Source organism: Theropithecus gelada, chromosome X (genome assembly GCF_003255815.1).
Source record: "Theropithecus gelada isolate Dixy chromosome X, Tgel_1.0, whole genome shotgun sequence".
In the NCBI taxonomy this organism is placed as follows: Eukaryota; Metazoa; Chordata; class Mammalia; order Primates; family Cercopithecidae; genus Theropithecus; species Theropithecus gelada.
This window is the reverse complement of record NC_037689.1, coordinates 130733536-130977342: the sequence shown is the minus strand read 5'-3', so window position 1 is coordinate 130977342 and position 243807 is coordinate 130733536. Positions and strand designations below refer to the sequence as shown.

Below are 243807 nucleotides of genomic sequence, written 5' to 3'. Positions count from 1 at the left end.
TAAAAAAAAAAAAAAAAAAAAAAAAGACACATTTAATCTTCACAGCCAACTTTTGAGGAAGATGTTGTTGTTATTATTATTATTATTATTATTAGACGGAATCTCGCTCTGTCACAAAGGCTGGAGTGCAGTGGCTCGATCTCAGCTCACTACAACCTCTACCTCCCAGGTTCAAACAATTCTCCCGCCTCAGCCTTCTGAGTAGCTAGGATTACGGGCGTGCACCACCATGTCCAGCTAATTTTTTTTTTTCTTTTTGTAATTTTAGTAGAGGCGGGGTTTCGAGATGTTGGCCAGGCTGGTCTTCAGCTCCTGATCTCAAAGTGCTGGGATTACAGGCGTGAGCCACTACACCCGGCCAGAAGATGCTATTTTTATTCTCATTTTACAACTGAGGAAACTGAAGCCTAGAAAGATTAAGTAACTTTCCCAAGGTCACATCTGAACAAAATGGCAGAGGAAGGATTCAAACACAAGTTTGTCCAATCTCAAATCGAATGTCCTTTCTATTTCATCACATTGCCCCCTTGCAATTAATGAGAAAACCCAGACCAGGAGAGAACTGAGGGCAAATCTCAGTTTATCCAGCCTATCCTCCGTCTATCCAGCCCCGGGCAAAGTACTGAGCTGCTCCTTATCTCCTGTGGGCCAGTGGAAGAGCCCTCGGTCCTAAACCGCAACAGGAAGACTCTTCAGTCACTAAGCTTCATCCCTTTGAAAGGGCAGTGGTTACCCAGGCTCAAATTGGCACTGAAACAGCAGCCCTGTCCAGGCAAGACACCTGGGCTCACTTTGGCCTAATGTGGGCGAGTCCCTCTGCAGCTTGCTGCCACAAACTCCAGGCGACACACAAGGGTAAGGAGGCCCACCCTCCCCCTGCCAAACCCTGCAGGAGTTGGGGGAGCCCTTCCTGCCTGTCAGGCTGGGTGAACCCTAGGCCAAGTGCCCAGTAGGGCTGGTAGCCTCTCCCTCTCTAGGCACCTTTAGCCACCTGTCTGAGGTGTCTTGTCCTGGACCTGCCTGGCAGCAGAAGACTGGATCCGGCAACTCCCTTAAGCCCCTTGCAGTGCAGTGAGACAGCTCCCAGAAAGCTCCATGGCCCTGGGGGTTAGGTAGCCTTGCTAGGGCCAGAGAGGAAGCTGAGGCTGGTCCATATGATATTCAGCCCAGGAGGCAGCTATGCCAGACGGTGCAGCCAAAACAGTGGGCCACCGTCTCTGTCTCTATTGCTTCTCCTTATGCATAATGAACCATGATTAGAATACTTGGAATGTCTGTGGGGCCTGTTTTCCAGAAGCTCAAAGCCCAATAGAGTACTTGAGTTTCTCAGTCAGTCTCACACACAGAGGCACACACACACTTTAAAGAGCAGGCCAAAAAGTGTTATAAATAAAATTCTAGAACATGAGTGGGAGGAATAAACAGGAGAATTTCACTGTAAGAGATGAAAATGCACCAACTCCTTGTGGATGGCTTCCCTCTGACAACCCACAATTGTGCTATTAATCTGAAACAGGCCTAGATATATTGTTACTTTGCTCAGGCTTCTCCTTCTTCTCCTTGTCAATACGTGTGTTAAAGATGGTGTAAATACAGTTAGTTTTCCAGATAAAGCTAACAGTAAGAGAAAAAAATGTAGTCTTCATTGACACAGTAAGAATATAACCTAATTGGTCACACATCGTCAAGCCTGCTTTCCTTCCAATCAGACAGGATTCTACGCTGTCAACCCCTAGGTTCTTCTCACTTCCTCCTCTCACTCCCTCTGTGTCCACTCTTCCTCCAAGCTAAAGTGTCTCCCAGTCTCCTCTCTCTGCGCATCCTCAAATGCTCCTCATCTGCTAGGCCAGGAATGTTCAAACTTTTTGCTTCTTTGGGTCACACTGGAAGAAGAATTGTCTTCGACCACACATAAAATACACTAACACTAACGATAGCTGATGCACTTAAAAATTTTTTCAAAAAAAATCGCATAATATTTTAAGAAAGCTTATGAATTTGTGTTGGGCCGCATTCAAAGCCTCCATGGGCCGTGAATTGGACAACCTTGCTCTAGACCTTTATTCAAGGTATTCTATTTATCTGGTATGCCCTCAGCCCTCTTCCTACCCCTTTGAAGCCTCTCTGGTATGAATAACTCCCCTTGCCTGAGCCCATCCACAGAAGGCCCAATGACCTCACCCCTCCTCTGACCATGAGGACCACTGGCTATCTGGATCTAACACACACCGCCTGCCTTGTGAATTAATGTTTAGGTCTTCACCAACAGTGGATGCTGTTGTAGGACAGGCCAGGACTGGGCTTTGTTCCCTGTTCATAGTATATGCTTGTGACGTGACTTTTTTTCAAAACTTCAAAAGCAAGGTGTTGTCCAGGAGTTGACTCTGGTTTTGATGACTTTAAGTGAAACATCATTTGTCTTACTAAATGGCTGTGTACATGATTCATAACTCCTGTGACAATTCCTATATCAGTTTATTCCTCCCTCCTTCTTCTCTCCTCCTCTCCACCTCCCACCCCCAGTTTTTTGGCTAGTGTTCATGGTGGGCTAAATGATTCCTATTTTTCAAGGCAAGGTAGCATTTTCTAAAATAACACAAGAGCCAGCTCCATAGCTCTAGAACTTCTTTCAACTCTTATGTTCCACAAGCCAGGAAATACACAGAGAGGTTGCTAGCAAGTAGAAAGATGTTTTAGTTAGGAATCCACAAATTAGAAATAAAAGAGTCCATGGAAAAAGACTGGTTCTGGAAGGCTCAGAAGAACTCTTAGAGAATCTGTTAAATCATATTTTTGTCTGCTGTTTGTAAATGTGACTCGCTTTGAAACCATCTGTTATGCAGTCCTTTGGAGAGAGCTGAGAAGTATTTAAATCTGGGAAAATGAGTATATTTTTGTATCTACCAAAGCAATGTTTTAATGGGTCCCTGCTGCATGTTGTCCAGTGCATTCTTTGAAATGTGATTTTATCCAATTGTTAAGTAACATTTAGAATGGAATTCAAAGAGGGGATGTGACAGTACACAGTGCACAGAGGGGCTGCTGCAGTTAGCAGTGTAGTATTCTTTCACAGAATGAAAAGAGGGCCTGCAAGGCAGGTGGTACAGCAGTGTTTCTTCACGGGTGCAGGGTGGGGTCAAAGCTTTTGCTGCTGCTCTCTCAGCTTAGGGAAGCAGCCATTCCCCAGACTGGGGGAGGACCTAGGCCAGCTGCTCCTTATCCCTTAGCAAACAGCTAGCTTTGTGCAGCCAAAATTGGACATTGCTGACAGCTCCGCAATTCAACCTTTATAACGTTTCTGTTTTCACTATTGCCTTCGGTCCCTATGGCTAATATCACCAACTGAGCAGTGCCCAAGACGTCTAAATTACTGGTGCAGCAGCAGCTGTTACAGTAAAGAATTTGAAAATCATCGAAAAGGCTTCCTCATGTTGTATGGAGAAGGTAGACTAAAAGAAAAGCTCCTTTTTCCAAACACCTGTAAGATTAATTTACTGGTGTTGCACACATGCTGTTGTGGACCATCAGTTGTCTCTTGGTGAGGCATGTCTTGGCTTCCCAGTAAAACTGTAAGCCTTTTGAGGGCCAGGATCATGTCTAGTGCAAAAATTGAATGTCAGAGCTGGACAGAACTTCCAGAGTTTGCCGGGCGCGGTGGCTCACGCCTGTAATCCCAGAACTTTGGGAGGTCGAGGCGGGCGAATCATGAGGTCAGGAGATCGAGACCATGCTGGCTAACAGGGTGAAACCCCGTCTCTACTAAAAATACAAAAAACTAGCCGGGCGTGTGGTGGGCGCCTGTAATCCCAGCTGTTCGGGAGGCTGAGGCGGGAGAATGGGGTGAACCCAGGAGGCGGAGTTTGCAGTGAGCCGAGATCGCGCCACTGCACTCCAGCCTGGGTGACAGAGTGAGACTCCGTCTCAAAAAAAAAAAAAAAAAAAAAAAAGAACTTCCAGAGTTCAAATACCAGAGATGAGAAAATTCGGGACAAGAAAGTGGTAAGCGGCAGAGTTAGAACTGAATCAGAAGCCATAGGACTCATAGCCCAATAACTTCACATTATGCCAACCCCCAACATTTGCTACTGACAGACTATTCAACGACTGCCTCACAGAGGGAAACAGGATAGAACTTTCACTTATAACACCCAGAAATGATCCATGAGAAAGAAAGTGTGTCAGCCAAGCACAGTGGCTCACACCTGCAATCCTAGCACTTTGGGAGGTGGAGGCAGGAGGATTGTTGGAGTCCAGGAGTTTGAGACCACTCTATGCAACATGGGGAGACCCCATACTTACAAAAATAAAATAACAAAAATTATAAAAAGCCAGGCGTGGTGGCTCACGCCTGTAATCCCAGCACTTTGGGAGGCCGAGGTGGGTGGATCACGAGGTCAGGAGATCAAGACCATCCTGGCTAACACGGTGAAACCCCGTCTCTACTAAAAACACAAAAAATTAGCCGGGTGTGGTGGCGGGCGCCTGTAGTCCCAGCCACTTGGGAGGCTGAGGCAGGAGAATGGCGTGAACCTGGGAAGTGGAGTTTGCAGTGAGCCAAGATCGCGTCACTGCACTCCAGGCTGGGTGACAGAGCAAAACTCCATCACAGGAAAAAAAAAAAAAAAAATTAAAAAAAATTAGTGGGGCATGGTGGTGCATGTCTGTAGTCCCAGCTACTCGAGAGGCTAAGGTGAGAGAATCACTTGAGCCCAGGAGTATGAGGCTGCCGTGAATTATGGTTGAGCCACTGCACTCCAGCCTGGGTGACAGAGAGAGACTGTGTCTTCCACTATTTAAAAAAGTATATCAACAGGCCAGGAACAGTGGCTTATGCCTATAACCCCAGCACTTTGAGAGGCCAAGGTGGAAGGATTGCTGAGGCCAGGAGTTCAAGACCAGCCTGGGCAACATAGTGAGACACTGTGTCTACCAAAAAAAAAAAAAAAATAGCTATCATCTAGGGTCTAGCAGCAACCTCTTATACCAGCCTTAAGGAAATATTAAAGGAGTCAAGCCAGTATTGGGCCTTCACAGTGCAACAACTAACAGGAATCAGCTCAGAGTAGAAAACCACCTCAATCAGTTACCTTTAAGCAGTCTGACAGCCAGGCACCCAGCTTCCCCTGACTAGTAAAGATGGGCCATGCCCCCAACAGGAGTCTTGCTCTGTCACCTAGGCAGGAGTGCAGTGGTGCGATCTTGGCTTACTGCAACTTCCACCTCCCAGGTTTAAGTGATTCTTTTGCCCAGCCTCCCAAGTAGCTGGGATTACAGGCCTGCACCATGACGTCTGGATAATTTTGAGAACAGGCTGGTCTGAAACTCCTGACTTCAAGTGATGCACCTACATTGGCCTCCCAAAGTGCTGGGATTACAGGTGTGAGCCACTGAGCCCGGCCCTATCAAATTTTACATTTACCCAATTTCCACTTGGTTCTGCACTCTTGGCTCTGTAGCTGGTAATGTCACCAGTTCCATTCCATGATGCTGTATACATACAGTCACTTCTCATTCTTGATCCTCAGCCTTCCCTCCAGAACTTGATTGCATTCACTCTTCCAGCTCTTCTAGCTTCTGAGCATCCTGCACAGGCTTTGATAACTCAGCACTGAGTTCTAGTCATCACCCATTACCCACACTCGCTTGAAAGTCTCGAGATGACAGATTTAGAGAGTAGCTGCTTTGGTAAATGTTTGAGAATTATACAAGAAGAAAGACGACTTTTTTTTTTTAAGTGAGTTGAGATATGATGTAAGTAAAAGACAGGGAATGTTAGGCACAGAAGAAAAAAGCAAGCAAGAAAAATGATGACCAGGTGCAGTGGTTCATGCCTGCAATCCCAGCCTTTGGGAGGCTGAGGCAGGAGGATCGATTGAGTTCAGGAGTTCAAGACCAGCCTGGGAAACTTAGTGAGACCCTCCCTCTACTAAAAGTCAAAAAAAAAAAAAAAATAGCCCGGCGTGGTGGTGCCCACCTGTGGTCACAGGTACTCGGGAGGGAGACTGAAGTGGGAGGGTCACTTGAGCCTGGGAGGTTGAGGTTGCTGTGAACTGTGATCACACCACTGCATTACAGTCTGGGTGACAGAATGAGACCCTGTCTCTATAAAAAAGAATAAAAAGAAGAAAAGTGAGAGCTTTCACTGTCCCAGTGAGCCGGCTAAATTTTGTATTTTTGTAGAGACGAGGTTTCACCATATTGGTCAGGCTGGTCTTGAACTCCTGACCTTGTGATCCGCCTGTCTCAGCCTCCCAAAGTGCTGGGATTACAGGCATGAGCCACCATGTCAGGCCCTCTGAGAATTATTAAGAAAATGTTGGATAGAATTATCATCGAAAGTCAGACTGGGTGAGAGAAGTTTGCATATGTCAGTAGACAGGGACATGGGAAAAGCCAACTCCCTCGTGCTGGTGGATAGCCTGGATTTAGCTACACTTTTGGAATGTCTATCCAGGTTTCATAGTTTCCTTCCTCATTTGAATGCGTTATTGTTGTAGCAGCAATAACAGCAGCAGTTCCACAGACATTGCCCATCAGTGGTTAGAAAATGACAAATGTCAAACTATGGCTGACCCTCTCTCCAACTCTTTTTATCTACGGTATCTCTTTGGAATAAAAATGCCTGCTCCCTGCTGGGACGTCTTAAAAATGCATATTGTCTCTTCACATAAAGGCAAGGATGATGGTGCTATGAAAAAGTAAGAGAAAGAAGAGGAGGAGGAGAAAAGAAGAAAAGGAATTCATTCCAACTCCCCAGGTTTGAAGTGCAAGTCCAAAAAAACCTGTTGGGCTTAATTGGCACTTCATTAAGCACATTTTCATGTCCATTTAAAACATTCTGTTGTTTTCTGTTTTTGTAGCTCGGTTTCCTGATCCTCACTGAAGAGGAGCAGGTTTCATAAAGTTCAGGGCCAGAGTTGGGGGAGGGTGCCCTTCGGCTCCCTGGAGCCCTGGGAGAGTGAAGCTGACACCAGATAGCTTGTCCGCTTTTCCAAATGGGGTAGAGAATAAAGAGAAAATGCAATGTTCAGTACCACATGTCACCAGGCTTCCTTTGCAATCTTGAGCCATAAATGTGCCTGATACCTGGGAGCCCTTATTCTCATATGAAATCCAAGTAGGAGAAGCAAGGTTGGAAAACACCATTGCTACAGCAACTGCTCTAGTCAGACCTTGCGCTTTGCCTGTGACAGCCCTTCACAGGCTTGAGATTTTGAAAAACAAAAAAGGAAAGGTCAAGTTTGATGTGGATTGACTAGAATGCCAAGGCCCCTTCCAGATCTCATATTCCCATAGCCTCTGCTGTAATAATGTAAACTCCCTGCCTCCATCCTGTCTCTTTTTGCCTGTGCGATTTTCTCATCAGCCAGGTGAGATGTGGAAGAGTAATAGAAACATGTTTGAAAAATAAATGTTCCAGAAGTACCTTCAACAATCTAAGAGCCAACTTGAAGTGTCAGTGTTTTTATTTAATCAAAAGAATATGGCTGGGTGTGGTGGCTCATGCCTGTAATCCCAGCACTTTAGGAGGCTGAGGTGGGCGGATCACCTGAGGTCAGGAGTTCGAAACCAGACTGGCCAACATGGTGAAACCTGGTCTCTACTAAAAAGACAAAAATTAAGGCCAGGCGCAGTGGTTTACGCCTGTAATCCCAGCACTTTGGGCGGCTGAGGTGGGTGGATCACTTGAGGTCAGGAATTTGAGACCAGTCTGACCAACATGGTGAAACCTTGTTTCTACTAAAAATACAAAAATTAGCCAGGTGTTGTGGCAGGCACCTGTAATCCCAGCTACTTGGAAGGCTGAGGCATGAGAATCACTTGAACCCAGGAGGTGGAGGTTGCAGTGAGCTGAGATTGCGCCATTGCACTGCAGCCTGGGTGACAGAGCTAGACTCTGTCTCAAAAAAAAAAAAAAAAAAAAAATTAGTTGGGTGTGGTGGTGGGCGCCTGTAATCCCAGCTACTCTGGAGGCTGAGGCAGGAGAATCGCTTGAACCGGGGAGACGGAGGTTGTAGTGAGCCAAGATGGCACCATTGCACTCTAGCCTGGGCGACAGAGCAAAACTCTGTCTAAAAAAAAAGAAATACTTTTATTTCCATGAATGAACCATTTATGTCCAGTGGGCAAATTAGAGAAGGAACTCTCCCCCAATTACATTGAAATGCACATTTTACATCTAAAACTGTAGATCAAATCATGTACAACAAGCTAGAGTAATGAATATCTATGGCAACTATTCTGCCATCACATGGAAGTGTACTCACTGAAATGTGGGCTCTTTTTTCAGTAATTAGAAATTTTTTTTTTTTTTTTTTTTTTGAGAGAGTCTTGCTCTGTCACCCAGGTTCGAGTGCAGTGGCGCCATCTCGGCTCACTGCAACCTCCTCCTCCTGGGTTCACGCCATTCTCTTGCCTCAGCCTCCTGAGTAGCTGGGACTACAGGCGCCTGCCACCATGCCCGGCTAATTTTTTGTATTTTTAGTAGAGATGGGGTCTCACCGTGTTAGCCAGGATGGTCTCAATCTCCTGACCTCGTGATCCGCCCACCTCGGCCTCCCAAAGTGCTGGGATTACAGGCATGAGGCACCGCGCCCGGCAGAAATGCTCTTTATAAATCAGACTATAAATTAAAGCTTAGGTGCAGGGAACATTAGCCAGCTTGCTTCCTATACTGCCTTTGGTCTTTGTTCTCCTATGAGCATGGGGCATGAGATGTAAATTTTACAAAAGCTGCATACTTCATGCAACCTTTGTCCCTGTAGTAAAGTATAAAATAATATCACTTATCTTATTATCACAAATAACAACACGAATACTAATCACTTATATGATTATTACATAAGAATGGCCATGTTACTCTTTGGGCTTCAGTTATCTTGTCAGGAAAATGGGGATAATAAGAAACACTTTCTCTGTAGTGAGGAGGTCATATTGTATGAAAGTAATTGAAATCCCTTTCTGTTCTACAACACAATAATTAATAATTCAATGCTAATTATGGACCAATACAGATGTAACTCAGGAGCCCTGATACAAAATTATTAGATCAATTTACTATCATACTAAATAGCATTTAGTGCTGGCAGGGCTGGGTGTGAGCAAAATGCGAAGTACATGGAATTTATAACAACCATAATAATAATAATAGTAGCTACTATGTATTGAGCGCCTGCTTTTAGGCCCCATGAGAGACAGGATTTTGTTTTATTCATAAGTATATCTCCAAAGCTTAAAACAGTGCCGATCCTCAGTAAATACTTGTTGAATGAAGGAATGAGTAATGGATAAATAAATACATGCTTTGTATCAGGCAGTGTGCTAAGTGCTTTCCAATTACTTCGAGATATATGTATTTCCTACTCTGTGCCCGGTGCTGAGGGTGCAAAAATGAATTAGGCATGCTTTGGACCAAGAGGGATGCCCTTTATATGCATCTATTGCTCTATCTGTCTATATTTTTAACCCTCATAGTGTAGGTGTGACACATGAGAAAAGTAAGGCTCAGGGAGGGTGTTACTTATCTAAGGACACACAGACAGTAAATGGCAGAACCAGGATTTAACTCTGTTTGCTTGGCCCCATAGCCCTTTCATTGGGTAACACTGCCTTTCTTCTTTCCTTCTTTTATTTATTTATTGTATTTCTTTTCTTTTCTTCTTTTTTTTTTTTTTAGACAAGGTTTTGCTCTGTTGCCCAGGCTGGAGTGCAATGGTGCAATCTGAGCTCATTGCAGCCTCAACCTCCAGGCTCAAGCAATCCTCCCACCTCAGCCACTCTAGTAACTGTGACTATAGTCAGGTGACACCATGCCCAGCTAATTTTTTGTTTATTTTTTGTAGAAACAAGGTTTCACCATGTTGCCTCTGCTGGTCTTGAACTCCTGAGCTCAAGTGATCTGCCCACCTCAGCCTCCCAAAGTGCTGGGATTACAGGCGTGAGCCTTCGTGCCTGGCCGTATTTATTTTTTGCTTTTCATACAGAATCCTTGGATGAGGAAGTGTTGGGCCTTCGCCTCTTTGTTGAGAAGACTGCAACTTGCCACTTTTCAATCCATCCTAAGCCTCCCACCCCTTCAGATCATTCTTTCCAATGTACTACTTTGATATCTCCCTCTCTGCTTGTAAATCTTCAGTGTTGAGAGGCTCAAGATGGCACTGTGACCTCAGGATAATGTGCCTCCATTATCCGGCATCTTACTTCATCATAGTCTCACAGATGAACCTGTACTCACTCAAGATAATGCCTTCACGGGTCTCTGCTGGCCTCCCATTCCCCACCCTGTCTCTCTGCCTAGGTGGACTCCTCTTCATCCCACAAGGCCTCAAGGGGTTCCTACCGTCTCCAGTCTTTTACCCACCAGCTTTGTACTGTGTTTGATGTTTTCTTGGGCAAATTTTGGGCTTAGAGTATAGTAAAAAATGGCTGTTTCATCAAACTGGGACTCAAGAGAATTTCAATTTAAATTTCTGAATGTGTTTCCTCATCCATAAATTAGGGAAAATATGACATACTTCACAGATAATGCATGTGAAAGCAATTCATAAACTCCACAGTACTAAACCAATTATCAGTTATTATTGTGATATTGTCTTTCCATGAAGGACTTTTTAACCAAGGGGTATGATTCTTGTAAATGTTATAGGAAGATAGATATGGGGACTCTTCCCTCGGTGGATGGATGGAGTGGAGCACTGGAGGTCAGATGATCTGTTAGGAGGGTGGCTCTACAGTCTAGACAAGAGGTAATGGAATCTGGATAGGGGTTGATGGTTGTGGAATGGAAAGGAGGATGCAATAGATTCAAGTGATTAAGAGAGACAGGCAACTACAGAACTGGGAGCCACTGCACACACAGGCACACAAAGGAAAGTAGGGTGCTGGGGACCTATAGCTGGTGGTTAAATCTGTAAACACGAATGAGCTCTCTGAGGGAGAAGGAAAGGCAGAGCAAATTTCAGGCAGTAAAGAAAGAATACTGAAGGCATATATGGAATTGGGAGACAGGAACGAATTTACTCACATCAACTCCTTCCAGGTGGCTGATCCTTTAATTACTGGCACTTCTGTAAAAATTTCCAGAGTGACCAAGAAACCAGACTTCATAAAAAAGAGCAAACTGGGATTTTTACCAGTGGAGGGTGTCCAGATTCTTGGTGTCTTGAACAAAGAATTAGACAAAGCACACAAACAAAGCAAGGAAAGAATGAAGCAACAAAAGCAGAGATTTATTGAAAATGAAAGTACACTCCACAAGGTGGGAGCGGGCCTGAGGATAGGGGCTCAAGAACCCAGTTACAGAATTTTCTGGGGTTTAAATACCGTCTAGAGGTTTCCCAATGGCCACCTGGTGTACAACCCATGGAAATGAAGTAGTGGCCTGCAATCAGAGGCTGAAGGGAAGTTACAAAGATTACACCCCATGCCAACGTCCGTTTGGTTGTGGAAAGCAACCAATCAGAGGCTAAGGCTAAAATGATGTGACAAAGTTATACTTCTATGCAAATGAAGACTTGGCCCCCAATCAGAGGCTGAAGCCAAGTTACAAAGGTTACACCCTATACAAACATCTGATTTGTTGTGGAAAGCAACCAATAAGAGGCTGAATCAAAGTTACAAAGTTACACTCCTATGCAAACGTCTGATTGGTTTCAAAAAGCAACCAATCAGAGGTACTTTCAATTTTCCATCTGCCACACAGAAAAAGGAAGGAGGCTTGCAAAAGGTGTAGCCTCTGGTCCTTTTGTTACTTAGGCGTGGAAAGTTGGGTTTTTCCTTTTGACTTGGTTCTAGGAAGTCAGCCTGAATCAGCCTTAGGTTCCCTGCCTCCAGACCCTATTCTCCTGTCTCAGGATGACTGGCATACATGCATTGCCTTATATTTGTCAGTGTCTTTCTCCATGTATATATGGGTCCTACCTCCCTAAACAAGCTGTCAGATCCTCAAAGGCATCTATCATTTAAGTTTCTGGAACCTTCACAGAATCAACCTTTGTACAAAGTAAACAGAGGATATTGGTTGCTTGAAAGAGAGGCACGGGGCAGGGGAGGAAAGCTACTGGGTGAAATCTCAGCTGAAGATGGGCTGAATCTGTCAAACAAACTTTTTTTTTTTTTTTTGAGACGGAGTCTTGCTCAGTCGCCCAGGCTGGAGTGCAGTGGCACGATCTCGGCTCACTGCAAGCTCCGCCTCCCAGGTTCACTCCATTCTCCTGCCTCAGCCTCCCAAGTAGCTGGGACTACAGGCACCGCCACTGCGCTCGGCTAATTTTTTGCATTTTTAGTAGAGACAGGGTTTCACAGTGTTAGCCAGGATGGTCTTGATCTCCTGACCTCGTGATCCGCCTGCCTCGGCCTCCCAAAGTGCTGGGATTACAACCATGAGCCACCGTGCCCGGCTCAAACAAACATTTAAGAGTTCTGAAACAGTCGCTAACATTTAAAAATCGGAGGTTTCAAATATGAATGTAGGTCTTTTATTCCCCCAGGGAAACTGCCCATCTGGTGAACCTGTACTCTTTAAGGCAATACGCATGCAAATAAAAATAAAGCCTAAGGCCAGGTGTGGTGGCTCAAGCCTGTAATCCCAGCACTTTGGGAAGCGGAGATGGGCAGATTGCTTGAGTCCAGGAGTTCCAGACCAGCCTGGGCAACATGGCGAAATCCCTGTCTCTACAAAAATACAAAAATTAGCATGGTGGTGTGCAACTGTGATGCCAGCCACTTGGGAGGCGGAGGTGGGAGGATTGCTTGAGCCTGGTAGGCGGAGGTTGCAGTAAGCCGAGATTGCACCACTGCACTCCAGCCTGGGCAACAGAGCAGGGCTCTGTCTCAAAAATAAATAAATAAATAAATAAATAAATAAATAAATAAATAAATAAAGCAAGCCTAGAAGAGCTCTTGGAGGCTGGTAGTGGAGGAACTCTCAAAGAAAATGTGGCCTCTGCTAAGGAACAAGTGTTGTAGTCATTTTATGCAGACAGTGCTTTGGAGGCCTAAAAGGAGGAGGGGCTAGCTCTGCTTGGAGGAATCCAGGAAAGCTTTCCAGAAGAGGTGACTTCTCAGCTGAGTCTTGAAGCATGAGTATGAAAGAATTGTCCAAGAAATGGAGGGGAATGAAAGGATAGTTATAAGAAGGGGCAGGGTACAGGTAGATAAATCCATGCAAGATAGAGAATGTGATGACACATTCTTGTGGGGCCAGAGCACAGGATACAGGACAGGGAAGGGCCAGTAAGAAAGCTGGAAATGTAGCCTGAGCAAAATGGTGAAACTCTGTCTCTACAAAACAGAAAAAAAATAAAAAAAGCTGGGCATGGTGGCACATGCCTGTAGTCCCAGCTACTCGGAAGGCTGAGCTGGGAGGATCACTTGAGCCCAGGAAGGTGGAAGCTGTACTCTAGCCTAGGCGACAGAGCCAGTTTTAAAACTAAACTAAACTAAACTAAACTAAACTAAACTAAACTAAAATAAAAAGTTGGGGGGGGGGAGGCAGGCACGGTGGTTCACACCTATAATCCTAGCACTTTGGGAGGCTGAGGTGGGAGGATCACTTGAGACTGGGAGTTCAAGATCAGCCAGGGCAACATGACAAAACGTCTCTACAAAAATCAGCCAGAAGGACATTGTCCAGATGATGTTGTCAAAGCCTCACTCTGATGGCTGTGTGGGGAATGGGCTGAATACAGGGAAAGACTAGAGGGCTGCAGGCCAACATCTTACCCTAACTAAGGGAGGGAGCTTCCTTCCTTTCTTCTTCTCTCCCTTCCCTTCCCTTCCCCTCCCTTCCCCTCCTTCCCCCCTTCCCCTCCACTCCTCTCCTCTCCTCTCTTCTCTCTTTCCTGAAACAGGGTCTTATGCTGTCACCCAGGCTACAGTGCAGTGGTGTGATCATAGCTTACTTCAGCCTCTACCTCCCAGGCTCAAGCAATCCTTCTGCCTCAGCCTCCCAAATAGCTGGGACCACAGGTGTGCGCCACTATGCCTGGATAATTTTTATTTTGTTGTAGAGACAAAGTCTCACTATGTTGCCTCGGCTGATCTTGAACTCCTAGGCTCAAGCGATCCTCCTGCCTCGGCCTCCTAACAGATATGAGCCACTGTGCCCAGGTTTGGTTCTTCCCAGCACCATATTTGGAAATCAGGGTAGCTACCCAGCAGGCCATGAGAAGTGTCCTCAAAGCTGAGAGAGTAGACCTGGCTCAATCAGTTCTCTTGGATTAGAGGACAGAAGCATGGGGATGTATTCTTTGTTCTCTCTGCCCACCAGCAAATGTATCCTCCCCCTCCAAGTGTCACATCAGGGGAAACTCCTGACCTGGGAAAAACAAGTATACCATTAGTGCATTCTATCTAAGCAAGCCTTTGCACACTGTTTATAAAACTGTAAACTCCTTTTGGCTTATACATCTTCCCTTCCTCTAGGACCGAACATTGTCAGGCACATAGGAGGTGTTCAATGAACATTTATCAATCTAAAACAAGGATACTTCCACAGGACCTTGGCGGTTGTACATTCACTGCTGACACTAAAAGAGACCCAGAGCACTGTGTTCTCTGACCACCACCACCAACAACAACAACAACAAAAATAGCATGGGATTTGGTCAGAGGTCTTAGATTTCAGTCTTGGTTCAGCCACCCAAGAGCTCTGTGGCTGTGGACAAGCCACAGAATCTTGCTGAGACTTGGTTTGCTTATCAATTAAAAACAAACAAACAGAAAACAAACAAAATGTTCTAAGATACAAGGGTGCACCTGGAAGCACTGTGCAAACTTGTAAAGTGCTATATGACCAAAATGTGGTATATCTGTAAATGGAACATTATTCAGTCATAAAAAGGAATGAAGTACTGATACATGATACCAATATGGATGGACCTTGAAAACATGATGCTAAGTGAAAGAAGTCAGACATAAAAGCCCTGTATTGTATAATTCCATTTCTACAAAATGTCTGGAATAGGCAAATCCATAGAGACAAAGTAGATTAGTGGTTTGTAGGGACTGGAGGGAGAAGAGAAGGAACTTTGAGAGCTTAATGGGTATGTGGTCTCCTTTTGGAGTGATGAAAATGTTCTGTAACTAGTGGTGATGGCTGTACATTATGATTGTACTAAATGCCACTGAAGTGTGCATTTCAAAATGGTTAAAATGGTACCAAATTGCCTAAGTGTGTGCTTTATACTAAAAAAAAAAAAAAAAAAAGGTTATATGAAGGTTAATCAGCCTGAGAAGTCATTGATTTTTGCATTTAACATGCAGCCTCCAATTCATTTTTTGGCGCTGAGAGAACTTACAAGGAGTAGGTGCATCTCCACTAAGAAGCCTCTTCTGGAGATGCAGCCTCCAATTCATTTTTTGGCGCTGAGAGAACTTACAAGGAGTAGGTGCATCTCCACTAAGAAGCCTCTTCTGAGGCCGGGCGCGGTGGCTCAAGCCTGTAATCCCAGCACTTTGGGAGGCCGAGACGGGCGGATCACGAGGTCAGGAGATCGAGACCATCCTGGCTAATGCGGTGAAACCCTGTCTCTACTAAAAAAAATACAAAAAAACTAGCCGGGCGAGGTGGCAGGCGCCTGTAGTCCCAGCTACTCGGGAGGCTGAGGCAGGAGAATGGCGCAAACCCATGAGGCGGAGCTTGCAGTGAGCTGAGATCCGGCCACTGCACTCCAGCCTGGGCGACAGAGCGAGACTCCGTCTCAGAAAAAAAAAAAAAAAAAAAAAAAAATAGAAGCCTCTTCTGAAGATAGCAGGGATGGGAGTTGGAGAGGGAAGAAGGAATTCTGGCCCATCTGAAAAGCTTCCCTTCTGGATGGTATTTGTTTCGTAGATTGCCAGTTGTTCACCCTGTTTGTATTTAAATGAAAGGAGGCTTTGAAGTGGGAGCCGCCTCTGAGCAGGGCTTGGGGTTCCTGCCTCCCTTGGTAAAGTTCAGACTTGTCCAGATCTGTCTGTAGCCAGAGGTTACTGTTTCTGGTGGAAAAGGCTCAAGTTTGGGTTAATAATACATTATGAGGAAGAGCAAGAGTAAACCCGGTGGGGCGGGGGCTGCGGCAACAAATGAGTTCCTCCTAGTTGGTGTGAGAAACAGCTTTCTGATTTGGCCTTCGTGGTTTAGGAGTATCATTTTCTCCCTTATGGTCACTGGCTTCCATTTTATAATAATGTTGGTTGTATCTCAGAGCATGTTCTCCTTGGTGAAGAACATCTTTAAGTAAATGTATCAATCAATGAAAATTAAAAGTGCTCAGCTAAGCCCTAGCAATGCCTTCAGGACTTGATGGTTACCAGTTTAAGGAAAGTCTTGAAAATGGCAGGAAATTCAATTGTAGTTGAATTTGCACATTAAAAAAAAAAAAAAAAAAAAAAACTGCTCTCCTAGTTTCAGAGTTAAATGTTCTGCCAGCCCACAGAAATTGGAAGTCACAGTTATAGACGGGTCACAATCTATCTGTTTATGTTGATGGTCTGTTAACAAAATGTAGAAGAGTTTGCAAGCGGGCATTCAAAATAACAGCTCCTCATAGCCAGCCATGTCAACGTGGTTTACAAACAACAGTGGAGAAAGTCTCAACAAACCCTCTGAGGGTGATAACTGTAATGATGGTTCGTATCTTTGCCCTATGTAATTTTATGGGAATTGAGAGTCTAGCCAAATAATAAGTTCCAGCCCTTTTTATCTGTCCAGTTCCCAGCACACTCCCGAGGTGTCTGAGGCACTTCTCACCCCAACCTTTTAAAGAAGATTGTAACAATAACAACGGTAATGACAAGTTCCCGAGCTGCACAGTTCCCTTCATTTAAGGAGCCCCGGGAGCTTCAAAAAACACTCATTAATGGAATCTGACAAAGCTTGCAAGATAGGAAGTCTCGCCCATTTCCAGTTTTCTGGTGGAAAAGTGGGGACTGAGTCCCAGAGGGGTGTCAGTCTCTCTCATGGGGCTTGAGTGGGTAGGGGGTTTGGGGGTCCTGGGTTACCATTATTCCATGAAATTCGACGCCCCCTACCCCGGCGTGCTATTACCAAGTCGCTTCCCATTTCTGGGCCCCAGTTCCCCTACCTAATAGAAGGAAGGGTTGGGCCAAATGGTCTCCAAGATCTCTGCGGTCAACCCTCACTTTGCCCCCTCACCTCGCGGTTGGGGATTTTTCCCGCTTCAGGGTTCGGTTAGACTTGTAGCAGAACCGGGTCGGGGTGGGAGTGGCGTCGAGGGGGTGGAGTGTTGCGAATGCGGGAAGGAGAATGCCTGACGGGGTCCTGGACAAATTGGTGTTTCACGAGCACCGTCCTATGGGAAGCAGGTCTGGGGAGACCAGGTGAAGCTCTAGGACGAGCTCAGAGCCCCAAATCCCCCCGCTGCCTGCAGCGAAACAATGTAAATAATACGCCTTCCCCGCCCAGCCCGGGAGCTGCGCGCATACGAGCGTCCGCGGGTGCGGGATGGCAGCGGGGAGGCGGATATCGCGGCGGAAGGGGCTCCGCGCGGCTTTTGCCCATAGGCGGCGGGTCAGGTGGCCGCGCGCAAGGCCTGCGGCTCAGACGTGGGCTTCGGGGACAAGTCCCAGGCCGTCCCGGTCCCCAGAACCTGGACCCTTCAGCCCGGAGTAGTTGGCCTTCCCTTCGCGGTTGGGGGGCGGTGGGCTGGCTCCCCGCCTCCGAGGAGGAGGGGAGGAAGGAGGAGCCGGGTGGGGCGTGTCATGCGAAGGAGCGCCGGGCGCCCGGTGCGGCCCCCTAGGAAGTGGATTTGACCGCTCCGGATCCAGCCCGGCTTCCAGGTTTTCTCCCGGCCCGGCCCAGCGTGCTCCCGCCTGTCTCCGGCCCCCCCGACGCCCGCCCCCTCCCCCCGAGTGCCGCCCGCTTGGCCAAGTTTGCGGAGCGTCGCCGCGCACGCCGGCCAGTCAATCAGCGGCAGAGCTGAGAAGGGCACAGCCGCGCGGCGGAGGGCAGAGTCAGCCGAGCCGAATCCAGCCGGACGAGCGGACCAGCCCAGGGCAGCGCAAGCCGCGCGCAGCGAACGCCCGCCGCCGCCGACACCCTCCGCGGTCCCCGCGGCGCCTGCCACCCTTCCCTCCTTCTCCACGTCCCCGCCTCGCCGGCCAGCCAGCTTGCCGGGTTCGCTGCCCCGCGGAACCCCGAGGTCACCGGCCCTCGCCTCTGCTTCCCTGGGCCGCGCGCAGCCTCCACGCCCTCCTTCTCCTCCTTTTACCCTGGCCCGGCGCCTGGCACCGGCGACCGTTGCCTGACGCGAGGCCCAGCTCTACTTTTTGCCCCGCGTCTCCTCCGCCTGCTCGCTTGTTCCACCAACTCCAACTCCTTCTCCCTCTAGCTCCACTCGCTAGTCCCCGACTCCGCCAGCCCTCGGCCCGCTGCCGTAGCGCCGCTTCCCGTCCAGTCCCAAAGGTGGGAACGCGTCCGCCCCGGCCCGCACCATGGCACGGTTCGGCTTGCCCGCGCTTCTCTGCACCCTGGCAGTGCTCAACGCCTTGCTGCAGGCTGCCGAGCTCAAGTCGAAAAGTTGCTCGGAAGTGCGACGTCTTTACGTGTCCAAAGGCTTCAACAAGAACGATGCCCCCCTCCACGAGATCAACGGTAGGTGGGCACCCCCGGGAGGTGGGCGTAGAGACCGACACCTCGGGAAGGTGGCTGCAACCCCCTTTCCCCGCCCCGCCGCCCTCAGCGCCGGACGCAGGTACACTAGAGGGAGAAATGGGCAGTCGAGAGAGCAGGAGCGAGCGAGAGAGCCAGGCAGCCCGGGCGCAGGACGTTCCCCGCGGGCGCGGCGCTCCCCGCCTCCAGCACTGCCAGCGGAGGGGAGCCGCCGGGTTGCCCGGTGCCACTGTCGCGCTCCGCTCCCCACCCCCGCTCCCCCTCCCCCCCTGCATTATTCGCCGTCCGGGGAAGCCCCTGGGGATACTGGTCCTCAAAGTGCGTGTTACAGGCTCCCTCGCCTTTTCCGGGTTGAACTCCTTATAGGACGCCCCGCTTTGTTGTATGGGTGACCACGAGAGGTCGGGTAGGGGTGGAGGTCGCCAGTGGGGTGTGGTGGAGGGAAACCTTCCGGAGCTTGCTAGATTCTGGGGGTCGCAAAACGTGGAACTTGAGTTGATGTTTCATTGATGTTCTTTTAAAACTCTCTCCCCGCCTCTCTTGAACCGCTGACACGGATTAGGAGTTTTAGTAGCCTCAACGGCTTTAGAAGTCGCCTTTAAAAAGCAAACGACTACCCCTACTCTCCACCCCTCCAAACCCTGACTTTTGGGAACTCTCCTACTTTCCGGAAGGTATCGGACCAGAGGAGTATTTTTCCCCTCTTTCTTTTTTCTTACCTCATTTTAAGGGTTAATTGCACTTTCAATTACAGACCTTTGAAAGGACTGATTACAGGAAACCTGAATCTCAGTTTGGAGATGGTTATGCAAATAGAGACGGCTTAGCCTGTGAGAAAGTTCACCGGATTTTGGCGCCGGTGGGGTGGGATGGGGGCGTGTATGGGGGTATTTGTGAAACCCTCTCTCCGACCGCTGGGGAGGCAGCGTTCGGCGGGTGCCCTGCGTCCTTCCCAGCGAGGCCGGCGGCGGTGTCCGGCCGGGTCCCCTCCGGGTCGCACTCTCTTCTTAGCAGCGGCCAACTGTTGCGCGCAGCTCCGCGGGCCGCGCAGGTAGCCCGTTCGCCCTGGGGGCTCAGAAAGCACCATGAATCTAGCTGGCTGGTGGCCAGCGTAATCTAACGGAGGAGTGAGAGATTCGAGCCCGGGGGGCCGAGCCTCCACTCCGAACCTTTCATGGAAGTGAGTGGAGCGCGCCTTTGCCTTGCCGTGCTGGTCTCCGGGTGGGGCGGGCAGCCAGCAAAGGAAATACTGTAATTTCAACCAGGCGCTTCCAAAGGCTTAGGAAGATTTGGGGGTCATTTTTTGGAAGGGCTATTAATAACCTTGGAGATTAAGTGCAGTCATCAATTACATATAAATTACAAAGGTAATTGAGGGAAGTTGTTGGGAACTTTTGGAGTGTAACTGGCATCTGTCTAGAAATAGAACCGAAGAAATTGTTGGAGCAGCCCAGGCGCCCACTGCACCTTGGCAGTTACCAAATAACATGCTCACTACTGATTAGACACTGTTTGCCCTTCAGTTGCCTGTCTTTTCGGGAGCTCAAGTATGTCCTTAAAGCGGCACGATTTTATTGGTTGTAGAGCCCTGAAAAGCCCTCTTTCTTCCCCTTCCTCCCGCCCCGCCAGAAAAAAAAAATGAAGTGAACTAGCAGCCGCTGAAGCTTGGGGGCTCTGCAGGTCAAACCTGGGGCCTTTGTGCCCTGCACAGTTTGGGCCTGGGCACAGTGGAGATGATTGGCGTGAAGGTTACAGTTGTCATTCCCACATTTTGAAGGGGTAGATGCAGCTCTGCACTTAATGGGAATGTGACAAGGTTTCATCTTCTGCTCATGCAAACAATATGTGCCTTTGATACTGACTGCAGGCATTCAGCGAGTGGGGTTGTGAAATTGCCCTCCCCAGTTTCCCCAACTTTGCTCTGTGCAGTCTTTCGCTGTGGCAGGGCATCTTCCCCAGCCAGCATATCAGGAAAAAGGAAGCTTGAAGGGTGCTCAGAGACTCTTCAAATCAAAGGGAACAAAGGGTGTTCCCTTTGATTGTCATCATCCCCAGAAATCACCTGAGGGATATTTGCATATATGTCTATCTGGACATTCCCCCATGCCAAAGATAGGGGAGTTATTAGTGACCAGCAGCAGGAAATGGAAGCTAATGTGCTCACACCCAAAACGTTTTATTCTTTTTGTCTTGTCCTTCATCTGCCTCCCAGGGCTGCTGCTTTTATTTCCCCTTTTGAATGACCTACTGGACTGCATTCTCCTGAGGAACAAAGGAAGTGCCTTTTTAGCTGGAATCCTTGGAAGACCACCAAGGACTTTAGCTCATGCAGTGCAATTTCGCACCACTTTCAACAATAACAAAAATGCATGACTGAATGGCTCAAAAATGTGGAGTGTTAGAGGCATTCATTTGAGTCTAGGACACTGTCACAACACAGACGGACCCAAGTAAATACCTTTAGACGGCCAGTATAGAAACAGGCATAATCTTTACCATTGCCCTGGCCTCTCCAGATGCATACATTAGCCTTGTCTTCTCTGGGCTACACTCAGATAATTTTGGTCATTTTTTAAGGGGGATAGTCAATATAGTGACTTGTATTCAGCCTAGGTCTGAATGGATTAATTGCCAGGCACTTTCCCTGGGATGGGGGATGTGCTTTTTTCAGTGCAAAACACCCAGGATCATTTTCCAGGTGAAGTATCACAAAGTCTGGGTTCCTAGCTCATTGAACCCCAGGCTCAGCCCAAGTTTAATGTTTTATTCCAGATGGCCTTGCACTTGCCTTCTAGAGGTTTGAACAGGCTTTAAGAATACTCCATGTTCTGGAGGAGTCTCAGTCTTTATGATCATAGTTAGGATAATCTGATGTGCTCTCAAGGGTGTCAGGGAGTACATCATGCTGACAGGGCTTCCAACTGAGGTCCTGCATTGCCTGTCTGCTTGACCCCTGTGCTTTTCAAATAATGCTGAGCCCAGGTGCCATGATCAAAAGGGATCTTTAACACAAAGGTTATGTTTTTGTTCAGATTTCAATGACTGTGTGTTTTTGGAGCTCCTACTATGTGCAGTATCTTCTGCTCAGCATTGTGGAGACAGCAAGAAAGGCAGGAGGGGCTTCTGCCACCAGGACCTTTCCTGTTAGTAGGGAGATAAACCAGGCACACACAAAATTAGAATACAACACTGTGGTGATAAGTGCCATACAAGTGATACAGATGACAAGAAGGGAGTGCCCAGGCATTTCAAAGACAGAAGGGATTTAGGACTCTAATACTATAGAATATTAACTGGGTAAAGCTAGTTCACTAGTAAAAATGAAAATGCTAATGATAATAAGTTTAAAAATCTAACCATTTTCGTTATGCCTCCCTCCATAAAGACAAAGGAAAGGTAAAGGGTATGCAACAATGGGCATTTTATTACTCATCTATGTTGAAATTGTTTTTAAGAGTGAGGCAATGGGTTAGAAGCGTTCATGAACTTGCCAAAGGTCCTCTTCACAATGACATTGAATGATACTCAGAACTTTGTGCCCTAGTTGCAGTTTTGGAGTTTTTATTTCTTGTTCGCGTTTGTGTTCATGAGCAATGCACATATGATCATGTGCCCACACACACACATACATATGTACATGCACAAAGGATTCCAGGACTTCTATAAGCTGTTATGACTACGTGGAAAAAAAGTGCATGTGTATGTGTGTTGGAGAGGTAGCAATACTTTCTAATGGTGAGTTGATTATATATGACACACAGCATGTGTCTTTAAGATTTGTAGTCCCCCTTCCCCACCTTAAGTAATGTATTGGATTTTGCAATGAATTTGTGATCTCCTGTTTTGTTGGAATCATCAGTTTGGCTCTGTGTTTCACTTGGGGAGGGTCAAATTGAACCATAGGGCCTATCACTGTAGAAATTGTCCCAAGTAGTTTACAGGAGGTATCTTCTGGACATGTTCAAAAAAAATTTAGTAAAAGTTCTGGCTTCTGCAGCTCAGTCTCTGGTTAGAACATATAAATATAAAATGTCTGATTCAGCATAATTACTGTTTTCCTTTTTTATTTGATTCACGTGGGGTCGCATGCAATTTCAGGATTAACTGGAGACTAGACTGAGGAATGAAAAAGGAAGTTTTTTTTGTTATCTATACAAGGGAAACAACATTGGTGTTAATCTGAGGCAGTTGGAAGTGAGTCTCTCTGGCTCCCCAATGACCTTAACTGTTTTAGCACTGAGGTTTTTTCTCATTTATGTTTTAAAAAATGTATTTTGGCCTCATGATAAGGGTTCGTAGCTATCGAATGCTTTCTCTGGGCCTGGCCCTATACCAAGGAACTTACATGATTCTCTCATTTAAAACCCACAACAACCATATGACATCAGAATTATCTCCATTTTACAGACAAGAAAACAGATTCAAAGAGATTATGAAATATGTCCACAATCTTATAGCTAGTGAATGACAGAGGTGGGATTTGAACCCAGGTCTTATTTGTTCTAGAGTATAGTTCATGCTATGTTGTACAGATAGTAAGACAAAAAAGTACCTTCTTTATTCCCATAGAGGTTGTTGAGATATAAACTATGGAAGGACCTTCAGCTAACTAGTAAGGGACCATCATCAAAACAGCACAATTTTCGCATTATAGTGGAGAGGATCCAGTCACATCTGATTAAACCCAGACACAGACAATCTATTGTTAATGGTAGAAGGAATATAAATTGTATTTCCTGGACAATACAATTGAGGAGCCAATGAGGGTTTCTGAGGGAGGGGAATGTCGTCAGTCAAGCTGTTTTAGGAAGATAACTAGTGGCTCTTTGGGTTAAGGGTTGGCAAGGCAAGAGATAAAGACAGGGAGGTCTGTCAGCACACTCCCCTTTTAAATAGTTCTTAATTGGTCTACCTGCCTCTTGTCTGTCTCCGCCTCCTAACTCCCTGTTCTATCCTGAACATCGACAGCTTAATTTCCTTACATCACTGCTTCGATTTAGAGTCATTCCTGTGCTTTGAGCTTCAGTGGCTCCAAGCATCTCAAATTATACTTCTTTCATTGAGTCACTTCTGAACTTGCCAGGGTTATGTGCCTGCTTCTTCCTAATTCCCTGTTGGAACCAGATCCATGGTCTTCGTACATAACTGCCTTGTATTATAGTTAACTGTTTGCGCAGGCACGTGTTTGTCTTCTCTCCTCAACTGGAAGCAACTTGAGGGCAAAGATGGCAACTCCTGGTCTTGTTTGTAGGTAGCAGTACCAAGTGTGGTAGGTCAGTGCAATATTTGTTAAACAAGTGGGAGAATGACATAGATAATTCTATTGTGTTTTCTGTCAGGACACTAGTGCTGTAATGAGATTATACTGCCTTGATAGGCAGTATACTGCCTGTCTCTTGATCTCCTAGGAATCTTTTGGATCTAAACGCTTTTTTTTTTTTTTTTTTTAAGACTGGGTCTCACTGTCGCCCAGACTGGAGTGCAGTGGAGTGATCTTGCCTCATCTCAACCTCTGCCTCCCAGGCTCAAACAATTCTCCTGCCTCAGCCTCCAGAGTAGTTGGGATTATAGGCATGAGCCACTACCACCTGGCTATTTTTTTTTTTTTTTTTTTTTTGAGACTGAGTCTCTGTCGCCCAGGCTGGATTGCAGTCACATGATCTCAGCTCACTGCAGTCTCCACCTCCTAGGTTCAAAGGATTCTCCTGCCTCAGCCTCCCGAATAGCTGGGATTATAGGCGTGTGCCACCATACCTGGCTAATTTTGTATTTTTAGTTGAGACGTGGTTTCACCATGTTGGCCAGGCTGGTCTTGAGCTCCTGACCTCAAATGATCCAGCCTCCCAAAGTGCTGGAATTATAGGCATGAACCACTGTTCCAGGCCTGGATCTAAACACTTTGAATGAAATAAATTTAAAGTAAATCTGCATATGTTGGTATAGCTTGGAGGACATTTTTATTCTTTTGGGAGCATGCTTGTCTTTACCACTTCATTAATAACTGAATGCTTGTAGGATTTTTTTTTTTTTTTGAGACAGAGTTTCGCTCTTGTTTCCCAGGTTGGAGTGCAATGGCACGATCACAGCTCACCACAACTTCCACCTCCTGAGTTCAAGCGATTCTCCTGTCTCAGCCTCCAGAGTAGCTGGGATTACAGGCATGCACCACCACACCCGGCTAATTCTGTATTTTTAGTAGAGATGAGGTTTCTCCATGTTGGTCAGGCTGGTCTTGAACTCCCGACCTCAGGTGATCCGCCCACCTTGGCCTCCCAGAGTGCTGGGATTAAAGGCATGAGTTACTGCACTGGCCAGGATTTTTTTCAGAAAGATTCAAAATTGTTTTTCTTAATGCCTTGAGATATACTTCTTTAAAGAATGAACAGTTGAGACTGTTGTGATTAGGCAATTTGGGGCAAATTTACCACATTAGATTCAGAACATAGAGCTTGTTCAGTGTGCATCAGTTACCTTTTAACACAAAAAAACTCAAGTTTATTGTCTTTACCAAGAAGAACACAAGCTTTGAAGGGTATCAGAATATTTTATATAAATAAACAGAATACTAAAATACAAACAGGTAAAAACTAGCATTTTCAAATCTACTTGGTTAAACATCTGTTGCTTACTATAGAGAACATGAAAGTGCAGAAAATTCATGAAGCGATTCCATCCTGGAGGTAATTTGAAATATTATGTTTAAGTTCTGATGCATTTAATTCAGCAATCTGGTGGGAGAGAAAAATCAAAGAGCTGCATCAGCCAGGTATTCAACTTTTGAAAAAGAAACTCTAACAAATGTTAGAAATTAGTGGAAAAAATTGAATGGGAGAGTTAAAAAAGTCAATAACCTCCAGGAAGCCTGGAAACTATGTAAAAACATCTTATTGGAAGCCCAGATAAATGTGTGCCAGACATCAAAAAGACCAACTGCTTGGGGGAAGATAAAAAGAACCCGGCATGACTAACTGGCAGAGTAAAAGAGGCTGCTTCGGGGAAAAAGGCATCTTTCACAAAATAGAAGGAGTTTAAGCCAGAAGAGGGAAGTCCACTAGGTTTGACAAGGCTCAGGTACAAACTAGAAATTAAGTGGGCTGACAGAGAATTGAAGTTGAACCTTGCAAGGGATTTGAAAGATGGCCTGTGTGATAATAATGGTGAAAAGGGTAGGTTGAGTCCAGCCTATCTGAGGAGAAGCAGTATGGCTTCTTTAAGGGTAAACTGTGCCTGATTGATCTCTCAGGGTTCTTTGTGAGAAGAAAAAGCATTAGGATACAGAGAAACAGATATACATCATTTAGGTTTTAAAAAATTATGCAATGGGATTCTAAGGCAAGGAATATTCAGAAAATATATTTACTTTGAGATAAGTGGGGATAGTTGGACAGAGAGGAAGAGTGAAGGAGGGAAGAGACTCCACTGTTGTAGATGGAGTAGTTTACGTGGAGAAGACATGGCTTATTGGAATGAGTAGTTCTAGCCTAACTCTGGCAAATTAGTTGTCAAATACCTTTGGTGAGGTTCTTCCCTCTTTGAAAAATGGGGTGAAATTGAACCACCTGGCGCCTGGGGAGCTTTTAAAATATACTAATACCTGGGTACCACCCCATACCAATGAAATAATACTTTCTTCAGGAGGGACAAGGCCATGGATGGATGAATGGATGGATATGTGTGTGTGTGTGTGTGTGTGTGTGTGTGTGTATTTTTTAAAAATTTATTTATTTTGTTTGAGATGGAGTCTTGCTCTTGTCACTCAGGCTGGAGTGCAATGGTGTGATCTCAACTTACTGTAGCCTCCACCTCCTGGGTTCAAGCAATCCTTCTGCCTCAGCCTCCTGAGTAGCTGGGACTACAGGTGCGTGCTGCCACGCCTGGCTAATTTTTGTATTTTTAGTAGAGATGGGGATTCACCATGTTGGCCAGGCTGGTCTTGAACTCCTGGCCTAAAGTGATCCACCCACCTTGGCCTCCCAAAGTGCTGGTGTTACAGGCATGAGCCACTGTGCCTGGCCCATGGTAGATTTTTTTTTAGACAAAGTCTTGCTCTATCGCCAAGGCTGGGTGAAATGGCATGATCTCCACTCACTGCAACCTCCGCCTCCTGAGTTCAAGTGATTCTCCTGCCTCAGCCTCCCGAGTAGCTGGGATTACAGGCGTGCACCACTACTCCTGGCTAATTTTTTATATTTTCAGTAGAGACAGGGTTTCACCATGTTGGCCAGGCTGGTCTTCAACTCCTGACCTCATGATCTGCCCGCCTCGGCCTCCTAAAGTGCTGGGATTACAGGCGTGAGCCACCATGCCCGGCCTAGTTCCCTTCCATCTCTGAGATTCTATCATTCTAAATTTTCCAATGAGATTTATCACGAAGTGTTGTTTGAGATAAAGCCTTTAGTTTAGACTCAGTGCATGGTTGTTTTAATTTTGGCTAACTTGGATTTAAGAGAAAGGTGTGTCAAACATGGAGGAAAATATTTTCAATCAAGATATAAGTGTGAACCACAACTGGGTGATGCTTTGCTGCAGGTAGAGACATAAGACAAGGACAATGAGAATGTTTTGGAAAGAATTAGAAAGGAATCCAGCCTTGCTGTCATTTATTGATTAAGTGTCAACATGCTAGGTGATACTTCTTCCCTTTTTCTTTATTGGTAAAATTTAAAAAATCTCTTCATCCCTTACTTTAATGTCCTCTTTGCCATGTGTTCATTCTCTTCAAGTATCTTATCAAGAAATAGAAGTACAGTAAATCCCTAGGCTTCTAGCTGGTGTAACCGTCCAGAACACAGCTGGGAATGTGGAAGTAAGCAGAAAAGCCAAATGATGGAAACAGCTGTCATAAAGCCCATGCATTCTATGTGGAGAAAAGGCCTTCAGAAATTTATTATCAGCAATTATTGAATGACTTCTGTATCCAGAGCAGTATGCTGGGTGCAGGGGATTCCAAGAGGTGTCAAGCAGGAATCAAGCTTTTGAGGAGCTTGCATTCAAATTAGGTAGATAGGGTTTATACGTGAGAAGATAAAATGCTTCAGTTATCCAGTTTCCCAGTCTATGGCAGATTAGAAGTAGCAAATGGTACTGGTTGGGGGCCGATGGGAATCACAGGAAGGGATTGTGTTGGAGGCAGGTAAGACTTGACATCTGGAAGAAGTGAGAGAGGACAGTTGGAGGGTGACCAGAAGCTGAACGGGAGACCTAGAACTTGTTGGTCTTGGCAGTTTGAGATCTCCTAGAATGGGCGAATGCTCAAAGCCACCTTTGTAACCATAACTATCGAGGGCAGTAGTACATTTCATTATAGTATTAAATAATGGTGTTTGGCTTATTCTGATTTAAAAGTTCAGAAAGTACATTTTAGAAAGAGTTCCATTACTGGGTGCGATGGCTCACGCCTGTAATCCCAGCACTTTAGGAGGCCGAGGTGGGCAGATCACCTGAGGTTGGGAGTTCGAGACCAGCCTGACCAACATGGAGAAACCCTGTCTCTACTAAAAATATCAAAATTAGCCAGGCGTGGTGGCACATGCTTGTGATCCCAGCTACTCGGGAGGCTGAGTCAGGAGAATCACTTGAACCTGGGAGGCGGAAGTTGCAGTGAGCCGACATCGAGCCATTGTATTCCAGCTTGGGCAACAAGCTTGAAACTCTGTCTCAAAGAAAAAAAAAAAAAAAAAAAAGTTCTATTAGAAATATTCAAAATATGAAAACCACCCTTTAAAAAAGGGGAAATTTAGTTAACTTACACATTTACCTATTTAGAGCACCCAGTTTCCCAACAGTGCTGGATCAACAAGGAGTCATTCTACATATCACTTTGTCTTTTTATTTTAAAAAATATGTTAAGGGCCGGGCGCGGTGGCTCAAGCCTGTAATCCCAGCACTTTGGGAGGCCGAGACGGGCGGATCACGAGGTCAGGAGATCGAGACCATCCTGGCTAACATGGTGAAACCCCGTCTCTACTAAAAATACAAAAAACTAGCCGGGCGAAGTGGCGGGCGCCTGTAGTCCCAGCTACTCGGGAGGCTGAGGCAGGAGAATGGTGTAAACCCGGGAGGCGGAGCTTGCAGTGAGCTGAGATCCGGCCACTGCACTCCAGCCTGGGCGACAAAGCGAGACTCCGTCTCAAAAAAAAAAAAAAAAAAATGTTAATGATATATATTATTAATTCAGTGGCTTTTTCACCTCAGAGCTTGTGGTTTATGATTTTGTTCCTCTGCACCTTCTTTTTTCTTTTCTTTTCTTTTCTTTTCTTTTTTTTTTTTTTTTTGAGACAGGGTCTTACTCTTTTGTCCAGGCTGGAATGCAGTGGCATGATCTCTGCTCCCTGCAACCTCTGCCACCCAGGTTCAAGAGATTATCCTGCCTCAGCCTTACAAGTAGCTGTGATTATAGGCGTGCACCACCACGTCTGGCTAATTTTTATATTTTTAGTAGAGATGGGCTTTCACCATGTTGACCAGGCTGGTCTCGAACTCCTGGCCTAAAGTGATCCCTCCTCAGCATCCCAAAGTGCTGGGACAGGTATGAGCCACCACGCCCAGCCCCTCTGCACCTTCTTTTGAAAGCCCTCTAGAACATCCAAGTTTGACTTAGTTCCTGGTACTGTACTACCTGCTGTGGTCAGTTTAGGAAACTGACATTTTGACATGAAGTCAACAACAGTTGGTTCCTAGTTAAGGGTGACACATTTGAATATTGATTTCCCTTGTAAACACTTACCAAACTAGGTAAATGTATAATCATAAGAAACACTAGAAGTTAAGGATAGTCTCTGACTGTGTAGCTGTTTGAACCTTAAAAAAAAGCAAAGCTCGGCTGGGTGTGGGGCTCTCGCCTGTAATCCCATCACTTTGGGAGGTCAAGGCAGGCAGATCACTTGAGGCCAGGAGTTCAAGACCAGCCTGGCCAACATGGTGAAACCCCATCTCTACTAAAAATACAAAAATTAGCTGGGTGTGGTGGTGTGCACCTGTACTCCCAGCTACTCGGGAGGCTGAGGCACAAGGATTGCTTGAACCCGGGAGGCAGAGATTGCAGCAAGACGAGATCACACCACTGCACCCCAGCCTGGGCGACAGTGAGACTCTGTCAAAAAAAAAAAAAAAAAGTGCAGCTCTATGTGTCCTGTCATGCCAGATCTGAGAGACCATGTATCCCCGGTTCTTATCACACTGCATGGCATGGTGGTAGGTGCTCAAGAACCTTAAGCATGACTTTTTACTTCTGTACTCATTCCAGGATGAGATATCTTTATTCATATCTGCTATGGTCTTACTATATTCTTCCAAAATTCATATGTTGAAATCCTAACCCTCAAGGTGATGGTATTAGGAGGTGGAGCCTTTGGGAAGTAAACCCTCATGAATGTAGAGGCCCCAGAGAAAACCCTTGACACTTGTGCCACATGAAATTATGGTGAGAAGATGGCCCTCTGTGAGGAAGCATACCCTTACCAGAACCCAATCTAGCATCTTGATCTTGGACTTCCTGGCCTCTAGAACTGCAAGCAATACATTTCTGTTGTTTAGAAGCCACCCAGTCTTTGGTATTTTGTTTTAGCAGCCCAAACAGGCTAAGATAACTCTTTATAAATCTAATTATTTTAAGCTATCTCATTTTTTTGGGTAACTTTTGCATACATTCAGTACTAGATGCCTAAGTAAGGAAAGGAAAAGAAAAACGTGTTTTCTTAACCCTTAACCTAGAGTGTGGTGCTCTTTCTTGGCTTGCTTGGAGGTGGGCGCTTAGTATTTCATGTGGTTTATTTTAATCCCGGTAGACAAATGATTGCTACTTCTTATGCTGTCTGTTCCAGACATTCAGACATTAGCAGTAACTTGGCTGTGCCTGCAGAGGTGCTCTTTCTTTTCCCCTCCCTTCCTTCCTTTCCTCCCTTCCTTCCTTCCTTCCTTCCTTCCTTCCTTCCTTCCTTCCTTCCTTCCTTCCTTCCTTCCTTCTTTTCTTTCTTTCTCTCCTTCTTTCTCTCTTTCTTTCTCCCTCCCTCCTTTTGGGACATAGTTTCGCTCTTGTTGCCCAGGCTGGAGTGCAATGGCATAATCTCGGCTCACTGCAACCTCTGCCTCCTGGGTTCAAGTGATTCTCATGCCCCAGCCTCCTGTGTAGCTGGGACTACAGGCACCTGCCACCATGCTCGGCTGATTTTGGTAGAGACAAGTTTCACCATGTTAGCCAGGCTGGTCTTGAACCCCTGACCTCAGGTGATCTGCCTGCCTCGGCCTCCCAAAGTGCTGGGATTACAGGCATGAGCCACTGTACCTGGACTCAGAGGTGCTTTTAGAAGAGGCTACCTTTGCCCCTTTTTGTTGCATCAGCCTTTCTACTAGGTGCTCACTTCTGTCTTCTCCTGGAGGCTTGGGTCAGGGCTTGATCTCTGCTTCATCACAGCCATTCTTTTCATGCTAGTTCTTTCTTCACAAAGCCACTTTGTCAGTTTGGCTTTTGCAGGCCTCTTAAAGCCTGTCTTCTTTCTTCTGTTCACCTTCTACCTACCAGAGCAGGCTGGAAGTTGTTTCTTTTGGATTGTAGATGTTTCCTTAGTTCACCAAACCCTTGACGTAGTCATCCCAGCAAGCATTAAGCCACCAGAATATTTTTTTTCCTTCAGTTATTGTTTCTATTTCACCACATGTTTGTCTCCATTGAGTTTTCAGTGTAGTGTTTGGTCAGAGATGAAAACAAAGCACTGTGTCCTTGCAAACTGCAGTGTAAAGCATGTGGTTAGCAGTTACTACTTGCAATGGTCCAGTCTGAGTGGGAGTATCATTTTTCTTGGCAGTGACTTCACAGAAAGTCTTGTTTTTTTGGTGCCAGAATAAGCAGTCATTACATTCCTTACAATTTATAGTCAAATTATTATCTACTATTGTTAAAATTGCCTTAATTATAGACGATTTCCCCATGTTAAGATTTTAAAAAGTAAAATAAGACAACCTTTTACCAGTGTACTTTAGAAATGGTCCTTAAACATCACACGTCACCAGAATGTTGGAGGCTATGGTAAGGATTAGTTCTTTGTGTTTATGGGGATATTGTTTTTTAAAGGAGAGTAGTGAAATGAGTTTACTTTAAACTGAATTTGAATTAAATGCCCTCAGCTGGCTGGTTGGTTAATGTTCTGCCTTGTTGTTTACCCCCGGTTTGGAACTAGCTTTTCTTTCTGCCCTCTCAGATCTGATGGGCCTGGACACATTCTGGGAGGCTCTTCTGGTAGGAGGTCAATGGATTATTAAGCAGTGAGGCAGTCTTAGAAGATGTTCTTGTATTCTTTAGGTTGGAGAGCAAATGATGAAATAACAACCTTCCAAAATAAGGGACTGCATCAATTTTCTTGTAATCTGAATGAAGATTTAGGTGATTGGATGGGATATGTTTCAGCTTAGCTAATGTTTCATAATCTCTACCTTTGGGCTTTGCTTTCAAGATATATGTAAAATTTGTCATCTTACCATCTCAGTGACTACTATCCTGGTCTCACCCCTCATTACCTCTTGCCTGGATTATTGCAGTCGCCCATATCAGTTCCCCTGCTCTAGCTCTCTGGCTCTGGCTCTCGCCAGCCTGTGTTCTCAGCATAGCAGTCAGTGTGATGGTATTCTCTTAAACTTAAATCAGATCATATCACTGCTTTGCTCAAAATGCTCCAATGGTTCCCCATGCCAACCAGAGTGAAAATCGAGGCTTATGAGCACATCTGCCTTCTCCTGTGCCAGCCCACGAGGTCTTCTCTTCTCAGGCTTTATCTTTATCTAAGGCCCCATCCCATTCTAGCCATGTTGGTCTCTCTGTTTTCCTTCAAGCACACCAGGCACGTTTAGGGGCCTTTGCACTTCTTATTTTCAATGCCTTGAACACCCTGCTGCCAGATAGCAGCATGGTTCACTCCCTCACATGTTTTGGGCCTTTGATTACCTGTCACCTTAATAGAGAAGCTTTTCCTGGTCTCTGTATAAAGTAGGATACTCCCCCCCCCAAAAAAAATAAAATAGGATACCCCCATGCCCCCACCCCCTGCAGACACACACATATATTCATATACTTCGTCCTCCTTCCTCTCTGCTTTCTTCTTAGTTATCACCACCTGACCTGTGGGCAGGGGCTTTGCCTCTTTTATTCACTGCCCTATACTCAATGTCTACCACATTGGCTAATACTCAAAAATGTTTGTTGAATGAATACATGAATGAGTACTCCTTGCAAATAGATTGCTCTTAGGCAAAAAGCTTTCAGGGGGCATAGTTGACTCTTTAGGACTTCTGAATATGAGATTATACATATGAACTGCCATCTGTAGAAAGGGGATGCCTAGGCTGGATTCATTCATTCAGCAGATATTTAGCAAGTGCCTATTAATTACTAGGCACTGATGACAGAACAGTGAATAAAAAGGATACAAGCCAGGTCTCACCCTCATGGAGCTCACAGTCTAAATGGTGAGACAGACATTGAGTCATTCAATAATTCTGCAAATTGGCAATTAGTTACAGTTGTGATAACTACTTCCAAGGAGAAGCCCTTGGTCTTGGGTGTGGGGTAAGGGAATGGCAATCAGGGCAAAGCATAGTTTTCTTGAACATTATGGGCCTATAAGGCCTTCTCATTTTCTAGGAGTAGTGCTTTTTACATCATCACAAGCTCCTGCCTCCAGTGAATGGCCAGGGTTTGTGTTTCTGGCAGTGGATCCTGAGATGAGTCCTAGAGCACTTGTGCAGTGGTGCAGGGAAGATAGGCCTGAGTTATCCTGGCTTACATGGTTGCATATTGTGAACAAAAGTTCTCTGGAAAGGAATTTGGAGGAAAAAGATTTCATTCCAGTGAACAGTTTGTAAACTGGGGAGACACATCCTTCAGTGTAAAACAAAAGTGCACATTCCAGAGACCAAAGAGAGGCTTCTGGTTTCTGGTTGTTTTTGTTTTGGGACAGAGTCTTGCTCTGTCGCCCAGGCTGGAGTACAGTGGTGTGATCTCAGCTCACTGCAGCCTCTGCCTCCCAGGTTCGAACAATTCTCCCAATTCAGCCTCCCAAGTTGCTGGAACTACAGGTGCACACCACCACTCCTGGCTAATTTTTGTAGAGATGGGGTTTTGCCATGTTGGCCAGGCTGGACTCAGACTCCTGGCCTCAAGCGATCTGCCCACCTTGGGCTCCCAAAGTGTTGGGATTACAGGCATGAGCCACTGTGCCTGGCTGGATTCTGGTTTTAGAACGAAAGTTCACACCCAGGTTCCTAAGCTAGTGTTATGCAAATGAAAGACTGAAATTTGCTTAATTCCAATTGGTTGACTCAACTGAGCCCTGATTGGTTGATACAAGTGAGCCCTGATTGGTTGGTACAGGTGAGCTCTGACTGGTTGCCTCAGGGGAGTTCTGAAAGTCCCAAAGTTAAACAGAGGTGGGTGTTTTCAGGAAACTCAGAGGAAGTGTGTCACCTTTCGTTAGCAAATGACCTCTTGTTTCTATTTTAAACTTAGGCCCAGTTAACCACTTGGGATCCACCTTGAAGGACTGGCTCTTTCAGATTCACATTTGTTTACAATACTGTGGCCATCATTTTAAGGATTGGGTTTACAGGGGCACTGGGAAATGCAAAGTTAACGCTTGTGTCACTTTGCACTGTTGTTTTCTGTTCTCTAGGTGGTCTGCAGAGGAGCCAGACAATTAGTGCTAAAGCCTTTAGCTTTTATGAAAGGTCTGAGTCCACTCTCATTTTCATAGAGACCACAGAAATACTGTCATTTGATTGGTGAGTGACTCAAGATGAAGCCCTCTGGCCCTGCAATAGTAAAACTCTGGTTTAGCAAAATGTGGATGGAATGCACCTGTCAGTTGGTAACAAGATTCCTTCCCTCTCCAAGCCTTTATCAATGGTGACTGCGTGTGCAGGTTGTCTCAAGGAGAGGGGGGTCCTGGCTGTGCAGGGAGCAAGTGCAGAGGCTGGCCAGGGAGTTTAGGATTGTAAGCAAATGCAGCCTGAGTGATAAGTCCTAGCAGTTATCATAACAGGATGGGAAGGAACCTTCCTTGCCACATGTTGCTGCTCTGAGAACAGAGGTCTTCTGTATTTCAAGAAAGATTGTTTTTTCAGAATTTTAGATGAACACTGTGAGATAGGTCCCTATTTCTTTTTATTTATTTATTTTTTTCTTTTCTCTGAGACAGAGTCTCACTCTGTCACCTAGGCTAAAGTGTGGTGGCACAATCTTGTCTCACTGCAACTTCCACCTCCCAGGTTCAAGTGATTCTCCTGCCTCAGCCTCCCGAGTAACTGGGATTACAGGTGAATGCTACCACACCTGGCTAATTTTGTATTTTTAGTAGAGGAGGGGTTTTACCACATTGGCCAGGCTGGTCTCGAACTCCTGACCTCAAGTGATCCACCCATTTCAACCTCCCAAAGTGCTGGGATTACAGGCGTGAGCCATGGCACCTGACTGATAGATCCCTATGTCTTAGTTTGTTCAGAAATTCAAAGTCCTAGTGAGGAACCCTGAAGCTAGGGTATGTATAGAGACACTAGCTTGGATCCCTGACAATTTTACCTAGAGATACGTGAGTAGCTGTGACATCTCAGTGTTTTTGGGTTACAAGCAAGTGTTTTCAGCCATTTTCTAATGTGGACCCCTCTTCTGAAGGGCACACTGCATAGCCATGACAAAGGCTGAAGCCCCAACCTCTCTATTTAATGCAGCGAACCGACTGCCTTGTAAATTGGGAGCAAGTTTGTAGGCAAGGGGCGAGTTTGCTTAAATATGAAGACTAAGGTGGGCCCTACTTTAAATATGAATTTAAATATGAAGATTATGGTATATGCCCTATTTTAAATACTATAGGCTTACTATATTTTGTTCGTTTGAGACCAAGTCTCTCTCTGTCGCCCAGGCTGGAGTGCAATGGGGCAATCTCGGCTCACGGCAACTTCTGCTTCCGGGGTTCAAGTGATTCTCCTGCCTCAGCCTCCCAAGTAGCTGGGATTACAGGGGTGAGCCACCACCATGCCCAGCTGAGTTTTGGATTTTTAATAGAGACAGGGATTCACCATGTCGCCCAGGCTGGTCTCGAACTCCTGAACTCAGGTGATCTGCCTGCCTTGGCCTCCCAAAGTGCTGGGATTACAGGCGTGAGCCACTGTGCCCGGCCTCAGCTTACTATTATTATAAGGATAAGTTTTTTGATTAAGAATAGAAGTGTTTAATTTCTCTTCTAATGGTTCTAATGGTCCATTTTCTAGGAGGCATTCAGGGTTTGGGCTGAGCTGCATGAGTTTATGACAGAGCAAACCAATCTTTAACTATCTAAACTTAGCTTTAAGTTTATGGGTGTGTGATTGTCTCTGCTTTTTTTTTTTTTTTTTTGGAGACAAAGTCTCACTCTGTCACCCAGCCTTGAGGGCAGTGGTGTGATCACAGCTCACTGCAGCCTCAACGTCCCGGCCTTAGATGATCCTCCCACCTCACCCTCCCAAGTAGCTGAGATCACAGGCACACACCACCATGCCTAGCTAATATTTATATTTTTTTCTAGAGAGGGAGTTTTGCCATATCGCCCAGGCCAGTCTCGAACTCCTGGGCTCAAGTGATCTGCCTGCCTCAGCTTCCCAAAGTGCTGGGACTAGAGGCGTGTGCCACCACACCTGGCTAATTTTTGTATTTTTTGTAGAGACGAGGTTTTGCCATGTTGCCCAGGCTGGTCTTGAGCTTCTGGGCTCCAGTGATCTGCCTGCCTTGGCCTCCCAGAGTGCCGGGATTACGGGTGTGAGCTGCTGCGCCCAGCCTCTGCTTTAGTTTAGAAACAGACAAAGCATTTGCCATTTTTACCAGTAATCTTTTAGTGTTTCTCTTGGAGTGCTGAGATTTTCTTGGTTAGCTTCTAAGCTCAAGAATGAAGTGATATACAATGAGATTCTGGGGATAAGCATGCTTATCTCTCTGCTGGGTCTGTAATGAAAGGTTTGTTAAGCAAATAAATGGTGTAAATATTATATCAGGAAATGTTTAACACCTACATAGGGAAAGAGACTATTCCCAAACACCTCAGGAACAACCATTTTAATCGAAACCATTGTGTTAATTACAAAAATATCTGTTTATTAAAGTAGGTCTTTAAGTTGCTTTAGTTGCCAATACTTCCTGTGGTCACTTCGTGTTTGAAAGTGATAAGTTCATGTTTCTTTAAAAATACTGTATAATTCAGCCTATATTCCCTCCAATAAGTCAAATTTATAGAAGGCATTTCTGTAATCAACCAATTTAACGAGAGACTAATGGCAATTCAGCTGTTAGGACAGGATATTTGTTTTTCTTCTTGAAGTCCTAGCAGCTGTTGTATCCTCATATTTTTCAGAAAGGAAAAACAACTAAAAAAAATGAGATGTGTTTTTAATGTGAGGGGAATGCAAGCTGATCATTAAGAATAAAGGGAAATGATTGCATTTGGTGCAGTTATTGATTTCAGAAATGTCTTTGAATCTCTGTTACATGCATGAGTGTTATGCCAATGCTTTGTGGCTTCCTGGGATGACATTTAGGGAATGTAGATTTAGATGCTACATTTGCCAAATATAAATTGCCTCAAGTATTAAGTAGTTTTCTGAGCAAAAATTGATGGTAAAGGAATTTATCGCTATTTTCAACAGTTACCAGATGTGTGATCAGAGAGTTGTGTCAAACCTTGAATTTTTCTAATGTTGTATATTTAGTAGTATATGCTGTTGTTGAAAGTATAACCTCAACTGCAGGCAGTTTCCTAGGGACCATTAATTTGTACTTTAAAGTATTTCAGTTGTGATAGTCATTTTCTTTTGAAATGAAGGAAAATTTTGATCATTAAGAAAGAATAACAGCATTTTACACTAAGTAAATGTAAAGTATTGAAGATTTCTTCTAATACCATATAACTTAGGTTTCTTAGTTATATTGAATTCTGTCCACTGAAGCAATTGACTTTGTGCCAGTTTTCCTTTTCAGACAATTTATTGTAAACTTGAGCTCTCCTTTCTCATCTCATATCTCTCTTCTTTTCCTAATATTTGTTTTCTTTTAATCAGTGAATATTGATAATTTTTTTTCAGGCCTCAAATTTTTTTTCAGGCCTCAGCTTCCCAAGTAGCTGGGATTACAGGCATGTACCACCACATCCGGCTAATTTTGTATTTTTTTAGTAGAGACAGGGTTTCACCATGTTGGTCAGGCTGGTCTTGAACTCCCGACCTCAGGTAATACATCCACCTGGCCTCCCACAATGCTGAGATTACAGGTGTGAGCCACCATGCCTGGCCAAAAAATTTTAAAGGTATTATAAGCCCTATCTACTTAAAATTATTTAATCATATTCAATAGGATTCCTACAATCATGATGATAATTATTATTATTTTAATAACAATAGGTAACAGCTACTGAGCACTCACTATGGGCCTATTTTGAATGCATCATGTAGATTAACCCATTTAATGTAAACAGAAAATAGAAAAGATGGAGGATGGAGTGGAGAATTTTAAATGGAGTAAATAATTTTGAAAGGCTATTACAGTGAATGAACTGTGGGCTTGCGGGTAGCTGGGTAAAACAGGAGCACTAACTGGTTATGCATTTTTTGTTTATCTGATAAAAAGAAACATAAGAGCTCTTCAGGCAAGGTATTTTCTTGTTGTTGCTCAATCTAGAAAGAATGTTTTATGGAGGCTGTTATGTAAACGACACTAAACAGCTTAATAATCAGTGTTGTCAACATAATTTCACATCACCATTTCTTCTACTGATCTTCCAATAGAAGATCAACCAAAACAACAGGTGAGAAAGTCAGGCTTTTAGGTCCATGGAGTTGTCTTGGGTCTTTAGACTAAAGAATCAAACTCTTTCTGTCTTTAGTGGTAACTGCTTCTTTCTTCTGTATGAGATCATATCTCTTAGTCTCTGAGTCAGAGTTCTCCTGATAAGTAGCTACCAACACCATGATGACAATAATAAATACAGCTACCTCCAGTGGCCAGAAACCTGGAAAAAGTTGCACACTGAGGAAGCAAGAACCTGTGTACTGAAGCCACTTTAGAACTTGGAAGTGAAATAATTGGGGTGAACTGGACAGCATCTTCTCTTCAGCCCACTTTTCTCCTTGCCCTGATCAACTCTGCTCTCAGGACTTTGTACCTGGCACTAAGAGTTGTCATACTGTCATTAGAACTCCAGAGATTATGGTTTATGGTAGGATAAATGTTTTCCAGTTGAAGAGATGATAGAATACAGTGGTGATAAGAGTAACTTCTATATGTTTTACATATCACGATCCAATCCATATATATATATATATATATTTTTTTTTTTTTTTTTTGAGACGGAGTCTTGCTCTGTCAGCCAGGCTGGAGTGAAATGGTGCAATCTCGGCTCACTGCAACCTCCACCTCCCCATTCAAGCGATTCTCCTGCCTCAGCCTCCCATGTGTCTGGGATTAAAGGCACCCGCTACCATGCCTGGCTAATTTTTGTATTTTTAGTAGAGACAGGGTTTCACCATGTTGGCCAGGCTGGTCTCCAACTCCTGACCTCAAGTTATCTGCCCACCTTGGCCTCCCTAAGTGCTGGGATTACAGGCATGAGCCACTGTGCCTGGCGTGCATATGTTTTTATATGGCTTAAATTGTAGTATGTATTACTGGGTGTATTTGCTGTTTTTAGTATAACAACTATAAAAATGCTTTTGTGGTTTTATACAGTTAAAAATTGCAAATGGCTGAATAATATTCCCTTAAGTTAATGTACTGTAATCTATTATATGTACCACAAATGGATATTTAGATTGTTTTTGGTGTTTCGAATGTGTGTTTTTGTGTGTTTGGTTTTATATTGGAATATAGCAATGATCATTCCTGTGTGTTTGGCTTCTGTTGAATAACTTCCTTAAGTTCAATTTTATGATACATTTTGTTTTTTTTAATAATCTTTCTTTCAGAAGGTTGAAAGGAAGGAAACTTTCCCCTTTTATGCCTAAAGCCTAGTCTAACATCAGCACATGCCAAATTCCTCTGTTTAGAGGTGTGTGGGGGAGCGAAGGAAATGTGAAGTTGAACCCAGGGCATTAGTTCTGAGAGTTCAGGTTTTTTTTTTTTTTTTCTTTCTTTCTTTCTTTTTTTTTTTTTTTCCTCTAAGCACTTCCCAGATTCACCCTTTCTTAGTTCTGGCCAGGAACCTGCATCTACTCTGGTTTCTAAAAACCTAGTTCAGCAATATTCCCAGAAACAGCTAAACTGTTGGCTGGTGGGAGAATGGGTTAAACCTAAACTACAAATTAGTTGCTTGAAGGTAGTGCCTTTTCTTGTGGTTCTTCTGTCCTTTTGATTGGAAAAGGGTTTCCCACATGTCTGTGTGTCTCACTTTTAAAAATAAAACAAAGGAAAGAAACCCCAAACAAAACCCTTCCTAAAACATTTGTCATCTGAACAGAACTTCCTAGAAAGCAGTGTCATTGTTTCTAAAAGGAGGAGCTCGTAATAACCCTCCATTCTCCCTCCTCTCCCACTTTTTTACAATGAAATGATTCTATGACTATTAGTTGTGAAATGGCTTAATTCAGTTTCTTATTCTTTATTGAAAATAACTTTGCTATGCCTAGTGTCTGTCTCTGGTCAAAGGGCGTTTCCTGTGTCATTGGCTTCCACGGTTTGTCTGCTTTCAGCTTTGTGATCCAGAGGGTACAGTCTCGCCTTTTAAATTGTCTGCCTCATCTTTTATCTTTCAACGGGTCCTGGAAAGAAATCATCCAACGGCTTCTTTCCAGTGTCAGTTTTTGAAAGATCCGTGGCTTGCTTTATTTTGACAGGTGGTTGGTGAAAGAGGTGCTCAAAGGGTCGGGTAAAGGAGGAGGGCCATATAAGCGGAAGGAGAGGAAAGAGTTTAGCTGCTTCTTTTGGGGCTGTCTGACAAATGGCAAGTGATTATTATGCTCTCCTTTTTTTTTTTTGTTTTATTTTTGAAAAGGAGTTTGCCAATAAAGCCTGAAGTTGGAAGACAGCTGTATCCTTTTTAGGACCATTTCTGTGTCTTTCTTTACCTTAAAAGACTGGGGTACCCCCAATGGAAACACAATTGGGACATACAAGATGCAGCTGTATAGATAAATTTCCTGTAATGAACAAGAGTGATAAGTCATTGAAAAGCTAGGTGTCTTTATCAGTAGGAGCTGTCTCACTGGATAAGCCACAGAGTCCAGGCCAGTGTGATTATCTCAGATGGTCCCAGGGTGTTCAGGGATATCTCCCAGTAGCCCTGATTTGCTTTGGCCATGCTTTCTTTAGTTTATCCCACCTCCAGGAATAACAGATTGACTGTTGACTGGCTACTGGATATAAGATAGTGCTTCTCTTTATTGTAAGTGAATATTTATTTATTTATTTTGAGACAATTTTGCTCTGTATCCCAGGCTGGAGTGCAGTGGCGCAATCTCGGCTCACTGCAACCTCTGCCTCCCAGGTTCAAGCAATTCTCGTGCCTCAGCCTCCTGAGTAGCTGGGATTACAGGCATGTGCCACCATGCCCAGCTAATTTTTGTATTTTTAGTAGAGACGGGGTTTTACCATGTTGGCCAGGCTGGTCTTGAACTCCTGACCTCAGGTGATCCACCAGCCTCGGCCTCCCAAAGTGCTGGGATTACAAGCATGAGCCACCGTGCAAGACCTATTGTAAGTGAATACAACTCCTCACCTCTTCTAACCTTTGGTAGCTTCCCTAGATTGTCATTTGTAGAGTTAATGGGCCTTTATTATGCCACAGGAGTGAGGATGAATGTTTCCCTTTAAATCTTCTTTCCCGTACCAGACTTTCCTCACTTCTTATCCCACCCTTTCCCTGACTCTCCAATAATGTCAGCTGCCCTCAGCTGAGTCCTCAGTTCAGCTTATATCTTGCTTGATGTGCATAGCCCAGAATTATACAATAATGTTCCAGGTGCTTTGCAGAAAGGTAGGAGAATGTATTATGTTCTGATTCCCATGCTCTCCCTCTGTTCATGAAGCAATTTTTTTGGGTATTGTTGACTGCAGTACATTTAACAGATTAAAGCCTGTTAATAATTAAGAACAATATGTAAGGTCCAAATCGATTTACAAAATTAACCAGCAGAAAACCACGGAACCTCTAACAATACAGAACTAAAAGGATTTGGGATCCAGGCCATTCTTTTCCAGACCTTCTCTTCTTGTTCTATCCCAGTCCTGGTTTACAAGTGGCCTCTTGGGAAGAAAGGAAGTGATCAGTAAGGGTAGAAACCGGGAGCAAAAAGCAGCCCACATTGCCTTTTTGTACTAGAACTGTTGTTAACAAAGACTGCTTGGAAAGAGGGCCATCTGCTGAAGCAGAGAGAGCTTTCTGTTATGAAGGGATGTTTGTTGCATGGCCTTTTAGGGATTCACTGTAACTTATAGAGCCTTCATTAGGGAAGGTGTCTCAAGCTCATAAGTGTAGGCAGATGATAACAACAACAACAGTAATAAAAATTTGATTCGGGATGGGTTTCTAGAAACTTGACAGTATACATAGCTTTTAATTCTTTTTACTGACCTTTTCAGAAGTTCTAAGATATTTTCTTTCCAGTTTGATGTTATCAAATTCCAATATTTACACTAGACTCTAGGCTGATTTATTTTTTCCTATTCTAAGTGGACACAAACTACAACATGAGCACATAAACATCACTGCCAGGCAGGAGAAAGAACCTTTGGGGATGAGGAAGCCTGGATGCTAGTCCCTGCCTTGCTGCTGACCAGCTGGGGGATGGGCATTCAACAAGTGAGCACATCAAGGTCTTGTTCCTGGTATTCATGAAAGGAGGGCGTTAAACTTGATTATATTGCTAGGATCCTTTCCAGCCATAATAGTCTGTGTTTCACTGCAAATGCATTGAGAGCTGATGAGATGATCTGGAAAGATAAGGGGAATAAGAGGAAAGCTCTTTCCTCATTGCATATGTATTCTTGAATATAATAAAACCTTGAAATGAGCAGTTCTGGGTAACTGAGCTTTCTGAATGGTTTTTGTCTCCTTCCTTGCTGTCAGCTGTCATTCTGTACTGCTGTTAGCTTGCTCGCTTTTAGCAACTCCTGTCCCTCCTTCTTGGCTACTTCCCTTGTGCTCTTTGGAACCATAGCATTAAGCTGATCAAAACTCTATGCCAAGTCAGTGTACATAGAGCTGTGAGGGGAGGGCTTCTCCTATGGCTGTGGTGCATGGGTTTTTGGCTGATGGAACCCTTTGGGGGCTTATATTTAGGTTCCAGATAGGTAATGTGTTACTATGTCCCCATTTGTCTTAGGCTAGATATTAGTTAATACGCTAGTTCATTATGAAAGTTGAGTAGGTGGGTGAGAGGAGGCAAGGGAGTCAAGTTATGTGTACATCAGAAGAGGCCTCATTTTAGAAAAGATCAAAAAAAGTAGTTTGAGATGAAGAAGTAGGCTGTGGAGCCTTTTTTGAGACAGCTGGAGTTAGACCTGTAGCTTAGATCATAATGAGAATGCTGGCTTGAGTGTACCTCACTCTGTCTTCATGCTTCTCTTCTTGAAGTTGTGCACTGGGAAGAACATGCTGCCTCAGCCAGTGCCTGGAATGTTGTACGTGAACTTCTGAAAGACTGTGGAGACCCTGCTCCCCTTGTGTGACCGCATAGTCGCTGAGTATGAATTTGAACCCAGCAGTTCTTCCTTCAGAAGGTTAAATGTCAAGGCGTTAACATTCAGATATGTCGTCTTACTCAAAATTTGCTTTAGGATCCTCCTGCCCGAAATCTAACACTGATGAGCACTCATTATGTTCAGAAGAGTCTTTCAGGCTATCAGGTCCAACAGCAGTATGTACCCACATTCCATGGCGCTGGCCACATGTATATTTCATGGTCACAACAGAGTCATCTTAGATAGAGACCCTGGGTTATTTCCCCCCCCATCTTTCTGCCTTTCCCAATTTGATGTCCCCCTCTTCCCACTCCCTGTACTCTACATATAGTGAAACCAAATGAGTCGTTTCCCCAAGACAGCTGGGACTGTCTTCTCGTCTCACCCGCAGGCCTTTATACACATGTTCTTCCTTTAGCCTAAATTTTGCCCTCCCTACTTCTGCTGATTAACAATCCTTCTCATATCTTGTAGATCTTTACATCTGTTTTCTCAGATGCCCATCTGGAAATTGCTTTTGCCCCATAGGATTTTGCCATGAATGAATGAATGGACATTAGAATGATGAATTGTTCATTCATTTATTCTGTAAGCATTTATCAAATATCTTCTGTGTGCCCAGCTAAGTGTCAGTTACTAGGGATATAAGAGAAAGACAGATGCAGTTCCAGTTCTCAAGGCAATATCCTACCTTATATTAAAATTGGCGGCTGGGTGTGGTGGTTCATGCCTATAATCCCAGCAGTTTGGGAGGCCGAGGTGGTTGGATCACTTGAATTCAGGAGTTCGAGCCAGCCTGGGCAACATGGTGAAACCCTGTCTCTACTAAAAATACAAAAACATTCTACTAAGAATACAAAAGAATTAGCTGGGGCCGGGCGCGGTGGCTCAAGCCTGTAATCCCAGCACTTTGGGAGGCCGAGACGGGTGGATCACGAGGTCAGGAGATCGAGACCATCCTGGCTAACACGGTGAAACCCCGTCTCTACTAAAAAATACAAAAAACTAGCCGGGCGAGGTGGCGGGCGCCTGTAGTCCCAGCTACTCGGGAGGCTGAGGCAGGAGAATGGCGTAAACCCGGGAGGCGGAGCTTGCAGTGAGCTGAGATCCGGCCACAGCACTCCAGCCTGGGCGACAGAGCGAGACTCCGTCTCAAAAAAAAAAAAAAAAAAAAAAGAATTAGCTGGGTATGGTGGCACACGCCTGTAGTCCCAGGTATTCAGGAGGCTGAGGTGGGAGGATGGCTTCAGCCCAGGAGGTGGAGGTTGCAGTGAGCTCAGATTGTGCCACTACACTTCAATCTGGGTGACAGACCCGGACCCTGTCTCAAAAAAAAAAAAAAAAAAGGCTATAGGTAGCTGTGCTGGTGCTGAGGCAGAAGGATCACTTGAGCCCAGGAGTTTGGGGTCAAAGTGTGCTAGGATCATGCCTTTGAATAGCCATTGCACTCCAGCCTGAGCAACATAGTGAGAGTCCATCTCTTAAAAAGAGTTGGCTGCCCAGGCGCGGTGGCTCGCGCCTGTAATCCCAGCACTTTGGGAGGCCAAGGCGGGTGGATCACAAAGTCAGGAGATCGAGACCATCCTGGCTAACACGGTGAAAACCTCGTCTCTACTAAAAATAGAAAAAAATTAGCCAGGTGTAGTGGCAGGCACCTGTGTGAACCCCGGGAGGCGGAGCTTGCAGTGAGCCGAGATTGGACCACTGCACTCCACCCTGGTAACAGAGCAAGACTCCGTCTCCAAAAAAAAAAAAAAAAAAAAGAGTTGGCTTTTGGTTTTGTTACTTCTACAGGGATGTAAGCTCCTTGAAGTCATCAGGTATTATGTCTTGCTCAGCTTTATAATCCCCTATCATGCCTTACATATAGTACAGGGGCTCAATAAGTGTTATTAGCTCAACTTGGAAAATGCCCAGTTTCTTTTCTGTTAAGAAAAGTCATACATTTCCAGAAGCCTGTTCCAAGGCATCATCTTTGGTATAGCACTTTGATATAACAACAGTGGGTATGTTAGGCTTTGAAGCACATTTTTCCCTCAACATCAAGTGACTAAAAACACAGAAGGTTAAGACCGGTCACTGGCAGGTACGTAAAGGGCCTTTTCACTGTGAAGCTTTTAAAGTAAGGACTTCGCCCATTTGTGGTCCCAGGTAAGTATATCTTCCAGTCTGCCACCTACCTGATGGCCAGCATTGCTAAAGTCCCTTTAGCAACAAATCTGTGTATCTATTGAAAAGATTTGATGTCTTCTATGGCATGGAAGAACCTTGCAGAAGACTTGTCCCATAAGGCTTTTAGACCACACAAAGTTGTGGGAAAAACAGTTCCTGAGCCATCTAGTTTTGAGCTTAAGTCTTAACTTGAAAATAATACAGCTAGGTATGATTTACACTGAGCTGGATGGATACTTAATGTTAGAAACTGAAGAACCTACTGGGAAACTCAATTCGATCATTTGAGCCCAATTGGTGCTGCACTAGAGTTAGGAAAATAAAAAGCTATGACCTCACAAGTCCAATGTACCATGTGATTAATAATCAACAAACATTTCAAAGTATGATTATGAAATGAAATCCAGCTCTCATTTACAGGAAACACTGCCTCTATTACAAATGATAGATTTATTAGGTTTATCTGGCTTTGCCTATCCTTTAAGTCCTATATAATTATTCCTAAACCTTTCAGGAAAGAATTTGAGAATAATACCTTAAACTCATAAGCTATAATTCACTAACAAGGTTGAAATGAAATCTCATTTAGTCTTCTGTGCACTTTTCCTTCTTTTTTTCTCCTTCTTTCCTTTTTTCTTCTTTTCTTTTATTTTCTCTCTCTCTCCTTTTCTTCCTTTTTCTGTCATTCCTTTTCTTTGGTGAAATGCTTCCAGTTCTCTACTGTTTACATTCTGGCAGACAACTATAAATAAGAAGGAATTAATATTCCTGCAAAATGTTTTGGGACATTATTCGCAGCATGTAATTGAAACCCACTGTTTTCTTTCATGCAGCATTACTACAATAACAGGAAATACTGGGAGACCAAAGTAGAGCGTCTCAGCCCACCCCAAGGATAACTGCAGGCCTTTGTCCATAAAGCTACTTTGCTCTTGTGAGCTGAGGCTGATATGCTATAGCCAAGTAAGATTTAGTGGATATATGTGAAAATGGGATCCTGTCAGGGTACATCGAATCCTGTGTCAGCACAGATTGAAACAGCCAGCTTGCTAGCGGTATAGGTATTCCTTTTTTTATGTAGTGAAGATTCCAACTTCTTCTGACACCAACATGTCAGGTCGCATGAAACTCCCTGATTAAACACTCAGAGGGAGGGACTAGGGGCTTCTGGCTGCCTCCTCCTTCAAGTATTAAGACAGAACCTTCCCTCTAATGGCCATGAGAATTAGCTTGGTGTGGAAAAGCGTTGGGTGGATTAGCACGTGGGGTATTTTTTCCAAAATCTAATTCTACATAAAATTGGCTCTAGTCTCAAAACCAAAAACTAGACAGACTAGAAACTGGGGGTGGGGTAGTAGTCTTTGTACTCAGAGAATAGATACTTTTACTTCAAGTATGTCAGAGTGAATTAGGACTATTAATGCTCTAACAAAACTGCTAGTTATTGAGATAGTCCTTAAAACAAGGGAGGCGAGGGGGCATCTGAATAGACAGATCTCTGACTTAATAGCCATGTCTCAGGTTGTTCTTTAGTCTCTGAGAATATGCACCTGCCTCACATTTCCATTAATGTCATTAGGAGCTGCATATTGTATATAATACAGGATCATCAGGGTCTTTATTGCTGTTCTTTGAAACCGAATAAAATCATATCCCTTTCATTCTATCTGAAACATTTTGTATTAAAATTAAGATCCCTTAGGCTTTGCCCAGTTACTTTTCAGATAAAGTTTCCTGATAATGTGCCTAGAGCAATTTTAATTTAAACAAGCAAATATGTATTCTTTGTTTAAACATTTTCCTATTCCATTTGTGTCCCTGGTAGAATCATCTGAAAGAACTGCTTGGAATTTTTTTTTTTTTTTTGAGACAGAGTCTCTTTCTATCACCCAGGCTGGACTGCAGTGGTACAATCATAGCCCACTGCAACCTCGACTTCCTTGGCTCAAGCGATCCTCCCACCTCAGCCTCCCAAAGTGCTGAGATTACAGGCATGAGCCACTGTGCTGGGCCAGAGGTTTTTTTTTTTTAATTTTGTTTTTATTTTTTATTTATTTTATTTATTTTTATTTTTTGAGTTAAAGTGGACTCCAGTGCTTACTGTTAAAGCTATTTAAGAGCCCCCTCCTCCCTAGGCCCCCACATAGGAAAGTTGCTGCACAGAAAACAAATATCAGCAAAGCCTCAATCTCAGTCCTGTCCCCCTGCCTAGCTGGTATTTTGGGAATGTCCTTTCATTTTAGCATTAGCCTAATAATATGTACACATGTATAATACACCCACAAATCAAACGTTAGTTTTGGCTGCCACACTGTTGGGGTGGTGATGTGGGAAAGGAATAAAAGCTCAGCAATTAGATGACTTGCATTTTAGCTAGTATTGGAATGCCTGTTCTGGGTTAAGCTTGGGGCCAGGAACTTTAAGTGTTTAATTTGGATGAATCTGTTAACTTCACAAGCATCTCAGAGCGGAGTATTTTTATCTTCATTTTTCTGATCAGAAACTGAACCATAGTTTCTGTAACTGTAAAATAGGATAATGCCTTCAAGGGTTATGGTGCAGACAAAATAAAATGATAATATATGTGAAGATGCTTTAAGCACCATATGTATGTGAAGCATTGCCATTATTATGACAGTTACTTCTATTCTGATGATAAATACTTTCAAGTAAAAATCAAAAACAAATTAGCCAGACCTTTTGACTGTTCCCGATGTTTAACAACTGAATTCTTCGGTGTTTCTTACATTTCTTCTAAGACCATGTAGATTATGAACACTTACATGCTCTTTTCCCCATCTCCCCCAATCTGACAACCCATAAAAATTGCCTTGAAGAGTATATGACTTGCAAATATCACTGCAAGTCACCCTGTTTGCAACCCCAAGCAATACTGAGTCCTTGAGCTGAATGCTCTACTACAAGTCAGAAAGAATGCTTTCCTGTGAGATAGAGGCTGTGTTGTACTTAAATATACTTACTTTATTCACTCATAGCTGGAAAGGTGCAGGACAGTGATAACGAGGTAATCCTAGACTCTTGGGGACATCAGTTAGTTACCTGTATTAAGATGCATTTTAATATTTTTGTACAAACAGATGTGAGTTGATTATAAGTCCTGATTTAGGGTTCTCTAGCTCTGACCTGAGGCCTGTGGGAGTTTCAGAGGGATTCTGCAGAGATCCTAAAACGGCAGTGCTTTCCTGCTGTGTTAGAGACTATACAGAGAGAGTGTTTAAGCGGAGTCCAGCTTGATAGCTAGCACAGATACTCTTTCTGTTGTGTTGGGAGCCAGCAGTAGGTCAGAAAAGGGAACACTGGCTAGTAAGAGATTTACAGGAGGGATAAGGGAAGGGTTTGCCTGAGATCTGACTTCTGTGCTGGTAGCTTCTCAGCACTCCTTTTTACTCTTGAGGTCTTTGATGACACCCTTGGGAAATGATGCCCGACCTGGGACGTTTCAGGGTTCCTGCTTGTACCTGTCGCGCTATAGCCCGGGGCCTGAGCCTTCTGGAGCCTTCCAGAAATGCTTCACAGAAATGCTCCACATGTACCAGGACAATGCTCAGCATCTGCTTTTGGCTTGGGCTCTCACTCCTATTCAGGTAATTGTGCATCCTTACGTAACCTTTCAAACTGAAGACTGAGACATTTATAGCAACCCTAAAGTTCCTCTCATCTCCTCTTTCCTCTTTCAAAGTTTGAACTTTGAGATTCTCAGGGGGAAAAAACTGTTTTTTGTTTGTTTGTTTAAAGAAATGACTTTAATTCACTGCAGGTTTTAACAACAGGGTATGGCCACTCTCTTGTTTTCATCTGAAGGAAATGGCTTTGTTTGACAGAGATCCTTAAAACTTATTAACTTTTGAAAAATCAATAGCACTATTCCTTCCAGGAAAAAAGAAAAAGAAAAAGGCTGTATGGCTCCTTTTAACAAAGGAGTTAAAATTGTCAGAATTTGTTAGGCCTTTTACATTTTCATCTTGCGCATGGCCATTTGCTCTGGGTAGTGGGGATTGTCTAGTTCATTTGGACACATTAAAGTGCATGTCTCTGTGCATTTCCAGTTCCCTGAAGAAAATTCTCGCGTTGTATTGTTACAGTAGTACAGAGAGTTCTAATGTACCTTCTACCCCAACACATGCAAAGCCTCCCCCATGATCAACATTCCCCACCACAATGGTGCATTTCTTACAGTCAGTGAACCTACATTGACACATCACCATCACCCAAAGTCTGTAAGTTTATGGTAGGGTTCACTCGTGGTTGAGACAGTCTTACTTTGCCACTTAGGCTGAAGTGCAGTGGTGTGATCTCAGCTCACTGCAACCTTCGCCTCCCAGGCTCAAGTGATCCTTCTGCCTTAGCCTCCTGAGTAGCTGGAATTACAGGCATGCACCACAACACCTGGCTAGTTTTTAAAATATTTTTAGTAGAGACAGGGTTTCACCATGTTGCCCAGGCTGTTCTCAATCTCCTAGCCTCAAGAGATCCGCCTGCCTCCACCTCCCAAAGTGCTGGAATTCCAGGTGTGAGCCCCTGCGTCCAGGCAACAGTAGGGTTCACTCTTGATGTTGTATATTCTATGGGCTTGGACAAATGTATCATGACATGTATCCATCATTATTGTATCAGACAGGGTAGTTTCACTGCTCTAAAATTCCTCTGTGCCCCACCTATTCATCCCTTCCTTCCATCAACTCTTGGCACCACTTGTCTTTCTGACTGTCTCCATAGTTATGTCCTTTCCAGAATGTCATATAGTTGGAATCTATATGACATTCCATATGTCATATAGTTGGAAACAGTATGTAGCCTTTTCAGATTGACTTCTTTCACTTAGTAATATGCATTTAAGGTTTCTTTGTGTTTTCTTGGCTTGATAGTTCATTTCATTTCAGCACCAAATAATATTCTATTGTCTGGATGAGCCATAGATTCACCTACTGAAGGGTATCTTAGTTGCTTCCAAGTTTTGGCAAATTTTGGCAATTAGGAATAAGCTGCTATAAACATCTGTGTGCAAGGTTTTGTGTGAATATGTTTTCAACTCATTTGAATAAATACCAAGGAGAGCAGTTGCTAGATCATATGATAAGGGTGTATTTAGTTTTGTAAGAAACTGCCAAACTGCCTTCCAAAGTGGCTGTACCATGTTACATTCCCACCAACAATGAGAGTTTCTGTTGTGCTATATCCTTGCCAGCATTTGGAGTTGTGAGATACCATTACATGCCTCACTGTTGTTTTCATTTGCAATTCCCTAATGACATATGATGTTGAACATATTTTCACATGTTTATTTACCATGTATATATCTTCAGTGAGGAGTTTGCTGAGACCTTTTGCCTATTTTGTAATCAAGTTGTTTTCTTATGTTCTTAATACCTTTTCATCCTATGACAAGTGTTAATTTGGTTAGCTGGACATTGTGGTTTTGATTACATATTCCATTTAGGTATGTAGGACTTAAGTCAGATTATGCCTGGTATATGTTCCCTTGGGCTTGCTGAAGGATTCACTTTTAATAACATGATTCTGGTGAAAGGGCATGTAAAAAGTGAGAGTGATCAACTAAATGTGCCATTTAACCCACTGAATGTACAAACCTTGCAGGAAAGTATAGTCAGTTCACTATAACACAACATACTCATTTCTAAAAATCACCATGCTGTGCCACATTGTGTGGCAGGACAACAATAAGCGTTATGGGAAAATTGGGGTTAGGGTACAACACTAACAGACTTCTCCACTGCCACATTAAAAAAGTAAAAAGGAACCGAAGAAACTCAGGAGCAGTTTCACACATGCTAAATGGTTAAGAAATACAGAAATATTGCCATAAATATGGCATGTGACCTTGAAGAACGTCTGAAGTTTGCCTGTGGATGGGGAAGTCAGAAAGGTTCCAGCTTGTGTGAATCATTATGAAGTGGTGGATGGAGAGTTATCTGAACTCTGATGGAAAGCTGTAGCACTAACTGTGGAGCTAGAGGTGGCTCCTACCACTGGACTGAGGGAGCTGGTGGATGTTTGATGTATGTGTTTTGTGTATTTCTACATGGCTGGGTACAGCTGGTTGCGGTTTTCTGCATTCACCTCCTATTTCTGGAAGACAGGCTCACGCATAAGGAAACGTGAAATTTTCATTATGCTCAACTCGTTCCTTAATATACCAATTGCATTGAAACAAATTCACATTTTCAAAATAAATATGATAGCATAATAGACTGTAACTAATATCCTTTGTTGCATTCTTGAGCATATGTTCCTTTCATCCTCATAGTAGCTGCTCACATATGATCTCCTTTGTATGTGCTGCCCAGAAGTGTTGGTGTCTGGGGCCCACTGACCCTGGTTCTTTTATCACCTGTCCCTTTCTTCTACCATGTGCCTCTTGTGCTGCTTAGGAGGGCCAGTTAGTATGCAAAGAGTAGACTTCTGGTTCTATATTGAGGGAGGAGTGCTGGGCTGGTAAGAGCTATTGCTTGCTAAAAATTGCTGGTGTGGATGAGGCATCCACCAGGGCTGAGCCCTAGAAGGCTTATCTGGAGCTTGTCTAACTAGGGCTCACTGCATATTTGAGCCCTCAAATGGACTGTCTTCATAAAGTAATTAAAAGCATATTGGAAGTACATCTTTCTAATCTCTAGCAGGACTGTATTCAGTTGTGTCTACATCTGTTTTGTGTGCAATTTGTCCCTCATGGATTATGGAAACCATCTCTTGCTGGGGAAGCTTTCAGTCATGTTAAAGACTCATTTACCAAGTGAAAACAACACCTTAGAAAGGAATTTCTTTTCTTTTTCTCTTTTTTTTTTTTTTTTTTTTTGAGACCAAGTCTCACTGTGTCGCCCAGGCTGGAGTGCAGTGGCGTGATCTCGGCTCACTGCAAGCTCCGCCTCCTGGGTTCACACCATTCTTGTGCCTCAGCCTCCTGAATAGCTGGGACTACAGGCACCCGCCACCACGCCCGGCTAATTTTTTTTTGTATTTTTAGTAGAGACGGGGTTTCATTGTGTTAGCCAGGATGGTCTTGATCTCCTGATCTCGTGATCCGGCCGCCTTGGCCTCCCAAAGTGCTGGGATTACAGGCGTGAGATACTGCGCCTGGCCAGGAATTTATTTTCAAAAATGGACATCCACATTGCATATAAATGTATATAGATAAGTGTTTCAACAACAACAACAACAAAATGCTTCCCTTCTGTTCCAGGAAATAAATACCTTATATTCAGTTTGGCGGGAGGGATTCTTCTCAAACTAAAACCGTTCTTCTCTATCATTTCCTGTAATCCCCTCACTAAAGATGCTTTGGATTCAGAGGGGTTGTATTATTCTTGGAAAGTTTTGGGGTTTTCCAAAGATTGGCTGAGATAGATCCTTAGCCTTACAACTTCTTGCCATCCAGGAACTGCATCACTTTTTTGGGGGAGTGGGGCGGGGGCAGACAGAGTCTTGATCTGTCGCCTAGGCTGGAGTGCAGTGGTGCGATCTCGGCTCACCTGCAACCTCCGCCTCCTGGGTTCAAGTGATTCTCCCACCTCAGCCTCCCGAGTAGCTGGGATTACAGGCACCCGCCACCACGCCTGGCTAATATTTGTACCTTTAGTAGAGATGGAGTTTTGCCATCTTGGTCAGGCTGGTCTTGAACTCCTGGCCTCAAGTGATCCTCCCACCTTGGCCTCCCAAAGTGCTGGGATTACAGGCATGAGCCACCACACTCGGCCTGCATCACATGTATAGGACTCCACTGCTTGATTAGGAATGGGATCTTGGAGTTAGGATCTGGCACTTTTGAAGTTTTTGTAAGGAAAATTCAGGACTCCTCAGTCTCCAGGTCAACGAAGTCCAGTTTTCATGTTATTCTGTTATTATTTGCTATTTAGGATTGCTGTAGTCTACAGAGATGTAACTGTTTGAGGTGGAAAATAGGACATATGATATTTTTGTCTAGAGAGCGAGGGCAGTGGTTTTTATTCTTGGCTGACCAATTGTTTCTCTTTCTTAAGCACTTTCTATGTGCCAGCATTGTGATTTTTATGGGTTATCTCCTTTAATGCTCACAAAACCGTGTAAAATGACCCCTCCCCCACTTTGCATATAAGGGAGCTAAGACTTCTCTAAGTCACTTGCACAGGATCAGTCAGCATGGATTTGAACCTAGATCTTTCATTTTTAAACGATTTCATTTTTTTCATTGAAGCAAAACTCACGTCAAATAAAATTCACCATTTCAACCAACTTAAAGTATCAGTGGCATTTAGTATATAAATAGCGTCATCCAACCATTAAGACTATCTAGTTCTAGAACATTTTCGCGACTTCAAAAGTAAAATTCTGTACCCATTAAGACACCACTTCTTGTTCACCCTCCCACCAGCCCCTGGCAACCACTAATCTGCTTTCAGTCTCTCTAGATTTGCTCATTCTAGACATTTCATATAAATGGAATCATACAATATATGACTTTTGTGTCTAGTTTCTTTCACTTAACGTAATCTACTGGCACTTTATTCCCTTCGTGGTGGCTGAAGAATATTGCACTGTATGGACATACCACAATTTCATCATCCATTCATCAGTTGATGGGTGCTTAGGTTGCTTCTGCCTTTTGGCTATGGTGAATAGTGCTGCTGTGAACATTTGTATACGGCTTTGTATGTGAACACCTGTTTTCAGTTTTCTTAGATTGGAATTATTGGGCCATATGGTAATTCTGTGTTTTACCTCTTGAGGAAATGCCAAAGCATTTTCCACGGTGGCAACTACAGTTTACATTCCCACCAGCAGTGTATGAAGTGAACCCATGTCTTTCGGATCCAGAGTCTGTGCTCATTTTCTTAGGCCATGTCATCTCCTAATTACTCCTCAAGGGCCCCAGCAATTGCCTGCCAAGCCACACCTCCAGCCAACACAGAAGCATGCTGCAGGGTGTCTCATGTTGTGAGGGGATGGTGTTGGTAATAGGGCTTTTTGGCTTGGTGAAAGAACATGTGTCAGAGATTTGTCAATGGACAACCTCCTCTTCCTCTGTGTCAGGTAGTAGTTAAGAGTATGGGCTCTGGAACCACATTTAGTATGATTCCAGTTCTTTGAAATGTCCAGCATAAGGAAATCCATAGACAGTAGGATCAGTGGCTGTCTAAAATTTAGGGAGTGATAGTTAAGGTATGGGATTTCTTTTTGGTATAATAAAAATGTTCTATTAATGCTTGTAGTGATGGCTGAAGAGGTGGTTCAACTTTGTGAATACACTAAAAACCATTGCATGGGCTGGGCATGATGGCTCATGCCTGTAATCCCAGCATTTTGGGAGGCCAAGGTGGGCAGATCAACTGAGCCCAGGAGTTTGAGACCAGCCTGGGCAATATGACAAAACCCTGTCTCTACAAAAATTAGCTGGGTGTGGTGGTGCACACCTGTAGTCCCAGCTACTCTGGAAGCTGAGGTGGGAGGATCGCTTGAACCCGGGAGGTTAAAGCTGCAGAGAGCCATGGTCACACCACTGCACTCCAGCCAGGGTGACAGAGCGAAAGCCTGTCTCAACAGCAAAAAAAAAAAAAAAAAAAAAAAAAAAAAAAAAAAGGATGGTATACTTTAAACAGATGAATTGTATGGTATGTGAATTATATCTCATGAAAGAATTATTTAAAGTGTAGTCTCTAGAGCCTCACTGCCACTTATTAGCTCTGAACTTGGACAAGTTCCTTAGTGACTCTGTTCCAGGATTCATATGTTTAAAGGGGGGAGGGTAAGATAATAGTTCTGTACCTACCTCATTGAGTTGTGAAGATCAAAGGAGCTCATATAGATGATATAGTGCTTGGCATGGTGCCTGACACATAACAAATGCTCAATGCATATTGGTAACTATTAATATAAGCATCATAAAATATTTTTTTGAAGTTCCAACTGATGGATGGTGTTCATGATAGGGCAGCAAAGACTGGAAACACATAGCATTCCTCTTAAAATTTAAATTCTTTGTTCAACCCTGCTGCCAAGGGAAATGAGCACTACAGGACAATGTAATGGGACAATAATTTGGATAGTACTGGGAGATGAGGTCTTATGGGAGTGGGTGTTGGGTACACTTAAGGGCTGAAAAAAGAACTGGTGCTGATGCATGTGAGGAAATTGTATTAAAAAGGCTGCTCTGCCCTCACTGACAACAGATGTTGGGAGGTCTTAGGCTCTGGGCTCCAGGGCCTCTGACCCCCTTGAAATTCTCTCCAGGTTCTTTGGAGGTCATGATCCCACAGTTGGCGGAGCCCTGGTGTAGATTTGCTTTCTTGGATATGTTTTCTTCTCTCTTTCCCTAATGACTCCCATCCTGAGGGTCTCGAGGAACTAGAGGTAGGTGCTTATGCTAGTAAAGAAACTAGCAGCTTTTCAAGGGAAATGGAGGAAAAAACTGGGACAGTATGGAAGGCAGGAGTCTGACCCATGGATCTAGGAGTGCAAAAAGAAGAACAAAACACCAAGCTGTTCTGCTTGTCCAGTTGCTCTGAGGTTGAAGGCCTTCCAGAGAAGTGTCCTCACTGTTGTCTGTGTCCATGTTTGCAGGCCACAGACATTGACTATCTGCCTGGTGTCTCCTTGTCAATGTCCCATGTAGGGGAGAGACAAAAGCAAAGACAGCCAGCCTTCCCAGTTCCTTCAGGAGACAGAACCCGAAAACCGACATATGAAGGCATGGAAGAACACTTCCAGAGAACCAGCTCACAAGACCCCGTGTGTATAGTGCCAAGGCAATATGGGTCACAGTTACAGCGTGCTTTACTGCCATTTTTATTGCTTCCTTTCAATAAACCACTGCAGTGCATGAACTGGTTCTGTTTTACAGCTGGGAAAACTGAGCTACCAACACGTTAAGTCACTTGACATTGAGAGAACCCTCAACATGAATGTCTTATATCTGCAAGGATATTTGTGTTAGATTCCATCATGGAGGTAGGAATGCTTATGTCGGCCAAAGATGCATGTGCACAAATGCACATGCAAGCACACATATGCATGCACACATGCCAGGGGATAATCATGTCAGATATGGGGACTTAATTGCTGGAAGCGAGTGTAAAATGCCATTGGTGAGGGCTGGAGGACAGAGAGAGCAGCCCTGTGGCCCTGGGTGGCAGGGGAGAGCCTTCGGTGGGTTGTGTGCTTCCCTCCCCAACATACGCAGTGCCCTCCTCAGCCTGCTGTCTGTCCATCAGCTGCATGGCTGCTGGCCTGAGCACATGGGCTTTTCTTGGCTTTGAGCCAGTGGCGAGCTGGGAGCCTGTGACTTTGAGACTTGGCCCTTTTCAGTTTTCTTTGTTCAGAAAAAAGTTTCATCCTGGCTCTCTTCAGTGGCTGCCGAGGATTAGGAGAACCCTGGGGAGACTTGGCTATAGGACAGCTCTCAAAGCTATGCTGGGAAATTTGAAGAGGGCCCATTTCTCTCTGTCTTATTTCAAGTTACGTTCTTCTCTCCCTTCCTAAACGAGTTTTCACTGTTGCAAACCCTACTGCATAATCCCCTAGTGTACTTTTGTGATTCTGCTTCTATGGAGGGGATTAGACCAGTATCAGGACCAATAAAATATTTTAAGGACTGTTGAAATGGACAATATGAAGTAAGGTTCAAATCTGGATACTCATTTTAAATAGTTATACAAGTTAGAGCCACCACATGCTTTCCTGGGTTAGCATTTCTCATTCTTAAAAAAAGAAAAAGTATGCTTTTCGGTGGCTGGAAAGAAAAAGAAAGGAGGGGGCTTGGCTCCTCTGAACAGAGCATGAGAGTTGAATTTCTAAATGGCCAGAGACTATGGTATTCCCAAGTACAAGTGGTTTGTTTTCAAAAATGTGTAACTACTTGCAGTTTTGCTTGTTTAATATTGTTAAGAAATGGAAATTGCCTCAGTTGTAAAGTGGTTTTTCTATTAAGGATTCTTTTTTTGGTTTTGATGGTTTTTACCTTTTAAAAATAGTATTTGTTCCATTATTATGAACATTGTTTTTGCAAATCTGATTGTATTACAATAGATAGGGAGATGTTTGCATTTTTCATAAACTACCCATTAGTGTAAATGTACAAAAAAATGCCTTTATACATCTTTTTACCATGTTTACTGTGGTACTTGGGGAGGACTTAACTCTGAACTGCTTCCATTAGTGTTGTTTCCCTGAGGACGCATTAACAAATCAAAAAGCTATAGACTACTACATATACACATACCAGGGGTGCGTAGTTCAGTTTCTGTAATCCCACAGTATACAAATGTTGGCAGAATTTCAATGATTGTATTAATCCTGTGAGATACTTTGTCATGCATGATAGATGATATTTACAAATTGAGGTCTGAAATGGTCAGAGGCTTTGAAGATGCTTTATTGTGCAGTATGTGGAAGTGGAAGTGTTTAGATTGTTTTAGACCATGTTGGCCAACCAGGCAGCAAAAAATATACAGTCTCATAATAGAGTACAACAATTTCATAACAAACCTAAAGGTTGCTGGGGAGTTTTTCCAGCCTAAATCAACAAGGTTAATCAAAAGTTTTGCCAAGGTCTTAAAACCCTATGGATAATTGGAGCGTTTGGATATCTCATGTGAAACACAAATCCATTTAAATGCCATCCACATACCTGTGAAATGACTTTCTTAATACATTTTTGTATTGTAGACTCAGAGCAGAATATGATAGCCCTGCTATGAGGAGCTCCTGGTTCTTTAAGGGCTCCACTTGATTAATCAGAGAGAATTTGAGCATAATTAAGAATCACATTGCATTTGAAGACTGGGAAGTGGGATCCTAAGAAGGGTCACTGATTTTTTTCTCAAGGTCATACAGTCAGATCAACTCATGAGGTCTTGTTTCCTCTCTACATGTGTAACAGACTGTAGGTTGCTTTTGCCCCTTTCATTCCCAACCCCTGCGATTTAACACTTTTAAATTTTGAAAGATTTCCTTACTTAAATAAGTTCTTGGTTCACCCTGGCCTTACTCTTTGTGACTTTGCACATTTCCTTTCTCTTTCCTTACCTACCTTCCACCTTTAGTCTGTTCCTACCACTGGGCTTCTGCCTTCCTATTCCTTTACTTTTTGCTGCCCTTCTCTAAAATTTTTCTTCATAGTGTTCATGAGTTTGAGAATAGCACATGGCACTCTAGGCACAAGCAAATTATCCTTTTGTATAAAGAGCAGGCTTGTTTTATCCCTTTAGTGGCTATGGGTTTTCTCAAACTCTTCCCCATGTTGCCGAACACTTGCCGCCCAGCACTATCATGGATTGGTGTCCTTCTCCCGGCTTTATTGATATATAATTCATATACTATAAAACTCACCTCGTTTAAGTGTACAATTCAGTGGTTTTTGGTATATTCATGGAGTTATGCAACCATTACCTCAGTCTATTTAGAACATTTTTATCACCCCCCTCAAATTAACTGTGTACCATTAACAGTCACCCCTCATCTCCCTCCCTCCCTTTCTGTCCTAGGCAACCACTAATCTGCTTTCTGTCTATGGAGTTATGTTCTGAGGGCCCAGTCTACAATCACTTTCCTGTGATAAGAGGAGTCATGTGGCTGCTTACTTGCTCACCTTGACAGTGGCCTGCCTCATGTTTGCTCATTTTCTTCCATTAATTTGACATGTCACTAATTACTTTAGTGTCAAAGTTGGAGATAGTTTACCTCTCCTTTCCTATTCTAGAGACTCCAGAAAGGGACCTTGGACAACCTTGGAGTGAATTGTCTTTCTGATCTCTGACTTTCTGCAACCCCATTTTTGGCAGATCGTCAACTACCCTTTGCCTCTGAGCCCTGGTGATGGGAAACCCCAAGAACTGAAAGTTCCCTTGAGGTGGGGATTTTGTAACCCCAGCGCTGAGCCTGATGCCTGCCTGCCTGCCACATAGATACTCAGTGTCACTGAATGAATGAACTTAATACTGTTAAGATGGAATTACCATACCTTTTTGACACACCTGTCACTATGAACTAATTGAGCTTATTTATGCTCTGTGTGTGTGTGTCTTCAATAACCCAACTGTAGAATCATTTTAAAAATAGCAAGTAAAGCTGGTTTCAGAATAAATTCTAGGTGCATCCCATCTTGTGTACGTAGCAGAAATGGATGCATTTCTCCCTACTTTTTGTTTCTTGTATGTTTGATTCCTATCCAGGAGAAAACAAGATGAGACTTTATGTTTTAGGGAAGAAAATGGAGGTTTAGAGAACATGTTTTTATTTATTGTTTTCTAAAAATGCTATAGAAAACAGTACTCCAAGTAGCTGCTTTGATTCTCTTTAGTTCCTTCTTTATCTGAGGATGAACATCTGGCAGGGAGTACTTTTACTTGCAATCCAGTACACTCCTATTGTCAGTCCAAAAATATGTGGAAATAAAGAGATTCCATCTCAAACCCCTCCAACTGCCGTAACAGTGGGCCTGATATAGAAGTTGAGAAGGTGTCAATAAAGCGTTGATGGAGATACTCAAGGAGTTCAGAGCATTTCAAGGCACAGCATATGTTCACATCCCTCTGGTATCAGCAAAAACTCAAAAGTGAAACCTGTAGGGTCATTTGGCTTTAATGCTATACAACAATAGGACTTTAAAAGCCACACACTAAGGAGCAGAATATTGAAAATTGCTTTGAACTTTCAAAGCTAACTATCTAAAATATCCTAGCAACTTTCAAAAAGTGTGATAAGCAGGAAGTGCAGCACTTCCTAAGACACGTGCATGCTCTTAAGCAGAAACCTAAAATGCTCCTAATTGTACCAGAGACCTTATCGAAGGGCTTTGCAAAACTTCCAGTTCAGCAATTATGAGGTATTAGTTGAGCTTAACCTCTGAATCATAGGGTGGGGAGTGGAGAATTGTCATTTCATTCTACTTTCAACTATCAAGGCAGGTGGACCTTTCTAAAAGATGGTGGTGGGTGAGTAGAAAAGGAATTGATAAGAAAAAGGAGGGACTTTGAAAGGGCTTCTCTTTTCAGAGCTGGCATGACTCTCTCTCCTAGAGTACTCTCCCTACTATACATATTTCTGTTTTGTAAGGAGCCCCTAAGGATACATAACAGATATCCTTGGGGGCTCCTTACAAAACAGAAATACCTTTGGAAAGTTAAAAGAAAAATTGGGGTTTCTTGTAACTTTTTTTTTTTTTTTTTTTTTTTGAGACAGAGCCTCACTGTGTCACCCAGGCTGGAGTGCAGTGGCACGATCTTGGCTCACAGCAACCTCCACCTCTCAGGTTCAAGCGATTCTCCTGCCTCAGGCTCCTGAGTGGCTGGGTGCCCACCACCACACCCAGCTAATTTTGTATTTTTAGTAGAAATGTGGTTTCACCATGTTGGCCAGGCTGGACTCGAACCCCTGATGTCAGGTAATCCGCCCACCTCGGCCTCCTAAAGTGCTGGAATTACAGGTGTGAGCCACCGCGCCCGGCCTCCCATAACCTCTTTTAAGCTGTTGTCCCAGGATCTGGGTGGAGTGGCTTGTGTTTGGGATAGGAGTAGCACTCATTTCTATGAAATCACCTGCAGACCTTGGCTCCATTTTAGAATGACCCTGGGAAGTAAATTGCTTATCTTGGGGCCTCAGTTTCTGTTGGATGAGTTAATTGCCTCTCCCTATGAAAAACATTGTAAGTGGTATAATGGCCTAAGGTTTGTTATATTTATATTAACCAATTTGGACAAAGAGAAATCAACTCAAGCAATTTTTTTTTTCTGTCAAAGAAATGCTATACCCATTAAGGACAAATTTTGTATATAAAGATGGCTTTATTTATATTTAGAAATGATGGCTGCAGGCTTTTATTTGATGAGTTTGTTTAGATTACGAAACATGAACATATTTTAGCATTAGGGCAGGGGGTTTGCTGATCTCTCCAAAAAGACAACAGTGATTTGAGTAAAGCAAGACTTTGTAGTAATATACGTGTATGTGAGTTTTTAAGTTCTGAAACGGAAAGTAATTTTAAATAATGAACACCAGAATTCAAAGGACTACATATTTGCCTTAAGAAAATAACACAGAACGAATTGCTTCTTAGCGATTTGTAGTTTTATACTCTGTCTTGTTTGTTTCACTGGTCATGGATAACTCTGAGAAGAGCTTTTGAGGCTAGTCTGAGCCCTAGAAGTCAAGAATGAAAGTAGACTTTTAGTTAACAGTTTAAAACTTTGCCATAGTTTCCAATTACATTTATATTTGAACAGGAAGGAGTCTTAGTTCTTTTCTTCATTTCTTAATGGTGCTGATAAAACATAGTGAATGGGAATTTGCTTTAAGACTAATTGTATGTGTGTGTGTGGGTGTGTGTCTGGGTGTATACACACCCACAGAGACACACATATTAACTAAGTTGGGATGCCATAGTTGGATGAGTTTTCAAATATTTTAGCAAAGGTTTCTGAGCACTCATGAAACAAAAGCCTTAAGGATTGCTTGTCATAGCTAATAAAGTTTTCTTGGATCTCACTTAATTTTTCTGCTTCACTTCACAAAGTAATTGAAACTTCCTTTTTGCTTTGAGTTCCCTCCACCCCACCCCCAAGAGCTACAGTCTTAATAGGACATCTCTTTTGGTTAGCAGTTCTATGGATTTTTTTCTGAATGTAGAACTAGGTCCTCAAATAGTTATTGAGCTAGTGGTCATTCAATCCTTAGAAGGGAAATTAGTTAAATCTGTAAGTGGCTTCTGGAGGTCGAAGAACATCCAAGGAGAATAAAGGCTTATTACAACTGGAGCATTTCAAGCATCTGTTGTGTAAGCCTGGAAATGTGATCCAGGTTGAAAAGTAGAGATGATGGAACTGTTCCATTGGAACAGTGAAGGTATGAAAAAATAAGCTCCAATCTCAAAAACAAACCAACAAAAACCCTGAAGAACTTTATAGGTATAGGAACTATCAGTTGGTACAGATTAGCCAAAATGATGAAGTTTTCCAATGCTCCATCAATAGTTATTTGCTTCTTTATTTCAAATTGTTCTCTAGAAAATTGTCTTTCTCCATCAAATGAAATAACCTTGGAAGTCTTAACCAACTCTTGCAAAATGGCTCCCCTCTGTCTTCCCTCCAGCCATGTTTTGTTTTGGGTTAAAAGTAAAAGACAAAACAGATTGTTGACTTTTTATCAGAAACTTTTGGGGACAGATTTTGCTGCTGTTGCTTCTGACGTGAACAAAAACCTCAGATTGCATATCTTCTATTTTCAGGGCAAAAACTTATTTTTGAAGCGATGTGGGTGGGTTTTGAGGCGTGCTCTTCTGTTTTTGTTTTAAAGCATTTGGTAAGAAGACACTTGACTTTGAAATTTTATTTTCATATGTACTGGCTTGAGAGAGCTGACCTCCCACCTCCACTCTATCTACCTTGTCAACTTTGATTTTTAACGAAGTAATCAACTAGTTGACGTAACATGCTTATTTTAAAAGCAATCATATGGGAGCAATTTAACCTTTTTTTTTTTTTTATCAAGTTGAGTGTTAATTATTTTGATCTGCCTCTTGAATGGTGGTTTGTTAATAGTGATATTAGTCACAGCTGGTATGTGAGTGCTCAACTCCAGATTCCTTGGTTCAATATTTCATAGGTCATTAAACAATTCGCTGTTGAAAATGATTTATTTAAACTCCAATTCTCGACCTCTTGCTTTTCACAATCCTTTAGGATAATTAAATGACCAGTACTGCACCCCTAACTAGTTACTTGCTTTTCAAGAATCCTCACATAAATAATCATATCATATGCAGAAATAATTATTTATCCTGCAAAGAAAGCTTTGTAAATACTTCGGTGTTGAATTCAATTTAAATTCATTTAGAAGAGAATACTACAAAATGGCTGCATTATAATGCACATTGTGAGCAAAGTATTTTTAAAATATTTTGACATTTTTGACTAAGTTTTCATGTCACTCTTTATCAAATGCATCGTACTACTATATTAGGTTTCTTTGCTTAAATCACACTGTCTAATGGGAAAAAGTTCAATATCATTTAAGACAGACTAGTTATCTCATTTGAGTGACAATTGTTCTGGGGGTACTGTAACTTAACAGAAATATAAGAAAAACAGGAACTAGGGTCAAAAGCCCCACAGGGTAGAAAAGGGTCATAACCTCTCTCAGAGGAGGCAAATGTAACTGATATACTAGTTTTTAAAGGGCACTTGATTGCATGAAGGAATGCAGTAACAGGATTTAAAGAAAACATACAGCACTAACAAAGATTAAATTAATGGTGTGCCATGCTTTGGGGGGATTAAAAGAGGCAGTTTTATATAAAATTATTGTGAGTAGAATAAGATTAGTTTCCTGGTTTCGCATATCATAAGATACTGTAATTTATATCTGCTGTGATTTTTGTGTTTAAGGTAGTACCTAGACTTGGATATGCGAACAAAATTAAGAAACCATGTCAAAGTATAAAAATAATGTAACTCGGCCGAATGTGGTGGTTCAGGTCTGTAATCCCAGCACGTTGGGAGGTCAAGGCAGGCAGATCACCTGAGGTCAGGAGTTCAAGACCAGCCTGGCCAACATAGTGAAACCCCATCTCTACTAAAAATACAAAAAATTAGCTGGGCGTGGCGGTGGGCACCTGTACTCCCAGCTACTCGGGAGGCTGAGGCAGGAGAATGTCTTGAACCCGGTAGGCGGAGGTTGCAGTGAGCCAAGATTGTGCCACTGTACTCCAGCCTGGGCAATAGAGCTAGACTTTATCTAAAATAATAATAATGATGTTACTCAATGTTATATTGAAGTAATTTTTCTATATATTCTTAGATGACAAAATTACCATGATCTTAAAAAAATCTTAAAAGTGAAGTTCTAAGTGAATCAACACAATTTTTAGATGATATGTCATGAGAACACAAAACGCATAGAAAAATGGTAAATTTTATTAACAGTGCTTTTATGAATTGAAAACCTTCCCTTAGTCTTAGATACGGAGGCTAGAATGAATTCCACAATCACCGTGGATGTTTGGAGTCCTGGAAAATGTGCTGCAGAGCTGTGTAAATGAAGTGTTGCTGCTTCCAAGGTGTCTTGGGCCTAGATTGGCTATCCACATAATTGAAATTAAAGTAAACCTTCATATGCTGCCAAGGAAACAACACCACATCCAGTTAAACTCCAATAGTGTTTTAAGATGATTCACAATTGGAAGATAGGTAACATGGTGTTTAACAGGTATGCCATGTTTTTATCATTTTATTCAAAAGAATCTCAGCAAATAGATACTTTTCTTTTTAAATTTTATAAAAGAGATGGGGTCTCACTTAGGCTGGAGTGCAGTGGCACAATCATAGCTTGCTGCAGCCTAAAACTCCTGGCCTCAAGCAGTCCTGCCTCTGCCTCTCAAAGTACTGGGCCACTGTGCCTGACCACTTTTCTTGAAAAATTATAGGTAAGGGAGCGGCTCATTGTTCCAGTTCGCCTAGCACAGTTCAGCTTTACACCTGTTGTCCTAGCATAGTTGTTGTTTGGAGACAGGGTCTGGTCTGGCTTTGTCAATTTACTTGGAGTGCAGTGGCACAATTATGGCTCACTGCAGCCTGAACCTCCTGGGCTCAAGTGATCCTCTCACTTCAGCCTCCCAAGTAGCTGGGACTACAGGCAGGCACCACCATGCCCAGGTAATTTTTTAATTTTTTGTAGAGACTGGGTCTTGCTCTGTTGCCCCGGCTGGTCTCAAACTCCCAGGCTCAAGCATTCTCCCGCCTCAGCCTCCCAAAGTGGTGGGATTACAGGCATAGCCACCACACCTAGCACTCAGCATAATTGTTAATGGCAGCTTCTTTCACTCTCCAATGTGTCCTGGTTTGGCCTATAATTTATGGTCACCCTAAGAACAGGAAACAGTATATTCACAAAAAGAACTTGCTAATTAAAAATGATTTAAAATAGTTTTGCTTAGTAAAAAAAGGTTAGGAGAACTTTACATTTTTTCCTAGACATAACTTAGCCTAAGGTTGAGGAAGGAGACACCATCAAGTTGATCCCCTGGCTAAGCAGGTTACACATACATTGCAAGAGCACTTTACAAAGAGGCAAGAAAGCCCTATACCCCAATGTCTGAAAAGGATCACGCAGAGTAGAATTTAATCTGATTCTGATGGTGTTACCAGTGGAGGGTCTTGACTGCAAGTTGTCCAGGTTCTTGGCGTTTTGAACAAAGAATTGGACAAAATGCACAGCAAAACAAGGAATAAAAGAAGCAATGAAAGCAGAGATTTATTGAAAGTTTAAAAAGTACACTCCACAGGGTGGGAGCCACCTGAGCAGCGGCTCAAGGGCCCTGGTTACAGAATCTTCTGGAGTCCAGATACCCCCTAGAGGTTTCTTATTGGCCACTTGGTGTACACCCCATGTAAATAAAGTAGCGGCCGGCAATCAGAGGCTGAAGTGAAGTTACAAAGGTTATACCTTATGCAACCAATCAGAGGCTAAAGTGAAGTAACAAGGTTATACTCCTATGCAAATGAAGACTTAGTTTGCAATCTGATTGATTGTGGAAAGTAACCAACCAGAGGTACTTTCAGTTTTCCATCTGCCACTCTGTAAGGGATGGGGGTTTGCAAAGGGAGTAGCCTCTGGACCTTTTGTTACTTAGGTGTGGAAAGTTGGGGTTTTCCTTTCGATTTAGTTCTGGGAAGTCACTGTGAATCAGCCTTAGGTTCCCTGCCTCCAGACCCTATTCTCCTGCCTCAGTGGCACCTCAGGGCCATCATTTCGAATATCTCTTAACTTCTACCCTGGCTACACACACAGATGCAGTAAGAGGCCAGGCCCACACTCTAGAAAGAATTGTGTGGACAAAGTCCCAAATATCTGCCTCCCTCCCTATATTGCTTCTGTGTGAAAGTTGAATGCCGAATGTGCAACTGCATTTTTCTAGGGCCTGTTGATGTTTTTCTTTTTGATATGACCGATAAATTGAGTCTCATTCTTTGTGAATCTTTTTCCAGGAAGCCACAAAAGCAGCAAAAAAGCACTCTTTTCTATTTCACTGGTGCATTTTGTTTTTTAAGCTGGTTATGGTGTTTTAAACTAAAGTATGAATTATGGTTTTGTGTCCAGTGATCAAAGATCATCAACCTAGGGAACAGCATAATACTTGAGTTGTACAGAAATGTCCAAATAGTGTAGAATAGGTGTTTTGGAATCGGATTTATGTGTTGATTATCATGGCATATGGTTTGGTGGACTTGGAGCTAGGATACTGATTCTTGGGCTATAGTGGATGACCTTGGGTAAGTCACTTAATCACTTTGTGCCTTAGGTCTCTTTTTTATTTTCTGGGGCTTAACAAGGCCACAAGAAATCCTCTCTTGGGGTTAAAGAAGTGAATTGCTTGCTTCCTGGAGATGTATTCACTCACTTACCCTTGTGTCTCACTTGATAAAATAGGAGAGGTCATGGAGGGCTTTACAATTGCCTTCACTCCAACCCTTGCCCCAAGCCTGGAGTATAATGAGACTCAGAATATAGTCCTTTCGCAAGGATGTGCATCCTAAGTCTAGTGGGAGGTAAGAAGGCCTGAACACCTGCTCCTCCGGGCTGGAGCTGGCTAGCCTGCAGGTGTGCAGGCTTATTTTTAGTTCCAGGGGCACTAGGGTGGGTCAGCTCCCTTTTGAGGGCAGTGTATTAAACTGGAGCCTTGAGTGGCAGGGTTCTCTGGTAAATAAAGCTTTAAGGCAGGCCAGGATGGGGTCCTAGTCCAGTCCTTGCTGAGTATAGTAAAACCTAGTTATTTGGGCACTAGTGGTTAGGGCAGTTAAGTTGCTTGCTTACCAGTAGATATCAGTAGTCAAGATAACTGCATTATCTTGTAGCAGTTGGTAAATACCTCTTAAGCAGTCTCATTCAGAGATACAATGATAGAGGAGAGAACAGAACAAGTAGCAATGATTGAACAATGAATCCTCAGGGTCAGAAAGTACATTAGCTTTTAAAGGGTAGATTCGGTACCTAGAAGTTTCTAGACCATCTAAGCATGCTTTCTTTGGTGCTCTATGCCCTTGCAGTTCATGCTCCAAGGGCTCCAGGTATGGCCTTTACAGTAATGTTGAGCAGGTTATGTTAGTTTTGCTGACTTTCCCTTTCAGTGGTTATTCAAATACTTACTTGTTAGGATTTCATTTCCTTAATCAGTTGTGATTGATTTCCTCTAGAGCACTAGATTCTTTTAAATGAAAAATTAAGTAGAAAAAGACCACAGTATGTTAGAGCTGCAAGTAGTCTATGAGACATCCAGTTTGATGGGGAAACTGAAACCCCAAGAGGTAAGTGCTTTGCTTAAATAAAGTTTATGAAGTTGGTCGTATGAACTTCTGTTCTGCCAGGCCTGTGTTGAGGATGGGTTAGTCTGCCAGTGGCCATGGGAAGAATGTTTTACTTTAAGTCATTGCTGTTTTTCAGTTATCCTTGCATAGAGCAGGAATCATATTGTTTGTCAGTGGATAAGTTTAAATTGGTTTCCGAAGCAAAAGTAGTCTGCGAAGGGGTCCCATTTATTATCTTTAGAAATCCCCCCACCCCATTAGCTTTGGCAGGCCTCCAGCCCTGCAGATGTTATAGATGGAAAACTGCTGGCTCCCAGCTTTCAGCATTCATAGATTGTAATGTACAGACTGAACCACCCTGCAGAGGTAGACATAGAGTTAGTCACATAATTTACAAAAATAGAGCAACCTATTTGGCCTGCTAACTAAAGGCAGAATGCAGAAATCAACCAATGAACTTGGTAGAGGCAGAGTTAGGGAAGAAAAAGTACACTGCAGAAGGAATCAGAAATGATCAGAATATCTTCCTAAGAACCTCTGAGGATCTCAGTTGATTAAGAAATGGGTCATTGGTTGCTCTGAAGATCCTTACCAGCCCTCACATTCATCTGACAAGTATTTACTGAGAGCAACTGAACCAGGTTCAGTTTATTTTTATTCGCCTGAGGATGCTCAGGCGAATAAAAATAAAGCCCTGGCTACTGGAGGAGCACACAGCCTTGAATTTCATTTGGGGGCTGATACTCATCAGCTCTCCCCTCCCATAATTCACTCCTGAGTGCCCCTTAGACCCACAATCACAGGAACCTAGCATCTTGGAACTCTTATCAGTGTTGGAGCCAGAGAAGAACTCAGAAGACATTTTACAGATGAGGTCATTAAGACCCAAAGAGGGAAATAGAACCTTCCCCAATGTCACCTAGCCACGTTTTGGCAGAATTAGGTTGAGGACCAAGGTTTCTGATCTTTGCCATTCTTTTCTTTCTTAAAAAAAATTTTTAAATTGATACATATACATAATGTTCATATTTATGGAGTATGTGTGATATTTTGATAAATGTATACAATGTATAACAATCAAATCCGGATAATTAGGATAGCTATCACCTCTATTATTTCTTTGGGAATATTTCAAATCTTCTTGCTATTTTGAAATGTACAGTAACTTACTGTTGAGTCCAGGTGTAGTGGCTTACACCTGTAATCCCAGCACTTTGGGAGGCTGAGGCGGGAGGATTGTGTGAGCCCAGGAGTTTGAGACCAGCCTGGGCAACATAGCAAGACCTCATCTCTAAAAAAAATTTAAAAATTATCTTGGCATGGTGGCATTCACCTATAGTTGTAGCTACTCGGGAGGCTGAAGTGGAGGATTGGCTTGAACCCAGGAGTTCGAGGTTGTAGGGAGCTCTGATTATGCCACTGAGTTCCAGCCGGGTGACAGAGTGGGACCCCATTTCATAAAGAAAAAAAAAAACTATTGTTAACTATAGTCGCCCTACTGTGCTGTGGAACTCTAACTTATTCCTTCTATCTAACTGTATTATTGTTCTTTAAATGATACTGTACAATGTTGCATTCCCTCTTTTTGGCCCCAACAGTGTATTTGGTTTGTTGTCATCTATGGCAGCAGTCCCCAACATTTTTGGCACCAGGGACTGGTTTCGTGGAAGACAATTTTTCCATGGACTGTTGTTGGGGGTCGGGAGAGTGGTTTCAGGATGATTCAGGCACATTACATTGTGTACTTTATTTCTTTGTTTGTTTGAGATGGAGTCTTGCTCTGTTGCCCCAGACTGGGGTACAGTGGTGTGGTCTTGGCTTACTGCAACTTCCACTTCCCAGGTTCAAGCGATTCTTCTGCCTCAGCCTCCCGAGTAGCTGGGATTACAAGCATGTGCCACCATGCCTAACTAATTTTTATACTTTTAGTAGAGACAGGGTTTCACCATGTAGGCCAGGCTGCTCTAGAACTCCTGACTTCAAGTGATCCACCCACCTCAGTCTCCCAAAGTGTTGGGATTACAGGCGTGAGCCACTGTTTCTATTATTACATTGTAGTATGTAATGTATGTAATGAAATAATTTTACAACTTGTGTGTAATGAAATAATTATACAACTTAATGTAGAATCAATGGGTGCCTTGAGTTTGTTTTCATGCAACTAGATGGTCTCATCTGGGGGTGATGGGAGACAGTGACAGATCATCAGGCATTAGATTCTCATCAAGAGTGTGCAACCTAGATCTCTTGCATGTGCAGTTCACAATAGGGCTAATGCTCCTAGAAGAATCTGATGCCACCTGTGATCTAACAGGTGGAGCTCAGGTGGTAATGCGAGCAGTGGGAAGCAGCTGTAAATACAGATGAAGCTTCACTTGCTCACCCACTGTTCACCTCCTGCTGTGCAGGTTGGTTCCTAACAGGCCATGGACTGTTACTGGTTTGAGGCCTAGGGGGTTGGAGACACCTGATCTATGGTGACCGTTTGCTGAGTCCATAAGTGAGAAGTGTTCGCCATCCTATTATAAATCATTTTGATAATTTTTCTTAAGTGCAGTGGCTTACTGAGGTTTACCTGCCACTTTTTCTGCCCTCAAAGTCTCACAAGCTGGCCTGTGTTCTATTCTCTGAAGATCCCATGCATTGTAGTGCTTAGTGCTGGCTGTAGTGGAGCCCAACCTTTTGTAGTCTGAGAAAACCAGTGGTGTGCTCTATAAGTGAGACAGTATTCAGTGTGCAGAAGGTACTTGGCAGGACTATAAATCCATGGACTTTTGGAAATATCTCTAAGATCCATAGGCTGGGAATCACAGAACTGAATCATTGAAAACATATGTGTGTGCTATTATGTAATAACATTTGGAGCTTTGGTCTTGGAACTTGATATTATGATCTGACATGCTTTTACACTTGAATCATCTCAGTGCATACCTGATTCATGCCTTCATTACATACTTTTGACCTCTGAAATCCATGAAGCTGATAAGGACTTGGGAAGGGTGCTCTCATAGCATGTAAACACTTGGAAGGCTGATGAATGTTCTGCTGTAGTGTTATATCCTTTCTGTCCAGCTCTTGAGGGATTGCTTATTAACATTTCATTATCCAGTCGTCTGCCATTTCTGATCTTACTGACTAAAAAGTGTGCCCTGTAACCTAACATCCAGTATAAGACGTTGCTTCATCTTTTTGCAGAGAAAAGTATGTAAAACAGCTGTAACTGTTTAGGAAAGATGAGTAATGCAGAAAATAGTGCATATTTGCAGGTTTTAACAGGCTTATTTCCTCTTCTACCAAAAACTAAAGAGAAGTGAGTCTGCAGGTTTAGATCTTTGAAAATGAATGCATTATAACTTTTATTTCTTTAATAGAGATTCCTAAGATGTTAGTTTCTGAAGCATCTTTACTATCATTGTTTGCATCCAGCATCAGATTAAAAATCAAGTAATTTGAGTACGATAGAGCTGTTAGTTGGAGGGTCTGCTTGAGGGTAGGGGGGCTCAAGAGACCCAAATCTGAAACTCAGCAGCCTCTCAAATAGGTAGTTTTGACTTGGAGGTTTGGTAAGATATTGTCATAACTGCAATGGAAATGGAAGTGAGAAGAGGTGGATTTGTGGCATGATCCACATTAGATTCTAAGCTCCCTGAGGGCAGAGAATGTGCTCATTTTTATCTTTAGCATTTGGCACTGTACCTGACGTATTCTAGTTACTCAATAAATGTTGGTTGAGTGACTAGAGAAAGAAAAGAAAGTTGGTGAAGGTCGAGGTAGAGCACAGTAGTGGTAAATGGTTGATGAAACTGTCATAAAAAGATGAAGTTTTAAAAATTAGGTGGAAACCACAGGGTGTGTCTACAGGCAGCCACCAAAACTGCAGTTGCAATAAAATAAAACATTAAGGAAAAAAAAATTGAGAAGCTTTAACAAAAAAAAAACATACTTGGCTTTGGAGCTAAAATTTCACAGCTGTAATCAGGGAAAATGCTCTGCCCAGCAGCCTGAGTAATGAATAAGAAGACTTTTCAGAGAGAAAAGAAATCAACAAGCTCTATGACTCCCCCCCAGAAAGGCCAATTTCTGCCTCCCACCATCTTTTGAGAATGACATTTACCCACCCATGCTGGCTTCTAAAATAAGTTGATAATGTTTGCACTCGCTGTATTAGTAGAACATCTTGATATAGAATGAAACGGTCTTAAATTTCTCAGCTACTAGGAAGCACGTTTTTTAGCTGTGTTTGGAACAGTGAGTATTCTTAGATTTTCAGCAGCATTCGTGTCTAGATATCTTTGGAATAATTTGTTGTGTTCTGATCCTGAGAGTTGATTATGTGTTCCCTTTACCATTTCTGAAAGATGTAATTCACATGAAAGTTATTAAACAGAGGGTTATCTGATTCTTATTTACTACTTCATTCCACTTTTACAATTATGTGTGTATATTGAAGTTCAGAATGCCCTGTCTAAATTTTAGGTTGAAAACAGGAAGTTGTGACTAAATTTAAGTGTGTTTTCTTATTTGAGGGATTAAAACCCTTGTTTTGGAATTTGTTTTGTTTTGTTTTGGTCATCACTCTCAATTTAAATGCTATTGTTGTTTCTGGTGGCCTGAGCAGTATGAAACATCAGCTTGTGAAGACCAATAACTTGTGTTAAGCTTACATATGAGGCCAGTCCAGATGGAATTCTTCACTCCAGAATGTCTGTGAATGGCATTTCCTCAGAAAGTTTAACATAGAATTTTTGGTTCATATGACCCAAGAGAATTGAAACCCTATGCTGGGATGGGGGTTGGGACTCATTCTAACTTTGGAAATTCTTGAAATTTTAGTGTTCTAAAAGGGTTTCTATATCAAATATATCCAGCATTGGAATAAAAATCAAATAATATAGGCATGTTGGTAGCAGCATTATTCACAGTTGCCAAAAGGTGGAAACAACCTAAATGTCAATATCGACTGTTGAATAAACAAAATGTGGCATGCCCATGAAATGGAATATTATACAGCCATAAATAGGAATGAAATACTGATACATGCTACAACATGGATGAACCTTAAAAACACTATGTTTTATTAAAAAAGCCAGTTCAGAAATATTACAATATGCACAAATTTTTTTATATGAAATGTACAAAATAGGCAAATTCATAAAGACAGAAAATGGATTATGCTTGCCCAGGGCTGGTGTGTGTGTTGGGGGAGGGTTGGAAGGGTGACTGCTGATAGGCACAGGATTTCTTTTGGGGGTAATGGAAATGTTCTGGGATTAGATAGTGGTGATGGTTGCACAGCCCTGTGAATATACTAAAACTCAATGAAGTGTACACTTTAAATGAGTGTATTGTGCAATATGTGAATTACATTTTAATTTAAAAACATGATAGGGGGGCAATTTCTGGAGTGGGAAGCAAGCAACATGCCCAGCAGGACATTGTTCACTTGAGTTTCAGATTTGTAGTACTCTAGTGCTAACAGCAGGGTTTGCGTGGCTGATAAGGGATGGGGAAAAAGAAAATCAAAAGCTGGACCACGGGAGACTAGGGTTCTTGTCCTGACCAAATACATTTCTACTGTGCAACCTTGTAGATGTTGGGAAGAGAGGAGTGAGAAAAACTGTATATCCTTTTCATAATTAAATGATTGAGTATTTGGGGAAGGACAAGAGAAAAAAGAGCTGTATGTTTAAAAATAGAAACAGGCCAGGCAGGTGTGGTGGTTCATGCCTGTAATCCCAGCACTTTAGGGTGACTGAGGCAGGTGGATCACTTGAACCTAGGAATTCTAGACCAGCCTGGGCAACATAGTGAGACCTCATTCCTGGGGGAAAAAAAAACACTAAAAATAACTAAAAAATAATATTAAAAACACAGAAATAAACATTATTCCTCAGGATGAGGATGTGTATGTGTAGTTAATTCCTAATACTGAACCAGGCAAGATTTTGACTACAGCTTATCCAGACTTATCCAGACACCCCTTGGTCTCTCTGCCATGGCATTCCCAGCTCTCTGTCAGAATAGCAAATCGTAGCTGACACTTGCTTTTCCAGAAGGAACACCCTTTTGCCCCATTCTGCCATCAGCCTGGCTTTTTTTGTCCGAATTTACCTGTTCTTTGTAGTGGGAGACAGCTGTGCAATGGGTGGGAGCTTGAGGGAGCCCAGAAACCTTTTCTAGGACCACAGCAGCACTCATTCATCACTCAGAGAGGAAACAACCAGTTTATAAGCTTTCACTGAAAAGTCATCATTGTGTAGGTTTTCATGAAATAAAGATTGTGTGAGCCATCACACAGGGCTGTTTTCAGGACAACTCTCACAGAGGATGTTTGTTCCTTCCAGAACTGTTGGCAATATTGTAAGCTTTTCATCCCTTCTTTGGCAGGGCATTACTCTGGTGCTTTTAGTGTCTGATTCTGCTAAAAAAATAGGAAATGTTAAGAAGGCATTGTTCTAAAGAAATGATCCCCAAATATCAGTGCTAAGTGCCATCTATGGCCACACACATGTCCATTTATAAAATGCTTTATAAAACTGGGAGCACTGCTGGGTTTATATCAAAGTTCAATCTCAGAATCAATGCCATTTAAAATTGTAAAACCATTCTTAATTTGTTCTTTCAAATGTAGAACATTTGTATTATGTTTGTGTTACATGTAGGGCACAGGTATGACATGTGACATTTGGTACATTGGCATTTTTAGAATGAAAATGAGTGACCCATTGTTTTTTCTTGCCTCTTCTCTTCCCTTCTCTGTCTGTATCTTCCCTTCCCTTCCCTTCCCTTCCCTCCCCTCCCCTCCCCTCCCGTCCCCTCCCCTCCCCTTTCTTTCCGTCTTTTTTGTTTGTTTTTTGTTTTTTTGAAACTGTCTTACTCTGTCACCTTGGCTCGAGTGCATTGGCACAATTACAGCTCATTGAAGCCTCGACCTCCTGGGCTCAAGTGGTCCTCCTGCTTCAGTCTCCTGTGTAACTGGGACCACAGGCACACCCCACCATGCTCAGCTAATTTTTAAGTTTTATATAGAGACGAGGTCTCAATCTGTTGCCCAGGCTGGTCTTGAACTCTTGAGCTCAAGCAATCCTCCCGACTCAGCCTCCCCAAAATGCTGGGATTACAGGCATGAGCCATTGCTTTGGGCCTTTTCTGTATTTTTCAAGATCTTTGTTTCTATTATTGTATTTAATTTGTTTTGGAGTTTGTTTCTTACTCAGAATCCTGCCTCGTCATTCTTTCTCTTTTGTGAGAGAAGAGCAACTTTTGCTTTTGGACACTCTAATTTACAGGAATATGAATGATACAATTTATGCAGTTTTGTTTTCTAGAAAATTTATTATTTCCACCTTCAAGGTTACCCAGGTTTTGTGTCATTTCATTTCCCTGGAGCACTTAACACGTTTAATGACAAAGACCAGCAATGGTGCTTTTCTGGTGTATGCAGCAGCTTGTTCTAAGGCATGTGGTTTGAGAGTTGGCTCTACTTAATCATCTTGTTTTTGTTTTTTTCTTGAGTGTTTTGGATCTATTTCCTCCATTGAGTCCAAGTTGTCTTGAGAGAACTCATGAATGGTGTGAAGTGTATTTAGCAGAATCTCTCTTCCCAAATGGCAAACTATGTGTTTCAAGAAATAAATAAGCCCATTCTAAGATATAAACCCTATTTTCCTGTTTACGTAGCTCTTTTCTTCTATATCTTCTGGGATTGATACTTTTAGTAATGTGAACCAGCTGTTTGATGCCCTTTGAAAGTAACAGCCTTGCTGCATGAGTCAGTTTTCTGGTAGTGCATCACCAGCAAGGATATCACACTCAGGTAGAAGGAAAATGAATGTTCTTTTTTGGAACATTTCAAAGGTTATAAATGTATACCGAGCAAACCAATTTTCCTTAATAAATCACCTCATAGGTCTGTTTTCTCTAACACCTAGAATTTTTGTGAAGCTCTTGAGTTACAAACTATACCAACTGTTGACCTTTTGCTTGTAGCTTTAAAATAATGTCTTAGTTATCTTGCTTCATCTGAAAAGAAAATATTATGAGTAAGAGATTTTTCCTTTACCTATCAAACTGTCTTTTAAACATGTTTTAAACATTTCAATGAAAATATTTCTAAAATATTTATTCTCCTAACTTATTAAACAGAAGGATAAAAACTGTAACCAGTTAAAAAACACTCAGGGTCATCATTATGAGAATCATTTAATAAATGGTGCTCTAATGCAGCAATGTCCTTAGGGCTCTTTGAAGTATGAGGAACTATTTGCCCCTGAGCTAAATGGCCCCAGACTGTTCTGCTGCAGTTGCTTCTGCCTTCCTTTTCAGCTGTCACTTCTGCTGTCATTGATTTGAGTTCACTCTTTGACCCTTTTTAGCCCAGTGCAGAACTGAATGTCTAGAAATCAGACAGCAGAATTGGTTAAATATGCAACTGGAGTATTTGTGTACAAAATAAAGACTATGTTCCAGAGGGTGGCTTCAGTCTTCTACAGTAAATTTACAGACTTTGAATGTTTCTTATTTTTTTATTTTTTCTGGCAAACCAAGGCTTCCTTTGCTTCTTGGGTCATCCCACAATTTGAAGTAATGTATAAGCAAGCCATTGCTATACTTCTAGGGTTGTTTATTGAATAAACTTAGTATCATCAGGAGGTGATAAAAGAGACAACCATTTTAAAACCTCTCCATATGTTTAATTAAAAGGAATAATATTCTTGTCTTTGCACACTGAACCTTAATATATTTTCATTTGTCTTCCTAACCTCTCATAAAGCAAATAATTGCCCTGACCTTTTAATCTAACATCTGAATTTTCCTTATCTCATTTGTGTGTGTCCTTTAAGATTCAATGACAATGCACAGTAATGTAGATAACATGAGAATACTTTCTGTTGTGTTTTTAGCACGCTTTGTATAAATTATATCCTCAGGGTCCCCTTTATTCATATATTCTCCTTGCACCACCCACCCCAAGAGCCCTGGTTTATTAGATGAACATGATTTTTCTCCTTTGCCAAAATACTTGGTTTTCTCTCCCCCCACCCCCCCCCCCCAAATCCGCCCCCACCACCATAGGCCTTATTTTCATAAATGTGTAGTGATTTCACCTTTCCTGTAAAGTTGGCCAGCCTGCTTGATATTGAAATGAGCTTTACTGGTTTCTACTTCCCAGGGTCCCTTCTAGAACCCCTCTTATGAATAGGAATCACATTGACAAGCACCAGTCTCTTGGGCACAGTGGCTGTTTGTAAAGACAGCCTACACATGTTGGCCAAAACAATTTCACCCTTGAGTTACTTCAAAACTGGCTTGTGGATACCATCTGGTCCCAGTGATTTATCTACTCCTGATTTGTTGATTAGACGCAGGGCATCATGTTTACCACTATTTGATCTAGTACCTCTGACCTGCCGAGTTCAGTGTTCTGGTTTGGAAATGCGCATCTCCTTACAAGACAAAGAATTCATTCAGTCTCTGTACCATCTCCTTTTTAGCCCTGTGACTGAGATTAAGTGGTTCCTCTAACTGGCTTCCTCCCTTTGATAGAGCAAAAGAGCCTCTTACTATTGGCTTTGCAACCTCTTGCAAGTTGCTCCTGCCTAGATTTTATTTTGTGTTTAACCTGCTGTGCCTTACAGGATTTTCTCTATTCCTTTTCTGGACTTTTTTTTTTTTCTTTAATCACCACTGCTTTTTCTTCTGCCTTTTAACCACAATGAAGATTCTCTTCTCTCTCCAGCCTCCACCCCCCGCAAATATAAGTAATTATTCTGGGGCAACTATAAGTAAGTTTTTTTCTTTCCCCTTTTTAAACCAGTCTCCAGGAATCTTGAGGGTTGTTTACTTTCCGAACTCCCTCAGTAATGCCCTGCTTTTGTCACAGTTTCTTACTCTAATATAGCAAAAATTATATATGGGGGTTTGTACTTTTCCTCTCTCATCATGTTGTTAAATTTAATATTGCTGTGTGGTCACCATTACACATTTGCTTATCCACACTTACTTGGTGTCCTAAGTCCTATACACTACTCAAGACCGAGGCCAGGTATCTCTTGGGACACCTGTTCTTTCTTCCCTTCCCCCCTCCATCCCCCGTACTCCCATTCTAGAAACACTTGTTCAGGAAGTAATCATTTTTCATGTCTCCAAATCTTGGCTGTAGACGTTGGCAGGTAAGTATTATGCTGATGATTTTTTTTTCATTCATGTCTGTGAATCTTATGCACAAATGTAAGGGGATAATGGAGGGAAATCTATGGTACCAATCTAAAGCTGAGTAGAGGAAGACCTATTTGACAGAAATATTTAAGACATAAAGATAGTATAAGGGAGGTGATCTGGTGATAAACTGACAGACGCTCTAAGGTTGATATACTCTCATCAGCAACATAAAAAAAAAATCAGCACTTAAATGCATCACAATGGTACAGAGAGCTGTCATTTCCATCTTTGTTCTCCCTTCCTTTGATGTGATAGGGAACAAACTCCCTTCATCTCAGGGTGGATTCTTTTTTGTTGTTTTTATTTGACATGCATTTATCCTTAGACAGTCTAAATTTCCAAAGCATCTGCCTTTATTTCATAGAGCAGAGAGTTCTTTCAACAAAATGATTGGCTATTAGGAAGAAATTGATCATTTGTCAGGATAGTGCAGCAGACATAGTGCATATTCTGGGCACACAATATTTTTTGTAAAGTCAGATGCATATCTACTCAAGCAAATAGTGTCTTGTTTTAATCTTTTGAATTTTATTCATGAGTTAGGTATTCTAGGATGCAAGTGAATCATATTTATACGTAGAAACCTTTGGATATTGTTGCTAAGTTGATTTCCCAAAATATTTGGTCAGACTATGTGAAGTTGCTGATATTTGACCTATTTGGCCTAAAATAATGGCACTCTCATAAGAATCAGCCTTTAATATTTTGTTTTTATTTAATCTCTCAAAGCTCATAACAGAACCATGTCAAAAGCTAAAGAAAAGATTCTGTAGCTCACAATCCTAGAGCAGTATTGCAGGCTGTAGCCTGAATTTTTATCAAGGGACTATTTTGTCTTTCTGCTAAATAAAGCTAAACTTCCATTTGGTCTGTAATTTTTAGAAATAAATATTTCCAAAGACTAAAAATAATAGTAATGATAACAATAGCAACAACAAGAAAACAAACACCCCCCCATTGGTTAAACATAGCTGAACTCTGATACATAGAAAGGATCCCCTTTCTGAGAAATACATAGCAGCTTCTGATATCAGTGTTTATAATAATAGCTACTGTTGATTGAGGTATACTGTATAATTTTAATGCTTCCAACAACTCTCTGAGGTAGGTTCTGCTCTTGTCCTCATTTTACAGAAGATGAACTAGTCTCAGAGAAGTTAGGAGAGTGGCTCAAACTTGCACAGTTGGCAAGCAACAGAACTGAGCCTAAGCTGGGCATGGTGGCGTGGGCCTTTCATCCCAGCCACTGTGAGGTGGCTCCTGCTTGAGGCCGGGAGTTTCAGACTAGCCCGAGCAACACAGTGAGACCCTGTCTCTTAAAAAATGAAAAAATAACCAGATGTGGTGGTGCATACCTGTAGTCCTAACTGTTCAGGAGGCTGAGGTGGGAGGATCATTTGAACACAGGAGTTTGAGGGTACAGTGAGGTACGATGATGCCACTGCACTCCAGTGTGGGTGACAGAGACGCCATCTCTAAAAAAATTTTTTTTTTTTTTTTTTTTTTTTTTTTTGAGACAAAGTCTTCCTCTGTCACCTAGGCTGGAGTGCAGTGGTGCTATCTCGGTTCACTGTAACCTCCACCTCCCAGGCTCAAGCAATTCTCCTGCCTCAGCTTCCCAAGTAGCTGGGACTACAGGCATGCACCACTATGCCTGGCTAATTTTTGTATTAGTAGAGACAGGGTTTTGCCATGTTGCCCAGGCTGGTCTCGAACTCCTGGCCTCAAGTGATCCACCTGCCTCGGCCTCCCAAAGTGCTGAGATTACAGGCATGACCCACTGCACCTGGCCCTAAAAATCATTTTTTTAATTAAGAAAGAACTTAGCCTAGGCCGGGCGCGGTGGCTCAAGCCTGTAATCCCAGCACTTTGGGAGGCCGAGATGGGTGGATCACGAGGTCAGGAGATCGAGACCATCCTGGCTAACCCGGTGAAACCCCATCTCTACTAAAAATACAAAAAAAAAAAAAAAAATAGCCAGGCCTGGTGGTGGGCGCCTGTAGTCCCAGCTACTGGGGAGGCTGAGGCAGGAGAATGGTGTGAACCCGGGAGGCGGAGCTTGCAGTGAGCTGAGATCCGGCCACTGCACTCCAGCCTGGGCGACAGAGTGAGACTCCGTCAAAAAAAAACAAAAAACAAAACAAAAAAAAACCAAAGAAATAACTTAGCCTAAACTTGGGCTTATTTACCTCTGAAGCTGTTATGCTTTCCATATAACATGATGCCTCCCTGCCTCAGAGACTCAGAAAAGAGAGTCCAGTCAAAACATTTATAGCTAATTTTCCACATTGTTCTGACATGTACACTATACAGTATATAGTTAGATAGTAAATCATAGTCCAGACAAGCTTTTCTGTTCTCTTGAGTTTCCCACTTGTTGTGACTTTATCCATTTGTTTTTTGTTTTTTACTGAACTGTTCTGATTGAAGTTTTTTACTGAACTGTTCTGATTGAGAATCCTTGGTGATGTGGAGTGTCTTAGTCCATTTGTGTTGCTATGAAGGAATACCTGAGACTGGGTAATTAAGAAAAGAGATTTATTTGGCTCATGGTTCTGCAGGCTGTACAAGAAGCATATTGTCAGTATCTGCTTCTGGTGAGGGTCTCAGGAAGCCTCTACTCATGGTGGAAAGGGAAGGGGAGCAGGCATCACATGGTGAGAGAGGAGGTGCCAAGCTCTTTTTACCAACCAGTTCTCTCTTGGGAACTAAGAGTAAGAATTCACTGCCGGGTGTGGTGGCTCACACCTGTGATTCCAGCACTTTGGGAGGCTGAGGTGGGTGGATCACTTGAGGTCAGGAGTTCGAAACCAGCCTGGCTAACATGGTGAAACCCCGTCTCTACTAAAAATACAAAAATTAGTCGGGTGTAGTGGCAGGTGTCTGTAATCCCAGTTATTTGGGAGGCTGAGGCAGGAGAATCACTTGAACCCAGGAGGTGGAGGTTGCAGTGAGCTGAGATTGTGCTACTGCACTCCAGTCTGGGCAACGGAGCAAGACTTCATCTCAAATAAAAAAAGAATTCACTGCTGCGAGATCCAAGCCATTCACTAAGGATCTGCCCTCCCACCAGGCCCCACCTTCAACATTGGGGATCAGATTTCAACATGAGACTTGAAGGGGTCGTACAAACCATATCTACACGATAGCACAGAATAACCTAAAACTCTTGGTTCTTGAAGTGCCTGACTGTTACACCATTTTTGCATCACTATAAAGACATACTGGAGGCTGGGTAATTTATAAAGAAAAGAGGTTTAATTGGCTCATGGTTCTGCAGTTTGTACAAGCATGGCTCCAGCATTTGCTTCTAATGAGGCCTCAGGGAGCTCCCAATCATGGTGGAAGGGAAAGGAGGAGCCAGCATGTCACATGGTGATAGCGGGATCAAGGGAGAAAGAGTGGGGAGGTGCCATACTCTCTTAACCAACCAGGTCTCATGGGAACTCAGAGCAAGAACTCACTTTTCTCCCAGGGGATGGTGCTAAGCCATTCATGAGGGACCCACCCACACGACCCAGTCACCTTACACTAGGACCCATCTCCAACATTGGGAGTCACTTTTCAACATGCAATTTGGATGGTGCACACATCCAAAACATTATCATTGACCCTTCTTGTTCTAAGTTGCTACTTACTGGTGGAATAAAAAGAAGTTTGGGTTCTGTATGCGATCCCAAGGCTACCAAATGTGTCAGTGCTATTAGAAGAGTTTTAAACCAATAAGCAAAATGCATCATGACTATTTCTTGATATAGGCTCATTTTGTAATAGTCCCTGATGTAATTTGTGTTATGTTTGTAGCCACAAATCATGGAGCTATAAAAGTTCATCTCATAATAATGAAACAATGCTTTTTTTATAAGAGTATATATTCTACTTGCCCATACCCACCAAGTCATTCGGTCAAATGGAAGCTCAGACTTGGTGCCACTGAGCACCTTTTTCTATGTATATTTATGAAACTTGAGATTGAACTATTGTTCTTTTTCAAGCTCATGCAGTTCTAGTATAGTCATTCTATATGACTGAACTTAACTCTAGTCAAGTAAATTTGGGTTAGGCTAGTTGATCTTTGTACTGGTCTGTGTTAATTGTCATATATAAAAAATATTAGTAGAAACACTCATGGGCAAAAACATAAGCATGTTTTCTGGATAGCCTGGTGGAACTCATTTTTATATAGGCAGTTCATTTGCAAAAATTAGGTCTTATAATGCTGGACATTTAGTTTGGCTTCAGCCTTTGAAAGGCTGTTCTTCCCCACATTGAAACTGATTTCATAATATGATTTAATGTATGTGCTGCTGTAGCATTGCATACAATTTAGGATTATGCTGTCTTGACTCAGAGTTAAAACATAAGAGTAGTTAGATTAAAAAATCAAACATGACCTTGCACGGTTTATGATCCAATGAAAGATAAAGAGAACAAAGTGGGCTGTTCTCTGTTCTTTCGTACTTCTAGTTACTGATACTTTTTAAAGTAGACTACAGTGTTTACTATTTCAAACCGATAAGCATAGCACTGCCGCCAAGTATTATCTTTAAAACAAGACCGACATTTAATTCAGTTGTCATTTGTTCTCATCCTTGAAGGCAGTTTAAAAAACAGTTGCCTCTCATTGGTTACTGTGGGATCAGGAAAAACTAGGAGCTTATGTAAATATGTGTGTATCTGAAAGGAGAAGGTTACTTTATTTTTTATTTTCCTTTGAAGTACCTTTAAGTGTACTCTTAAAATATATCCTGAACTGCATACCATTATGTGTTTTCCACATAAGATGAAACATCCTCAAGGAGAGGGGACAAAAACAAGTATATTAAAGTGACTTACTCTTTTCTGGCAGAAGGTCCTGGTACAAAATTAGGTCCTTGAATTTTCCAAATGAGGTTGTATTTATTGCCCTTCTTTTCTAAGAAAGGCTATTTTAATAATTTTTGCTATCACATCAAAGACTTTTCATGATAATTATAGTCAGTAATTGCAGTAGTAATGCTGCGTGCCATCTGCAGGCTCTGTGTAATGGAAACTAGGGAGAAAAACGTGTCCCTGTGCTTGATGGTAGTTACCATAGAACGAAAGGCCCTGGTGCCAGATCACCACTTGCATCAATTGTAGGTTATTCTCCCACTCCTGGGCCCTTGGTCATATATACTGTCTTTTTTTCTCCCTCCCTCCTTTGGCCCACTTCTTTCCATTTCTTTCTCTCTCACTCCTACAGGCCTCTAATGTGCAGGAGTAAGAGAGAAAGAACTTCCCCATCCCCCATGTTTGTTGCTTATCCTAAAGTAGCTGACAGGCCACATTCTAGGAGTAGAGGAGTAATTGGAACTTCTTTGGGATCAAATGTTTGACCAAATCAATTGGTTTGTGAGTGAGCAGTTGGCCCATTACCAAAAAGAGTTAGGGAGGGCAAGCTAGACATTGAAATAATGGAATGAGCACCCACTCACCCAGTTGCACCGGGTTAGAGAAAGCTGTCTGATACTTTCAATTTGTGAGCATCAGGTCTCAAGCTTGTCTATGGGCCGGATTTCTGAAGTGCTTGTGTCTCTCTTAGCTTCTGTGACAGGCATTACATTGTATAGTGACTCCAACATCAGCCCCATGGAAGGAACCCTAAGTTCTTAGAGGCTCAAATTAGAGTGGCTCCTATCCTTTCATTCATACCCAAAGCACAAATGGTAACAGGCAGCCGTTTCATTCTTGGTTAGTTCTTCAGTAAGGAAGGCCAAGACACTTGCAATGCACTTTTTGGAGCATTCATACCTATCTCTTTGGCCCAGTGGTGCCTAAGAGGGCCCTGGTATGGTTAGGGTTATCTGAAGATGGCTAGGAATTGAGCAGGCCTGACTTGAATGTGTAGTAAATGACTGGTTTCTCTCTTTTCTGTGTCACTTGCTGACAAAGAGGCAATAACTTTTCCATCTTCTTCTCTAAGGGAGTACATTTTTTTATGTCATGAATAAGTAGACACATTAATACTTTAATATAGCGCCTAAGATCTGGCTTTATTTTTCCTTCCCTGTGGTACTTAAGAAACCAGAGGAAAATGGTGGGTGGCTGGATGGCAGCCCAGCTGAAGAATTGGCTAATCAATACCTTGCCTTTGATTTCAGGCACCTTTTTATCAGTGTTTTACAGAGCCCAGAAAAAAACAGGGATTATTCCTGGTGTGTGCTCGGGAGGCACTGGGTGGTATCTCAAGTTGTTCACTGTTGAGTATATATCAGTCACTTGAGGGCATCGAAGCTCTCCTCTGGTGAGACCTCTGCTACAAAAATTGAATGGAGCTATGCCAATAATTTATTGACTATCCAAATATAAGTTTAGGGAAGCTTGTTATCAAGTGACCAGGTTAGGGCCTTTAAAAATCAAAGCACTGACATTGTCTGAGTTTTTTGTTTGTTTGTTTTTGTTTTTTTTTAAGAAGATTTGAATGTTTAGTGATTTCTGATTTGTCAAGCCAAGGAAATGAAACAGCATGTGTGTGGGAAGTCTTTGTTCTGCCGATTTTGCTTTGTTGACCAAGAAAGGCAGCAGAACTAGGTCCCCAAGGAGTTTGTTTATTCACCCTTACCTTGTCAGATATTGCTCTGAGTCAGAGATAATGCCTTCAGTAGTTTTGGTTGTCTCAAAAAAATGGCTATAGTATATATGGCAATGTATAGGTTATATCTGAGTGTGCGACACTCTCCTACTTTGTCCAAAGGCACCTCCTATGGCACATCGGTTGAAGTCCCAAAGTGAGAAGAAACATGGGTTGAGTTGATTTGCCTGATTTAGCATCATCTCTCCTCCTGTCTTTTGGACTTGAGTTCCAAGATAAGATTAGAGGACCTCAGAGATCTTGTGGTGGGGAGGGGGTTGGAGGAATTAACATTATAGAGTAAGAAGGAGAGAGAAAAAGCCTAGAGAACAACAATAAAATCCATGTCTGTTCATCTTGTAATTTTCAAGAGGGCGGAGACCAAGCCTTTTGTATTTTCTGCGCTGATGGATGGCATCTGGCACATAAGAGACACTTGATAAATACTGCATTAAGCACAAACAATGTTTTTGTGTTGCCAAATCAGGTCAAAGGTTAGTTTGGGAGAAGTGAATCAAATCTTTGACTTCGACTTGGGGAAAATGTTAGGGCAGAGTTCCATTCCCAGATAATCTCTTGCAGTGGTCTACTTGAAGTAAGGAGTTCACGAAGTGGTAAATATACTGGATTTTCTAATCCTACTGAATAAATCAAATGTGGTTAATTAACAGGTTTGATTCTAAAGGAAAGGTTCTGAAAGGTGAGATTGGAGAATCAAATGGTGTTAAGAAGCCACTAGGATAAGTCCCAGTCAGACCTGGGGTGCCTCACTAATAAAGGCAAGCTGGTAGAGTCTATAATAAAGGCTGAGGACGCTGAAAACTTGAGCAAACTCGGTCTTCCAGGAAAGGCAACTTCGTTAAATAAGGGGAATCTGTGCTTTGCTAGTGACCTTGTGTTTCTTAAGTGGCTAATGCATATGTCAAGAAAGGAAAACCGGTGCATGTGATCTATTTAGGTTTTCAAAAAGCTTTTCTTGGTGGTGGTGGGCGGGGGGGCGGTGGCCGGGGGAGGGGGTAGGGGTTCACACTAAGCCAAGGAAACTCAAAATAACTGGCACACCATGGAATTGTGGGACTGTTTCGTCAAATATTATGATTGACTTTGAGGCAGGAAACAAAGGGTAAGGGATAAACACAGGTAATTCTCTGGATAGCAACATCAACAGTGGCATTCACTCCAAAATTAGGACTGAGACAAGTTTTACTTAAAGCTCCAGGAACTGACCTAGAAAAGGAAGTACGCATTGAAATCTTTACATTTGTCAACAAAACTTTTCTAAATAACAAAGAGCCTATTAAATGGTAGTAAATTGTAGGGCATGTGCCCCAGGTGCTAGGGCATTAGATAATGGGGGAGAAGGAGTTTTTGTTTTGCTTTTACTGAAAATGGCATGCTTCATATTGCATAACATGCTGCTTGAAGACTTTTCATGGCCAATTGGGAGGGCTGGGGAAACTCAGCCTTGCAAAACGATGGGGAGTATGAGGAGGGCTCTGCCCCTCCCTCCTCTACCCATTCCAAGGTTCAGAACAATTTTTCTCTCATGTTATAAAATTAACCCCTGGTCAACGGTGGCTCATGTCCATATCCATGGGAACTGGGACTTATTAAGAGTCCTTCAGTCCAGATCTGTATTAGAGTAAGCTGTAACTTAACGATGACCTTTAACAAGAATTTTGTAGAAGTGGGTTTTAAAGGATGTAATTAAGCACAAATATTAAAAATGTAAATCTTACTTTCCTCTGCACCATTTTATTGATGCCTAGATAGAATTTTGAGTAATGGTTTGCATGGATTACTGCTTTTTGTTGTTGTTGTGTGTTTTTGTTTTGTTTTCAGAATGAAACATTCCCCCCTCCCCCACCCCAAGGCTTGAGTGCAGTGGCATGATCATGGTTCACTATAGCCTCAGCCTCCTGGGCTCAGGTGATTCTCCCACCTCAGCCTCCCTGACTAGCTGGGATTACAGGTGTGTGGCACCATGCCCGGCTAATTTTTAAATTTTTTGTAGAGACAGGGTCTCACTATGTTGCCCATGCTGATCTTGAAATCATGGGCTGAAGCAATCCTCCCACTTTGACCTCCCAAAATGGTAGGATTACAGGCATGAGCCACTGTGCCCCTCCCAGAATAATTTTTCTTTATGTGAGGAAGTGGACTTTGCCATCGGTAGGTTTACATAAAGGATTTCTAGATAGCCATTTGGAGAAATAGCTTTTGGAGAATTCATGACGAATGAAAATGTTATTCTTCTGGTGTATTTTTTCTAGACAGTAAATTTACTGAAAACCTCTTATCATGCTGTATTTTGAGGGGAGAAATTTTGGGTATATTGTGAAAAGGAAGGTTAAGAGAAGGTAAAGACAGCTTTTACCTTCCCTTTTGTTTAAGATGAAAGCAATTACTAAGAAAGAGAAAATAATTTGATGTTAAAAATTGTCATGACTCAGCCAAGTGCAGTGGCTCATGCCTGTAATCTCAGCACTTTGGGAGGCTGAGGGGGAGGATCGCATGAGCTCAGGAGTTCGAGACCAGCCTGGGCGACGTAGTGAAATCCCATCTCTACAAAAAATACAAAAATTAACCAGGTGTGGTGGCACACGCCTGTAATCCCAGCTACTTAAGAGGCTGAGGTGGGAAGATCACTTGAGCCCAGGAGGTCGAGACTGCAGTGAGCTATGCTCACGCCACTGCGCTCCATCCTGGGTGACAGAGCAAAGACCCTGTGTCTCAACAACAACAACAAATCGTCATGACTCACACAATCCATGATATGTATGTAAAAAGGCAGGCTTTAATCATTCAATTAGAACAATCAGAGAAATGTCTGATATCTGTGAGCCTCCCCACCCACCAACTGTATTTTCTTCTATACTTGCAGCAAATTCAGCTGTTGACCATTTCGGATATTCCTGTGAATTCTAAATGGCTGTGGCAGGCTATGTGAGAATGAGATTCCCAGGATCTTCTTTAGAGATTATTTGGAAATAATAAGGAAAATTACCTGCTGTTGGAAGTCAGTGTTGAGTCAGCCCCTGGGGGAGGAGGAAAGGGGTGTCTCTGATGTCTTCCTGAGGATACCTTGCTCCTTTTGCTTTCTCCGAGGTCTTCTGTGATGGTGTGCAGGAGACTGCCCACTGGGGCAGTCACTGGAGATGCAAAGAAAGGGCAAAGTGCTGGCGGCTAGCCCTCTCCTACTCTGGGAATCACCATGACATTCCAAGCCAGGTCTGATCAGCTGTCCCAGAGATGGCCCTGCCGAGGCCTTGGTCTACCAGCGATTATGATGCGTGGCTTGGGGGTACAGGTTCCAGAGGGAAAATAAAATCCTCACCCATGGCGTTTTCTGTCTAGGCTGCTTTTTATTCGTAACTGAATGTATCACTGGGGCTCTAACAGACGTGATCAACCCTGGGAATCTCAGTCTCTATACTGTCTCTCATCTCACTCTCTGTAAAAAGAAAACCTCAGAGTTGGGGGAGTGGGAGTATGAGAAAAATTCACCAGTAAAACAAGAAGGACTTTGAGGAGAGTTGTGGAAATCTTAATTTCATAGGCACCATGTAACAAACACCTTCAAAGTCTGTGTGTTTGTTTTTCTCTTAAAGAGCTTGAAACTCACATGTGATGCCTTTAAATCACTTGAATGAGTATGAAATCCATAGAGGCATTTGGAATCATTTATTTATCCCTAGGCCCTCTGTTAAATTATGAGCCTAGTGAAAATCATAATTGCTACTTAAGAGAAATTCTCTAACGATGCTACCAAGATATGTGCACCTGAATTATTGACAGAAAAGATCTCCTTTGTTAATTGCGAAACAAGTAAGAGAGCTCCATCTTTTCCTGTCTGCTCCTTGCTATCCCGCAAGGGTCCCCAGCACACTTCTGTGAGCCTTTTATTAGCACTGCTTAGAAAGTATTTACAGGAGCCTCAGAATTTTTGGAGAGTTTTGGGTTAATCACTAGTAGTATTACTATTCCTTTTGAGTCCTGGAGGTAGTGGTTGTAAATGTGCAAAATAGATGCAGTTGCTCTAGCTGCTCAGAAGTGATGGCAACACAAGGTCAAAGTGTGCATTTCAGGCCATTCACTCGGTTTGGTTTGGTGTGCCTTACTTAATAAACCTTTGGTACCGTTAAAATGGGGATCTAAGATTGTCAGAATTGGTTCTTAATTTGTCAGATTGGTTCACAATTTGCTTATCATTTAAAAAGCAATAAGAAGCCTTGATTGATTTCTATCTGGAGTGCAGTTTAAAGCTGTTATAAGCTCATTGAAATGAAATGTAGAGTTTTAAAGTAGCAACCCTAACTCTTCCAACTACCCTTACATAAAGTTATTCTTACAAAAATATAATAAAACTGATTATTGAACTGTATGTGTTTCTGACTGGCCTTCTGTATCCTACCTTGCAGGATTAGTGGACCTAGAAATAATTGGCAGTCTTAAGCCCACCAGAGTTATATTTTGGCAAGGTTTTGCAAAATGCTAACTGGCTGCATTTCTCCTACTGATTGGTAGGTGATCTCAAATCATATATCTGCATAATGACTGTAATTTACGTGCTTTGTTATTAAGGTTAGATGACTCCAGGGTTTGGATGCACATAGCACATTTTATGCAGTAATTTCATTCCTTTTTGGAAGGAGGGAGGATGGATTAATGTACACGTCCCTCCACCTCCCTGGAGTTATTAAAAACCTTTAGAGATTTTCTTTCTTTGTTCCCATGAAGCAGAGCATTGTATGTTCCTCATGGGGTTCTTAGATAGCTTAGAGGGGCTGGAGTTATATAGCAACCTGCATTTTAGTTCACTTTGTGGCTACATGAATTTAGATCTAAGAAATGAACAGAAACTGTTTTGGTAATGCTTTAGACCAACAGCAAAGAATTATTTTACTTTTAGAACAATAAAAATTAGAAAAAGAGTAAAGTAGCAATTGAGGGATTAGGAAAATTGCTCCAGCAAATAATAGCTTAATACAGCTCCCCAATATTAGAATTACATCAAGTATTTATATTTTTGAAAGCGTGATGAAAGTTTTTCCCTGCTGGCCACATGTATTTATGCTTTTTAATTTGAAAGCCAAGACTCGCTTTTCTTTAAAAAAAATAACTTCTAATAGAAGAGTTTTAGATTTACAGAAGTTGGGAAGATAGCACATAGACTTTCCTATATCTCACCCCCAGTGTTCTGTTATTAACATCTTACATTAGGGTGGTATGTTTCTCATGATTGATGAACCAATATTGATACAAAATTATTAACTAAAGTCCACACTTAATTCTGATTTCCTGAGTTTTTTGGTAACTGTCTTATTGGGATATAGTTAATGTAACAAATAATTCACCTATTTGAAGTGTACAGTGACTTTAAATCTACAAGGTTGTACCTCCATCACCAAAATCAATTTTTCATCACCCCCAAGAGAAACCCTGTACCTTTTAGCTGGCATCCTCACTTTCATCCTTTCCCCTCTCCCCCAGCCCTGGGCAACCAAGAATCTACATTCTATCTCTAGATTTGCTTATGCTGGACATTTTATATGAATGTGGATTTTTTTCACTTAGCAGTGTTTTTGAGATTCATCCATGTTGTAACATGTATCTGAATTTCCTTCCTTCTAATGGCTGAGTAATATTCTATTATACAGATACAGTAGACCACATTTTGTTTATCCATTTATTTGCTGATGGAAATTTGGCTATTATGAATAATGCTGCTATGAATATTTGCATACAACTTTTTGTTTGATTTCCTTAGTTCACCCCCGCCCCCACCAGTGTCCTTATTCTGTTCCAGGATCCCATCCAGGATGTCACATTATATTTCCTCATCATGTCTCCTTAAGCTTCTGTGGCTTTGCTTTTGATGGCCATTTGAATTCCTTGGTTGATGGCTTGGTCGCCATCAGTTCACCATCACATATGCATGCTGTTCAACTCCTTGATGTGCCTTATTTCCATATCTTTCTGTACTTGCTAGAAGAGAAAATTTTGCTAAAAGAAAAACTTTGGACATGAGGCAGGAGAATAAGGTCTGGAGGCAGAGAACCTGAGGCTAATTCATGCTGACTTCCAAGAACTAAACTGAAAGGAAAACCCCAACTTTCCACGCTTAAGTGACAGAAGGACCAGAGGCTACTTCCTTTGCAACACCACACCCTGCCTTCCCCCTTTTTCTGTGTGGCAGGAGGAAAACTGAAAGTACCTCTGATTGGGCTGGGCGCAGTGACTCACACCTGTAATCCCAGCGCTTTGGGAGGCCTAGGCGGGTGGATCACGAGGTCAGGAGATTGAGACCATGGTGAAACCCCACCTCTACTAAAAATACAAAAAATTAGCTGGGCGCAGTGGTGGGCGCCTGTAGTCCCAGCTCAGGAGGCTGAAGCAGGAGAATGGCGTGAACCCGGGAGGCGGAGCTTGCAGTGAGCCAAGATCGCGCCGTTCAACTCCAGCCTGGGTGACAGCAACGCTCTGTCTCAAAAAATAAAAATAAAAATAAAGTACCTTTTGATTGGTTGCTTTCCCAATCAGACATTTGCATAGGAGTGTAACTATGTAACTTCATTTTAGCCTCAGACTGATTGTAGGCCACTACTTCATTTGCATGAGGTAAACACCAAGTGGCCAATCGAAACCTCTAGGGGGTATTTGAACCCCAGAAGATTCTGTAACCGGGGCCCATGAGCTACTGCTTGGGTGGCTCACACCCTGTGGAGAATACTTTAATTTTCTATAAGTCTCTGCTTTTGTTGCTTCATTCTTTCCTTGCTTTGCTGTGCATTTTGTCCAATTCTTTGTTCAAAACACCAAGAAGCTGGACAACTTGCAGTCAAGACCCTCTACTGGTAACAGACAAATTAATTTTAACAGAATTTAACTGAGCAAAGAATGATTTGCAAATTGATCACCCCTCCCGACAACCAGAATATGTTCAGCGGGATTCCAGTACTGCCATGTAGTTGGAGAGGATTTATGGACAGAAAAGGGAAAGTGACTTACAGAAAACGGAAGTGAGGTACAGAAACAGCTAAGTTGGTTACAGCTCAGTGATTTCCTTATTTGAACATGGTTTGAACCGTTGGCCACCTGTGATTGGTACAAGAGCAGGTTACAGTCTGTTTACACACCCAGTTTAGGTTACAGTTCACTATGTACGGAGAAACCTTTAGACCAAACTTTAAATGTGTAAGGAGGCAGCTTTAGGCTGAACTGAATTTAACAAGGTGCTGCTTTTCTGGCCCCCCTCCCTCACCTAGTACAAGTTGTCAGAAATTGTTCTTCACACAAAACTTCAGTAACTTAGCATAGGATATGTTCATTTCTTTCTTTGTTTTGCAATTGTACTGTTTTGCATTTACATGATACCTCCTTGTTTTCAAGGGGCTTTTTTCGTTTTAAGGTTCCAGTGGGTAACTTACTTTCCCAAGAGTCTTTACCAAAAGCTTCCAATCATGTAGCGCTGGGCTTCAAATCCATATTCCTGACTTCTAGCTCAAACTTCTTTTTTTTTTTTATGAGGCAGAGTCTCGCTCTGTCACCCATGCTGGAGTGCAGTGACGCGATCTCCTCTCACTGCAAGCTCCGCCTCCCGGGTTCACGCCATTCTCCTGCCTCAGCCTCCTGAGTAGCTGGGACTACAGGCACCCGGCTAATCTTTTTGTATTTTTAGTAGAGACGGAGTTTCATCCTGTTAGCCAGGATGGTCTCCATCTCCTGACCTCGTCATCTGTCCACCTTGGCCTCCCAAAGTGCTGGGATTACAGGTGTGAGCTACCGTGCCCGGCTAGATCAAACTTCTTATCCCTAGACTGCTGCTATCTCTGCAGAATAAAAGATCCAAGTAGTTTTAAATATTTGGAACCTTTTAAATTCACTCCTTAAAAACCCCTTGTAAAAAGCTAAGTTTTCTTCATAACTCAAGTGAGGCACTCTTCAAGAAAGGCCAATGCAAAATCATAGTCTCTTATGTTTGCAATTTACATAGTGCTTTCCAGTCTATTCTTCTCAAATGTTCCTCACTACGGTCCTTACCCTTCGGGAACAGTTTGTCTCTCTTATTTACCAAAGGCATTTGGTTGCATTATTGGTAAAATCAGTCCGAGTACCAAGAGTGTCTACCTTAAAAATCCCACTGGTGCAGGCAAAGCCTGGATTCTCTCCCAGTGTCTTGCAATATTTTCTGGCTCTGTTTTCTCCATTTAGGACACTGGGGGAGTAAACACTAGAGATTTACTTTATTTCCTGCAGGTACAGAAAGAAAGCTGACCCCTCAGTGGTAACTACCAGTATTCCTCTATTACTGCCCCACCTCCCAAAAAAGTGTGAGAATTGGAGAGACACTTTCTTGGCATCTAGTTGGATTTCTAAATGTATTTTCTGAGAAACATATAGAAAATGGTTGTTAGACATAGTTGAAAATAGTCAAGTTAGTAGTAAGTAAGCTGAGGGCTGGCCTGAGAACCTATCTACCATTTATAACATTTTCTATGGGAAGCTGAGTTATGAGCAACTGAAAATAAACGAACATGAGCTGCATCCCATTTGTACATCAGAGCCAGCCTTTGGTGAGAGGAATAAATGAGATAAAATGAGAAAGCACAGTTTCACAGATTGTTTGCCTCAGAGCGCTGTTAAATGATGGAATAGATTCCTCATATTCAATGCCTACTTCTTTAACCATTGATTTGAAGTGCTTCAAAAAAAGAACCAATACATACTCAGCAGGATTGAGAGTAATTTATTGTGATTGTCTTTGTTCAGCTTTGAAAACTAAGGCATTGATATTAAGACTAAAGAGAAATTACATAGAGCTGGTGTGATTGAAAAAAGTTTGGCTCTTTCGAGTGATTTTTTTGTTTTTAATGCCAGAGAGTTAAGCTTTAAAAGCACGCTTCATTGAATCCCATCCAAGCCTCCTAGGACAGGGCTGGGGGACCTTTTTTCTATTGAGGGCCAGTGACCCACAAAGAAAAAAACTAATCAAGGGCCATGTACAAAAAGCAACTTAATTTAGGTGCTTCCTTAGAAAACCATAAAGCATTGAATTCACCTGCTTTTTAAATTAAGAACAAGGAATTCTCAACAAGTACAACAAATAAAAAAACCCTTCAGTTTCATATTATGCACCATTTAAGAGGTGGGGTGGGGTCAGAGAGAACTACATGGGTAGAGTGAAAAGAGAGTGGAAAGCAGACAGGAGAGTCTTGAGGGACTAGAAGCGATACATGAAGAAGAAACTATATGTCAAGAGTCATGGAAGCAGGAGATTGAATTAGGGAAATATGGGAGAGAAATGCCAGTTGTAGATCATAATCTACTATTCGCTAAGGTAGTAGACTAATGGTCAACTGCTATAACCAGCTGTTCCACAGCTGGAATTCAGAAGCCTTTCTAGCAACAATTCTTAAGGAAGGGTCAGAATCACCTAGAGCCCTTGTTAAAAAGTACAAGTGTCCAATGCTACCCCCACAGTGGCTGTCTACCTGTCCCATCTTTATTCTGTTGTCCTCGTGTTCAGCTCTCTCAGCCTAAAGGAAAATTTGTGGCATCTTTCTTCAATGAGAAGAATATAAGATCACCGGGCTTAGAAAGGAAATCTCCAGAAAGAAAAGATTTCTCACTCAGACACAGCATTTTAGAAGCAGTCTCAAACACATAAGACAGAATGCCTTTCAAATAATATGCACGCCCTAGCTTTCAAAATAAACCATTTTGGGTGCTTAAAGTAGAAATATTCAAGTTTAAAAAAAAAAAACTGAATTAGTTGCTCGAGTCTTCAAAGATTTTTTACCAGAATATGGAGCTATAATTTCATTTTCAAATGTACCCAGACTTGTCCTCCTTTTCCTCCCTGTGCTTCTCATTAGCACTAACTAGTTATGGCACTGAATCCCCAGTAGCCCAAGTATGTCTTGGGGTTTAATTCACAAGTATGTCTTGGACTACGTGTGTCACAGGGCTTTTGGCAAGAATGTCAAATTACATTTTCAAGTAATGCTTTTTAGAAATGCAGACAGGATAAGTGGTGCATTCAGGGCTATATGGCCCAAAGTGCGAACTTTGCACTGAGGGGCAGATGACTTTGCCAACAGAAACATTAGCCAAGTATCTACCCTGTTGTTGTCCTTTACATAAGGCAAGCCTTTCACCATTAGACAAAATCTTCCCGGAAAGATCTCTCTGAGATGAAAGTGCACTATTTTTTTTCTTTTTAAAATTAGATATTGCAGGCCAGGCACAGTGGCTCATTCTTGTAATCCCAGTACTTTAGGAGGTCGAGGCGGGCGGATCACCTGAGGTCAGGAGTTTGAGACCAGCCTGGCCAACATGGTGAAACCCTGTCTCTACTAAAAATACAAAAATTAGCCGGGCATGGTGGCACATGCCTGTAATCCCAGTTACTTGGGAGGCGGAGGCACGAGAATCCCTTGAACCCAGGAGGCGGAGGTTGCAGTGAGCTGAGATCACGACACTGTACTCCAGCCTGGGCAGTAGACTGAGATTCTGTCTCAGAAAGGAAAGAAAGAAAGAGAGAAAGAGAGAAAGAGAGAGAGAGAGAGAGAGAGAGAGAGAGGGAGGGAGGGAGGGAGGGAGGGAGGGAGGGAGGAAGGAAAGAAGGAAAGAAGGAAAGAAGGAAGGAAAGGGGCACCAAAACAAAGTCATGCCCCAGTGTTCCAGTATCAACAAGTCTCGATAAGGTTCTGCTTGAAGGTCACTGGTGGAGATGAGATGGGTGGAGTGCCTGGGCCACTCTGGGCCTTTAATGTGTGCCAGTGTAAATGGTGCCATCCACTCGGACCAGGTTACTAGGAAAACTTTTATTGCTGCTACCCGTTTTTGAAGGGTATATCCTTAGTATAAATTTCCTGTGGGTGAGTTTAAGCCTGTCAACATCTAGCACCTTCTTCAACAGAGAAAATTATTATTTCCTGCTGTCTCTTGGTATTTTCTTGCTTTGAGGTGTATGTGTGTGTGTGCGCATGTGTTTGTGCATGTACCCATGTACATTGGGGGCAGGGAAAAAAGATGGGTACTTTTCTGTGAACTTAGAAACCTATTTTGATAGGATCCAGTAAGTGACCCTTATGTGTGAACCCTGTTGACGTTAGGTGAGCATAGTTTATTTTCCAAACTCACAAGTTATTTTGCCTTAAAAATTCATCCATACCACAATGGAATCCTTGCAGGTGCTTGAAAAAACAGCCTATCCTATAATGAATTTTAGCTCATAATAATCTTTAAAAATTTTATTGAAAGTCTTTATTATGAAGTAATTCATTTGAACCATCCTCTGTGGGTTCTCATTCTGAGCAATCCAATTCATTTTCTAGAGGGGGTATGAGTGTAATATGTATTATTTAATATAGCGACAGCACTGTACTATTTGGGGGCCTTCATATTGTTTTATGTGTTAAGACTGTAATGGAGGGAACCCTTACCTCAACCCTGAAACCAGGAGACAGCTGAATCTTTCTGTGTTAATTATGTGTCCCAGTACCAAAGGCCTGCTGTGAACTTGTTAAGCCAGTGAAGAGGGAGTTTTGTTTTTGGTTGTAACAAAGGTGTTTCCATAAAACCAAGCCGTAGCAACCCCTCTTCTGTCACTAACGAGATCTAAGATATTCTGCAGTCTCACAGCTCTAAACTTGATTACACAACCTTTTTTTTTTTTTTTTTCCTTTTTTTACTGTTAGAATTATCTGTTGACCACGGTTTTCAGAAATGCCAAAAGAAACTTTTAGCAGTTTCTGGATGAGGAAGTTATTTGAAGATTGTTGCCCTTTCTGCCTTCCTTACATTGTCCTTTAATGCTGCATACTCCCCTTTTTTGGGGGCAGTAACATTCTCCTTACTTTTTAATTGCCAGGAAGGAAGAATGATCGGGAACATATATGATTATATAATTATTTGCATATGTGCAGTAGACAATCTAGTGTTAGTCAAATAAATTGCCAGCTCAATTTTATCTGAAATACCCTGCTACCCTAAAGCTGCTTTGATATCTCTATTAGGCGAAGCCCTATTTCCTGTAAGTACACATGGCTAAGAAACAGCAATGACCAGCTCATGGACCATTTCGTTTTCCATGATTAGTGTTGTTTGAATGATTAGCTTTTAATTCCCCATCACTTTGTTGATTGGACACACTTACCATTGACAGGTTCATATGTCTTCAATATACTCATTCCTGAGTTCCTCAGATCACCTCTCTCTTCGGACCCGTTTTGACTTACATAGAACACGGACAGCAATAGCAGAAGGAACAGTGAAAGTCAATCCTTGTAAACATGTGTACAAAATTATACCACACCAATTAATATTGGAGAGACTGAAGTGATAGTAGCTAGTGGGGTTTATTTTTGAGTGGCATTGCATCTTGTGGTCATTATGAGGGAAGAGACATTGTCTCTTCAAAGCACAATTTTTGTTCTGTGACGGAGAACAAGGGGGGAACTCTGGGGCGTATAGAAAAAAACCCTGCCTAAACCTCACCTTCAAACTGCAAGCGAAATGCAGTTGCTATAAGTGGGGGAAATACTTCGTGGGTTGGGTTGCTGTGGAGTGATGTGTCTTTGACATTTCCCTTGACTCTTGGGGCTGCATCACTACGTAAAGGCGTTTATTGGAAGTTGTTGGTCTATACTGGGATGATGCTACATATACAGAATCATAGGGTAGATATAGTCTCTGACATCTGCACAGAATACATTGGATTAAAAAGAATCTGAAACTTAAGAATTGAGGATTACCATTACCCCTTTGTGATTTATCATAGGCTCAGATCATCCAGCATAAACCCCTATAGTTTCCTCTTTGCTGACAACCCTTGAAATGCACAAATCCCTTTGTTTCCCCACAGTATAACTCTTGCACATATATTTGCTCAGTTTTTGTCTGTTGTCACATATTTTATAAATCATTCGTCATTAAGGACAATCTCTCTTGGAGTGTAAACTCCCAAATCTGGAAAAACTGTGTCTTGTTTGCATGACTTCTGCAGTATTTAGCATAGAATATGAGAATCTCTGGGAATTTATAAAAGAGACTTTAGTTGACATGGAATACTATATTGTTTATTGACCACACCAATTTTCCTGTGGTTTAGCCACCTCTCTGATTGGAAAGTTCTTTTGCTTTTTGGAGAGGGCTTTATTTATTTTCTCAAAAAGGGAATGAATATTTTTAGGCTTCCTGGAACTTGTTAGGTACACATAATGCCTGGGCCTTTGCAGGAACCTCACAGGTTGAAATGAACCTAAATCAAACCCTTCCCTCTTAGACTTGATGAATGATGATAGACATTGACTGTCCTACTTTTTATCTTGCAGGTGATCATTTGAAGATCTGTCCCCAGGGTTCTACCTGCTGCTCTCAAGAGATGGAGGAGAAGTACAGCCTGCAAAGTAAAGATGATTTCAAAAGTGTGGTCAGCGAACAGTGCAATCATTTGCAGGCTGTCTTTGCTTCACGTTACAAGAAGTTTGATGGTATGTTATTCAAGTCATATGTAAGAGCCGGCAGTTAAGTCTGTACTGTAGCTTTTTCACAGCTCCTCTGCTCCCTCAGTGCTTAAGTTTTCTCCCAAGATGTTGTCCTTGTTGGATACCAGAGACGAGTTAGCCCCGTAGCTTTATGGCTAGAACACTTCCGGATGCACTGGAATCTGTATGGTAGGCATTATGGAAATATGGTCACAAGGAGCCAAAAAATAGATTAGTTTAACTTAAATGCTTTCATTTATTTTCTTGGATGAACACAGAATAGTGTTATTGACGCAAATCCCTTTTTAGAAAAAAAGACCTCCTAATAAAAAGCAGGCATCTGAAAACTGTCTTAGTCAAAATAGAGAGAATTTACAGATGCTAGACTTCAAATTAAATTTCAAAATGGATCCCCAAAGACAACTAGAATTCCTAAAAGTTTTGCAGAACACAGACAGGATTAAAGTTCTTGAGTTTCCATGCAGCAGAGACCCAAAAGTAGCTATTTTACTATAGTCTTCATTAAGCTGGGCTCCATCCAGCCTCACATTAACTGAAGCTCTTGCATAGTCTTTCCATGTAAAAGCCACAACAGAACCCATTCTAATCACCTGTGCCAGACATGACTTCTCACAGGCACACTTTCTCTTAATATTGAAGAAATAGCCAATATGAGCCAATTGAGAGTGTACTTTGGTCCTATCTGAACAATGGCACAGATAACAGACTTTAAAAAATAGAATATGGAGTCCAAAACACCTCAGGATTCTTTTCCCTGGTGCTGTTCACTCAGTTTGAAGATTGTTATGAAGTAGATTTAGTTTTAAGAGGAATGATTTCCTTTGTGCCGGTTTTAAAGGCCATTCTAATTACATAGTACCTTTGAAGCATGCTTTTCTTGACATTATGTGTGGTGAAGAAGTAAAAGACAAATTTTCTAGATATGAAATGTCTTTGAGTATTTCTGCAAAGGGCTTGTTACCATGGTGAGAAAGTTAGACTAAATTAGATTTGATATAGCTGATAAGGCAGTCCTCAGTTAAAGAACAGGTTGTATTTCAAATGTTGGCTTTGAGATTTGTTATTTCAAACTTATAGCCAATTTAATAAGTGTTAGGTTCCCAGGTGAGACCACAAAAGCATATTTAATCTATAATGTAGTTGAACTAAAACACTGTCTATGTAGTATGCCATTGATCCTACCCATTTTTTCAAACACACTATGTGGAAAATTGTATCTTAGTTCTATTACCTTTCCCTGGATGAATGGGAACAATTTATATATCTATATATCCTTCTTATTACCCACATCCCTCTACATATATGCTGTAGCTGTTAAGAATATTTAACAGTATGTTAATACCACGTGAAAATGGGTGTTACTGGCAAAATCTATCATTAGACCTCCCCTGTCTCTCCTGATCACTGAATTGTTATTATTGAAAATAATGGTGTTTTCTTGACTATGACATTTCTCATTCAAGATAATAACCTAAGTCTTTTCTTTTACTTTGGGGAGAAAACTTAGAAATTAAATGGTCATCTTTGAAAACTTAAGATGTTGATATTTAAAAATCACCACTTAGGGGCTTCATAATGGAATTTAGAAGGAAAAAAAAATCTGCTCTTTAGAAATGACTCTCCTGTTGGCAGCACAATGTAGTGGAGATAGAGTTGTTTCTAAGTTCCAAGGCCTTCTACTCCAAGCCACCTCATTTCTTGTTAGACTTCTGTCTTCCTGGCAGGGAGCCCACAGTCATTGCCTATGGGCCTGCTGGTTTAGCTATTCTTTTCCCTTCTCGCTCTCCATGGTTTTATAGCACTACTATGATTCCAATGTGTAGGTTTTTTTTGTTTTGTTTTGCTTTCTTTTTTCTTCTTAAACCATACAGAGAAACTTTATCTGTAAGTGTTAACATGTGTTTTTTAAAAAGGATAGAAAAACAGTTTTTCTTGCTCTTCCCTACCAGGCTTCACATTCAATAAATATGTTAACACTATGCCTTGATCAGTTTCAAAACTTTAATGATTATGAAACTCCAGTGTTTTTTTCTGACTTCAAATTACAATATGGCATAGGCTGGGCACGGTGGCTCATGTCTGTAATTCCAGCACTTTAGGAGGCCACGGTGGGCAGATTGCTTAAGCCCAGGAGTTCGAGAGCAGCCTGAGCAACATGACGAAACCCTGTCTCTACTAAAAATACGAAACTTAGCCAGGAGTGGTGTTGTGCGCCTATGGTCCCAGCTATTTGGGAGGTTGAGGTGAGAGGAACACTTGAGCCTGGGAGTTCAAGGCTGCAGTGAGCCAAGATCATGCCACTGCACTCCAGCCTAGGCAACAGAACAAGACCCTGTCTCAAAACAAATAAATGAAATAATATAACAAAATACAGCATAGACAATAAAGTTAGGGAACATAGATACAAGTGTTTTTTAAATAGGTAGTAGCTGAAATGTATTTGATCTAGAGATCAGTATACTGGAATGCTGGAATACTGGAATGCCAGAATACTTTGCACATTTTCCCCATGTTAGGTTACAGAAACAATGAGATAATTTTATAAAAATCTTAGTTGACTGGTACTAATAGTTGACTATGAATATGCAAATCATAGTCCCCTTGTGGGTGCTGCATTGATTGACTAATTTTTTGTTTGTTTGTTTTGAGATGGAGCCTTGCTCTGTTGCCCAGGCTGGAGTGCAGTGGCACAATCTTGGCTCACTGCAACCTCCACCTCCTGGGTTCAAGTGATTCTCCTGTCTCAGCCTCCCAAGTAGCTGGGATTACAGGCACACACCACCACACCCAGCTAATTTTTGTATTTTTAATAGAGACGTGGTTTCACCATGTTGGCCAGGCTAGTCTCGAACTCCTGACCTCAGGTGATCCGCCCGCCTCGGCCTCCCAAAGCGCTGGGATTACAGGCGTGAGCCACCACGCCTGCTGATGATTGACTAATTTTTAAGACTGTCAATTAGGACTTGCCAGTAATTCTCAAGGCCTGCCAATCCAAGGGCATTGATTAACAGGCTGCCTATAGGATATGTCTTGATTTTCAGAAATTCAAGGGTAGATGCTTTGGTCAAAGAATTATCCAAACTATTATAATAGCTAAACCCTGGCTCTTTGGTGTGAATTGAAGAGAGAAATTTGGGCAGACTAAAAAGTTGGTGGTAGGGAACCAAGATGGAGCAGTGAAGTTGCACAGAGACAGCTGGGGACATATAGTAAGGAAATAGTAAAAGGACACATGGAAATATTCTGGGTCAGGCAACTTCAAGGGAGTACCTTTTGTCATCTGCAAGCTTATAGTGTAAATTCAAAGTGGTGACCTTGACCCCAGAGAACTTTGTCTGCCATCAAAACCTGTCTATGTCTATGAGATACTACTTCTTTCTAAGGTAGAAATAATTACTTTTAAAGTAATTATTGAAAAAGAAAAAACTTTCCAACAAAAAAAAAGTTTGGGGGCTTGTAGAGAGTTAGCCTTCTGTTACCGGAAATAATTCCATTATCCCAGTTTTCCATCATTCTTCCTCAGTTGACCCTGGTCAGGGTTATAGTTGCCAGCTCTGGCATTTTTGGAGTCATTGGATTTGAGAGATGAGTCCCTTCTCCAGGTCCCTTACCTCTAAGGCCCTTTTTTTGTTCTGTACTTTTAATTGTCTATCGTTTGTACATCTCAAGAGACTACACTCTATATCAGTTTTTAAGATATAAACATGTGTGTGTGTTTGGATTTGGGTGAAGTACAAGAGAAAACTTCCTCCGCCTCAAAAATTATCACATTTCTTATATTTTAAATACATATAACTGAGTTTAAAGATTGGCCTCTATGTTTTTGTATGCTGTCATTTTTCAAACCCACTTTATAACTTAGGGTGTTTAATACCAGAAATCTGCTATCTGCTGGAGACAGAGCCAGATTGTGGTAGTGACAGAGCTAGGTGCTCCCCCTCTTGGCCAATTCTGGGAATTTTTTGATAGTAGAGCTGCTAATTAACTTAGCTGAATTAGTCATCTCATGAATATGCTAATCACATACTTAATTCAGGAGGGAGTTAGGGAAAATTGCTTGGCAAAGGAAATAGAAATAGAAGTGGGGCATAATCCGTGTTTTGGGACTACAGCATGAAGACCCATCCCCAAATGCCTGGCATTTTGTGAGAAAATAGTTTTTAAAAGAAGCATAGTTAAAAACCCAAATAGGTTAAGGTGATTACAGCTGCCACGTTAAATGTATTTCTGAATTACCTAGTAAAAATGATGTTATAATTATGAAGTAATATCATTGCTATATAACTGCCTGTATCAAACTGTAGATATTTTGCATGTTTGAAGAACTAAGGAAATGCATGTTGTCTGATGCTAGTCTATTGGGAAAACTCCTTTGTCATTTTTAGAGCAAATTTAGCAACTTTGGATGGGAGGCAGTGCACAGTGAATTATCATCCTAGTTCTGCAGTGAACCCACTGTGACTGTGACCTGGGGGAATTGATTGAGTCTCAGTTTTCCCATCCATAAAATGAGGGGGTTGAGCTAGATGCTCTCTAAAACCCTTTCAATTCTACCAATTCTGTGAATCTTTTAAACATGTGACTAGACCAGCTGCTTTAGTGAAAGGCCTTACAAGATGTTAATTAGCCGTCTGTATGGTACCCTCTATTTTCCCTCTATCATTTTTTTAACTCTCAGCTACTTTCACCAGGTCTTTGAAAAACCCTCCCATGAGCCTGAAGCTTGTTAACTTGAATAATAGTAGAAATTTTCTGAATTAGCTTAAAACGCACATAAAAGAAATAATTGTCTGTCCCATCTATCTGCATGGGCCAAGTGTAAACCAAGCAGCTACCCTTCCCTTAAGCCCTAAGGCCCCTTGTTTCCTATCACTTCACAGAGGCAGGGCACGAAGCACTCTTCAGACTTAGCAGAATCTGCGTTTTAATCACTAACTGCAAATTTTCTGTAGTTCATATTAGCCATTAACCAGTGCAGAGGCTCAGTGAGTGGGAGGCATTAGAATTTATATGCCCATGAAAGGCATATCTCAGTGGAAGTGAGCTGTCTGCTAACCTTAAAAGACAAATATGTCCAGCTAAGCTTCATGGCCATTAACTAAGCTGAAATTTCTGTAATTTTCCTGACCCCTGACCTTAACTATTTTCTACCTATATAGATAGATTATTATCATTTATATGGCCACAGTTACTTACTAAAGATCCCCTGAGAGGGTTTTAGATTGGAAAAAGTCTAAAACATCCTCAAAGTAAGTGTGTCATAGATATGCATAGCATAACATACAACACTGATTGGTTTTTAATCCTCACCTCACATTTCATTAAGACATTAAAAAAAATCATTGCTTTCTAAAACCTCTGCTACAGTACAGTGGGCAACATTTCGTAGGCTGAGTAGCCTCAAAAGTACAGAGAAAGACACGAGGCCTTCTGGCCTTCTTGCAAATGCAGTGTTTCTTCCAGATTATGCCAGTGGTCTTCGATTTAGTTCGAAAGCACTGCTACTCTTTCCTTTATGATTCTATTTTCTTTTCCTTCCATATGAAAGAGACTAAAAAGCCAGCCACTTTTGCTAATTCTTTTATAATCTCTCTGTGAAACTTGACCAGAATGAGCCACTGCAAGCTTACTGTAATCAAATCAAAAGCTCAGACAAAATACACACACTTCTCTATTGACAAAGGTTTTCTGCCTTTTGAGTTGTTATCTGAAGTGTGACCAATTGTGGCTGTAGCATTGGCTGTCTCATCGGATTGAAAATGCATGTGTAGCTTCTACAGAGCCCGAAGTACTTTAACTTTGGGTCTTCTCCTATTAGCTTTGACTTCTTCAGAAGGCATGACATCAGCAAGAAGCAATGGATCTGTCTGGAGGGAAGTAAATACATAGAGGAGCTTCAAATGAACTGCTTGTATCAACTCTGTTGGTTCATTACTCTTTGGGCCTGGGAGTTTGGAATGTTGTTCATCACTGCCTGCTCTGCTTCTGTATGTCTGTCTATCCAGGCAAAGAATAGGGGTTAGTTGATCTAGCACTGACTCCAGCTGATTGACTGAGAGAATTCCCTATCCAGACAGGCTTCAGCCCTTTCTTGTTCATTGTCCACACCCATCTTCATCACCCTCTCTCTTGAAAGAATTAGCAGAGCAATGGAAACTCTTGTAATAAATATGACTCTAACAGCAAGGATGGTACATGGACACAACCTTTCTGCAGATAGATTTGGCAATGTGTCAGCAGTTTTGAATATGTTCATACTCATTGATTTAGTAATTCCACTTCTGGGTGTGTATCCCAAGGAAAGAAAGATCTGCATAAACACTTATGTACAATGTTAATAGGATGTTCATCACAGCATTATTTCTAGGAGTAGGAAATTGGAAATAAGCCTGCATGCCCCACAGTGATTACATTATTCTCCGTCCATGTGGTGTCATTGTATGCAGTCATTAAAAATGATGCTTCTGCTGGGCGCAGTGGCTAACGCCTGTCATCCTAGCAGTTTGGGAGGCCAAATTGGGTGGATCACTTGAGATCAGGAGTTTGAGACCAGCCTGGCCAACATGGTGAAACCCCATCTCTACTAAAATACAAAAATTAGCCAGGCGTTGTGGTGCACGCCTGTAATCCCAGCTACTCGGGAGGCTGAGTCAGAAGACTCACTTGAACCAGAGAGGTGGAGGTTGCAGTGAGTTGAGATCGCACTACTGCACTCCAGCCTGGGTGACAGAGCAAGACTCTGTCTCGAAAAAAAAAAAATGATGCTTCTGAAGAAGTTTCAAATACATAGAAAATACAAACCATATAGTGTTACATAAGAACGCGGTGCAAATACATTTTGATTTCAACCATGTAACAACATGTATTTTCAAGGGAAAAGGTAGGAAGGAAATTTGATAAGCCATTTTCACTGTCTTTTAACAGTGGGGATTATATTTGTATTTTCTTGATACCTATCCGTATTTTTCAAGTTGCTATAATGAGGAATACTTTTTAGGAAAAAAAATTACATATTTCTTTATGAAAAAATATGGAAACTGCTTTGGTGAAGTTTTAAAATAATGTTTTTCTTTTTATTAAGTATTACAGTGAAATTTGGAAAAGTAGAAAAATACATCAAATCCTCCAGTGGTTAAATAGAATGAAGGGAATAAAGGGAAATAAAGTTACTTTTGAAAGCATGAAGGTATGTCACTTTTCTGATTATAAAATGTCACTGAAATATCTGAGGGAACAAAATCAAGAAGGAAAGAATGAAAAAAATTATCCTTGATCCCCAGCACCCAACCATCACTCTTGGGTGATTTACCTCATCTTTTTGTGTACCTAGATAATACATATACATACATGCATATTGGTATCATAATGATTTGCTATTTCATGTTCTGATTTTTTTTTTCTTTGAGACAAAGTCTCACTGTGTTGGCCAGGCTGGAGTGCAGTGGCTCGATCTCAGCTCACTTCAACCTCTGTCTCCCAGGTTCAAGTGATTCTCACACCCCAGCCTCCCAAGTAGCTGGGATTACAGGCGCATGCCACCACACCTGGCTAATTTTTGTATTTTTAGTAGAGACAGAGTTTCACCATATCGGTCAGGCTGGTTTCGAACTCCTGACCTCAAGTGATATGCCCACCTTGGCCTCTCAAAGTGCTTGGATTACAGGCGTGAGCCACTGTGCCTGGCCTGATTTTTCTCTTGACATTAGATTATTAACAGATAGACTCTATTATGAGATGTGTATTTGAAGCTATATGGTACCTCTCTGACTGATCCACATAGAGTTGAGAACATGGAACACTTGCAATGGCTCCTCCAGCTCCCTAGCTTACTTACACATGCCTGAAACCTTCTCTGGGCATTTCTGAATGCACAGAACTCTGGGCATGCTAAAGCCAATTGCCTAGCTGGTACTGAGAGTGCCCTTAGTAGAAATGGAATGATGCCCAGCAAAAGGGACCTTACAATACTGAGCCTGTGTCCCTGGCCATATTAGCCAAAGATGAGGGCCATCAGTAAACATTGTATTTATTCCCTTGGAGCCTTAGCATTCAAAATGTGTTCACGAATAAAAGCAACCTTGGGAAGAAAGGCTGATCTTATTTTGGCAGAATCCTCTAGTACTCTGTGATATGCTAATAGCTCCTAATAAGAGCTACAGCTGGTGATTGGCCTGTCCACCAAGGAGCAGCCTGGTGTTTTGTTTTGTTTTGTTTTGTTTTGTTTTGTTTTTTCCTTAGAGTTAGGGTCTCACTCTGTTGCCCAGGCTGGAGTGCAGTGGTGTAATCATAGCTCACTGCAGCCTTGAACTCTTGGGCTTAAGCGATTCTCCCACCTCAGCCTCCCTAGTAGCTACGACTACAGGCATGCAGCACCATGACTGGGTAAGTTTTTAAATTTTTGTAGAGATGGGGTCTCACTTTTCAGGGTGGTCTAAAACTCCTAGCTTCAAGCAGTCCTCCCATCTTGGCCTCCTGAAGTGTTGGGATTACAGGCATGAGCTGCTGCACCTGGCCAAGGAGCAGCATATTGATTTGCTATCAGTTGATAAATGTAAGTTGAGTATATGATCTTTTGGTACACCATGCCTTAGCAGGCACTCTTGAGGAGTGAGATTATGCCATGCTTGAGAAAAAATGCCTGTTTAAAAAACAAAAAAAAATTATGCAGACTTTATCAAAAAAGCAAAACAGGAGGAGATAGTGATAAACCCAAGCTTCAGGTTGTCAGTAAAATACTTGCTACTTTTCCTTTTTTTCCTTACATTCTTAGATGCTTATGTTTGCTGTTCTTCATTAATTACTTGATCTTAGGTGAAAGAGTCGATGGGTGTAACTCTTTAAATTTTCTTAGAAGTTTGAAAGGCATGATTTGTAGCATTTACAAGGAGGCTTCTTTTTTCAGCACTTTTGTTGATCTAGTAACTTAATGTTTGCATGCCACACCAGGGGTATGAAGTACAGCATTTATAGTAAGAGAAAAATCAATCCTTATATGTAAAAGGCAGCTTCCTAATAATGTAAATACCAGGTGGTAATTTATAGCACCAAAAAAAATGATCAAATAAAAAGGGCCCCAATCTCTTAAGGTTATGGGTTAATTCTAGAATGCATTCTAGTTCATTAATCAATAGCCAGTTGATTGTTTATAAAGGAGTAACTAATGTGGCATTTAGTAGCAGAACTGGAGGTTCTTTGGCCTATTTCAAGAATTTTGAATGTTTGTTTGATGTAAGACAAGTAGCTGGGGATAGAAGTTCCAGAAGTACATGATGTTCTTCTCTTTTTTAAAAGACAGGATATTTACATAGAAAACTTTTATATGGAAAATTTTCGCCTTTTCACTCTAGTTTTTCCCATGTTAAATTGGTACTACTTGCATTTAGAATGATTATATTTTAGAACTGGAAAGTACTTACACTTCCCTAGCTCAATCCTTATACCAAGTGGACTTCTGGCAAAGAAGGTAGTATGCAAATGAAATACATGGGTGGAGGGTGTTGACCTGCTGATTAATTCTTATTTTTTATATATATGTGGTGCGTGTGTTATTCTCTTGTTTAATATAATGTAAACTCTCTTCTCAAGGGTGAGGTTTCCCCATTCCCTATTTTTCACCCAGCAGTCACTCCCACCTTCATAGATATCTGGGACATTTCACAACCTTTGAAGGTAGAACCATTAAGCATTTCCCTTAGGATAAACAGTTCCCAATTTTATAAGGCCTTGGGTCTTCTTAGAAGACCTCCAGCAGCTTTGGCTTCATTTATGTACCCTCAGATAGATAATGTTTTACTCCACTAGGAAAAATAAAAACCAGTCTTTAAAGATTTTTTTAAATGATTGTAGATACAAAGAAACTCTAAGAGTGACAACACTATTATCTCACATATTAGTAATAACGTTTATTTGTTGAGCATCTACTTTATGCCAAGCATTATCCATATGAGGTGAGTGATAATAGCCCCATTTTATGGATGGGATAAAAGAGGCTCAGAGAGATTAGTCCTTTTCCCCGAGCAGGGTCATAGAGTCCCTGAGTGAGAGATCTCCTGTTTTTTCCCACTGTGTCCTCCTGCTTTAGATTCATAGCGTGTTACAGTGTTTATTTCCATCCCTGTGTTGAGTGGCCATTCATGAGTTCAAGGAGTAGCAGCTGCTTTATCTTTAGAATGTATATACTTAAGCCTTCAAACTGAAAATTGAAGGGGAAATAAACCCTGATCACAGACACTATATTTCAAATCCTTGCAAACCACCACTTCTCAAACTTTCTTTCAGACACCAGTAGCTTTACTTAAAACAGATTCCCTGAGCAACATTTTTACATGAATACAAGCAATTGCTGCACAGATCTAACTTCCAATTTGCTTGGCTTTTGATCGTTGTGGAATCCTGGTTTACATTGCTCTTGGCTGGTTCTCTCTTAGTCACCAAGTGTATTGTAATTAGTTTCAGGCATAATGATTATGAGCAATGATTGCTAGGTGTCTAGGGCCTGTACAGCTCTTCTTCAGCAGTTAAGATCTGACCCTGATTCTGAGTTCTGAGAATAATTGAAAAAAAAAATGGAGATGAACATTGCAGCGATTACTGAAGTTGCTATTGATGGCTGTGGACCGGGATCTGAATGGCTAATTTATGCTTCTTTCCTCATTGTAAAGGTAAATGTCATGGGAATAGAAAGGAGGATTGGGGCTGTGAAAGAATTATGCAAGAACATGCGAGCTGCTAGTTTAATAAAAGGAACAGATGCAAAAGGATTTTTTCCCCTTCTTTCTAATAGCAAATTATTATGCTTTGGTTGATATTGTCCCTAATTGCTATGGATTTTAGAATTTAAAAGATGTCTGCCATCCTTATGAGGTCCCTTTGAGGCAAAAGGCATAGGTAGAATAGTCCCATGTAACAGGGCTAGTAAGAATCCGTCTAAAAAGAAATGAGTCTGGGTCTTCTGGATCCCCTGATTTTTGTCTGGTTGACTCTCATAGATTAAATATATGAATATTTAGGAACTTTTTGTATGTAGTGCGGGATTAACAATTTTATAGACGTTTAAAAAAAATCTCTGGTGTTCTCATAAAACCGTATGTGGAGAGTGGCAGTGTATGGTAAAGGTGAATTGGTTGGGGGAAATTTGTCTTACCAGAAATTTTCATTATGGTCTGATTGGGCAGAGAGAAAGTTAAGATGCATAGTAAAACACCATGTGCTTTGATTTGAGCCCATAAGAGCCACTCAGTACATACTTGTCAAATTGCATACCCATTTGGAGAAATTGTGACGTTTTAACTCGTTATATCAGTTTTATAGAATTTCTCAAGCATTTATTAACCACATGCTCACTCAAATGCTCTTTATATTTGCAACTTATGTAGCCACATTAAAGAGTCTTTTAAAATGTGAAGGAAAGAAAATAAATTTTCTGAGTGATGAAATGAATTAGGATTTAGTATGTATATAGCACCAAGCTAGGCTCTTAAAGTACACACTAGCATAAACACACACACACACACACACACACACACACACACACACACACGGAAACTTTCCTAGACAGAATGTGAGTCATGCAAACCAAAGTATGGTCCATGGTGGGTGTTGGACAGGGGCATGTCAGTTTCAAATCGGTCTCCTGTTCATTAGGCCATTTCTCTTATACTCCAAAGTAGCTATGTTATATATGGCTACATCCACCCACAAGCTCTTGACCTGAATGAGGAACTCCAAGATAGATAACATTTTACTTTTTCCATAAAGTGTTCAGTGATTTAGTGTTTGTTTGACTTGCGGCACTTTATCAAAAGGCTAAACTTTGACATTTATTAGAAGTTTTAAATTAAAACTAAGCTTGAAATGTCACACTGCACCCCACCCCTAAAAACCAACATGACTCCAGGTGACATTCCTTAAAAATACAAGTGAATTTTGGGAATTACTTACTAAATGAGTCTGAAAGCACAAGTCAAATAATTCTGAATGTCCAATCTCTGCTGATATGTGCCAATTTTATGAGCAATATAATAAAAATTCAATATAAGGAAGGACCTGTGGTTGCTGTTGGAATCCACTTTTTTTGGTCATGAAATATTAATAGCACTGGATTGACACAAGGCTTGCATATTATTCTCAATGATGACAAGGCTTTATTTTTCCACTATATAATAGCTATGTGTGCAACACAATGGTCATGTAATAACGCAACCTACATGTGCCTTTAATGCCCTCCATGAGCAATCACCACTTGGCAAGGCTGGTAGCAAAATTCAAGCATGGTGTGGGACATGGACCAGATGGTATTTAAGGTCCCTTCTCAACTTTGAACTCTAGAAAAGTACTGCGTACATTTAATCATCTATGTTAACACTTAGTTGAGAGAGTTCCACACAAGAAAATTTGTCCCCAAGACAATAAAAAAGTCATTCCTAGGAATGCAACAAATTTATTAAAAAACACAATTCATTGGAAAGACATTTTCTCTTAATTAAAACATTAATGCTTACCCTGACAGCTTCACACTCAACACAGCCCCTGAGTTGTTGGTGCTTGCAACTGATAGGTGAAATGGGAGAAGTTTCAGCAGCTAGAGCAGTTGTCCTCCAACTTTAGGGTATATCGGAATCACAGATAGCTGAACAGTTTGGCCTGTCCACCAAACCATTTGGCCTGGACAAGCCAGTTGCCTAGCTGCTGCTGAGAGTGCCCTTAGTAGAAATGGAATGATGCACAGCAAAAGGGACCCTCCAGGGTTTCTGATTCAGTAAGTCTGGGGTGGGGCCAAGAATTTGCATTTATAGCGAGTGCCCAGGTGATGCTGATCCTGCTGGTCCCAGGCCCACACTTTGAGAACCACTCAGGGGATTTTGGAGAGAATAAAAGGCCATCCCAGGTAGCTGATTGGTATGCTTCTTTTATTGTTCTCCTAACTCTTTGTGCAGTTTCTGCCCTCTCACTTTCAGGGAGAGAGCTTTGGTTAAAATGTCAGGCTGCACACTTGTAATGGGGATGAGTTGACCTGTCTATTTGTTTACTATGCAGAGGAAGTCTGTTTCCCTTTGTTTCTCTGAAGAAAGCCCAGTAAACAAAAGGCAAGCAATAGTAGGGAAAAGAACCAGATGAAAAGGAGAGAAGCAAAGAAAAAAAAAAACACACACACACACAAATCATACCTATAATATTTGAAAAGCTGGAACCAGGGAGGACTGTGGACTTTATCCTTAGGCCTCAAGGAACCACTAAGTGATGAGTTAGGAGCTGAGAGACATAAGTATAGAATCTCTTGGCATGTCAGGAAAGTCACACACATACATCTCCCTGCAAAAGTATTCAGTTTCCTCCATCCAGATTTTGAAAAGCTATTTGGAATTAGTGGCCAGTCTCTGAGTTGTCCACCCAACGTGAGAAGAGAATGGTTTTGTAGGACTATTGCATTTTGATAAGCTCACCAATGTTCTGGCTTTGAAGTAGGTGTCATATTTTCTTTTCTGTTCCATATTTACTCAGAGGCAGTTTCTTATTTGATGTGGTCCTTATATTTTGCTTTGGTATTTGTTATATTTCCTGCTTATAAACTTGATATCATGAGGTGTTTATTTTTATACCAGGCAAGAGATTCTTTAAGAATGATTAATGTTACAGATACACTGTTGGCTTGTTTTTTCATTGAAGTTTCTGAGGAAAGCTTCAGGAGAAAACTAGTTTGCCATTTGTAGTTAAGAGATTAAAATATCTAACACTTAGTCTGTGGCTGTATGGTGGCCAAAAAGTAAATCTGAAATAACCAGGTATTCTCATTTACATTTTTCAGTTTTTTCATGTTGTCTCATAAATATACTATATTTATTATTAAGTCCATTATGCATGCTCTCTCTCTCTCTCTCTCTCTCACACACACACACACACATATACACACACACACAGACACACACGCACAATCAGAAGGAACATTGAAAAGAGTCTCATGATGTTATTGTATAAATCCTTTAGAAACCCAGGATCAAGCTGGATACTCCCAATTTGTACTACTGTCACAGAGAAACACCCAGGAACTTATTTTCAGAAAACTTATGTGCTTGCTTGTAGGGGTGTTTGATGATGTTTTTTGGCCTCAAGCATTTTCCAGGCAGCTATAGTGCATGATTATATAGATAAGTAAAAAGGAGAAATGAAAAAAAAATCAGGCCCAAGTAAAATAACAACTTTTTGAAGACACCTGTCCTGCTCTTAGGTTACAATTAGAAGGCATGGTTAACTTTGGCTTAGATTCTTAAGTAAAAAGTTGAGGGAAATCTCATGTTTTAGACTTCATGTGCCCATTTTTTTTCCAGTTTTTCTTTATCCACCTATGACAGAAAGTGAGAGAGAGAATGAGAGAATGTGTGTATTGTACTAACTCCTGAGAAATTGCTAGTTTAAATTTTCATTTTTTTCCTCTCTCAGACACCTATGTAAGTGACTTTGTGACATAGGTTTCCTTTCATTGGCAAAGGATCTGAGATGCCACATTCCCCAAAGGAAATTCACCCTATATACAAACATGTTTTCCAATTTAATTGTGGGTTTTTTTTTTTTTTCGTTTTCAAATTTACTGGAAAAGCAGTTATTTAAATACTGAAAACTCTTTCGTTTTTCCTTTTTTTTTTTTTTTTTTTTTTTGGTGTTGGTTTTAGAATTCTTCAAAGAACTACTTGAAAATGCAGAGAAATCCCTGAATGATATGTTTGTGAAGACATATGGCCATTTATACATGCAAAATTCTGAGCTATTTAAAGATCTCTTCGTAGAGTTGAAGCGTTACTACGTGGTGGGAAATGTGAACCTGGAAGAAATGCTAAATGACTTCTGGGCTCGCCTCCTGGAGCGGATGTTCCGCCTGGTGAACTCCCAGTACCACTTTACAGATGAGTATCTGGAATGTGTGAGCAAGTATACGGAGCAGCTGAAGCCCTTCGGAGATGTCCCTCGCAAACTGAAGCTCCAGGTTACTCGTGCATTTGTAGCAGCCCGTACTTTTGCTCAAGGCTTAGCAGTTGCCGGAGATGTTGTGAGCAAGGTCTCCGTGGTAAGCACTCTTTGTCTTCTCTGTTTTTGTTTTTGTTTTGTTTTGTTTCATGTTAAAAGAACGTTTGGGAAAGGTAGAAAAATAAATCACCAGAATTCTGTTGGCTCAATAGCAGCCTTTTGTTCCTGTCTTACCTCTTCTGTCCCATACTTTGTCCTTACACATGTACATTTTAGAGTTACTAAACAATACTGTGATCAGAATCTTCACCTATCGTTATTATTGTGGTTTCTTTTGTAGCTATTCTTAGAAGGGGGAATATATGTTTACTCAGGAATCTTAATTTTAAAAGTGGGTTAATACTGCCATACCCCTTTTAGCTCTTATTCTACTTCCTTTCTATACAAACAAACATACACACACAGGCTCCACATTTGGTTGTTTTGTGTAACTATGAGCCTACTAGTTATAATCTAGAAAAGCATTTAATCTCTGTGAGCATATGTTTCCTTGTTAGAAGGTATACCCAGAGATCTTTGGAAGATAGGTTTCTATGACAATCAGTGTGGACCACACTGCTGTTGACTCATGACTTTGTAGGATTACCAATACAGAAAGTGAAATTGTAATATGTGATCAGGAGCTGATGAAATGAACCTGTTTCCTCATTGGGAAATTCAGCAAATTGAACTAGATAGACTCTGTTTTTTTTTTGTTTTTTTTTTTGTTTTTTTGTTTTTTTTTTTTTTTGGAGATGGGGACAAGGTCTTGCTCTGCTGCCCAGGCCAGAGTGCAGTGGCAGGATCTCAGCTCACTGCACCCTCCACCTCTGGGGCTCAAGCAATTTTACTGCCACAGCCTCCCTAGTAGCTGGGATTACAGGTGTGTGCCAGTACGCCTGGCTAATTTTTTGTATTTGTAGTAGAGATGGGGTTTCACCATGTTGGCCAGGCTGGTCTCGAACTCCTGGCCTCAAGTGATCCTCCTGTCTTGGCTTCTCAGAGTGCTGGGATTACAAGTGAGAGCCACCACGCGTGGCCGATAGACTCTGTTCTTGAGCAGGATCTAGCTTTAGGGGATTCCTTGAGCAGAAGCAATGGAGAAAGAAGTCTTCTGTGGGTGAGACTGTGTAATTGTGCGTTTACCTCCCAGTTCCACCAGAGAGTCTTTGCTTTCTTTGACTTCACACAGTGGGGATCTGAGCAAGATTTCAAGGGGAAAAGGGTTCCGCTGCTCCTTCACTGCCACTCCCCTCCCCCAAATGAAATCTGAAAACTTCTTGAAGACCCTACCACCTCTACCTTTCCATAAGTTGATACCAGGGAAGAAACATAAATATACTGGGGCAAAGTGATCTTTGCAAGGCTGGTCTTAGTGCTGTCAACTTTAGGCCCTCAAAGAGAAAGCCAAATGTCAGCCTCTGCTAAAAAGCCTGGATGCACAACAACATCAGATTCTGCCGAGGCCATTTGATTGTTTTGAGGACTGGAAGAATGGACAGCATAAAAACTGGACAGCACTACAAACATGAAAATAGACACCTGATTGCCTCTCACAGTTTATCTACAGTTAGGGTGACCATATAATTTATTGTCCAAACAGGACACTTACTGTCTAAATCAAGAGGTGCTTATTAGCAAATTATTCACAGACAACAGGTGTCACTTTTTTTTTTTTTTCCACAGAGTCTCACTCTGTCACCCAGGCTTGAGTGCAGTGGTGAGATCTTCGCTCACTGCAACCTCCACTTCCCGGGCTCAGATGACAACAGGTGTCACCAATTTTTTTTTTTCCCCCGGACTCTTGTTCTGTCACCCAGGCTTGAATGCAGTGGCGAGATCTCTGCTCACTGCAACCTCCACCTCCCAGACTCAAACGATTCTCCTGCCTCAGCCTTCCTGGTAGCTGGAATTACAGGCATGTGCCACCACACTCAGCTAATTTTTGTATTTTTAGTAGAGATTGAGTTTCACCATGTTGGCCAGGCTGGTCTTGAACTCCTGACCTCAGGTGATCCGACTGCCTTGGCCTCCCAAAGTGCTGGGATTACAGGCATGAGCCAGCGCGCTGGCCAAGTATCACTAATTGTTAATAAGCAACCAGGACTGTCGTGGACTGGCCAGGATACACGGGTCACTCTAGTTAGAAAACTTACATTCACCAGAGTGAAGATAAAGATTCTAAAGCATGGTTTATTAGGAAAAACAGGTGCTCATGGGATTTTTCATATTAGAATTGGGTGATAATAAGGATTAGTTGATTGATTGCATTCATTATGTTGTTTGTTCTCTCTCTCATCTCCAGGCCATAAACTGTCAGGAAACAATTTTTTCTAGTATGTTTTTGTTCACTCCTTCTTTGATATTTTCATCATAAATTGCAAATATTTATTGGGGCATATGAGGGTGGAGTTGAGGGTAAGTGGGGAGATGATTGTTATAAATTGAAGGAATAATATCTGATTCTTGAACTTCTGCCAACCCCAGCAACCATTATTAATCTTGGACATACTTTTGTCAGAGTCCCTAAAACAGTGCACAGTGAATCAGATCAAAGTTGTTTGCATTGTGGTGCACCCAGCACATTTGCTCTCCTTCAACAATTCTTCATGTTCATCCTCTACTGAAAGCGCAGAAAGACACGGTCATGTGACTTGGACATCTGTGCATGCATGTGCATGTGCGTGTGCACTTGTGCCAAAGAGAAAAAGGGTCAAGAGCCCTTTGCTAGTGTTTGAAAAGTACTTTCTTTATGTTAACCCTCTCCCCTTCCTTTGAGTTTCAGTGTTGATTCTTGGAGAAAAAGGGCCAGACAGCAGACTCAAGCCTGCCTTGGTGTTAGCCTCACTTTGCAAGGTTGGAGCATACTTTAGAGAACTGAACCTACAAACATGGATAGGGAGGGTAGCCAAACCAAGAAGTTTTAGAGACAAGTGATTGCAGGTTAGAGGATTGAAGGCTAGAAAAGGCTTGCCTTTGTTTTGCGTCTCCCTACCTCCCAGGTTACAGGGAGGTAAGCAGTTGTGCCTTCCCTGTGTTGCATTCTTCTGGACATCATTCTCACAATTAACCATGGGAAACCAAGAAGCTTGACTTTGATATTTAAGATGCAGACACCCTTACTTTTGCAACAAAGATATGTGACCCAATGTGAAATAGTCACAGTCACTTTTTCTTTCTCCTTTCTTTTTAAAAAGAGGCAGGATCTTGCTCTTTCACCCAGGCTAGAGCTCAGTGGCACGATCATAGCTCACTGCAGCCTCGATCTCCTGGGCTCCAGCAATCCTCCTGCCTCAGCCTCCTGAGTAGCTGGGACCACAGGCATGCACCATCATGCCTGGGTAATTTTTTTTTTTTTTTTTTTTGGGTAGAGACAGAGTTGCGTGGTGTCGCTCAGGCTGGTCTTGAACTCCTGGCCTCAAGCGATCCTCCCACTTCAGCTTCCCAAAGCACTGGGATTGCAGGGATAATCACTTTCTGATGTTGCTTTTGGTATGAATTTTTCTTAATAGAAAGAAAAAGAGTCCCTGTCTACCTTAGTATTGTTAAATTCTTTGAGAAATACTTTTTTTTTTTTTTTGTTTGTTTTTTTTTTTGAGACAGAGTTTCACTCTTGTTGCCCAGGCTGGAGTGCAATGGCACAATCTCGACGCACTGCAACCTCTACCTCCCGGGTTCAAGCAATTTTTCTGCCTCAGCCTCCCACGTAGCTGGGATTACAGGCATGCGCCCATACCCGACTAATTTTGTATTTTTAGTAGAGACAAGGTTTCTCCGTGTTGGTCAGACCGGTTGAACTCCCGACCTCAGGTGATTCGCCCGCCTCGGCCTCCCAAAGTGCTGGAATTATAGGCATGAGCCACCACGCCTGGCCTTGAGAAATTTACTTTCTAAATATAACCCTAACGATTTTTGTTTTCAAACTTGATCTCTATTCTATAGTCATTGTATTCTCATGTCATCCTAAGAGATAATTATGTAGTTGTATGGGAATACAGTGAATAGGAGCAATATGGCTGAATTTACATAGAGTAAAACATAACTTGCCAATTGTTTAGTTGAAAATAATGTTTTGTGGCTACTTTAAGTATTGTGGTCACAATTGGGAATGCCTAAAAAAGACAATGTTTTTGCTTCACAACTGAGCTTCTAAACTTAAGGACTGACTTGAAATCAAACCCTTTAATTAAATTTTATTATCTAAATGAATAAGGCATATAGGCATCAAGTCAGTTTCTAAAGGTGCTGAAACAAGAATTCTATAAATATCTACCATCTGTGGAATGCATCTGTATACAAGCATGCAAGGCATACTTGCATACCTGAAAAAATATTTATTACATTAATTTTTGGAGTATGACAACCAGTTAAAAAATTTGAGATACAGTGGTATTGGAAAGACAATAAAGGATCTGGCTATCAAAAACATTTCAAAATGAACATGTTGAATAATTCATTTGATTAATTTATAAATAAGATTCTCTACCAGTTTGGATACCCAAGTAATGTTTTATATATATATGGGTTCCCACCTCTGCTAACCCCTGCCCAAGAAGCAGTTTGCAGGTGGATCTAGAACAACCCAAAAAACGAACGTTTCTTCTTTTGGTGCCGAATAATATTAATTGCTTCGGGCCTGAAAAAAGACCTTTCAAAGTAAGGGATGTGTTCCCTAATTGAAGAGAGCCACCTCATCAGCCACTTCGTCTACAAAGAGGTCTTTCTTTCTTCCTTTCTTTCTTTGTTTCTTCTTTGTTTCTTTTCTTTCTTTTCTTTTTTCCTTCTTTCCTTTCTTTTCTTTCTTTTCTTTCTTTTCTTTCTTTCCATAGAGTCTTGCTCTGTCACCCAGGCTGGAGTGCAGTGGCATGATCACAGCTCACTGTAGCCTCAGCCTCTGGGACTGGAGCAATCCTTCTGCCTCAGCCTCCCAAATAGCTAGCACTACAGGCACGTGCCACCACACCCAGCTAATTTTTTGTTTTTTGTAGAGATGGGGTTCTCGTTATGTTGCCCAGGCTGGTCTCGAATTCCTGGGCTCAAGTGATCCTCCCACCTTAGTCTCCCAAAGTGCTGGAATTACAGGCATAAGCCACTGTGCCCAGCCTGCAAAGAGGTCTTTAAAGTGAAATACGAAAAGCATCATGGTCTTGTTTGCATACTTAGACATGTTCCCATTTTCTCTTCATGAGTGGATGCCCAGTTTACTTTTGTAGCAAAAGGGTTGTAGTTAAAAGTTGAGCAATGATTTGGTTATCACTGAACCTTTGCAAGACCATTAGCACTAGCAAGCTTAAGTTACTTCAAGAGAAAGGCACTTCGTAGTTGAAGTACACTTGCCTTGCTTTTGTTTTTTCTGGGCTCAAATCTCCAGTGATTTCAGCTCACTCCATTGAGCTTTACAATTCAAACTTCCTAAAAGCCCCTTAAATTAGTAACAGATGGTTCAAGAATACCCTTGTACTACATATCTTTATATTACTTCATCTTTATTTGTCGTGGTTCATGATACATTTCTTATTCACCTGCTTGTATCAGCAGTTTTGCCTGGAAGGATGAAGTCTGTTTTGGTCTTTCAGAAATGCACAAGTGGTTACATGCACCATGAAAATTAATAGCTCCTATGCCAAAGAGAGTTGCATTCTCATGGTTTCATTTAACACTGACATAATGGGACTATGTCTACACCTCACCCCAAACTACAGAAGCTATAATTAGAAATCAGTGCCTCACCATTGGGATGTCTAAATGACTGTCCTGCCTTGAAAACAATTTTCATTGCTCCCTCTTTATTTCTATTTGCCTTTGTTTTGCATCTCCCCACATCCCAGGTTAGGGTGGGGGAAGTAAGCAGTTGTGCCTTCCCTGTGTTGCATTCTTCTGGACATCCTTCTCAGAATTAACTGTGGGAAACCAAGAAGCCTACAAGAGTACTAAACAAACTATTTTACCACTTCTCAAAATCATTATAAATATAAATTTTAAAAAATAGTCAATACAAAAAGCTCTTAAGCAAAGTGTAGACACATATTCAACTCTCAATATTCTTTTTCACTCACAATCTTAAGAATTGCAAAGAGGAAGATGGGACTCAAGCTATGGAAAAGGGTAAGGATGGTAGGTGTCAAATTGAATAAATTGAGTTTACATACTCACAAAACAAAAATAGAGCCCTTTTCAAGGGGGTTGACTTGTAAGTGTTAGCTGAGTCTATTCATTTGAAACAAAGACAAGACACATTTCAAGTATTTATGAAGTTCCAGTTTTATCTACAACATCTCCAGAAATATTCCTGAATGAGTATTTTGTTATGCTTTTTAGATTTTATTATTAGAGGAATCATTAGGAATCATTAGGAAGTTTGAATTGTAATTGTAAATGTAAATCCTCCTTTCTTTTTGTATATGCATTGAATTCAAAACTGGTTAGGAAATTGTTGAAGAAACTCATCACATAACATGGCAAGTGTGGGTTCCCTATCACTCTTACTGTAATTTTGGGAATAGTTCTGTTATTCCTATTGGGTGCTTTTGTTACCAAGCAACAGATAAAATCTAGACCTTGGCCGAGCACGGTGGCTCATGCCTGTAATCCCAGCACTTTGGGAGGCCAAAGCGGGCGGATCACGAGGTCAGGAGATCGAGACCATCCTGGCGAACACGGTGAAACCCCGTCTCTACTAAAAATACAAACAAAATTAGCCGTGCGTGGTGGCGGGCACCTGTAGTCCCAGCTTCTAGGGAGGCGGAGGCAAGAGAATGTCGTGAACCTGGGAGGCAGCGGAGCTTGCAGTGAGCGGAGATCGCGCCACTGCACTCCAGCCTGGGCGACAGAGCGAGACTCTGTCTCAAAAAAAAAAAAAAAAATCTAGACCTTTTCTGCTTGCTTGCTACTATTGGCTGTGCAAAAAACAAACAAAAAAATAGTACAATGAATGTATGTTAGGAGGTGAAATAAACTAAAAGGAAATGTATTTCTAGCTTCAGTACAGCGTGTTGACTATCATCACTGTGTAATGTGGCTTAAGGCTCGTTCTGAATTACTGAAATGAAATCCAGGCTGTGTGAAGAGTTCTGTTCCAGCATTTTTTTTCAGGCTGCTTGCAGTAGTTTTTAATGTGGTGTTTGGAAAATGCAGGTTATTGGGTAGAAAGTCTCAATGTATATGAAAAGAGTCTTTGCAGAAAAGGCTTTTTATAGCAGATCATTATGGCATGCAGATGTCATGATAAATGTATATATCCTGAGGAAGGCAGGAATGAGTATTTTTAAAAGAGTTTTAATAAGTTGAGAAGGAAATGAGGCGTCTTCCCCCCACATACACACTGACTTTTGTCATGAAACATAGATTGACTCCTAAAATCTTAAATTTTAAGATACCGCCTACAGTTACCTTATCATTAAGAAAGACCTTGGTCAGTCTTGAAGGATTTTATAGGCTTGAAAATTTGGTATCAACGTATTGTCATTATGGGTCAATAATTCAGATTGATTTTGATAGATGAGTTAATATGGAAGTACTCAGTCCAGATGTTATTCCCTTTCTATCATACCACCCCACAAAAGTAAATGAATCAGACCTCATTCTTATGTAAATAATGTCAATCTTTTTATTTTTATGCAAAATATGTCCCATTTTATAGTAGGAATTGATCATCTCTGCTACATTAGCTATAGTTCTTTCAAAACGTTAAAACTTTGGTAAAACATGTAATTGATTTCTGGTTGGTTTTGTTCAAGTGAACTTTTTTCTCTCCACATCCGGCAGTGTTGTCTTGAGCCTTTGAATTATTTGTGAGCAGGGACTGATGAGTAATATATATATATTCATATCCTTTTTCTCACCCGTGGCACCTTGAATAGTTCTAAAGACATAGCACTGGCTCAGTAAGTCATTATTGTTTTCCTAAACAATATGTCATCTCATCCAAGTATCTAGTGAGATATTGCTCCATGTAGAACGGTTGATCCTAAATTACCCTCCAACATAAAAATTGATTCATCTGGTCAATAAACATTCAAAACTGAAAATTGTCACTAGAAAACATCCAGCTCCGTAGTGGAGTGTACATTGTACATGGAGATACTGTACTAGGTCTAGGAGCTCTGGCAAAAGGATTAGGCTTATGTACTGCCATCAAGGTTCCTATAGTCTGTTACTCAAAAGAAGCCATTTAGGTACATATCATGGAAGTCAACTACACCTACTCTGCAACCAAATTGCCTAGATTCAATTCCTGGTTTGGCCATTGACTGGAAGACCTTGTGTAAGTCCCTTAATCTCTTTGGGGCTCCACTTCCTCATCTGTGAAATGAGATAATACTCACGTTGTATGATTATTTTGAGGCTTAAATGAGTTAATACATGTAGAGTACTTAGAACAAAACCTGGTACATACTAAATACTGTTTAAATGTATCATAGAAACCAGTAAAATCTATCAGTAGTAACTCTGCCATAGAACAGAAAAATTTTCTCTTGAATCTTGACCTCAAAACCCTCATGACCATGAAACCATAAAAGCTAAATAAGCATTTTCTTTAAGAGATCATTAAACCATTCTTTTTATTTGAAGGAGGAAGGGAGGAATGTACAGTTTTTCTTTTCCCATTTCTTCATATGATTTTAAGAAGTAACTATTAAATCACTAAGAGAGGTCTGAAAAATGTAACTTTAGTAAAAAGTAGTCATAACTCCTACCCCTGCTCTTAACCCAGCCCCAAGGATTCTGGAACTTACTAATATCTAGGCTCAACCAACCCTTCTAAATAAAAGAAAAAACATACTAAATGTTAGTCAAGAGCTGTGCCCCAAGGTAACAATCAAATTGAACAATTTAAGTGGCACGCCATGCCATGCCATGCCATGGAGAATAAATACACAACTGAAGATTAAAGGAAGACCTTTTTGTTAATCCCTGTGTGGTATGATCTACTGCTTGGTTTCGGGTCTTACGGAATAAATCTACTTCAGCAAATAAGTTTTTGAAGACTCAAAAGAAGTAATTGATTTTGAGGGTTACCAGGGAGTAGAATGTGAATGAACTTGAATTTCTATTCAAAATGAATAAAGCCCCAGAACAAAGTCTGACTTAGTCCACTGTTATATTTGCTTAAGGGTGAAAGGTTTGCCTCTAATAGTGTGGAGAGACCATTGAGAGCTAATGAAAGAGCCCCCAGCAGTGCCTGGTATATTACCATGTGACAGAAGTGCCACCACTGGATCCAGGAGATCTCTGACTTTCACGAGAAGCTCCACGAGAGAGCTTAAATTAAAGTTGCAGATTGAACATGCCAAATGTGAAAATTTAAGATCCGAAATGCTCTAAATCTGAAACTTTTTGAATACCAACCTGATGCTTAAAGAAATGCTCATTGGAGCATTTCAGATTTTGGGTGTTCGGTTTAGGGATGCTCAAACCATAAGTATAATGTGAATATTCAAAAAAAAAAAAAACCCAAACACTTCTTGTCCCAAGCATTTTTGATAAGGGCTACTCAACATGTGCCATATACTGTGTAGCTTTTCCTTCCATGGTGGTGGCACACTTTTGGCTCTTACACCAACTTACATTGCTTCTTACTAAGATGCCCCTAAAGACTCCAAAAGAGAGGCAGCCATTTTGTTTACCCATTAGGGTAGTCCAAAGTCCTTGACACTCTGGGCTCACCATTCTGAGCCTGGGCGGGTCGACAAGGGTGGGTCCCCAAGGCCTGGGTAGTGCTAGCATTATTGCTGTTTTTTCTAGGGGGATGAGGCTTTGCAGGGGAGACCTGTTTCTTTAGGTCTTGTGACTGTTTTAAAACTCTTCCCTTTATATTAGGGCCTCATCCCACTAAAACAGATTTGCTTTCCAGATTCTGAATTCCCTTCATGTGAAATAGTGCATGATGGTCTGACTAGTGGTTATGAGACAAAAGACAGAGTTTTTTCTAACTTTAATATTTTATGTGTCTTTTCTCTTTCCATTTTTCTTATAACTTCCTCATCTCTCTTTTCAGTTCTGGTATTATTTAGTGTTTCTGTAGGACGTTACAGCTGAGTTCCCTGTGACCATTTTTAGTAGTTACACAACAAATCATGTACAGAGCATGAGCCAGCACTTAGCCAAATAATGAAACGGAAGAACTCTGCCAAACTCAGCATCATAATTTCCCTTAATACAACTCTACTGTATCATTTAGTTTGGTCTCTTTTTAAAACTTGAGCCTCCATCAGTCTATTTTAGGGAAGGGTACTACAAGGTCTATTGCATAAATGATTTGACTTGCAATTGAACTAAGAATACAATGAACCATTTCTTAGAGTTATTTTTTAGAAGAATGAGAAAGGGCTTATATGAAAAAAAAAAAAAAGTGTTTTCTGAATATAACTATCTTGGGTCTAAAATTTTTGCTCATTTCCTAAAGTCCTTTACCACTTTGGAACTGCTTTGTATTTTGTAGAACAGGTTTTGTATTCTAATATAGAAATTCTTAACTTGCCTTGCTACCTAAATTCAAATGCATTCCAGAATAATCACTGGCACATAGTAGGTGTTCAGTAACTATTTGTTGACCCCATAGCTTTCTACATTTCTTCTTACTAGGGCATTGTCTCCTGTTAAGCATAATATTCAACAAATGTCACGTGCTATTCAGTGATTTTTCATTTCGTAGCCACTTGCATAACTTTTACCTCTTTAAAATCTAGCCATTTTGCAGTCTCATCAATGTGGAACCCAACTAAAACTAAAGTAGAAAATAACCAGTGCCTAAGATTACAGTTTCCTGTCATCTGGCAGGGAAACATGATACATCTGGGAAATCTTTTCATCACAAATGCTTGATAAGGTACAGTACTGGAATCCAATGTTGTGAGGTGACTGTCAGCAAGTTGCTTAATCTCTTTGGCTTTGGCTTTGGTTTTCTTATTTATCAAATGTGAGAGCAACACTCAGTGATCCTATGGTCCCTTCCAACTCTAAGACTTCTGTGAGCCTATGCTTCTCAAGCCACCTCTCCCCTCCTGTCCTGTTTGCTCCTTTATAAAAGGAGAGGGAGACATGTAGGGAAGTCTTAACAATCTGTGACTTTAAAGGAATGAACTTTTAGCTGTCCAGCAAATCTGGCTATCCAGAAAAGGCCATTCCTCCAGGGTATATTGGTTAGCCAAAATTTTACTGTACATTAATACATAGTTAGGACTAATTTAGTGCCTAGGAAAACATTTGGGAATGGTTAAAACTGTGGAAAAATCTTAATTCTTGGTAGGGAATGTTGACTTTAGTGTATACAATTACCATTTTATTGTTAACACATATTCCCCCCTTTTAGGCTAGAGCCTTGTTTAGGATGAGGGGAATGGATGTGCGCATGCATCACGTAGGAGCCTGATTGTTTATTTTTTCTCCTGACACTACTAATCCCCTGTTCCTGTTCCTAAGGGTACTGCTGATAAGTGATATCCAAAGTAACACTCCAGAGCAGGTGAAGTGCATTGCCGGGCTGCCCTGCATCCCAGCATCTGTTCCCTGTTGTGGTATCTGCCTCCAAACGTGTATGTTTGCAGAACTGGTGGGTACTTATACAGAAGAATGCACTAATCCTCTGATATTGACTCCAAAAGAGGAGGGTGGGGCAGAAAGAATGAGGAGACAGGAACTTTTAATTAGCTGCTAGAATGCTATGCCTAGCTCCAATCCTTTCTAAGCATTGAAGAAAACAAGTGACCGGATGGAATCAGCTCTTCTATACCCCAAATAATTTCACCTTATAAAACTAGATGAAATGAAGTCCCGTTTCTCTGGACAGGACGGCCAGCCCAATCTGACTTGAGTAATGTTTCCGTCATTCTTCCTTTCCTTCCTCACGAACTTCCAGTCGTAGCCCCATGTGTACTGCCATATGGTGTCTCAATTTGTTTCCTTCCTTCCCTGCTTGCCTCCCTCCCTCCCTTCATCCCCTCCCTTCCTTCCTTCCTTCCTTCCTTCCTTCCTTCCTTCCTTCCTTCCTTCCTTCCTTCCTTCCTTCCTTCCTTCCTTCCTTCCTTCCTTCCTTCCTTCCTTCGTCTCACTCTGTCACACAGTCTGGAGTGCAGTGGTAAGATCTCGGCTCACTGCAACCTCCATCTCCCAGCTTCAAGCAATTCTCCTGCCTCAGCCTTCTGAGTAGCTGGGACTACAGGCACACGCCACCATGCCCGGCTAATTTTTGTATTTTTAGTAGAGATGGGGGTTTCACCGTACTGGCCAGGCTGGTCTCGAACTCCTGACCTCGCGATCCGCCAGCCTTGGCCTCCCAAAGTGCTGGGATTACAAGCGTGAGCCACCGCACGCGGCAGCTGGTGTCCCAGTTTCTGCTTGATGTTTAAGCCCCTCTAAATTCTGGCCACACACATACTCCTGTGCACCTGACCTTATTTCCCACAATTTCCCAACCCCATTCTGAGATGCAGTGATATGTCCTGTACTCTCCTACAGGTTTTGTTCATTTCATTGAACTTACTTAGGATGCTCTCCCTTTGACCACTTAAGTCCAGCCCTTGTCTTGAAAATTTAACCAAAGCCCCACCTCTTTCATCAAGTGTTCCATGAACACTCTGTGCTTTAGTACTCCCAAGCCTTGGAAAGCCTTCACATACCCCCCAAGTTTAAGATTACTCATATTCTGCCCTGTAGAATGTGTTAACTTTGCCTTCTGCACAGCTCTTGGCACAGAACAGAAGACACCGTAAATATCCTTCTAAACCTTGATTTGGGGTTAGGGTTCAAAGGACAGCCTTGTAGTCAATGTGATTCAGAAGAAGATGTGCTTGTGTTCCAGTCTGGCAAAGACAAACACTGATGGTTGAGGCTATTAGCAGGGTGTGCATGGTGGGCACATGAAGGTAGTCTTCTCGACTGCATTTCATGGCTCACACTGGATAGTTACTTGTAAAAGGATTTTGAGATATTCGAGCAATTTATGTGTGTGAGAGAGAGACTCCAGGAGGGAAGGGGGTGTGGGGGAGGAATGGGTGTTTACAGGGTAGGAGTTGGTGTGCCTTGTTTGTTTGGGGTCATGTGATGTTCATCTCCCTCCTCTGCCCTGTCCAAGCACGTATCTTTTATCGAATCTACGTCTTCAGGAGGCAGTCCAGGCTTACTAATTGTGATCAATTACAACTCATTCTTAAGTTAATGGCCAAGTCTTCAGTGTCAGTGTGATAGAAGCAATTTCTGTCTCTATTTTAGCCCCACCACTACTGTCTTTTTTTCTTTTCACATATTAGGTAAACCCCACAGCCCAGTGTACCCATGCCCTGTTGAAGATGATCTACTGCTCCCACTGCCGGGGTCTCGTGACAGTGAAGCCATGTTACAACTACTGCTCAAACATCATGAGAGGCTGTTTGGCCAACCAAGGGGATCTCGATTTTGAATGGAACAATTTCATAGGTGAGCAAGTGATTAACATATTTGCGTTGCTAGAGATAGCCTAGCTTCCAGTCACAAGGAATGTTGTAATTGGCAGCTATGAAATTTGTTTGTTTTAGTGTTAGTTATTTAGTGTTTGTCAGAATCCTGACTATGTAGATCATACTCAACTACTTTGAGTATAGTAAAAACATTACTACAAGTGAATATTCCCTTGAACTAATGGTGGCATTTCTGAAGGTAATACGTACAGTGACTGCCGGGTTTTAATAACGAGAAAATGCTTTTTTCTCAGAGACAGAGTCTCTTTCTGTCACCTAGGCTGGAATATAGCAGCATAGTCATAGCTGTGTGTAACCTGAAACTCCTGGGTTCAAGCGATCCTCCCACCCGCAGCCCCCCAAAAGCCCTGGGATTATAGGCATGAGCCACTCCCTGAGAAAGTGCCTTTTTGATATTTTCCCCCTAAAAGTCAGTTGTGTTTATGATTATAGGCTTGTATCCAAGTAAATGCTGGAGTACAGTCCTCATGGAGTTGTAAAAGTGGCTTTTAAAATGTTATATCTGTTACACTGCAACCAAATCTTCTGCAAACAGGCCAGATATGTATTTGTTATTTGGATCAGGTGAAATCTGATTGAGAAATTTAGGGATTCTGTTTCTGTACACGATTTAGCAATAGTAGTCTGCTCTGGTGAGAGTGGAAGGACTTTAGCCCTGAGAATGTAAGGGATACGTATTCCTACATATATCTTCCACCTAGAAAACCATTCTCAGAGCCCAGACAGCAGTGTAAATGAAGTGGCCAATTGCTGAGAGGGTTAGTTATGATTTTGGGGAAAGGACAAATTAAGGAGAATTTAAATGTCCAGTTGTCAATTACCTTGATGCCTGAAACAACAGTGACCAGTGTTGAAGTTCATTATGCTGAGTATTAGTAGGACCGCACACACATACTAACAGCTCACAAAAGGAAACTCACATTTTTCCCCACCCCAGTCACCTTTGCATAATTGCCAAATTTGAGTGTCTTTATAAGCACCTGTTTTTCACTTATTTGTCCAAATCATGGGAACATGCATGCAGTTTGCTAGCTTGTTTTTCTGGGGGGAAGTGAGGGGTGTTAAGGTTGGGGAATGCTTTTTAGTCTGTGTGAGAGCTAATTACCATATTAACTCCGTTTGAAAGTGCATCAATAAATTGGCTCCAACAGATTCTTAAGAACACTGACACAGGGGGGAAAAAAGATGTGAATATTAAGCACTTCAGCACAATTGTAGCCTAAATAGCTCAAAGCTAGAAGACCTGAAAAAATCTTCTACACACAGAAAAGCAGAATCTCATGAAAGGGAAGGCATAAGACCAGCAAAGACACACAGGCCAAATGGCACATCATGCCCAGAATGAAGCCATGGGAGAAATTGTTGATTCAAAGTATTTCTCATGAAAGTAAAAACCCATAGCATTTCCAGATCTAAAGTCGCTATTTTTGTTTTTTTCTCTCTCTCTCTTTTATCCCATTCTCATCCCCACATCCAAATGTCAAGTTTGCAGTTCTCTTTTGCTAAATTGAATTTTTAAAGAAAGTTCGTGATCCTCTTCAATTTCCCCTATAATTCACTGTTTCTCCAGGCAAGGTAGTAGAATTTGCCATATGGTACAAAAAAATGTATGGTGACAGTGATCAAATTTTGCTGACTTTTCTACACACACATTGGGAATGGAACGCAGAAGGGCATGGCCCTGCCACTATTTTGATACTCTAACATGTCTAGCAGCAGCTATAACTAAACTCATATCCTTATATTAAAATACAAATGCTCCTACATATTTTTCCTAGAGTTTACAGGTCCATATCAAATCAAAACCACACTCTGGCTTTCTTAATTGATGTTTTAAATCAGTTACTCTGAAACAAAGAGGACTTAAGTTGCTGCTGTTCTTGTTGTGCATTTTTAAAATTACATTTGTTGTCTTCGAAGAAACAAAATTAAACCCAGGTAGAAGTTGATAGGATTTCTGAATCGATTTTTCCCTAGTTATTTTAAGTGATAACTTTTTGGAGGGATGAGGTATATAGTTGTGTCTAAACTTTGTTTTTAATGGGTATACTATTCTTTATTTCTAATAAGCAGATATAAAAGACCAGGAGTAATAGACATTGTTAATCTCCAGTGCTTTTTCATGAATTTTTCACAAGGGTTTAATTAATCTGCTTTGTGGTTGTAGAATTCAGTCCCAATTTACATGCCTCTGCTGTAAATTCTTTTTTTATTTCTTGTCTCTCTCCTTTTTTTTCTCTTTGCAAGGAATTTTTCTTTCCCCTTTAAATGACTGCAGCTAATGAATGGTCAAGGGCTTTTTCCCCCTTCTTTAAATCAGATCTTGGGGTTAAGTCGGGAAACTGCCTTTTGTTCTTCCAGTCAGGTCGTGAGGCTGAAGATGTGGGTTTCTGATTATTGGCAGCACAATGCAAAAGGAATCGCTTTCCCTAGTGAGAAGGGGATGCTTTGTTGCTGGGGGTGTGGGGGGAGACTCAGTGCCAGTGTCTTGAGCACTGAAATCATGCAGTTGGACTAGACCCTTTAAGAGACTAAGGATGAACCGGTTTTCCAAATCTGTCTTCTTGTTGCCATGCTCTTCTTCTCCTCTCTTAACTGCATCTGCAACTAGCCATGAATTGAGACCCTTTAGTAAATGTTGAAGTCTTGTCAACCTTTTATCAGGATGGATCCAAATAGTTAAAACACCTTGGAATTTGGTTTTATAAGAGGCTGGTTTATATGAAACCTTCACTTGGAAAAACAAACCAAATATCTGCCTTGCCCCTACCAACAAAAGTCAGTTTCTGGAGAATCATAAATTATGCTAAAGTCCACCTTGTTCTCCATCACATACTGTAGCTGTGTTAACACTCATTTGACTCAGGGCCAACCCTATTAATGTCGCATGTTGCTGCCAGTGGGAATTTAGTATGGGGATTGCTGGCGGGGGCACCAGCCAGGTCCTGGCAGGAGCCAGTCGGATATCCCACAAACAAGGGCCCCGTGGCTCTTATCAGCCAGAAGAAAACCCAAACTCCAAACCAGTCATCTTTGGCTTTCTCTTGAGGCTTCTTATCAGGGCTGGCTGCTGTTACAGAAGAGCCGATTGATAGCCAATCATGACTTCCTCCAGGGTTAGAGGCAGCTTTGGCTCCCGGGCTGCAGACTGCAGGCAGAGTGCACTTCAGTTGCATTCTTCAGCTGCGCAGCATGCAACGCCATGGCACCGGCCCCAACAAAGGCCCAGCTTCCCCCTCCATTCCCAGGCCCTTGTGTATAGCCGGCTCGCTCAGAGTTTACAAAGACGCCAAAGAGCCAGAAGAATTGGGGTTTATGTTTCCTTTCAGTCTTTCACAAACACATTAGTGATCTGGCCATTCCTCGCCGCTAGGGGAATAAGGAGATACAAAATGCACTGGGTGTTGTTGTTGTTGTTGTTGTTGTTGTTGATGTTGTTGTTTAAACATATACATTTTAGATGTTTATTATCTGTCTATTCATAATCTTTTTATTGGGAGCAGGTGATTTCTTCTCAGCTTATGAAGGAATGTGCTTTCTGTACATGGCAGCCCTGATGATTTGACAATGATGAACACATTTAAGTTGTGCTCCACTTGTTTACAAAAGTCTCCTTTTGCTAGCACATCAAAAGCATTTTTTTCTCTCCTCTAGTACAATGGTATATTCATGCTTTCAGCCCTTACTTAGAGTTAGAAGCATCACTTGATTGGCGCTTACCACAATGCATTCTGAAACTTCGTTTGTTATTACTGTTTTAAAAATTGCATTTCACGGAAATCTGTTTGTGGTTTGTGACATCGGAATTGTAGTTTAGAGAAATGACCCCATGCATTCAAATGTTGTGTAGCATTTGTTCTAGGTTGAAGGTGAAAGGTTGATGACCAGATTTGGTTTCATTGATATGCTGATGCCTATGCTCCTTTCCACTAGAAAGCTTAGGTAGAAGCTCAGCTGGGGGCTGCAGTTGTCAGCGGTGTTCTTTGGGAAGGGCACGATCTTCCGGAAACTAGCCCTTCTTTCTAGTAACCATGCTTGCACTACCTGAAGGTGATAGATAATGTTGGTCTAACTCCTTTCTTGCCATACACTAAGCACTAGAGTGTAAAGCGGGGATAAACAAGTTTAAAAGTTCACTGTTTGTCATTAATGAAGCATCCTTTTTGTCATTTGGGGTTTTCATTTCCAAGTTCTTCTAATTTTGTAAAACAGGTAGCAGGCAAAAATACTAAGCCTCATACTCCTTAGAAACATGTATGGCAAGAAAACAAAGACAATGTATTTTATTGAAGCGATTCAGTGCTTACTGGAAAATGCTAGACTACTCCAGAGTCTAAAGCAGGATAATCGGTGAAGATATATACTGTGAGCCCACTAATTTTGTATACTGTGTCTTGTGTCATCTTTTCACTTTGGAAAAAAAAAAGGAGGTACATGCTTTAAGATCAATTGAGGCCATTGTATTTGCAATGAGAAGTTTTTCTTAATACAAAAATTGGATTATTCAAAGTTTTATTATTTGAAAAGTCATTAGAATTCCTAGGAATCCTTTCATTTGTATTTTCCAACGGTGCACTCAAGGATCTGAGGGGTTTTGTTTTTAAAAATGAAAGAAAAGAATTAATATGCCAGCATCTTAACTGATTTATGTTTTTGACTCTTATAAATGGAATGTGAAACGAAAAGATCCTAGGGAAGTCTGTGGGAGAACTGGCATGTTATTTTGCCTCCAGCCTTAGGTTTGTCTTCTGGGAGCTAACTAAGCCTTACAGTGACAGTGGCTGACACACGAATAATCAGTATTGAGGAAAGTTCCTGATTTGGTTTCCTTGCTGTAGAACTAAGCCTTCATCTGGCCATTTCACACTTTAGAAAGCTAGTGTTACATAGTGACTAAATGCAGTTTGGTGTAAGGGAAAGAAATATAAAAACATAAAAACAAGAATTCATTATGATCCATGTCTTACTTCCCCGCCCCCATGCAGGAAACAGGAAAAAAAAATTAGATTGATTTACCCAAGGCCAAACTAATGATTGACTTTTTATGCTGTGTGTTCTTCCCCAAACCTCATATTAGATGCTATGCTGATGGTGGCAGAAAGGCTAGAGGGTCCTTTCAACATTGAATCGGTCATGGATCCCATCGATGTGAAGATTTCTGATGCTATTATGAACATGCAGGATAATAGTGTTCAAGTGTCTCAGAAGGTAACGAAGGCAAGATGCTGGAAAGGGGAGCTGGGGAACCACCTCCCCCCTGCCCCGCCCCGCGTTGGCATGTGACTTCCCTAACATGACTACACTTACTCCAATGCAGGTTTTCCAGGGATGTGGACCCCCCAAGCCCCTCCCAGCTGGACGAATTTCTCGTTCCATCTCTGAAAGTGCCTTCAGTGCTCGCTTCAGACCACATCACCCCGAGGAACGCCCAACCACAGCAGCTGGCACTAGTTTGGACCGACTGGTGAGCATTTTGGCAGGAAGGGCCGTGTTTAATGACAGTGAACTGAAAACTCTTGCTCAGAATGAATTTTTAGCTGGAAGGCTGACAAGTGTGGGTCTTTCGGGTGTCACTTTTCAAGCAAATAGGATGTGGATGTCAGTCAATCTGCCTGTCCCATTTTCTAGCTCAGAAAGTTCCTGGGTAGTCAAGGAGTTATGATGCAATAAGTCTTGTCTCAAAACTTCTCTTTAGATTCACCATGCATTTACTGAACATCTAGTATGTGTCCATCACTGTGCTAGGCACAGAGAAGCTCATAGAAATAAGGCAAATCCTTGTTCTCAAAAGGTACCAACAAGGAGGCAAAGAGGGAGAAGTAGATGTTCCAGGCTTATTAACATAAAATGATGTTTAGTAAACGCTGAGATGGGAGAAGAGTGAATAACTGTAGGCAAATTGCTTTATCCACAGTAATATGCAACAAAAATGTAAGAAAGTATTCCTACAGTAGTAGGAATACAGAAGAGGGAGTCTGCGGAGATAGGGATGGAGAGAAAGAGCAATAGCAGCTATGTTTCACAGAGTGCATAATATATGCGCTTGATCCTGACTCTAAAAGCCTTAGGAGAAGAGATTGCGTATTATCTTTGTGCCTACAGCATGGAACCTGGTAGGCCTCAGATGGTACTTACAATGAGGTGCACAAGGGATCTAGGCCACTCCTTTGGAACTTGCATTTCAACTATTCATTTGAGTGGTTTTGTACTTCTAAGATATAAATTGGAGTTGCATCTTCCTCTTCTAACTAAAGTTGAAAATGAATTGCATATCACTCTGGAGATACTTTGGAAATGGCCAGAAGGCACATTTGTAGGTAGTTTTGTCTTGTCTTACAATGATCCTTTTTTTGTTGTTTCATAATTAGGTTACTGATGTCAAGGAGAAACTGAAACAGGCCAAGAAATTCTGGTCCTCCCTTCCGAGCAACGTTTGCAATGATGAGAGGATGGCTGCAGGAAACGGCAATGAGGATGACTGCTGGAATGGGAAAGGCAAAAGCAGGTTAGTGTCTGTTGAATGAATTTGAAGTCTGTCCCTTCCTAGATGCCTGGGTGACCTTCAGAGAGGGTTCTCGCAATTGTCAACCGAGGCATCAGGAAGCAATTCACAGTAGGTAGCAACAACATGGAAGGCTTCTAGGCATTGTTAGGAACAGGCTTTGCACTGGGAGTGTTGAGAAGGCACCCAGTTACTTACAAAGAGTGCTGAGTCAAAAGTTTGACAGTAGTTATAGTCTCGTATTAGGGCCGTTCCAATAGTGTCATTATTTTAAAAATATTTAATGCCCGTTGCTCTTTGCCCAATGGCCTAGCCTAATAAATAACCAGTTCTCAAAGATTCTATTCTCTGACTTGATGCCCTGTGTCCCTCCCTTAGACACTCAATAAGTTAGAGAAGTACCCATACTTTTGTTTGTTTGTTTGAGATGGAGTCTCGCTCTTTTGCCCAGACTGGAGTGTAGTGGCACAATCTTGGCTCACTGCAACCTCCACCTCCCGAGTTCAAGCAGTTCTCCTGCCTCAGCCTCCTGAGTAGCTAGGACTACAGGTGCCTGCCACCATGCCCAGCTAATTTTTTTTTTTTTTTTTGTATTTTTAGTAGAGACGGGTTTTCACCATGTTAGCCAGGATGGTCTTGATCTTCTGACCTTGTGATTCACCCTCCTCAGCCTCCCAAAGTGCTAGGATTACAGGTGTGAGCCACCACACCCAGCCAGTACCCGTACTTCTTTACTTCAACCCACCAACCTCCTCAAGAGGGATAGCTTCCTTCCTTCCTTCCTTCCATCCTTCCTTCCACAGAGTATCACTGTCAACCTGCTAGAATGCAGTGGCGAAATCTCGGCTCTCTGCAACCTCACTGCAATCTCAGCTGCTGGAAAGCAGTGGTGCAATCTCAGCTCACTGCAACCTTTGCCTCCTGGGTTCAAGTTAATTTTCTGTGTCAGCCTCCTGAGTATCTGGGATTACAGGCACACACCACCACATGCAGCTCATTTTTATATTTTCAGTAGAGACAAGGTTTCGCTATGTTGGCAGGGTTGGTCTTGAATGCCCGACCTCAAGTGATCCACCCACCTCAGCCTCCAAAAGTGCTGGGATAGCTTTCAAGAAGGTTTCCATCAAATTGGAGAAATGAGGAATCCACAGGAACAAGAAAGATTAGAGTTCATTAGGAATTGAAGAACTTCCATCTAATTTTGCTTAGTGGAAATACTATAATCTAGCAGAAATATTTGATAATCTCTTGTATAATCTTGATAATCTTCAAGCCTGTAATCCCAGCACTTTGGGAGGCAGACAGATAAAATATTTTTGCTTTACAAATCTTCTTACTGGGGTCATTTTACGTTCCAGGTACCTGTTTGCAGTGACAGGAAATGGATTAGCCAACCAGGGCAACAACCCAGAGGTCCAGGTTGACACCAGCAAACCAGACATACTGATCCTTCGTCAAATCATGGCTCTTCGAGTGATGACCAGCAAGATGAAGAATGCATACAATGGGAATGACGTGGACTTCTTTGATAACAGTAAGCATTTGTGGTTTGAAAGAACAAATTGCTCTTGTATGCCTTCTGATGAGAACAAGTGGAATGAAATCTCTATTCCATTTTTTTTAAACTAGGTGATGAAAGTAGTGGAGAAGGAAGTGGAAGTGGCTGTGAGTATCAGCAGTGCCCTTCAGAGTTTGACTATAATGCCACTGACCACGCTGGGAAGAGTGCCAATGAGAAAGCCGACAGTGCGGGTGTCCGTCCTGGGGCACAGGCCTACCTCCTCACTGCCTTCTGCATCTTGTTCCTGATTATGCAGAGAGAGTGGAGATAATTCTCAAACTCTGAGAAAAAGTGTTCATCATCAAAAAGTTAAAAGGCACCAGTTATCACTTTTCTACCATCCTAGTGACTTTGCTTTTAAAATGAATGGACAACAATGTACAGTTTTTACTATGTGGCCACTGGTTTAAGAAATGCTGACTTTGTTTTTTCATTCAGTTTTGGGAGGAAAAGGGACTGTGCATTGAGTTGGTTCCTGCTCCCCCAAACCATGTTAAATGTGGCTAACAGTGTAGGTACAAGAACTATAGTTAGTTGTGCATTTGTGATTTTATCACTCTATTATTTGTTTGTATGTTTTTTTCTTATTTCGTTTGTGGGTTTTTTTTTCCAACTATGATCTCACCTTGTTTCTTACAAGCAAACCAGGGTTCCTTCTTGGCATGTAACATGTACGTATTTCTGAAATATTAAATAGCTGTACAGAAGCAGGTTTTATTTATCATGTTATTAAAAGAAAAAGCCCAACAAGCAGTAAAATTTCCATTTCTCCCTGTTATTTTAGTTGCCTTATCTGGAGAGACATGGAGGTGATTTTCTTTTTTTTAATTATTATTAAGTTAGGACAGAATGTGAGGACACGAGCAGGCTTCTGAGCCACTTGTCAGATTGTATTCAAAGCATCAATCCAAGAAGAAGGTTATACGTACTTCATTTATAGGTGGTAATTGGAAGAGACTGCAGACTACTGCTTTGAATGAGTTGAATTACATAAGCTAAGATCACTGTAGGTCCATTTCTTGAACCCACTTATATATAAACTGTAACCCATTTAGAAAAAGATTCTGGATATCCTCCCCCTTGAAGGATAGAAGGCGTTCAGGATGTCCCAGTTATCACATGTTCACACTTGGGTTTGGGGGTGTTTTTTAAAAACCAGGCAGGTTAGCTAGCCCACCGTGTGCTAGTTTTCATGTTCACACTGACCCTATTTGAATTAATATCCCAATGGCAGCAATAAGTGACCAACAATCTCACTTGATCCCCCTTGTTAGAGTGGTCCAGATTTCAAACCCAACTATGTACAGGGAGCTGTCTGGGAGCTAGCCAGAACTGGGGTACAGCCTGGGCTCAGGGAATAGCTGTCAACACTCGGGCAAAGTTTTTGTCTGTGCATGTGTATCTCCATTTGTTTTGGGATCCCAGTTTTTGTTTTAAGAGAGTATAAGGTGTTTCATTTGAGTCTTTTTCTTACCCAGCCCCCTCTTAACAGTAAAACAAAGGACTTGCCATGGTTCACAGCAATGTGCTGCAATCCAAGATATCAGCCAAGGAGCCCACTTAGGGGAGAACTAGGTGTCCACATTTTTGTACGTGTTGTTTTTCTTCGGGGGTGGGGCGGGGTGGGAGTAGGTAGAGCTGAGAAGACTACATCTTAGCAGTGACCTTTAGCCATGTGGGTGAAGTGGCAAAGGCCATGGCCATATCTGTTGTCCCAGGCCAAAGACTAACAACTATCTTGGCCCCTTGGGAATCCCTTCCTTGTGTCCTTACCAAATGATAGCTCATAAAACTCTGATAATGTAACAAATCACTTTCAAAGGAGTTCCCAGAAGTCTTCAGAAAGACTAAAATTCTGTAAGTCTCTTCCTGCTTTAGACAGCCATTAAGATCCCAACTAATTTTACTGAACCTAAAACCCACAAAGAGGTTGTTTGTGTTATTGTTCAATCTTCAGTTGTAAGAGTAATTCTCTATTTTTATATTGAAACATAATTACTTGATAGCTCAGGGTCTACATTTCATTCAACTTTTTACACCAAATTCTGCAGAGTGGTCAAAATGGAATATTGGGGGCTGTTGTAAACAGAGGCTTAATTTTATTAGAAGTAGGTCAGTTATTTATTAAAGCATGATGTTAATAAAATAGGCATATTCTGGCTGGTGTGTATAAGTGTTTTTTTTTTAAACAAATCACAGAAGACATAAAATTGAAAAGGTACTCCATTTATATATGAGGGAAAATAGATTGTAAATAGCTAAGGGGCCTTGTGAGAACTTGGAAAATGTGCTGATACTTAGTAACTACCTCAGTTGTGAGGAATTTCCTTTTTAGCTTAGACTGCTATTACTTTTACTTGGTAGAAATGAATCTGGTCTCCAAAATATGGCTCAGAGAGTTATCCCCATAGACCTTGTTAGATTGTTTTTAATTTAAAACCTTGAACTGTGCCCAGTTGTTTTCTTCCAGTCAAGTTCTCTAAACCAATAACGTTTGCCGAATTAAATATTCTTGAAGGTTCTTCTGGACTCTTACTGATTTGTTTTCTTTCTTTGCATTTTTTCCTGTTACTCTTTTATTATTTAAATTGTCTCTTGTTTTTGAACTTCAACTATGAAATAAACAAATCATAGATTTTTCCATTCAGGTCTGACTGGATAACTGTTGGCTTCTAACCAGCTGGCAAGCTCACCCCCACTCCCCAAAAAAGAAGAAAGGCAAGTTGAATATTTTAAAACCTTAAGAGTTTGGAGTATGAGGTAGAATAAAAGCCTTGTTAGGAGAAGACCTGACTTTTCCAAAGTTAACAGCATGTGAAGGACTTGTGTTTTACAAAGTCATTTATAAATTATTTTTCTTTAAAACACGTCACCTACTCTGTACCTTAAAGAAACATTTTGCAACTCTTAGGTTTATATTTTATTTCAAAAATCGTAACTAGCACCTGTTATTTTTATTAAAAGACACTATGAAGAATTTACATAAATTTCTAAAGTTTAGTTACTGAGTGTTCAAAACCTAACAGTTCACATGAAGTGAAAATTGTCATTTGTGATTACAGAATCAAAATAAAAATAGGTGTGAATGGTGCTACACAAATTTCTGCTTCCCCTTTGTTAGCAGAATATGTCTATTTACATAGCTAAAGGATAGTAAGTTATTAGGTTACTGCAAAAGTAATTGCAGTTTTTGCCATTACTTTCAATGGCAAAATACAGTTATCTACTAGAGGAGGGTGTGTGTGTGTGTGTGTGTGTGTGTGTGCGCGCGCGCGCACGCGCACGCACGCACATGTAATGTCACTGCTAAGCCAAATGTAACTTTCTACCTTTTTTGAAACAACAACAAAGTACTCACAAAATTCTTCTGACTTTGAACTTCATGGGGAAAAATATAACTGCATGCCATGATACACTTCACAAACTCAGTTTCTACTTTTTAACTTCTAAAATTCTTCTAAAATTCCTTTTTATGTATGTGAAAAATACCTGAGAGATGACATTTGGTAACAGGAATTCTATTCCATCAATGAGCCAAATGCCAAATAATATTTACTGTGTACGTAGTTTTAAATTAGGTAATATATTGACAGGGTTTAAAAAACAGAACATATATCAAGAGACTGAGTGAATTTTCCTCCCATTCCTGCTTCCATCTGCCAAGTTGTCCCCACACCCTAAGTAAGCTCTTACTAGTTACTTATGTATGTCTTCTTCCAAAGTTTATTTATGCATATACAAGCAAATATGAATAGAAATTTACTCCTTTTTGTCGTATAAAAGGTAGAGTTTTTTTGTTTTTTTGTGGTTTTTTTGTTTTTTGTTTTTTGTTTTTTTTTGAGACGGAGACTCCCTGTGTCCCTGAGGCTGGAGTACAGTGGCGCAATCTCAGCTCACTGCAACCTCCACCTTCCGGCTCAAGCAATCCTCCCATCTCAGCCTCATGAATAGCTGGGATTACAGGTGTGTGCCACCACATCCAGCTAATTTTGTATTTTTAGTAGAGACAGGATTTCACCATGTTGGCCAGGCTGGTCTCGAACTCCTGGGCTCAAGTGATACTCCCACCTCGGTCTCCCAAAATGCTGGAATTGCGGGCATGAGCCACTGCATCCATCAAAAAGGTAGTATTTTATGCTTATAATGTCCTATTTCTTTAGGTTAATGTTTTGAATATTGAGAATAGGAGACTCTGAGGATACAGCTCTGTAATTAAGTTTAGGATTCCTATTCTAAAGGCATGGCTTCTCAGTAGTAGCACATTTTGTGTTTTACTGCATTTTTGGCCCAGATTAATTTAAGTAGTTTTACAAGAAACAAGCATTGAATAGAGTGAGGAATAGTTTGGCATTATAGTACTATAACCCCAGAGTGTACAATTTGAATGCTCTCTGTTTTTGTTAAGGTTTACTTTTGGTAGTTTGTTTTCATATCATCGCCAGTGCAGAAGACATTAGCCAAAATAGTTTGGAAGATCCTCTCAGAATACAGCATGTTAGTACCACAGTTCATGCTTCGAAATGCTTCACAGGACCTTCTGTGACCTGGAATTTACTCATATTCTATTAGAATAAAGTATTCTCTTTTTTTGAGACAGGGTATTACTCTGTCACCCAGGCTGGAGTGCAGTGGCACCATCAGAGTTCACTGCAACCTTGGGCTTCTGTACTTGAGTGATCCTCCCACCTCAGGCTCCTAAGTACCTGGGACTACAGGCATATGCCACCATACCCAGCTTTTTTTTTTTTTTTTTTTTTTTTTTAAAGACAGGGTATCGCCATGTTGCTCAAGCTGGCCTTCAATTTCTGGCTTCAAGCAGTTCTCCTGCCTTGGCCTCCCATGGTGCTGGGATTACAGGCATGAGCCACCACACTGGCCTAAAAGTACTTTTAATGCTTTCAAAAGCCCAGATGCCTTGCTGCAGCAGCAGCCACCACACAGAATGGAGATGAGGGTACTAGGAAAATGTGTAACTAGACCCTAGGTTACTGCGTCCAATGGTTCAGTCATTAGAATATGCAAATAAATTTTTCCAACTTCAGTTTTCTTGTAAAGTTGAATTTTTATGAATCAGTGTTTGAGAGACTTCTGAGTTCAGTAAAATCTAAAGAAATCAATTCCTCAGCATGAGCGTCCACATGTACAATTAAATGTACATTCTACTCTACTTTTGACATTTCTTAAATGTTAGGAATTCTGGAAAAAAAGCACAGGGTTGTTGGAAAGACAAAGATCTTCACGCATCAATCCTACTAGGTAAAAGCTGATGAAAGATAACGAGTGTGTTTAAAGAGTAAAGATAAAGGTATATGTGTGATGACCCCAGGAGGCTTTTATGATCCTGTTCTCTGGTCTTTGAGGAAGACTTTGGCAGCAACTTTGTTGCCACTCCATGTTATTCTTAATTCCTGTGTTTCTTGCATAGTAGGATTAGAAGACCTGTGTGTGTGTGTGTGTGTGTGTGTGTGTGTGTGTGTGTACGTGTACACAGACCTACCCACAGAGAGATTTATTGAGTGATTGTGTATTTTCAAACACTAAATACCAGGTAGATCTTACCCTGTCACTTATGGGCTGCCTTCCCATGGCTGTCAGTGGGGTGTGCTTGGGGAATGTAGACTCATTTTAATAACAGCCTAAGGGAAACATAATTAAGAAGGTAAGTCTCCTGCCAAGAAAAAGAAAATACACATATATAAAATGCATACCAGAGACCAAATAGAATTTCTTAGATTTACCACTGCCTGTGTGTGCTTTTCTGCATCACCACAGATAACCTAAAGCTGACTGTAACCTGCTGTTCATAGTGACTCACTGCACAGAGCATTTTGGTGCCAGGTTGGCCAAAAAGAAAGAATCACAGCCAGTGGGTGGTTTTCTGAACACACCCATTAGGATCTCTTGGTCCTTTTTCAGTGCATTTGTCTTTAAAGGTCTTTACTGTCCCCACCGGCACCTTTCTTTTAAAATGTAATGACAAACGGTTTTTACTCTGCTGTTTCAGTTCAGAACACTTTGCAATAGGATCTGGTAGCGGTAATGAACATTTAGACATTTATTATTTAAAAAGAAACTAGTTATTTGCTGTTTATTTACTTGTAACTTCCTGACTGAGAAGTGAGGCATGGGCTGGGCCTGGTGGCTCACACGTGTAATACCAACATTTTGGGAGGCTGAGGCAGGCAGATTACTTGAGGTCAGGAGTTCAAGACCAGCCTGGCCAACATGGTGAAACCTGTCTCTACTAAAAATACAAAAATTAGCGGGGTGTGGTGGCGGGCAACTATAATCCCAGCTACTCGGGAGGCTGAAGCATGATAATCGCTTGAACCCGGGAGTTGGAGGTTGCTGTGAGCTGAGATCGCACCACTGCACTCCACCCTGGGCAACAGAGCAAGATTCCATCTCAAAAACTTTGAAAAAAAAAAAATGAGGCAGGAAGAACCTGTGTGCCCGGCACTAAGGCTGGGCCATATCGATTCTGTTACAGAATTCTGCAGAGTAGAAGTGAGTCCATTTCACAGATGACTCAAAGGATGCAAAGAAGTCAGGTAACTTGGCCAAGGGTGACACCCATATAAGAAATGCAAGAACCAGATTTGAAGCATCGGTGGGTCTGCCATCAGGCCGAACCTGCTCAAGTGCTACTTTTCCTTTGATTGCTGCTTTTCCATTACCCCACATTGTCTGAATCATTAGGAAGGAACAAGGCTTGTCAAGCTTACCACATGTAGAGCTGCCCTGTCCCTGAGGAAGGGTCGGGTTAATGGCCATAGGAGGTACTGATTAATTTGGCTGACCTGAGTATGGGCCAAGGAGTCCAGGGCCACCTGGAGGCAAATCTTGATGATGACGAGGGTTTTTGACTTCACACGGTGTGGCTCCTTGCTCTGTGGACTTCAAAGCAGAAAGAATTCCAGTGCATGCAGATTGTGTGCCATCACTGATGTGCTGGTTCTTGAAGAACTTTATTTTATTTTATTTTATTTTATTTATTTTATTATTATGTATTTGACACAGAATCTCACTCTGTCGCCCAGGCTGGAGTGACCTTGGCTCACTGCAAACTCTGCCTCCCCGGTTCAAGTGATTCTCGTGCCTCAGCCTCCCAAGTAGCTGGGATTACAGTCTTTCGCCACTATGTCCAGCAAATTTTCGTATTTGTAGTGTAGAGACAAGGTTTCACCATGTAGGCCAGGCTGTTCTTGAACTCCTGACCTCAAGTGATCTGCCAGCCTCTGCCTCCCAAAGTGCTGGGATTACAGGCGTGAGCCACTGTGCCCAGCCTGAAGAAACAATTATTAACTCAAGGTATCTTGTCTACCCTTTCCAGGACAGCCTGCGAATGTGAAATTATCCATTCACAGGCTGTGTCAATGGTTCCGGGGGTGCCCTTGCAGTGACAGGGCTGAGAAGGCTGAACACTTAAAGAAATACAGTTTGTTGAGAAAAATATCGTGGTTTACATGGGAAAAATTCATACCTGCTTGATCAGCTGGGGCTCTGTGTGGGACGTAAACACATCTTGGGATAAGTAGGGGCCAGTGAACACCATCTGGGCTTCTTAAAGAGCCCTTGACAAGACTCCATCTTAAAGTTTACACCTGGGTCAGAGATTAGACACAAAGAATAGGGATGAACAGGCACTATTCTAGAGGGGGAGTATAACAATAGGTTTTTCCTGCACGACTGGTCTTAGTGCACATTACAAAAGATATCTACAGACAAAATCTGTGTGTTAGGAAGGAGAGATTTTAAATTCCCACTTCCTACCTAGGAAAGAAACCCAGAGCTTTTTGTTGGTTGTGTGCTGATCACGTGTCCCAGCATTCCCATAGGGCAGTATGGGCAGAACAGTATGGGAAAGGTCCTGACCTAGGAGTGCTTTGTACTCTGGGTTTGACCACCACCTTGATATAAGGTCCAGAGATGAGCAGCAAAATCAGCAGGAACTGAGGGCTCTACCTCCAAGTGAATGACAAGTGATGCCTCACTAGTCTGCAAAGACAGAGACTCAAACCTATATAATTGGGGCTGTGGGGCAGTTGAATTCCTAGAACTAAAGGCACAGTACCCCCTCAGAATGAGTAAATGATCCATTTTGATAAAAAAGGAGTTGTCTTAATGAGCAGTGATTTATGTAATTGCTCAAATTAAAGATGCTGGCCAGGCGTGGTGGCTCACAGCTGTAATCCCAGCACTTTTGGAGACTGAGGTGGGTGGATCACTTGAGGTCAGGATTTTGACACCAGCTTGGGCAACATGGTGAAACCAAGTCTCTACCAAAAATACAAAAATTAGCCGGATGTGGAGGTGCACGCCTGTAATCCCAGCTACTCGGGAGGCTGAGGTAGGAGAATTGCTTGAACCCGGGAGGCAGAGGTTGCAGTGAGCTGAGATCATGCTACTGCACTCCAGTGTGGGCAACAGAGTGACACTCTGTAACAAAAAAAGGAAAAAAATAAACTTTTCTTTTTTAATACTCTAGGCTGCTGGTGATCAGCTGATGCTGAACAAAATCCCTGGACTCAAAAGGTGAATCAGAGTGGAATGAGGAGAGGGCAGCACTATCTGAGGTGGCCATTGGAGCTAGGTATTCATTACTCTTCAACCCACCCTTTGGACCATCAGCCTGCACCTAAGTCAGGGCTGGATGAACCCCTGTGTGCCCAACATTGCATAGTTTGGGTTCATAAATAGGTAATTTATGTCCAACTGAAGAATTTGAAGGTGCTTGTCATGTTGAAACAGAGACTCCAAAAATAAAGTGTCCAGAGAAGCCAGCCCTTGACTAGCAGTCATGTGGCTCTGGATGTCTGACTTCCAAAACCACAAGGAATTTGAGGCAGTCATATGATTTATGACAGGTCTGGCCCTGGCCTTTGAATAGGAGGGCAGGAGGAAAACTTGACATAGGATGGGGCCTCTGTCTCCACTGCGGAGACAAGGCTCCTCAGGAAACGTGCCAGTGAAATCACGAGCTCTGAGCTGTCTTGCAGGTCAAGGGAGAGGGGTGCACATTGGAAAGTTCAGGGTGACTTCCTGGGGAGGCAGGGCTAGAACCAGGCATGGTTGGAGGGGAGAATTTGACTAGGAAGGGAGGAGAGGGGAGGAAATTCTCCTAGGAGCTCTCATGAGCAGGACAAGTCATTAGTTCTTACTATTATGCTACAGGTTGCCTTCCACACTCAATAAAGCACTGGCTGGTTTGGAATTGTAGGAGTAAGGGCAGGGAGGTGGGACTAAGTGTGGTCTGGGCGGGGTGGTGGGATAAGTGTGGGGAGTGAGGAAGCAGAAGGGAAATGTGTCTGAAAGGCAGAGGTGATGGGTTTCCTAGTACAGGACTGGTGAAGGATGGGATCAGACTATGAAGCCCTCAAAAGCCAGGCAAGGCAATTTAGCATTCAAGTGGGCAGGTCCTAACAGTTTCTTGAGTAGGACGAGACATGATGCACAGGGTATGTAAAGAAGAACTACGTCAGCCTATGTAGTATGGATTCACTGGAGTCGTCCTTGGGCTTGACAGTGTGCTCAGTGCTATACTATGCAACCCTAGGAGGTTCATCTCCCTTTACACCTAATACACACCAGCCTCCCCCAACAATTTTGATTCAGAGCTTTCCAGTGAAGATATTTCAGTTCAATTCAAGGGGTATGTTTTGGATGTCCAGATTTGGAATGTAGTAAGACATATTTTAAGTGGTCCTCCCCATCTCCCACACCGTCACACCTTTGAATTCTGGTCAGTCACATGCACATATCTTTGCCACATCTTCAAACATTGCTTCTAGGTGCCCCACCCTCACTCCTACTGCCAGTCATTCCAGAGATCCCAGATGTCTTAGGCCACTCTATTCTGCTCTGGCCTCCTAGCTGGAAAGAAACATGAGAGGTATTCCTGGGGTCTACTTCCCCAGACACCATCCTGCAGGGACCTGGGCTTACATGGGAGTTGGAAAACCTCTTCGGGCATTAGGCAGCCAGCTGGTGGGTTGAGGGCACCAAGTATAAATCAGGTTAAGGAGGAGCCACTCCGGTGAGGTGTGAGAGGGACAGACACTTACCTACTTGTCTTTCCCCACCCCAAGTGACTTATGTCAAGTTACCACTTGAGTACCCTAGATCACAGCTGGAAAACTACAAAGCGGCTGTTTAACTTTAGGGGCTTTTCTCTTAAGGGCCCTGCCTACTGCTGGGATTGTTATAAGGAGATACTGGGAAGATGCACACATATAATGGTGTTCCAAGGTTGGGAGTGCCCTTCCAGGGACTAGGGTGACAAGAGCTGCTCCATCACAGGCTTTTGCCCAGAGCAGTGGCTATTTTACGGTGCCTTGCTCACCAGGCTCAGTGGTCACTTGGGCCCTTGGATGAGGGCTAGCTGCATTTCTGAGACCTGGCCACTGAGCCCCACCTCCTGCACTGGGCATAGGTTGGAGCCTGGGCAGGGAAGAGCTCCTGATGCGGGGACTCTGAGATGGACCTCAGCCCATCTGAATTATTGTGCCCTCTGTGGGCTATGCACTGTAAACATGTAGAATGGAGCTTTCCTGCAAAGGCTGTGTCTCTGTATGTCTGCCATTGCCAAGTGATACCAGGAAGGGCTCCATTTAGATGAAATCTGCATGGCTGAGGTTCTACAGAAAATGAGCAGATGGGAGTGTAAAGCCTGGTTCTTCCTAGCAAGAAAAGATTCAAAATCTTCAATAATGACATATTCTGCTTTTAGGGATTTCAAATAGGAAAAGCTCCCAATGGTACCTTTACCTGGCCTTTTCACCTTCCTCCATCCTTAACACGTGTCTCTTTCTACTCTTTTCTATCAGTGCAACTAGAGGAAAAGAATTCCACACATAAAACTCTTCCCTAGAAGGCAGGCAGGGTGCTCAGAAGAGCACCTCTCAGTTGCCCATCCCCAACCCCATCCCTCCTGCCAATTTCCTAAGACTCTGAGGTCCTGGGGAGGTACCATCCCTTCTGTAAATTAAAGTTCTTAAATCTCCTGGTTACACAGCAAAGCTGCACTATCTCCTCTGGTTCCAGAGTTGACAGGGAGAAAGGAGAAAGCTATGCAGAAGTGTTTCCTAGTACCTAATTCCAATCTGTTTTTCCCCAAAAATCCATGTGGTCTTGGAAGGGCATGGTGGGTGGGTGAGTAGAGGTGGATTTATGCATGTTTCTTCTTAGACTGGCCCTTGGGTCTTTAGTGTTCTTCAGAGTCAAGTCTTTTACAAAAACAAAGGGAAGTATCCCTCAGGACACTGTCTATACACTATCTATAATGGGACGGCCTTTGCCAGATACTGGCGGCTGCTTTTGGGTTTCCCAGCCTCTAAAACTGTCAAAAATAAATGTTTTTTCTTTTCTTTTCTTTTTTTGAGACATGGTCTCACTCAGGCTCGAGTGCAGTGACACAATCATGGCTCACTGCAGCCTCAACCTCTTGGGCTCAAGTGATTCTCCCACCTCAGCCTCTCAAGTAGGTGGAAATACAGTCATGCACCACCACACCAAGCTAATATTTGTATTTTTTGTAGAGACAGGGTTTCACCATGTTGCCCGAGGTGGTCTCAAACTTCTGGACTCAAGCGATCTACCCGCCTCAGCCTCCCAAAGTGTTGGGATTACAGGCGTGAGCCACCACACCTGACCAATACATTTCTTTCCTTTGTACATTACCCAGTTTGTTGTATTTTGTTATGGCAGCAGAAAATGGACTAAGACAAAGAAAACATATTGTACAACTTGGAACATTTTAACTAGAGAATTACCTTAGGAATTTGCTGAATGCAGTACAGAACAAAATATGCCACCCAGTAATTTGTGTGGCCCATGAGGGCCCTTCTTAACCCTTTCCACAAACATTGGTTGAGTACATGCTATGTGCCAGGTATTGTGCTAGGCACTGGGAATACAGTAATGAAGAAAAACAGACTTGGTGTCCATTCCAGTGGAGCTCACCACTAGTGCAAAAGAAAGACAATCAAATAATGAGCGATGAAAGTATAATTACAGAATCAGGACAGGTGCAGTGGCTCATGTCTATAATCCCAGCACTTTGGGAGGCCAAGGTGGGCGGATCACTTGAGGCCAGGAGTTTGAAACCAGCCTGGCCAACATGGTGAAAACCCCATCTCTACTAAAAATACAAAATTAGCTGGGTGTGGTGGTGCGCACCTGTAATCCCAGCTACTTAAGAGGCTGAGGCAGGAGAATCACTTGAACCCAGGAGGCAGAGTTGCAGTGAGTTGAGATCATGCCACTGCACTGCAGCCTGGGTGACAGAGTGGGACTTTTCTGTCTCAAAAAATAAAAATAAAAACTTATAGAGTCAGGTGGGACTCTCTCAATGCAAAATAATCAAGTTAGAGCCCTGGGAAGCTTTCACACTTCCAGTTACGAGTCATGGAGTCATGGCTGTAGCCAAAGTCTATGACAGTATCCTGGAGGGCTTGATAAGACACAGTTACCCAGGCCCCATCCGCAGAGGTTCTGATTTAGTAGGTCTGGGATGGGACTCAAAAATTCATTTCTACCAAGTTTCCATGTGATGCCGCTGGTCCAGTGACTACCCTTTGAAAACCATTGGCCTAAGGAAAGGGATTTTGAGCCTGGCCTTTGATGCAGGACACATAGCCCTATTGAGCAGTAAATCAGGGTGCCTCCAGAGAAATACTGGGAAGAAAGGAATCAGGTGAATTGCTTCAGACTGCAATGATCCTGTCACACTGACAGGTTGGGCTTTAGTTAGGAGTATTCCTAAATAGAACCTGAGCTATGTTCACCATATCCCAGGATCCAGAAAAGGTCAAGCAAGCGTGGAGGGTGTGGCTGGGCGCGGTGGCTCGTGCCTGTAATCCCAGCACTTTGGGAGGCCAAGGTGGACGGATCACCTGAGGTCAGGAGTTCCAGACCAGCCTGGCCAACATGGCGAAACCCTGTCTCTACTAAAAATACAAAAATTAGCTGGGCGTGGTGGTGCATGCCTGCAGTCCCAGCTACTTGGGATGCCGAGTCAGGAGAATTGCCTGAACCCTGGAGGCAGAGGTTGCAGTGAGCCAAGATCATACCACTGCACTCCAATCTGGGAGACAGAGCAAGATTCCATCTCAAAAAAAAAAAAAAAAAAAAAAAGGTGTGGAGGATGTCATTTTCTAAGAAATCAAGGAGTCACTCTGAGCATGATCACTCCTCAAGGGAAAATCAAGTGAGGATATAAAGGTTATGGGGATGCTTATAGATCAGAGTTGAAGGGAAGGGGGATTTCTGAGTACTTCTTTTGTCCATTTAAAAAATAATTTTCTGGCCCAGATCCCATGGGTTAAGAGTGGTTTCAGAACAAGATTGCTTCAAAGACTGTAGTACAATGCTCTTGGCTGCAAACAATGATGAATCCAACTCAAAATGATTCAAACCATAAGGGACTTATCATCTCACATAACAAAAAGCCATGATGTAGAGAAGCTTCAGGGATGGTTAATTCTCAATGTAGTTATCAAGTATCAAGGTTTTTTCCATATTTCAGCTCTGCTAATTTCAGCATGTTGAAACTCCTCATGGCTGCAAGATGGCTGAAACAGTTCTAGTAAGAACACATTTCCACATACCACTTTCTGCTGGTAGCAATAAAAGACTATTTCCCTCAAGTTTCATTTGAAAAGCTAACCAATCTTTCCCAGTACATACCTTCTTCCAGCAGATGTCCCCTCACCTCTTGGTGCATAGAATCAGCTCACATGCCCTAAACTGCAGAGTATAAATATGATCCAAGTTTCGTGCCAGGAGCTGAGGCCAGTCCTACCTAATAGGCATGGCTGCAGGAAGGAGGATGAACACTGAACACATCAGAAGATAACTGACAAGGTATAAGGGAGGAATGGCTATTGGGTAGGCAGATAACTGGGTTGGCTACACCTGTGTACTACCAGAGGGTAACACTAGTAGGAATATAGGTACTCTTGCTACATCTGGGATAGAGAAATGGAGCACTGTATCAGTGCATTAGCCATCGGCAACTTTGGCATGAACAGGAAACTTCATTGAGCTTCAGGGATTCCGGAAGGTAGAGCTACATGGAAATCAACATATCACTTTCTAGACATGCCAGCTCAGTTCACCTCCCACAGTCCTTTAAAGGTCATCCAAGTCAGTCAATCTTGAATCCTTTTTTTTTTTTTTTTGGAGATAAGGTCTCACTCTGTCACCCCGGCTGGAGTGTAGTGGTGTGAAAATACAGCTTGTTGCAACCTCAACCTCCTGGGTTCAAGGGATCCTCCCACATCAGCCTCTCAAATAGCTGGAACTACAGGCACACACCACCATGCCCAGCTTGTTTGTTTGTTTGTGTTTTTGTAGAGACAGGGTATTGCTATGCTGCCCAGGCTGGGCTCAAGTGAGCCTCCCATCGTGGCCTCCTAAAGTGCCAGGATTACAGGCTTGAGCCACCTCGGTCAGCCAATCTTAAATCCTTGATAATTGGTTGTCCTCTACAAAAGTCCTGTCAAGTGGTTGCCCAATCAGTGCTTGAACACTTCCAGTGACAGGGATCTCATTACTTACAATGATACTCTATCTTTGGGCAGCTCTCAATATTAGAAAGGTTTCTCCACAGACTCCAAAGTGTACAAAAATGTACTGTTTGCTCAGTGATTAGGTGGGAAAGCCTTTGAAGTTTCCATTAGTATTTCCACTGGAAATGGATGTTTTCAGAAGTTGCTAACAAAAATGTCCTTGCAGGATCATATGTGTTGCCAAGAGATACTTAAAACAAATAAACAACCAAATAATTCTAGGAAAAAACTGGCTTTTCTGTGTTAAGATCTGTAGATATTTTTCATACTCCAAACCTATTTTTAGTTTGAACGCTTTAAATTTTAACAAGAGATTAGACCATAGCATAACCTAATAACTAACATTTTGGGAGGAAATGTTTTCAGGAAATGCCTTGTGGCATTAACCTTGAAAGTAGTGATTGTATGTTGGCCCCACATGGTCCCCTCTCCAATTACACTGGAGAAGCCTAGTTGAATTCCTGGTTGTCCCTATGGCAGGAGGGAAGCACTTCCCTTGGTGCCACCACAAACAGTGAGAGTTGGATGGTATATTTGGTGTGTTCACATGAATCTGGGTGAATGGGGAATAACAATGATTCCCAACCTTGGCCAAGACTGTTCAGAGGTTGGTAGTATTGACTGTCGTGTGCTGCCATGGGTTAGGGGTTGGTGGTGGTACCCAAGGGAAAGCTTGGGGTAGAGATCAGGAGACCATTTGTGCTCCAGTGATTCTGTTCTTCTCTGGCTATGTGGATCATCACTGCCTGACCAGACCAGAGGGAGGAGCCCAGATTCACCAGAGTCATGGATTCTAGTCAGTTGTTCTCGAATATCAGTATGTTGCTATGGAAAGATTTGTTCTATTTCCAGCTGGGATGAGTGCCCTTAATTATGCCTGCATTGTCAGGGCACTTTCTATCTTTCAAAGGACATAATATTACTTCCCTCCGCCCTTTTTCTTTCTCGAGACAGAAGCTCGCTCTTTTGCCCAGGCTGGAATGCAGTAGTACGATCTTGGCTCACTGCAACCTCCTCCTCCTGGGTTCAAGTGGTTCTCCTGCCTCAGCTTCCTCAGTAACTGGGGTCACAGGCACATGCCACCACGCCTGGCTAATCTTTGTATTTTTAGTAGAGATGGGGTTTCACCATGTTGGCCAGGCTGGTCTTGAACTTCTAACCTCAAGTGATCCACCCACCTCGACCTCCCAAAGTTCTGGAATAACAGGCATGAGCCACCATGCACAGCCAAAGGACATATTACTTTTGATTTCAAGATTGATTCCATCTATGATGATACTCGTCTCCTCACCACCCTCCTTGATGTGTGTCTCTTTCTCCACTACCAACCCTGAAGCCACTGTCCTTACAGCAGCTCTACTCCTTCCATCCACCTCCCTTCTTCAGGCCTAGTTGTCCTATATTCAGACATGGCCTTTCAATTTGGTTTTTGGCTTTGTCAAAATATGGTTAATGCAGATTCATCCTTCTCTAGCTGTGGCCAAGAGCTTGATGTAACTGTAGACTCTCCCTTCCTTCAGACAATTGCTCCCAGTTCCTAGTAGTCACACTTGACTGGGCACACTGGCTCATGCCTGTAATCCCAGGATTTTGGGAGGCCGAGGCAGGTGGACTGCTTGAGCTCAGGAGTACGAGACCACCCTGGGCAACACGCAAAACCCCGTCTTTAGAAAAAGTAGAAAAACTTAGCTAGGCATGGTCCCAGCTACTTGGCCTCCCAGCTACTTGGGAAGCCAAGGTGGGAGGATTGCTTCAGCCCAGGAGTTCAAGACCAGCCTGGGCAACATAGTGAGACCCTGTCTCTAAAAAAAAATAATAATAATAGAAAAACAGCCAGGCATGGTGGCATGTGTCTCTAGTCCCAGCTACTTGGGAGACCAAGGTGGGAGGATCGCTTGAGCTTGGTTGAGACTGCAATGACCTGAGATCGTGCCACTGCACTCCAGCCTGAATGACAGAGTGAGACTCTGTCTCAAAATAATAATAATCATCATCCTCCTCATCATCATCATCATCATCACACTTGGTCTTTCTTCTCCTTTAACAAATACGGGCTGGGCACGGTGGCTCACGCTTGTAATCCCAGCACTTTGGGAGGCCGAGGTGGGCAGATCACGAGGTCAGGAGATCAAGATCATCCTGACTAACATGGTGAAATCTAGTCTCTACTAAAAATACAAAAAATTTGCCAGGCATGGTGGCGGGCACCTGTAGTCCCAGCTACTCCGGAGGCTGAAGCAGAATGGCATGAACCCGGGAAGCGGAGCTTGCAGTGAGCTGAGATTGTGCCACTGTGCTCCAGCCTGGGCAACAGAGCGAGACTCCGTCTCAAAAAAGAAAAAAAAATACGACTTCACTTTTCAAGTAGTATCTGTTTAGGTCGTCTCATCAAGAGGTTAGCCACTGTTCCTGCAACTCAGTGGGGAATGCCTTCCCACCTTGCAGCACACTTGGAGTAACCCCCACCTTGGGGCATATCTTCAGCCTCTGATGAGGGCTATGATTATTTAAATAGCCAAAAGTTAGTAAAGACCAATCCCAGAGCATTGACCAAATGGTTCTTTCATCAACCAGATCCTTTTGTTTGTAATCTAGATGTCAGGGAAGCCAAGACCTCACAGGTTTCCCTCAGTCTCCAGGTGAGCAGTTTTGCTGAGAAATGGGATGTGACTAGGAAAGAAAAAGAGAGATTTTTTTTCTCACGTGGCTCAGAATGGGTTCCAAAGGCAGGTCTTGAAGCAGTGTTTCAACTCACATGAGTGAGGCCATATGGCTGGAGCCAGGCGATGGCCTCCCAAGGAACCTCTGTCCTCAGGAGCCGGTATTCCTTGGAGGTGCCAGTTCTGCTCTTTTGTCAAAAGTCATCGGTCTCCTTACTGTATGGACACATAGTGGCTGATGCAAGGCTGTGACAGGAAGTCCTATCAGCTTGGTGGTAACCAGCATCATTAGCTCTTATCCAGCTTCCTTAAAGGTTGGACTGTGTCATCTTGTCACCCATGTCATACTTCTCTGGCATGACCAGACTAATCATAATGAAATCTGCACAATCTCGGACTTACAGATTCTGACAGAGTTCAAAAAATAAAACCATTTTTCTAGTTAGCACAGAGCGGAAAGGATGAGAAGTGTGCTTTGAATTAATATTTGGGCTTGTGTGTACCTTTTCCATTAAGGACTTAGACCTGACTTGTCAGTGGACTTCCACTGCCGTTTCAGTCCTGAGGGAGACAAAAAGGAAATGAATGTGATTATACACCAGCAGTTGAGCATCAGATGCACAAGTAATAATGATTTTTTTCTTTTATTTATTATCCTTTAAGTTCTGGGATATGTGTGCAGAATGTGCAGGTTTGTTACATAGGTATACACGTGCCATGGTGGTTTGCTGCATCCATCAACCTGTCGTCTCCATTAAGCATTTCTCCTAATGCAATCCCTCCCCAAGCCCACCCCCGCCCCGACAGGTCCCGGTATGTGATGTTCCCCTCCCTCTGTCCGTGTATTCTCATTGTTCAACTCCCACTTATGAGTGAGAACATGCGGTGTTTGGTTTTCTGTTCCTGTGTTAGTTTCCTGAGAATGATGGTTTCCAGCTTCATGCATGTCCCTGCAAAGGACATGAACTCATTCTTTTTTATAGCTGCATAGTATTTCATGGTGTACACGTGCCACATTTTGTTTATCCAGTCTATCATTAATGGGCATTTTGGTTGGTTCCAGGTCTTTGCTATTGGGAACAGTGCTGCAATAAACATGCATGTGCATATGTCTTTATAGTAGAATGATTTAAAATCCTTTGGGTATATACCCAGTAATGTGATTGCTGGGTCAAATGGTATTTCTCATTCTAGATCCTTGAGGAATTGCCACACTGTCTTCCACAATGGTTGAACTAATTTACACTCCCACCAACAGTGTAAAACCGTCCCTGTTTCTGCATATCCTCTCCAGCATCTGTTGTTTCCTGACTTTTCAATGATCGCCATTCTAACTGGCATGAAATGGTATCTCATTGTGGTTTTGATTTGCATTTCTCTAATGGCCAGTGATGATGAGCATTTTTCATGTCTGTTGGCTGCATGAATGTCTTCTTTTGAGAAGTGTCTGTTCATATCCTTTGCCCACTTTTTGATGGGGCTGTTTGTTTTCTTCTTGTAAATTTGTTTAAGTTCTTTGTAGATTCTGGATATTAGCCCTTTGTCAGATGGATAGATTGCAAAAATTTTCTCCCATCCTGTAGGTGGCCTGTTCACTCTGATGATAGTTTATTTTGCTGTGCAGAAGCTCTTTAGTTTAATTAGATAACATTTGTCAATTTTGTTGCCATTGCTTTTGGTGTTTTGGTCATGAAGTCTTTGCCCATGCCTGTGTCCTGAATGGTATTGCTTAGGTTTTCTTCTAGGGTTTTGATGGTTTTAGGGCTTACATTTAAGTCTTTAATCCATCTCGAGTTAATTTTTGTATAAGGTGTAAGGAAGGGGTCCAGTGTCAGTTTTCTGCATAGGGCTAGCCAGTTTTCCTAACGCCATTTGTTAAATAGGGAATCCTTTCCCCATTGCTTGTTTTTGTCAGGTTTGTCAAAGATCAGATGGTTGTAAATGTGCGGCATTATTTCTGAGGCCTCTGTTCTGTTCAATTGGTCTATATATCTGTTTTGGTACCAGTACCATGGTGTTTTGGTTACCATGGCCTTGTAGTATAGTTTGAAGCCAAGTAGCGTGATGTCTCCAGCTTTGTTCTTTTTGGTTAGGATCATCTTGGCTATATGGGCTCTTTTTGGGTTTTATATGAAACTTAAAGTAGTTTTTTCTAATTCTGTGAAGAAAGTCAATGGTAGCTTGATGAAGATAGCATTGAATCTATAATTTACTTTGGAAAGTATGGCCACTTTCACGTTATTGATTCTTCCTATCCATGAGCATGGAATATTTTTCCATTTGTTTGTGTCTTATTTCCTTGAGCAGTGGTTTGTAGTTCTCCTTGAAGAAGTCCTTCACATTCCTTGTAAGTTGTATTCCTAGGTATTTTAATCTCTTTGTAGTAATTGTGAATGGGAGTCCACTCATGATTTGGCTTTCTGTCTATTATTGGTGTATAGGAATGCTTGTGATATTTGCACATTGATTTTGTATCCTGAGACTTTGCTGAAGTTGCTTACCAGCTTAAGGAAATTTTGGGCTGAGATGATGGGGTTTTCTAAATATACAATCATGTCATCTGCAAACAGAGACAATTTGACTTCCTCTCTTCCTATTTTAATACACTTTGTTTCTTTCTCTTTCCTGATTATCCTGGCCAGAACTTCCAATACTGTGTTGAATAAGAGTGGTGAGAAAGGGCATCCTTGTCTTGTGCTGGTTTTCAAAGGGAATGCTTCCAGCTTTTGCCCATTCAGTATGATATTGGCTGTGGGTTTGTCATAAACAACTCTTATTATTTTGAGATACATTCCATCAATACCTAGTTTATTGAGAATTTTTAGCATGAAGGGGTGTTGAATTTTTCTGAAGGCCTTTTCTACATCTATTGAGATAATCATGTGGTTTTTGTCATTGGTTCTGTTTATGTGATGGATTACATTGATTGATTTGGCTATGTTGAACCAGCCTTGCATCCCATGGGTGAAGCTAACTTGATCATGGTGGATAAGCTTTTTGATGTGCTGCTGAATTTGGTTTGCCAGTACTTTTTTTTTTTTTTTTTTTTTTTGAGAAGGAGTCTCGCTCTGTCGCCCAGGCTGGAGCGCAATGGCGCAATCTCGGCTCACTGCAAGCTCCACCTCCCGAGTTCACTCCGTTCTCCTGCCTCAGCCTCCCGAGTAGCTGGGACTACAGGTGCCCGCTGCCACCACGCCCGGCTAATTTTTTGTATTTTTAGTAGAGACGAGGTTTCACCATGTTAGCCAGGATGGTCTCGATCTCCTAACCTCGTGATCTACCCGCCTCGGCCTCCCAAAGTGCTGGGATTACAGGTGTGAGCCACTGCGCCTGGCCCATTTGCCAGTATTTTATAGAGGATTTTCACATTAATGTTCATTCGCATCAATATTAACCATAAACATTTAGGTTTATGGTTAATATTGTTATGTGTGAATCTGGTCCTGTCATTATGATGCTAGCTGGTTATTTTGCCCATTAGTTGATGAAGTTTCTTGATAGTGTCAATTTTCTTTACAATTTGGTATATTTTAGCAGTGTCTGGTACTGGTTTTTGCTTTCCATATTTAGTGCTTCCTTCAGGACCTCTTGTAAGACAGGCCTGGTGGTGACAGAATCTCTCAGCATTTGCTTGTCTATAAAGGGTTTTATTTCTCCTTCACTTATGAAGTTTAGTTTGGTTGGATATGAAATTCTGGGCTGAAAATTCTTTTCTTTAAGAACGTTGAATATTGGCCCCCAATCTCTTCTGGCTTGTAGAGTTTCTGCAGAGATTTGATGTTAGTATGATGGGCTTCCCTTTATGGGTAACCTATACTTTCTCTTTGGCTGCCCTTAATATTTTTTCCTTCATTTCAACCTTGCTGAATCTGATGATTATGTGCCTTGGGGTTGCTCTTCTCAAAAAGTATCTTAGTGGTGTTCTCTGTATTTCCTGAATTTGAATGTTGGCCTATCTTGCTAGCTTGGGGAAGTTCTTCTGGATAATATCCTGAAGAGTGTTTTCCAACTTGGTTCCATTCTCCCTGTCACTTTCAAGTATACCAATCAAACGTAGGTTTGGTCTTTTCACATAGTCCCATATTTCTTGGAAGCTTTGTTTGTTCCTTTTCATTCTTTTTTTTCTCTAATCTTGTCTTCATGCTTTATTTCATTAAGTTGATCTTCAATCTCTGATATCCTTTCTTCCCCTTGATTGATTCAGCTATTGATACTTGTGTATGCTTCACAAAGATCTCGTGCTCGTTTTTCAGCTCCCTCAGGTCATTTATGTTCTTCTCTAAACTGCTTATTCTCGTTAGCAATTCCTCTAACCTTTTTTCAAGGTTCTTAACTTTCTTGCATTGGGTTAGAATATGCTCCTTTAGCTCGGATTAGTTTGTTATTACCCACCTTCTGAAGCCTACTTCTGTCAATTTGTCAAACTCATTCTCTGTCCAGTTTTGTTCCCTTGCTGGCGAGGAGCTGTGATCCTTTGGAGGAGAAGAGGCATTTTGGTTTTTGGAATTTTCAGCCTTTTTGCACTGGTTTTTCCTCATCTTCACGGATTTATCTACCTTTGGTCTTTGATGTTGGTGACCTTTGGATGGGGTTTCTGTGTGGATGTCCTTTTTGTTGGTGTTGATGCTGTTCCTTTCCTGTTGTTGGTTTTACTTCCAACCATCAGCCCCCTCAGCTACAGGTCTGTTGGAGTTTGCTGGAGATCCACTCCAGACCCTGTTTGCCTGGGTATCAACAGAGGAGGCTGCAGAAGAGCAAAGATTGCTGCCTGTTCCTTCCTCTGGAAGCTTACTCCCAAAGGGGCATCTGCCAGATGCCAGCCAGAGCTCTCTTGTATGAAGTATCTGTCGACCCCTGCTGGGAGGTGTCTCCTGGGGTCAGGAGGCATGGGGATCAGGAACCATCTTGAGGAGGCAGTCTCTCCCTTAGCAGAGCTCTAGTGCTGTGCTGGGAGATCCGCCACTCTATTCAGAGCCGGCAGGCAGGAACGTTTAAGTCTGCCGAAGCTGAGCCCACAGCCGCCCCTTCCCCCAGGTGCTCTGTCCCAGGGAGATGGGAGTTTTATCTCTAAGCACCTGACTGGGGCTGCTGCCTTTGTTTCAGAGATGCCCTGCCCAGAAAGGAGGAATCTAGAGAGGCAGTCTGACTACAGCAGCTTTGTGGAGCTGCGGTGGGCTCCACCCAGTCTAAACTTCCCTGAGGCTTTGTTTACACTGTGAGGGGAAAACCGCCTACTCTAGCCTCAGTAATGGTGGACTTCAGACTGCTGTGCTTGCAGCAAGAATTTCAAGCCAGTGGATCTTAGCTTGCTGGACTCCATGGGGGTGGGTTCCACTGAGCTAGACCACTTTGCTCCCTGACTTCAGCCTGCTTTCCAGGGGAGTGAATGGTTCTGTCTCGCTGGCATTCCAGGCATAACTGGGGTATGAAAAAACTCATGCAGCTAGCTCGGTGTCTGCCCAAACAGTTGCCCAGTTTTGTGCTTGAAACCCAGGGCCCTGGTGGCGTAGGAACCCAAGGGAATCTCCAGGTGTGTGGCTTGCAAAGACCATGGGAAAAGCATAGTATCTGGGCCGCAGTACACTGTTCCTCATGTCACAGTCCCTCAGGGCTTCCCTTGGCTAGAGGAGGGAGTTCCCCCATACCCTGCACTTCCCAGGTGAGGTGATGCCCCACCCTGCTTCGGCTCACCCTCTGTGGGCTGCAACTGCTGTCTAACCAGCCCCAATGAGATGAGCCAGGTACCTCAGCTGGAAATGCAGAAATTACCCAACTTCTGCATTGATCTCACTGAGAGCTGTAGACCGGAGCTGTTCCTAGTCGGCCACCTCGCCTGTCACCTTTTTTTTTTGTTTTTTGTTTGTTTTTGAGACAGGGTCTCACTCTGTCTCCCAGGCTGGAGTGCAATGGCAGGGTCATGGCTCACTGTAGCCTTGACCTCCTGGGATCAAGCAATCCTCCCACCTCAGCTTCCTGAGTCACTAGGACCACAGGTGTGTGCCACCAGGCCTGGCTAATTTTTTTTTTAAGAGATGGGGTCGCACTATGTTGCCAAGGCTGGCCTTGAACTCCTGGGCTTAAGTGATCCACCCTCTTTGGCCTCCCAGTGTGCTGGGATTATAATGAATTGATTGCTACTTCTTAGTCTATACTTACCATGTACCAGCCACTGTGCTAACTAATATTATAATAAACACTATCATTTAATCCTTATAACAACCCTGTGAGACAGGGAATATAATCCTTATTTTCCAGGTGAGGACACTGAGGCTCAGAGAATTTAATGACCTTTCCCAAGATCACAAAGTTAGTAAGTTCTACATCCAGCATTTGTAACCAGGGCTCTTTGAGTCTCCATGTACTAATAACTCTCCAATTTTCAATGTCACATCAATCATCTATGAATCTTTTTAGATACAGCTTCCGATTCAGTAGGTCTGGGGTGAAGCCTGAGGTTTCATATACCATAAGCTCCTAGCTGATGCCACTGCTGCTGGTCTGGGGACTCCACTTTGAGTGGCAATAATATATACTACATTATAACAGGGTCACCAACTGAAATTCTATCTGGAATTTTGTGAGTTGTGTACAATTCAGAATTTGCTCCGGAAAAAAAGTGTGAGGCAAGTCAAATTTGTCCCAGGCCCACTCAACCTCTCAGATATCAGCTCCTTCTTACTTCCACCCCACAAGCCCCAGAGGTTCTGATGGTCTGCTTTCCCTCCTGGAGGATCTACATTTTCACAGAGAGCAAACATTGGAACTGAAACTATGACATTGTCACTTGGGGATTTGAGGCAAGGGTGGAGAGGAAGGGATGGGTGTGGGTGGCTGCTTCCAAGTTTCCCATATCACTCATTAGCTCCAAACAAACACCAGCCGCTGGACAGTTTCACATCCTCAAGAGAACATGTCACTAAGATGGTTTATTAGTCCGTTTTCATGCTGCTAATAAAGACATACCTGAGACTGGGTAATTTACAAAAGAAAGAGGTTTAATAGACTCACAGTTCCACGTGGCTGGGTTGGCCTTACAATCATGGCAGAAGGTGAAAGTCACATCTCATATGGTGGCAGACAAGAGAAGGGAACTTGTGCAGGGAAACTCCCCTTTTAAAACCATCAGATCTCATGAGACTTATTCACTATCAGGAGAACTGCATGGGAAAGACCCACCCCCATGATTCAATTATCTCCCACCAGGTCCCTCCCACATGTGGGAATTGTGGGAGCTACAATTCAAGATGAGATTTGGGTGGGGACACAGCCAAACCATATCAGATGGTCTTCAGAACCTTGTCATGACTAGCTGAGAGGAATATGGTTTACATTTTGTCTGTGCTTCTGGCTATTCCTCAGAGGGAAGATGTGGCTCATCCCATTCATTTATTTAATAACAGGCAGGAAGGACCCTGTCTGGTGATGTAGCCAGACTTGTAGGGTGGCTATTTGGATAGCAGATATGCTGAGTGAGCACTTAGGCTCAAGGGCACCATGAGTGGATGCCAGCTAGACCACCATGGCCCAGGCAAGCTGAATTATACAGGTGGATCCCTACTGTGGGGAGGGCTGGGCCGGTGGGGAACTGGAGGCTGGTTCAGCCTTTGGCCTAACCGGAAGCCTAAGTAAAAATGTGTGTTTGGTAATGGAGAAACTCATATTGAAAACAGGTGGTGTCTGGGCTTTTGATTACTCTATAAACTGGATCATCTGAGGCCTACTATACTTTCCTATCTCCAGAGTGTCAGCCCTGCTGTGAGATTGGGTCTCTAATAAGGACAAAGCCTACCTCTCCTACCTTATGGAAGGTCACAAAGGACACAGGGTTGGTGTGGAGTAGCAGACCTCGCCTAGTGGTGAGGAGCAGGAAAAGAAATGGGGGCTGCCTTTATGAGCAGCGGGAAGCTCGCATTCTGTCCCATCTGTCAACATATGGGCCCTACACTCAATGGGGAGAAGTTACTGAGCAGCTGCAAAAATTGCTATGAGTCCCAACTATATGCCAGGTACCATGTAGGCAGGTAGGAGAGATACACTTGGGCTCCCATGCTAATGCGATACATAAATGTGGCCAGGTGCAGTGGCTAACACTTGTAATCCTAGCACTTTGGGAGGCTGAGGCAGGTGGATCACTTGAGCCCAGGAGTTTGAGACTAGCCTGGCAACATCATGAGACCCTTTCTCTACTAAAAATTTAAAAAATCAGCCAAGCTTGGTGGTATGCACCTGTGATTCCAGCTATTTGGGGGACTGAGGTATGAGGATCGCTTGAGCCAAGGAGTTGGAGGCTGCAGTGAGCTGTGATTGCACCACTGCACTCCAGCTTGGGAGACAAAGTGAAAACCCTGTCTCGAAAAAAACCACACATAAACATACAAAAAATGTTAACAGTCGAAGGTAACACAGCTACCAGCCATATTGTAAAGAGTAGAGTTTTTGTACTCTTCTTTAAAAACTTGCTGTCACGCAAGCTTGCTGTGGGGGATGTTTTATGAGTAGAATTGATTCATTTGTTCAATCCCTAATGCTTGTATTCACTCATTCCATATACTCTTCTTCTATGGAGAGAGAGGCCAATCACACGGGTTTGCTTGTTTTTCAAGTAAGGGCTGGTTATTGTTTTTTAAAATACATTTCTTTTTTTTTCTCTCTGCAAACTACACTCTCATTTTCACCATGCGGTTTATTTTCAAGTGCAGTTAACAATTAAGCCCAAAAGTGATTTGTTCAAGGATTGCTACCTATAAACAAAATTTATTCCATTTGTAAACCCAATAATCCATAATACTCTCTGCTAGCCTGAGTGACCTAATTTTTACTATTTGATCATTCTTATTATTTAAGAAAAACTAACACTCGCCATTGGACATTAATTATAACTGGTCACTGTAGGGCTTAATTGGATTGTGTGTGGGTTAAAGCAGTTGGTGTGTTGATTCCAGGGATGTGGGAGTAGGGCTCAGACAGGTTGACAGCAGGCAGTGATGGTACTCCCTTCACCACGAGCCGCCACATCCCACTCTGGAAATCTCTTTTGGATCAAAAGAACTGCTGTATTTAGGAATGCTTGGGTATTTGAATATAATCTCTAAAGTTCCTACCTACTCTAAATCTCAGTGAGTTGAAGATCACTCAGTGGATTACATTAGCACTACACGTTTGAAGGGGATAGCCAGGAAGCTTAACAGCAGACCTTATTGTTAGCATCACTTTTAATTGGGGCTTATTTTAAAAGGCTTTGAATAAAATGAAGGGAATAAATTTGCCATGAGATTTCCGAGTGTGTTGAGCCACGTTTAGCTATCTCTTGGGATTAATGGAATTACTGGGGAAATTACCTGCAAGATTTTTCATAGTTATGGGTCTCAAATGCTTACTAGAAGGCAGTGAATACAGAATCATTGACTTGTACAAATCCCGAGGAATTTGCAGGTGGATATCTGTGGGGTGTCCAGCAGCAAGCTAGGCAATTCTCAGCATTCAGTTCCAAAGCTGGGCAGTTCACCCCTAGCATTTTGTTTCACATAAAACTAGGGGCAAACTCAGTGTGACTTTCTAGTTCCCATCAGAATGCCCTGCAGCCTTTCTGCCTCTCTGCAGTAGGTGGATCTGAGCCTGGAGTTGGATGATATTGCTGTATAGCCAAAGGGGATCTGAGATTGGACACCATTCAGTCTATGATCATTTTAGGGTCTTAAATGACCATGAAATTGAATGGGTCTTTTTAATTTTGTTGCTGAGTTATTTGGATAATTTGGATAATTGACTTAAACATTCCATTTTGCTCTGGCTAGGGATTCATGCTTTTTTTGTTTGTTTCTTGAGAACTGTACTTGATTTTCTCACCTAACCTATGAAGATGCTCTTCACAGTGTCCCTCAGGGACTATTCTCTGGCCATGTTTTCTGAAACCCTAGTAAACAATGGAAAAGTCTTGTCCCTCATCAGTGACTGGAGAGTGGAGCCCTTTTGGTCACTGTCATGAATCTTGCAATTGACTTCCTGTAAAGCTAACCCAAACTGGTTCCTGGAGAACACCTCCTTGTTAAGGGAGGACCAGAAATCTGAAGAGTCTATATTTTATGCGACCAGAGGGCAGAAAATATGGGAGGTGTTTCATATACCTTTTGGAAAGATTTCCTTTTGCAAATATGTGTGTGTAAATATATACATTGTGTAGTTAATGGTTACAATGTATGTTATTCTGGTGATGAATACCCTAAAAGCCCCGACTTGACCACCATACAATCTATGCATATAATAAAATTGCACATGTACTCCATGAATTTGCACAAATATAAGTATAGATAGATAGAGGGTTTACCTTCTCTAGCATGAACTCAACTAAGAAACCTATGTAACGAACTACATAGAGACCATTTGAGACTTTTCATGGTGTCTACACTTTTTTTGAAATCTTCATATAATTAGATATACGTTTTTTAATTCAGGAGAAGTTAGTCATATCTGTACTTGAAAATTTTGAGAAATAACGAGTAAAGAAAAATGGTAGCATAATAGCAGATGTAGGCACTGTGGGCACATTACATGCGTTTCAATTTTTTTTTTTTTTTTCCTGAGACTTTGAAAAGAGAAATGCAGAGTTGCATTTACTTCTGATTTCAGAAGAGGGTAAACTAGGTTGTTCCTTCCCAGTTGTAAGTCAGAATTTAAACTAAGGCCAACCTTGTTTTCTTGGACATAGAAAGTATTTTCCAGGCAGAGTATTTTAAGGCACAACTTTCCTTGTAACTGATCAGTATACACAAAAATGTTGTAACAAATGCCTTCCTCATGCCATGGCAAATAAGTTGCTGATAAAATACAGGAATAAAAATATTACCACCTGTTCAAAAAGGAGTTCCAGGAAAGAGAGAGGAGGAGAGAAAGAGAGAGAGAGAGGGAAAGTGTGCATCTGTGTGTCCTCAACCCAAGGACTTTCTAGACCAAATGAACTAAGTTACTAAAAGAAAAGTGGGTGGGTCCCGTTCAATATATTCAGAAAATTTGCTGCTTTCTTAGCAAGAGGTTGCAACCACACTGGGCAGTGCTCCTTGGTTTGGACAGGCATTGTTCATGGACTATTTTCCAAAAGCAAAGTGAATTCATGGATTATTTTCCAAAAGCAAAGTGAATGTGTTGCTTGAATGTTCTTTAAAAAGTGCTGAATAGGCCAAAACTTCAAGGAACTTTGTTAAGGTACCTTTTAAAACTAAGAGGGGATGTTATATCTGAATTTTATAAATCTAGGGTATTTGGGCTGGTATGAAGGTCAGGCCATTTTAGAGAAGCCAGCATTGTATGTTCACAGTTACTTTGTCCTTCTTTGCCTATATCCTCAGCGACAGATTTGTCAGTGACAGGAATGACCTAAAGAATATCCTGAGAACAATGTCTTGTTATTGAACAAATAATTATAGTAAGAATGCTAATATTTGTGTTCAAATTGTATTTTGTTACACTGACTTCCTTTAGACCTAAAGTGCGACTGGTATGTACAGCTTTAAAATGAAGTGAGCTCTACGAAGAACTTCCTTTTCCCAGGATCTTTGAATGAAATGGATACCTATGTGGCATTGTTTCCTCCCAGGGCTTACTTGGAGTGAGAACAGAGGGGCTATAGAAGTGTGTATGCCTCTCTTTCTTTGGAGTAGAGATCAAGCAGATAAGAGCCAGAGATCTTCAACCAGCAAGAACTCCCCTTCATAGCAGGAATTTGAGCAGGTCAATTATTTCAGCTCTTGATATCCCAATGTCTCAGGTTAAGGGTATGGGTTAGGAGTTTGTGTGTAGTTCTGTGAATAGATTTGGACAAGCTCGCCCTCTCCACTTGGGTCATGTGCAAACCTGATCAAGAGACTCTGCTTGCATCTTTCCTTGACAAATAAATGTTCATCAGCACAGAGTTGGAGTTCCGGAGAGCCCCACTCTTTGCTCCAGCCTTAAGCTACCATTGATGAATTCCCCAAGCACAGTATTCTTCTACCAGATGCAAATCTCCTTCAATGTTATTATATAGCCCAAGTGTATAGAACCTGCAGAAGATCAGCAGAATTTAGAACATGAAAGAAAAGAAGTGTACTTATTGAACCAGAAAATCTGAAGAAGGGGCTTCAACACTGTTTTGTGAGAAAGGAAATAGAGGTGTTAAGAAAGTAAACTGAAGCACAATAATATTTTAAAGAATTTATTTGAGCAAACAATTCCAGAAGTGGCTCAGGAGCTTCACCAAGCAAATGCAAGAAGGATGCATTATAGGACAAACACAGAAGTAAAGCAAAAAAAAAAAAAAATTGATTGGTTACAATTATATGGTTGCCTTATTTGATCTACCCTGTTGGAAAAAATTCTAGTTATATAATTATGTGTGTTCACTTTTTTTTTTTAAAGACAATCTCACTTCATCATCCAGGCTGGAGTTCCTGGCTAATTTTTATATTTTTAGTAGATAGGGAGTTTCACCATGTTGGCCAGGCTGGTCTCAAACTTCTGATCTCCTGCCCGCCTCGGCCTCCCAAAGTGCTGAGATTACAGGCATGAGCCACCGTGCCCAGCCTGACTTCCTTTTTTTTCTTTTTGAGACAGATTATCAGTCTGTCGCCCAGGCTGGAGTACAGTGGCATGATCATGGCTTACTGCAGCCTTGACCTCCCAGAGCTCAAGCAATCCTCCCAGCTCAGCTTGCCAAGTAGCTGGGACTACAGGTGCATGCTACCACGCCTGGCTAATGTTTTGTTTATTTTTTTGTAGTGACAACGTCTCACTGTGTTGTCCAGGCTGGTCTGGAACTCCTGGCCTCAAGTGATCTGCCTGCCTCAGCCTCCCAAAGTGCTGGGATTATAGGTGTGAGCCACCACATCCAGCCAAGTTTGTTGACTTTCTGATTGGTCTAGCTTACATTCTGGTTTTCTTTACTATATATATTTACAAGAGATAGCTCAAATTTTGCTTACATCTGCAACTGTAGCAAGATTAAGTTCACTTAAGAGGCCTAACTGGCTTTGTCTCCTCAGGGATTCTTCTGGTCAAATCTCCATCTTAATTTACTTTAACAAAGGTCAGTATCAGCAACCCATTATAAAGTAGTCTAGCTTGTCATTTGCATTTTTGTACAGGTTTACCATTACAAAATACAATCTATACTGTAGGTTGTCATTCTTGGGGCTTTTATTGTCTTTACCACGATCTGAATTTAAAACCTCCTTCAGGTGACATTAACTATGGCCCTTCCTACTTCTCATTATCAAACATCCCTCCTTGACTGGAACTGCTCAGAGGTTTCCTCTTTAACCTTTTAAAGTCCAATAGTGTGTGGGCTCCACATTCTTTTCTAAATATGAAAAACCACCTGTTTGATCATATGGTCAAGAATTTTGCTGGGGCTCAACGTCAGGTGCACTGCCCAGCAGTTTCCGGAATCCACCCATATGCGCATTTATATTTAGTTGCCACCATCAACATTTTCCATCTCTTACATGTTTAGCCAATTTTTGTGTGGGCTGTTGCTTTGACCTTGCAGTGAAGTTCTAAGCATGCATGGGACCCAAAAATAAATAATTAAAAAATCACCTGTTCACTGCAGTCAACAGCCTCTTTGACCTATGTCATTTCAGCTATGGTTGGGACCCAAGTCAGGCATGCCAGAGAGAGGAAGAGCTCCTCTTCTAATGTCTGATGGGCAGCAATGCCTTTTGGGTGTGCTGTTACCTGCAGCTTGGGGTTTTGCCCAGCCACAGAAGTGTTCCCCTATAGATCCACAGCAGAGCCCCATTCTCTGGGAGGGGTGCAGGCTGTGGGATTGGGGACTGTTTATGAAGGCTTGGGTCACAGCAGTCAAGAAAAAGCCCACCCCTCTAGCTGTTTGATTGGGATGGAGATTGGTGATAGGGTCTATTCCTGGGAGATGGAGAAGGAGAAGGAAATTACACTGTGTAGGTTTCTCTTGTTTAATAACTTCCTCCATCAAATCTGCTTAAAATGAATATCCAGGACAGATTCGCAAAGAGAGGGGATGTTACAAAAAGTGAAGGGCAGAGGAATGTGATGAGAAGGGCCTGTGGATAACTCCATGACAGTAGAATTATTGGCTTGTGTACTTAGCTCTGCATATGGATGGCGCTATGTTAGCATCCCGTGCTAAAGCCCTGTTTAAGAGGCAGAGTAGGAGAGTGTGTAGTAAAGCGAGCCCTGTATTGTAAATTCTATAAGGAGGGGCCCATATCTGTCTTTTTCACAAATAATGCCCCAGTGAGTACCTAGAACCATACCTGACACACAGAAGGAGCTCAAGAAGTATGTGATGATGAATGAATGGTGGGAAGTTGAAGGAGAAGAGTACAGCTTGACAAGCATGCAGGTGTTCAGGGACTGGCCAAAGTCACAGGGCAGTGGGACTAATTTTAGTCCCCACCTGCTGGTGGAAATCAGGCTCCAAATATTCTCCAAATATTCTTGATTGAAATTGCATTTCAAAGCTGCAAAAAAATAGATGGGAAGGTTCGAGAGAGTAGAGACCATGTCTGCCTTATTCATTATGCCTAGGAACAGCCTGAGACACATAGCAAGTGGTCTTAAATATTTGCTGAGCTAGGAGAGCTGGATTTTCACTCTATCTGTGCCACCAATTTGCTGTGAGATAGGCAAATGACTCCTTTTTCTCTGAGCTTTCGTCTCTTCACAAGTGCAATGAAGAAGCTGAGTTCAATGCTAGCAAAACCACTTCTAGTTCATATATTCTATGATTAGAGAAGAAGCACTTGATTTCCCAGAAATCTGACCAAACTTAAACCTAGATCAATCTATGGGAAGTATTGAAGTAGCATGAACACCATGACACTTCCTGTGTTACACCATTCAACATCTTCCTTGGCCACAGGAGAAAGCAAACAGCCTTTGTCCAATCATTCTGCACTGATGGGACTTGGGTTTTCTTGTGAATTTCAAATTTTCTTTCTGTTAATAGAAAAGGGGCCACATTGACCTAGAAGCATTTCAGTTTGTTTCCCTCCAGGGAACCGGCTGTGTGTTTGTGGAACTCTTACCTGCCAGGGTGCCAGGTTTACTGGCTGAAGCTCATTAAACCACAGGGTAGCCCTTCAGAGTTTCCTGAGCTGCAGAACAGCTAAGTGAGTTCATTCTGACCCACGGAGTGTGCTTATAGAGGCTTCCTATCCAAGCCTGAAGGTAAGTCTCACACTGTGCTCAGAAGCAGCTCCCTGGGCCTCCAGTCAGAGGAGCTCCCAAGGAAGAGTAGGGACCACAGAGTCCTGGTTTTCCCATTTGTGTAAACAACTCCAAGTCCTCTGTCTTACCCTGCCAGCAGGTTACCAGCTCCTGGCTCCAGATTATTCACGGACTGGGATCAGGAGGAGGAGGGCACAGTGATCTGAGCAGACCCCTTGAGAGAGCAAAGCTACACTTTGGTGATGGTGGTTTAACTGCATCCCATGTGGAGGCTTAGTCAAGGTCAGTCATCAAGTGACCCAGAAAATAATATTTGTAACTTCCAAGGGTTCTGTTCAAGAATGTGCTGTGGGATGCCTCTGCACCAAGGCTTGGGGTGGCCACAGCCTGGCAAGTGGCCCAGAGCTGGATGGTGTTAGCATCGTTGAGAGTCAAGAGAAGTCAGAATTGTGAGTCTAAAAAGGAATATTAAAGTGGGAAAAGGTGTCACCCAGAGGTGACCAAGTTCATTGGGAAGCTCATGCAAGATTAGGAGGGGAGAAATGTGAAATGTGCTTAGGAAGTGATTGATCCTGACTGACCCCACTTATTAGGGTGTAACTTTCATAAGGGTTACCGTTTAGTTTCGATGATGGAGTGTCACATTAATTTCTGAGTCGCGCTGGTTCCAAATTGAATTCTTACCTAATTTGCCTATTTATCATTTGGTTTCTACGCTGTCTATCTGCTTCCCCTAAAGGATCAGAGGCAGCTTTTATCCCTAGTTAATTTTCAAAGCAGGACCATTTTGAAAGACCTTTTCACACTGCTAGCAGCAGCAGGAGGCGGCCTGGCTGCAGGAGGAGGGCTGGGCCCCCAGTTCTGGTTACTGAACTATTCAACACGACAAGTATTTATGGGGCACCTGTGTGCATAGCTCTGTGGGGCTACAAAAGAGAGAGAAAGGCTGCTTCGGTCCTTTTTGCTGGGCCCACTCCACTCCCAGGGCCTTGGGAACTTTAAGGGGTAAGAGGGAGCAAAGGTGAGAACCTCAGAACAAAAGGGGACATGTGGCAATTAGGAACTCAGGAGCCTCCAATAGAAACTGCAAAATGGAAGGGCCCGTTTAGAGATCACCGCCTGTGTTTCCCAAACTAGGGTCTGCAGACCCCCAGGACACTGTGCTGGCGGGGTGTGTGGGGCTTGAAATGACATGAGAAATATTATTATGTCTTTTTACTTAAAGAGTTTAGTTGGAGAATGGATGCAGGGAGAGAACTGGTGGTTGTTTTTTTTTGTTTTTGTTTTTGTTTTTTAATATAATTTGGACCTGTTATTTTTGTAGCAAAACAATAACATAAGCATTTTAAAACTGAAAATACGAGATTTCAAAGGAACTTCATGCTTATGGCAGGCTGCTTCAGATTATGTTCTGAACCAGCCTTCCCTACCCACTTCAGTGGTACTTGGGTAAGCTGTTAGTGATCTTTCAATGGAGAAATTTAAGAAGCTCTAAGATGATTGCATAACCCAGTGCTGTCCAATAGAAATACAGTGCATACCACATGTGTAATTTAAATTTTCCAGTAGCTAGGCTAAAAAGGGAAAAAGAAACAGGTGAAGTTAATTTTAGTAACATATTTTCTTTAACGTAATATATTCAAAATATTATAATTTCAACATGTAATCAATATTTTAATAATACTGAGCTATTTGAAATTCTTTTGTTCATACTAACTGCAAAAACCAGTGTGTATTTTACACTTACCACACATCTCAATTCAGACAGGCTGCATCGTAAGTGCTCAATAGCCACATGTGGCCAATGGCAACTGTGTTGGACAGCACTGGCCTCATCTGCTCATTTTACAAATGAGGAAATAAGGCTATGCCCTGAGGTTTCCGTTTCAGGTCTGCCTTCCTAAACTTTCCTCCACAAAACTTCAGATTCTTCTCCCAGCTCTTTCCACTGTCCTTTCTTTACGGTGTGAACATTCTCATACTTGGACAGACAGGCAGGCAGGCAGGCAGACAAGCACATGTGCACACAGAGCATTTGCTCATATGTTTTACCTTTTACCTTCCACAGCCTTTTCAGAGCCACTTTCTGAGCCCCACACAAGCCAAAGTGCTCTATCCTGTGGCCTGCTGTACCAAGGCCCAGTCTCCCAGGCTTGCAAACCAGAAAAACTAATCCCTAGTCAGAAACTAATGGGTGCTGGCCGGGTGGGGTGGCTCATGCCTGTAATCCCAGCATTTTGGGAGACTAAGGCAGGTGGACCACTTGAGGTCAGGAGTTCAAGACCAGCCTGGCCAACATGGCAAAGCCCATCTACTAAAAATACAAAAATTAGGCCGGGTGCGGTGGCTCACACCTGTAATCCCAGCACTTTGGGAGGCCAAGGCGGATGGATCACGAGGTCAGGAGATGGAGACCATCCTGGCTAAAACGGTGAAACCTCGTCTCTACTAAAAATACAAAGAATTAGCCGGACGTGGTGGCGGGCGCCCGTAATCCCAGCTACTCTGGAGGCTGAGGCAGGAGAATGGTGTGAACCCGGGAGGCAGAGCTTGCAGTGAGCCAAGATCGCGCTACTGCACTCCAGCCTGGGAGACAGAGTGAGACTTTCTCAAAAACAACAACAGCCTTCCAAGTGTGAAGTGACAGCCTTGTGTGTGATCTTTTTGCCTTCCCCAAGTTTGCATTTTCGACATTAAAGTTTACTTTTTAATTAAAAGTTAAAAACAACAGCAACAACAACAACAAAACAAAAACAACAAAAAAAGAAACTAATGGGTGCTAATGGGTTTCTATGCCACACCTCCCCCCCACTCCTCATCTGCACCCCAGCTCATTCCATACACATTTATGCGTTTTAAAAGAGGCCTTCTGGAGATCGGACCCTTATCTCGACTCTTGCCTGTGGGAATTTTCTTTTCTTTCTTTTTTTTTTTCTTTTTTTTTTTTCAGACACAGTCTGCAGCAATGGGGAAGCAGCTTTTAAGAGGGGGTTGTTAACTGACATCCCACAAGCAATGTGTAGGCATTGTTAAAATAAATGAGAAAATAACAGGGAATGGAAGAAAGAAGAGGAGTCACCCATCATCTCTCTACCCAAATATAAGCACTGTTCTTACTATTTCCTTCCTGTCAGGGGCCTTTTGATTGCCGTGAAACACTTACAACGAGGTCCACCTGCAATCGGGACCACGGGGCAGTATCGTGCATGGCTCACTGCCCGGTTTTTTACAAGAGCTTCCTAAGGAAGGCTAACCCTCCCAGCCCCTTCCCAGAGGCCCCTCCTTAAAAACATGAAATAAAATAGGATTCTGTCCCTCTCTGTTTCCTTCTTGGTACCTCCAGTGCAACCCGGGCTGTCCCCTCCTCCGCAGCCTGGGAGCCCCTCTCACTGAGTAGTTGAGCACTCACAAGACCAGGCTGCTAGAGCAGGAAGTGCTGCGGTGCGGGCTTGCATTGTCCGCCTAAGAGGCAGGGGCAGCCCGTGGAGGTTCCTTGACCCCAGTGGCCCCAGGCTGACCCCCTGCCAGAGGAAAGGAGCCGGACTGCCAAGAATGCAGTGGAATCCCGCTGAGGCTGGAGCCTCGGTCGAGAAAATGTGCGGAATGCCATTTGTTAGAACACACTGGCCTTTGCACAGAAAAGCTCTTTGGGCTTCAACAAAGGTAGGGCGCATTGTTTCACGACTAAGGGTCTGATCCAAGTTCACTTCAGTCGTCTCAAAAAGAGGACGCCAGCTCATTAAAAACAGGGCAACGCAGCGGTGCTGCAGAGATGACTTGAACTTGACAAAGTTCCCACCCTGTCTCAGTTTTGAGTCGGATGTCAAATCTTATGTAAAATAACAGAAACCCTTGGCCGTTTACAAAATGAGTACTCTAAGGATAAGTCCACTGCAATGTATAGTATAAGCAAAGTATTTAGAAATTGCTATTATTTAGAACAGTAATGTTTTTACTTAGAGATTAGTATTAATTTTCATGTACTTCAGGAGATCCCATTTTGGTGATGGGGGTGCATTGCGGGTGGGAGGCATATGGTAAGTAAAATCAGAACGGGACTGGGGTAGCCTAATACTTGCCTAATACTTTACAGTTGCTAAACTTTTTTGTTGTTGTTGAGATATGGTCTCACTATGTTGCTCAGGCTGGCCTTGAACTCCTGAGCTCAAGGGATCCTCCCTCCTCATTCCCCGGAGCAGCTGGGGCTACAGGTGTGTGCTACCACATTCAGCACTAAATATTTCTAAATAACCATTTTTCTTTTTTTCCATTTTAAAATAAAGTGTAATTCTAGAGATTATCCCGAGAGGTTTGAACAGTGAAATGGGAAATTACAGTGAAATGGGAAAAACAAGGCCAATAGGAGGAGAAGGGACTAGCCTGTGCCAACAAGGATTAAATAGTAAAAATAATGCTTTTTAAATTATTTATTTATTTATTTATTTATTTACCTACTTATTAGATTCAGGGTCTTGCTGTGTTACCCAGGCTGGCGTGCAGTGGTATAATCATAGCTCAGTGCAGCCTTGAACTCCTGGGCTCCAGTGATCCTCCTGCCCGAGCCTCCTGAGTAGCTAGAACTATAGGCACATGCCAACATGCCTGGCTAATTTTTAAATTTTTGGTAGACATGGGGTCTTGCTATGTTGTCCAGGCTGGTCTCAAACTCCTAGCCTCAAGAGATTCTCCTGCCTGGGCCTCCCAAAGCCCTGGGATTACAGGCATGAGCCCCTACTCACAGCCAAAAATAATGTTAATCATAATAGCTGGCTGGGTGCAGTGGCTCATGCCTATAATCCCGGCACTTTGGGAGGCCGAGGCAGGAGGATTGCTTGATCTCAGGGGTTTGAGATCAGCCTGGGCAACATAGCAAAGCCCTGTCTCTACAAATACAAAAAAAATTAGCCAGGCATGGGGACTTGCTCCTGTAGTCCCAATTACTTGGGAGGCAGAGGTAAGAGGATCATTTGAGCCCGGGAGATCAAGGCTGCAGTGAGCTGAGATCATGCCATTGTGTGCCAGCCTGGGCGACATAGTGAGAAAGAAAAGAAAAGAAAAAGAAAAGGAAAAGAAAGGAAAGGGAAGGGAAGGGAAGGGAAGGGAAGGAAATAGGAAAGGAGAGGAAAGGAAAGGAAAGGAAAGGGAAAAGGAAAGGAAAGAAAAGGAAAGGGAGGCCGGGCGTGGTGGCTCAAGCCTGTAATCCCAGCACTTTGGGAGGCCGAGACGGGTGGATCACGAGGTCAGGAGATCGAGACCATCCTGGCTAACACGGTGAAACCCCATCTCTACTAAAAAATACAAAAAACTAGCCGGGCGAGGTGGCGGGCGCCTGTAGTCCCAGCTACTCGGGAGGCTGAGGCAGGAGAATGGCGTGAACCCGGGAGGCGGAGCTTGCAGTGAGCCGAGATCCGACCACTGCACTCCAGCCTGGGTGACAGAGCGAGACTCCGTCTCAAAAAAAAAAAAAAAAAAAAGAAAAGAAAAGAAAAGGAAAGGGAAAAGGAAAGGAAAGGAAAGGGAAAAGGAAAGGAAAGGAAAAAGGAAAGGAAAGGAAAGAAAAGGAAAGGAAAGGAAAGGAAAACAATAATAGCTGATGCATATAGCGCTTACTTAGTACCAGTTACTGTGCTAAGGGCTTTGAACATATCATGTCATTACACTAACTATAGTCATGAAGGAAGGTATTATTGTTCTCATTTGACAAATGAGGAAACTACAGCACAGAGATATTCAGTACCTGGCCTAAAGCTCACAGCTAGTGTATGCCAGAGCACGTATTTGAACCTAGACATCTCCAACTCCGAATCCTGACTCCTGTCATCTTTTTTCCTTAGCAGAATGGAAAGAGCACTGGTCTCCTTGCTGTGCTATCATGTTTGACCCTAATACACATTAATTATTTCAGCACTTATTGAGTGACTACTATGTGTATGGATCTGTGTGTGTGTGTGTGTGTGTGTAGGAGAAATAGTGGTTGTGAGAAGTGAGAGGTGAGATCTTCAAGAAATTTATAATATGTTTCCTGGCCTTGCGTGTATGTTCTAGGGTGATAGACAAATGCATAAACATGTAATGAAGCGGAATGTAAAAAGGGCTCAAGGGAGGTTTTGGGAATCAGCTGGGGGATCCAGTACCTCATTTTATTGCAGGAAGGGGAGGAAGGGAAGTAAACCTTCGCCTTGGGAACAGCCTAACCAACCACCAGGGAGGGTGCATGGGACTACATACAGCATGATCACTGATATGGTTTGGCGGTGTCTCCACCCAAATCTCATTTTGAATTGTAGCTCCCATAATTCCCATGTGTTGTGGGAGGGACCCAGTGGGAGATAATTGAATCATGCGGGTGGTTTTCCCCATACTGTTCTTGTGGTAGTGAATAAGTCTCATGAGATCTGATGGTTTTATAAGGAGTCTCCCCTTTCACATAGCTCTCATTCTCTCTTGTTTGCTGCCATGAAAGATGTGTCTTTTTCCTTCTGCCATGTTAGTGAGACCTTCCCAGCCATGTGGAACTGTGAGTCCACTAAACCTCTTTTTCTTTATAAATTACCCAGTCTTGATATATCTTTTTTATTTTTTTTTTGAGACGGAGTTTTGCTCTTGTTGCCCAGGCTGGAGTACAATGATGTGATCTCAGCTCACTGCAACCTCCGCCTCCCAGGTTCAAGTGATTCTCCTGCCTCAGCCTCCCAAGTAGCTGGGATTAAAGGCGCCCGCCACCACACCCAGCTAATTTTTGTATTTTTAGTAGAGACGGGGTTTCACCATGTTGGTTAGGCTGGTCTCGAACTCCTGACCTCAGATGATCCAACTGCCTCAACCACCCAAAGTGCTGGGATTACAGGCGTGAACCACCACACCTGGCCAGTATGTGAGTATCAGCACTGTGAAAATGGACTAATACAATTGGCAGGAGCATGAAGCCACATGGATTGGAACATAAGATGTGAGGAGGCTTGAAATGGTAAAAGGTGAAGCTAGAAAACCAACGAGGAGGCTGGGCACAGTGGCTCATGCCTACAATCCCAGCACTTTGGGAGGCCAAGGCGGGCAGATCACTTGAGGCTAGGAGTTCAAGATTAGCTTGGGCAACATAGCGGGATTCCTGTCTCTACAAAAAAACTTAAAAAAAATTAGCCAGGCCTGTAGTCCCAGCTACTCAGGAGGCTGAGGAAGGAGAATCACTTCAGTCTAGGAGGTGGAGGCTGCAGCAAGCTGAGATTGCGCCACTGCACTGCAGCCCGGGTGACACAGCAAGACGAGAGAGAGAGAGAGAGAGAGAGAGAGAGAGAGAGAGAGAGAGGCAGAGACAGAGAAAGAGAAAGAGAAGAAAAGAAACGCAACTAGGGCCATGTGTTTGAATGGAATGCTGAAGAGTTTGCTTTTTATCCTGTAGCCAATACAAGACCATCCAAGGATTTTGAAGAGAACAATGAGAAAATGATGTGACGTGTTATGCTTTTTAAGATTAAGTACAGGAGAGTATAGGAGAAAAGAAACTTCATTTGAAACGCTGAAAGATGGTCCTGAGTTCCAAACTGATTAAGAGACATCAGATGTTTCCTATCAACTACAACATGTGCTTCCAGGCCACCACCTCTGCAATTCCAATTTGGGGAGGTAAAATCGTGGAAATGATCTATTACCTTATTTCTTTTTAGAAAGAAATGAAGAACTGTTAGAGGGCATTCCTACCCTAGTTTCCTATTGTGGCTGTGAGAATTTACCACAACGTTAGTGGCCTAAAACAACACAGATTTATGATCCTACAATTCTAGAGGTTAGAAGTCCTAAAATCAAGATGTCAGCAGGACTGCAACACTTCTGGAAGCTGCACAGAGAATGTTTTCTTCCATTTTCAGCTTCTAGAGGCTGCCTGCCTGCCTTGGTGGACAGATCCTTCCTTCCCCTTCAAAGCCAGCAGGGCAGCATCTTTAATTCTCACTGTCTCTCTGACTTCTGCCTCCACCGTCACATCTCCTTCTCTGACTCTGATCCTCTTTCTTCCCTCTTATAAACACCTTTGTGATGACATTGGGTCCACCTGGATCATGTAGGATCCTCTCCCCACGTCAGGCTCCTTAACCTCATCACATCTGCAAAGTCCCTTTTGTCATGTAAAGTAACAGGTTCCAGGGACTAGGACATGGGCATCTTTCAGGGGAGCATCATTCACCCTGCCACGCCTAGGCTTCTTCAAACCTCCCACTTCTCAAGCATCTTACAGAAAAATAGGTGTCCATCAGCTGTAACTGTTCAGTTTTTATTCCTGGTACTGTAAGTACTTGGTGAAACCCTTTGGCCCATGGTCCCCGCCTACTGTTCACAGAGGATCCTGACAATAAGACATGGTCATTGACTTTGGAAATGAGCCATTTGGGCCCTCTGGCTGGGACACCGCTGAGCTCAGAATTAAAGGAAACTCAAAGGAGCTTAATTCAAAGACTTGTACTGAGCTGATTTTATATATATATATGTGTGTGTGTGTGTGTGTGTGTGTGTGTGTGTATACATATATATGCACACACACATATATATGTGTGTGTATATATATACACAATGTACAATTTTTTTATGATCAGGGACTATATCAGGTGCTAGGGATATAACCAAGAATGACTTGGCCCTGCCCTCAAGATGCTTACAATCTCGGAGGAAGACAGACAGATTAATGATGCAGCAGATTAACAATACCATGTGACAAATGTCCCCATGAATACGTAGCCACCAGAAGGTTGAAGATTGCATGAGCCTTGGGGGAGGTCTGGAGGTGTTATGTTGACCCAATGAAAGGAAGAACCAATAAAGAGTTAGCCTACATTTGCAGTTTATTTATTTATTCATTTTTATTTTAGAGATATGGGGGTCTCAGTCACCCAGGCTGGAGTGCAACAGCATGATCTCAACTCACTGCAACCTCTGCTTCCTGGGCTCAAGCCATCCTCCCACCTCAGCCTCCCAAGTAGCTGGAACTACAGGCACATGCCACCATGCCTGGCTTATTTTTGTATTTTTTGTAGAGACGGGATTTCACCATGTTGCCCAAGCTGGATACATTGGCAGCTTTAAAATTAACCTAAGCATCTTACACATGTGAACTCATTTAACCCTCACAATGATCATTATGCCCATTTAACAGATGAGAAAACTGAGGCACAGAGAAGTTAAGTGACTTGTCCAAGATCATACAACTGGCAAGTGGCAGAGCTGGGATCCAAATCCAGGATGACTGGCTTCAAAGACCACACTTTTAACTACAGCGTTATACCACTTCCTAAAAGAAGATGCTACACTACACCTGAGTTGGCGGATTTCTGGACTAAAGTAGAGCTGCTACCCCTGACTTCAGAGTTTTGAACGATTTCTTCTTGGAAATAACCTTGCACTGTAGCCTGGGATCTGGCATCTTCTTGCCAGCCCTGGAGATGTGGGAGGCAGTAAGGAGTTAACAGGTTACCGTGAGCAATTGTAGCTGCAATGTGGTCTCTTAGGAAGGTTAGACCTCATAACCTGGCTCTTTTTATCTCTTATTCTAGCCAGCAAGGAACTCTGGACTGTTAACTAGTTTTCTTGTTTCACCTAAAGAAAACAAAATAGGAAAGGCAAATGGGATGATGAAAATAAAAATTCACTGTCAGTATCCCTGAAAGAAAGCAAAATGCTTTTGGCACTCTATGTGAACACTCCTCCTCCTCTATTTAGGGTGCTAACTAAGAGTTGACTAGATAAATATCTTGATTGTATGGTGGACCCTCTCAGTTAAACCCTACCCATTTTGATTTCAGACAACAGTTGAGTTAAAGCTTCTTTTGCTCTAGCCATGAATAAAATGGTTTGCTGAGCAAATTAATAGTACAAGCTCAAATGCATGGAAGAATGAAAGAGAGCAAATGTCTTAATCCCCCTCAAGCACTGCAGATGTATAAACGGACATTTAAAAAGCTTACTGGTGAAAAATCATTCTTACTTGTTCAGTGGATCCTCCAAGGAATTCTATGCAGTCATGTTGTTAGGCTAAACTGAACTGTATGAAATGCTTGTGGGGTCTGGCATACCCCACCTCTGCTTTAGATCACTTTGTGTATGCATATAATAAGCTTTAGAGCTTTAGCATTTCTTGACATTAGTTTAGTTATTTTATCAAGTGTTTTCAAAGCGGTCTTTAAGACTTCTTCCTCCCTCATATTTCATGGTATTATTTGAGCTAAGTGTGTTTTAGATATATTGCAGCTGAACCCCTGGAAATTGCAGTGGAAGGTTTTGAATGGTGTGGTCTCTAGGGCCTAAACTAACCTTCCCCCAGACAAATACCTACCTGTCTTTGGAGTCTGACACCAAATGACCACCCCTACCATGAGTCCTTTTCTGTGGTCCCAGGAGGAACAAGTTTTCTGTCCCCCATATTCACTGCACCTGGTGCCACCACACTCCCGTCCCGTGCATGCTTTGTGTAGATGAATGTCTCTTTCACTAGACTCTAAACGCCTCCAGGGTAGGGTCCTTTTCTGATTTTTTTTCTAAAACTTTAAACAATGATTTCAATTACACGGGTAATAACTGAGAACAATTTCAATGTTAAAAAAGAGAAAAAAACAAAAGTTTTCCTCTGACTCCCCTGTTCCAGTTCCCTCTATATCTACCCAAATCTTTGTTTTGTTTGTAATTGTTATTTTAAATTGTGGTTACAAACAGATTACATGAAATTTACTATCTTAAGCGTGGAGTTGAGTAGTGTTAAGTATATACAATTTGTTATGCACCAGATCTCTAGAACTTTTTAATCTTGCAAAACAGAAACTCTATGCCCTTTAAACACCAATTCCCCCTTTTCTGTTCACCCAGACCTTGGCAACCATCTTTCTATTTTCTATTATTGTGATCTTGATATTTTTAGATACTTCATATAAGTGGAATTATACATTATTTGTCTTTCTGTGACTGGCTTGTTTCACTTAGCATAATGTCTTCAGGGTTTATCCACATTGTAGTATGTGTTAGAAGTTCCTTCCTTTTAAGGCTTTTAAGGCTTAAAGCTTTTTAGGCTGAGTAATGTTTTAAGGCTTTTAAGGCTTAGTGATGTTTTAAGGCTAAGTAATGTTTCATTGTGTGTATATACCACATTTTCTTTATCCATTCATCTGTCAGTGGACACTTGGGTTGTTTCCACCTCTTGGCTATTGTGAATAACACTGCAATGAACATGAGTGTGCAGCTATCTCTTTGAAATACTGTTTTGAATTATTTTAGATGTATACCCAGAAGTAGGATTGCTGGTTGATATAGTCGTTCTATTTTTAATTTTTTGAAGAGACTGCTGTTTTCCATAGCAGCTACACCATTTTACATTGCCACCAACAGTGTACTGGGTTCCCTTTACTCTACACTCATGCCAATGCCTGTTATCTTTTGTTATTTTGATAATGGCCATCTTAAAAGGTATGAGGTGATATCTCATTGTGGTTTTGATTTGCATTTCCTTGATGATTAGTGATGTTGAGCATCTTTTCATATTTCTGTTGGCTATTTGCATGGTTTTTTTTGAGACATGTTTATTTAAGTCCTTTGCCCACTTTTAAATTGGGTTATTTATTCTTCTGTTATTAAGTTGTAGGAGTTCCTTGTATATTTTGGAGATTAACCCCTTATCAGAAACATGGTTTACAAATATCTTCTCCCATCCCATAGTTTGCCTTTTTACTCTGCTAATTGTTTCCTTATCTGGGCAGAGGCTTTTTAGTTTGATGTAATTCCTTTTGTCTATGTTTGCTTTTGTTGCTGGTGTGACAAAAAAACAAAACAAAACAAAAAAAATACACAACTAATTTTTGCATGTTGATTTTGCATCCTGCAATTTTGCTGAAATTCTATATTAGTTACAACAGATTTTGTGTGTGTGCGTGTGAAATCTTTAGGGCTTTTTTCCGTAAAGGATCATGTCATCTGCAAACAGAGGTAATTTTACTTATTCTTTTCCAATTTGAATACATTTTATTTCTTGCCTAATTGCTTTGGCCAGGACTTCTTGTATTATGTTGAAAAGAAGTGGCAAGAGTGGGCATCCTTATCTTATTACTGATCTTAGAGGAAAAAGTTTTAGTCATTTATTACTGAATATGACAGTAGTTGTGGGCTTTCCATATATGGCCTGTCCTTCTATTCCAAGTTTCTTGAGTGTTTTTGTCATGAAAAAGTATTGAATTTTCATTTGAGTGATGCTTTCTCTTCATCAATTTAGATGATCACGTGGATTTTGTTCTTTACTTTTTTAACATGATTTATCACATTGATTAACTTTTTGAGATGGGGTCTTGCTATGTTGCCCCTGCTGGTCTGTAACTTCTGGGCTCCAGCAATCCTCCTGCCTCAGCCTCCTGAGTAGTTGAGACCATAGGTATGTGCCACCACACCAGGCTCACATTGATTGATTTTTGTATGTTGAACTATCCTTGCATTCCAGGTTGTATTAGTCCATTCTCGAACTGCTATAAAAAACACCCAAGACTGGGTAATTCATGAAGAAAAGAGATTTAATTGGCTCATGATTCTGCAGGCTGTATGGGAAGGATGGCAGCATCTGTTTAGTTTCTGGTGAGGCCTAAGGAAACTTACACTCATGGTGGAAGGCAAAAGGGGAAGCAGGCATGTCTTATGTGTCCGGAGCAGGAGGAAGACAGGGGAAAGGTGCTACACACTTTTAAAACAACCAGATCTTGTGATAATTGATGAGGACAGCACTGAGGATATGGTGCTAAACCATTTATGATAACTCTTCTCCCATGATCCAATCACCTCTCACCAGTCCCCACCTCCAACACTGGACTTACAATTTGACATGAGATTTGGGCGGGGACACAGATCAAAACCATAGGTATAAATTCAACATGGTCGTGGAGTAGAATCCTTTTAATGTGCTGTTAAATTCAGTTTGCTAATATTTTATTGAGTTTTTAAAATCCTTATTTATCAGGGACATTGGTCTGTAGTTTTCTTGTTGTGTCTTTGTCTGGCTTTGGTATCAGAGTAATGCTGGCTTCATAGAATGAGTTTGAAAGTGTTCCTTCCTCTTTATCCAGACCCCTCTGATGCACTTACATAGGAATATGTATGTACAGAAATCTACAGTTTGGTTTAGAGTGTTTTCTTGAAGCCTAAATGATGTTAAACTAGGCAGATTTTTTGGCTTTTGTCACACAACAGTCTCACTTGGAGAGTTTTCCATGGTGATACATATTGAGCCCTCCCCATTCTTTTAAGCTGCTGCACAATCTCCAATCAATATTTCTTATCGTTTCTATACAGGCTCTGTGCTAACCTCTAGGTTTTAGAAAGGAAAACATAGATGTTGGAATATAGCTGTGGACAAGACAGCCAAAACCTCTGTCTTCAGGAAGCTCACATTCTGGTTGGAGGAGAGAGACAGTAACTCGATTCATAAGGTAATTTCTGATTATGGTAAATGCCTTGAGAGAAATGAAAGGGTCACCTGATGGCAGGGCTGGAAGGTTGGTAGGTTCTTTAGGTGGTCAGAGAAGGCTCTTCTGAAGTTTTGGCATTTCAGCTGAATGTTCAAGAAGCCATCCATGTGACATGCAAATGTTTGTTGAATAAATGAATGAATGAGTGAAAGTAAAATGTTGACAGAAAGAATAAATACAACAAAGTTGATTTCTGGTATGAACATATATCTATGATTCCACAGTGCATGTAGCTCTTTATGGCTATAGCTGTCTGTATTAGGCTGTTCTTGCATTGCTACAAAGAAATACCTGAGACTGGGTAATTTATTTTTTAAAAAGAGGTTTAATTGGCTCATACAGGAAGTATGGTGCTCAGGGACCTTTCAATCACGGCAGAAGGTGAAGTGGGAGCAGCCACTTCACATAGCAAAAGCAGGAGGAAGGGGATGTGTTATACACTTTTAAATGACCAAGTCTCATGTGAACTCAGAGTGAGAGCTCACTTATCACCGAGGGGATGGCTGAAGCCATTCATGATCCAGACACCTCTCACCAGGCCCTGCCTCCAACACTGGGGATTACATTTCAACATGAGATTTGGGCGGGGACAAATATCCAAACTATATCTCTGTTTATAGAGGGTTAACCATCTACCAAGTATCACAGAGTGGGTATTTCAGATGCCTCAAGGTTAGATGCTGCTTTACCTAAAGGAGTAGCCCACTTGAGTCAACGTTGAAGATCAAGATTTTTGGTATTGGGTAACTTGAGTCTTTGAAGCTCACAGGCAGGTGCTCTTCTCATCAGGGGAGGGTTTAAGAAGTGGGGTACCATGAGATTAGTGTGGATATAACCGCCTGATCCCCAACACCCAGCATCAGCAATTATAGGATGTATATCAGCAGGGAAGGTTGATCTGAGAAGGACATGTAAGTTGAAGGGTACAGGAGAAAGTTAGGAGGAGCTGGTGTAACATCAGACCTTGCCCAAATAGGGCCACCAATGGAGATCATGATGTGAACTCCCTTTCTCTATCTCATGCTGACAAGGTTGAGAAGTGACCATTAAGCCTTCATCTCCTCCCTCACTGAGAAGGAGACAGAAAAGAGCAGGTCTGTCAGGAAGATCGGAGAGCTGGGGAAACCAGTGGAGATAGAGCTGATGTCAGAGTCAGAGACACCATCCTTAGTGGCACTGTTGCCTTTTTGGTAGGCAACATAGATAGGATGGCTATCGGATTTGGCTGGGCATCCCAGAGAATATCCTGTGATTTTACTCCCAAAAGAGTGATAGCAGTAGCTTTTGACCAGAGACAAAATGTGTTGTTTGTCAAGGTCTTATGTAAACAAGCCACAGTGCCCATGGTGATTTGGTGGGGCATTCATGAGTCACTAACCTAACAGGGAGTTCTGATGTTTTTTTCCTTTTGATCCTAAGTGGAGATTACATGTCTATGGATATGTGTGTGTACACATACACACTCATGTCAGAAAATACGTTGCATGACCGTGGCCCCTTAAACACATCTATAATCAGGCATGGATTCAAACCACTAAACCTTGAAATGTAATGCTATTAAATAATTTGGATTGGGAGTTGGGAGTTTTGGGTCTCAACCTGTGACATTTCACATGCCTCCCAGTTTCTCTGGGCAGTAGTTTCATCTGTAAAATGATGAGGCTGGATGAGAATGATCTCAACTGCCCCTTTCAGTGTGAGTGTCAATGATTATGTGACTTTTGGAAATGTAGATCTTCCTCAGGGGCCCATGGTGATTTTGCATAAACCACAGAGGTCAAATGGGCCCAAGCCTCTTGGGTTTGGAGGAGGAAACACAGTGCATTATTTACAACATTCCACTGATTCAGTAGTTGGGTTTGTCAAATATGCAATGAAGAAGGAAATTAAAAACACAGGATTAAATATGAAGGAAGAAGAAGAAAAGATCAAAGCCTTGGAGTTTTATTTCCAAGTTGCAAAGTGCAGCTGTCGGGACTTCCCTGTGACCTCCGGTTGCTCCTTGGAGACAGGGACTGAATGGGAGGCTGAATAGGGCTGCAGAGCTGGGCCCTATTCAATGGCCCTTCCCTACCCTTTAACTTTGCCAGCAGTCATTGGGACCCTTGGACCTAAGTGAGACTCCCATCCAATTGCTGCCTTTCCTTTCTCTGTCTCTGACTTTGGAGGACCAACCTTCATTCCAGGCAAAACCTAGCAGAATAAGTCAGTGACACTATTTCAACATTTGAAATATTTTAAGTTTTTCCATTTTTGACTCATTGGCTCCCAATGGTGTGAAAATCTACTTTCAGCAAATTTTCCCTCGAATATTCTGTAGCAATAAGAGATAGCTACAGAGTTGGATCTGTTTTTCTCCTCTCCAGATTAATCTAAGGTAACATTCGAGAAACAATTTTGTTAACACAACAGAGCAGAGAAACTAAAGGGATCTATTTCCCCCAAGCAGCCACTGAAGTTAAGAACAGGGAGTAGAAGTTTGGGAAATACTTTTTTAGAGGTTTTTAAACATTGCAGTATTTATTTATTTATTTATTTACTTTTAAAGAACAGCAGCTTGGAATGTTCTGCTTTTTTCTTTGAGACAGAGTCTCACTGTGTCGCCCAGGCTGAAGTGCAATGGTGCAATCTCAGCTCACTGCAACCTCTGCCTCCCAGGTTCAAGCGATCCTTTAGCCTCAGCCACCTGAGTAGCTGGGATTACAGGTGCCCACCACTACGTCCAGCTAATTTTTGTACTTTTAGTAGAGATGGGGTTTTGGCATGTTGGCCAGGCTGATCTCGAACTCATGACCTCAGGTGATCCACCCACCTCCACCTCCCAAAGTGCTAGGATTACAAGCTGAACCACCACGCCCGGCCTGGAATATTCTACTTTGTAGTTTGATGTCACTTAGTCCAGAGCAGGCAGTTAATGGTGGGGGCTCTTAGCAGGACCTGCATTCCATATGGGCCACAGAGCCTGTACCGTGAAATTGTGGAGAGGCTGCCAAAGCCCTGGGTTGTGGAGCTGCAAGTCTTGCTCCTGCCAAAGTTGGAGGCCTAGACCCCCAGACCACACTGTGACTCAAAGGACTGGGTCCTGCCAAAGCCACTCTACTCACCAGAGCAAGCTCTCTTTAGGGGAGGCCCTGCTGTCTGGTGCATGGTGGCCACAGGAAAGGGGAGTCCAGGGGAGAGGAGTAGGTTGTCCTTCAAAGAAGCAACTCTGAGGCTCAAGGACCCTGGCACCCCTGATTCCACAGCAATAAGGGAGCAGCTACTGGAAACTCCATGGATCAGAAGGTGCTTTTGGAGCTGCCAGATGAAAGAAAGGAAAAAAGATGAATAGATGCATGGAGAAGGCAGGTTAACAGAATGATAGGACAGGGGAAGGGGAAGGGGAAGAAGGAGATTCACAAAGAGAGAAAAAGAGAGTGAGACAGAAGATGGTGATATAGCTCAAAGAAATGAGAATATTTGCAGTAACAGAATACTCACTCATCATTTTCCTTAGATCCTGCTGGGGAGACTTGATTGGCAGGTGTAGCTTGAAGGCCTGGGAGGCCTGGCAGATGGCTGCCTCCTTCCCCATCTTGCTTGGGCCTGCCTTGACCCTGAGCCTGTGGTTGGAGGTCTCTTAGTTCTGACCTCTTGCTCTGGTGTCCTGTGTGCCCTTCCTCTGCCCTCCTCTCCTTCTGGCTGGCTCCCTCCCTCTCTCCTCTCTTCCCTTCCTCTTCCCTTCCCCCTCCCCTCCTGTCCCCTCTCCTCCCCTCTCTTCCCCTTTCCTCCTCTCTCCCCTCCTCTCCCCTCCCCTTCTCTTTCTTTTTTCTCTTTTCTTTTTCTTCTTTTCTTTTTCTTTCTTTCCTTTTCTTTCTTTCCTTCCTTTCTTCTTTCTCTCCTTTTCTTTCTTCCTTTTGTCTTTCTTCTTTCTTTTCTTTCTTTCTTTTCTTCTTTTTCTTCCTTTTTTTGTTCTCCTCTTTCTCTTTTTTCTTCCTTCCTTCTTTCTTTTCTCCTTCCTACCTCCTGCCTTCCTCTTTTCCTTTCTTTCTTTCTTTCCTTTTTTCCTTCCTACCTTCTAACAGAGTCTTGCTCTCTCATGCAGGCTGGAGTACAGTGGTACAATCATAGCTTACTGTAACCTAAAACTCCTGGGCTTAAGTGATCCTCCCACCTCAGCCTCCTGAGTAGCTGGGGCTACAGGCACACACCACCACACCTGGCTTTTTTTTTTTTAATTTTCATTTTTTTGTAGAGACAGGTATCTCACTATGTTGCCCAGGCTAGTCTCAAACCCCTGGCCTCAACTTATCTTCCTGCCTCAGCCTCCTGAGTAGCTGGGACTACCGGCATTTGCCACCATGTCTGGCTATGTTTTCTACTTTTTGTAGAGATGGGGTCTCTGTATGTTGCCCAGGCTTGTCTTGAACTCCTAGGCTCAAACGATCCTCTGTCTTGGCCTCCCCAAATCCTGGGATTACAGGCATGAGCCACTATGCCCAACTCCTCTCTTTGTCTTTTTTCCCCACTTTGATAGCACCACCTCCCCTCCAGCCGGTCTGAGGTCCCCTATTTTTAATGCCTCTAACAAAACCAAGGGTTAGGCAGGACCCAAGAATTCCATGTTATGGTGACAGAGTTCCGATTAAGGGCATTGGGTATGGTGTGTGGTCAGCAGGAATGTTGGCTTTTCTCTGCAGAACTGACAGGCGATTCAGAGCCTGTGGAGTTTGTCAAATGCAGCTCTCACCTCCTGGAGATATCCTCTGGGGCCTTGCATGAAGACACTTGTGATGACTGGCTCCCTGTCTCACTACAGATGTGGGTTTCCATAAGGTCATGCTAATGGTATTTTGTCTGTTGTAGTAAGATTTGCAAATTGCCCAGATCAGCATACACAGAAACAAACAACAAAAAAAATCCGATCCATTTTATGTTTACTAGCCCAAAGTGAATGTGCTTTATTGGCTCCAAATGTGTCGATCAAGGTTGCCAGCTCTTCAAGCTTCCAGCTGACTTTGCAAGCCCTCACCCTATCAGCAACCTGTGGCCCTTCAGGCCCTGTGGGAAGTAGTAACAGTAAGTGAGGAAGTTTGTCAAAAGGTGGCAGAAAGGAGATTCCTCCTTATTAGACCGTGGCTCTAATGAGATGGTGAGCATATTTTCCAAGCAGCCCCCTTAAAAAAAAAAAAGAACAGAATCCATAATGTGACCGGGCCAAGTGTGCTTACGTGAATGACAAGGGAAACTATTTGAAATTGGAACTGTTGTATAAAATACAGGGCATGTGTTTGCCAGAATTATGACAACCACTACTTTCTGTAAACCCAGAAAAGGGCCATGGCAGGATTGCCAGGGTCCCTTTGCAAAACTGGACTTCATTCCTACAGCTCTGTTCCCTGCCCCTATACCCTCTCCAGCCCTAGCTCAGCTTTTGGTAGCATTTAGAAGGCCTTGGTAATTACTGAAGGCAAATGATAGAAGACAGATTTTGAAAAGGACAGCTTTGTTGTTGCTAATATCATGGGCCTTGTTTGTAAGGGGTTTGTTGTTTTTGGAGGAGGGTAGGAAGAGGGAGGAGGAATTCAATCAAGCCCTTCCAGCTAGAGCTCTATGAGCTGCACAACTCGGATCCTGCTGCTGGGCCAGCGCCTGCCAGAGATAAAACAGGCCCTTTCTTTCTTGTGCGTTCTCTGCCTACTGCTGCAGCCACAGAGACAGAGACTCTGAATGGTTTTCAGGCCCCTCCTGGCTTTCCAGTCATATATTTCAGATACTTTCAAAGAAAAAAGTAAAGAGCAAAGTTGATGTTCCAGGGAGGCTCTTGTGAAACACTGCATTGTACACAAGGGCTTCCTGGCACAACAGTGGGCTGGGGTGTAAAGGTCTGGAACGTCCCTTCCACCATGATAATTCTAGACTTCTTTGATGCCAGTATGTCCTATAGACCAGGGGTTCCCAATCTTTTGGCTTCCCTGGGCCACATTGGAAGAAGAATTGTCTTGGGACACACATAAAATACACTAACGATAGCTGATGAGGAAAAAAAAATTGCAAAACAATCTCATAAAGTTTACGAATTTGTGTTGGGCTGCATTCAATAAGCTGTCCTGAGCTGCATGCCACCCATGGGCTGTAGGTTGGACACACTTGCTATAGAAGAAAAAAGGTTAATGTTTTCTACAAGGAGAGGAATTGGGTCATATGTGTTAGTGTTGAAGATCATCACAAACTTTTCAGTCAGTTGGGATGTCACACAGAGCATGTCTAACTGTGTTACTGCATGAACTTGGAGCCCTGCACAGGATTGGGGGACTTGCTAACAATCTGGTATTTCTTCAGATAAACACTAGGTGGCATGGAGAACTTAATAAACAGAAAACACTAATACCACAAATTGGAAAATAGAGGAGAACCTTCTTCTCTCACTTGCAGCAATTTTAAAATCTCCCGGTCAAAGTTCAACAGAAAACAACAGCAGTATGGCTAACGTTGTTTATTGAGGCATTCACAAAGAGAACCAAGCTAGAGGAATTATTTCACAAAATCTCTCCTTCTAATCTTTTCTGGAATATCATTTTATAAACATCATGATAAATTCGAAAAATACAATGGTTCCCATGACCAGATTCCTTAATAGAAAACAGTCTATTTCTGTCAGTGTGGACGTGTTTTTCATTTGCAAAATCCTGACAAACTTTTCTTCCTTCCCCTTTTCCTTTATGAAATGAGCCAAGGGGGTGGGGGGTTGGGGGGGAAACAAAGCTGACTGATCATTCTTCTCCAAACATCCCTTTGGATTAAAAGGCACAATTTCTCCTGCCATTTTGACATTCCCAACATCTTTGCTTTTCTGTGTTCAGGGCTAGAAAGAGGAGTGAGTATTTTTCCCATAATGCCAAATACAAAAACCTAGGGAGCAGGTGTCCTAGTGTAACCGCCCAAGGGGTTCTTCCTGCCCACTGCACAAACAAAATCAATTCACAGGGACTGTGTCATTGCAGTAAAGAGTTTAATTAATGCGAGACTGGCCACACCATACAGAAGATGGAGTTATTATTCAAATCAATTTCATGGAACTCAGATGTTAGGAGTTTTCAAAGATAGTTTGCTGGACATGAAGCTAAGGAATGGACAGTGCTGACTGGTTGGGTCAGAGATGAAATAATAGGGAGTTGAAGGATCTGTCCTCTTGGACTGATCACTTCTGGGTGGGGCCACAGGAGCAGTTGGCGGGTCCAGGTGGAACCTTCAGTCAGACATGCAAAAACCCTGAGAAGATATCTCAAAAGACCAATCTTAGGTTCTACAATGGTGATGTTATGTGCAGGAGTAATTGGGAAAGTTGCATATCTTGTGACCTCCAGAATAATGGCTGGCAATCCTTGATGTCTATACGTTAGTGAAATTCAGGCTTTTCTGTCCTCCTAGTCTGGTGGTTTCTCATTAGCTTTACAAAGGCAGTTGAGTTTTGGGCAAGGACTATTATCATTTAAACTATAAACTAAATGTCTCCCAAAGTTAGCTTGGCCTAAGCCCAGGAATAATTAAGGGCAACTTGAAGGCCAAAGGCAAGATGAGGGTTGACCAGATCAGATCTCCTTCACTGCCATAATTTTCTCACTGTTAGAATTTTTGTAAAGGCAGTTTCACTAGCTACAGTTCAATGACTAGATCATTTCTGACAATAATACATCCTCTCTTTTGCTTAGCAAATCCTGTAGGGAGAAGTAGAGCTCTATCACACAAAGGCATTCTTGACTCACCAGGTACTGATTATTAGAGCAAGGCCACTTAAGGGCCTCTTCTAGCCTTCTGGCAGTTGAAAGTCCTAAAACATACAAAGTTCTCAGCCCTGCCCCTGCCAGACAGACAACAAGCTAATTAAGGCAGAAGCAAAGGTTGTTGCCACTTAGAGTAATGGAAGCTGTGCCTTCCAGGTGTCATTTCTAAGAATAAGAGTCAGGCAGAAAAGTTAGTACTTTGAAAGGCTTCAGCTGTCTTAAGGAATGCTGTCTTAGCATAGCTGAAACCTATGTTGGAATAGCTTGAAATCCTACACCTAATCAGAGTACCTGAAGTCACCAAGACACTTAGGTTCAATCTCCATAGAGACAGTGATCAGGTGCCAAGCAATGGGAGTTTGTGGCCCAGCCCTAGCCTTTTTGTGTGACCTTTCTGACTCTCCCTGAGTCTCTGTGTCTCCATCTGTGAGATGAGAATTACAATTGCCGTTCAAATTCTCAGTGCTGTATGGAGGAGCAAATCAAATGGGAAGGCACTTTGTAGGCCAAGCCATACCCCAGTATCGTGATTCCAAGCAGGAGAGAGAAAACCCTGACTGCACTTTTATTGCCTTATTTCACTACAGTCAGCAAGAACAGGACAGTCCAATTATGTAGACTCATTCCAGCAGCATAAACCTGAATGACCACCCTCTCAACCCATATTTAGAAGGTGTTTCCTCACCTAATTTTTGTGGGTCTGCTTTTGATCCCTCACTTTCGTTTCCTCATAAAGGAAATTCTGCACACAAGATCTCTATTCACCCCCCTTTAACTCATAGATCTGTAATGGTGAAACAGCTTTGCTGTCTGGGGTGCCACCCAAAGTTCTTTGTCTCATGGCCAAGGAAATCAAGGATGCAGACACTCCAAGGGTGAGGATACAGCAGGACTTTAATAAGCAAAAGAAAGAGAGAAATCCCTCTGCCATAGAGAGGGATCCCCCCAAAAATGTTACCACTTCACAGTTGAATACAGAGGCTTTTATAAGAAACTGATGAGGGTTGGGTGTCTCATTTGCATGAGGTGCAAATTTATGGTAGCTCCTCCCCATCCTCCTAGTGCACATATGGGCCCTTTGCTTGAGTTATTCCATATTGCTTTGTTCCCCTTACTGCACATGTGTCAGGGGATGGAATTTTCCATTGCAGGGATGTCTTGGCAAGTCTCCTGTGTAGGCTTTCTTATCTATGTGGCTGTGGGCATACCTTAGGCAAGCACCCCTGTGCAAGTTCCCTTATCTGTGTCTGCAGGTTGTTCTTTGTTTGAAAGAACTCAACTGAGGACCCACCCTAACTGCCTGCTTGACCAGTTTCTTCCTTCCTTCTCTCTCAGTGGTCTGCTTTTTGTTAAATAAATCATGTTAATTTCCACAGAATTTAAGACACACACACACACATACACAGACCCACCCCCACACACACACTTAAGCAGAATTTAACATGCATTTTAAACTGAGGGAATATTTTCTTTCTTGAAGTTTTTGGGGACATTGTATAAAAAAATTATAAACTGGTTACATTTGCACTGAAATTTTGGACATCTCTATGTTTTTCATGTTCCCTCTCTCCCTGGAAATGAAGAATCTGCTAATACAGTTTCAGCAAGGATGACATCCACTTCATTTGTGTATTGCACTCCTCAGAAATGATGGGCTTGTTTAAAAGTTAATCAGGAAAATCCTTTTCTAGAAAAGTGTACCATGCCCTAAAAGATCAGTTTTGCAACTGTGTATTTTTTTTTCCTGAGGGAGAATCTCTTGCCCTCTATTATGAACAATTTTAAACATACAGTAAACTTAAATATTTTTACAGTAAACATCCATGTACCTATCACCCAGATTTTGCCACCGATTTTTTGCTATACTTGTTTTATCACATGTCAGTAGATCCATCCAACCCTGAATTGTCCACTGCTCCATCTTATTTTCCTGATGCACAAATGTTGATTTTGGCCTACAGAATTTGCTTAAAATCATATCCACTGTTGGGGCTACTACAAAACTTTCACTCTTTTCTTACTTGCTTGAAAAGAGCAACCTATGTTCACCTAGAGACTTCATTTGCCCTGGTGAGCTTGCATTGCCTCAGTCAAAGGATGAAGCATGGCTCTGCTGATGGACTGTCAGCCATGGTTCAGTGAACTCAAGGCCACACTGACTCAATCTGGTGCTGTGTCTGTGGCTCAGGCTAAATGTAAGGTGTTCTGGGGTCCTTGTGGCTTAGATCATCGTGAGTGACTGGGGACCATTATGTGCATAGTGTCCTTTCCTCTTCTTCTACTCTGTTTTCCTTGAAGTCAAATTAATATTCGGTCCCATTGGCCAGGTGTGGTGGCTCGTACTTGTAATCCCAGTGCTTTGAGAAGCCAAGATGGGAGGATCACTTGAGCCCAGGAGTTCAAGACCAGCCTGGGCAACATGGTGAGACCCAGTCTCTACAAAAATAAAAAATAAATAAAAATAGAAAATAGCCAGGCATGCTAGTGCACACCTGTAGTCCTAGCTACACAGGAGGTTGAGGTGGGAGGATCACTTGGGCTCAGGAGATCAAGGCTGCAGTGGGCCATGATTGTGCCACTGCACTCCAGTCTGGGTGACAAACTGAGATCCTGTGTCTAAAAAAAACATGAAATACGTTTCAGTCCTACTGTCATTTCTCTAGATTAGGCACTGGCCACCCACAGCTAGCATACCAAAATTCAGGTCTTTATTATTTTCAATTGCCTATAGGAACAGCTGAGAACATATCCTGGGTCTTGTCATGTCCTTCATCTTCCATTTTTGCACTTTGCTCCTGCTTCCTGGTGGCCCTGCTTTGCCTTACCCACAGAAACTGTATGATATCTCCCTCTGACTGTCCACTCCAAGCTGCCCTTCCCCAAAGTATGCTAAACTTTAAAACTACTCTTACTCTTCAGTCAAAATGTTTATTCTTACATTATAACAGATCTCAGATAGAAGAACATGACTAAGGGTTCACTAAAGACACTTATACTAAGGTATAAGTGGATGATAGACCTTATCTTCACAGAGATTACATTTTATTTATTTATATTTTTTTGAGACAGGGTCTCACTCTGTCACCCAGGCTGGAGTGCAGTGGCGCAATCTCGGCTCACTGCAATCCCCTACCTCCTGGGCTCAAACAATCCTCCCGCCCCAGCCTCCAAAGTAGCTGGTGCTACAGATACATGTCACCACAACCAGCTAATTTTTGTATTTTTTTTTTTTGTGGAGACCAGGTCTCACTATGTTGCCCAGGGTCTCACTATGTTGCCCAGGCTGGTCTCAGACTCCTGAGCTCAAGTGATTCTCCCACCTCGGCCTCCCAGTGTTGGGACTACAGCGTGAGACACCACACCCAGACTCAGACGTTGCATTTTAAAAGAAAGAGGTGCTTATTAGCTCAAATGGATCTTAAAATGGTAGTATATGTGAGATATTATCACGAAGGAGGCCCATCTGGATTAGTGATCTTTGTCTACTTCCAGACCTGTGCTTGCTCTGTTCCCTTTACCCCAATGTAAGGAATTTGTTTTGTCTGACTCTTCAGAGAAGTTGCCAACCCCTGCTCTAGACCCTCAGCACAAAAGGCATACTCCTTTGATTTGAGCTTGTTTCCCATGCCACTGCCTTGAGTAAATACCATCTTAAACTATCTTAGGTAGTTTCTGGAAAGTTTAGGAGTTTTCTAAACATGGGACAGATGCACAGAACATCTGGGTGGTGGGCTTTTAGCAATGCTTCAAGGGTCCCAGTATCACTCAGAGCTGGGCACCATCTGCCAGGGTAGGCATTTGGAAGCTCCTAAAGTAAAAAATTCTCTTGTATTATTGGTTTATCTCAAATGAGTTTAGGGGTCATAGATTGCCATATTGTGCCAAAACTTGATGTCCAGATTTCCACATTTTTATAGTGTACTCAATGCTTGTTTTTTTAAATATTTTTATATTAGAAATTGTTATTTAGGTTTTGTTGGCAACATAACCATAACATACCTTACAAAACCAATGTAATCACAATAATCTCTTATACTTGTTATAAGCTATGATTTCCAAAGTACTTTTATGTATGCTATCTTATTTCATACAGCAGTGCTGACACATATGCAGGGCAGATATATAGATGCCCACTTTGTAGATGAGAAAATGGAGGCTCAGAGAAGTGAAATGATTTTTTCAGTTAGGGTCTAACAGCTAATGAGGGTCAGAACTCAATTTCCCATCTTCCAACTCCTAGATTATAGGACCACACTAATTGGGTTGATGAGAAAACCAACTTCTGAGAGGACTGATTGTATGAAATGGAAAGATCTGTGTTGCTATATGATCCCTAAGATTGAGCTTTGTATGGTGGCACTTCCGTTCTTCCTCAAGAACTGAGCTTAATGATTATTCAAACTTGGTAAAGTGCTCTGCAACTAAGAATTATTACAAAAAGAGAGTGTGTTGAGCTCTGGGGCCAGCATGTTATATAAGATCTGGGTAGAATCTTTGTGCTGTCCATTCCTACAAAATAGGATTAATCATACCCCAGTAGATGACTCACTACCACACATCTGAAGACAGCAAGAATTAATAGCAGTTCTAGCCAGCTGGCCAAAGAAATCCTCAACTTGGGTCACTTTATGAATCTTTCAGACCAATCCCTCCACCCTTCTTAGCTGTCCCAAGGGTTCATTCTTTCTGTCTTCACCTCTATGAATAAGTGTCAACTCTGATCAGCAACAAAAGTTGGATGCTAAAAGCAAACTGGGGAAGTGCCAATTTCTAAAGTCTTTGAAGACTGTGTTGTGTCAAGCCTTCCAAAGAACCTCTCACCTGCATCCAAGCCAAACATTATAGACAGGGCCTAGTGCAACACTGTGTTTTCTGTGGTTTTAAAAGAGAATTTTAAAACCAAATCCAATCTCTTATTGATGACCTTTGAACCATTAGCCACTGTTGGGTAGTCGAAATGAAACAAGTACAAGTATTATTGCTTATCTTCAGGATGGATCTACTCACCAAAATCGTTGGTTGAAAAGTAAAAAAATAAAAATTAAAGCCGCCAAAGCAGTTTTCGGTGTCATGTAGACAAAAATGTGCAGAAACAGTGTATACCTGCACACAGAATTCAGGAAGCTGGTTTGTATCAAAAGATGAAGCCTAGTTTTAGAATGTATGTAGTCCATCACATAGGATGTTCAAAAGAAAACTACTCTTTGGGGAGGGTCAGACACAAATGACAGATCAAACTAAAGAGGAAGATTGCTTTTTAAAGAGATGGAGCCAGGCATGGTGGCTCATGCCTGTAATCCCATAACTTTGGGAGACCAAGGCAGGAGGACTGATTGAGCTCAGGAGTTAGAAACTAGCCTGGGCAACTTAGCAAGACCTTGTCTCAACTAAAAAAAAAAAAAAAAAAAATCAGCTGGGTATGTTGGCTCATGCCTGTAGTCCCAGCTAATCAGGAGGCTGAGGTGTGAGGATCGCTTGAGCCCAGGAGTACAAGGCTGCAGTGAGCCATGATTGTGCCACTGCACTCCAGCCTGGGCGACAGAGTGAGATCCTGTGTCAAAAGAATAAAACAAAATTTAAAGACATGGAGTTATCAAAGCTAATCAGAAGAAGAGATTTAAGCATCATGCTCAACACTGAAACCCAGCGTCTATCAGTTAGTATCAGTATCTGTCTTCGATGCTGAAAATCCACATGACTGGAAACGATTCTGTCTTGGTGTTGAGTGGCTATCATCAAGTCAACCAGTGATCCAAATCATTCAGATACTGTGCGAGAAACTAGTCATGAGAAGCTTGACTTTTTTTTTCATCAAATATGTCTCAACCTCATTTGGACAGAAATGGAAAATGACATTTGAAACTGTAATCCGTTAATACGTAGTCTGGTTCTTTCCGAAGGTTGCAAGGTTTCCAAGTTCTGAAACTCATAACTAACTAACCATATGGAAACAGAATGTTCTACAAATCTTGGCTTCCCAAATATTGTCGGAGTATGAGTGACTTTCATTGACACTGTGCAGGAACATACTTGCAGGCAGTCATCCTTATCTGGCCATACTCCTTGCCAGCGCTAGCCCTTTCCTCTCATAAGACGAGTCTCCTTACTAGGACAAGATCACTGAATGTTAAATTTCCACCACCAAACCTTTGCTCTTGCTGCTTCCTTACCCCATACAAAGTGCAGGCCTTGCTTATCCTTCAAGATCCATCTCTGATTCCACCTGATATGGTTTCAGTCTGTGTCCTCACCCAAATCTCATGTTGAATTGTAATCCCCAGTGTTGGAGAAAGGGCCTGGTGGGAGGTGATTGGATCATGTGGGCGAATTTCCCCCTTGCTGTTCTCGTGATAGTGAGTTTTCATGAGACCTGGTTGTTTAAAGGTATGTAGCACCTCCCCCTTCGCTCTCTTCCTTCTGCTCCAAACATGCAGGGACATGCCTGCTTCCCTGTTTTCTGGGCGACAGAGCGAGACCCTATCTCTCTCTCTATATATATATACTTTTTTTTCTCTAAATTATTCCTATGCTTTTATGCTGGTCAAATTCATTTCTGGTCAATACAAAATACACCATGATTGTAAGTTTCCTGAGGCCTCCCCAACCATGCTTTCTGTACAGCCTTTAGAACATGAGCCAATTAAACCTCTTTTCTTCAAAAATTACCCAGTCTCACATAGTTCTTTATAGCAATATAAGAACTGACTAATACACCACCTTCCCATGAAACTTTCTATGACTACTCCCCCAATTGGGATCTCTGCAATTTCTCATAGCCCATGGGACTTACCATTGATATAACAGAAGTTGAGACTCTTTGTTGGTCTTGCTGTCCCTACTTACTACTCCACTCTAGTCCATTCTCTAATCATATCCTAACTGCCACAGCTCAACTCCCAAATGAATCCCTCAGAGAACAAGAGTGGGCTTGAAAGTCAGACTGATGTGTCTTCAATGTGGAGCCCTTCTACTTTTTCTAGGTCTGAGAATGGTTGCAATACCCACTTGGAGCTTCTCTCAGCTTCTTCATCCACTAGCAACAATGGTACCCATATCACAGGGTTGTTGTGAGAGACATTTGTAATGTGACAATGGCACAAGGCATGGTACATATTAAGCAGGTTTAATAAATGGTAGATATGTCTGTACTTCCCCATGTACTGTGCAGGATACAGAATTGGTAATGGGTCATAACTTGAGTAATGAATGTATTTTCAGTGCAGTATCCCTGGTCATTGGATTATAAAATAATAATTCTGGAGTTATAAGGCTGGGAAAGGTTATAAGATATCATCTTACTATAATGTATTTGTTGATATGGAAATATGTTCACAAACTACCATTAAACCAAAAAGGCACTTTCTTAAATAGCAAACTTGGGATCTGTATGCATTTGGCCACATGTGTGTGTACCTTTGTGCATACATAAAATATCTTTATCTATACCCGTATAGTTAGATTAAGAAGTACACACTAAACAGTGGTTAACCAAAATGTTAACAATGGTTATCTCTGATTAATAGGATTGTAGACCATTTATTGGTATTAATAAATTAAATATTTATTATGAATATGTACTATTTATATTATATAATTGTTCTTATCTGTATTAATTTTTCTGTGTTAATTTTTTATTATGAACATGTACTACTTGTGTAAATAAGGCATAATACATGATTTTTAAAATGCCATATATATAATTAAAGTATGAATAGAGAAAGGGGCTTGGAGGTAGGGAAAATGCAAAATTAAAAAAGCAACTTTTTAGAGTCATGGGATTAGGGGTGCTTTCTCAGCCCCCACATTTTCTGTTTTATCTTTCACTTGTTTCTTGTTTCATGACCTTTACAATAGTTTTAGTTTATACAAATTATTTTCTAGGCCAGATGCAGTGGCTCATGCCTGCAATCCCAGCATTTTGGGAGGCTGAGGTGGGAGGATCACTTGAGCCCAGGAGTTCGAGACCAGCCTGCCCAACATGGTGAAACCCAATCTTTACCAAAAAATACAAAAATTAGCCAGGTGTGGTGGTGTATGTGTATAGTCCCAGCTACTTGGGGGACTGAGGTAGGAGAATCACCTGAGCCTGGAAGGTCGAGGCTACAGTGAGCTGTGATCATGCCACTGCACTCCAGCCTGGGAAACAGAGTGAGACCCTGTCTCAAAAAAATAAAATCATTTTCTAAATTATTCCTATGCTTTTATGCTGGTGAAATTAATTTCTGGTCAATACATAATCAGGCTGTTATTAACAAGGCAGTATTCTAAGAAGGAAATCTTCTTCAACATCTAGAATTATCAAAATGTATAAAATGGACTGACTATGTCTTGACCAGTCTGTTAACTGGCTTCTTTCTGGTGGACCCCAGTTATTTTGACTCTGGTACTCAGTGTCATGTGGATCCTGCCTAGAGTTTCCCAATTGTTCCACAGCTCTGGGAACTGAAAAGCTCTTGTGCTGGTGGCCAGAGAGGGAGAGAAGCCTCTGCATGTGTGCATCAGCCTATTGGAGTTGTCTTTTGTGAGGCTAGAAGCATGGTGCCTGCCAGAGCTGTGAGTAGCCCTGGGATGCAGACTGTCCTTCCTTCCCATCTGCTCTGCCAGCAATTGTCCTGTCCCAGTAAGTACCTTCCCCTCTATGCCACCCTGTCATGGTGGCCAGCTCAGGACTGGGATGTGGAGCTCTTATTCACAACCCATATGAATGCCAACTGGATTTGTAGCACAGGTAGAGGAAAAAATGGGGCCAAGGACAGGGGACACAGAATAGAGTTGGAGAAAGTCTGTTCTTTTTTCTATTGACTTTAGGAACAGGTGACTGTATGGTTACAGTGGCTGCCTAGATTTTAAACTCAGTTTGTTTTACAGTTTCAACACAATTGGAAAATATTTGTTGAGTACTTACTATTTGCCAGACACTTAGTGATATGGTTTGGCCGTTTCCCCACCCAAATCTCATCCTGAATTGTAGTTCTCATAATCCCCACCTGCCATTGGAGGGACCTGGTGGGAGGTAACTGAATCATGGGGGCAGTTACCTCCATGCTGTTCTCATGATAGTGAGTTCTCACGAGATCTGATGGTTTTATAAGGGGCTTTTCTCCCTTTTGCTTGGCACCTCTCTTCCTGCTGCCATGTGAAGAAGGGTATGCCTGCTTCCCCCTTTCCACCATGATTATAAGTTTCCTGAGGCCTTTCCAGTCATGCTGAACTGCCAGTCCATTAAATCTCTTTCCTTTACAAATTACCCAGTCTCGTGTATGTCTTTATTAGCAGCATGAGAATGGACTATACACTTAGCTATACTAAGGAGATACACTGGTGAACAAAACAGACACAACTCCCTTCCCTCATTGACTTTGTATTATACTGTTGTAGAGATTCTCTCAAACCTGATGATGGCTTTCCAATTCTGATCAAAACAGAAAATAATGTAATGAACTCTGGATTAAGAATCATCTGAGACACTTACCTGGCAGTGGAAATACCATGATCACAAAGGTGGTTTTTCCATGGCCAGCCTTATCCATTGCACTCAGATGTGCTGACCCCTGCAATTTCCCAAAATGTGAAAAACTTGACTGCATAATTTGTGATAGTGGGACTTTTGTTCACACTTTCCCTGAGGAAAAAGAAAAAGAAAAAGGAAACAGACGAGCACATTCAACATTTCTCAGTGGTGTGGTAGATCTCTAGGGCTTTATCTCCTTGTCTCATTCAGAGTGTGCCTCTTCCAGGAAATAGGCATTTACATTATGAACACTTACTTTGATCTATTCTGCATGGTCTTTGATATCCTCTGTCATTTTGGAAAATAGCCCCAGAATCCAGACTTTCAGCTTTTGGGACAAGGTAAGCATAGCGAGTAGACAAAATTCCTTTCACCAAGAGGTGGAAGAAAGTGTAGTCTGTTTTACTACATATAGATGTAATGAGGTGGAAGAAAGTGTAGTCTGTCTTATTACATATAGATGTAATGCTGGGAGTATAATTTTCTAATAACAGTAAAAGAGAATGTTATAGAAGATATACAGCCTGCTAAAGAAGAATTATTTTATATAAAATGTAACTATGTCACAACGTGATTATATCTTTGTGGTTTTTTTGTTTACCTGTTTTAGAGACAGGCTCACTCTGTTGCCCAGGCTGGAGTGCAATGGTGCAATCATGGTTCACTGTAGCCTTGAACTCCTGGGCTCAAGTGACCCTCCCACCCCGGCTTCATAAGTAGCTGGGATTACAGGTATGTGCCACCATGCACAGATAATTTTAAATTTTTTATAGAGATGGAGTCTCACTATGTTGCCCAAGCTGGTATGGAACTCCTGGCCTCAAGTGATCCTCCTGCCTCAGTCTCCTAAAGTGTTGAGATTACAGGAATGAGCCACTGTGCCCAGTCTGTCTTAGTTTTAAGACTGCTAAAGGGTGGGACTTTTCGGCAAGTACTTAACTAAGATGTCCCATATTTAGTCGAGATCTTTTCCCAGATTGGCTTAGAAAATATGAGTTTGTCCATTTGTCAGTTTTCTTTGGTGAGGGGTTGTGTCTGTGTGTGTGTGTGTAGGGGGGTATATTCAAGAATATAGACAGTTTTTTGTTCAGAGAACATGGCCTGAAGCTTATAACAATGCTTTATCAACTCCCCTGGCACTGGAATCCAATCACTGATTTTTATTAAACTTTAGAGCTTTTGAAATTCTCACTGAGCTGAGGTCAGAGCTGGTGAAGCGCTGCCCCGCTGCATGCCCTGATAACCACAGCCTCTTGGTATATCATCTTAATGGCCAATGGAACCTCCTCCTCTTCCTCCCCACCGTGACTGACATTTTCAGAAATGCCCCAAAATGGCACTAAACGATGTGCAAACACACTAGATGGATTGCTAATCTCTTTTCGAGGCTTTCTTAATGGTGCATTCATAGCTCCTTGGAGCAAACTCAATTTCTCTCTGTGCACTCTGTTTTCACTTTTACAATTTTAGAAGAAATCATTTTGGCAAATATATTTTGTGACTTGGATGAGAGGTAATTTATACAATTGCTTTACCTAGTATGACAACAAGCAGCAACTTCAGTCACAGGAGGATGAATGGCTATTCATCAATCACAGCTGAGACACATAAATGGGTCTGGAGCCTTTTATGTGGCTGAAACCATGAACTTGGGGGCTACTTAAGGCAAATCTTGTTTCTTTGTGGGGAGGGCAGTGCAGATAGAAACAAAAGTCAGCTCTTTGGATCTTCACCTTTATATTAATCACCAAATCTTAAGAGAGCCTCAAATGAGCCCAACAGAGAGGATACAACTTTAATGGTACAAATGACACAGTGCTAAGGGTGGGCACTGCCAGGTCATCCATGCCAGGGATGCACCTGTGGCCCCGATCCCTGAGGGTGATTGGGCAAATGAGTGATGCGAGATGATAATTTCTCTCAATGGAGCAGTCAGCACACCGCATATTTTTCCTGGGAGTGCCTGTTGTCACCCCCAATGAAATTCCCAAATCTGCCCAGAAGATGTTGCTTTACACCTCAGGCCCAGCAGAAATTTTAACATTTTTGAACACACATACACAAGTACACACAATCACACAGAAAACACAGCCTTGGATGGAGGAGCTCTTACCTATGCAGCTTCATGGGTTTCCTCTACACCAGTGGTTTACAACTATGGCAGCACATTAAAATTACCTGGGAAGTTTTTAAAATTCTCAAATGTCTAGGCCCGCCACAGACCAATTGAATCACAATTGTTAGGGGTGGGACCCAGGAGCCAATATTTTTCTTGAGCTCACCATGTTATTCTGATGTGTGACCAAGTCTGTGAACCACTGCTTTAAGCAGTTAAGGCCGATAAAGGAAATGGGTCTCTAACTTTAGTGCATACTGGAATCAACTAGGGAGCTTGTTAAAATGCAGATTCAGTAGGTCTGGGCTTGGGGCCTGAGATTCTATATTTTTAACAAGCTCCTTAGGCAATTTTGAGGATGGTGGTCCATAGACCACATGTTGAGAACCGTGGCTAGAGAATTCTACTCTGGAGCTTGCATGTTTCCCAAGCCTCTTCTATTATTTAATTTCATAATGGTCCTCTCCTCTCAAACAGCTTCCTCTTCTGCCAGTGCATATGTGGGAGGGTATAGTCCCTGGGCGGATAATCAGTTCAGTAAATTCAGAACCTTCACCTTGTAGTATCCAGAAGAGTCAAGACAATACATCAAAGGGATGCAGAGGCATGGGGTTGGGTTTGGAGATGGACAGAGCAACAGGAAAGAGGAAAGGGACTGGTTTTAGTCTAGTAGGTACTGAAAGTGAAATTCAGATTTGGAGTTAGGAAGTCACTCTGGGCGGGGTGCGGTGGCTGATCCCTGTAATCCCAACACTGTGGGAGGCCAAGGTGAGAGGATTGCTTGAGGCTAGGAGTTCGAGACCAGCCTGGGCAACATAGTGAGACTCCATCTCTACAATTCTTTTTTTTAATTAGGTGGGCATGGTGGTGTGTGCCTGTAGTCCCAGCTACTTGGGAGGCTGAGGTGGGAGGATTGCTCGAGGCCAGGAGTTCAAAGCTGCAGTGAGCTATAATCACACCACTGCACTCCAGCCTGGGCAACAGAGAGACCCTGTTCCAAAAAAGAAGAAGAAAAGAAAGAAAGAAAATAAGGAGAAGGAGAGGACATAATTCCTGTCTTGGATAGTCAGAGTTGGGAAGATCAGTCCCTGCAGCACACCACCCAAAAGGTAGGATATACTCAACCTGGGCCTAGACAAAGACATCCTACCAAGGGTTCTGGAGGGTGCCTCCATAGTTACCTCTTCTACCTATACAGCCCCCACCTGTACAGCATTGTTTTCTTGTCCAGCTTTTCTGTTTTTGCTGAACCCCAGGAAAACATTCTGAGTATTGCTGCTGCCAAGCAACTATAAGATAAAGGGAAAGGGATGAAGTGGGGAGGGACCGTAGCCATGAGAAAGAGATCTTAAGTGTATCTTGTAATTGCATATGCTCACTGGATAGTTATCCATTCTTCTGTGTATTTTACTGCCCATTCCACAGACTCAACTGATGTGGAATTAGAGTACACAGCCCTTAATGCCAGGTAACAAGCAAAATGCTACATGGAAAGAGTATGGATTTTGCAGGTGGACCGGGCTCCCATCCCACCTCTGCCACTTAAAAATGGTGTGGCCTCCCCATGTCCCCCATCCAATAGTAACACCTCTGTTGAGTCTCTCTGTTGGGGGTGGGAGAGCATGAAATTAGAAAAGGCTTCAGAGAGGAGGTTGAAGAGTGGAGTAAGATTTCCATGGCACAGATAGGAGGAAAGAACTTCCTAGGAGGAGGCAAGGATATGCAAAAGACTGGAAAGGATGGTTGCTGTACTGTTAGAATTTGTTACTGGCATCAATCCAGGTGGCTGCCGTACAGTACTTTGTTGTTGTTTACCATATTTGTTTTCAACTTGTAGTTTGCATTTAGCTTGCTCTGACCAATCAGGAGATGGGTATGAGTTACTTTGTTATTTCTTTGCACCGGACTTTGCAGAATATTGGCAACCTAACAAGTGCAAACCCCCAAGTGAAAATCTGGGTCCTTTCTACAACATCCAGCCCAGTGCTAACTGATCCCAGTGTTCTCAACACTACATTGCACCCAACTCTAACATTTTCCCATATTTCTCACCTGGTAGCAGCAAGAGAGCCCATTACCTGTTAGAGAGGGACAGGATCAGTGAACACATGATCACTGATTATCGAGAAGGCTGCATTTGAGCTGGATCCTGACAGGTGGGCAGAGATGGAGGGAAAGGACATTCCAGTAGGAGGCTGATTACTCTTAAATAGTGGTCTATAGCACAGACATTGCTGCTAGAGGGTCATGGATTCAAACTCTATTATGGCCATTTCCTAGTTCTACTCATGATCCCCTTCCTCAGTCCTCTCTCACCCCACATCTGTTCTCCCAGTAATATAAACACTCTCCTAACTGCCCATGCTCAGTTAGATCTTTGCTTATCCTGTGTATCTGATCTTCAATGCCTGCACAATCCCCTTCCTGTAACCCACTTAGGGTACATGGTCAGAATAGTCAGACCATGACTTACTAGCTGTAAGATGTCGCTTAACTTCTACGAGCTTCAGTTTTCTTATTTGTAAAATGGGGATATTAAAAGCACTCCCTTAGCCAGGCATGGTGGCCTGCTCCTGCCATCCTAGCTACTCACAAGGCTGAGGTGGAAGGATTGCTTGAGCCCGGGAAGCAGAGGCTGCAGTGTGCTGAGATCATGCCACTGCACTCTAGCCTGGGCGACAGAGACCCTGCCTCAAAACAAACAAACAAAAAGCACTCCCTTACAGGACCGTTGTAGGAATTAAATAAAATACCTTGTGTAAAATTCTTAGCATCATGCCTGGAACACAGCAAAGTCTTAGGATGTTATTTAATATCTCCCTATACTGGAGCTGTTACTATCACCCACTCAAAGAATTATGCTAAGTGCTGGGAATACAGTGAACAAGAAAGACAAAGTACCACCCTCCACCACATGGAGCGTACACTCTAAAAGAGGGAGAGAGTCAATAATAAACAAGCCAGCAAATATACACGACATCAAGTGGTGACAAGTTCTAAAGAAAAATTCAAGCAGGGTTGGTGAATGGGGACTTTTAGGGGAGTGAGACATTGAGTGATCAGGGAAGACCTCACATAGGAAATGTCTATTGAGCTGAGACCTGAAAACACAGGACAGTGAGAGTGAGTCATGGAGAGATTTGAAGCAAAGAGCTTTCCCAGTAGAGGGAAGAGCAAGTGCAAAGACCCCAAGGCAGGAGAGTTCTTAATGTGTTTAGAGTAGCAAGGAAGGTTTATTTATTTAGTAAACGCGGGTGTTTGCTTAAAGGGATACATGATTGTCCATGTCTGTATGTTTATCTGAAAGTCCTAAATACTGAAAGTCATGGAGAAGAAGGTAATTGTGAAATCTGATGGTCCTTCCTGGGTCCTTGAATGCTGCTGCTCTCCTGTGCTGTGGACCTTTGGGTCACCCCTGCCTGTGCTATACATGTTTAGCTTAGAGTAGCCAGAGAAGGGAAGAAGCCTTCCTTTGATTCTCAGTATAAGGCTGAGAATAAGGTTCCAAATCCATGTACTGGATTTTTATGGATCAATGACTCATCCTGTTTTCATTCTTCCACTCAACAAGCATTTATGACTTACTTTCTTTAGGTATAACTATGCTAAATTCTGTGAAAGATACAAATAATTATAGGACAACAGGCCCAGCCATCTTGGAGTCTTTTTAGAAACATTCAGGAAAAATAATAATTTGTAGAACTATACAATCTCAGTCATTAAGAACTAGAAGTGAGAAGACATACATATATGAACAGCTAAGAAAATGGCGATTAGTGTTAATCACAGTCCTAGACAATTGTATAGAAATAGCACAACGTAGTGAATGATGGCATGTGAGATGAGTTGTACAAATAAGGAAAACTATAGCAGTTGGTCAGAAGAGGCATCCTGGAAGTAGAGAGGCTCAGGTTGGGCATTAAAATCTATGCAGGGGCGACGGGTGGTTCCAAGATGGCCAAACAGGAACAGCTCCAGCCTCCAGCTCTCAGCATGAGCGATGCAGAATATGGGTGATTTCTGCATTTCCAACTGAGGTACCTGGTTCATCTCACTGCAGCTTGTCAGATAGTGGGTGCAGGACAGTGGGAGCAGCCCACTAAGCATGAGCTGAAGCTGGGTGAGGCATTGCCTCACCCAGGAAGTGCAAGGGGTCAGGGAATCCCCTTCCTAGCCAAGGGAAGCTGTGACAGACGACACCTGGAAAATCGGGTCACTCCCACCCTAATACTGCGCTTTTCCAGTGGTCTTAGCAAATGGCACACGAGGAGATAATATCCCGTGCCTGGCTCGGAGGGTCCCATGCCCACAGAGCCTCACTCATTGCTAGCATAGCAGTCTGAGATCGAATTGCAAGGTGGCAGCGAGGCTGCAAAAGGGGCGCCCGCCATTGCTGAGGCTTGAGTAGGTAAACAAAGCAGCCTGGAAGCTCGAACTTCCAGGTGGAGCCCACTGCAGCTCAAGGAGGCCTGCCTGCCTCTGTAGAGTCCACCTCTGGGAGCAGGGCATAGCCAAACAAAAGACAGCAGAAACCTCTGCAGACTTAAATGTCCCTGTCTGACAGCTTTGAATAGAGTAGTGGTTCTCCAAGCATGGAGTTTGAGATCTGAGAATGGACAGACTGCCTCCTCAAGTGGGTCCCTGACACCTGAACAGCCTAACCAGGATGCACCCCCCAGTAGGGGCCGACTGACACCTCACACAGCCGGGTACCACTCTGAGATGAAGCTTCCAGAGGAACGATCAGGCAGCAACATTTACTGTTCAGCAATATTATCTGTTCTGCAGCCTCCACTGCTGATACCCAGGCAAACAGGGTCTGGAGTGGACCCCCAGCAAATGCCAGCAGATCTCCAGCTGAGAGTCCTGACTGTTAGAAGGAAAACTAACAAACAGAAAGGATGTCCACACCAAAACCCCATATGTATGTCACCATCATCAAAGACCAAAGGTAGATAAAACCACAAAGATGGTGAAAAAACAGAGCAGAAAAGCTGAAAATTCTAAAAATCAGAGTGCCTCTCCCCCTCCAAAGGAACTCAGATCTTTGCCAGGAACGGAACAAAGCTGGATGGAGAATGACTTTCACGAGTTGAGAGAAGAAGGCTTCAGACGATCAAACCTCTCCAAGCTAAAGGAGGAAGTTTGAACCCATTGCAAAGAAGCTAAAAACCTTGAAAAAAGATTAGACAAACGGCTAACTAGAATAACCAGTGTAGAGAAGTCCTTAAATGACCTGATGGAGCTGAAAATCGTGGCACGAGAACTACGTGACAAATGCATAAGCTTCAGTAACCAATTCAATCAACTGGAAGAAAGGGTATTAGTGATTGAAGATCAAATGAATGAAATGAAGCAAGAAGAGAAGTTTAGAGTAGAAAGAGTAAAAAGAAATTAACAAAGGCTCCAAGAAATATGGGACCATGTGAAAAGACCAAATCTACGTCTGATTGGTGTACCTGAAAGTGACGGGGAGAATGGAACCAAGTTGGAAAACACTCTACAGGATATTATACGGGAGAACTTCCCCAACCTAGGAAGGCAGGCCAACATTCAAATTCAAGAAATACAGAGAATGCCACAAAGATACTCCTCGAGAAGAGCAACTCCAAGACACACAATTGTCAGATTCACCAAAGTTGAAATGAAGGAAAAAATGTTAAGGACAGCCAGAGAGAAAGGTCGGGTTACTCACAAAGGGAAGTCCATCAGACTAACAGCGGATCTCTCAGCAGAAACTCTCCAAGTCAGAAGAGAGTGGGGGCCAATATTCAACATTCTTAAAGAAAAGAAATTTCAACCCATAATTTCATATCCAGCCAAGCTAGGCTTCATAAGTGAAGGAAAAATAAAATCCTTTACAGACAAGCAAATGCAGAGAGAGTTTGTCACCACCAGGCCTGCCCTACAAGAGCTCCTGAAGGAAGCACTCACATGGAAAGGAACAACAGGTACCAGCCACTGCAAAAACATGTCAAATTGTAAAGACCATCGATGCTAGGAAGAAACTGCATCAACTGATGAGTACAATAACCAGCTAACATCATAATGACAGGATCAAATTCATACCTAACAATATTAACCTTAAATGTAAATGGGCTAAATGCTCCAATTAAAAGACACAGACTGGCAAATTGGATAGACTCAAGACCCATAAGTGTGCTGTATTCAGGAGACCCATCTCACGTACAGAGACACACATAGGCTTAAAATAAAGGGATGGAGGAAGATCTACCAAGCAAATGGAAATCAAAAAAAGGCAGGCATTGCAATCCTAGTTTCTGATAAAACAGACTTTAAACCAACAAAGATCAAAAGAGACAAAGAAGGCCACTACATAATGGTAAAGGGATCAATTCAACAAGAAGAGCTAACTATCCTAAATATATTTGCACCCAATACAGGGGGACCCAGATTCATAAAGCAAGTCCTTAGAGACCTACAAAGAGACTTAGACTCCCACATAGTAATAATGGGAGATTTTAACCCCCCACTGTCAACATTAGACAGATCAATGAGTCAGAAAGTTAACCAGGATATCCAGGAATTGAACTCAGCTCTGCACCAAGCAGACCTAATAGACATGTACAGAACTCTCCACCCCAAATCAACAGAATATACATTCTTCTCAGCACCACATTGCACTTATTCCAAAATTGACCACATAGTTGGAAGTAAAGCACTCTTCAGCAAATGTAAAAGAACAAACACTATAACAAACTGTCTTTCAGATCACAGTGCAATCAAACTAGAACTCAGATTTAAGAAACTCACTGAAAACCGCTCAACTACACGGAAACTGAACAACCTGCTTCTGAATGACTACTGAGTATATAACAAAATGAAGGCAGAAATAAAGATGTTCTTTGAAACCAATGAGAACAAAGACACAACATACCAGAATCTCTGGGACACATTTAAAGCAGTGTGTACAGGGAAATTTATAGCACTAAATGCCCACAATAGAAAGCAGAAGAGATCTAAAATTGACACCCTAACATCACAATTAAAAGAACTAGAGAAGCAAGAGCAAACACATTCAAAAGCTAAGAGAAGGCAAGAAATAACTAAGATCAGAGCAGAACTGAAGGAGATAGACACACAAAAAACCCTTCAAAAAATCAATGAATCCAGGGGCTCGTTTTCTGAAAAGATCAACAAAATTGATAGACCGCTAACAAGACTAATAAAGAAGAAAAGAGAGAAGAATCAAATAGACACAATAAAAAATGATAAAGGGGATATCACCACAGATCCCACAAAAATATAAACTACCATCAGAGAATATTATAAACACCTCTACACAAATAAACTAGAAAATCTAGAAGAAATGGATAAATTCCTGGACACATACACCCTCCCAAGACTAAACCAGGAAGAAGTTGAATCCCTGAATAGACCAATAGCAGGTTCTGAAATTAAGGCAATAATGAATAGCCTATCAATCAAAAAAAGTCCAGGACCAGATGGATTCACAGCCAAATTCTACCAGAGGTACAAGGAGGAGCTGGTACCATTCCTTCTGAAACTATTCCAATCAATAGAAAAAGAGGGAATCCTCCCTAACTCATTTTGTGAGGCCAGCATCATACTGATACCAAAGCTTGGCAGAGACACAACAAAAAAAGAGAATTTTAGACCAATATCCCTGATGAACATCGATGCAAAAATCCTCAATAAAAATACCGGCAAACTGAATCCAGCAGCACATCAAAAAGCTTATCCACCATGATCAAGTGGACTTCATCCTTGGGATGCAAGGCTGGTTCAACATATGCAAATCAATAAACGTAATCCAGCATATAAACAGAACCAAAAACAAAACCACATGATTATCTCAATAGATGCAGAAAAGGCCTTTGACAAAATTCAACAGCCCTTCATGCTAAAAACTCTCAATAAATTAGGTATTGATGGGACATATCTCAAAATAATAAGGGCTATTTATGACAAACCCACAGCCAATATCATACTGAACAGGCAAAAACTGAAAACATCCCCTTTGAAAACTGGCACAAGACAGGGATGCCCTCTCTCACCACTCCTATTCAACATAGTGCTGGAAGTTCTGGCCAGGGCAATCAGGCAGGAGAAAGAAATAAAGGGTATTCAATTAGGAAAAGAGGAAGTCAAATTGTCTCTGTTTGCAGATGATATGATTGTATATTTAGAAAACCCCATCATCTTAGCCCAAAATCTCCTTAAGCTGATAAGCAACTTCAGCAGTCTCAGGATACAAAACCAATGTGCAGAAATCACAAGCGTTCTTATACACCAATAATAGACAAACAGAGAGCCAAATCATGAGTGAACTCCTATTCACAATTGCTACAAAGAGAATAAAATACCTAGGAATCCAACTTACAAGGGATGTGAAGGACCTCTTCAAGGAGAACTACAAACCACTGCTCAACGAAATAAAAGAGGACACAAACAAATGGAAGAACATGCCATGCTCACGGATAGGAAGAATCAATCTCGTGAAAATGGCCATACTGCCCAAGGTAATTTATGATTCAATACCATCCCCATCAAGCTACCAATGACTTTCTTCACAGCATTGGAAAAAACTACTTTAAAGTTCATATGGAACCAAAAAGAGCCCGCATTGCCAAGTCAATCCTAAGCCAAAAGAACAAAGCTGGCGGCATCACACTACCTGACTTCAAACTATACTACAAGGCTACAGTAACCAAAACAGCATGGTACTGGTACCAAAACAGAGATTAGACCAATGGAACAGAACAGAGCCCTCAGAAATAATACCACACATCTACCACCATCTGATCTTTGACAAACCTGACAAAAACAAGAAATGGGGAAAGGATTCCCTATTTAATAAATGGTGCTGGGAAAACTGGCTAGCCATATATAGAAAGCTGAAACTGGATCCCTTCCTTACACTTTATACAAAAATTATTCAAGATGGATTAAAGACTTAAATGTTAGACCTAAAACCATCAAAACCCTAGAAGAAAACCTAGTCAATACCATTCAGGATATAGGCATGGGCAAGGACTTCATGTCTAAAACACCAAAAGCAATGGCAACACAAGCCAAAATTGACAAAGGGGATCTAATTAAACTAAAGAGCTTCTGCACAGCAAAAGAAACTACCATCAGAATGAACAGGCAACCTACAGAATAGGAGAAAATTTTTGCAATCTACTCATCTGACAAAGGACTAATATCCAAAATCTACAAAGAACTCAAACAAATTTACAAGAAAAAAACAACCCCATCAAAAAGTGGGCAAAGGATATGAACAGACACTTCTCAAAAGAAGACATTTATGCAGCCAACAGACACATGAAAAAATGCTCATCATCACTGGCCATCAGAGAAATGCAAATGAAAACCACAATGAGATACCATCTCACACCACTTAGAATGGCAATCATTAAAAAGCCAGGAAACAACAGGTGCTGGAGAGGAGGTGAAGAAATAGGAATACTTTTACACTGTTGGTGGGACTGTAAACTAGTTCAACCATTGTGAAAGACAGTGTGACGATTCCACAAGGATCTAGAACTAGAAATACCATTTGACCCAGCCATCCCATTACTGGGTATATACCCAAAGGATTATAAATCATGCTGCTACAAAGATACATGCACGCATATGTTCATTGCAGCACTATTCACAATAGCAAAGACTTGGAACCAACCCAAATGTCCATCAATGATAGACTGGACAAAGAAAATGTGGCACATATGCACCATGGAATACTATGCAGCCATAAAAAGGATGAGTTCATGTCCTTTGTAGGGACATGGATGAAGCTGGAAACCATCATTCTCAGCAAACTATCACAAGGACAAAAAACCAAACACCACATGTTCTCACTCATAGGTGGGAATTGAACAATGAGAAACTTGGACACAGGAAGGGGAACATCACACACCGGGGTCTGTTGTGGGGAGCAGGGAGAGGGGAAGGATAACATTAGGAGATATACCTAATGTAAATGACGAGTTAATGGGTGCAGCACACCAACATGGCACATGTATACTTATGTAACAAACCTGCATGCTGTGCACATGTACCCTAGAACTTAAAGTATAATAATAAAAAAAAGAAGTTAAAAAAAATCTATGCAGGGGCATAGAGGAAGAAAGAAAGAACAAGAAAGCAAAATGGCAACCGTTTTGAGATGACCACTCCTGAGGAAAATATATGCTAAATCAGTAATGCTAGCTAGCTGGCTCTCTGCCATTATGATTCATGATCCATCATCTGGAGCTGTCATAACTTTTATAACATATCTGTTCTCCAAAATTCTGTGTATTTATACATTCCACATGACAAGTTCACTCTCATTCATAAAATAATATTATCTCTGATTTCCTGAGAACTTGGGCCTAAGGTAGCAATTGGTTTTAGACTTAATGTGCTTCTAGCTCATGTAGATGATTCCAAATTACCATAAGAAGATGGATGGCCTTTTCCAACTTGGGTATATGCTTTAATAGCAGAGGTGACTAGGGCATCTTTTTCAAGTTCAGGCAGAAAAATACCTGCAAAGGCCCACACACCTAGGCCAAATAACTTTGGTTGGCCTGATAAAGTTGTTTCTCTTGTGGGCTTCCAGGCTCAGTGGGTGTGGTGGCTGTATCCAGTGAGCTCAGCTCTGACTGTTTTTTCATGTAGAATAGTGTAATCTAGTCTCTTGGACTGGGTTGAATCTTTGCTTTTAATTACAACAGCATGCTGAGAATGGACTGGGTTCTTACTTTTGTTCTTTACTTAGGTTAACTCAAAACATTCCTTTAGTTCCCTCCCTCCCTCCCTCCCTCCCTCCCTCCCTCCCTCCCTTCCTTCCTTCCTTCCTTCCTTCCTTCCTTCCTTCCTTCCTTCATTCCTTCCTTCCTCCTTCCCTCCCTCCCTCCCTTCCTCCCTTCCTCCCTCCTTCCCTCTCTTTCTCTTCCTCTTCTTCTTCCTCTCTCTCTCTCTCTCTCGCCTCCTTTTTCTTCTTCTTTTTTTTTTTTTTTGTGATGGAGTCTCACTCTGTTGCCCAGGCTGGAGTGCAGTGACGCAATCTTGGCTCACTGCAAGCTCCGCCTCCTGGGTTCATGCCATTCTCCTGCCTCAGCCTCCCAAGTAGCTGGGATTACAGGCACCCGCCACCATGCCTGACTAATTTTTGTATTTTTAGTAGAGACAGGGTTTCACCATGTTAGCCAGGATGGTCTCCATCTCCTGACTTCGTGATCTGCCCACTTCGGCCTCCCAAAGTGCTGGGATTACAGGCGTAAGCCACCATGACCATGCTCGGCCTTTCTTTCTTTTTTTCTCTTTCTTTCTTTCTTTCTCTCTCTCTCTCTCTCTCTCTTTTCTCTCTCTCTTTCTTTCTTTCTTTCTTTCTTTCTTTCTTTCTTTCTTTCTTTCTTTCTTTCTTTCTTTCTTTCTTTCTTTCTGATGGGGTCTTGCTCTGACACCCAAGCTGGAGTGCAGTGGCACAGTCACAGCTCACTGCAGCCTCTACTTCCTGGGCTCAAGTGGCCCTCCCACCTTAGCCTTCCAAGTAGCTGGGACCACAGGTGTACACCACCATGCCAGGCTAGTTTTTTAAATTCTTTGTAGAGAGGGGGGTCTCACTATGCTGCTCAGGCTGGTCTCAAACTCCTGGGCTCAGGTGATCCTCCTGCCTTGGCCTCCCAAAGTGCTGGGATTACAGATGTGAACCACCATGCCCGGCCCTTCCTTGTTCATCTTTTCTCCAGAAGATAATTTTGGAAATCCAAGTTCTTAAGTTGGTGCCTAGGATAATAAAGTCCAGAGAGTGGAGGTAACTCATCTGCATTAGCACTGTTAGTATTTGTTCCAAATGATTTGCAACTGCCCAACTTTGGTGACAGAGCCAGGATCTATTGATGACTTCTGAAGGTAGAAGCCATAAGGCCTAGTGGTGAAGTGTGGTTGACAGATGAATGAACAAAGAAAATGGGGGATGTGTTCTTATATTTATAAAATGGAATATTATTTGGCCTTAAAAAATAAGGAAAGCCTGCCATTTTTAACAATACGGATGAACCTGGAAGACACTGCTAAGTGAAATAGGCCAGACACATAAAGAAAAATATTGAATGATCTCACTTGTATATGGAATCTATAACAGTCAAACTCATAGAAGCAAAGAATATAATAGTGGTTGCCAGGAACTGGGGCATGGGGAAAATGAGGAGTTCTTGTTCAATGGATATAGAATTTCAGTTATGCTAGATGAATAAATTGTAGAAATCTTCTGTACAATACCATGCCTATAGTTAACAATACAGTAGTGTATACTTGAAATTTACTAAAAAGGTACATCTTTAGTGTTTTCATCACACAAAAAAGAAAGTAGTAACTGTGTGGTGATGGAGATGTTAATTAGCTTAATCGTGGTGATCACTTCACAATGTATACATATATCAAAACATCAAGTTGTGGGCTGGGCATGGTGGCTCACAGCTGTAATCCCAGCACTTTGGGTGGCTGAGGCAGGTGGATCATTCGAGGTTAAGAGTTTGAGATCAGTCTGGCCAACATGGTGAAACCCTGTCTCTACTGAAAATACAAAAATTAGCTGGGTGGTAGTGGCACACATCTGTCATCCCAGCTATTTGGGAGGCTGAGGCCGGAGAATCACTTGAGCCTGGGAGGCAGAGTGAGCCAAGATCATGCCACTGCACTCCAGTCTGGGTGACAGAGTGAGACCCTGTCTCAAAAAAAAAAAAAAAAAAAAAAAAAAAAAAAAAATCAAGTCGTGCACCTTAAATACAATTGTTGTCAATTGTACTGTAACAAAGCTGGAAAAATAACACTGATGTTAGTTACCATGTATTGAGTGTTTATATGGTGCCAGGCAGTCTGCTAATCTGATCTTTTCAACAACTCTCTGAGGTAGGTACTATTATTTAATATCCTTGTTTTATAAATGGGGAAACTGAGGCTCAGGAAGACTAACTAACATGCCCAGGTTAAGTAAGCAGCAGTCCTTCTGGTAGTTGGTCAGATTTGGGGTGTTAGTCCTAGCTTAGTCTTTCTGATTTACTTAATATTTTCACCTGTTTTCTGCAAAATTGGATAATAAAAGCCCATACCTAACAGGGTGGCTGTGAAGATGGAATTAGATAACATCTACAAAGTGCTCCACGGGGCGTGGCATATAGTAAGTGCATATAAATGGTAACTGCTTTTGTTATTAACCTGGTCTCTGGGCTATGAGACATGGAGCTGTACTGTCTCTGTTCTGGGCACTATGCAGGTTTTGCTGAGCTGCCAGAATACACATCCGTTTGTATCTACCTCATTTGATGGAGCAGTGTGCATGCTCCAGTGCAAATACTGCAAAGGGTGCCAATTCTATTAGTTCAAGTAAATTGGGTGGGGAGCTCTTGACAATTTAAGGCATTCATGGAATATTCCTATTGGAATTTGCTGTGTGTTTGCAAATTAGTCCTGTGGAAACGTATCTTCAGAAATCCAGTGGCCGATACAAAAGACACTGGGCTGTGAAGTGCATTTGGTGATTCACATTGCAGGCTAGAAAATGGTCCTTGCAATGAGTCATAAACACCTTTCCATATATTGGGTTCGATTACTCTGATGGACAGCTCTTCGCCTCCATAGTGTTAAGTCCTATGATTCACTCAATATGAAAAACCTGTCATGTGGCATATGGCTCCAAATCCAGGCCCTGCAATAAGGAGCTAATGCAAAATCTAGAACATGGAAAATTGAACGATGACTCACAATCACTCTCTTTCTTCCGTCCAGCATTGAGATCTCACTTGATGAAAATCACAGAAGCGATACATGACACTAGGGAAAGCAGAGCAAATCACTGAAACCTTCTATTCCTGAACTCCTTGCCTCTAGTATCTCCTTTATGTCAAATACATCTTCCTAAAACACTTCATTACCAAGTTACTCTTCTGCTCAATAATTTTCAGTGACTCCCCATTGCCTTTAGCATCAAGTCCAAACAAACACCTCAATCTCTTTTTTTCACAACTGCACTCCCCACATCACTGATTCATTTAATTTTTTCATCCAGTTCATGTTTATTGTGTGCCTACTACGTGCTATGCCCTGAGCTAGGTGCTGGGGACATGCCTGTGAACCAGTCAGATGCCTTTACAGACACTCTGCATTCATCAAGCTCTTCTGCTTCCTGTCATTCACCCAGAACATGTTCATCCTATTACTGCATCTGTACTGACTCCAGGTCCTCTATTTCAAACGTCTTCCCTTTTCCTCTCTGCCAAGGTATACTTCTCACCACCTCTAAAACCTAGATTAAAATGCAAGCTTTCCACACATGCCCCACACCTAGAAGTAGCAATCAGAAGCTCAGGAGAGCGTGCCTTGCTCAGAGGCTAGATCTGCAGCAGCAACCATCTGTTTAAAGCCCTTGAATGCAAGTAAAAGGAAAAGAATTTCAAAAACTTTACATGTGCCAATTGATTGCATAAAGGATCATAAAGTAGGAATGAGAAACCCAGTTTTAGGCTAGAACAATCCTTGATTGTGATAAACAGAAAATAAAGCAAAACTTTTATCATGGATGTTTGTGTGTATCTGGGTGGTGGTAGTGGGAATAGGCAGGTTAGCTTGATTAACCAAAAATGTAGTCATCTTTAATATGTCATTATCAGTGATATGAATTGCTCTGGAATAAGTGGATAGGACTTACTCATGCAATCACATTTAGAGCCAGTGATAGAAATGCAAATCCGAAATGCGAATAGCAGCCCATGCTATTCATTTAGCTAATTATGTATCGAGTAGCTACTACGTGTCAGACAAGCCTGCCCATGACATATGTGGGGCCCAGGGCAAATGTACAAAGGGACTCAGCTCCACCTACCATATGCCTGAAGATTTGCAAGTTATAAATTAACAGCATTTAATAAAGTGTGTTCTGTTCTCCTACCTTTACAAACAAAGCATATCTTCATAATGATCTGGAAACTAGGATCAAGTTTTAAATTCTTGAATTTCTCAGAGTTTCATGCCAAAACATGACAGGACAGATGGGGCGGTCCTAGGCTCCCAGCTCCCAGCCTGACTTTTGACCCCCTTCTCTTCCACTCCAACTCCATCTTGTACTATGAGGGGCCTCTCACACATGCAGGCAAACACCCCGGTCCTCCTGTCCAAGGGGTTCCACCCTTGGGAGGATGTACTGGGGATAGAGACCCACACAGGCCTGAAAGAAGGCACAAGGCCCTTTAGCCAGAGAATTCCCAGGACCTGAGTAGCCAGAGCATGCACTAGAAAGGAAGGGCATGGACTCTGGTTGGACACATTCTTTTGGTCCAGTGGATTCCTGCTTCTATGAGGGCTACATCTAGGGAAGGGCCAGAGTAAGGTCTCTAAGGCTTGGGGCCAGGTGTCTACCACATACTGGGGATAAGATGATTATGATATGCTCCTTGTCCTCTAGGAACTTACAATCTGGTGAAGCAGACATACAGGTGCACAGCCCACACTACCATACTGGGATAAATAAATGCTGTCTTTGTTAGAACTCAGAACACAGAAAAGGATAAAATATGAGATGATGGATCTGAGGAATGACAAATAGGGGAAGAAGAGCCAAAGATGGAGATGTCAAGTATGATGCCTTTTGTTCCTTTCGAAAAAGTTTGAATTGTTGTTTATGGAGGTCCAGTTTGCATTCAGGCAAGTGCTCAAATTCCACCTGAAAGCTCCATGAATTGTGATAATTCCAGGAAATCACAGCCCCTTCATTCAGTCAACACACCCTGCTCAGAGATAACCTCCATTCTGCCATCCATCACCAGAGCTTAGTTCTGACTCTTTTTGAACTCCACATAAATAGAATCATATAACGTGTACCTTTGTGTCTTGTTTCTTCTACTGGACAGTATGTCTGTGAAATCCATCCACCTTGTGTAGCTGTACTTTTTTTTTTCACTGCTGTGTAGCATTCCATGTTACTGAAATGTGACACATTATTTTTCCATTTTACTGTTGATGGACATTCAGTTTGAGATTATTATGAATAGTACTGTTATGAACTTGCTTGTTCGTGTATTCTGAAAAAAAGTTAGAGCACTCTTTTAACAAATTGTATTTTGAAATAACTTCAGACTTAGATGCAAAAATATTTCAAGTAATTCCTATATTCTTACTATGCAGCCATAAAAAGGAACCAGACCATGTCCTTTGCAAGGACATGGATGGAGCTGAAAGCCATTATCCTCAGGAAACCAACACAGGAACAGAAAACCAAACACTGCATGTTCTCACTTATAAGGGGGAGATGAACAATGAGAACACACGGACACATGGACAGAGAGAGGGGAACAACACATACTGGGCCTGTCGGGAAGGTAGCGGGAGGGAGAACATCAGGATAAATAGCTAGTTCATGCTGGGCTTAATATCTATGTGATTGGTTGATAAGTGCAACAAAACACCATGGTACACATTTACTTATGCAGCAAACCTGCACGTCCTGCACATGTATTCTGGAACTTAAGTTAAAACAGGCAGGACGTGGTCGCTCATGCCTATAATCCCAGTACTTTGGGAGGCCAAGGAGGGTGGATTACCTGAGGTCAGGAGTTCAAGACCGGCCTGAACAACACGGTGAAACCCCGTCTCTACTAAAAATACAAAAAATTAGCTGGGCGTGGTGGTGGGCACCTGTAATCCCAGCTACTTGGGAGGTTGAGGCAGGAGAATCGCTTGAACCCAGGAGGCAGAGGTTGCAGTGAGTCAAGATTGTGCCATTGCACTCCAGCCTGGGTGACAAGAGCAAAACTCCATCTCAAAAAAAAAAAAAAAAAAAAAAAATTAAATAAATAAAATTAAATTAAAACAACAAAGAATTTGTATATTTTTCACTCAGATTTCATTCTTTTTAAAAATAGCTATCTAGTATTCCATTATAAATACTTTAAAAATATTTACCTCTAATTTTGCCAAAACACTAAAAGCTTTTTAATTTTCCTGTTTTCTGCTATAGAAATTTAAGCAAATATATACTTAACCTGTGATCTATACTTACTCTTTGAATGAAAAGATACAGCCATCCTTCAAATTTTACATTTTATCAGCATCTTTAAAAAAATCTGTGGTCCATACTTTCCAAGTGATTGACTGATTTTCAAAAAGAGCTACAGTTCCTTACAACTCGAATTGAATTTTCTTATGGAAATCTGTTTTAGTCCTCTTAGATTCTTGAAACCAGTCTTCTTTCTGCTCCTTTGAAGTGTAGAACAAACTATTTAATTTTTCCCAAGCCTGCCTCTGCTCCAGAGGTGGCCTGGATTTGGGTCTCCATGAGCCTCTTTCCAAGTGAGCCAACGCTAGAACTGACAGTCTGGCTATAAGACTGACAACTTGTGGTTAGTGAAGGACTGTGTTTATAAACATCCATTGATGAGTGATCAACCAACACACACATCCCCACACATGCATGCCTTGAGAGATTGAACCAGCACTTTTTTTTTTTTTTTTTTAAAGAGACAGGGTCTCCCTCTGTCATCCAGGCTGGAGTACAGTGGCACAATCATAGCTCACTGCAGCCTCGACCTCCTGGGCTCAAGTGATGCTCTCGCCTAGGCCTCCCTGTGTGCTAGGACTACAGGCATGAGCCACCACACCCAGCCTTGAACAAGGCATCTCTAAGGTCTCTGATATAGCCACATTTTTGTTTCAGGTAACTTTAATGCAAAAATGGATTATTCATAGAAATTAATCAGAAAAGTCAAAATTAACAGCAAGCCATTTAATTGAGGGGTCCCTGTCCATATATTTTGTGTATCTCCCACACCCACCCTTCTCAGCTCAACCCTGTATTATAATACTCAGTGGGCACAATGGAATTTTTCTCTATTTCCCAGAAGACAATGGGGTTCACAGTTAATTGCAGTTTAGCCCCTTGATGTTCCTTGTAGTTGCATGTCATTAGACCAAGGTTAGCCCATAGGATATCTTCTTCAGCATAATATGACTATTTTACTGAAAACTGACTAATTTTTGGCCTGCTTTTTGTTAACTGCCACCCAACACAACAGGTGCTGAGAACAAAATAGGCCCTCATTACAGAGTTCTTGCTTGATGGAGGCAAGATAGCTAGGCTAGAGGGAAGACAGAATAGATAATCAAACATTTAGAAATCTCTTCTATCCCATTATTCTAAGATTCTCTCATTGTTTGCCAATCCAACAGCATCCCAGGTTTTTGCATATCCAATCCATATTTTTCTGATGAATGTGTGTTTAAATTTCTAAAAGGCAGATTTAGAAAAGCAATTTATTGTCACAGATCCCTCAGGATCCATCTTTTTAAACTACAAACCAGATGTCTCATTTTCCCAGTAGGAAATAGACTTTGAACATGGAAAGTCCACATTTTGTTTTCTACTCATCTCAACACAGTGAGAGGATTTCCAAATTGGTCAAGCTAGCCTCTTCTATCCCAGAGCAATGGAGCCTGCTTTGCATTGTGAGGGTAGTCACTGGAGTTGGGTTGTGGGTCAGGAAACTTGTGTTCTGCTTTAAATTCCCCCACAAATTCAGTATGACTCCCGGAAGTTACATCTTTTGGGGACCTTTGTTTCACAATCAGTAGAGAATCATGCCTTGCCTACAATGCCAGATGATAGGAAAAAGACGTGCAAAATGTTTTGAGCTTGCTCAAGAAAATACAATGACATAATCCCAAAGTGGCATGCCATAGTAGTAATCAGATTTTTAAATTCTGTAAAGTTAGTTGAGGCCCTATGAGATTGAGCCTACTTAAGTTTGATGTTGTCCCATAGAGACTCCTATGGTGTTAGAAGGATCTTTAGAAAGAACATTTATCCCAACAGTCCATCTGGCCAATAAAATTTTTGGTAGCATCCTAGCAGATAGACACATGGCCTCTGCTTGAATACTACCTGCCCAGGGAGTTTACTACTGCCTGAATAGCCCTTTTCTTTGTTGAATCACTTAAGTCATTAGCAATGACTTTCTTAAATTGAGATGGAACCAGCGTTCGTGTAACTTCTGCCTGCTGTTTCTAATTTTTTCCTCTGGAGTAACAAAGATCAAGTTTGTGCTTTCTTTTACAGGATGGCTCTTTAGATATTTGAAGACAGCTCTCAACATGTCTCTCCTTCTCCCGAGAAAAATTATTTTTTTGTAGCATCAAATTCTTTTTTTTGAGACAGAGTCGCTCTGTCACCCAGGCTGGAGTGCAGTGGTGCAATTTCGGCTCACTGCAACCTCCACTTTCCAGGTTCAAGTGATTCTCCTGCCTCAGCCTCCCGAATTAGCTAGGACTGCAGGTGCCCACCACCACACCCAGTTACTTTTTGTATTTTTTAGTAGAGATGAGGTTTCACCACGTTGGCCAGGCTGGTCTCAAACTCCTGACCTCAAATGATCTGCCCACCTTGGCCTCCCAAAGTGCTGGGATTACAGGCATGAGCCACCACACCCAGCCTGTAGCATCAAATTCTTATCCCCTCCCTTCCTGACCACCACCAATCCCAGAGACTCCTGGGACCATGGGCATATTTTCTGATATTGCCAAGAGGAGCTCAGGAATCTCATCCAAACAATACCACATACAGGATCCTGGCCCAAGTGGCCTAGAAGGTGAGGCACCCAGCAGACCCTTCTTCAGCCCTCCCTCATGTACCCTTGAAGGGCCAGGAGGGTTTTGTTTTGACAACTTGCATTCTGTTTAAGCCATGTGGAATCTTGGAAGGTCTTGAAATTTCTCTAAAGAGAAATTGATAATGGCAGATGTTAAAACAAAAGCTAAATTGATAACCAAATAATGCTCAAACTTTTATGCAAATGAAGGGGTGAATCTTTATTGAGCACCTGGAGGCTTAACATTTTCTAAGTGAAGATACTGAGGCAATGTGTAGCAACTTTCCCCAAGCCACACAGCAAGGATTTGGAATTCGTCTGGTTGGCAGGCCACCCTCTAACCCACTAGGACAAGCCACCTTCCCTTTTATTGGGCTAAAATATTTGACTCCTTTGCCATGAGAGGTTAGGAAAAGTCTCTTCCTAAATCTGTCCTCCTCTCTTCTTCTAAGTACTGAGTGGTTGCTTTGCTCTGTAGGACTAGATGAACTTTAACTTTGCTGAGCCCTGGGCAAACTCCTGGGTGGTATTTGCATTCGTGGGTAGTTATTAGATCATTGTTTTTGTGGGGCAAGGAGGGCTGGATTTCCTACTCTGCCATCTTGCTGATGCCATCCTACATTTTATTTTTTACTCATTTAGCTCAGGGGTATGGCCCACAAGTGGACTGCCTATTTTTATAAATAAAGTTTTATTGAAGCACAGCCACACCCATTTGTTTACATGGTGAGTATTATAGTTTCTGTGCTACAATGGCAGAGTGAGTAGTTGAAATAGAGACTGTATGGTGTCTGCAAAGCTTCAAATTTTTACTATCTATCCCTTAACAGAAAAAATCTGCTGACCTCTGCTTTGGATCATGACTGAAAATTATACATTATGTGAAAATTTACTATTATAGCAATGAATAACACAGTGATTTTTGCTGAAGGTGACAAAAATTAATTTTGTGGAATATAAAATAATTCCTGAAATATGTATGTCTTTACATTATTACTCATCCGTATATTGCTAGCCCATAAGAAGAACACTCAGACATGCAGAATCATAATTAAATTCAGTCATCTTTGATATTGTGCTTTCAATAGTATTAAAACCATCACTTTATACATATTGATTTTGTTTTTATAAAGGTAGAGTTGTCAAAATATAAGATAGAACATATTTTACAATTTTTTTGCTTTGACTTAAAATTTTTAATTATCAGGCATATGCTCTGTTTTTATTCTTGCTCTGGGCCTCTCAAATGTTAGATTGGGAAGCCTTGATGAGACTTGGTAAGCATGTCAACACTTAGATGTGAGGAGCCATTTTTTGCTCTGTTGGGGCCTTATGTTCTGAGCAAAGTCTCTGAGAAGTTCTACCAATGCTTAATGAGCTCAGCAAAGCCTACCTGTCTGCAGCTACCACAGGGCAGTGAGAAAAAAACCAGCAGAGCACCTGCTATGAACTAAATTGCATCCTCTGAAAATTCTTATGCTGAAACCCAAACCCCTAATTTGACTATTTTTGGAGATAGAGTCTTTAGGAGGTAATTAAAATTAAATGAAATCGCAAGAGTGGAATCTTAATCTTAAAGGACTATGTCTTTACAATAAGTGAAATCAATCTCTCTCCCTCTCTCTCTCTCTCTCTCTTTCATGTGAGAAACACAGTGAAAAGGTAGCCATCTGCAAGATAGAAAGAGGGTGCTCACCGGAGACCAAATCCTGCTAGAACCTTGGTCTAAGACTTTCCTGCCTCCAGAATTGTGAGAAAATAAATGTATGTTATTTAAGCCACCAGTCTACAGTATTTTGATATGGTAGCCGAAATACAGTAAGACAGATTTTGGTACTGAGAAGTGGGGTGCTGCTGTAAAAAATACCTAAATATGTGGAAGTGGCTTTAGAACTGGGTAATGGGTAAAGACTAGAGTCTTGTGGCACATCCTAGAAATATGGACATTTAGGGCAATCCTGGTAAGGTCTCACAGAGAAATAAAGAACCTGATATTGAAAACTGGAGGAAAGGTGATTTCTGTTATATGGTGGCAAAGAACTTGGCTGAACTGCGTCCTAGTGTTTTGCAGAAGTTAGAACATACAATTGAATAAATTGGATACTTAGCTAAAGAGATTTCTAAGCAAAGTGTTGAGGGATTGGCTTGGTTTCTCCTGACTAATTATAATAAAATGCAAGAAGAGAGAGACGAATTAGAGAAGGAGTTGTTAAGCAAAAAGGAACCAGAACTTAACAACTTGGAATATTCTCAGCCTATCCATATTGCAAAAAACGAAACTTGTCCTGAAGAGAACACTAACCCTACAGCTGGACAACCGTTTGATGAAGAGATTGTGGGTGGGACTCATGAGTTTAATCAGCCATCTCAGCAGAAGCCAGGAATAGAAGTGGGATTATATGAGCAAAAACACCACTAGTTTGAACTAAAGGAGACAGAGAAAGCTACACAGAATGAAGGGAGACTTTTGAAGTTCTTGGATTCTCAGGAGCAGAACATTTAGCTTTTTGGCTGCTAATTGCACTGTTATTCAAGGAAAAATAAGAATAACCATGAAGGCATTTATAGATAATCAGGGCTGACACTTCTACCACAGGCCCATGGGGCAAAGCTGTTTCTACCTCAGTTTCAAAGGGTGATACCACCTTTCCAGTTTCAGTGGGTCAGGATGACCCTGCCCTGCGCCTCAGGGGCAAGGCAGCCTTTATAGACAATCCTTTGAGCTGGACCCTCTCTGATAACTGAAGGGGCAGGGCCCTAGCAGAGCCATGAAAGTGACACTGCCACCCAGGTGGTGGGTAGAGTGTTGAACCAAAGAGATTATTGAGCCTTAAGATCTCATGGAATTCACCTTGCTAGGTTTTGGACTTGCTTGGGACTCATTACCCCTTTCTTTCTTCTGATTTCTTTCTTTTGGAATGGGAATGTCTATCCTATGCCTCTGTCACCACTGTATTTTAGAAGCACATAACTAGTCTGGTTTCACAGGTTCACAGCTAGAGAAGAATTTTGTCTCTGGATGAATCTTACCTTGAGTCTCACCAATATATAATTTACATGATATTTAGGTAAGACTTTGGACTTTAGACTTTAAGAGTTGATGCTGGAAAGAGTGAAGACTTTGGGGACTGTTGGAATGGAATGAATGCATTTTACATGTGAGAAAACATAAATTTGGGGCGAACCAGAGGGGTTAAAACTCTCTCCTTAACTAAACTTTAGACAGGCTCCTCTAAGCCCTCTTTTTGACCTCATCCTTGCTAAGTCTAATTTTATCAAGAGTTTAGCTTAAGTCACCTTAGTGAGAATCCCCAGCTTTTGATATCCAATCACCTTCAATATCTGATCACACTCTTCTTCCCCACCCTTGATATCTGATCACCCCAGCCTGCCTTTAGCAAGAATCTTGTTAAGTTGGTTTAACAAGAATTCACCTACCCTTGATGTATCTTCTTAGTAATTTTTCATCCACTGACCACTTCACTCTGCTCCTTGACTACAAATTCTCTTGCCTTTACTGCATTTAGAATTGAGCCCAGGCCAGTGCAGTGGCTCACAACCGGGGGTGGTGGTGGGAGCCTGTAATCCCAGCTATTCAGGAGGCTGAGGCAGCAGAATCGCTTGAACCCAGGAGGCGGAGGTTGCAGTGAGCCTAGATCGTGCCACTGCAGTCTAGCCTGGACGACAGAGTGAGACTCTGCCTTAAAAAAGAATTGAGCCCAGTTCTATCCTGAGGTCTCTTTGCCCCAGTGCAATGGTTCCTGAATAATATCTGTTTTACCTCTTTCACTACTGTCCAGCTCTGGTTCTGTTTAGCAAATGCTATAGACTGAATTTTGTCCCCCTACCCACTAAAACTCATATGTTGAAGCCCTAACCCCAATTTGACGGTATCTGGAGATAGGGTCTTGAGGAGGTAATTAAGGTTAAATGAGGTCATAAGGGTGGGTCCCAAACACGACAGGATGTGTCCTTATTAAAAGAGATCTCTCCAAGCCCCACTGCCATGTGAGGACACAGTGAGAAGGCAGATATCTGAAAGCCAGGAAGTGAGCCCTCACCAGAAACCAATCCTGCCGGGAACTTGATCTTGGACTTCCAGCCTCCAGAACTGTGAGAAAATAAATGTCTATTGTTTCAGCCACCCAGTCTATGGTATTTTGTTATGGCAGCCCGAGGTGAGTGAGATAGCACCTCTGTGTGTTTGAGGCTGAGGTATATGCATGTGTGCAATCATATGCATTATTTCCAGAGCCCAGGTGCTGGAGGAAGTTGCTGTGGACTAGAGAAGCAGGCCTGAAGACACAGAGCCTGTGTGGCATGGTTATTAGGACTCTTGGTGAGTGAGGCAGAGTTGAGACCAAGGGTGGGAGAAAGAGACTGCCCCAGGCCTCTGCTTCTGCTGGGCTTTGTCCTGTTCTCTCTTTAGATCTCTTTCTCATTGGCAATGTGTGTACCTTCCAAAGTGAAGTATAGGCTGTGGACTTAGTCTATTGATTGTACCACAGCCCAACAAATAAATGTTACCGTATATTGTTAACTCCCTTTTCCCATCTCTACTCTATCTACTCAGGAAGCCTTAGTGTAGCTGTTTGGGTAGAGAGACAAAAACCGGATTCTTCCACAAGAAGCTTCTTGACCAGCAGGTGAAGAAATAATCCTTGCAAGAGCCCAGATCCAGCTTCTTGTGAGACAATGGCTGGGAAGAAATGATAGATGGGCCTGCAGAGGCCTACACGTCTGATTTTCATCAGTCCCTTTAGGATGTGCTATGGCTTAAATGTGTCCTCCAAAAGTTCATGTGTTGGAAACTTAATTACCATTGTAACAGTATTAAGAGGTAGGCCCAGAGGAGGAGGGGCTGAAAGCATGAAAAGGCATGCAGGCGCACTACACGGAGCATCGCCTGCCGCCGCGCACCTCACGCCGCGCACCTCACGCCGCGCACCTCACGCCGCGCACCTCACGCCGCGCACCTCACGCCGCGCACGCCACGCGAGCCCTACACTCGGCACAGAAGAATTATTTTTCTTCTCTGGAAGGTGAACATTTATCGCATTTATTTCCCAAATCTGGTAACATGGCAAAATATATCAGTCTAACTTAAGCTAACAAAGAACTCAAGGTCTTAATAGACCAGAACCAGACCAGTGGCTCCGTGGCCGTTCACCCCTCCACCGTAAACCCGCTCGGGAAGCAGCTCTTGCCGAAAACCTTTGGACAGTCCAATGTCAGTATTGACCAGCAAGTGGTAATTGGTATGCCTCAGAGACCAGCAGCATCAAACATCCCTGTGGTAGGAATCCCAAGCCCACCCAGCAGTCACTTTGCCTCTCAGAACCAGCCTTCCTACTCCCCACCTCGGTGGGCCAGGCAGCACAACAGGAAAGGAGAGAAGAATGGCATGGGCCTGAGCCATCTTTCCATGAAGGTCTGGGAGACGGTGCAGAGGAAAGGGACCACTTCCTGCAAGGAAGTGGTGGGCGAGCTGGTCGCCAAGTTCAGAGCTGCCAGCGACCACGTCTCACCAAACGAGTCAGCTTATGACGTGAATAACATAAAACGGCGCACCTACGATGCCTTAAACGTGCTGATGGCCATGAATGTCATCTCCAGGGAGAAAAAGAAGATCAAGTGGATTGGTCCGACCACAAACTCGGCTCAGAACTGTCAGAACTTACAGGTGGAAAGACAGAAGAGACTTGAAAGAATAAAGCAGAAACAGTCTGAACTTCAACAACTTATTTTACAGCAAATTGCCTTCAAGAACCTGGTGCTGAGAAACCGGTATGTGGAGGAACAGGTCAGTCGGCAGCTGCCGCCCAACTCAGTCATCCACCTGCCCTTCATCATCATCAGCACTAGCAAGAAGACCGTTATCAACTGCAGCATCTCCGACGACAAATTAGATTATCTGTTAAAGTTTGACAACTCATTTGAAATCCACGATGACATGCAAGTGTTGATGTGGATGGGCATGACTTTTGGGCTAGAGTCCGGGAGCTGCTCTGCCGAAGACCTTAAAATGGCCAGAAGTTTGGTCCCAAAGACTCTGGAGCCGTACGTGACAGAAATGGCTCAGGGAACTTTTAGAGGTGTGTTCACGATGGCAGGTTCCACGTCTAATGGCACGCAGCCCTCTGCCAGTGACCTGACCAACGGTATGGATGGGATGCCGGCCACAAGCTCCAATGGGTCTCAGTACCATGGCTCCAGAGTGGAGACCACAGCAGTCCAGGAGGAGGAGGAGGAGGAGGACAACAACGATGATGACTTCAATGAGAATGACGAGGATGACTGACGTCCTCTCCCCTTCAAATTCAGCTTCAGGAAAACATTTAGGGAAAAGAAACTTTTTTTTTTTTTTTTTTTTTTTTTAAATGTGAGGTTTTCTGTTTCTTTTTTGCCTACTCTCAAGAAGATATTGGTAAGCTGTAGAATTTAGATATGCACCTCTGATAAGCAAGGATTGTTTCCCGTATGATTAAGACGTGCTGTTGATGTGTGTTTTGATACCAGTGTGCTGACGCAGAGCCTTTATTTACTTTTTAGGATTTTGTGTTTTCATTTTCTATTTTTCTTTAAATGCAGAGTTCATTGTTGCCCCTTAACAGTTTTTGCTGAGTTTACTGAAGAAATTGTACTTCATCCACATCCATGAAAATAAAATGCTCTCCTGTTGTGCACAGTGAGTACCGAATGCCGTTTATTTGCCATGGGTTTGGATGGCACCCCCACTGATGCATAGCAAGACTCTGAGTTTTCCATTTGTTCAGTTGTGCAGTGTCCAGAGCCCCAAGCAAATGGCAGAATTCTATTTTCAGAACAATAAACACCATTAATCTTTAAAAAGATTAAAAAAGGTAGGGACTTTAGGAGGTGTAAGAGGTGATTAGGCCATGAGGGCTGTGCCCTCATCAATGGATTAATGCTGTTATCATAGGAATAGACTTTTGATAGAAGGATAATTTCAACCCTATTCCTCTCTCTGTCTTGAATGCTTGCTTGCCCTTCTGCCATGTTAGGACACAGCAGGAAGGTCTTCACTAGGTGCCAAGCATATGCTGGCACCATGCCTTTGGACTTCTCAGGCTCCAGAACCATGAGCCAAATAAATCTGTTTATCTTTATAAATTACCCAGTCTGTTATAGGAGCAGGAAACGAGCTAAGACAGGATGGCTGAAGGCTCCCAGCTGGCAATCAAGGTACATCTATCTATGCAGGAATCATTTGCTGACTGGAAGCAAGATGAGTAGGTTTTCCTTTTTCAAATCTGTGAGATAGAACAGTGGTGGAGCCTACAGCAGTGTCATGGTATGGTGAGAAGAAACTGGGTCAGAATCTAGGTAGTGAGATCTTGACTCATTAATACGAGAAAGTTGTACCAAAAGTGTGGCTGGGGGCAGCAGAGGGAGCTGTTGCTTTCTTCAAGCACAGTTTCACAAAGGGTCATCTTTCCAACCATATGCAGACCTGTCCAGAGTTCCAAGAAAAAATAGACACTAGAGTAATCACTGTGAAAGCAAGACGGTAAGACCCATAAGAGAGGGCAGGTAGTTAATTACAATGAGATACCACTTCATACCCATTAGAATGGCTATTATGATTATTATTTTGAGGTAAGGTCTTCCTCTATTGCCCAGGCCTGCAGTGCAGTGGAAAGATCATGGCTCACTGCAGCCTCAACCTTCCAGGCTTAATCAGTCCTCTCACCTCAGCCTTCCGAGTAGCTGGGACTACAGCTACTCCACACCTAGCTAATTTTTTTTGTAGGGATGGGGTTTCACCATGTTGCCCAAGCTGATCTCGAGCCCCTGGGCTCAAGCAATGCACCTACCTCAGAGTCCAAAAATGTTGGAAATATAGGTGTGAGCCACCACACGTGACCGTGACTGACTTCTTTTACTTAGCAAAATGTTTCCAAGGTTCATCCATCTTGTAGCATGGATCAGTACTTCATTTCTTTTTATGGGTAACATTCCATTGTATGTATGGATAGACTTTTTGTTTATCCAGTCATCTCTTGATGGACAGTTGGGTTGTTTCTACCTTTCGGCTGTTACAAGTAACAATGCAGTGAACATTAGTATGCAAATATCTGTTCACATCTCTGCTTTCAATTCTCTTGAGTATGTGTATATTTGAGAGTGGAATTACTGGGTCATATGGTAACAGTATATTAAGCCTTTTGAGGAACCCCCAGGCAGATTTCCACAGAGGCTGTGAAATTCTCACCAGCAACATACAAGACATCTAAGAGATGGTTTCGAGTAGTCTTGGGAGTAGAGAAGACATTACCAAGGTCACCTGTGTATAGTGATGGCACTGGCTGGTCCTTGTTTTTTTTTGAGTTGGTTTCTTTGTGTCCTGTCTGAAAACTTTTCCAAACCATGCTGAAAAACACATGCCTTTCCCCCCCCCCCCAATCAATTCTTAACATAGTTGCCCTACTTTGGAAGGCTTTCAGTTCCTAAAAATTTCTGAGGAACGTTGGATCACTGAGAGGGCTGCTCCTCACCTCCAAGGGACATGCCACATAACTCCACTTGCCCTGCTTATCAGATGTGGACGCCATGAAGGGGTGGGCACTGCCATAGCCAGTGTTCAGCCTTTGACCTGCCTTCCCCTTGGTGCACACCTAGAGCATCCAAATGAGCAGTCTCGTAAGGTCTGGAGCAAAGCCCTCCCAGCCAAGTGCAGCCAGCAGCCCCAGAAGATACCTCCTTTTGCCTTCTGGCCTCCTAATGTGCTTTGCATTAAAATACCCATTTTGGCTTTGCCTTTGAGTCAATTCTCAGGGCAGCAAATAAAAGATGAGCCATGAATATGTGGCCTGTGGAGATGTAGTAGACAGAGAAATGACTGCAATTCATTCCAGTCAGGCCCTTTTGGTGTTTTTCCCACACACCAGCAATGCCTGGGACTGAAATGTGGCCTAGTCCGAGCTCCGCCACTAACTGGAGGTGCAATTTCAGCAAATCCCTTCTCTTCTCTCAGTCTCAGTTTCCCCATCTAATAAATGGGCAGGGAATCTCCAAGAGACACTTCCAACTCTAAATATGCTATGACTAACATTCAAGCAGAACCTGACTCTAAGAAGCATAGTGGGCATCCTTTCTGTGCAATAGAATGATAATCAATACTTTGGAAGATATTTCCTTTCCTGGCAAAAATGGTATGAAATAAATTTATAACGATACTGGTCTCAAGCCCTCCAAAACAGAGCTCCACTCTTGAAATTTTATAGGATAAGTTTTTATTTGCAGAATTTGAGTGTGACCTTTGCTGAGGCAGAATATGGTATTGGGGGAGGGGGAGAGGCAAATAGGGGTGGGAAATACTGGATTGTGATTAACCAGATAATGAACCCCATCTGCTTTTAATCATCCACTTCCTGTTCTCCCAGACCTCTAAACTTTTAATATTAATGGAAACAGATTTGAATTCTGGAAAGAGCTATTCTGGAAAATAATTGGATATTTACTAGGTGAAAAGTGAAATTGCACAGGCATTTCATAGGGTTTGGTATTTGACAGGTGCCGTTTTTCTTTCCAGTGTGTTGCATACCTCTGTTTTATAAACCAGTATGGATAGTGGTATAAAAGATTACGGGTTTACATGGTGGCAAGGCCTGGGAACATGTTTGGGGGGTTGGTGGGCAGGAAGAGAGAACTTCAACTGGGGACAAGGCTGAAATGCTTTAAGTAGGAAAAAATATTTGAAGGCAAAGAATATTTCTTTAAAAGAAATGTAGCCATGTTCATAAATGGAGATTGCAGAGAGAGAGAGAGAGACTGGCTTACCTATGAAGTCTAACTCCATACAAGAAGGTAATGCCTCCCTTGGCTTCATAAAGAACTTTGTAGTTAGAGAAGGCAGGAAGGCACTGGAAGAGAGTGGGGAGGTTTTATTAAAACAAAGCACAGAGTTCTCCAGGGTTGTAGGCAAGCAGAACAAATGGAAAGCGGATCTGCCAGAAAGCAAAGGAGGACTGCTCCAGTGGGGTGACTCAAGCCCTTTGGGTTCTTTCCCTTGAGCTTCTCTCACTTCAGTCGTTACTACTGTGATCATTAGGATTCCCCACATGTTTCTTCTTTAATGGTCTGGCCCTAGTGTGGACAGAGCCCCCGCTTTTTTTGAGATGGGGTTTTGCTCTGTCACCCAGGCGGGAGTGCGGTGGCATAATCATAGCTCACTGCAGCCTCGACCTCCTGGGCTCCAGCAGTTCTCCCGCCTAGCCTCCAGAGTAGCTGGGACTACAGGGACACACCATCACTCCAAGCTATTTTTTTTTTTTTGGACAGATGGGATTTCACTATGTTGCCCAGGCTCAAGTGACCCTTCTGCTTCGGCCTCTCAAAGTGCTGGGATTACAAGTGTGAGCCACCACACCTGGCCAACAGAGCACATTTTAGGGGAATTCCTTCAGAGACAGCTGAAACCTGCTGCCCCTTATCCACTCTCCCCCTTTCCCCCCTCCCCCCTCCCTCTTCCCCTCTCCCCCTCTTCCCGTCTCCCCTCTCCTCCTCTCCCTGGCTTCCCTCTCCCATCTCTCCTGACTCACTCTTGTCACCCAGGCTGGAGTGCAGTGGTGCGATCTCAGCTCACTGAAACTTCGCCTCCCAGGTTCAAGCGATTCTTGTGCCTCAGCTTCCTGAATAGCTGGGATTACAGGTGTGCACCGTCGCACCAAGCTATTGTTTGTATTTTTAGTAGAGACAGGGTTTTCACAATGTTGGCCAGCCTGGTCTTGAACTCCTGACCTCAAGTAGTCCACCCACCTTGGCCTCCCGAAGTGCTTAGATTACAGATGCGCACCACCACTCCTGGCTAATTTGTGTGTGTGCATGTCTTTTGAATAGAGATGGGGTTTTACCATGTTGTCCAGGCTTATATTCTCAAACTCCTGACCTTAAGTGACCTGCTTGCCTCAGCCTCCAAAGTGCTTGGATTACAGGTGTGAGCCACTGTGCCCTGCTTGATTTTCTTTTTCTTTTCTTTTTTTCTTTTTTTTGAGATGGAGTCTCCCTCTGTCTCCCAGTCTGGAGTGCAGTGGCACGATCTCAGCTCACTACAACCTCTGTCTCCTGTGTTCAAGAAATTCTCCTGCCTCAGCCTTCTGAGTAGCTGGGATTACAGGTGTGCGCCACCATGCCTGGATAATTTTTGTATTTTTTAGTAGAGATGGGGTTTCGCCATGTTGGCCAGGCTGGTTTCGAACTCCTGACCTCAAGTGATCTGCCCACCTCAGCTTCCCAAAGTGCCGGGATTGCAGCTGTGAGCCACCTCGCCCGGCCTGACCTGATTTTCTTTAAAAATGTATTTTTAAATTTAAATTAAGGAGAAAACACCAAGGGAATGCTTTACAAAGAGTACGTGCAACACTCAAATCAGGTTACCATAGTGGATATTTTCCTGATGCTGCCGTAATTTACTTGTAGTCTCAGAGACAGGTCTAGTTTTACCAGAATCTTAGCTGCTTTCTGGTCCTGCTAGCCCCCTGTGAGTCCCAATACGGCAGCCACCTTCTTATTTCCCACCAGAAGAGTGTGAGCACCCAGTTATCTTTTCCCTTTCTAACCAGGGTAGAAGGACTTGTTTCACCAGTCCTATTTTTTCTCTCTCTAATCAGTGGTTCTGGTTTTCAGCTGAAGGATGCTCCTTGTTGACCATCAGTTGGTAGGTTGAGGTATGTCTTTCATCTGTGAGTATAATGTTGGTCACATATGGGGCTGGCCAGCGAAGTCTGGACTGCTCAGTGCAGGCTGAGCCACTGATGGGAGAACAATTGAGTCCCCCACTTATTGATGAAGTAGCATATTTAGGTCTCAAGGGACAGACAGAATTACTTTGCAGGGCTTTATCCATATCCTTTGGGAAGGACACTGTAGGAGTATTAAAGAAGTAGCTTAATCATATAAAAAGCCTTCTTCTGAGGAGGAGTCTTGATTGACCATATGTGCCATTCCGCCTTTTCAGTTTCTTTAGATAGTTACTTGGAGAAAAAGATAAAATGGTTTAGCTTTCTTGAATTCATGAAGAAAATGGTGCACTTATCCTGAAAACTAACTTATCCTGAAAACCAGCTTATCTTGAAAACTGGGCCTTTTAGACCAATGTTTTTGCAGATGAGAAAACTGAGGCCAATATAGAGGAAAAGACTTGTCAAAGTCATTCAGTAAATCACAAACATAGCCAGAACTAGTCTCTAGGCCACTTGCATGCCAGGGCATGAACTACCAGGATAAGAACTTTGGGGAACCAAATTAAGAGAACTGAGGTAACTGGATTGCACAGAGACCAAATCCAGGACCAAGGGCATCTCAATAGTGCTTTCTAATTGAAAGTTCTTTTTTTTTGTATTTTTGAGATGGAGTCTCGCTCTGTCATCCAGTCTGGAGTGCAGTGGCATGATCTTGGCTCACTGCAACCTCCACCTCCTGGGTTCAAGTGATTTTCCTGCCTCAGCCTCCCAAGTAGCTGGGACTACAGGCATGCGACACCACGGCTGGCTAATTTTTTTTTTTTGTATTTTTAGTAGAGATGGCGTTTCACCATGTTGGCCAGGCTGGTCTCGAACTCCTGACCTCAAGTGATCTGCCTGCCTGGGCCTCCCAAACTGCTGGGATTACAGGCATGAGCCACGTGCCTGGCCCAAATTGAAAGTTCGAAATCTCCCCAAGTGGTACAGGAACCCAGAGCAAGCAAAGATCTCTCCATTCCCACCAGCTTCAGTCCCACCCTCTGGTCTCCTTGGTTATAGCTAAAAGCTGGTTCCTGGTGGAAAATTCCTATTACTTCCTCTCCCAATAATTGCTTCCACTTATACAGGATACTGTGTTTGTTCCAGAAAACTCACAGAAGTTATGCCTATTAGGCTGTTCTTGCATTGCTATGTAGAATAGCAATGTGACTTGCCTGTTCCCCCTTTGCCTTCTGCCATGATTAAAAGCTCCCTGAGGCTTCACCTCTCCTAGTCTGCAACTTGCTTGCTCCACAAAAGTCCAGCTGAAGAAACCATTGCCCATTTTATGGTCTGAATAATAATACAGTTTATCTGTGTGCCAGGCATTCACTTTGTGGAACATCTACGGTGTTTTTTATTTATGTGAGATTCACATGCATAAAGAGAACCATTTTAAAGTGAAAAATTCAGTGTCATTTAATCCATTCATGTTGTGCAACCACCACCTCTATGTAGTTCCAAAACATTTCATCACCCCCAAAAGAAACTCCAGACCCCAAAAATAATAACTCTCCATTCCACCATCTCTAGCCTCCCCTAGCCCCTGGGAACCACCAATCTTCATTCTTTTGCTGTGGATTCACCTATTCTGCGTATTTTGTATCATACAATATGTGATCTTTGGTGTCTTCTTCCCCATAGCATAATGTTTTTAAGTTTCATACAAGTTGTAGCATCATGCATCAGTACTTTATTCCTTTTTTTCTTTTTCTTTTTCTTTTTTTTTTTTTTTTTTTTTTTTTTTTGAGAGAGAGTCTCACTTTGCCACTCAGGCTAGAGTGCACAGTGGTGCAATCTTGGCTCCCTGCAGCCTCTGCCTCCCAGGTTCAAGCAATCCTCCCACCTCAGCCTCCCGAGTAGCTGGGACTACAGGCTCACGCCACTACACCTAGCTAATTTTTGTATTTTTTGTGGATATGGGGTTTCATCATGTTGGCCAGGCTGGTCTCGAACTCCTGGTCACAAGTGATCTGCCTGCCTTGGCCTCCCAAAGTGTTGATGTTATGGGTGTGGGCCACTGCACTTGGCCTGCTTCATTCCTTTTTATAACTGAATAATATTCCATAGTATGGGTATACCACAATTTTGTATATCCGTTGATGAACATTTGGGCTATTCCCACCTTTTGGCTTTTGTGAATAGTGCTGCTTATGACTATGTGATACATGTATTTGTTAAAGTACCTGTTTTCTAGCCAGGTGTGGTGACATGTGCCTGTAATCCCAGCTACTTGGGAGGCTCAGAGGATCACTTGAGCCTGGGAGGTCGAGGCTGCAGTGAGCTGTGATCGCACCACTGCGCTCCAGCCTGGGTGACAGAGCGAGACCTAGTCTGAAAAAAAGTAGCTTTTTTTGCTGTTGTGAGGAGTATATATCTAGGAGCAGAGTTACTGAATCATACAGTAATCTATGTTTGTTTCTGAGGAACCATATGGCAATTTTTTTTTTATTTTATCGTTATTATTTATTATTATTATTATTTTTTAAGAGACGGAGTCTCGCTCTGTTGCCCAGGCTGGAGTGCAGTGGTGCAATCTCGGCTCACTGCAAGCTCTGCCTCCCGGGTTCACGCCATTCTCCTGCCTCAGCCTCCTGAGTAGCTGGGACTACAGGTGCCCACCACCACACCCGGCTAATTTTTTGTATTTTTAGTGGAGATGGGGTTTCACCATGTTAGCCAGGATGGTGTATGGTAAATTTTTAATATCATTTAGACTTCTTCTGACTACTTCTCAAGCTCCATGATCATATTCTCCCACTCTACAGCTGGTAGATGCTCAGGGGATATTAATTGTTTTTAAAATTGGTCTAAATCAAATGCAACTTTTCAAATAAATTTTACTGCAAATTTATTAGGAAATGCTTTCCAAAACCAAGCAGAAAATTATTTTTGGATTATAGACCAGCATTATCTAATACAATGTTTTGCACTGTCCAGTATCATAGCCATAATTAGGCATATGTGACTATTGAGCACTTCACATGTGCTAGTGAGACTGAGGAAATAAATGTTAAATTTTATTTTATTTTTATTAAAAATAAAATTTAAGTTCAAATAGCCATTGTGGTTAGTGGCTACTGCAGCTATAGACTGTATTCTCAATCTTTTCAGCATAATAAAAATCTGAAAAATTTCCCCAAGTATTATTTATTTTTCACATTAGTGGGGAGAGATAGCCTTGGGTATGCTAAAAAATAAATTTTCTTTATAGAAATCAAGCATAAATACTCATGCTGGTAAGGTTGTACAAAACTGACGTTTTCAAACAGCGCTGGTGGCAGTGTAGTTTTTCAATGAAAATTCATTTTGTTCATTAATTCATTCATTTATCCATCCATTCCTTAAGTGTTTTAGTGGAATGCTTATTATGCACTAGGCACTGTGCTGTATATATACTAAGGACACAAAGATGACCAAAACATTATCCCTCCTCTCAAAAGCCCACAGTCAAATAGCCAGGTAAACAATTGCAATACAATGTGATGATAATAATGGTTTCCATTTTTAAAGCACTGACTACATGCCAAGCATTGGGCTAGGGATTGTACAGACATTATCTCATTTAATCCTTCCAATAGCTCTGTGAGTTAGATATGATTATCCTCATTTTACAGACAAGGAAGCACATCTTAGTGATCGTAAGTAAGTGGACTAATGTTGCCCCATGATTGCCACAAATGAGGTATATCCAAGGTATCGTTAATGCTCAAATACGGGAATAAGAGACTATGCCTAGAGTGTATGTAGGAGTGGGGGAGGGAAACTGCACTAGATCTTGAAGGATAAGAGATAAGCCCCACAACAATCCATGTGATTCTACGGCCTTGAACAATTCTCACATGCTTTTACCCAGTAACTCCTCTTCTGGGAATTTATTGCAAGGAAATATCCAAAAGTATGGGGAAAAGAGCCCTGCTTGAATGAACTGTTTATTTCTCTATTATTTATAATTCTGAACAATTGGAAACAACCTATACATTTAACAACAGGGGAATAGTTAAATAAATTATGGTCCCTCTCATCTACGGAATATTGATGCAACCAATGAAAAAATTTTAAAATAATAATTGACAAGACTGTAGCAACAACAAAAACAAAATACCACATTGTATATTCACTATGAATGCAGTTATGGAGAACATAGTTACATATGGATAGGCCTAAAATAGAAACACAATAAAAGGAGTTGTGTTCAGGTTGTGAAATCAGGGGTAAGAGTTTTTCTTTTCTTTTTTTTTTTTTTTAAATGTTATTTAACATTATTTTATCTTTTACTGTGGAATAAGTGAAAATTTTAAAAAGAGACATCAAGCCTTTTTTCCCCCTGGTTTTAATGTGACTTTTACTTGTTCCAGATAGTCATTTTCACTGGAAACTTTGAGATTTCTTTAAAAATGGATTGAATATGGAAAATCATATGTGGTCCATCCTGTTTTAGCCAAATCAGAATCAGTCAGTCCCTGGGTAATTAAAATAAGTTGAGAATTGTTTTCTTTGCACACGTTTCAGTGGTCTTGATTTCATTGTGATATACAACAGAAATCATTTCTGTCAAATATTTGCTAATGTTTATGGGGCCGAGTATTTGAAATAAAATAACTAATGAGTGACACTCATTTCATTTTTGAAGTGCCTGTCTCCTGGGACCCAAACTCGAGTTCTGAGTGTATTTCTTTTTAATTTAGATGATGACATTAATATAAATCCAAGTCTTTATTTTGATAATGGGTTGCTGCTGATTGATTAAATGTGGAAAAGAGGTTAAATGTGTTTGTCTTTCTTAAGTTGCTGGAATGATATAGCTGCACAAATACAACCTCAGTAATGCTATTGCCTTCTTGTGATGCGGGGTAAGCTCTTCAGACACAATTCTATTTACTAAAGGGACTGTTTCAAGCCTGAAATAAGCAATAGAGAGGGATCATTTTTGTTCAGGGTTTTTTTTTTTTTTTTTTTTTTTTTTTTTTATAGTATTAGAAATTTTTTTTTTTGTTTTTTTTTTGGTTTTTTTTTAATTTATTTATTATTATTATACTGTAAGTTGTAGGGTACATGTGCATAACGTGCAGGTTTGTTACATATGTATACTTGTGCCTTGTTGGTGTGCTGCACCCATCAACTCGTCATTTACATCAGGTATAACTCCCAATGCAATCCCTCCCCCCGCCCCCCTCCCCATGATAGGCCCCGGTGTGTGATGTTCCCCTTCCCGAGTCCAAGTGATCTCATTGTTCAGTTCCCACCTATGAGTGAGAACATGCGGTGTTTGGTTTTCTGTTCTTGTGATAGTTTGCTAAGAATGATGGATTCCAGCTGCATCCATGTCCCTACAAAGGACACAAACTCATCCTTTTTTATGGCTGCATAGTATTCCATGGTGTATATATGCCACATTTTCTTAATCCAATCTGTCACTGATGGACATTTGGGTTGATTCCAAGTCTTTGCTATTGTGAATAGTGCTGCAATAAACATACGTGTGCATGTGTCTTTATAGCAGCATAATTTATAATCCTTTGGGTATATACCCAGTAATGGGATGGCTGGGTCATATGGTACATCTAGTTCTAGATCCTTGAGGAATCGCCATACTGTTTTCCATAATGGTTGAACTAGTTTACAATCCCACCAACAGTGTAAAAGTGTTCCTATTTCTCCACATCCTCTCCAGCACCTGTTGTTTCCTGACTTTTGAATGATCGCCATTCTAACTGGTGTGAGATGGTATCTCATTGTGGTTTTGATTTGCATTTCTCTGATGGCCAGTGATGATGAGCATTTTTTCATGTGTTTGTTGGCTGTATGAATGTCTTCTTTTGAGAAATGTCTATTCATATCCTTTGCCCACTTTTTGATGGGGTTGTTTGTTTTTTTCTTGGAGCTTCTGCACAGCAAAAGAAACTACCATCAGAGTGAACAGGCAACCTACAGAATGGGAGAAAATTTTTGCAATCTACTCATCTGACAAAGGGCTAATATCCAGAACCTACAAATATCCAACAAATTGTTCAGGGTTTGTTTCCCATCCAGTATATAAGGTCGACTATTAGACCTAGCATGACATAGTAGCTAAGAGTCACACAGACCAAGCCTCAAATCTTGGCACTTCTGTTTGCTAGCTGTATGACCCTAGGCAAGTTACAACACCTTTCTATGCCTCAGTCTTTTCATCTGTTAAAAAAAAAAAAAAAAAAAGAGGAACAGTTATAGAACCAACTGTTGGATTGTTTTGAGTATTATCTGAGATAACACCTAGCTCAGTATCTGACATACACGAAGTGCTTAATAAATGGCAAACACTATTGTAGCACATAGAAGACACCATACTAAGTAACAGGTTGTTTACTTGTCACTTTCCTCTGGTTATAAGTTACTTGAGAGCAGTGACTGGTTCATCATTGTAGCCCCAGTCCCCCAGCACATGTCCTGGGACACAGTAGTTGCTCAAGAAATGTTTGTGGGATGAATTTAATGAATGCCTGGTGATTTGTGGAAATACCAGAAAGCATGAGACGTGGCCCCTGCCCTTCAGGAGCTTACAGACATAATGGGTGGGTGGGTGGGTGGGCATGGGGAGAGATACACACAGGTTTCTGGGGGTTTGCGGGAACAGATAATTTAAAATCAAAAACCGGGTTTCGAGTACTAGTTTGGCTTGCTAGCTGTGTGGACTTTGAAATGTCAGGTAACATTTTTGAGCCTCAGTTCCTCAACCTAAAATGGGAATCATCAACGATCATCATCTTCACAAAGGTATTATGCATTTATCTGATAAATGTATATGAAAGTGCTTTGTGGACTGAAAAGCAGGATATAAAATTTAAAAAGTGTTGTTACTCTAAATAACATCAGTGCTATGCTGGAAATTATAAGTTCCAGACCTTATTATCTTTAGGAGCTATAGGAGCTCTGAAAAGAGAAAAACTCCAAACCGACAGTTAATTAGATTACTATTATCGTATTGTCTATTAAAAAATAATATTCATTATTCACCTTTTAGAGATAAGGCCTATGTAGTGGTCTGCTTTTTATTATTTTGCCTAATCCAGGAGTTTCCAATCTTTTGACTTCCCTTTCCAGTTATTTCCTCTGATCCTGGAGAGAATTAACTGAGAGTCTGGAACTTTTTTATTTTTTTATTTTGTTTTTGAGACAAGGTCTCCCTTTGTCACCCAGGCTGGAGTGCAGTGTCATGATCATGACCCACTGCAGCCTTGACCTCCAGGCTCAAGCAATCCTCCTACCTCAGCCTCCTGATTAGCTGGGACTACAGGCGTGCACCACCATGCCCAGCTAATTTTTGTGTTTTTTGTAGAGACGGGATTTCATCATGTTCCCCAGGCTTATCTCAAACTCCTGGACTCAAGCGATCTACCAGGGTTTTTATATAATTTAAGTAAACAGGTCACCAAATTCAGTTGTTCTAGTTGTGCCCTGTATAAATGTGCCTGGCTGAGGGGACAAATAGGGGCTGAAATCCACCTGCCAAGCCACCCTTGGAGGGAACATCTTTTCTAATGTACACGAAGATACGGTATGTGACAGCAGCTCTGCCTCTTAGATTATCAGCTCCTTGAGGACAGGGACTAGATCATAAACATCTTTGTGCTCCTCCTAGTCCTTTGAGCAGTGCTCACCAGAGGCCCTCTTGTGGGCATCAACCTGGACTCCCTTCTCTCTCTCTCACTCAACATATCCAATCAACCACTCTGTCTTTTTGATTCCACCTTTTAACTAATTCACAAATCTACACATTTCTCTGTCTTTCCTTTGCTGCCTCCCTAAGGTGTTCTTGTCTTGCTTAGAATTGAGTAGTCAAACAAGCTTCTCAGGCTCCTGTCTCGTTCGCTTCCTACACATTCTCCTTGCAGCTGCCAACTAATCTAAAATAGAAAGCTGACCATGTTACTCCCCTTCATCACAGCTTACAGGATCCTTCATGGTCTGGTTCTGCCCCAGCTTCATTTCTCCCTCCCCACAAGCCGCCCCTTCCCACCCTAGGTTGCCTAATCTTTTTCAGTTCCACAAAGATCTTATGTCCTCTTGCTTTTGTCCGTACACTTCTTTCTGCTTGGAATTTTTCCTGCAAGCTGCTGCCTTTAAGCGAAACACTCCTATTCATTTTTCAGGTCCCACCTTGGACATCACATTCTCCAGTATCCAAAATCAACCCCAAGTTCAGGCTAGATGCTCACGCACATACACCCTGTACTTCCCATATTACACAGTATTGCAATTGTCCATTTATATCTCTGTCTCTTTCCCCAGACTGTTAATTCTCTGAAGGCAGAAAGCATGCCTTTCTTACTCATGATTATTTCTCTCACCCTTCCCTTCTTAGAATACCTGATACACAGTAGGATTTCATTAGTTATTTGTTGAGTGAAAACATGAATCCCAGAGGCTCACTGGTTCTCATTCAAGGAGAGCTCTTTTGCACACGAATTCAGATGGTGCTAGGGTAAATTTAACTTTATAATAAGGAAGAAATTTTTTTTTAAGGATTGGCTATCTTTCATCGACAAAGAATTTGATATATACCTAGCTGCACCAATTCAGACATACAAATCAAAATGGAGAGTGTGTATTTCAGAAAAAAAAGAAACCTTGCATTGTTTGAATTTAGATAGAGCATTTAGGAAAATTATCCCCCATTCTAGCATTCCTTTCACTGTTGTTTACTCAGTGGCTATGGTTTTCTTCTTGATTTAGTGGTGGTGGCTTTTTCCCCATAGCGTGAAATGTCTTCAGCCAAAGTAGCATTTATGAAAACCCCCAACCATATGTGTTCACTCCATAATCTGAACTCTTCCTTAAGCCCCCTACATGGTTCTCATCATTGTACCAAGTGTTGCAATGATGAGATAAGGCATCTTACTTCCCCTCCTATTTTGTCAGCTCATTGAGGGCAAGAACTGTCTTCTTTCATTTTCTTAATAAGTAGTGGGAACCAAGGCATATTTGTTGAATGAATAGATAGCATAAAGAATCCGTCTTGGGAGCAGAAACTCTCATCTGTGGCTCAGGCATAGGCCAGGACTAAACAACCTCTAATGCAATATACAAGACACAGTCACTAGTCTGTGCTTCCCTATCCCCACCAGTAGTCATTCCCATCTAAAAGAATTACATAGCCAATATTTATTTAATTAGAGCTTAACTGCACTGAAAGAAATAAATGTAGACAAAGTGGTCATCAAAATTAAAAACTTGTGCTCAGCAAAGGACACAGTCAAGAAAGTGACAAGACAACCCACAGAATGGGAGAAAATATTTATAAATAATATATCTGATAAGGGCCCAATATCCAGAGTATATAAAAATTCAGACAATGCAACAATAAAAAGATAAAACCAATTAAAACATGGGCAAAGAATCTGACAGGTGTTTCTCCAAAAAAGATATGAATGGCCAACAGACACCTGAATAGATGCTCAACATTATTAGCCATTAGAAAAATGCAAGTCAAAACCACAATGGGATACCCCTTTATAACTACTAGGATGGTCATAATAATAGAAAATAAGTGTTTTTCAGGTCGGGCATACTGGCTCACATCTGTAATCTCAGCACTTTGTGAGGCCGAGGTGGGTGGATCACCTGAGGTCAGGAGTTTGAGACCAGCCTGGCCAACATGGTGAAACCACATCTCTGCTAAAAATACAAAATGAGCTAGGTGTGGTGGCACATGCCTGTAATCCTAGCTACTTTGGAGGCTGAGGCAGGAGAATCACTTGAACCCAGGAGGTGGAGGTTTCTGTGAGCCAAGATCACGCCACTGCACTCCAGCCTGGGCAACAAGAGTGAAACCCAGTCTCAAAAAAAAAAAAAAAAAAAGTGTTATTGAGCATGTGGAGAAATTGGAACCCTCCTGCATTGCTTGTGGAAATGTAAAATGGTGCAACAACTTTGGAAAACAACCTTGGCAGTTCCTCAAATGGTTAAATGCAGAGTTACAATACAACCCAGCCATTCCACTCCTAGGAATGTAACTCAAAGAAGTAAAAAAATATATATATTTGCACAAAAGCTCATATGCAATGATAGAAAACACTATTTATGATAGGTAAAAAGTGGACACAGCCAGGTGCAGTGGCTCAAGCACCTGTAATCCCAGCACTTTGAGAGGCTGAAGCAGGCAGATCACTTGAGGTCAGGAGTTCAAACCAACATGGTGAAACCCCAATTCTACTAAAAATACAAAAATTAGCCAGGTGTGGTGGCACACGCCTGTAATCCTGGCTACTCTGGAGGCTGAGGCATGAGAATCACTTGAACTTGGAAGGAGGAGGTTGCAGTGAGCCAAGATCATGCCACTGCACTTCAGCTTGGGTGGCAGAGTGAGACTCCATCTCAAAAAGAAAAAAAAAGAAGTGGCAACAACTCAAATGTTTATCAACAGATGAGTGGATAAACAAAATGTGGTATATCCTCACAATGCAATATTATTCAGTCATAAAAAGGAACGAAGTACTGATACATACTACGGCATGAATGAACCTTGAAACACATACTAAGTGAAAGAAGCCTGTAAAAAAGACCATGTAACAATGTATTACTCCATTTGTATGGAATGTCCAGAATAGGCAAGTCCATTGAGACAGAAAGTACATTAGTGTTTGCCTGGCCTAAGTAGAGACAGGAATGGGAAGTGACTGCTTAATGGGCGCAGTTTCTTTATGGGATGATGAAAATCTTCTAACATTAAATGGTGCAATGGTTGCACCGACTTTTGAATGTACTAAAAGTCACTGAATTGTGCACTTCAGAAAGGTGAACTTTATGATTTATTTATGATCTCAATAGAGCTGGTATTTAAAAAAGAAATGAATATAAATGTCTTATCACTGCAGTTCCCTCCCAGTCCTTGTCAGTGCTTACACATACACTTATGTTTATAGTTGTAACCAACAAGTGTTTAATATTATGTTAAACATTTTTATTTACTACCATTTCACATACATTCTATGTGCTGTATTAGCTTATATGTTTGCCATTTAAAAAATAATTTTTTAGAAATATAAAATATATAATATGTAGAAAACTACAAATCATATGAATAAAGCTTGGGGAATTTTCCCAAAGTGGGTATACCCATCCGCTTGTTATTTTGAATAGCAAAATGAAGTGTGTCGTGGTGCTATACCATACTTGTATACCATACTTTGCTTGGCTGTTTTGCAGGGAGCTCCTAGGTTGTTTCTGACTTTTCAAAATTATAAAGAAATGGTTCTGGGATAACTGGCTAGCCATATGCAGAAGATTGAAGCTGGACCTCTTCCTTACACCACATACAAAAATCAACACAAGATAGGTTAAAGACAAATGTAAAACCCAAAACTATAAAAACCCTGGAAGACAACCTAGGCAATACCATCCTGGACATAGGGTTGGACAAAGATTTCATGACAATTACACCAAAAGCGATCACAACAAAAGCAAATATTGATAAGTGAGATCTAATTAAACTTAAGAGCTCCTGCGCAGCAAAAGAAACTATCAACAGAGTAAACAGACAACCTACAGAATGGGAGAAAATATTTGCAAACTATGCAGCTGACAAAGGTCTAATATCTAGCATCTATAAAGAACTTAAACAAATCTACAAGAGAAAACCAAACAACTCCATTAAAAAGTGGGCAAAGGACATGAACAAACACTTTTCAAAAGAAGACATACATGTGGCCAGCAAGCATATGAAAAAAAGCTCAATGTCACTGATCTTTAGAGAAATGCAAATCAAAATTACAATGATATACCATCTCACACCGTTCAGAATGGCTATTATTAAAAACTCAAAAAAAAAAAAAACGCAGATGCTGGTGAGGTTGCAGAGAAAGGGGAACACATACACTGTCAGTGGGAGTGTAAATAGTTCAACTATTGCGGAAAGCACTATCATGATTCCTCAAAGAGCTAAAAGCAGAACTACCATTTGACCCAGCAATCCCATTGTTGGGTATATCCCCAGAGGAATATAAATGATTCTACCATAAAGACAGATGTACACGAATGTTCATTGCAGAACTATTCACTATAGCAAAGATGTGGAATCAAACTAAATGCCCATCAATGACAGATTGGATAAAGAAAATGTGGTACATATATACCATGGAATACCATGCAGCCCTAAAAAAGAATGAGATCATGTCTATTGTGGGAACATGGATGGAGCTGGAGCCTATTATCCTTAGCAAACTAACACAGGAACAGAAAATGAAATACCCCATGTTCTCACTTATAAGTGGGAGCTAAGATGAGAACTCATGAGCACAAGGAAACAACAGACACTGGGGTCTACCTGAGGGTGGAGAGTGGGAGGAGGGAGAGGAGCAGAAAAGGTAACTATTGGGTACTGAGCTTAATACCTGGGTGATGAAATAACATGTAAAACAAACCCCTGTGACACATTTACCTATGTAACAAACTTTCACATGTACCCCCGAACCTAAAATAAAAGATAAAAAACCCACAAAATTATGAAGAATAATATGTGACCATCATTTTATACATATATATATAACCCTATTAAAAAGTGGGCAAAGGACATGAACAGACACTTTTCAAAA

The 243807-nt window shown here is 42.2% G+C and overlaps 2 protein-coding genes and 1 non-coding gene across 4 annotated transcripts; all 3 read left to right on the top strand.

The window, feature by feature from the left end:
* The first annotated feature begins 17868 nt into the window (after positions 1-17868).
* On the top strand, positions 17869-136763 carry GPC4 (glypican 4). Of its 2 annotated transcripts, XM_025373136.1 has the most exons (10): positions 17869-17994; positions 18330-18592; positions 97916-98074; positions 112756-113147; positions 126334-126499; positions 131618-131748; positions 131858-132004; positions 132909-133045; positions 134401-134576; positions 134672-136763. In XM_025373136.1, the coding sequence occupies exons 2-10, from the start codon at positions 18433-18435 to the stop codon at positions 134872-134874; spliced, it is 1671 nt and encodes a 556-aa protein (XP_025228921.1). In that variant the 5' UTR covers positions 17869-17994; positions 18330-18432; the 3' UTR covers positions 134875-136763. The 2 variants fall into 2 exon arrangements, with proteins under 2 accessions (XP_025228921.1, XP_025228922.1); XM_025373137.1 differs by lacking the exons at positions 17869-17994; positions 18330-18592 and adding an exon at positions 18737-18928.
* A 60958-nt stretch (positions 136764-197721) lies between these two features.
* On the top strand, positions 197722-197883 carry LOC112616780. The gene has a single exon (XR_003117794.1). It is a non-coding gene; the product is annotated as a U1 spliceosomal RNA (small nuclear RNA).
* A 26612-nt stretch (positions 197884-224495) lies between these two features.
* TFDP3 (transcription factor Dp family member 3) lies at positions 224496-226173 on the top strand. The gene has a single exon (XM_025373392.1). It carries the CDS (start codon positions 224752-224754, stop codon positions 225790-225792), a length of 1041 nt encoding a protein of 346 aa, XP_025229177.1. The 5' UTR covers positions 224496-224751; the 3' UTR covers positions 225793-226173.
* The last annotated feature ends 17634 nt before the right edge of the window (positions 226174-243807 follow it).

Excerpts from the sequence above, each read along its gene's own strand:
- GPC4 (XM_025373136.1), top strand. The coding sequence starts at position 18,433 with ATGGCACGGTTCGGCTTGCCCGCGCTTCTCTGCACCCTGGCAGTGCTC. Across the intron at positions 98,075-112,755 it reads ACGTTACAAGAAGTTTGATG|AATTCTTCAAAGAACTACTT; the intron begins GTATGTTATTCA and ends TGTTGGTTTTAG. Across the intron at positions 133,046-134,400 it reads AATGGGAAAGGCAAAAGCAG|GTACCTGTTTGCAGTGACAG; the intron begins GTTAGTGTCTGT and ends TTTACGTTCCAG.
- TFDP3 (XM_025373392.1), top strand. The coding sequence starts at position 224,752 with ATGCCTCAGAGACCAGCAGCATCAAACATCCCTGTGGTAGGAATCCCA.